Source organism: Thunnus albacares, chromosome 23, assembly GCF_914725855.1.
Source record: "Thunnus albacares chromosome 23, fThuAlb1.1, whole genome shotgun sequence".
NCBI classification, from domain to species: Eukaryota; Metazoa; Chordata; class Actinopteri; order Scombriformes; family Scombridae; genus Thunnus; species Thunnus albacares.
In genome coordinates, this window is record NC_058128.1 from 6,183,017 (window position 1) to 6,459,163 (window position 276,147).

Here is a 276,147-nt window from a genome sequence, read left to right on the forward strand (position 1 = left end):
CAGAGTACAAAGAAGTGAAGTCTGCACACTGTTAATCTTATTTGTACTCTGCATATTTTAGAAACACACCTTGCACTTGTTTTGATGATGAATGGGAAGACAAAGGATTCCTACAAGATTTTACAAAAACGTTTTCTCGTAAATAAACGCCTTTCTGCACGTTCACTGACATGACGCATGTTGTTGCAACGTCTGATTCATGAAAATACTTGCACAGTCATGTTAAACCTCACTGTCGCCATAAGGGGAACCTCAGATTCAAGTTTGACACATTTTTGCCTGGTTTTCTGAATATTTAAGCTCTTTTTTTTAACCGTCTATTATGTTGTATGTATGTTGTCTCTGAAACTGTTAATATTCTTGTGGAGGCCCCCACAAGGTCAAGGGCAAGAGGGGTAAAAGGAAAGGATGATGATTTTGGTGTTTCTCTGTTGAATTATTAAATAATTTTATCTCATCAGGCATTTAAATGTTATCAATGTAAAACAAGACAACCTGTGACAAAGGATCACAAGAAGATTTTGGTTCTTTTTGTGCAAAGACAAACAAAAATAGCTGGGAACACTGGTTTAGACAAACCTGTAAACTTGTAAATTAAAGTAAATTAATCTCAGTTTAAATGACTTCAGATACTCCAATGCTTCTCTGCACACAGACTCATTTAAAATTAACTTTCCAACTCCGGTTTTAGACATATTTTATTATAATTAGACCATTTTGAATGTTTCCAGATGCACCAATTCTGCCTGTTTCAACAGTTTATAATGTGATTTGAAACTTGAAGTCTTGTTTGGCAGATACAGACTCAAAAAAACTACAAATATCTTGAGACTTAAAGTTCATTTTTGACCTTTAAAAACAGAAGTTGGCCAAAAAAATTCCCACCATAAACGTCCATTTAATAGCTGTTCTGACGCTTTCATTCATATCACAAACATCCCCTACAATCTTGTCATGAAAGACGTGTAGATGTTCACATTTCTAGTTTTCTCGTACGTTGGCTTAAAACCGAAAGTTAACTTGTAACTTGTGACATGTGATTGCTTGACCAACAACTATGCAGGTATGTTTTCCTCTTTAGAAAACTGACTGTAGTCAAGACTTCCTGGAAAACCCCTGTCGTGACTCAGCTGGGTGTGTACTTCAAACCTTATTTGACTTCAAACCGTATTTGACTTTACGGCTACTTGTAAATTCTGTTGGACTCGTGTCACATTTGAGGTTGTCCTTTCACGGCGATCTGGGCGATTGTTTATGTCATGGTCAGTGAATTGTTAGAATAGCAAAAATGTTTCAGTACGTCTAACAATGAAACCGCACCCTTTGTCATAATCCGATGTCTTACGATCAAGTTCTTATTAATTCAGTATGGAGTTTACAACCGAAAAACCACAACTGAAATATTATGCAAGTTCCTGTAGCACATCTGGAAAGTGTGAATGTCAAATAGATAAAAGTTGTTTCTAATGCCAGTGAACTGTTACCAAATACTGGTATCCCCTACAGTGAGGACTTCTACAGTTAAATAATAGTAATGACTAATAATGATTAACAGAAATGAGCTATTGAGACTGAAGACAAAAACATATTAAAAGTTACCAGACAATAAGAAACCAAACGGCTTTTAAAGCAGCTGATGTACAATTTCAAGGCATCTTTCTAAAGCTGAAAGCCGAACCAAAACAAACCCATTAAAACCCAACATGTTTGCTGTTTTGTGAAGGTTTTAGTTATATACTCTGCTGTACATTGTACCTGGATTATTTATATAACAAGGCCTTCATTTTGAAAATGATTAAAAGATCAATATTACACATTCATGTAACTTCTCTTATTAGTAGCAGAAATGGTGCTTAAGTCCAGCAGTGAAGAACAGTGAGTGGTAAAAGATTTTATCACTTGGGTAAAAAAAAAAAAAAAAAAAAAAAAAGTTTAAATATAATTTTCATAGTTTTGATCAAGTCCAACAAACCATGTATCATCTTAACTCCACCCGTCTGGACTCCAGATGGAGTAAAACAAACACTGAGTTATTGGGAAATAACTTCTCACATCTGATATGAACCTGCAGCAACTAAATTTCTACTTTAATTTTTCCACACTTTAATTAATTATTTGATCTTATCTTTCTAGTATTCTTATTATAATTGTCAGTTTTTGGTTTTATGAGTTATTTTTTGGTTTCATTTCAATAAGCTGCCACGACTGAAAGTTAATTCTTAAGCTTTGAAACAACAGCTGACAAAACATCACCATTAAAAAGGCCCATTTAGTAGCTGTTCTGGAGCTTTCGATTGTATTACATAAGCCTCCTCAGTAGTTGGAAATCAGAAAAAAAAAAAAAAAAAATGAAATCTGAACATGTATGAACTCCACCTGCTGAGGAAGATATTTTGATACAGTTGAAAGCTCCAGAACAAAAGAGCTAGTTTGTGGGCCTTGTTATAAGATTTCTTTTAATTTCTTTTAACTCAAAACTGAAAGCAGTTCTTGTTACAACTTTCACGCTGGCTGTGAAATGCTTGATTTGTTGATAAAAGGCAGAACTGTGCAATTTAGGAAATGTTTTGTAACTTTATATTTGTTAAAATTTACAGGGAATCAGGTTTCCAGTTCGAACAAATGATTGTTTTGTCTAGCGGCTGAAGAAACAGGAAACTGTATTAACAGTCCTGAGGGGGATTTCCCAAACAAACGTTCAAATAGAAAATAATATCAGAGGCTGAAAAACTACAGCGTCACTACATTCTCCTTTTAACAGATGATGCACATAAAGCAGGTTTCAAGTAATCCCATCGTCATCATCACCATCATCATCAGCAGCAGAAAAAATAAGAAATACAAAAGCAGAACAACACATATCCAACCAAAGAGGAAACTCAGGTATCAATCATTTAAAACTATAATAATTTAATAGTTTAAAACAACAATAATGCCATTTTCTATGCCATTACCAGAAAATAATCAGTCCCATGGAGGTAAGAAGAATGCCATGCATAACCGACGCTGATGAGAGACACAATTTAATACAAAGTCATGTTTCTACTCAATAGAAAGAGTGATAAGCGTGTGTGGGTCATTCAGAACGGGCCTAGCTTATTACCACAGTTCATAGAAAATGTCATCACCATTCACAGAAACTTCAGTTTAAGGATTTCAATTTACACACATTTTTTTTTTTTAAAATCTATTTTTATAATCTCCAGACACTCAGGGGAAAGTCTCAGTGTCAGATGTCTACACCGGTAGCCATCGTAGAAGTCCTGCGTCGTGATTATTTATGGAAAAACAAACACTTAAAATGCTTAAAATGTGGATTTAGTCAAAGAAGGAGAGAAAGTTTTGCATTAAAATGTAAAAATAAGCAGTTAAAACACATTTTATATGACAGAAGCCATTGATTTAACTCTTGAAATGGTTTTAAGTACTCGTCCTAAAGCAAAATCAGTTCAATGAATCGTCAAACAAAACATTTCTTATATTAAATTGTCACCATGGTCACAGAAAATACTTGTTTTTGATTGGCTGTATATCGGAGCATCAGAGAAACACTGTTCAGGTGTTAAACCAAACTGTGTGACCCGATCAATAGCTGCAATAGCTGTTGCCAAAAATGGTGCCTCCATAGTATTTAGTCACAAATTTTAATAGCTACTAACCAAAACGTGTCACCTAATATACTGTATATGTATTATCTGTGGAGCAGGAACACCTCAACTGTCAATATTTGGTCGTTTTTTTTCATATAGTTGATCAGTGTCTTGTCAAGTTAGATGAGCAGATTTGTCCTGCTCTAATATCTGTTTGTTAAAGGGGACATAACATGCTATTTTTATACTGTTGTAATGTCGGATGTCTACGTTAAACATGGTCAAAGATGGTCCCTTCAGGTCAAAAGTCAGGCTTCAGTCTGGTCTGAACGCTTATTGGGATCAAAGGTCTAAGGACAGAGGATGTTGCTGTACAGATTGTTGATATTGGTCTATACAAATAAAAATTGACTTGACTTGACATCAGATTGTTCACACGTGGCCGTCTGTTCAGTAGCCTTTGTCGCTAAGGTCGTTCACGTCGTCCACTCGCATTTTTCGGATCTGATTCGGGCTCCAACATGTACGGATGTATTTGAGAAGTTGACATTTCGAGTAAAGAACAAGAAACCGAAGCAAAATCCCGCTGCTACTGTTTGTTTATGTAGCCTCTGGAGCTGGCAGAAGCTGACCAATCAGAATAGAGTTGGCTCATCTGGAGGCGGGCCTTAAAGAGACAGGAGCTAAAACGGCCTGTTTCAGACAGAGGTTGAACTGAGGGGCTGCATAAAAGGCCAGTATAAGATAAATAAGGAGTTTTTAACTGTAAATCATGCAAAGATTTTAAAGTAGAGTCCCAGAATAAAAATATAGACCTGGAAATGTGCAGGATACGTCCTATTTGAATGTATAGCTGGACCAGAACCCAGTTAGCTTAGCGTGAATCTGTCCAAAGTTAACAAAATTGGCCTACCAGCAGAAGTGTAAAAACAACAATTTGCTGTTTTAAGAAGGGGTTAAGTGTAAGATTATGTCTTGAAAATAGAAAAAATGTGGACAAAAAAAGCAGCCTCACTGTTTGACAGCTGTACTTTTAAATGAAACTTGCTTAGAAATTGAAGGAACTGGTAAATCCCTGAAATCCTGTAAATATGGTGAGCAATGACTCAGAAATGTGGCTTTGAGCAATAGTGTAAGTTCGTAACTTCGTAGGAGTTTCAGAGGGAATGTGTAACAAGCAACAGAAAGGACCTCTATGATGGCTACAGCTAGCTAAGCCTTTAAAATGTTCAACGTCTCCCACATCCAGCTGGGAAAGCAGCTCCTATCAATTTAGTTTACAACGGGTTATATCAAAACAAACCTCGCAGGGCTTTAAAATTTAAAAAAAAAAAAAAAAAAAAAAAGTTCAATCCATCGACATACATGCACACAAAAGAAAAAAAATAAAATAACAAGACAATCATATACCCAACCAGCACTGAAGTAAAATTGCACATTCAATACTCCTCGGTGCTAAATGGTCGACTATGTTAAAAACATTAATGTAATGTAAACGATTAATAGAGAAATGCAAAAAGACGTCATCTATTCATATTGCATTGAATATGGCTCAGATTTTTTTTTCTTCTTGGATAAATGCTGCAAACACACACACACACACACACACACACACACACAGTCGGGCATGTGTTATCGAGGTACACACACACACACACACACTACTGTAGTTATGTACATGCTGCACAGAGGGCAGAATAAAGAGTTTCTTCCCTGCTTCAGTCTCTTTTTGTTGCAGTTGTACTCGCTTCTCTTTTCAAGATTTGATATGGAATGAGGAATATTATCACACACACACACACACACTAACACACTAACACACACACACAAGTTGCATGTGAAAAGCTTTGTCGGGTCAGGAGTACCAGATACACACAATCCCAATGCGAAAAGTTAAAATATTTGTTTGGCAGATGTTTGAAATGAGCTGATTATGCTTTAAATGTCTCTTTTTTTAAATTTAAACACACACTGGTTTTATCTCCTATAATCAACCAGCTGCACTTGCTGAACGTTCGCGAACACCTGCGGATTCGTGGTTGAACTAATGTGTTGGTTTTTCCTCCGATACTGGTCCCTTCTCTAAATTCAGATCTGGTCTGGTCTCTGTCATCCACCCCTGATATGATGGATTCAGCCTTGTTTTGTTTGTTTACACATTTATGACAAGAACTAGTTTGGATGCAACATTTTGATTGAAGTTTTTTAGCTGAAAGTTTTGGTCTGATGCTCTGAATTAGATTGTTTTCATTATTGCTGCCAATTGTTTGGTCTATAAAATGTCCCTCACATTTTCCCAAATGTCTTTCTTTTTCTTACCAACAGTCCAAAACCAAAAGATATTTAATTTAATGTCATAAATGACCAAGAAAACCAGCAAATATTCACATTTAAGAAGCTGAAACCAGTGATTTTTTTGGCATTTTTACACAAAAACAAAAAAAGACTTAAAAGATTAATCTATTATCCAAATAGTTTACAGTTTTCTGTTGATTAATCCACTAATTGTTTCAGTTCTACAAGAGATAAAATAATTTATCAACCTTTAGAAGAACCTTTAAGAAGAGGATTATAAAAAAGAAGGTAGAGATTTCAAAATAAGACCACCTGGCACCCAAAATCTGGTTATTAGAAAATAACCTTACTGCATAAAGCATATTTCTGCAGTCCTGGCTGCATTACATTGGCTGTAATTTTATATTTCTGAACTTTAAACACTATATTTTACACTAAGACCTCTCAGTCCTGGAAGCCAAATACTGGATCTTTACAGTTTTAGCTCCAACATCACCAGCGGTTCCCAACTTGTTTGGATTAAAACAAACTAATGTTGTCACAAGCATTTCAACCAAAGAGTGAACATTTTTCTTCTGATATTGTTGCATTTGAAGGAATTTTTGGAGACTCGAAGATGTGAATCAGTACTTTGCAAAAAAAAAAAAAAAAAAGCAAAAATTTGAGAAAAGCTGTGAATTTTGTCTCATTTCTGTCTCATGACTTTAATCATCTTTGGACCCTCCAGGTTAGGAACCACTGGACTAAACCCCCCCCCTCCCAATACCTCTGTACAGTCTGGCATTTCTATAACTTATTACTCTGATGGTTTTATGCTGTTTATATAAGATTTTCATTTAATTCTCTTTAAGGGCGATTGTTCCCTGTAATCGTTTTGTTGTAGTTTTTGGTATTTTTACATGTGAAACACTTTTCAAGTGTGGTTTTGAAAGGTGCTTTTACTTCTTTCATTCCTTCCTTATTTACTTAAACTAATGTGTAACAATTAAAAGTAGTTATCACAGCCCTTCAATGACTCAGTAATGGAGACGCAGAATGAAACAACATGATTGAAGTCTTAACATAATTTAGTGTTAAAACAAAAAAAAAAAAATATATATAATCAGTTTTGGAGATTAATGAAAATGTTTTAACCAACTAATGTGATAAACACTACGATCATTACATAAACTGTGGACTGGATGTGACACTACATCAGCGTAATGTCTTTGGCACACAGGTTTTATGGGGTAAACATAGAAACCTTTAATATGTCCATCAGTTCTGAAATGAGACTTTATGTTATTTCGACGATTTTCACACTTTTCGACCACCGTAGAAGTCTTACCCCCTGTTTTTTGTTTTTTTTTTTAAAAATATGATCCAAATAAATCCTTTACAAGATGAGAGACGACGTGTTTTTTTTCCGGCTGGTCAAAGTGCACTTGCATCCTGAACCGTTAAGAGTCCCACTGTACAATCGATCACTCAATCCATCAATCAGTACAACCAATAAATAGAATATGAATAAATAAATACAAATAAATAGTTGACCATTAAAACATTTTCTCCACTGCGGTGCTGTTGTGAGCTGAAGCAGTTCACTTCTGTGGTTTTGTCTGATTTTTCCCTCCGTCTGTAGAGACGCTGGAGCCAAATCCAGGCTCTGTTTGTTTGTTTGTTTGTTTTTTTTATACACTTTTCTCTCTCTCTCTCTCTCAGAGTCTTCTCCGCTACGAGTGTGTGCGGAGTCCAGAGAGACAGAGTGAGTGAGAGAGTGTGTGAGTGTGTGTGCGCCTCAGACAGCGGTCTCCAAGTCTTCGTGGGTGGCAGAAGATTTGTGTTGTTGGGTGCTCAGGTAGGTGGCCAGCTCCGAGTCTCCGACTGCTTGTTCCGCTGGTGTCTTCCCCTGGTGGACACACACACACACACACACACACACACACACACGCACACAAAAAAACACGTTAATGCCTTTCTTCAGTGTGCTGTGAGTTGAAATGAAGGGTCATGACTGAGGTGGATAAAATATAGAAACAGACCTCAATATAATGCAGTCCACATCATCACCACAAATTACAGCCTTGAAAATGCCCACAGAGGTTAAAGGGGACGTATCATATGCACATTTTTAGGTCTATATTTATATTCTGGAGCTCTACTGGAATATCTTTGCATGATTTACAGTTCACAAAACTCCTTTATTTATCTTATACTGGCCCTTTATGCAGCTCCTCAGTTCAGCCTCTGTCTGAAACAGGCCGTTTTAGCTCCTGTCTCTTTAAGGCCCCCCTCTGTTCTGATTGGTTAGCTTCTGCCAGCTCTGGAGGCTACGTAAACAAACTGTAGTAGTAGGATTTAACTTATTTTTCTTGTTCTTTACTTGAAATATAAACTTCTTGAATCCATCTGTACGTCTTTGAGCCTGAATCTAAAATATGGACGATGTGAACAACCTCAGCAACTTGACTAGATCTGACTTTTGACTTGCAGGGAGCATTTTTACATATGTTCACCTCAAGTTTTGGACCTTTGACCATGTTTAACATAAACATCTGACGATATAACAGTATAAAAATGACAGAAAATCACAAAAAATGATGTGCATGATATGTCCCCTTTAATCAATGTCTCTCTGACAAAGTATCAACAAAAACTGAACATTATAAGCTTCACAAATACAGGATTACTTGCAAGGCTGTTGTATCGATTGCATTAGAGGTTCACTGCACTTACAGGTGCATATATTAAACTGGTAATTAAGTATATTTTACAATAAAAGTCCTTCAGTATCTTCAGTCCAATGTAATATTATTTTTTTATTGTTTTGCCTGCATACGGCTGAAAAGGTCAAACGTTCAGTAACACGTGTGGTATATAAACACCTTTATTGTGTTTCAGCTTGTAAGCATTGTCACGCTTATCCGTCTGTGAAGGATACAGGCCAAAACAAATAAACTTGTTCTTCTACCGTAGAAGTGCGGATGGAAGTTTAACCCTTTTCTCCTTCTACATGAACCTTGGACCGAGATAAAGTTGTGCCAGAAGTCATAATCTGTATACTACAGCGGCCAACACACAATACTACAGTATTACAATTAGAAAAGCAATTTAAAAGTTTGATTGCTGAACAGATCTGTATGAAAATACAGCCTTTCCTTCCAGGTTTCCTATAACATTAAATATCCTGTCCTTAAGTGTTTTGTATAATATCTGTGGAGGGAGGAGTGACACTGTGGACTACAGTACCTGCACTTCCTGTGTAGCCATATTGTTTTGTTTTAACTCCATGTCTGTATTTTTACTTTAAATGGCTAAAAGGTTTGAATTTGTGCGGCCTCCTCTCATCCCCAGCATTACAATATAATGGAATTTCAACAAAGTTTTCTTTATTAAGATTTATTTTTGAGCACTTTAACTTTTACTGGACAGTTGATAGTGAAGTGAAGAGGCAGAGAAACAAGGAGAGAGAGAGAGAGAGAGAGAGAGAGAGAGAGAGAGAGAGAGAGGCACGACATGTAACAAACATCGCCAGCTGGAGTCAAACCAAGGACGTTGCGGTCATGTGACTTGTGATGTAACCTTTTGGCTGCTCCTGAATGTAGTTTTCAATCAACAACAGCACTTTGGTGCACAAGAGGACTGTGACTGAAATTTGTTATAGAAATGCTAAGTAAGTGACTTTTTTCACCCAAAGCAGCTCATGATTTGTCACGTTTAGGGGATTTAAGATGCATATCGTGTATGAAAATTGCATATTGATTGTGATCAAATTCATGTAAAAAGATCATTGACTGTAAATAAATATGGACGACGTGTCTCAACTTCCTATCGCGATTGAAAAGTGAAGCCAAAATATCTCCTTTCTGGGAGCTGCCAATATAAACATTCACAAAAATTGTTTGTGGTTTAAATGCAGCCAGTTTCTCTCTACTCTTTATTTCCTGTCACTCTCTGCTACTAGCAAATACATGCAAAAAAGCCCCCAATGTAATAATCCCGAAGATCTTCATTTAAATAAATGTCTGTTAAGTCTGTTAATCTATCGCTGAACGAGGTAACAGAACTGTGATCGAGCTGACAGCCCACTGATGAAAGCTCTTGCATTTGCAGTTTTTACGAAATGAGTGTAAATAGCGACATTCCCTGGAAAAAAATCACAAGCGGTGCACAGTTAGTGACGCGTTTTCCATCATTCAGCAGTGGTTGGTCTGCCAGGGAGGCGGAGCTAACGCAACACACCTGCAATTACCGCTTGATGCTTCCAAACAGAACAAAAAGAGAGATCTTCGAGGTTGTTAGTTTAAAAAAAAGCATGTTTCTGTTTATCTATTTGATGCAATCTGTGGTTTCTGCTCTCACAACAATTCAAGTATCTTAACAAAGTGCAAGGGGATTTTTATAGCTAATATCAAACCATCATAAAATTCCTGAACCCATGTGCAGATCAGGTTGATTCCTCCCTTGTTTACACAGTTAATATTCTAAAACAGACCTGCTCGACGAGCTGAAGAATGTTTCTGTTGAACAAAGTGAAAGGAGGAGAATCACGGAGTGCAGTGACTCATGATACTGGACTTACGGTAAACATGTGTCTGCGAATGTTTACCTGGAAGTTGGTTTTCTCGAGCGACGCCCCGGCCTCCACCAACAATCTACACACGTCATGTTGCTTCTCTGAGGCGGCTTTGTGCAAGGCGGTGTCCCCCCTACGTGCACACAAACACACAAACACACACACACAAATGCGTAAAAACATGCCCCTGCCTTGGCATAAATTGGTTTTAGATTACTGGTACATTAACCACATTAACAGAAAGGAAGCTGCCATTAAAACAGAAACTAGACAGCTGTCATACTTCTCTCTGTCTGCCAAATCCAGAAGCACTTTGGAGCCTGAAGAGATAAAAAAAAAAACAGCATAAGACAGAAGAATTTTCTGTTGAAGTCTGGAGGACAATGTAAAATAAAGCTGTTGGAGGCGTTTGTTGACAGTAATAAATGAGATTTATTGATGTTAAAATGCAGCATACCACTCCTTTCAGATAATCACATGCATATATCTACACGCTCACCTTGTTGCAGTATGTAGCTGACCATCTCCGCGTGTCCGTTGTGAGCGGCTTTATGCAACGCTGAACAACCTCCAGAGTCTCTAATCAACAAGCTGACGCCGCGACGGACGCACTCCGACATCTGGAGATTGACAGAAAAGAAAAAACAAACAAATGTTTAAAGTGAACTGAAGTTACATCCACTAAAAAGTTTTTAAAGTACAGAAGAAGCTTTTATTTGTAGCTTCAGGGTCAATAAAGGTGAAAATAGGAAGGAATGTTAAATGACTAAGTGCTTAATGTTTATTATGGCGTTTGTCTTATTCTATGACACACCTTTCAGTTGAACAATGTCATCATGTATTGTTGCAGGATTCATTTTTGTTTATTCTCTTTGTCACTGCTGTATCAAAGTTCCCCTATTATTCATCAAAGCCTTTTCCTCTATTTATTCCCGAAAAACCAGTGTCTTCGCTTCCCAAAAGTATTTTGAAGCGAAACCATTTTAAATTTAAGAGGTGTTTTCCCAAAAAGCACTGAAATTACAGACACTCTGAAAGGATTGTAGGTGAAGAAGAGCCTCCTACCTGCTAACTAATGTTTCAACTAAACTGCTTGTTGACTAATTATTACTACTGTCTTTTATTTATGGTGCTTACGTTGTTTGGCACATGCTTCTATGCAGTAGGCCTGATACAGAAATGATGATGGGCATGAAAACCTTCACAGCTTGATTTTAGATTTACGGAAGAGAAACATCAGCTGCGGTAACTTCCACCCACCACCACGAATGATAATAACAGACGGTGAGCTGAAAGGTCAGACTGTAAATTAAGCTTGTTTTTATTCTGTGTGATTCCAGATATAAAACACTTACTGTATACTTTGTGATTTATGTATTTTTAGCATATAATACAGCGTATAGACAGTTAAATGTTACTTTTCTCTTCAGTATCTCACAAAAAAAGAAGCTCTTAAAAGTAAAAGTGCTCAACTCTTAACTTCTAAAGATTGGTCTTTATCAGGAAATGTGGCCCTGAAATGTGAAGTTACTCTGCAGCTAAAACCTTTCAGATACTGTGTGTTCAGCAGATTTAATGAACTGACTTTAGGTGAATCATTATTACTTCATATAAGATAGTGAAAGAGAGAAGCTGAAGAGATTTACATATTTTGTGAAGGTACGATTAAACTTGGCAGACTGTTTCGTCGAGCGTCTATAAGCCACAGACAGGTTAAACTGGTTATAATTACACATTCCTCGACAGTCTGTACTTTACCATAGAGAGATCCCCACAACTCGCAGCTGTCAGCAAAGCTGTGAAAACACAAAAAACATATGTTCATCATGTGAGGTCACGTTACAGTGTGTCAGTTTCCACTTGACACACTTGTTTCTGTATGTAAACACAACATCCTCCTCTTTCCTTGGAGATATCTGCTACTCTGATGACCCACCGTCTGCGGTAAAGATGTTAAATTCTTTGCAAAGTTGAGGCATTTTTACTCAGACTGGTTCAGCAAGTCACGAAACAAACCTCCGCTAAAGATGTTGACTGTGTGTTTGTTTATTTATTCTGATGAACAATGAGAATATTCAACGTGACTCTTGTTTTGTTTTCAAAACAATTGAGGATATAAATAAAGGAGGATATGTTTTCATGTAACTTCCCCTGGAGTTTTTCCGAGGTCGGTCTTAGTTTGCAACTTTCTGTTTCACTTTCTCACAAACATTAACATCTGCTCGTGGTTTGTACAGTCAGGTTAACGTTAAAGGTTACATCCTTGTAGTGGAATTTTTTTTGTTTATTATCTCTGGAGCCATCAAACTGCTCTCAATAGCACATCTAAAAACATTGAATAACAAGAATGATTAACTAGAATTACCTGTGTCTACTTTGTCTTGTGTGTAAGTAGCATTTATACTGTAGAGTCTATGATTGAATACAAGTGACTGATGGGGAAGGGTGTAGTTGAAAAGGTTCAGATAAGTAAAAATGCTGTAAACTGTGTTACTTCCTTGTTTTTTCTGATGATGAGTCATTTTTTTGTATCTGGCTGTTACATAACTGCTGTATCAGCAGATTTTAGAAAGAAAAACTGATGCAACCTATAGTACAACCCTTTACTGATGAATTTAAGACAACTTTATCCAACCAAACAATAAAACAGACATGTCATGACTGTTTCTGACTAAATATGAAGTTTTAAGTTATAACAAAGCAGAATAAGAAAAAGTACAGAAGGGATTTTTTAAAAGACATTAAATCCATTTAAATTTGATGACATAGATACAAAAAGTTGTACACTTTATTCTGCTAATCTAGAAGTGTGGACTGTGTATTATACAGTTATTATACATGTGTCTGTTGGAGGTCAGTGTACAAGACAATGGGAAAAGACATGTCAGAGCATGTGAGGATGAGGAACACCATGTTCATTAAACTGGAGAGTCCCAGGAATTACAAGAGAGTTATTACTGTCACAAGACCAGCTGATAACAAGGTCACAGTCAACTTCCCCGAAACAAATAAGTCTCTAGAGAACGCTATTGTTATAAACTTCACAAGCTTGATAGGGAGATTTCTGAGGAAGGACTGAAAACCTCTGCGTTGCAACATCTGCAAGACTTTGACTTTGTACATCTAGATAACCTTTGACCTGGTGATTGACATTAAAATCAGGATGTTTCTTAACACACAAAATTGCATCTTAGGAAATTATGAAATAACATCCTTCTAGAAAGTATAAAAGGTTATAGTTTAACGTTCTAAAGTGATGACAACAACCTTAAACTATAGCTGCAAACCAGTTTTTATACATTTTTAAACATGTTTGTGTGTGTGTGTGTGTTATACCTTGTTCCTCAGGCGTCAAAGGAGCACTGAAAACAGAAATTACAGACAGAATTAATATATGATTGACTTATGTAGCTAAAACTTTATTTTGCAATGATTACTCTCCATCATGGATTGACATTTTAATCATCTTTTGGATTTATTGATTAATATATAGTGTAAAATGCACATCACAAGATCTCAGAACCCACAATGATATTTTTTGTATTTATACAGTATATTTAAACAACACATGTGTAATATATGTAGTATTTAGTCATAATTTATACAGAAACACATGTATATCAGTTGAGAACAGACTGATTTGTAACCTTTAATAGTGCAAACAGACCAATGTTTAAACTGTACATCCATTAAGTCAGTAAATGTACGTGTGTAGCAAATGTGTGGGTGCACATAATCTATGTATAAATATTGATGTGTGTTTTTCAGGTATTTCAGGTATTTGCCGTGTGTCTGCGGACATACCCAGCAGTAGGTTCCACCACCAGATCGGGCATCCCCGTGGACGACACCTGGCTCACCACAGGTCCCTCGTGGTCCAGGATGAACACCTCGTCCTGACAAATCTCTGTTACGAAGTGGAGGTGCTCCTACAAACACGCGCACACATGACGTACAGAGGTAGATATGTAGAGTAGAGACACGGTGAAGTCAGTAGACATTTGACTGATACTAAAATAATTTAATATTTTAGTGAACAATGAAAACATCAGTTTGGTTGCATCTGAACGGCTATTTTTTTATTCAATCACCAATAAAATTAATAATCTTTTTTACCTGAGCCTTGTCGATGCGATAGAAGCGATCAGCTGATGTGGCTGTAGAGCAGAAACATGCATGTCAACAGGATCAACTTCTAGAAATATATAAGGATTGTCTGTCTAAGTTTTACATCACTTTTACATCCATTTCACTATAATAATCTACCAGCTCTGTTGATACTTTCAAATCCAGGCTGAAAACACTACTACTAAACTTACTATAATTAATCCTAATTTCACCGGCTGGGAACCCAAATCACTAATTGTTTTTCTCTTTAACATGAAGCTACTACAACCCTGTTAAAGCTTTATGATCTCTGTATTAAAATCAATAACCTAAACCTTGTGTTGTGATATTAACATTACTACCCGTATATATGTGTGTGTACTTTTACTTGTATTATCGTGTGCCTCTTTTTTCTTCTTTCTTATTGACTTGTAACGTGTACAGAGACTCTCTGGGTGCATTTTAAATAAACTGAATTTGAAGTTGAAGTTTTATATGAACTATGACCCTTCAGTGAGGTGGAGTGATAATAAAGAGGCAGATGTGTAAATGTGGATATTGAAGGATAATAAAAGTACAGAACAGACTTATTTTACATGTAAGGATCTAAAAATATGTACTTTTGAATGTGAATCCTGTTGGAGGGATTCTAAATCTAGTTTTTGCATATTTTTTGTTGAGTCAGTTCTAACAAAAGTGATAAAAACGATTCAGCCTCCTTCATGTTTTGCATTTAATTTGGGAGTTTTGGTGTATATTCTAATAAAATAAATTCTAATCTAATAAAATCTGTATTAGCGTCCACATTTATTACTTATCTTAATGAAAAGATTCTAATTACGTTCTTGTATTTAGTGCTTTGTTTCTCAACCTATAGTACAACCCTTTACTGATGAATTTAAGACAACTTTATCCAACCAAACAATAAAACAGACATGTCAAAACCTGACTGTTTCTGACTAAATATGAAGTTTTAAATTATAACAAAGCAGAACAAGAAAAAGTAAAACAGGACATTTTTAAAAGACATCAAATCCATTTAAATTTGATGACATAGATACAAAAAGTGTTTCAGTCACTCACAATCTAAGAAGCTCCAGTTGGGAGAGAGTCTACTGGATGAACTGGTCCTGGGAATGCCTCTGCTCTCGTCCTGATGAAGACAAAGAGACACTGTGATCTTTATCACACCTTCACTGCACAATAATCTAAATACAAAAAGGTTAACACAAGAGTTGGAAGGAAGAGGAAGCAAAAGAGAGACACAGGCAAAGAAAGAGTAAAGGTATTTCTTTTTTTAAAGAGTTTTGTTTTTGTAGCTGCGGTTGTACAATTAATAACAAGACAGACAATCAGGACAATGAGGAGCGTTTATTGTCATTCATATTAGCGTTAAACTCCCTCCTTTATCACAGCTACTGAATATGTTTATATTATTACTGTTTATATTTTAGAGACCTACATTATTCTAGTGTGATAGGAGAGGATTTTACTCAACATGGGTGTCAGTTTATTGTACTTTTCTTCCTTTTTATAAGTAAACTCTTCATTTAATATGGTGATATGTGTCTCAATCTTATGTTTCAAGGAACTATGAACACACTTAGAAACATGTAAGAGCTACCACATAACTATCCAGGTGCTTTTTTAGCATGTTTTCTTACATTGTTAGAATTATATTTGAGGTTGAAAAAGTCCTTTAAATCATAGTTATTTTAGGCATAACAAATGTTCTAATCAAGAAATTATAAATATGTAACAAACAGCTAATCTAAACCCTTTTCCTGCAGAAAGACACCCAAAAGTCATATACCTGATAGTGCACTCTGGGGCCAGTAGATGGCGCCTGGTGTAAATCCTAGCAAGCACAGCAGACAGGTTTCAAGGTTAACAAACAGCCAAAGCATGTTAACTTGGTTAGTGAACGTTTCCAACATGAGACACACAGCTAAAGAACAGCTCTGCATTCCCCGGCTGGCGTTTTATATCCATTATACATCTATAAATAACACAGTAAGAAAAATCACACCGTAACGCATTCATGAAAGAATGATGAAGAGGAAGAAACAGAGGAGGAAAAGTTATGTTGAGCATAACGTGATGATGAAGACTTGCCTCTTGTAATCTGTCGATGTAGAGTCTGCATGTCTCCAGGTCGCAGTCACCTCTCACCACCACAATGCCTACTGGGATGGCTGGGATACATAAAACACACACTTAAGACTGGAAAACAGGTGAAAAAAAATAGTATTAAATACCTTGATTTGATAGCAGACACACACACACACACACACACACACACACACACTCAGTCTTACAGATGTCTCTTAGTTGTTCCTTGTCGTACTGCAGTCTGTCGTACTCCTGGAGGCTAATCCGATTAACTCGCAGACGAAGACGATCTGGAACTGCGTGAGGACTGGAAAAAACACACACACACAAACGTGCATGTACGTGCACACACACACAAATACAGTCATGCCAAGCAGTCACACAGTTCGGACAATCATACAACAATATGGACACACAATACATACATACATACATGCACACACACAAAAACACACACACAAGTCACAAACAGAATCACGGCTTCTCAACATAATCATATTCAATTTTCTGGCCTGTCTGTGTCTTATTTCAACCAGCTGAGATCTTCCAGTTAGAGCCAGGAATATTTTATAATTTAAAAGTCTGACATTTCTGATAACTGGAGGTTGTAAAAAGTAGTAAACACTCCCCTCGGTAGAGCAGCTTTTACTGTAAAGATAAAGGCGTCTGCTCTCCTCTCGTGACACCACTCTGATTCTGTGTTTGAGTTTGAGGCGGGTCAACATTGTAAAGTCAATGTTTGTGGGCAATATTGTAGATGCAGGTTGATGAAGGCAGAGTATTGACATTAAAAACATGGTGGGCGGCGAGCCCCGGTAGGCTCCTGGTTAAGGCCGCCGCCACATAACTGCAACGTCTGCGGTTCCTGTCATCTCTCAACTGTCGCTATCCAATAAAGGCGTTAAATGCTCCCCAAAAATATATATATTTATACTAAAAAAAACATGGTGAGCAATAAGAAAACACCTCAAAGCCTCAAAACCTTACCTGCAAAGGAACTGAGAGGATTTAAAATGAAAAGTTAAGTACATCGTTAGTGCCACTTTTATGCTTCTCAATCAAAGCCGATGCAAAATGATGAGAACAGCTTTTCTGGGGGAGGGCATGGACATCAAGTGAGAGCCAAGGGGTTGGTGCGGGTATAAATAAAAGCACAGTTCAGGGTAAAAGTTAACGGTAAAGGGACTACAGCGGGAAAAACACCAAGACGAACGAGAGGCAGAAGCACATTGAGAAGTGGAAAGGCTTCAGCATGCTGCGATGCTCGCTCTCTCTCTCTCTCTCTCTCTCTCTCTCCACACACATCACTCACATACACAACACTAAACACTCACATTCAACAGGACACGACTTCACTAGAGTTTGACCAATATGAGTTTTTAAAACCAAAACTAATACTTTCAGAGGTGTTATCTTATATTGATTATGAATTTAGATTTGATATTTTGACTAAACGTTTAGAAAATGACAAATGTCTCTGGATTTTTGATTTAATTTCTAATAAACTGGAGTTATTAGAAAATTAAACCAAGAACATAAAAGTTTTTTTTTATGCCATCGAGACAAATAAATATCTAAATAAACAGTCAAATCAAATAGTGCTAAAATGATTTTCAGATTAATGAATTAGTCCACTGATTGAAAAATAATTAACAAAGATTTTGATAACTTACCATCACAGTATGAAGCAAAAATGGCAAAAAATTGTTGCTTCCAGCTTCTTAAATGTGAAGATTGGCCATTTTTCTCTGTTTTATTTCATTGTAAATTGAATATATTTGGCAACGAGACATTTAAAGATGTAACTTCGGGCTCTTGGAACTTGTGATGGCAATTTTTGACAATTTTGACACTGTTTAAATGAAACGATTCATCAAAAACATTAATTGACAGATTAGTTGATAGTAAAAACAAAGTGCTGCAGCCATAAAATCAAATATATATCACATATATTCTGTAATGGCAGATATAACCTTTGAGAATGTGAGTTCTGTCATAAAAAAGAATGATGTATAATTCAATATATTATGTCTGCATGGACTGTTAGGAAGGTAAAAATAACTTATTACGTCAGCAGTAAGTTTAAAGGAGGCTAAAATACACTTTATGTGAAGCAAACATTGTTCTCTGTCATTTCAATCAATCAAACTGTATCGTGTTCGTCATATCAGAGGTTACAACGTTGACTGGATCAGCTCTGGTTTCAATAAAAGGATAAGAAATATCAGAAAGTTAAATATTGGTCCAACCCTGAACAAACCAAGACACGACAGCACTGACTCATTCAAACCAACACATACAAACAGTACAGTGACAGAGGGCTGAGGTACTTACACAGAGAAGGAGTCGGGGGGAGCAGAGAGGCGGCGCAGATCAGCTGCACACACCTTCTGAATACTACGGCCGCACACACACACACACACACACACACACACAGAAGAGAGGAGGACCGCATGGAGAGAGAGAGGAGAGGAGAGGAGAGGAGAGGAGAGGAGAGGAGAGGAGAGGAGAGGAAACAAGAGAGGAGAGAAGAGGAAACAAGAGAGGAGAGGAAACAAGAGAGGATAGAAGAGGAAACAAGAGAGGAGAGGAGAGGAAACAAGAGAGGAGAGGAGAGGAGAGAAGAGAGGAGAGAAGAGGAGAGGAGAGGAAACAAGAGAGGAGAGGAAACAAGAGAGGATAGAAGAGGAAACAAGAGAGGAGAGGAGAGGAAACAAGAGAGGAGAGGAGAGGAGAGAAGAGAGGAGAGAAGAGGAGAGGAGAGGAAACAAGAGAGGATAGAAGGGGAAACAAGAGAGGAGAGGAGTGAAGAGAAGAGGTGAGCAGAGGAAACGAGATGAGAGAAGAGAAGAGAAGAGGAGAGGAAACGAGAGAAGAGAAGAGAAGAGGAGAGGAGAACAAGAGGAAAAGAAGATGAGAGAAGAGGAAGAAAGGATGAGAGGAAATTAGAGGACAGGAAAGGAAATGAAATTAGGAGAGGAGTTGACAGGAGAAGAGAGAAGAGGAAACAAGAGAGGAGAGGAAAGGAAAAAAGCAGAAAAGGACAGGAAAGCAAAAGAGATTAGGAGAGGAGAGGAGAGGAGAGGAGAGGAAAGCGTGAGAAAGGAGGAGAAAGGAAAGAGAAAAAGAAACAAGAGGGGAGAGGAGAGGCAAAGAAATAAAATAAGGAGAGGAGGAGAGGAAATTAGAGGAAAAGAGAAAACAGGGAAAGAGATTAGGAGGAGAGAAGGAGAGAAGAGGAAATCAGAGGAGACCAGGAGAGGAAGAGAGATTAGGAGGTGAGAAGGAGAGGAGAGGAGACAAGAGTAGAGACCAGGAGAGGAGATAAGGAGAAGAAAAGAGATTAGGAGGAGAGGAGGTGAGAAAGAGAAGAAATAAAAGGAGCGGAGAGAAGACGAGGAAAAGAGAGGAGATGAAGAGGAGAGAAAGGGCAAGAGGAGAGGAGAGAAGAAAGGGAGAGGAAAAGAGAAAAAGGCAGGGAGAAGAGATTAGGAGGAGATGAGAGAGAATACAGGGAGGAGAGAAAAAACAGGAAACAAGAGGAGTCAAGGTAAACAAATGAAAAATCATAAATAATTAAATAGATTACAGATGTGTGTTTTCGGAGGATATTTGGAGGAATGAAGGGAGAAAAAAAAGACGAAAAGAAAGAGGAGGAGGAGGGACAGACGGAAGAAAAGCCCAGAGGTAAGTGGACAAACATCGATAAGCACAGAGTACAGTAGCATAGCAGTACATCAAGCAAAGACACTAGTTACTGCAGCTACAGCCAGTAATATATCTCTATTGTTCTCTGTCCCACATGCACACACGCTTATTGTGGCTCATAGACAGTTAAAAATAGACTCACATATATACATAAAGATATACATGAAGAGTTATTAGTGCTACAGGGACGGAGGAGAGTTAGTATCATTTCAGATAGAAATACGTTGTTAAATCCGACAATACTGCGCTGCTGCTTTATCCCTGAGAGAAAACAATAGCTTCTTCTCAGCTGATAGATAATTTAGGAAAAAAAAAAAAAACACACACACACACACATATATTATCAGTGTGTCATCTGAGATGCTCCTCAGGCTTTCATTATTTGAGTGGACAAAACATACATATCCCTCCGCTGTGGTTGTGTGGTTTGGCGAGCTTGAAGAGAGAGATGTGGGACAATGAGAGGAGTGAATGTCAGCTCCCACTAAACAGATTGTATGACTCACTCACAGTGCAACCCGGGCTTTTACAACAGTGCTGGCCTACTTCCTCAGTCTGTATATATATGTGTGTGTGTGTGTGTGTGTTGGTGTGTGTGTGTGTGTCGGCGTGTGCGAGTGACTCACTCGTTCAGCAGGGGCACAGAGGTGCGTCTCTTGCTCTTCTGGACCATGTTGGCCTGATTTCGAAGAGAGATGCGGAGAGTGGAGGGAGCCAGTCGACATGGCTCACCGTCCACCTGGAAGACGTGACCGTGAACAGAAATCACACACATGCGTTACTGTGGTGTTAAAAGGGACGTATAACGCACATTTCCAGGTCTATATTTTTATTCTGGGGCTCTATTGGTTTATCTTTGCATGAATTCAGGTAAAAAAACACCTTTTTTATCTTATAGTGGTAATTTATGCAGCCCCTCAGTTCAGCCTCTGTCTGAAACAGGTTGTTTTACCTCCTGTCTCTCTACAGAGACGACCTAAATAAACAATAGTAGCAGGATTTCTCTTCTTTTTCTTGTTCTTTACTCAAAATGGAAACATCTCAAACACATCCGTACATGTTCGAGCTGAGAATCCGGTCCGAAGTATGCAAGTGGACAACGTGAACAACCTTAGCAACAAAGACTACAGATTGGACAGCTGTTTGTGGGCATGTGCAAACAATCATTAAAAGCAGGAAAAGAGTGACTGAAGCCCTGGGTGTTGACTTGTAGGCAACATTTTTTACATACATTCACCTCAAGTTTTGGAACTTGAAAATAACTGAAAACCACAAAAGTCATGATATGTCCCCTTTAAAAGGACTAATAGTTACATAAAACAAAGATTATTGCAGCCGTTTATATCTGTCAGAAGACTGTGAAACCTTGTGTCTGGTTTCCTCGGCTTCGAGCAGTTTCACATACTGCAGCAACAGAGTTGAGGCAGGACGAGGTCGTGATGACTGAATTTTAATATTATTTATCTATTCAACCCGACCGCCTTCAGCAGTGGCCTTTTGCTTTTCACATAAAGTGCGAGTGATTGTCTATGTGACATGACAGCAATAAACTCGTTGGGCTGCTGAGCCTGAAGGTAAATTCTTGACCTTGAAAATATCAGTCCACTTACTTGGTTTATCTGTAGCTTTCAGCAACATCTAATTGCCTTCATCAGCTCCAACTCTCTCAACCCCCACATGCAACCATCTGTTATCATGTGACCAAAATTCAATACTCCCATGATAATAACTAAATATAAGAGTCATGAATATATTTAGTTAAAGTACATTTTTAACATTTCATACTCTGCGGTGTGGACTTTCCCCTTGTTTGATGAATCCTTTGTATCAAAACATGTACTTTTATAGTCAAAAGCAGTAAAATTAAGCCATGTTTTGCTAGTGTTCTCCTAAAATCTTTTACTCTCTATAGATATAATCAGTGGATAATAACACAACAGTCAATAAATACTCTACTCGTTTGTCAGGGAGGCCAGTGAGTGTGTGTGCTCACCTGAACAGGTACGGTCTTGAACGTGGTGAGAACGACTTCTCTGCATTGGTGCAGTCTCTCCCCGTGACCTCCTACCTGTAGCGCCGCCTGGTGGACAGGAGGAGAGATGTACAGTAGGGGTGAACAGGTGGGGGGGAGAAAAAATACACCACCCTGTTCCTTTTTCTTTGATTGTTTGTGTCAGTTCTTGTTGTTAATTGTGTTTATTTTGTTCCCGTATTCCCTCGTCTCTCTCACCAGTGAGGCCATGGTGAAGCCGATAACCTCGATGCAGCCGTCGTCATGGCGCTGCGGTTCAAAGTCCCTGTGGTCGCCTGTGTTTCCCCACGGCATGGTGCCAGCACAGTACCTACACACACACACACACACACACACACAGAGTAACAAACAAAAACAGTTTGGTAATTCAAGATATGCAACATCTTCTAGACGGTATCATCTAACATCATGATGGAGATTCTCCCCTGAACACAGACAGTGAATTTATTATTAAGACGTCTGACCAGAGGAATATTGTACCCTCGGTGTGGTGTGGGAGGATTTTACTGTTCTTCTAACAGCTTCATTTTCAAAGTACCAAACCAAAATTAGACCTCCTGTCTCTTGCTTTAAGCAGCTACTGTACTAACCCACTTTAAAGAATTTAATTAGTCACTAGAAGGTTTTAGTGTCTCTAGCTTTTTTCACTCTGATGGGAATACACTACATAATTATAATTAGGTGGAATTTTTGGGACATTACAAAGTGATCAAGATGTTTCTTCTTGGAACACAGAGTCAGATATTGGCAGCATCTGATACATCAGTCTATAATAATGTTATTCTAGCTCCCTTTCACTATTTTACAAACAAGTATAGCACAGTATCACCTACCTGGGAATGTTTAGAAACACAATGCACTGGAATTTTAACTCCTGGATCTTAGGAGTCAGATCTGTACCATCACACTGAGAAAGACAGAGAAAGTGTGAAACGTGAGTTAGAGAGAGTCATTCATGCTGTTCTGTAAGATCAGGACCAGTTTTACAAAAAGGGCTTTTAAAATTGAGCTTGTTGATTCACCTGAACATGAATGAATATAATCCACTGTTTACATAAGATGTAACTAATGTGAATTTAAGTATTGAGAGAACAACAGATTTTCACTCTCAGATCCTTTACTTGGTTTGACCTGTCTGTCCCGGCTTCACTCTCGGTTCTCAGTTTTCAGTCTCATTTTCAATGTCCTCGCTCTTGGTCTTAAACCTGTTTTGATGTCGGGAGGGGGAGGGGGGGGGGGGGGGGGGGGCAGGTTGGAAAGTGATTGATACGGCTCGAGGGTCATGTCAGACCTCCTCACTCAGCTCTTTAATGGACGCCGTCGAGGAGTTGTCGCAGCAACAAGATATATGGAGAAATGTAGACCTGAGGTGGGATGTGCCATTTTATGGATACAGATTATGTTTCAGGGTCAGAGTTTTCTACTTATATCATATTCTTTATGCCTTTTACTGTCAACAAATCCCATATGAAAACATTAACATAACAAGTACTGTCTGATATATCTTATTCCTCTTTGCTACAGAGCTCCATTGTTGTCCAAAAACTATTAAAAATACATCAATGAGCCACTCTGCTGCACATGTTCCTTCATTACCATGAACACAGCTGCTGTCAACCGTCTTGGGAAATCTTCAGATGGGCCAATAAATCCTCAGGTCACCCACAACTTAGCATTAAACTCAAAACTTAGACTCAATAAATACACGTGAAGCTGGTAGAGTAGAGCCTTTATCCCGGGATAAAGAAAACCTACTGCAAAATCATAAAACACCTTATTATATACTTTTCCATAACTCCACCTAATGTGGGGCTTATTGTCTAGACTCCACCTAGTTTTTTAACCATCATTAGTGACCTTGATGCTTTGGTAATGATCCAAGTATGTTTCATCTTAGAAACAATAGTGTCTCAGACTTCGCTAAAATTTATCAGTTACACCTGGCTTAGAGATAATACTGTCTCAGCATCCTCCTCATTTCTCAAAATAAAAACAGGCCCATCGGTCTCTAATCAGCTCACAGAGAACCAAAATATTATATTACTGATTAGCCCTCTAATTAACTTCCCTAGGCACTGTCTCTTATTGACATAAATGCTGTCTTCACACATTCACTGACACATCCGTTTGATCATGGGAGCTTCCATCACACAATACACCAAATATGAAGCTAAAAATGGTCCAACAAATGCACGATTTCTTTTGGTTTAAATACTGTTTTCTAAAAACTACAGAGCCCAGCTGTCTTTTTTTAAATTTAAGTATAAATTTGTCACCAATTTTCTAAAGATTTACTTCTTAAATAGTCTGTTCTTGAGCTTGAGTGCCACAGGCAGGAAGAGGAAGTTGAAAAGTACCGAGACATGGAGAAATGCATTTGTGGTTTTGGTGCTTTCATGGGATTTCAATTCAATTCAGACTTTATTATGGACACAGCCCATGGGGGAGTCCATAGCACAATGAAATACAAAGAAGAAAAAAATAAGGCTTGTTGACACTGACATTGCTGGAACATAAATTTCATCAGATGTGAGGAAATCCATGACAAAATGATAAACTTTAACATCCCCATTAAGTCCCACGTATGATAATAATGTTGTGTTTGGTCCTAGCAGGGAGGTCAGCGGTCAGGGTCAGTGATAAGAGTGTGTGAGAGGGATTCAATGTCTCGCTGAAGGACACCTTTGCACAGCGGATGTTAAAGGAGCAGCTGAAAGACGGCGTTTTTAATCACCAGGCCGACCTGCTGCCCAGACATGTCGACATGGAAAACGATACAGACTGAGAGAGAGAGAGAGAGAAAGAGAGAGAGAGAGAGAGAGTGTGTGTTAACACTCACCACCACTCTGACGTGCTTGGACAAATCCCTGGAGCTTCTCTGGAGGAAATCTGAGAACGCAGCCTGCACACACACACACACACACACACACACACAAACAGAGAAAAGGACCCAATCAAACAGAATTACAGTTCATTACATTTCCCTCATTAAAAAGAGATAACCCCCCTACATGCTTCCTCTTTAACGCCCACTCATAATGTCTTCCTTCCATCTCCCATCTACATCTGTACCTACAGGTTCTAAAAGCAAAGATTTTCTAGTCTGATGCTGGAAAGCTGGAAAAATAGTGAACTTGAACATATATAATTAAAGCTAGTCAAACATTCTGTACTACTACTATACTAAAAATTATAATAAATACTATAAAAGTGGTGAAAATAAGGTCAAAATTAACTAAAAACTCTGACATCCACACTTTTAGTTAAGAACACAGGATGTATACCACATGTCTGACTGTTATTGCTTTAAAATCACCAGTTAATGCAAATAAATTTGGTTTTGTATTGTAGAAAGATATCAAATCTTCCAAATGGCCTTTTTTGAAATAACCTCTCAGACATTCTGCTTCTTCCTCCTTCCAGTTATTAGTTCTTCTATTATTACAGCTTCTTCTTCTCTCCTGTCTTTTCCCTAATTTCCCTCCTTCACACAATACAGATTTCCTCTCCGCCTTCATTCTTGTGAAACACTCTACATGTGTGTACGTCTGTGAGAGAGAGGAAAAAGAGAGACGTTTTGGCTGCACGAGTCTCTGTATGTGTGCTGAAAATGTGTGTGTGTGTGTGTGTGTGTGTGTGCAATAAGTCAAATGCGACGCTCACTCCTGCATAGAACATCTTGTTGCGGAAGCGACTGTTGAACTTTTCTGGGTTGGCCTCTGGAAGGACACAATGAGAGAGACAAGAGGAGAAAAAGAAGGAGAATACATTAAATATCTTGCAAAGATAAGCGAATTAAAAACAGCGTAAAAGGAAGGGAACGAGAAACTCATTTGTGCATGCGTGACTGCCGCATGTGTGTATCCTTTTAATATTTTATCTTATTCTCTTCATCTTTCTTTTACAACAGCGGAGGACGGTGCATTAAGTGGAAGGAGATGAACCTAATGGAGTATAAATAGAGTTAATATGAGTTGAAATGTAGAGGAAAGACACTAAAATAGATTCCACTGACCTCTGGACTCGTGGAACTCAAGGGTGACGTGAGCGTCGAAGCCCAGGCTGAAGTAGTTGTTGAACACGTTCAGAGGCAGCTGAGGGCACGAGAGGAAATATTAAAAGTGAGTCTGTTTGTAGAAATATTATATATAACATTTTCACACATCCTGGTTCCCTTTCGTAATGTACATCCATGAAAACTGACAGCTCACATGCAAATTTCAGTGTTTTATCCTATTAAGTTAGTTGTATTTGATGTTGTTTTGTGAATATTTGGACAAGTGTGTTACATAAGTTATGTGTTAAGTTATAAAACACATTGTTGGACACATCACCCCCCCCCGTCCCCCCACAATTAAAGTTCACAGCTGACTTCTGACCTTCTGTGTGCCGTCCTCTGGTTGGACGGCACTTTTCTCTACCAGGAGGTTCCATCTGTCCAGCTGCACCACCGAACCGTCCTCCACATGACACAAGACCTTGGACACGGGCTCATCTGTGTAACCCTGCGCAGAGAGGAATGAACACAAGCGCAGATAGAGACACAGAGAGGAAGTGGATTTGCGTTATATAACATATACGCAGTCATTAGTTGAAGGATAAGGCTTTTCTACATTTTTATTATTGTCAACAAATCTCATGTGCAGAGACAAAGCAACAATGAAGTGATCTGTTTACTGTGTATCCAAAGCCTGATATATCTTATTCCTCTGTGCCGTAGACCTCCGTTGTTGTTCAAAAACTATTAAAAACACACCAGTGATAAACTATATCAGGCTTTGGATACTGGGTTAGTCTCTCTGCACATGAGATTTGTTGACAATAAGAAAAATATAAAACAAACACCAGCCAAATACTATAAACAATTAAGACAGTGGAATTTAACATTTATAAAATAATTTGTATTTTACAAATAGATGATTTGATATACTGTACATCACAGAGTATGTGTGGAGGTATGTGATCATCTTTATTAATACTTTTGTAGCATTTATTGGGAATGAATGTAAAAACATACAAAATAAGAGTCACGTTCAAGGAAAGAAGATGGCGGGGTGAGGATTAGATGGGGAGAAAAAGGGAAAGGGAGTAAAAGAAGAAAGATAAATAAAGAGGAAATGGAGGAAAAAAGAGGGAGAGAGGAAGAAAGCAGAGAGAGGTAGATGGTAGGAAGAAAGACAGATGAAGGGATGGTGTCTTTCTATCTAAATGATGACCTGTATGATACTTGCTCTTTCTATCTGTCGAACCGCCAAGGTCTCTCCTCCCATTATCAACTTGCTAACAAGAGGTCAACACGCCCAGAGCGACGGAGAGAAAGAGTGAGATCGAGAGCGAGAGCATGTAATGATCGGCTTTCAGTGAGTGGTCATCGAATAACCACTTTAAGTGAAAAGAAAGCTGAGAGGAGGCCACAAACACACAAACATCTCACTTCTCTCTTTATCATTATCTTGTCTTTTTCCTATCCTAACGCCAATACATGTCTTCACCCCCACATTTTGTCCTCTGACACTTTTCTTTCTTGGCTTTTTATTTTCTTTCTCCCTCTGGACAGGGTCAGGAAATCAGAGCGCCAAAGACTGCACTGAGTGACACACACACACACACACACACAGGGACACACGAGGAGACAACAATCTGATGATAGTAGCGCTCATCAGCAGGGCCTCCTCTGAGGTGTTCACACACACACACACACACACACACAACACAGCAGAGCTCACACTCCCGACACACAGCAGGTCAGAGGGACATTTACACTCACACTGAGACGGGGCAGGAGGGAAGCTCGGGCAGGTGGAGCGGTAAGTAACACAAGTGAGTGTCAGAGAGAGATGAAAAAGGTAAGGGAATGGGGAAAGTAAAGGAAATGGGAGACAAAGGAAGAGAATATGGAAGAGGAAAGAAGTGAGGGAAAGGAAAGGGGAAAAAAAACAACAGAGACAAAGTAGATAGAGAACCTGCAGGCAGAAATACCAAACAAAAGAAAGGACAAAAAGGACACACTACTAATTACTCATATTGAAGATATGCATTTTCACTCAGCTCTCTACTTGTTCAAAGCATCTACAGTATCTCTCTCTGTATCAGGAATATTTCAACATTGTATTCCTGGAATGAAAAGTAATTTATGTATCTTCACTTCATCGTTCACCACCAATGAGTGACAGTAAAATAATAACATTATCTTAACAGATCTCAGGAGGTGTAAATGCAATCTGTGCAAAAAGTGATTTAGAAATAAAGAACCTAATTTGAAACATAAATGGTTTTGGCTCCATGCAATCAACTGTTAAGCAACATTCCTATGACAGTCTGTCTGTGAAGCTCAGACTCGTAACTACGTACCTGTACTTTTGTCATAAGAAGGCACAGCAGATGAAGAAACAACTGAATCCTTCATATAAACCCTGTAAAAACACATTTAAATGTCCCTAGAAAACTAAATTAACCCAGTTCAGAAGATGATGCAGATAATGTATCTTCAGTGATTAAATATGTCCTAATTATGTCATAAAATTATAATGTGATTCAATTTGAAATACAAGGAAAAATATTTTATTTAAGCTAGTTTTTTTTGACTCAGACTTTGACTCAGTCTGAGAGATATTTGATGTATTATCACTGCTACAAGCCCACATATCTGCTCTAAAGAAAAGCCTAATGGAAGAATGTGGGAGCTTGCAAAGGTCTTCTTTTATGTTGCAGTGTGGTTATGCAATTTATGTGTGTGTGTGTGTGTGTGTGTGTGTGTGTGTGTGTGTGTCAAGGGGCAGATTCTTGATGCTTCAGCACTTCACCTTATTTTAGCAACAAACTGCAAGAGTATAAAGTGCCAACATGAAGAGGGATAGCGCGTTATATTTTATCTTTTTAAGTTTCAGCAACTCTGAGCACTTCGGTCTCGATGGAAAACTGAAAAAAAAAAAAAAAAAAAAAAGACTCTGACATTTGTTTATGGTTGTTGTCACTGACGCAAGGTGAAGCAACGGTGAATGAAAATACTAGTTACAGCAGCCAAACACTTTTTACTGATTCTGACTGATTCCTGAAGAAAAATCTGTCGCTACAAGTCTCATCGTGTTAATCAAGTTCACAAAATGTGTAACTAAACTTTAATTGCAAAATTTGACTGATGAATTTCTAAACTTGGTGCAAATTATCAGTTTGTTCTACATACTAAAACATCCTGGAATCAAAAGCATGAAGGAACTACTGAAACATCTAATTTAAAGTAAAAATAATCATTTTGTACTCTTTTAGAAGTCTGAAGTGATATTGTATTGAACTAATGTGGTTCTACTATATAACATAATATGCAGAACAGATAGAGATATACAATAATTTCTACAATGGGAGCAACAACAACATCTTTACTTGACGTGTTGTGCTCTGGAGAAGTCAGACAATAGTTAAATGTGGGGGTTTAGAGGATGAGATACACAGGAAGAGAGCTCTCGTAGACTTCCTGGAATGCGGGTGAGTTATTCTGTAGCTCCCAGAGGTGTCGGAGATGTAAATAATGTATTTATTTTAACTGCATATCAATATTTGTCTGATATTTTGCATAATGCATACACTTCATTGTTTTATATTTGTCTGGGAAATAACTATTCCTGCTTTTGTGGATACCCTGCTAATGTTATCATGTATATATACAGAAATGTACTGTCATTTTAAGTAATGTTATAAGTGCTGCGTTTATACATAAGCCCCATTTTCTATATTCTTCTTTCTTTGCAGTACCTGACCATAATTTCCCTCCTGCACCGACCCTAAAGCTTAATCTATCATATTTTATTCATGATATGGAAAAACAAGTTGACCTCAAAGTCATTAAACAGACACTTTTGAATGAATAAATACAGGGAGGAGAAACTGCTACAGTACGTACTGCGGCTCTCTGTTAACTCTGCGGCAGAAGTCAAGGCTAGGAACTCACCCCACCCCAGTTGAGCGTCCTGGCGAGGTCATTTCCTGTTCCCAGAGGAAGAACGGCAACAGGAGGCTGGGGGTTCATCTGTAGCTCATCTAGAGTGGACAGGATCCACCCCACCTACACAGAGAGACATGCACAGATCATATAAGCTGCAGAGATTTAGAAAAGAATACATGTCGTGGGAATAAAATAGAATAAAACAGATCCTTACCGTCCCATCACCTCCACAAGCGAGGATCCTCAGATTTGGCACTTTCCTGTACAACTCCAACCTGACAAATTTGCAAAGTGGACAAAGCAGAGAGAGGCCCGGTTATAGAATAAAGGAGACTTCTTCATAAGAAAGAAAGTGGCGCTGATTGGTGTTGAGTGGGTGTAATTGGTCAACGATTGATGAAAATTGCTCAACCCGTGAGCGGAGCATTTTAATAAGAGAGACTAAATCTGAAGTGTGAAGATATAGGAAAGCAATTTTCACCCAGCAGATCGCTGTGATAATAATAAGTGTGATGTATGATGAGGATTTGAGGAGGAAATTATTACAGTTCCTAGTGGAAGATACTTACGCCTCTCGAAGCCCACCCTGCGACAGGTCAAAGACTTGTCGCGGGTTCAAGATCCACATGAACATCTGTAACACCTTGGCACCCTGCAGAGAGAAAGAGAAGTATAAACTGAATCCATCCTAATGTTATGATTATGATAATAACCATAAAACATTTTAAGGTGTCCAGTTTGAACTGACATCATTGGTCACTGGCAGATTGTAATATCTCCTGAACAGCCTGATGGAGGCTGAGCGAGAAGATTTTTTTTTTTACCTTATTTCAAATAAATCATCCAACAACATCCTGTGGAGATCCACACAGCGGAGGCGTAAATTAATAAAAGACTTTCATTTGTTAAAATCTGATAATGCCATGATGCAAGATTATCTCTTGTAAAGTATGATGGTGTTCAGTAGAAAAGGTTGTTGATTAGTGTGTCTCCCTGCTTTTAAAATTAATAGTCGACAGAGAAAACAGCATGAATAACAGGGGCGCAGTGTTTTCTTCTCTCAACAGTCCTTTGAAATTATAGCAACGAGTTGGTATAAATTACATTAAAGGACCCTTCCCACTGTTCAAATGAGGCTAGCTTGTAATAGTGGGTGACAACAAAAGATTAAAATGTGTGCTGACCTGGTTGCCCCCGCTCTTGGGATTAACAAAAACTAAGATGGGCTTCATGAGAGGAGAGGGGAGGGGCTTCAACATGAACGGACGCCATTTGGACTCCTAGGGAAGAAAAGACAGAGTAAGATGTGCAAAACGTGACAAAAAAAAAAAAAATACTGATAAAGGCACATACAGAAACACGTATGCAATAGATCAATCCTCCACTGATCAGGCTGCTCCTTATTATCTACAAAAAACTAACAAAAACTAGACTAGAACATCCTACCTGGCAGAACCTCTCATTCCCGACATTCCTCCACGTACACTCAGGTCACAGGATGCAGGCTACCGTACCGAGTATTTTTTCATACTCCTGATAAAAATAATTAAACCCTGTACTGGTTTCTGTTCTTGTTCTGTCTTGAATTTTTATTTTATTGTACTGTGTTTTCATGTGTTATAATCTATTTACCTGTAATGTGTAGTCTACTGAGACTTCTGTGATTCTACACTTTAAATAAACGTATTTACTGATGTTTGGTGATATATGTTGAAAAATAGGTGGCTGACAGCTGTTAAACAGCCAAGATGAATGAACAGAAAGACGTGCAGAGCTCATCCAGTTCTAATCTGGTTTCATTTAGCTTTTGAGGATGACATTTTTTATAATTTATTTACATATATACAAATTTATTTGAAAAAAACCCACTTTATGTTCAGTTTCAGCTGGGGACGTCATGTATTATGTACATGTTGAGTTATAGAAAACATTCTAGTTATGTTCAACTTTGAAATTGTGTGAAAGGAAAATCTAAATTATAATTATAAACACTTAAAAAGCCTGAATATTAAATATCCTCTGTCTCCTACTTTCTCTGTCTGGTTCACATTGTTACTTACATCCATTCCCTTCTTGCTTGTCCTTCGTTTGAAAGATGTCCGTTTTTTTCTTCTGGCAGAGTTCTTAAGTGAGCTCTAGGGTACACAAACACACACACACACACACACACACACACACACACACACACACACACACACACACACACACACACACACACACACACCCAGACAGTCCAATGGTTAGTTCACTGTCACTGTGTCCCTTGTGGTGGTAATTAAAAGTGCAATGAAGCATGTGATGTGACTGAGGGATGTGTGTGTGTGTGTGCGTGTGTGCATGCGTGTGCGTGTGTGCAACGACGAGACAGAGACCCAGAGTTCTCCCAGACAGATCAGACATGTGTCAGCTCATATCACATCACGGCCAAAAATTACACACACACACACACACACACGCACACGCACACAAACACGCACACAGTTTTTGACACACGCCTTCTTTTTGGAGTTTTAAATTTAGATCCAATAAAGTCAGTTCTCGTTACCGTCACAAAATGACAGCTGAACTTTATTAACCAAGTGCACTGACCGCTGGGAGAGTGAGTGTGTGTGTGTTTGTGTGTGTACACCTGTGGTTTCCTGACTTTGATGATCCAGGATGGAGGTACTATGACTCCAGCGTGGGCCCCCAGTGAACATGGCTCCTCAATCTGGTGCAGCATGAAACACGTCACCTTGTTGTGGAACTGCAACATAAACGTCTCATTATTTATCTTATTAATCATTTAATCCATTACAAATTATACATTTACATGACATTAATAACTGAGCAGATCTAGAACTAGAAATACACATGATGGCAGACCAAAAATCGAAGTTTCCAACCACAATATTATCAAGTTTGGAGCATTGCTACAGTGTCGTTTTCAGTCCTCTTGTGACAGAATAGGTGTTGTTCCTACTCGTCTGCTCTCTCGCACTGGTGTGTGTGTGTGTGTGTGTTAAATGAGACGTGACTTCCTTGTGGGTTTGGAAAAGAATTGACAGTACTGAAATAGAAAAATCAACATACTTGACCCTTTGGGATTTCTCTTTTTGGAACTGAAATGTATTTTATATTACATAAGACCCTGACTGTTTACTTGTTTTGAGGATAATTCTAGTTTATTTCAACGTTCACACTCACCAGTTCTATTATAGAGATTTGGGGAAACATGGACTCATGCAAAATGACATACAGTACATCAGGGTAAGATGTTGAGGCTCCAACATCATTTTTACATGAATCATTTAAAATGTTTGACTCATAGTCTGAATGAAATGTAACACAGAAACTAGCTGCCTGTAGCAGCCGTTATGGATAACCTCATCAGGATCTACATTGACATGCTACAGCTGGAGAGCACATAGAGAGCCACAACAGCCACATTTATGGGAAATGTCAGGTTGAAATACACCGGAATTACCCTCTAAATAACTTTCATATTTAAAGTTATACTGTGTATGCCTGGTTAATGTTCTTGACAGCAGGATTTTACTATATTTTATGAGAATTAGTGCGACGGTTGAGTTACTTACAGCCTGTTTACACCAGGAACAACTGATGGCGATGATTTCTTTACTGTGGAAGAACTTCTGTTGAAAACTCTGTGAGAACAGAAAGAAAAACACTGATATAGTCTGTATGAAAAATAATAACTGTTAACAACATTTATGTGTGTGTGTGCATGTGTGTGTGTGTGCTTACCTTTCCACACTGTCTACATTTCCCCTCCTGTCTTCGTCTGTGAACCCAGTGATGTCTCAGTATGTTCTGCTGTCCGAGAGAGAGACGCTGAAAATAATCATGTTTTTTTTTTCTCTCTCTCTCACACACACAATGCAAACAGGATACATGCTAATTATTTTCTCTCAGATGTATATGGTTATTTATACATTTATTTACTCACACACACACATACACACACTAACGTACATCTCTGAGGCACCGGGATCCCCCCTCTCTGAAAGTTGGCTTGCATCTGAAGTTGATCTGGAGAGAGAAAAAGAAAGAAAAGAGAAAGAATAACATATGTATTTAAAAAGATTAAACAGATTTTTGGCACAAAAAAATTGAATCCTGGCAGCTTAGATAATAAAATATTTGTACCATAAGGTAATATAACAATATTAATATTCAAAAGTTGGAATAAATAATTGAGGAAGTGTCTAACTTTTGAAAAATGTGAAACACACTCCAAAATGTCCATGCAAATCTATTTTGTTTATTTTTCCAACCAAAATGTTGTGCCGTTAATGACCAAAACTAGTCCAAAAAACATTCAAGAGGTCTGTGTTTATGTGGGTGTGTTGTCACGGGGACCACAGAGAAAATGAAATACAATCCAGGAAGTCCAGTCCAGTAATAGATCCAGTTTGACGCCACAATACTACACAGGGGGGTTTTAATACTATGAGAAAGGATTTTTTTACAAGTCTGTCAAGTCATAATAGCAGCAATCGTTTCCTTGTATTGATGAACGAGAGAGAAACTGTGATTATGCGGTTACATTGTTTTCAAGCATTTGATTGGCCAAAAAAAGTGTTTCTGTTGATGCTGCGTTACTAGAGGCTAAATCTGAGCCGGTTTTTGATCTGTGCTGTATGTCAGGACATTATTATGACTATTTCAACAGGATTAAAAAAAAAAATTATATTCGCTGATGGTGTGAAATGAACACAGCTTTGACACTTCCTGGAAAAGATGAAAGACCTTTTCGCCTACGTTTACGCTACGTTAGCAAACATGAGAGCCACAAACGCGTATCTGGTGTTGAGTAGAATTGACTCTTTCAGTTCTCACACCTACGCCCATTTTTACGTTTAAATGTAGTTCAAAGAATGGAAGAGGAAACTCAGTCTTCTCAAATAACTGTCAAAATTCAAAGAAGACCATTATGTTTTCACAACTGTGTGTGTGTGTGTGTGTGTGAGTGGGTGTGAGCGGGTGTGAGTGATACCTTTTCTAGTTGCTCTATGCAGCTAGTGTGAACGACGATCTTACAGGCTGCACATTTCCTTCTGGGGGCCGACTTCTTAAAAGGAGACAAGAGAGACACAGCACAGAGGGTGGTGAGATGCACAAAAAACCCCCCAAAAAAAACACACAACACAAACAGTGCAAGAATGCTAACCGATGATATAAACACCCTGTTAAACATAGATTAAAGACACGCAAATACACACACAGAAATGTGCTCAAGGTGCCCAAACATTTCACTTCACTTTCTGTTCAGTTTAAAAAGCTTTTTTTTTTTTTATGAACAAGATTAACGGTCCAATGACACTCCAGACATAAAAAAGGACACTTTAACATTTCAGTTTCAGTTATTTTTCTTCACCAGTCATCACTCAAAATAACAAAAAATAAATTATGTTGACATTAAATTAGCTGGTGGTTAACATCGTTGGCGCTTCTGAAAGCAACAAGCTCAAAAATGCACTCTTATTTGTCAGTTATTAAACTATTACGCCAAAAATACTATCCCAGCTAATATAAACTAAACCTCTAAATGAGGGATGTGAAAATGTCAAATTGGTGACTCAGAGATAACCTCAGTCATTTATTACACAGCGTGACTGGAAATGAAAAAATAATAGGCAAAAACACTCAAGATGAAAGTGCTGTTTGCTGCCCTTGCACTTACTACAGAAAAAACTACTCATTATGGATAATATTATGACAGCAGATAAATGGAGTGGTCTCAACTCCAGTCAATGGGTTCACTCTCGACTGTCACAGCCAGCAACACTTAATGGCTGCTTCATGTATCATAACAACAACAACACCCAAAAAAAAAAAGCCTTTCACTCTCACATCTGATTGGTTAACAGTTGTAAACATCTTCATTCAATACTTCACGTTAAGAGAAGCTAGATGCTCATATGCAAGATGTTCTGACTAAGAGGCAAATGTTTTTGACAACATGATTAAAGTAAATTGCAGGAGTGTGTTAATGGAGGAACTTGGTTACCAGTAATTGGCTTTTTTTTTGTAGCCACAACATGGTTACTTTTCAAGTTGATACTGTAGAAATCTATCTCGTCTATCATCTTCATCATTTTTTTATATTGAGGATTACGTAATCCTACAGTCATGGTTTTAAAAGAGTTTAACTCTCAGTTGATGAAAGGGATTAATGCAACCATTATCACTTAAATAGCTGAATTAATTCCTTTCATCAAGAGTGTTGGAATTCATGAAACCAAACCGGTAAAAAAAAAAAAAACACACTTTCTAAGAAAACGACTGAAAGGATGAGACTACTGCTTATTCTATATTGCATAACTGCGAAGGTAGAGCTGACAGTTAATGTGGTCTCAGAGGGAGAACACGGTGCAGAGGCATTCAATAAACTAATGATGTTTGACTGCGCACAGAAAGAAGCAGTCCTGTTCATCCTGTTCCACCTCGTGACCCTCTTTACTCAGTCCTGAGAACTACAGGAGACTCTTGAGGGAAGACTACAGCCTCAACAGCGAGGGTCACATGAACAGCGGGGTAGCTGAGTTAGCACGACCGCTAGCGAGCTAATTTGCTAGCATGTTTACTGCAGTTAGCTTATAGACCGCACTGTCTGTTGGTTCGACAATGTTGTTTTATGTGTTTTTATAAAGAAAAATGTTTCAGTTGATACATTTTAGTAGGAATTTATTATTGAAAATGCTGTTAGTTATCTTTTACTAAAGTGGCATTGAGCTGTGCCCTCTTCATTATCTGATATTTCTTTTGCTTGTGACAGATCCATACTAGCAACAACAAAAACAAGCAAAAACATTTTTCAAGCAAAAAACATTCTCTGGTTCCAGCTTTTCAACAATTTTCTGTTTTTCTTCATCATACATGACCATGAATTGAATATCTGAAGGTTTTGAACTGTAACTTTACATAACTGAACAGTTTTTTCACAATTTCTAAAACACTTTTAACATAGATGAAACAATGAATCAAGAAAATAAACGGTAGATTGATTGACAGTGCAAATAATCGTTAATTGCAACTCTAGAAAGATTCTGCAGTAACAGAACTGTTGACAGAAATTGCAAAGTAATTGAACAGATCCTTAAATCCTTTCCAGACCTTTGAATCGAGTTGATTGATTCTGGTCGGGCGTCATGACATGAAACAGCGTTTTCTTGGCTGGATCCAATGAGCGCCGCGGGGGAACTAACAATTAGCCAAACAGTGCTACAGGTGGGACTAACGCTGTTGTCAAGCTGTGCACCAGAACCAAGGAGGAGTAAAACTAGGCATCACTGATCAAATATGAAGACTCTGTTACTGCATTGCATATTTCTCATCTTAAATGTTTTCAGAAACATATTATAGTGTACTGTTTAGCTGTGATATGATAATATGAGAAAGTTTGTGACTCAGCTGCCATGTTGAAAACAGACAAGCCAAAACCAAGGACTAGCCCAGCTCGCAGTACATCATCATCAGCCAGAGAGTTTAGTGCTGATCGAATCGAAGATGGAAATGGAGCGTAATGAGTTCACAGCTCTGTCTGATATCAGGCAAGTTGTTTACATTATTGCTCATGAAGGATATAATGTCACATTCCTTGGTGAGGTTGGCTTTCTACAAGTATTTATTATTTATTTATTTCTATCTCAATCATCGTCAGGTTTTTCTAATTTTCAAGACACCTTCAGTAGTCTCTGTCCGTCATGTGACCCTCGCCTTACACATCATGACGGTCCCCTCAAGAGTCTCCCTGCAAACTACCGTGAGAATTTATGCACGGATGGCATAAACAGCACGAATCTCACGTTACTTCAAATATTCAAAGTCTCTGCGGCATCCTTCAGACTGCCAGGTTTTTTCCTTGATGATTAAAACGAAATCAGCCGTATCTCGCCGAGCGCAGGTAGGAATGTGCTTATTCATGTCATCCATGACTGTCAAAGCAATCCGAGATTCCACTGAGGTCAGGTTGTCCGTTTAAGTAACCAAAACACACTGATAGAATATTTATCTAATTAAAGTCAAGACTGAGAGAGATTACAGCATATTTATTTGTGCTCCAGCAGCAGCAGCAGCAGCAGCACTGTGGTAGCAGTCTCACCGTGATGTTATGTAGACACTGTAATGTCTCACCATCACTGGAAAAGTACATGAATGTGTCATTAAACTGTATTACTGTCAGTATTAAAGGTTATTTCTCAGCTCACCGTTCCAAGAGCTGTTGTTCCATGTAAGAGCTGCGGGCACAGAGAGATAGAGAGACTATAATACCTGTAATTTAAATATGCTTTTTACGCAGCTCTGCATACTTGTGTTTAATGCCACTTGAAATCGTTTTTGTCTGCTTTCCAAGTCATTTCTTCTGCTGCTCTGCGGACACGGTTCATCTGAATGAGAGTGAGGCATCCTGTTTAAAATAACGCCACATTTCTAGATGTTTCGGAACACAAGGACACAAGGATCTGTTTCCAAAACACTCGGACCACCTGCTTTGTCCGACGCCGCGTACGACTCTCTCGCTGGTTTGACCTCATGAATCACGAAGGGAAGACGGAGTGGAACACATTTTATGCATTTGATTTTTGTACTTTTTAAAATATTGAGCGACGAATGTGTGAAAAGAAGTCATTTCATCCTGTAATATATCTAACTTTATGAGTCGCTGGCACTGAAATCACAGCAGTATGTTTTAAGAAATCACAGTTCAGTCTGTTCTTTTTCTTCCCAGTCCTTCTGTTCATCTGAAATTCACAACAGTAGAAAAAGATCAGTTTTACTGCTGCTGCATTACTGGAGTTAATCCTCTCTACGTAACGCCTGGTTTGTGGCCGGTGTCTGACCTTTTTGTTGTTTTTTTTTTTTTTAAAGACCAGCTACACCTGGTTGACAACCATGTGGCTCCACAAATCTTTTAAAAGCTGGTGACGTTAAGTATTACCTGCTAAAGTCATCAATTCTTTCCAACTGAAGTGATGTCTGCTTTGCAAAACAAGCCATTTAAAGAGATTGATTTATTGGTCTGGACCTACTTTGCCGCTACATTAAGGAGACGTAACGACCAAAGACCTGCTTTGAAAATATGGATCACCTCTTAAAAACCAGCAGTCCAGTCAGTGAAGCACAGATATGATTGCCGACACGACGATATCATTCTTTTAAGTGACATTTTCACACAATTTAGTATAAGTTCTTACTATAACACTATAGAACAACATTGACCAGCTATATCCTGACATATGCAACACACTGCACTATCTGTACACATCTGTACTACTGCTTTCATCTGTATATACTCCATACTTCATAGAATCTAATATTTTAACTCTTAGCACCATTTATTTAGTTATTTTATACACTGTTTTTTTTTTATCTGCTGGTGGTATTTACTTTGAATTTCAATTTCTCAGTATTTCCTGTCATTCCAGCAATAACGATTTACAGAGACGTACAGATGTAAAGTATCTGTACACGAGGTAACAAGTCTGTCATCACTTCCTTTCATCACTCAGCAGTACATAAGTTTGGGAATTATTAGTAATAAATCAATTAATAGATCAATTTTACTTAATTTTAAAGCATAAAGATGTTTTTTTTCAACTATCAAAATCACACAGACACAGTCCATATCACACGTAACGTCTTGTATCAAAAGCATAACTTCATACACACACTGTACACATCATAAAAATAACAATACAACTGAAAAAACAGCATTACTCAAATTAAAAATAAACTCCCAAACCAGAGGAGGAGAATTCAAAGTAGAACTTTGGCAGTTTTTGGTAGGATTTACTCAAGTGTGATTTTCTTATCTTAAACTTGTGATTTCACTGTATCAGCCTGTGGATTTTTGACCTTTACTGTCACACCTGTTTCACGTCTGTTATTCGTTTTTCTGCTGTTATCAAGAGCAAAAATAATAAAATGAAATGTCAGTATTTCATTCAGAGAGTCTCACAGTCTTGTGGGATCTCAGAGTCTTTTAAACCTTGACGAGAATAAAATACTTAGAAGAAAAGATTTCCAAAACTTTACTGCTATTTTACTATGAGGCAATCAAAAAGATATAAGTACAAGATATCACACACACACACACACACACACACGTGGTCAGTGTGTACACTACTCACTGCGGTCTTTAGTAGGCAGGTGTCCTCTCCCAGATAACAGAGCTCCCCCGAGCAACTCGTCTCCATCCACAGGTGATCCCCGTTCACCGCGTTCTCCTGCAGGGAGACGGGAAATAATGATGATATAATAACTCACATTACCCTCGTGCGTCTCTCACTCTTGATTATTTTCAGTCGCATTAAACCGCGACCATATGCACATAAACACTCCGCTGTGAGAGCGGTCAAGAAGTGTGTCAAGCACATAATTGTCGCCGTTGAGTAGGTGGGTAATTTCACGGCGTATGTTAATTTAAGGCGCTAATCAAAACACCACTGAAGCTCCCAATTCAAGCGCACACACACACGCCGTCACAGCACACACGCCCATATGCATATATAAGTGTGTGTGTCACTAGCTTCATTGTATACCTTTAAAACGGTGAGTTATGAGTTGATTTACGGGGTTTAATGCAAATTATTTGTCTGCATCATCATGTTTTCAACTTATCTGATCATACGCATGAACACAGATGCAGTTGAGTTCATTTTAATGCTCTATGGATCATATTTTAGTCCAATTTCTCTGCTACTGAACTGGAAATACTGAAGAATCAAATAAATATAGTCAGTATATGTGAGGAAATATATGTTAGATAATGCCGTCAGCTCAACAAAACGATATGAAAGGTTATTCTTTTTGTTAAAACATTTAAACATTGGATTAAAATATGTTTTTGCAGACATTAGCATTAAGCTTAAATCACTACTGCTCTTTAGTATAGCCTCACAGGACCAACAAACGTCGCTGTAAACTCTCAGCCTCGTTGTGTGTGTTCAACAAAAAGGTCCTACAAAGTGCAATTTACAAAATCTCCAGACTGGCTGCGTTCAGTGCCAATATCATGTGATGATTGTCATATAGTGCAGCTATGACTGACATGATGAGAGGTAACCAACTGGCCCGACTGAGCTGGACTGTGATAAGAAGAGCTAAAGCTGTCTAATCTTTTCCTAATCTCTCTCTCTCTGTCTCTCGTCTCTTCCAGACATTAAATCGTGGCCAAAATTGCCTCAGCGACTGTAGTAAATCAGCCGTATAGTTTTATCACTTTCAACGTCCATTTGTACCCATTTCCATTTCCTCCTCCTCTACATCTTGTGGTGCTACATAAGAATTCCCTGTAATACATACTGCGTTGTGGACTGGTGCGATAGATCCTTTTTAGATTGAAATGTATCAGAAACTAAAGAAATGGTGATCTCACCAAAACACTTCACGTCTTCCAACAGTCAGTCAGGACTTAAGTGTGGAAATTGTGCAGACTTACAAACACTTGGGAAGTGTGTATAATAACAGATTGAGATTTTGACAGATGTTATTGTGAAAAATGCTCAACAGCATCTGTACTGGCCACGTAAACTAAACTCTGGAGTAGATCGGAGAAAACCAACATATTTTATTCCTCTTTTATTGAGTTAAAAGTATTTTAACCTTTTCGTTTATCTGCTTGTTTACATCCATTTGTCAAAAGGATGAGAACTGAGGTGTTGTTAACATCAGCTCTAACATTATTGGCAAAACTTTGAGTTTGAAACTCTTCTCTCAGGCCGTAGATTTAGAGTAACTCGCTTCAAGTGCAACAGTCGTTTCCCGTGCAATAACCCTGCTTCATTTGCACATGTAATTTAGTATTTTAGGGATTGTCTTGTTATAGTATTGTGTTTTGTATACTTTTTTAATACTTTTTGTTTTGTTTTTGTATTTATACGTGTGGTGTTTGTTTTATCTTGTGCCCCTGACTGCAAGTCAAGTTTCACATCTGGGATAATAAAGTGACTGAACTGAAAACACAAACACGCAGCTTAACACAAAACAAGTCCTCTAAAAACCATATAAGATTATCAACCAGCCCACACACACGTCCTCTATGACTACTTACAGCTAAAGCCATCAGGAATGTGTTGTAGATTATCTGTGTGTGTAAGACAGACAGAGGGAAGTTTGATATATGCACCTGCATTTTTGACACTTTTCTTACATAACATGTGCCTTCATGGTGTTGGATATCGTTGGCCGCTGCCATTAATCCTTGTGTATTTTAACTCTTTCTGACATTGTCATATTTGTATTTTTAGACTGTCCTTGCCTGTGTGTGTGAACTGTAAACGTGTACTTTGTTTGCAAGCTCGCTTGCCTAAAATTAGCCCTTGAGGGATGAGTAAAGTATTTTGAAATTAACTGAAATCGCATTTATTGATAAAATACATTTCTAGCTGTGCTACTATTCATTTAGCTAAAAATGTGGTGCAGCCCTGCAGTATAAATAAAGTTATTATTATTATTACTACAGTAAATAACTACAAGTGCTATCTGACTCATTGGCACATAAAAACATTCATAAATCCTTATTGAAATCAACCCCTTAGTGTATATTAATGAGTGATTAAGTACATTGATTTTATATGAGTGTGTGTGTGTGTCGTGTAGAGAGCTAAAGGCCAGCGATGACGTGGTGGAAGTGTCCCTGCAGACAGAGCTTGAGGGGAGTCTCAGATGTGGTCCGACAACAGTTTGTCTACTTACACCTTCCGATTAATAATACAGCACGTTTTGTTTACTATTCATTAGTGACGCATTTATTTATTTGGTGCCAGATTTTACAGTATAATAGACCGTATCAAATGCTGACAGCTGTTATAGAACCAAAATACCTTCAGACTTTAAATCTCCCACACTGACAGCCTTGTTTTTGCCAATGTTTTAGACCACAGGGTGCATTTTCAGCAACTTTCTTTTTGTTTCTTTTTTTTTTCAATGAGTTTGAAGCATTTTTGATGCTGTTTTTTGTGCCCAAAATGCTTTATTTGTTTGTTTGTTTTTTTCAGCCTGGGGCGCTCCAGATTGAAAATGCTCCGACTTTGATGATTCTAAAGCAAAAACCTCCTTCTGTCACAGTCGTTTTTTTTTTTTTTATTGTTGAATCAGATAAAGATGGAAGCATGACTGTCTTCTGTTAAATCCACTGTAAACACGGTAAAGTTGGCAGCAGCAGTAACTTCAGAAAGAGACACTATCATTGTAAAATCTGGTGAAGAATGAAGAAAAATTGACCGAAGACCAAACTGAACTGAATTGGCAGTCAGTTTTCTGAGAGATTGTGATGCAATTTACAAAATATTGTCTTCACTCAATACAGTAGAGTTAAGTTTTTTTAAATAATCTTCAAAACATGATGAGCTCGTTGGAGGAAAATGCACAGTCGGGCCACTTCAGGTGAAAGAACATACCTGTTAAATATGTGGAGGAAGTTGGTTTGATTCTTGTTTCAGGTTGAAATAGTTAAAAGTTGAATTATTTTGTGAGGAAACAGTCACCGATTACAGAAAATGTGTAAGATTTCTTCTCATTTGAACCTTTTCTGCTGAAATGTACGTAAATATAGACATTTTACAAAACTGCACACGCTTTCAAATGATGTGTCATGTTAATTGTTGCCATTACAAGATGACAAAAGAGAATAAAATATCAGGCTTGAAGTGCCACAACTGAAATGGCAAAACATGAATTTTGCACATCTTAGAGGTGCAGAATGGTTTTGCAAATGTATTTTTTATTCCACATGTATTTCAGTGGGAATAAAGATATGCACCAATTTTTTGTTGCACTTTTTGACCCTGTCTGTCTAATTTTCGAAGCAGTTTCATGACATTTTTTTTTTCAGAGTACCTTCCGCAGTATCCTGTCATTTCCCTGAGCGCCGGTGCTCAGCTGTAGCCTTTGCTACATTTCAAAAGCAGAAAGTGTTTTAAAACGGCTCTTTTCGCTTTGCGAGGTGCGACATAGAAGATGAAATCCATTAAATTCTGCAAGATAAACCCCGATAAAGTCACATCCCATAAAGCGCTGACGCATAAAGCGGTCTTTTTTTCTTCGCTCAAGTTACCAAAAACATTCTGCAGTAATGCTCGAGAAGCTAAAAGAAAATTGCTGCTTTTTCATTTCCGCATGAACATACGGATGTTGAAACCAGTCTGCTGGCAAATCTGTTGGCATGAAAATCCAAATGTCATTCAGTGACTCAGCCAGACAGAAGGAGAACAGCGTTTGTGTGTGTTGTAAATGTACCTACATGAGTGTATATGCATGAAGAATTGTTATCATACTTACTCATTATCATGCATTTAAGATCTTACAGTTAAGCACAAACGTTATCTATCATTATAAACCATCAAAAAAACAAGACTTACATGCTATAAATAGACATAGGGAAAGAATAAGGAAACAGTATTGAATTATACAGGATAAACTAAGTGTGTGTGCATGTCTGACCGTCCAGTCGACGCCGGTACGTAGATCCTTGTTGGGGCCGTTGGATGCGGGAGGCAGGGAGGGCTGAGGTGGACCGAGATGCTGGAGGCCTGAACGGGAGATCGCTTTCCTAAAAAAAAACACAACAAAAAAAACATTGGATTCACTATCACAGTTTTCACTTTATCGACATGTACTTCACCTGTAATGCAATGCAAAAAATAGTGTCGTCATCCTTACTGGTGACACGGCTCTCTCACCTCAAGAGCGTCTAAATCACACAGAGAGAGAGAGAGAGAGAGAGAGAGAGAACTAGATTTTGGTATAATTTAGTAGGTAAATTAATTATTCATGTTATGAGACCACATTTCAGCGGGCTCAGCGGGAGATATTTGGTTGAGGAGGACTGGGAACAGCTTGGAGGAAAGACTGCCAGCAGCACTTTGGGGTGAGGAGAGAGAGAAAGAGAGAGAGAGAGAGAGAGAGAGAGAGAGAGAGAGAGAGAGAGACGGGGACAGATCCGTTCTGTCAGAGGATGAGTCAGCAGTCATCTCTCTCTCTCTCCATGTTTCAGTGTCTGACTCTCTGCCTATTATATTTCCTCTCCCCCTTTTTCCTGAATTTTTCTGTCTATCTGTAATTTTCCCCTCAGTCTCGCTAACTCACACCTCATCTGTCTGCAGTAAGTTCTCAGTACGTCACCCCCCCCCCCCCCCCCCCCCCCCCCACTTCATCTCTATCTATCTATATCCATCTATTAGATAAACTGAAAAACACTCAACAACCGCATCTTAATCAGCTTCTGACTGTGAGCGACTGAGAACAGTTATCGGTTATTTCACATGACAGATTCCGGGTGATGTCACATATTTCTGCACAGCGATCAGAGTTTAGCAGCGTTTGACTTCTCAAAATGTGCTGACAGTCGTGCGGTTGTTTGCTTGTGCTGCCAGCTCCGTATATCAACTCACGCTCACACAGTCCCAATTAAGTAAATTACTTTTCTTCATAAATATGCCTCCCTGTTTCTTATAAAATCTCATGTAGTGATAAATATGTAATGTTATTCTGTAGATGAATCATTGGATTTCAAGTTTTCAGGGGCTGTAACATAAATATCAAGTCTCTCATGGTCTTTAAAGTCTCTCTCCACTCAAAAATGTGTTCTGCTTGTGACATCACAACTTGTTTGGAGCCAATCCTGGTCCAGTATTCAACTTAAACAACTGTGATGTGGGAACTCGAGGCCTTCAGTGCACAAACACTTTACAGTCAAGTAGCAGACGTCTTGAATCCAGTAGTTAAACTTTTGACATCAAAAATATTTACATATTCATAGCATAGATACTGGAATGTTTAATGAGGGAGAAAGAGGAGATGTAACTTTAAGGATTTAATTAAATTATTATTATAAGTAGAGTATTTTATATACATCTTTAAACATAGCTGGAGGAGATCTTTTTTTCTTCTTTTTTTTTTTTTAACTGCAATAAAAGAAAATTAACTACTCAGTGATTTTCATTGGTTTAATTTGTTTCTTTCAGTGACTCCGGGAACATTTCTTGCACTTTATTAGACCCCATGGTGCTCGTCCTTTTCATAAATCACATTTAATACATTTAATCACATTTAAAGACTACTACTTTCTACTCAGTCCATTACTTCAGTGTTTATTTTTCCAAAGATTTGTAGAATTTTGCAAAATTTTCCGATTTGTTCTCAGTTCTTCTACTCTACATTTTTCATGCTTTTTCACCGCTAAATTCTAACAGAGAAAAACGAATTATACTTCAGATACTTGATATACTATAATCATGGTATTTCCCTACGGACTCAAATTAATTAACATTCTCTGTCTGTAGGAATGTTGTTGCTTCCCAGATTAAAATCTCACTTTAAGAGAAGAACTGTGTGCTTGATGAAATGTCTGTAGGGACAAAACATCTGCACATTTTCACACGAACATCAGCACTTTTCAAGATAATGCAGAGTGCATGAATCAGAAGGAGTATTTGATAAGTAAGACTGAACGGAGGTGTGTGTGTGTGTGTGTGTGTGTGTCTGTCAGTGGAAAAGGCTGCACAGAGCATCTGACCCCCCTGTTGAAAGTTTCAGTGGCCGTCTGTCTAAAATTATCAACCAGGACAAAGAGGAGTCCACTTACAAACCCTGTAACCCGATCACACACACACACACACACACACACACACACACACACACACACACACACACACACACACACACACAAATTGTACACACACACACACACACGCATGTACGCACACTCACGACTCTTGGGATATAAATAGTTTTGCGTGGGTGACAACAGCACAAAAGCAAGGACGTATGGTGACTGGACATACGCCATATAGACCAGGGGACCACACACACACACACACACACACACACACACACACACCCACACACACACACACACTTCATGAGTCTAAGGTCATAAATCAATCCTCATGAATGTGCATTTCTGGTGGAAAGATCACATGATGAAACGATGCTTACAGTTCCTTATTGTAGATTTATTTGATAGGTTTCGACTATCATTTCTTTCAGGTTTGATGACTTTGCGCTCATGAACTTCACGGGTGAGAAGTGAGGACACGTCAGCATGTTAGAATAAAGCCCGTTAGGGGAAGTAACATGAGCGGTGAGACGTTGTCGTGAACCGAATCCACACAGTTTTATTGAAACTACTTATTTGGAAGTGAAACCAAAGGCAGAAAGTAAAATGTGAGCAAAGTCGATAAGGTATAAGAGACTGACTGAGTTTCTTTGTTGTTTCCTTCGCTTTGTTTATATGATTATTAATCTCAGCTGTAGCTTTTGTTTTGTTTTGCTCTGCTCTGTTTGATGTCGGAGGGTTCGATTGAGAATATGTTAATTTGATGAGGGGTTTTTTTGGGGGGGGAAATTTCCATAAAAATCTAGAGAAAAATGTTTTACTTTCTGATTCAACTTGGACCTACTGTCCTTTCTGTATAACGGATGACTGAAATGGATATCTGGGTGTAGTTCACTTTTAGTTTCAATTGCAAAAAACTGTGTTTGTTTACGACCTGGCTGGTTTTTTGACCGATTGACTTCTGTTATTGTTTGTGTCCCCGGCTCTCAGCCATTAAGTGGGTGAGTAAAATATTCATAACTGGTGGGAACAATGGCGGAACTATGACAATAAGATCCACACATACACACACACACACACACTTAACCCTGGTGCTTTGAGGATTATTATAAACTGATTTTAGTTGATCAGATATGAATGAACAGGCTGTGCGTGTGTGTGTGTTTGTGTGCGTGTACATATTACTCATAATGAAACCTTCCTTTCATGAGAGCGCGTCTGTGTGAGTGTGTTTTATCGCTAACCGGTGGAAAGTGAAAGTCAAACATTGTAGTTTACATCTCACACACACATACACACATATACACACACACTTTCTCTCATTCAGAGGTCATGGGGCACCATTATATTTGAGTGAGTACTAATCTACTAAAAGCAGACAGGATCACGGGCATTAAGGCCCACTCCTAAAATCTAAACAAAAAATAGAGTGTGAAGCTTTTCTGTGCTCTTCACATAGTAGCACGCGCACGCACACACACACACACACACACACACGCACACACACACATACACGCACTTTGCCTCAGAGATATTTTAAGTAGATTTGCTCACAAAAAAGGCAGCCAAAGTCCATCAATCTAAAAGTACATCTTGTTTAAGAGCATTTAAATAAACAGAAATGACGGCCAAACAAAGCAAAACTACCTTGTGAAAGAAGACAAATCCCACCGCGTTGTTGACCCCGACCGTTCATAGCTGTGACTGTTACATGACACGTCGAGTCAAAGAAAGGACATAAAAAATGCAACTCTCAAAAAAAACAGATGGGTTTTTTTTTTTTAGAGGGAAAATGGGAATTTTTAAAACCAGAGGAAGGAAAGAATGAGAAATGTAGAGACACTGTAAATATGTATGGTGGCTGAACTATGACATGTTCCAAATTAACATGTTAGCTACAGTTTTGATTTGTTTTTCCTGTTTTTTTTAGTAAACTGAACATCTTTGGGTTGCGTACTACGTTTGAGGACGTCACCTTGGGCTTTGGGGAACAGTCATGGACATTTTTCACCATTTTCTGACATTTTATAGACCAAACAACCAACCAATTAATCAAAATGATCGTCAGATTAATCAAAAATGAAAACAATTAGAAGCCGCAAAACATGCTTCTCCAGGCTGCACGTAAGTGAACATACATAGTTGTCATTCAGACATGTTGTGTTGTATATACAACTTTATTTTTGATACTTGTGTGACCTACAGTTACCCATAATACCTTTCTCTGCATAGGTTCGCAGAGACGTTTACATGTATCTTTGCAGAAGTATAACTCCAGCTTTAGTTGGACCACTACAACATTATCAAATGTCTTCAAATGAAACCATGAAAAATATGTTCCTTTGTATAAAATTTTAGACTTTTGTCACCCATCATCAGATAAAATCAAAAAGCCTATCAGTGAAACTTTAAACTATATAACTAAATCGGATTTTGTGTGAAGATTATTGACCAAACTGCAGCAAAACAGAACAGAACAAGACATTTAAGGCTTTGGAAAACAGTGATGAACATTTTTTACCATTTTCTAACATTGTATGTACCAAACAACTAATCATTTAATTGAGAAAATAATCAACATAATAATCAATATTGAAAATAATTTGAATACAGGGGCAGCAAACCCTGTACAACTGATTTGGAGAGGAAATGCACACCAGCTGGATTTTGAAGGCATTGCTAATTACTAGCTGTGTTTGGGGAACACCCACCTAATTGGAAGTTTTTATTTAGGGTTCAAACACCCGACGACACATAATGTTCCAAAAACTTTCCACAAATAGAGGAGAGGAACCAGGCGAGTTCATCTGCTGTACATCCGAAACCGAGACGCAGGTTTTGTTCAGACGGAGAGTGAATTTTTTTTCCCGTTTAAACGGAGCAGGCGAGAGCAGCGTTAGCGGAGAGAGAAACAGACACTCAGCGTGATGAAGCCGTCAGTGAGGAGATTAAACTGAAACCTTGAATAGCGGAGTTGAACACAGCGGCTGCTGTTGAACGCAGGCTACCTCTCCGCTCCCACTTCTAATACCACCTACTCTCTCTATAATTCTGTCTCTCTTCTTCCCTCCCTTCATTATTCTCTTTATCCAGCCCTCTCCCCTTTACGCTCTCTCTCTCTCTCTCTCTCTCTCTCTCTTTTTTTTCTGGAACTAATCGCCCTCCTCTTCCTCCTGCACTCTCTTCTTATATTCTCCTCCTCCACCTCTTCCTCCACTCTGCCTCCTTTTTGTCTTCATGTCCCTACACCACCCTCAGCTCTCTCAGATCTTCCCCTCCTATCATCAACCCCCCCCCCCCACCCGCCCCTCCACTAATCTCCCTCTTTTCTTCTCCCACTGCTTCGCTCCTCCTCTTCCTCTTCTTCTACCATTCCTCTTCTCTCCTGTCATCCCTCTGCTCTTCTTTCTCATCCTCCCCCTTGTCTCCTCTTCTTGTTTTCCTCCTCCTCCTCCTCCTCCTCCTCCTCCTCCTCCTCCTCCTCTTCTTCCAGCAGAGGTGGGTTGTCAGCGTTGCTATGACAACAGCACAGCGGGAGCATCGGCAGCTCATCCAGTAATTATATTGGTGGAGAATCTGCTGTGTGTGTGTGCGTGTTTGAGAAACTTTACAGTAAACTGTGAATGTAGTTCGTTAGAGTCCTGATCACCTCATGTGGGATGACTGCGTGTACATGTGGACACACACTGTACATATATATCGTTTTCACTTCACATCCTACACACTAACGCTGATGTAATCCTTGTAATTCCTCAACTATTTTCTAAATACAGATCCTCAGCAACCATGGAGGGGTCAGTTACAACTGTAACAGTTACTACAGGATGAACTGTTGTTGTTGCTTCTATTCAAGTGATTACGGCGGGAAGAAAATAGGTGAAACACCGGTGTCATCTTCTCCAGACCATTTAACCATTTTTCCTCACGGCGGCCATGTAACAGGATTTATTATTAATGCCAAAGTGAGGACAAAAGTAATATCCACAAGAATAAAAAGCAGCTGCAAGTGGGAGGAATCGAATTTAACATCTTTTGACTTGTGGAGCAGAAAACATTGTGATTTCAGCTAGATTATGGAGGAGGAGGCTTTGGTTGACAACACAACTGCACCAGTGTGGGTTTAGTGGTAAGCCGGTTTCTTTGTGCAGGGAAAGGTTTGTTAATAATGTGGGTTCTGTATTCTGGTTTTACAAGAACAAGAGTACACATTATTTACTTAAAGCGTCTATGTGAGAAATGTGTCTTTCCTACAGTACATCTTAAAATGTGGTGTCGCACTAGAGCACCAGAATCTCAGACCAAAACAACTGTGCGTGTCGTTTAATCAATAAAGTTGGGAGGAGAGAAAAAAAAAGAAAGAAAGCGACAACTGACGAAACTCAGATCAAACTGTCAAACTAGGCAGAGCTGATCAAATATGGGAAGAATTATGAGAAGAATTATGACCCGGCAGTCATGTTGAAAACCGACACAGGAGGAGGGGGTGTCACACACACACACATATCAATCAGATTGTTCCTTTAATTCAGTTCTTAATAGTCTAAGTTCAGACATTTCAGCTATATAACTGAGCAGTTCTACATGTCTGACTGTGGTTACATCTCCACACTCTCTTTTTTGCCTTTTGAGCACAATGTCTTATTCTTTTACCTCATATTTTGATAAAGTCAAAGTAAGGAGAAATATCACATAATGAGAGAGGTCAAATCAAGTGGCAACTACCACGACTTTAGGCTGAAACCAATGTAGAAGTACCTCAAAATGCAGTACCACCGATGGCCACTAGATGCGCCAACTGACTTCCATTCAAAAAATGTCAACTTTTCTCTAGAAAGTCAATATATTTTTCAACAAGTCAATCGCTAAATTTGGGCCTTCTAATAAGTGTGCTGGTGGTTATTTTAGAATTTTATTTTATTGCACTGTTGATAAGATTTGAAAACTTATAGTATCTTTGATGTCTGCCATGTGGGGGTTGATTGACAGTTGGCTCACCTGCTGCTCTCCTCGGTTTAAGACTCACATCGATACCTGCCGTGCTGTTAGCACAATTTAGCTAAAGTAGCTAATGTTAGCCCGAGTGTGCGGTGCTCGGTGTTCCCAGTAAGCTAGCATTAGCTTCGGTCCGAGGTAGCGGGGCGTCTTTCCAGAGCTTGAAAGGCAACACCCCGCGCTCCTGATTTGGAAGGTCCTGACTCCGAGCGGAAAAGATAGAGCCAATCAAAAGCTAGTCTGGGCCCTTCAAACCAGCTCCAATGCAAAGCAGTGGGTGACATCACAGCTCGTTATGTCCATCTTTATATACAGACTATGGCCCAAATAAATAGTAATGGGAAAAAATACTCCTTGGTTTGCTTAAAAAAAAAGGTATTTTCATTTGATTCATAGAGCTGAACAAAGAGTGACCTACACTCGCTTCCATTATGCCATGAGCAACAGCTAAGGAGGTTCATATTTCAGATCATTCCTGTCCTTTCAAGATATGACTAACACCTGAATTTAAAACACATATCGAGCACCAACAGAGACCGAACACCTGCACAAAATCCTGACAGCTCCGCCACAAAAAGTCTGTATTAGCCTTGAAAAAGCACAGAGCAGTAAAAGCCATTCAACTTCAGCCTGACATTTAGAGTGGGCGAAGAGAAGAAACATCTCGAGAATTGATTTGTTTCACTGCTGGTTAACAAGGAAAGCCATGATGCGACATGTTACGCTGGTTTATAATCCCTGTAAAGATACAGTTACAGACAGAAATTCAAAAGGTTAAGACGGCAGCTGCTCGACAGTTTCACTCACCTGTAGCCGAGAAGCCGATGAAACCAGCGCACTTTTTTCACCCTCCGTCTCCTCCTTCCCTGCCCGCCGGCTCTGGCGTTTATCATTTTTATTCTTTTTCGAAAATTCTCTCACTTATACTGCTGCAATTATCCTCTTCTCTCGCTGTAAACGAATTAAAATTCCAGCGTGGACTGAATCAACCGGCTATTATTTCCCTACACACTCACAGCACAGGTCAGGTAATTATGCCAATCAACGTGACAGACAACGGCGACCTGACACCAGTCATCTGAGCTGAGTAATTCAGTGTGTGTGTGTGTGTGTGTGTGTGTGTGTGTGTTATCTGATTCATTCTTTATTCAGGTAAGGCTTACGAATAGTATAGGGTTAGGATTTAGGTTTTGGGCTGAGATTAAACCTCATTATAAGTGAGATCGATAGCGAGATTAAGGTTATTATTAGTAGGTGAGGAAATAGATGTAGTCAATGGAGGATCCTCATAAAACAAATTAGAGTGTGTGTGTGTGTGTGTGTGTGTGAGCAGTGGTGTCCAATGAACTATGACACTGGATCCACGACACGTCACCTCCCTCCTCGCCTCTCGTCTCCCTCTGCCTCTTTCTGTTAGATCAAAGATAATAAGCTCATTTATAAGAGTAGACATCAGAATAATCATAAAAAGCAGTTATTATAGAAAACAGACCATAGCTAACCATTTTTATACCACTTTATTACTGTGATTTTAGGATTTTTACAGCTAAGTGGCATCATTTTCTGAACTCTGTAGCCTGTGGTAGCTGAGGAGAATGAACAGCAAATACACAAAAATACCTGCATGTAGCAGTCTTTTGCCAATTAGCCCCCAGTCTCCTTTCAAAAAACATGCAATTTTATGATTTTGCCGAGCTAGGGGGGAAGTTGATACTCTTTTTGAAAAGCTGTCAACAACAAATTCTTAATTATTTGTTCAAAATTCGGCTTTAAATGTAACAAATTACGTTCTTTCTTCATTCTGAAAAAAAGCATTTAATCCTAAACATCATGCCAAGTGTTTTACCAAAAGCTTCAGCATAATATTTTCATGACCTTATAACATGATAGTAACAAGTGCTTTACTAAGTGAGGGGGGTGGGGGGGCGGGGGGATCATAGACCAACCAAGTACAGAGCAAGGACCCAGCAGGGATCCACCATGGATCTGTCTGGACTCTGTCACGGACCAGCTGGCAATTTGCGATGGTTATTACTGTACATCTGCCTGTTTGGTCACTACTTAGGTTACCAGTGTTGTAGTTTAAATGTTTTGTGTGTGTGTGTGTATAAATTTGGAGGACATATTGCCACATTATCAATAGTGTGGTATTTGCTAAAAAAAAAACAAGCTTTTGTGAATAGCACCATGTCCTTCAAGGGAGAGTATCTAGTGCCAAGAAAAGGATGAAATTGTTTCTTCTTTCCTTCTTTTAACCTTCCTATATCTTTCTCTTATTCCTTATTTATTCATCCTTCTTCTCCTTCCTCTTTTCTGCCTTCTCTTTTCTGTCTCCTGTCCTCATTCATCCCCTTACAGGTGAATCTGCTCTATTTTTGGAACATTACGTAAGAGATAACCTGGCAAGGGCAACTTGAGAAACACAGGAGACACACAAGTACACGCACACACACACACACACACACACACACGCACACTAACATACCGATACATGTTTATTAGTCTTTTGGGAAAAAAGGCATTTAGGCGACTGCATGTGAATATAGAGTAGAATTAGACTGATGTGGAGATTTAAAGGCCAAGACCAACACTTTTTTATGCTGATATTCTCATAATTCTTGGCAGGGAAGTGGGGTATAAACCACAGAAATGACGTTCCAGAGGATTAAAATGTCTCCTTGAGAGCAAAAATAAAATGATGAAACTCTTTTTTTTTTTTTATTAAACACAAGGGTTCCTGCGAGAAGAAGTAGAACAAGAGGAGTTTAATTTCTTAATATGGTTGCTACATGTTTGCAAATTCCAAACTGAAAATGTGTTGTTTTCATTTACAGCTGCACTTATACATTTATTTCCCAAAATATTCTTTCATAAGGCAAATCATTTTAAATTATTTGTGTCGTGGCCTCCAGCTTTGTCAAGCAATCGAAGAACTAGTGTTCATAGGTGGGAAGCCGGTGAGGGATCATGCCTAGATTAACAACTGATGGTTATTTTCATTATCGATTAATTTGTCGATCATTTTCTCAATTAATTGATTAGTCGTTTGGTCTAGAAAATGGTCAAAAATGTTGATACTGTTTCTCAAAGCCCAGGGTGAGGTTCTCAGATGTCTTGTTTTGTCCCAACCAACAGTCAACAACCCAAAGATATTCAGTTTACTGTCATAGAAGTCTGAAGAAACCAGAAAATATTCACATTTAAGAAGCTGGAATCTGAGAATTATGACCTATTTTCTTAAAAAAAAAGTGACTCCAAATGATTAACTGATTATCAAAATAGTTGGTGGTTAATTTATAGTTTGCAACTAAACGATTAATCAACTAATGCTTGCAGCTCTGATCATATCTTTAACTACTGACTCAAACTTGTGAAGCTGCGTCTCTGCGTGTCACGACGACATCTAACTTCATCACAATCTGCATTCTCACTTCCGCAGTCAGTCGGCAGACACTAGATGATCTGTTAACTGTAGTTTGAATAGGCAGAATGTTATTGATCGCGGCCTTAATCTGAACAAACAGATGTAAAAACGTCAATCTCTAACATCAGTGCCGACAGTTCAGGACGCTTCAGTTACTGGTCGACTTTGTCAGTCTGGAAGTCATTCAGTACAATCAACAAACACTCATTTTGTTCTATTGTTGCTCCGTTTCTGTTTCTTTATCTCTCTCCTTTCAATCTTCCCCTTTCTTTCCATCACATCGCAATTTCTCTACCTCCCTTTCATTCTCTCCTTCTGTCTCTCCCTCTATGTGGGTCAGTGTGAAAGGCTTGTTCGTTGCCGCTGGTGACACAGCATGCCCAGAGTGTGTACATGTGTGTGTGAGAGGGACAACAGAGTATGTGTCTGTGTCTCCACAGGCTTCCTTTCAGTGCCCCAGGTAATGGGGTGTGATAGATAAAGGTTGATCACCACACACACAAACAAAAACACACACAAAAAAAAAACCCTCACAGACATTAAGAGACAGGAGCCAGGAGGGTTTTCAGCATCTCATGACAATGGTTGACATTTTTAACACATCATGAACAGGAAACGCACTTCTATACATATGCTAACTTTCAGAGACCCAGACATGTACTGTTAAAACACTGAAACTGAAAAACTGAACTGGCATGGTGTCTTAAAATACATTTTAAAACGCTACAAAAAAGCCCTTTTGTTTGAATCGCTTACGGCAAATTGCTTACAGGCACTCAGCACTCACTAGGTGATAGCAGGTCAAAGATAATGTCTGACTGACTGCATCCTGAGGCCCACTGCGGTTAAAACTACCAACTAAAGTCCACATGGAGCTAAACAGGAACACAAACTCCCCACGGCTTTATTGAGACCGACAATAGCACTGTGTCAAAAAACACAGTCTCCTCATTCATTACAAAGTTATGATCCTTAAGACTTTCAGGAAGTCAAACCCTGTTATTGATACTATTTATGGAGCACTTTGTAATTGCATTACATACAATTATAGCCATTACCACTCTGGATTTAATAAGCCTTCACAGGAAATGATGCAGCATGTAATCCAGTGTTTTTGTTTTTAATTTTATCTCACTGATATCAGCTTTACTGTTCAGTCTCCTAACGCCGTATCAGAGCCGTGTTAAGTTACCGCTAATGTAAACCCAACATTTCCTACTTCTGCTGCCATTCATATAAGACGTTACGGCTTCGTATCTTAAGGGTTAAGACACCAACCATGAGCCACAACATCCTCAGTTCAAGTCCAGCAGAGGACCTTTGTTACACCTCTCTCCCTCGTTTCCTGTCACCTCTCTAGTGTCTATAAAAAAAAGCTCAAAATGCCAGGCAGCTAATCTGCTGCCACTGGAGAAACTAAATTTCTTGAGCATACGTGACACTAGTGTGTTGTGTTCTTCTACCAAGCCTTTTATAGGTGGACATTCATGTTTTCATCTTCACTTTGTTTTATTTATTTATTTTTTCGACTGTGGATCAGTTTAAAATATTTCAGGGAGTAATAGCACAAGAAGGAGCAGCCAGAGACTGAGCAGTTTGATAAAGAGCTGCAGAACGAGAGCCTGCAAACCTTCAGGTAACCGACTTTACTGCTGACTGCTGTTGAGTGGAAAACTACTCGACCTGTGTACAGCATGAAATCAGATTACTGTTGACTGATTTCTTCATTTAAACAACATGAGTTTGTTTGGATGCACTGTAAACAGCTGCACCAGTTGCTCATCTGTTGAGTCTCAGTCGCTGCTCGGTGAGTGTTGTAGTATTAAACTGCATTAGACGTTATCACCAAACAACCAGGACTGACGTATAAACAACTTTCAGTGACACAACCAACATGGCTTAAGTTTTAAATCAGCCAGCTTATGGTTTATAACTGTAAAAGTGAAAGAATTTTCTCAAAATCAAGTGTACTGGAAATGCTAAAATGTTGTTACAGGTTAATTTAACAAGACATATGCAAAAACATATGCGACCAAAAGCAATCTTTATACTATTCTACAGCTGTATCATACAACACTGTCTGTGCAGCTTCTAGATTCAGCCTCTTTCTGAGGACCAAGCACACAAAAATACACACAGACACACAGGAACATGACTGAACACATTCAACAACTGACAATAGCAGGAAGAAATCAACACACAATACACTGACACACACACACACACACACACACGTACAGAGTTACTATAGTGGGCTACAAATAGTGTTTCTTGTGAGAGGTAATTTATTGTCAATCTGCACAAAACAATTTCTTATCTGCACACATTCTGAAATTATCACACATGCACACATTTCTCATCTCCCTGCTTTGGGCTGGTAAAAATATTTATGTGTGTGTGTGTGTGTGTATGTGTGTGTGTGTAGGGGGCAGGGTGTGAAGGGTGGAGTTGTCATGGCAATCCCACTCAGACTTCCTTCCCAGTTTTATCTGAGCGTACAGCATTCCTCTCTGTCTGTCTGTCTGTCTGTCTGTCTTCCTCCCCGTTGGTCCGTCTGTTCGTTCTCTCCCTCTTCCAGTGTGTTTGCGAGCGTGCGCGTCTCTTGTCTGTAGCTGTTAGCCGCTAAATAACTTGGTTCTGTTTGGACCAGTAGACGACAACCAGCCACCAGCTTGAAAGATTTTTATCCAGCGGGTCGTTTACCCCGCTGTGTCAAACTGATTATCTACAAAATAAAAGGCTCGGTGCACCTGTGGGCTATGAAAGCTCTAAACCTGCACCGCTGGCACAATTGGCACACTTATGCCTCGGTCGGACTACACAACATTTCCAGATGGTCATTATGTCAGACTGGGTGATTGTGGCCTTGAGGTAACTGGCACACGTTCATGATGTTGCACTCAGGTGTGCACATAAGTAAGATGTGAGGAATTAAAAAAGACAGCTGTAAGGATGGGTTCACAATTTTTCAAATGGGCGCCTGAATGAACAGTCACATGTTTTACTGGTTGTAATCATTCATCCTGTTCATACTGACCATTAAGAGATCCTTTTATAACGCACTTACAATTTAAGTGATGGGGGATAAAATGTTAAAGTTTATTTGACACTAATATGAAGCTTCAGCCGTTCAAATTAATCAAATGATACCTTTCAGTCATTTCATTCCGTCTTTTTGATCCTTCACTGTCCATCAAGGATTTTTTTTTTTTACTAAAAAGACTGTAACTGTAGAAGATATCCACTTTATGTGATTAACTCAGATAGCTAAAGACTCATATTATCTTCAGATAAACTTTTAAACACATTTTTGCTAAAAACAAGGACTGGATTTCGTCCCCCATCGCTTATATTATGATTACAACGAGCAAAACCCGTTTCAGTGTTTATACGGGCGCCTGATTGTTGTTTTAAGGTTGCGAACCCCTCCTTTACCGGCTTCAAATCCTACTTTCACACCTTCAATCGCTACACGTAGCGGGCGCGCCTGTCCGAGTGTCAGAAAGTCATAAAAATGATCGGAAGCGGCGCTCCCACTCCGACGTCGGAAAGACGAGGGAGGAGAGAGTTTCATAAAGTGTTTGACCATCTGACAGACCGTTTGAAGCTGATGCCTCGATGCAGACGTGGTCGAGCGGAAGGGACAAGAGACACTATCAGCGGTCACGATCAGCAGTTTCAACAACCATTGCCGTCCAAAGCGTCACAGAGTGCTCTCACACTGTAGATATTGTTTAACTAGACACTATATTATCAATGAATCTGATGATTATCGTCGCAATGTTTATTTACATGTAAATAAACAACATGATTACAATCTACATTACAGACAAATAAGAAATACATTTGTCTTAGTAAACAACATGTAAGTAATAAGTATTAATAAATGGTTTATTGTCATATTTGTGGTCATATTTCTACATCAGCTGCTCTTCTGTTCTTCTTGAAGATGAGTTTGATTCTGACTGAACTGTTGTTTTTTTTTTTTTTTACTTTAATAAGTATAATATATTTAATTACAGTCTACTTCTCTCTTCTCTGTGTGTCTCTGACAGGGAGTGGGTGTGTGAGAGCAGCTGCAGTTGGGTACACTATCAACTCTTATTAGATCACTGTCTTCACACACACACACACACACACACACACACACATAAAGTTAACATGCAGGCACTTCTGGGCGACACACTGTTCTTGCGAATGCGAACGCAATGTGGTGACCGATAACACACACAGACGCGGACCCGGAAACATGCACACACACACACACACACACACACACACACACACACACACACACAAAAGACATACAAGCAGAGTTTCACAGTCGGGATGTTGTTGAAGGAATTTAAAGGACAGAAGGGTAGAAAACACTTTAACAGAAGAATAGAAAACAGATATGTAGTGCTGAAACAATTACACACTATTAATTGATTAATATAAACAACATTTTTGATGATTTATTAATTGTTTAAGACATTTATCAAGCAAAAATACCAAACAAATTGCTGGCAGCAGCTTCTCAAGTGAGATTATTTGATGCTTTTCTCTGTTTTATATCATTGTGGATTGAATATTTTGGCATATTTGACTATTTCCAGACCTTTTATAGTCTAAACTTAGGAGTCCGTGATTAAATTAATTATTAGTTGCATCCTTGGAACGGTAGAAGACAGCGGAGCAGCGGGGAGGACAGCAGTTATAATGCAATATACATGTTTTTAATTGGTCGATTTATGAGCCTTATAACATTAAAGTTATATTTATGTGTTGTGTGTGTGAGTGTGTGTGTGTGTGTGTGTGTATCCGGTGGTGAGGCTGGATACAGGAAGCCTGACTCTTTCCCTCTGACCTTCCTCCCTCTATTTATAAGCCTCCTCTCTCTCTCTCTTTCCTTCTCTCACTAACATTCAAGTCAAATTTTTACAATTTTCACGTTCGCCCCCGTTTTCTAGATTCACTGTACAAAAATTCACCACTACACACAACTTATGCACTATAAACTAATATTCATGTCCTTACTCCAGTTATTATACAATCAGTTAGTGACCTGGGTGGCCCCTTTAAGAGATAAATAAAGTTGTGCTGTGTTCTTTTGATAACGTGCTTCACTGTTTAACAGGAGATGATATGATTCTTGCACCAAGGCTGTTAAACTGTTGGAAAGCGACTCCCGATTAAACTTAACAAACAGCGAGGTTGTTGTGGAATGTCACAAGTAAAATGGCTCATTCAAACCTAAAAAAAAAAAAAAAAAGACAGGCTGACAGTGAAAAACCTGCATTTAAAGGATGACAGACTGAGAAACGTGTTCATTTCTTCTCAAGGGAAGTAAAAGAGCATTGTGCTTGATTTACAATGAAACAGCAGCACCGAACCAGCCTGTTTTAAACAAAAACTATCCCAAAAAAAAAAAAAAAAAAAAAAAAAAAAACACGGAGGCGAGAACCAACAAAAGTGAAGCAGATGAAGTCGTGATTTTCAACAATGAACGCGGTGACTAATGAAAACTTACACCAGTGTCTCTGCACGGCCGTCGCACCTTTTTATACTCGAGTTTAAGGACTCGGTTACGCGTCTCCCATTAATACAGACTTCCGGTGTTTTTATACTGGAATATCATCCCTTACTGGGACCAATTCACTGAGCTGAAATAAAGGTCTATCTATAAACGACTTGAGGACGGAGCGGTTGACCATATGCACATCTGAGGTCGTCCTTCATCGGGCGAGGTGAAGGTCTGTGTGTTTGACTGAAGGAGTGGAACGAGCCTGTCCTTCATTTCTCCGTTGGCCTACATTATTTTTCCTCTGGGGGTGGATGAGGAGGCAGAGAGAGAGAGAGAGAGAGAGACAGAAGAGAAAGAAAGAAAGAGAGAGAGTCAGATTAGAGAGAAAGGGAGGAGGAGATAATGAGCGAGAGATAGAAAGAGATGAGAGAGAGAGAGGAGTATGCATGAAGATAGGGAAGGATAGAGGGATAACTGTGAGAAAAAAGAGAGAGAGATAGAGAGAAGTGAAGGAGAGAGCATCTGTAGGCGGTCTTGGCTTTGCCCAAAGGCCTTGGCTTCTCTCCTTCTCCTCCTCCTCCTCCTCATCATCATCATCATCGTTTCTCCTTCACACTTTCACTCTCTCCCGCTCTCTTCTTCTACTCCTCGACCCCTCATCCTCCTTTACCTCTGTGCTCACATCTTCATCCCTCCATCTGCCCACTATTTATTTTCCCCTCGCTCACTCACACTTTTGGTTCAAATTCAGACCAGATTTGATTTTATTAATTCAAATGCGAAGCAGCAGGTCGGGGAGTGGGGGGGGGGGGGGGGGGGGGGATGTGGAAAGACTCGTTGGCCGATAAAACGATCACAAAAGCGTTTCGTGATGAGACATGCCTTGGGTGTTTGTATTATTAAATATGCTTGTTGCAACATAATCTGTTTAACTACTCACCCTGTAGTATTTACAGCAGGGTTAATCTAGCTGCACAACTTCCTCTCAGAGGCTACCCGACTGATAACGATACGAGAGAGAAAACCACACTATCGAGGCTCAAATCAACGTGGGAAACACGAATCAACTCGTCCATCGTCTGAAACGCTGCTGCGCCAGCGAGCGATCAGTAAGTGATCAAAAGGTTATCACGAGAAATAATTCAAACAGGAGACAGAAACGATGTTAATACCCCAATTAGTGGTTCCTAACGTGGGAGTCACAAAATGATGTTTATATTTTCTTTTTTAAATATTTTCTTATCTCATCTTATCTTTTTTCTTGTGAATTTTCTTGTGAACTGCATAACTCTAACTAACTGTTATGGGCTTTTTCACTATTTTCTGACAATGTATTAATCACTAGATGAAATAATCAGCAAAATAATTGATTTTGAACATAATCTCAGCATCTTAAGGCCCAAAAAAAAGTATTAATATGCAAGTAAAGTACAACAAAATATGAATATTTGATTGAAATGCTTTCAGTCAGTTTGAAAGCCACATTTGCAGTTATTCATTGATACTATTGAATTGATATTAACATCTATTTGATTGTTAAATGGTTGTAAAGACAGATGAATGTTATATATTTGCAGGCTTCAGGCTTTATTATTTCATCTCATATCCTACAGACTTTCATTCAGGTGTATGACATCATCATATCATATTAAAATCAGCACAGAAGACTTGAAAAACTGTACATTTCCTCTGTACAAACTTACATTTTTAAAGTCTGAACACTGACTGTTTCACAACCAGTATCTCTCTGCTTGTCCGGCAGAGTCAGCAGCGTATCTTTTCCAAAACTCCCACTCAGAAAACCCACTCTGTTTCTATAAGTAGGAGAGAGAGAGCGAGAGAGAGAGAGAGAGAACTGCTTATAGTCCGTGAACCGACTACTAACAGTCACATTGGTGGAGTGTCGACACAACATACCTCTGCTAACACACAACCAGCGAGCACAAGCAGATACAAACACTGATCTCTATCTGGACGGTTTGGTGAGCAAAACACCGAAAAAATGAAAACAAAAAGTCCAAAGAAGGTTGTGGATTTTTTTTTTTTTTAGTAGGTTATATAATGTAAGCTGTGGATCTATTACTGTCAATGATGCGGAGACGGATGAAGTGAAGGTTTCAACAAGTTAAAACCCCAAAGAAACTAAACTAGACTGATTTCAGCTCATTGATACTAAACAGCCTTTTATAATTAAACACATGTATTTGCTTCACTACAGTATCAGGAGTGTAATTGGCAAGTAATGTTTCCAGGCCCCATGGGAGACCTTAGTGCCTAAAAATACACTCCTAACAACACACACATACACCCTCCAGTTGTTACACTTAACTGCCAACCTGTGAGTAACAAGGCAAGGGTAAAAAAAAAAATAAAAAAATGAGATATTGATTTCAAATAACACAAAACAAAATCAACATTTTTATCACACGTTAAATCCCTCAGTGTTCACACCTCTTAAAACACCGAGACAGGACCGGATTCCTCACTTCTTCTCATTGATTTTTTTTTTTTGCATATTAACACCGAGCATCACTGAAGCAGTGTATTGAAAACCCCTGAAGGCTTTTCTACATAACTGCAAGTCTGGGCAGGTGAAAACAACCTTACAGTAGGTCAGTTTATAACTCACAAGCACTTCTAAAAAATCTGTGTGTGTTCAGATTGAATGTGATGCAAATGTTAGTCTGCCCCGAAACGGACACGAAGCCGATAGAAAAGACGACAAATGGATGCAAATGGATGTAAATCATGCAAAGATATTCCAGTAGAGCCTCGGAATATAAATATAAAGCTGGAAATGTTCGTGTTATGTTCTGTTTAATGGAGGCAGGATCACAAAGAGAAGAGTAATGGAGTTCCTGGTAACTTGTGAGTTTTATAATCAAGTCTGTCGGAGCTGTCACACACTCACAATGAAAGTGAAGATGGTGACACACCTTAAGATTATTAAATCCTTCTTATCACCAACATAAACAGATTTTTTTGATCCTGACGATCAGAAAGAAACACATATTGAACAACTAAGCAAATCCTGCAAGAACACACATTTTTTGCACAAAACTGCACAAAAAACAAACTGACTCACAACAGTTTGCTTTGCTAATTTATGCCTAACACCCTCCCCCCCGCCCGACTTATATTAGAAGAGATGGTGGATAGAGAGGACAGTGAAGTTTGCAGAGAGCAACTGGATTGTAAAATGATTCTCAATCGCTCGCTTGCACCACTTGATTAGCCAAAATAATCTCACTGAGAACATGAATCAGGAGACAAATGATTCAAATGACAAATAAAATGAATCACAGATATAATCAACTCACAACAATCACTGTATTGTCTCCACCTTTGGCAGACATCTTCACCATCAGTCAGGGAACGGCTGTTTGAGGCTTAAAAACACAGTAATAAAATCCACATGGATTACCAATCGCTTCATGTTCAGACTGAACTTGAGTCATGACGTTTCAGCATCAACTGGCTTATTTTCAAGGGGAAGGGAAATATTTTCCCATCATGCTGTTTTAACGCAAAGTATGGTGATCAAAAGCAGCGTTAACGTCACTAAAAATGATGCTCTGGGAAGGTTTTTTAATATATAATTTCTACATAATAATAAAGAAGCGTCTCTGTCCAGCTTCTCCGTCAGGTTGTAGGATTTCAACATTCACACACACACACACACACACACACACACAGATTTGTAGAATAGTTTGACACCTTAACAAAAGATGATACCGTACGCATTATTCTACTCTACAATCACTTAATAGATGTCGTGAACCGAAAGCCAGAACATGGGAGTCATACTACCCCTCTCTCCTCACCCGTGATCCCTCTCTCACATCTTCCTCTGACACCTACATAATTACACAGTCTGTCAACGTGTGTGCCTGTTTGTATGTGTGTGTGTGTGTGTGTGTGTGTGTGTGTGTGTGTGTGTGTGTGTGTGTGAGAGTGAGCATGTAGTGTGTGGGAGGCATCAGATTCATGCTGTGCATCTGTATCTGACCTTTACTGCTGAGAATAGACGCACACACAGAGAGAGAGAGAGAGAGAGAGAGAGAGAGAGAGAGAGAGAGAGAAGACAGCAGAGAGAAAACCGGGGAAGGGATAAAGGAGGGAAGAGAAAAAAGAAGATGAGAGGAATGGAGACAGAAAGCGGGGTAAAAGTGGATAAAAGAAAGAGAGAAAGAGAGAGAGAGTGGAGGGAAAGCGAGGCGAGGCAGGGCGGGAAGAGACAGAAATAAACGGGAAGGGAAGGAAGACGGAGAAAGAGAAAGCGAATAATTAACAATAACTGTCCGATAAAATAAAAATCTTTACATTTAAATTAAGTAGAAGAGATACAAAACAAGCTAAGTTTACTGTTTCTGTAACCTCAGGCTACAGCTGCCTAATAAAATTAATCATTTACTAATGACTCTCATCTAACCTGAGCAATTACTACACACACACACGCACACACACGCGCACACTGAGAGAGAGAGAAAGAAAGAGAGAGTAAGATAAAGATGCTGTCTCACTAATTATAGCGTCTCTCTGCAGCTGAGGTCTGCTAGGTCATGTGTGTGTGTGTGTGTGTGTGTGTGTGTGTGGGCGTACTATTGTGTGTGTGTGTGTTTATCTATTTGAGTCAGGGACGAAATGAAAAAGCAGCGAAGGAAACACAAAGAGAAAAACTTAAAAACAAAGACACCATTATAGAGCTACGTTATAATGTGTGTTAAATATGTGTGTGTGTGTGTGTGTGTGTGTGTGTGTGAGGGAGGGAGGGAGCTTTGAGTTTTGAGTGGAGACTCATCTTTCTGAGTGCTGAGAGATGATCAGCGCTCAGTAATCCTACCTGCACAGACAAACACAAACACACAAACACACACACACACACACACAGGGACACAAGAGACACTTCCCAAAGGCCACGGTTAATCCACGCAGCACATACATGTGTACGATCATGATAGCGTACATGTGTGCATATTAACAGAGAACTATAAATAGAGGGAGATGCAAATGTAACTGTTATATAAAAGAGAAAGACAGAAGTACAACAGAGCTTCGTGTATACACCTGTATGTCCACATTTACCTAAAAAAAAAAGAACATTTTGGCTTAATGTGAACCAGACAGAATAAACTCGCCTGCATCCAAATCTCTCCTGCAGCACACACACACACACACACACACACACACACACACACACACACAGAGAGCTTGTCGGACGGAGCAGCTGGCTGTGAGTTTCACCAAATTAGTCAGAACAACCATTTGGCATCGGGGCGGCAGATCTCCCTTTATCCATCAAAACCTTTCAAATACATTTTTAAAAATGATTACACCAGACAATAAAGTGATGAGAATAAAAATCAGAAAAATTAAATGAAGCTTCGTCTGTCCCTCCGCGGCGGAATCCATCTGGCGGAATAACTTCAAAATAAGACGTCTGAGAATAAAATTAATTCAAGGATCGCCGTTTGGAAACGTGAGACTGATCACGGTAGGTGATTATTGACAGATTTTTTTGTGTTTTTACTTCTCTATTTCCCATGATTCCCCAACAGAAAAGTTTGTGCGTGTCGTGCCTTTAAACCCAGTTGATACTCCGGCGAGTCGGGTAGAGAAAGCGAGCGAGCGTCACGGTGATGGAGTCAGTCTCACCTCAGCAGTCGACTCCACAGGTTCATTATCGGTCCGGAGGAGACAGATGGGCTTGTTGGGAGGAAGAGAGGTGGTGCTATTTTAAAAGTGCAAATGCATACCTGGATAGGAAAACATGACTGCTGATCTCTCTACAACACACTAGTTTAGAGGTCAGTGTCACCGTCGCTCACTAGTCGGAGTAGTTAGGTTTTCCTCGTCCAGAACTGTGCTCTGATTTGGCACCTTGTTTCTCATCTACTTGTATTTATGTGAGCCATTATTTCACTATTGTAAACACTGTAAATACATGTACACTAGAACAAAAGAAGCCCGAGGCATAGGCCGTGTTCAGGCTGACTTTAACCCTGCTGCACAGCTGCAATGCAACATGACGTCATCCTGCGAGGCGTCGTGTCGGCCGGTCCCGTACTGCACATTCCTGATGTCTTACTTTGCAACGTGAACGTCGTGTTCCTGCCGTTTATCTTGCGATTGTCAAGACAAAACATGAAACAATTGCGTTGTGAAATCCTATCTGTGTGTATTACTAACCCCTACGATGTGTTATGGTGCCTGATAAGCCTTTAAAACACATTAATCTGTGACTCCGGCTGGACTTCCTGGATTGTATTTCATTGTCTCACCGGTACCTTAAACTACAACCAATGCAGCCTCCTGTTCTGTTTTAACACAAGGCTGAATCCCCACATACACTGAAAGAAACACCAGTGTAAAATAAAATCGTCCATCCAACTATAAAATGTGAACTACAGAGATATAACTGCTATAATTTACCCATCATTCAGACAAACGGCCATCCAGCAAGCCAGGAAGTGAGTCTAACAGCCGGCCAATCATCCGTCTGACTCTCAGGTCTTTCAGGTAGAAGGTAGAGATTCAGTATCTTGATGAAAGTTACCTCAGCAGGTCTGACTATACAAGGGATCAAATCCAAGACCTCCAGCTTGGAGACAATCTCACTAACAGCTAGCGAGAAAGCCAGTCCGCTCGCTCGTTTAGTCAATTAGTCATTCAGTCAATCAGTCAGTCAGTCTGCTGTCCATCAGGCCGCATTTAAACACACTGTCGGTGTTTCAACGTGTCCAGATCTGTCTTGTGTTCAGTGATAAAATGCCAACACGCTTAACACGCTGTTTTCAGGCAACTAAAGGAAACAAATCAAATCAGAATAACCTTTAAAGATGACTTTTTGATAGCTCATGTTTTATAGCAAGCTAATGTTTATCAGTGTCAATCAACATAAAAGGCCAGCAGGTCTAATAGTTCTGTGCTGTTAAGTTATATGATGGAAATTATTCATTTTCACATTCAATTTTCATCAGAATTTAGTGAAGCAGAAATGATTTCACACTAATATTTTCAGCTTAATGACTCTAGTGTCACTATAGCTTAACACTATGAATGAAGATCTGTCAGTAAAGGTGTTAAATATATACAGTTTTTTATATCTTTGTGTCTGTTGCAGTCAGGAAACCTCTAAAATGAGACAAGTGAGTATATTTTAATGAGGTTATTTTTGTAGAAGGAATACTGTATATTGCATTGTGTTGCACAGCTACCCTGGCCTCTTTCCTTTACATGTGAGGAATGTAAACAGACACCTTCAGTACATAAAGCAGCGGTAGAGCGGTCGGCCGGGGTGTCTTGTCTCATAGCATAAATCACGACAGACTTTCATCGCATTACAGCAAATTCAATACGATTAGATGATTGTAATTTGAATGTTGGTGTGGATGTGGTCAGCAATCACCTGCTAGGCTGCAGGCCGGCCTTTGCTGGTTGAGGTTCCATGCTGCTGCCTTTTTTTGGGCATTATTACTAGATTATAAACTTTTTTTAGCTTTTTAGCTGTGACGTACACAGTCGGTTCTTTTGGAGTGTTTACTGACCGCTGAGAGAAACACTGGAGAGCTAGTTTAGAAATTAAGAGTGGGATTCTGCTTTGTGTAAACTTCTCTGGAGACGGTTGCACTGCAGTTTTTTTTCATAGAGATTAGTTCTTACTCAATGTGCAGGTGTACAGTAGCATGCTGAACCAGGTAAATTAGCTTGCTAACATATAACCCATTTAGACTGAAGAGTAAAGTAGTTTATATGAAATATGGTCGACACATTGACCTGACCTTTGATAAAATGCTGCATGTTTTCACAAAAATATACAGTATGATCTTAAAACACAAGCTAGGTTAGCATAATCTATACTACTAACATATTTATACATGCGTGCGTATATATATATATATAAATAAGATAAAGTAATTTACAAAGGATTACTTTTAACATATCATTTGACCGCCTACAAACAGGTTATTTGAAGTCACATCATGTGAAACTGCAGTGACTTCCTGTTGATTGAAGAGTGCTACAGATTTTTTAGCTATCGACCGATTGACGCTAGTCTCAACTTGCTAAAACATTCCTCAAATTAGCAGATTTAGTAAATTACTGGCTTGAAGAACTTTGGAAGACTAACACAAACTTAGTATTGGATTGATGTATAACTGGTGCAGCCCAGTCCTGATGAACAACACCGGACAGCCACATATGTCAGTCTATCAGTCCACAATTACACAAGTGTCTGATGGAGAAGGAAGTAATTGACAAATCTTTAAACATGTCAAGTTTTCTCTTCAACAAGGTTCCTCTTCTTCTCTATTACACCGGGAAGATCCACTTCTCTTTTCTCTTCTGTTTCGCCTTTTACCCTCTTTTTTTTTTTTAGCTCCATTTCCAAGCAGGAAAAGCCTCTTACAGCCAGCCAGACGACTAATAAGGAGCGGCTCCTGTCAGCCAATCCCCCTTAATGCCTCAGCACACTGCATTATGGGCAAAATAACCCAACAACACACACACACACACACACTCACTCGCACTCAGAAACACTCCTGAAAAGGCTAGGAAAGGAGAGAGAGAGAGAGAGAGAGAAGTCAGAAATCTGACTGGTGTTCCTAAAACAGACATCATCATTCCTCTTCTTCTTAGCAGAAAATGATTGATGCGCATAATCATACACAAACACACCGCCGGCCAACTGGAACAGGAGAAGGTAGGGAGGGATGTACTACCTACCGCCTCTGTCTGTCAGTAATACGTGTGTGTGTGTATATATATAAAGATAGAGACGTGAGAGAGAAAGAGAGAGAGAGAGTGTCTGAGTCGCGGAGAAACACACCACATCATCGTGATTAACACATGCTCGCACTAACATACACACACCCGTTATTCAACACGTTTGACGGGGCCAGGAAAAGAACTTCCCAACAGCATCACGGCGTCCATCCTGTACAAACCCTTAACACTCAGTTTGACCCCGTCTTCACCCCAAGTGGCCGGTGAGTCAGTCCACATGTAGACCATGTGTGAAAAAGGACATTTTAAGCAATTTATCGGGGCCAAGAAAGTACTGGATGTAATAAAAATGTGTATTAATGCATTAAATATGTTTTAAAACATGTGTGCTCACAGAGGTTAAAGATTTAAAATGCTTCATAGCCCCGGAATATTTTATTTTATCCAACATAGTGAAGGTTTTATCATGGAAAACATGTTTGAAAAAGATGAAAGGCTCTAAAAATGTAAGGTGAAGTTGCTTTTTTTGAGTTGGCGAGAAAATTTACAGCTGTCAGCTAAGAAATTACCTTTAAATGTCAGCAAACACAACAAAAGCATCCACTTAACAACTGTTTTTGAGAGCATTTGAGGAGAAATCACTGAGAAACTGCCTAGTGCTCCTTTAAAATGTCATTTATCAACATTGCATGGAGTGTTTTATCATTTCCAAGAGCTAAAGTCTGAGGTTTTTCTGATATGTACACACATATTTTATACAATAATTAAGAATTTTAATATCTTGACTGAAAGCGCTGTATAGATTCACAATGAAAGGCAAGTTAAAGTGGAAATAAACACTGCTCTGGAGACATACTTAGCAGTATATCGGCTAAAGCTGAAACTACTGATTAATTGATTAGGCAATAGACAGAAAATCAATGGGAAGCAATTCTCTGGTTGTGGCTTCTCATATGTCAATACTTGTTGCTTTTCTTAGTTTTCTATTTGAACTGTTTTCAATCAACTTTCTATTTTTAAACACTATAAAAGACGAGTAATAAAGATTAACTGAGAGAATAATCAATCATGAAATGTCATTGTTAAATGAAATGAAATGAAAAATAATGGGATACTAAAACTCTCAGCACAGCAGCAGTGTAAACAACAACAACAAGACTTTTTGGATAAACAGCCAAAAAGCCAATAACACACAAAAAACAATACACTGGTTTTCCATACAGCATACACACACACACACACTCTTCTTCCTCCTCCTCCTCTTCCTCCTCCTCATAACGGGAAAAAAAGCGTATCATAAATATGCATGCGCCGTATCTGTTCAACCATTCAGAGGATGAGAGGAGAGAGGGAAAATTGTGTCAGTGAGCCTTGTATTTCATCAACAATTGGTGCTCTGATCGTCTGCTTAAAAATTCATGAGTGTCTTTAAGCCGCTCGGACTCCTGAGCCAAGTGTTCCACTGAATTTAACACACAGACGCCGCTACGAAAAACCGACTCATACAGCGGTTGTATAAAACATAAGGGAACAGCTCTTTCTATTCTATAGAGTGTACCGGCGTGTTCAGGTGAAAGCTCTCATTCCTTATTGATTTTACCTGTTAGATACACTTTAGCCATGAAAACGGGGAGCAGACGGGTTTAAACAAGACTCAACGTCTACAGCCGAGCAGCTCTGTGAGGCTTTTCTGAAGCGTAGCGGTGCATGTAGTTGGTCAGAAAGTATTTTGTAATTTTAATCTAATCATGGCGCTTGTTGAAAGGACAGAGCGTGGAAGTTTTCTTGATTCCTCCTCTGGGGACTATGAGTGTTTGAGTGGTGGAGGTATGCACGTTATTTCAACGATGCAACCAGTAGTAACCAGTAGTAACCAGTAGTGTAATTAATTACCGTTCACAGGCAGTAAGTAAGTAAAATAACTAATAATGTGTAATACATTATATTTTTTGAGTAATGACTCCAACACTGTTCACTGAATAAGTAAGAGGTTTGAGTTGCTGGAGGAAAAGTCAGCAGATCATCAAAGTTATTAGACTTTATCCTTCAGGGGACGTGACTGTCTGCAGTAAATTTAGCTGCAATCCATTTGATGGTTGTTGAGATATTTCGGTCCGGACCGACCAGCCCACAGACTACCACTGCTATCCCTAGAGCCATGTCGCTAGCATGGCTAAAAATGATGTCATGAGAAACAAATGAAGACAGATGAACGCTCCCTCCGGGCCAGTCGCTAACAAAAATGTCACCTTGTACTCGTTACTGAAGAGATAAATTATTTAAGTATTCACAGACTCGCATAAAATATTAAAAAGGGAGCACGAGATAGTACAAGGAAGAAGGAGGGGAATCCATGAACCGCATGGTGCATGGTTTAATGTTTATGAAGTCAATCAGATCCACCAAAAAAATAGAAAAGTGAAGTTATCAAACCAGAGGATCAAATCTGGTGTCATTGGAATATGTGGTGCACTACTTACTTACAACCCAGTAAGTACTGTACACTTACATAGAAACACACTCCTGCCCAAATTATGTTTTCATCAACATAACGAGGAAACATTTATTAATTATTTATATTCTTTGGTTGTTTTTATGCTCTCTAAGGACTTTTTTAAGGCTGACCTTAACCAAAGTCTTTTTGTTGAGCTTTGTATATGTATAAAGTTGTGTGTAGAGCTGATTGATTGATTAATCGACAGGCATTTTTTAAAAATACATAAAAATATGTACAAAAATTCTGATTCCAGCTTCTCAAATGTGAATATTTCCTGCTTTCTTTAGTCTTCTAAGACAGTAAACTGAATATATTTGGGTTGTTGGTCGGGACAAAAAAAAAAGACATTCCAGGACGTGACCTTTTTTTCCCTATTTTTAATCAGATTGATCGATAATGAAAGTAATTGTTAGTTGGGTTACAAAAATACAGCACTTCCTTCCTTCGTTTGAAAAAAAAGGTTGCTACTGAACATAATCGCAGCAACAATCAAGTTTCCCTCAAAATGTGTTTGGCGAAGCAAATTACGCTGTAGTGCATCCTCCTCCGCCTTTATACCCTCTTTTGTCCTTTCAGAAGGCTTCTTAAAATGTCTGACTGCATCATTCTCAAAATTTATCTGAATTTCAGAAACAGAAACTTGACAAATCTTTCCTTTGTACTGAGCGTTTAAAAAGATAAGTTGCAGGTAGTCCATGTGATGATTACTGTACTTAAAGACTATGGATGGTTTGAACCAGTAAATGTGTTCAGTTTTGTTTCCCCGTTGTGTATAATGAGTATTTTTTTTTCTGTTTTGGCCTTTCAAATGTAATTTCCCAGGGGGAAAGCCGGTGCTATTGTACTGCGCTGTGATGTATTGCTCTGTTGTACAATTACTGTAAGCAGCGTGACATTACAAGAGGTTTCTAAAGCTGAAAAACCTCCTTCCTTTAGGCTATTGACCCGTTTACATTGTTTATATAAAACAACTGCACACTTGGATCACAAGGTTAAAAACACATGAATGCCTTTGAGGTAAGTATGCCTATGAAATATGATACAGGCCTCACTATAAATCTTAACTCCGACATGTCTTTTTACTGTGTGCTAACGTTTGAAAAGCCTTATCTAAAAAGTTATTATGATACAAACATTTGGTATGAAGGTTGACCCCAAGTTCAGCACCGGCGAGCAGCCGCTGATGCGCTCACTGTTAAAAATATATCAGAGGACCTTAAATGTCTTTTTCTTACACTGGAGGACAGTCTTGGATGTCATACAAGTTATCAGACTTGCTTTATTTTTGGAGCCAGTTAAACTTATTGCTCTTGTTGCATTAGATCTCCGTTGGGTAATGCAGTATCTCTCTTGAAATGTGTCTGTCTTTTACTTCCCCTTTATTTGTGCTTTTTCATGCTTCCTCTTCTTTTTGCTCTTTCCGTTCTCTCATATGTGTCCCTCGCCGCCTTGACACACCTTTGACTTTGTCTCAAACATTTGCTCTTTGTTTCTCTCTCCCTCCGTCTGTTTCATCCCCTCCTTCTATTCTCCCCTTCTGTATTTTGTCCTAATTGAAGGCTGAATACAGCTTTATATTCTGGTAGCATCAGATGATGAAAGGCCTTTGATCACTGTTTACCCCTGCAGGTGGTACATAGCGGGAGCAACATGAGATACATTTATATCTTTTTATGCTTCTCTTCTTGTCTCTCCAGTCTTTCTTCCCATCCCCTACTGTATATATTGTCTATCATGGAGTATATTGGATTGTGGTATGAAAAGCGCTTATTGTGATCTGCTGTTTGTGAAGTGGGCTGTAAATAGTGGAGGGATAATATTACGACATCCTGTCCTGTGGCGGTGCGTTTCTGCACTATTTCCCACAACGGCTGTGGTGAAATCTCACCACATGATAATCTGGGTGATGAAACAAAGAGTTTGTTTCTTTGCATTTCCCCTCTTGGGCAAACAGGTCTGCAGCTTTACCAGGAGAGTCAGAGGTCAGGTACTGGTGACTGTAGGTTTCAAAATAAAGTCCTATATTCAGTGTATACAGCGCTCCATTAAACCGTCACATCACGGGTGATTCTGCGTGGTTCAGACTTTGACGGTGATGACATACATGGGGCTCAAAGAAGAAGCCAGAGGGACGAACACATCCATATGGAGACGAACAAACAGCCAAAGATAGGAAACAGCAGCTAACCACACCTTAAAGTGGATCCAAGTTTAAACTCATTGGGAAACTCACAGCGGGAGACATAAATGTATTCATTAAGTGTCCGCTGACAGACGGTTTTCCACTCAGTGCTTTGTATTTATTGTTCAGTGCTGTCTGAAAGCAGCAACCAGAGGCCGATCTCTGCCCGACATTTTGTTTTTATATTCCGTATAAAGCCGAGTTGTTCTTTATCCTCTTGGTTTTGTCAGGGTTTCGTAGGGACACCTTGGGCTGAAGTCATTGAGGTTTTTGATTTACATGTGCAGAGTTTTGTCTTGTATGCTATTTGTCGTATTTAACATCAAGTTGAGCATTTAGTTAGTAAGTTGTTGGTTGATTTGGACTTCAAGATTCACCCGAATATCAACTCACTTAAAATCAAATTTGCATCACTCACCTTTTTTGGTTGTTGTTGGTGGCGGTTCCACTAAGAACCCCGTCTCTAAGCTCTTTAGCCAAGGCTCCATGTTGCTGCCGTTACGGGCTACTGTTACATTCATTTACAGAAGAACGGCAAACAAACATCCACATCATACACTAGGTGTGCCCTTCAACTCAATGTCCATGATATAAAATGTTGCATCACAACTACATATCATGATATATTTTAGTAACTGTTAATGGACAAAGTAACCAGACAGGACTGTTTGTTTTTGGATAATCCAAAAAATTTAACACTTTACGGATCAAAATATTTTGTTGCACTGATGCAAAAATCATTAGACTGAAACTAACGATTATTGTCATTGTTGATTAGATTGTGGATTACGTTCTCAATTAACCGATTAGTCGTTTGTTTTATAATATATACTGTATATTTAGATATAGATATAACCAACCAACAGACCACAGTCCAAAGATATTCAGATTATTAATCACAGAAGACTAAAGAAACCTGAAAAATTCCCATTTAAGAAGCTGTAACCAGAGTTTTAGCGTTTTTTCTTAAAAATGACTGAAAATGATTAATCAACTATCAAAATAGCCGGCCATAAATCTTCTGTTGGTCAGCTAATTAACTAATTGTTGCAGCTCTATAAATCATGTAAAAAAAAAAAAACAACAAAACTGCCATAAATGAATCCTGCTTGTTGATTTGCAACACTTCCAACAATAACAGCCGGAGATATCAGAGGGATAATTATTTTAAGAGTACTCAGTACTGCAGGGTCGGCTAGCGAGACGGCGACAATCTGGACAGCTGGACAAACCAAAAAAAAAAAAAAAAATACTTAGATGAGATGCTCACCAACTGGGTGCCACAGATAGACAGGAAGTGCCTGCAAAAACAAGTTAGTCACTCACGAACTCACTTGCTGCACAGACTCAGTATCCAACTGGTTGACTAGCTAATTGAAGTAATGTCTTACAGTCTAAATGGTTTGCTGACTAACTGCTTGGCATGACACACACACACACACACACACACACACACACACACAAAGCAACTGTCTTTCTCACTGAGGAACTGTCTTTCTGACTGAGGTCATGCAGGCAGACGGGTGAGAAGTCTAAGAATAGATGAAAGGAGGGACAGTATTCTGGGAACACACACAAACAGACAAAGTGTGACGAATGTCTGGCAGATATGTTACACGTGCCTTACTCTGCCATAAACACATAACACCACAACTTTACACACACAAAAGCACACACATGTACACACACACACACACACACACACATACACACAGTCTTTGATGTTTGATGGCATCATTTCGCTCTTTCATATTGCCACATATGGTGATTCGCTTCTTGGCACTGGCCACTTCAAAGCTATGCAAACTACCTTCTTACAAACCATCTCCCTTGACCAGCTAATGCTATTTCCTCCACATGGGTGACTCCGTGAAGAAGAAAAATTCACAGATTATCCTTCAGCGGGGCGTTCGTACATATCGGCAGACTTATCCCAGGAGGTCAAAGGTCAAAGACAACACCTCGACACGGCATGTAAGCTACGCTCTCTCGCCATTGTCGTGTACGGCGGAGAGAAGTTAGAAAAAGAAGCAGACTGACAGATTTATTCGGCGTAATTAAAAGGAACCAGACTCGTATTCATCCACTGCTAACATACAATTAACATGCAATCAAGGATTCAAAATACAATAAAGACAAAGACTTAATTTCATTGCGGTCCAGAATACATTAAAATCTCTCGCATGGTGAGAACATCATTCAAAACTCCATTAAAAATAAGTGAGGTTCCAGTAAATCCACTATAAATGCAGTTTACAGAGCAAAACGACGACTTCAATGTGTTGACTCCTATTATTTCCACATTCTTCTTCCTCCAAAACACATTTTACGGTCAGTTGCAAACAGTGGCTGCATTTGCATGAGCCACATTTTCTCCAAATTAAATTAATCCGGCGAGGGATTTCAATGAAGCCGTTCACATGAGCGCTGAATTAATAGGCTGCAGAACAGAGGGTGACACGGGTGGAACATTGTATTCCCATCTTGCATCATTATTTGTTGTTCTTATCTCAAGCTGGGATACAATTCATGATTATTTTTATTATAGAGTAAACTGTTGGCGTTTTTTAAAAAAATTATTATTATTAAATGATCGTTTTGTGTATAAAATGTCTTCAAATAGCAAGAAAAAAAATGCAATAACATGTTGAGTCTGACCAAAAGGCCAAAACTTATTTGATTCCTGCTGATATAAAACAGACAAAACTGGAAAATCCTCATATTTCAGTAGCTGGAACCAGTAAGTTTAAATGGTATTTTTGCTTGATAAATGACTTAAATGATTCGTCAAAATAGTTGGCAATTAATTTTCTGTCATCAATGTCAATCCACCGTTTCACAGAAATGCGAAGATATTATATATTATATGTTATACTGATCCTGTCACTTCTACTCTTGATCTCATTTCAGTCCGAAATTTTAAAAAAAAACAAAAAAAACAACACTTGTTGATCAAGCTACAGTTTGTATGTTGAGATTTATCACCTTAGTTTCTTGAATTTATCAAACATCAGTAGCTGCAACTAACAATTATTACTGTTTGGTCTTTAAAAGATCATAAAATCGTAAGAAATCAAATTATAATTTCTTTGTTTTTGTCTGAGCAACAGTCCAAAACGCAAAGATATTCAGTTTACGATTATTTATGATAAATAAAAACAGCAAATCCTCACAATTAAGAAGAATTTGCTTTAAAAAAAATGTTGTAATCAACGTCTTTTAATTGTAAATCAATCATCAAAACCGTTGCGGATTATTTTTCCAGTTGATAAGCTACTCAATTAATCCACTAATTGTTGCAGATTCCAGACGTTACTCCAGAGTTCATCTAGATAAGAGTTCAGATATGCACTTCTTTACCAGTTTACTGCTGTGTTTCCCACTCAGGCGACCGTTTTATTGGAACAAACTACTCCTGCAGTTATAAAATCGGAGAGAGGGGAGAACCAGCTGCGGCACTCCCCGTGATGCACAATCTCCTGGAAACCTCATTTAACCATAGATGGTGTCCTCTATGGGGGGAAAACACCCAGAGGAGAGGAAGGGCCTCTCTGTAAATGATGGTACAATAAAAGTGAAAGAGTGGAGAGTCCTGTCTGGGTCACGTCTTTGCTTTACATGTAACCCAAGTCAAGTGATCATGTGTAAAAAGCCTCTGGATCTGCCAAAAATAAAAAAGTAATAATAATAAAAAAGGAGTTTTAACCTAATCTGTCAAATGGATTATAATAGGATTACAGTGTACCATGCTTTACAAATGACATGAATTTCCTTCCCAAATGGGCCTGTTTATTCTGTTTTAATGTGTTTACATGAGGCATATTTAATTACTGGTGCAATAAAAGGCTCCCTGTAAAGATAATGTGAACCTTTCTTACATATTTAATTGGATTTAGTTTACTGCATAATATATATTTTATTGTGCAACATGTTTTTTTTTTAAATAAAGACACAAGGATGTAGTGAGAAAAACAAAAGAGTGAGATTAACTATAAGCCCAAAGTGACATCTTCAAATGTCTTGTTTTGTCTGATCAACAGCCCAAATCATGTCTGATGTATGACAAAATCATGTATGACACACAAAAGTTTAAAATCCTCACATTTGAGAAGCTGCAACCAACAGATATTTGGCATTTTGTCCTTAAAAAATGACCAAAAGGATTATTTGATCATCAAAATAGTTGTTGATTCATTTCCTGCTGTCAACCACTAAATCAATTGCCAACTATTTTAAGAAAAAAGTCAAAATTCCCTGATTCCAGCTCCTCAAATGTCAATATTTTCTTATTTCTTTAGTTTTCTGTGGCAGTAAACTGAACATCTTTGGGTTGTGGACTGTTGAAGACCTTTGAGGACGTCACCATTTTATAGACCAAACAACTAATCAAGACAATAACTGACAGATAAATCAAAAATGAAAATAATAGTTACTTGCAGCCTGATACTTATCAACTTAATCATTGCAGCTCTATATATTCACTTTCCTTCTCTGTGCTGACGCTTTGATGCAGCTATGGTTTGATTTTGGCGGTTTTGGACACACATAAACCATTGATTTATCTAACCACAGTGTCCCAAATCAGACACAAACAAGTTAAAATTATTGATTTGACCTCCAAAAGCAGATTATTTCCAATACAGAGGCGCGCACACACACACACACACACAAACACACTAACAGACAGACAGACAGATAGATAGAAAGATAGATAGATAGATAGGTAGATGGGTACCACACATTCCTGACACTGGCATCTGACAATTAAAACTGCTGTGTGTGTGTGTGTGTGTGTGTTAAGAGTGTATGTATGTGTGTGTGCCAGCAGCAGCCTGACACCCCGGTGCGACTGGCAGCTGCTGTTGATAGTGAAAACTGGCCAGAGACCAAACACACACACACAGAGACCAAAAATCAGACCTCCCCCCACCTCCCCAACACAAAAGAGCTACAACACTGTTATGTATGCAGAATTGTTTTGATCCGTCACTGTCATGGGCTCAAATGCTGCTGCTGCTCTGTGTGTGTGTGTGTGTGTGTGTGTGTGTGTGTGTGTGTGTACATCAATGCAATGATGAGACTGTTAACAGCACGATGGTGACCATACAGTGGTTTCACCATACCAGAGCATGTATAGCTTTATGAGAATTTAGCTATCACACTAATAAAATAATCTCTCTTTTTTTTGTGTGTGTGTCCTGTCCTGTGTTTGTGATTATAAGCTTTAGCTAGCTTACATGCAATTCTAACAATAGCATGAAACGACATTCATATGATCCAAAACAGATTTTGTCAGTGGAAAAATAAGCACAAACAGATACATAAATTCACCACTATATCCTTCACTGACTTGTATCCTGCCCCAGCATCCTCCCAGCTCTCCACTCACCGATACGAGGTCTGTTTTCTGAAAGCCAGTGTTCTTAATTTCTCCTCCAGCGTCTCTTGCTCCATGTCGGGCAGGCTGCTGAACGTGTCGCTGCAGCAGCCGACGGCAGCCTCCTCCTCGCCGGCTCCGGACTCCGAGTCACCCCCGTCGGCACCCAGAGAGGCTAGGCGCCCGCCGAAGCCCCCCGCCGCCGGGCTGGTGCGGTCCTTCGCTTGGGGGTCCATGCTGGTCGGTCCTCACTGTCTCGCCCCGCGCTGGACCCCCTCTTCCCCGGCTTGAGAGGGGGACACGGATGCCGGTGGTGGAGAGGGGGGGGAATAACGAACCGGAGCGGTGACGTTTCCAACAGTTTGACCGTTGTGATTTCCAACCGTTGACTGCCTGTTAAATACTGCAGCCGGGAAGGCAGAACGCGCAGCCGCCTGGACAACAGATCGAACTGCACGAGCCTCCCATCAACTGAAAGCATCAAGCGACATCAGCAGAAAAGGAAGTGGCTTTCCCTTCAAAATAAAAGCAAACATAGATGTTGAACTTTAAGATGTGAAAAATTCCTCCAGATTAAAGATCCCCTCCAGACATGTATTATTAAGACATAACAATACTCTGGTTGGGACAATAATGTGTGTCTGACATGGTCTTTCCCTCAAAAAAGTATAATTAAATAATCTACTCCTTCTCCCTCATTAAAAAAAATCCAGAATCTATAAATATGCAAATATATTTCATTTCAGAAATTTAACAGCTGGACACAAGATGACTCCTACTTCACTGTAATGTCCGTTCTCAGTGTTTGTGCACTGGAGGCTTCAAGTTTCCACATCACATTTGTGTAAGTTGAATATTGGGCCTGACCTGATCATCACATTCTCATGTGATGTTGTGATCTTGCAAATCCAGCTGCATCACAAGGTAATATTGGACCAGGACTGGCTTCCAAACTCATTGTGATGTCACAAATCATACTCATAGGCCCACCCCTTAAAATAAGATTTCCAATGAACACAAAGAAACTAAAGATTAATGTAAAAACAGCCTTATGGTGTCAAACTCTGCACATACATCATTCTGCACAGTGGATCTCAAACACCCAACAGACGTAACAAGAAGTAAAATATATATTTTTAGTGGAGGGGAATTTTAACTGCAACTTTTTTATCTTTAATTCTTACTTTCTTTTTTGGGTGACTCTGTAACACCAGTCCAGAGACTACAATTGAAAAATAACCCTTTGGCTAACTGGCGTATTTACAGCAATATTTATTAAAATACACTACTCCGTGTACATGGAGGTTTAATATAGGAATAGGCTATGTGGTGACATATACAGGGGTAAAATGAGCTGTGGAGCCCCTATTCAGCTGCCCTTCATCCCCTGCACCCAAGTTAGTTTGTGTTAATTTGTGAAATTTTGATGTTACAGCTAATGTTGACTCATATTCAGGGCCAGTGTAAGGATGCAGGAGCCACATCAAAGCCAATTACTGATTCAGTTTTTATCGCTCGTTAGTGGTGAATCAAATTATACCAAACTATTACCAAACAAATTGCTAATTATCAAATTACCATAAACTAATTTCCTCACAGTGAATCTGCAGCCTTTTCAGCCCCTGCAGGTCTGCGGCTCAGGGCCAGTTGCCACCTTTGCCTGATGGCTAGTAATCCAAACTTGTATGTAAATCTTCCAAAAAATAATTATAAAATAATAATAATAATAATAATAATAATAACAATAATAATAATAATAATAATAATAATAATAATAATAATAATAATAATAATAATGAATTCTTGTTTATTAGTTATGGTATTTACCTTCAACAAGTGTTCAGTAAACAAGTGTTACATTACGCCCTTTCTTACAAGGGCTTTATTTTCAAATAGGTGACCGGAAGTCATTCATTTGGTTCTGTTTAACTTGACATCAGTTTTAAAAACTGCGAAAGCTGCTGGGCGGCGACAACATACACCTTCCTGTATTCAGCACTACAACTGGCTGAAACATCCATCATCCATCAGTAAATTTGTCTGTGTCAGTCAGTCCATCATCCATCCATCTATCCATCCATCCATCCATCCATCTGGCCCAGGGGACGAGCAGCGTGGCATTGTGGGATATTCCCTCTCCTCCTCCTTTCTGCAGCATCATCAGTCAGAAAGTAGGGCAGAGGGTGAGCATACATGCACCAACACATGCACACTGTCAGTATCTCACTCTCTAACTCTAATCACACACACACACACACACACACACACACACACACACAGAGTCCATATGCTCTCTTCATGGACTGTGTGTCACATCTCTCATGATAATTCTGTCCTGTTGTTGTTGCTTTCGTTAATTTCTTTTATTGTAATTTGCATTATGTCTGCCAGGCAGACATCAGGCCACATCTGTCAGCCTCTTCTTTCACTTCACTGCACTGAGCCATGAGGTTCATCAAGTCATTACTGACCTGAGGTGAACTGTTTGACCTTTCTGTACTTGTTTTTTTTTTGCCTGCAGGGGAGCATCTGTCTGCACTCTCTGCAATTATAAACTATAAATAATTTCACAAAACACACTAAATTACACACTAGTATGCAATCATTTTTGTTAATAATGTCATAACGTTTTAACCTTTTTGCTCAGCGGACATAAAATGATCAGACAAATCTACAGTATATCTGTCAAACCTCTGATGTTAAATCCTCATATCGAAACACTCAAGCCGAGTGGTTTTTGTATGCTCTCAGTTCCGCAGCCTTTTTGGCAACAGAGATGCTTTTCAAACAAAGCTCTTGGCTGATAAATGAGCAACAACAAAGCTGGCGTACTTACCTGTAAGGTGTCTGGAAACAAGCCCATGTGCCTGGACTCAATCTGATTTCCAAGGAAATACCCAGAAGAAGAAATGAGCATTGTTTTATGAAATTCTTCCATTAGTACTGAAACTAAAATAAAGAGATGACACAACAGACTTTTACACCAAGTGTAGTTTAGTTTTTACAGCTTTACTTGAAAAAGTAGAGAACCTTCTTGTGCTAAATCCACTCTGCACCCACAAAAACTGACAACTGACCAGTGGCAGAAAGTAACTAAGTACATTTACTCAAATACAATTTTGAGGAACTTGTACTTTACTTGAGTGTTTCCATGTGATGCTACTTTATACTTCCACTCCACTACGTTTCAGAAGAAAATATTGTTCTTTCTACTCCACTACATTTATTTGACAACTTTAGTTGCTTTTCAGATGAAGATTTGACACAATGGATAATATAACAAGCTGGTTAAACCACTGGTTAAAGATGAAACCAGTGGTTTCCAACCTTTTTGGCTTTTGACGTCTCACAAAAAGCAGTGTGTAGTCGGGGTCACATGTCTATGAGTTGTTAACAGCTCCACCAAATAGTGATTTTTCCCTCTAAACTTCTCACATGCTTTCATTTCATTAAATATTCAAATGATCCAATATTTCAGCAAAAATTAGAGGAAAAGTCCAAAAACTAAAAAACAGATTTGTGCATTAAAACTTTGTTTTTTCTTCTTTCCTCTCCCATTAATCATCTCACGACCCCTCAGATTTATCTAGTGACCCTTTGGAGGGGCCCGACCCCTAGGTTGGGGACCACTGGACTAAACTACCTAACTGTATATAAAGTAGCTACAACAGTAACATGCTGCTCTAACACTGATGCTTCAGTATTAATAATCTAATGATGTCATATATAATAATATATCAGTCAGAGGGACCAAACCACTACTTTTACTGCAATACTTTAACTACATTTTACTGCTAATTCTTATGTACTTTTACTTAAGTAGGATTTGCAGGACTTTAACTTGTAATGGAGTATTTTTAGATTGCCGTATTGGTACTTTTATTGAAATAAAGGATCTGAATGTTTCTTCCACCATTGCCACTGATTTCTCATTTATAAGGATTGTTTAAAATCCTTCTTTCAATTTGATGAGACCAGGATCACATCAGGACACAAAGGCAAACAAAAAGAAAGCAGAAACTTTCTCTCTAAGCCCTGATGAAAGGATTTTTCATTTATAATTAACAAGTTATGTGGCTGAAAACTCCTGCAAACCTGAATCAAAGCATGAAATCATATCGCAGCTTCTTCATCTATTTTCTGACTCACTGTTCCGATGTGTCTGATCACACATTTCAGAACGTCAGCTCTGTTATTCCTATCAGTTTTATGACAAACAAAGCGTGCCATCATTAAATTCATTGTTGCTGCGTTACTATGAGACTGGACTGTTATGAAGCTGTGGGACTGCTTATTGTCTTGAGACTGTCAGAGCAATTCGCACTACGTATTACGAGGTGCTGTCGCTGATCTATTTTAGGATCCCTGTCATGTTGGAGATAGAAGCTCTTCTATTGGCCAGCATGTCAACCGTGAGGCTCCGTTATGCCTTAACAGAGTTTGGCCCTAACTTAATTCAAAGTTGTAGAGGAAAATTCTTTGAAACTAGCAAACAAATGACGACCATCTACTGACAAACTGTAAAATAACTGAAAACTCAAAATACGATTACATTATGTTGCAGAAAGTTAAAAATGTCAATCTTACAAGTACAGCAGTGCCAAAACACCACATCACATCACTGTAATATGAAGGTAATGAACATTACCACTGTACTTCTGGTACTGTATTATACCTGTAGCGACCAAACTACCACAGTGCTACAATATATTTAAAAAAAACTGTCATAACTTTTCAGCCTTTTGACAGATCAGCTTATTCATAAAATAAAAAAAGAGCCAGTTCATGTTTTATGATCCACCCCAGACGTGCTCTTTCTACGACTGTATAGTACCACATTTTGCTGAAGAAGTACTGAGATTTTTTTACTTAAGTAAAAGTACCAATACCACAGTGAAAGTATTGGCATATTATTGGAAGATTGAGCTCATTTTAACAACATATATTGTTAAATAGTCTAATTTAAAACAATGCACATGTTATAAACTGATCATTTTAAATATAAAATATTGATATGAAAAGTAGTGAGTAACTATAGTCTATTGTCAGATAAATGTAATAATAGACTATAAAGTACAATATTTCCCTCTGAAATGTAGTGGAGTGGAAGTACAGAGTAGCATAGAATGAAAAATACTACACTGTACTTGAGTACAAGCACCTCAGAATTATATTTAAGTCTCCAACTCCACTCAAAAATGTGTTTTGATTCCTGTTCCTTTTTGCTGTTTTCTCATCTCATCACTTTCTCATTAAGGATCTGATTTTAAGGGACGGGCCTACGAGCAATATCCATCACATCACAAATAGTCTGGAAGTGAATCCTGGTCCAGTATTTAACTTACACAAGTGTGACTTACACAAGTGGAAACTTGAAGCCTCCAGTGCGCAAACACTGAGAACGGACTTTACAGTGAAGCAGGAGACAGTTTGAAACTCACAGCGTTTAAACTTCTGAGATTAAATATATTTCTGTATTCATAGATTCTGAATGTTTAATGAGGGAGAAGGAGTAGATGTCATATTGATGTCTGGAAGTGGTCTTTAAGTACAGTACTTGATTAAATGTACTTTTACCACCGTATACTCCCTTGGTTGTAGACTCTATGTCTGGATAGGACGCTTTTAGTGTATCTGTATTACTGTATATCATGCTTATCAAAATCAATGATGACCCTGTCAGTTGTAACTGTTTTTAACACACTTATATGTAGCCTAGATCTATAATGATACTGCTTCACTATTTCATTATATATATTAAATTTATCTAAATAACTCGGATAAACTGAAACCTAATACCTTAGTTCAGATAAAATTATCAATTCATACAAGAAAATGTATGTATAAACACCATAGCATTGACCTAAAGATCCCAAATCTATTTCCATTAAAGTTGGTGAGTTAGGCAATATTATTTAAAGTTGACCTTTTTCTGTGGAAAGAACAGATCAGAAACAATTTATCATTCAAAGCAGAGTGTTTTTTTTTTATATATAAAACTTGTCTAGAGGAGATTTTTAAGTTAAAATCCAACATCTACTGTTACATGATGACCACAACCAATTTAAAGTCTAGACACAGTGTTACTATGGTACAGTTTTTATACCATTACCAGTACATTACCATTATAAAACTTGTACCGTGACCATCTAATTGTATCATCAATGTAACTACACTGTAAAAAAAAAAAAAAAACATAAAAAAACTTAGTTATTCTACAGAGATTTATGTTAAAAATACAGATATTTACTTTGGACATTGTCTGCATTTTTACAGTCCAACCATTGTAAAATAAAAAGAAAATCTCATTATAAAACATTGCTCGAATGTTAAACAAATGTATAAATCTGCACAAAAATGAAAAAGATTCCAGAACTACCTTAAAGTTACCTAATTTAAATGAAGACTCTTGTTTTCATACAGTAATCTTTGGTAAATTCATAGGATTATCCAATCCATCCACAAGAACTCCCCATCAAAGTACAGATTTCTGGATGTAAAACACAGAGAAATTATGTAAAATTACATTCAAATTACCCTCATTTAACACCCATTAACAGTATCTTTAGAGCTTTAAGCTTTTATTTTATGTGATTATCCAATCTATTTACAGTAAATCCCTGGTAAATGTTGGTTTTATACTGTACAAAAAAAATAAGATCATGTGATAATAGTTTACAAAAACATAATTTTAACAATCATTACTTTATATAAACATTATTTGACAGTAATTACAAGCAACTCTCAAATATATTTAAAGGGTTTTCCCATTAATGTATGGGGTTTACTTTACATAAACATTATTTGATAGTATTTAAAAGCAACTATCCAACATATCTACACACATTTCCCCATTAATGTATGAGGTTGACTTTATATAAACATTATTTGACAGTAATTACAAGCAACTCTCCAATATATTTACAGGCTTTTCCCATAAATGTATGGGGTATACATTAACCCCAATTATGGATTGTTTCAGCTGCTACCATCTGCCAACGATACAACAGCCTCAAAGTCTGGACCAGCAGGCTCCGGGACAGTTTTTTCCACCAGACAACCAGGCTTATGAAAAATGAACACTAATTGCCTGTCTGCACATTACACACACACACACTCACACAGCACTTTACACACACTACACTATACATATCACTACCACACTGTAAATCTTACTGCATTGTGTTTCTTTTTTAAATGCTATATTGCTGTTACTGTGCTGCTATATTGCTATTTTATTGTTATTATTGTTAGTTGTTGCTGCTACAAAGTCGAGGAACACACACACCAACACCAACTTAGTTGGTAGGCAGCAGGTTACTGGTAGCGTATTTACTAGCAGTGAATAGGAGCAGCTGGGCGGTCTAATGTTTCTTTAATTAATAGTATTAGTAACTTATCAAGCTAACTGGCATACTAGCTGTCGCTTAAAGTCTTTCTCAGGTCACAACTTGCCACAGCCTTTTATTTAATGGACAGAATAGGAGCTTAAACATGTAACTTGTCAACTGACAAAATGTAACTTATTTAACGCTACTACTGGATACAGGAAGAGTGCCAGGCTTTGAAGCAAATTTGACATAGCGGCCAAACCGTGTAATTACAACGTCACGTGATGCCCATCGACTTATATTGTGAAAGAGATGTCTGTAAATCAGCGGATAAATTTTTTTGAGCGTCACAACCCCCGCGAAATGACTTGTCTCATTATCAGAATTAAATCCATTTGGTCCAATCACATTTGAAAAGCCTAGAAGAGCCACACGATTGAATTGTTTTATCCCCATTCAAGTTAGCCAGAAGGCTAAACCGGAAGTAGCCGACTTGGCCAGCGAAAGTCACTAGTGCGCATGCTCTATGGGCCGCACAATGCGGAAGATCCGGGTACTTTCTTACCGTGAAGTCGATTTTTTTTTTTGCTTCATGCACCACTGAGCAACTTTCATAGGAATGAACGGGGCCCCGCCCCGACACTGTATCCAGTTTACATATCCATGCTATGACTGATGTGAGATTCTGATTCACGGCTAACTTTAATAGCTTCATTAGGACTGGCATAACGTTATGTTATCTGAAGCCACACAGACTTGCTTAATGCATACAAAAAACAAATGCTAATGTTAGTACTGCTGACTCCACATGCATTTTAAAATTCTGACACTTAATTCTATACTTATATACAATCCGTTACTATATGCTTTCGTTTTTCTTCCATTTTTAAGCTTTGTCTGTAGGATTACCTCCCACACAATAAGAACAAAGAAAAGTGGACAGATCAGTAAATTAGAAAAAGGAAATTGTAATATTTTTTTTTTTTTAAATAAAAAGCAAAAAAAAAAACCCAAGGGCACAGGTCAAAGAAAGAAAGCACCATGGCAACAACCATGATCACCATTGTCATAATTGATCCATTTAAAATGGAACAATTACAATACAATGTCCTATGTAGATTTTCTTTTGCATATTTTGAAATTCACTGTCATTTTTGTATTATGTTCCCTTACTGAGAGTTGCTTAACTTTTTCATGTGTTTTTGACTTTTTTCACCTTTGCATTTCTTTACAGATTTTGAAGTCTCTTTCTGTTGATGACATTTTTGTATTCTTGTATGTGAATTGCATTTAAACATCTTAGTCTCTAGTTTTGTGTGTTGTCTGCAAATGCTTAATCTTCTCTAATCATCTCTTGTCTCTTCTCCCTCTGTGTAAATGGTATTCTTGAATTTTGCCCCTTGTGCATGTGTGCAGTTTGTCATCTTTCCAGGTCTCTGTATTGCAGAGAAGGTTTTGCAGCTGAGGCCGTGCCACTCTTTCTGAGGTTTCCCCCTTTTTCCTCGTTAAAGGGGAGTTTCTTGGGAGTTTTTTTTCCATATTTGAATAGATGGTCTAAATTGTTTGAGACAAATTTGTGATTTTTAGCGATAATATCTTAAAATTGACTTGAATTGACTTCAAAGTTATAATTAAATCTGGTGGACATACAGTGCTTGCTGGTAATAAGTGTAGTGTATTTTATTTTATTTGTGACTGATAAATTTCATCCTAATGTAATTCCTCAGACAGTTTTTTACCTTCTTTTTCTCTCCCTTTCCATATGACTAAATACACTCTCGGCTAACTTGAATGGGGACAAAATAATTTAATTGTGTGGCTTTCAAATATTTGGACCAAATGGATCAAATTCTGATAGTGAAACAACTCATTTTACAGGGGTTGCGTGGTGCTCAAAAAAAATTATCCACCGTTTTACAGCCACAACAGTAGCAACGGAGTAGTCTGCGGCGGAGCAAGTGTCGACCATGTTTTTGTAATTACTCTCATTGCCAGAAGGGGGAGACAAACTTCCCGCAGTTGGGCTTTAACTGTACAAATACATATTTTTGAAGGTATATCAACTGTGTACAATCTGTAACAATTATTGCATTGATTGATCCAAGTATACTTAGAAGAGCCCTTGCTCATGGGTTGTCATGTTGAACTGTGGAGTGGCTGAGGCCATGCAGTGAGGGTTCATGTTCAGGCTGGTTGAAAGGCTCTACAGTGCTTAAACAGGCATGATTGGTCCTACCTGTCTCAGTACAGCTGTTAACCCCTCTTCAATTAACTGCTAAGCTAAATACAATCCTACTCTACTGCTAGGAGTTGGCAGACCACTATACCAACATCTGTGATTTATTCATGTCTTCATAATTACAAACTGACAAGGGACATAATTATCAATGTCAATCATTAAGAGACCTTTCAGTCTCAACAACCGGGATGGAACATAGCATACAACAAACTCACATTGTATCACCATTTGATTTTGATATGTACACCCAACACCAATATGCTGTGCATCAAGACCTAAATACAATAGCTCTCTTTAGCCTCAAATAGCCTATAAGTGGCAGGTTCTGAGGATTGATGGCAACCAATATTTACCAGGAATTTACTGTAAATAGATAAAATAATCACATGCAATTAAAGCTTAAAGCTCTCCATACCATTAATGGGTGTTAAAAGAGGATATTTTGAATATAATTTTACATAATTTTTTTGTGTTTTACATCCATAAATCTGTGCTTTGATGGGGCAGTCTTAAGGATAAATTGGATAATTCTATGAATTTACAAAAGAATACTGTATAAATGTAAATGTATTTCTTCAATGTTTTTCTTTTTTTTGTACAGATGTATGGCAATATTTTATATATTTTTTTTAATTTTTATTTTACAACAGTTGGACTGTAAAAATGCAGATAATATCTACAGTAAATATCTGTATTTTTTTTTTTTTAATTCTCTGTAGAATAACTACAGATTTTGTTTTTTTACCACTATATGACATTAAGTGTTTAGCAACTTCTGCTGCCAGACTTTTTTTTACCAGTTTTTTACTTTTTATTTATTTATTTATTTATTACATTAAATTTAAAGTTTTGCTGTTAAAAAACAGAGTTGCCTTAATTTTCCTCTCATTAATAGGATGTGTATTTTTTGTATTATTTTTTTTTTACATAGAATTCAATGCAATTTAACATTCAAGTCCATTAAGTAATTGAATAATTCTGTTAAAAAACTATAATATTCCATTATATTAATTTACAGATTACAGCCTTTATTTTATGGTGAACATTTTTAATAAGAATAATTTACTGTGTTTTGTCTTTTTTTTTTTTTTACAGTGTATTTGTAAGGTTAGTTAATTGTCTTCTTATTTAACATTTTATCATGAACAGATCACACACAATCACAGGAAATATGCTTTTACTAAGGAAAATACTTTATTCATTTGAAAGCAAAAAAAGACAGAAAGCCTCGTTAAGGCCGGATTTACACAAGAGCAAAATATTGAAATGAAATCTGATTTGGATAAAAAAAAATTCTCTCCACTGGCTGCTAGTTTCACTCTAAACTAGAGAATTTTTTCCATAGAAATATTAAAATAGAATCAATATGTTTATCTGGCTGTTTCCCATGATTTCTCATCAGCAGTGAGGAATGTTCTGTAGTTTTGACGTCATGGAGCAAAAGACTATCATCAATGCAACAAAACGACATACATATTTGACAATAAATCTTTGATGATCTAGCCACTGGTCTACAACGCTTAAAATAAGAGTCCTAGACACACAAATCTCATTTTCCAGTCTCTGAACTGGGCTGGGATTGATTTCTGTTGACAGTTTGATTCGACCTCAGTTGTAAAATACATCCGGGCTTAATTAACTTTCATTCAGACAGTGGATATTACAGATTTTTTTTATACTGGTGACTGTTTCTATTTACAACATGAACATACAGTCTGGGTTCAGAGTCCAAGAAAGTCTGTAACACACATGAGAGAACATGTTTCATCAAAGCTCAGAAATTTAAAAACTCATCTGTAATGTAGTTCTTGAAAATGGACAGTTAAGACATTTAAAGCCGTGATCTGTAATCAACAAACTAAACCCAACAGCAAACTGTAAGACTGAGGCGTTGTACGTTCATAATTTATCAACAACACAGAATCCAAGCAGAGTGAATTATGGTTTGGTTTATAAACTACAGACACATTTAGACTTTCTTATTTATTAACAACTCATATTTACAAAAATAGATACTCTTTTTTTTCATTTCTGGGAAGAAATTTTTTTGGCAAATGCTGACAAAGATAGATAAAGACTCTCAGAGTTGACAGAGAAAGTGTGCAAGGCAAAAGCATCTCAGGATTAAAGGCCATAAAATACCATCAAACCATTCAGAATCTTTTTTTTTTTTGAGAACAGTCTGACATTTCTGGAAATACATTTATTTGCTTTCTTGCCGAGAATTACACAAGAGGATTGATACCACTGCTAAAGCAAACTGATTGTTAGCTCAGCTTAGCATACGACTGTGAACAGAGGGAGCGAGCTAGCTTAGCTCTGTCCAAATGTTGAAAAAACACCTACCAGCATGTCTAAAGCTCACAAATTAACACTTTTTATTTATCATTCATTTAATTTGTACGAAGACGGCACCTTGCGGTAACAGTTGGGAAGTCGCCGCTTCAGGCTAAGAAATAGTCTCACACATAACCCCCCGTAAAACTTAGTGGTTTTACACTTTTTGTACAGATGAAACAAACAAGATACAAAGTGTTAATTTGTGAGCTTTAGACGTGCGGGTAGGTGTTTTTTCATCCTTTGGACAGAGCCAAGCTAGCTGTGTCAGTCTGTTTCCAGTTTTTATGCTAAGCTAAGCTATCAGCCTGCTGCCTGTGACTTCATATTTAGCATACATCTAGGCGAGAAGGCAAATAAGCATATTTCTTTAAATAAAGGCAACATTATGGGATGCATAATAGTCATTTTGTGGTGTAGTTTGGTGCGCAACTGTGTGCACCAAACTGATAAGAGCAACCTCATAAATGTAGCCAATTAAGATGCTTTTGGTGAATAAAACTAACTAAAATCGTTTCTGCAGAAGACACCAAGTCTTAAATATTGACTCCTGACTTGCACACAGTGACCATCATGCAGACAGAACTAAGTCAAAAACGTCTGAAGCGTAGCTAACAGGGTCCCCACATGTCAAATATGAATGTTTCAAATATGAAAATCCACACTTTGCTTTTTGCATACACTCATTTTTGAGTATTTCAGTCAGTATTTACAGGCTTTTTTTAGTGTAGCTGCAGCTGGAGATTGGTCAGAACATCTATAATATATATTTTTATATATATATATATAAATAATATATATATAAAGTGTCCTGTGTGAAATGATATTCGCTCTTCAGCTACATGAAAACAATGGTCCTGCATTATTTGCATCAAGACTGTCGAGACACATTTTTTTCTCATTCTTTTGCGGCCAATCTATGAACTTTTAAACATCTACAAATATTTGTTTTTCATGGAAATATTCTTTTTTTTCTCAGATTTTCCAAACAAGCGCAGGAACCCCGAGCTAAGCCCTCGATGCATGAAACATCGAGGCAGATGAAGAAAATATTAACAATATATAAAAAGGGTAACAATAAAATAAAATAAAAAAAAACGCAAAATACAGTATGAACACAAACAAGTATCAAAATGGGATGTATGCATTACTGGAATGGAATAAAAACATTTAATATTAAAAGAAATACAACTACAAAGAGCAATAATTTTTGAAAAACAAACAAAAAGTTCTATAAATATAGAGTTTCTTGTCAGTGTCCTGTAAAAAGCCTCACATGTCATATTTTAATATACTTTCCACTGGAATAAATGCCACGTTATATTATTCACTAGATCGATTTGATGGTGGGTCAATTAAGACAACAGATAACTAAAATGTTTAATTTGTAGAAAACTATTCAGTGCAACTTTACTTCAGAAATGAAGGCAACCAGTGCCCCGTTATCTTATTATTAATTCTTATTATTACAGTGTATCTGATTAGGCAAAGATGGAAGAAAGAAAATGACCTAAAACAATCAGCAGTGGGAAGTATGAGGTTTGCTCCAGGACACTGAACCATGCTCTAGAGAGGAGAAGGGAGGGAGAGGGGAGGTCAAAGGTCATCACAGGGTTTAGGGAAGGTAGGGTTGGGGTGACATGAACCTCAGGAGGTCTCGTTGACCGTTCGCTCCAGCTCTATCACTTTACTACTGCTCTCATTCGTCCTCTGCTCCAGAGACCTGAGAGACGGAGAGAGGGAAGGGACAAAAAACAGAGGTGAGTGAGACAATCGCCAACAATTATGTCACCTTTCTTTCATCTTTACTTACATAATGAGCTCTGTGAAGCTCATAACTGACACTTCCTGTGGTGTTTTTAAGATTTTGTCTTTTGTCTGCTAACTTTCTCGTTAGTAACCTTTATCCCTCTTTGCTAAAAGTAGTTCATCTGTGTTTGGGTTGTCATGATTTTTTCCATATTGTTAGTGCCTTTGGTACCAGATGATGGGTTGCAGGATAAATATTACATGATTAACAGATTTTCCAGACTACTCTCTCTCCAATCCCTCCTTTGTCTTTTTCATGGGTTATATGCAACCTGTGAAGAATGATCGCAAGAGCGTCATTTTCAGCCTGCAAGCTTTATAAGGGACGTATCCTGCACATTTCCAGATCTGTATTTTTATTCTGGGGCTCTATCGGAATATCTTTGCATGATTTGCAGTTTAAAAAACTCCTTATTTATCTTATACTGGTCCTTTATGCAGCCCCTCAGTTAAGCCTCTGTCTGAAACAGGCCGTTTTAGCTCCTCTTCCTGATGAGCTTACTCTGATCTGATTGGTCAGCTTCTAGCAGCTTCCTCCGACTCCAGCGGCTACGTAAACAAAAAAGTTTGTTGGATTTCACTTCTTTTTCTTGTTATTTACTGTAATTTCTCAGATACATCTATATATGTTCAAGCCCGAATCTGATCAGAAATATGCAGAGGAGAACAACCCCTAGAACAACCTTAGCAATAAAGACTACAGAATGGACGGCCATTTGTAGACGTGCACTAACAATCTGACATCATCACGAGGAGGAAGAAGAGACAACTTTAAGCATTCAGAGCAGGTTGGAGCCCTGGCTTTTGACTTGCAGGCAGCATTTTTACATACGTTCACCTCAAGTTTTGGTGCTTTGATCATATTTAACAGACATCCGACATCATAACACTATAAAAATTACAGAAAATCACGAAAACGCATGAAATTTCCAAAGGCATGTCTATTTTATAAGGCTGCTCACATTATATTTTGAATGTCATGTCTCAAACTGATTTGCATGCACAAAAAAAAAAAAAAACAGCCTTTATACCAAGCACGCTCACATGAAAGAAAACAAATCAGATGGAGGTTTGAAATTACAGTCAATTCTACATTAAAATGCAGCAAAGGCTGCAAATTTGCATACAAAAAAATAAAAAATGAGGGCAAGGAGTCAAAATAAATTTTAATTGTGGGTTTTTATGGAAACTTTGGCAGCTGCTTGGCAGGCATTTGAATCCAAGATGACTTCTAGCTGGAGAGACTTTTTCACAGAAACATCCCGCATTTCAGCACACTGAAGGTTAATTGTAACTCCCTGCTTCAAGGTTTAAAGCTACATGAATTCTGTTGAAGTTACTATATTCGATTTAGGAAATATAAATATAAATGCAGCCCTAATCAATACTGAACATGATTTATTTTTTAACTGTCTCCCTCTGTTTATTCCAGATAACTGTAGTGTGTGTTGTTGTGTGTGTTTACCTGTGCAGGTCCAGCAGCAGGTTTTCTGATGTCTGCGTATCATTATTTTTACTCCTGAAAGGCGGGTGCGTCTCCGCCCTGCTGGGCTCCGCCCCGAGTTTCTGTTGCTCTGAGCGACGCCACGCCGCCATGACGAGAGCCGGCGTGTCCTCCCATTGCTCGGGATATTCTCCGCCCAGCCCGAGGAGGTGCGGTTGCTCGTCTTCGAAAGTTGATAACAGATTCCTCGATTTAACTGAAAGAAGGAAGGGAAAAAAAAAAGGTTAGAATTAATTTGTATTTTTGTATTTACAGTTACAATAACAGTTCTGGATAAACTGCAACAACGCTTTCTGTAACTTAAACAGGATAATAAAGTTTTTTTTTAACTATTCAGACTGCACACGCCCAGCGGCACCAGAGCATCCCACACACACACACACTTCATCACATTGTAGCACCACATGTTATCCTCTGCCCGCTGAAAAACAGTTCAGCCTGGCTGTGTGTGTGTGTGTGTGTGTGTGTGTGTGTGTGGGCGGGATGAGACTGGAAACTGAATTTGATTGTTAAGAAAATTATATCTGGTCTGTATTACAAAAGTGCGTGGGTGGTAGCAGAGAGGATGAAGTGTAAAGGTCAACTCTTCTAATTAGTCTCTGATGCTGTTATTGCTGAGCTGTAGGTGGAATTTGATTATTGGAAATGTTATAATTGGCCTCCACACTTTTATACCCGGGAACTAATGATTCATTACAATAGAACAGCGGGACAGGTCAGGTTTAGCTGAAAAAGTGACTCATGTATGTGTGTAAGTGTTTGCCTACTTCCAATAATTCAGACTAGAGAACAAAAGTTTTTTTAGTATCATTCAAAATATCAACTGAATTGTGATATCAATGCTATGAGTTACAAAAATGACACCAAACTGATGCTAAAGTTGCCCAAATCCAAAATTTTCTGCCTCTGAGTCAGCTTTAGTCACTGAATGAAGCCTGTGATATACGGTTGAAAGCTCCGCTGATAGTAAGTGGCACCTTTTGTGATGCTAGTAAGTGTTTAAATAAAGTTTTTTTTATGTGTGAATGTGTTTTGTGAGTGTAACTACCTGTGGTTGTGTAGGACTCTTTGACGGCCAGCTGTTTGGAAGTGTGGCCAGTTTCAGTGATGGTGGAGCAAGGAGTCAGACTGCTGGGGTAGAAACTCCCCAAAAACAGAGAGAAACACAACACGACCACCTACGGAGAGACAGAGAGGAAGAGGAAGAGGAAGAGAGGAAGAGAGGAAGGGTGGAGACAGAAAGAGAGAAAGAGGAATAAGTAAATTATGAATCACACAAAATGCTAAGCTGCTAATGAATGTTGTAAGCAGATGCTACCAATTCAATATTTTTAATCAATGTTTCATCACCACAATCTCCATCACACACACACACACACACACACACACACACAGAAACACACAATGGTACCATTAAGCATGATGATGTCTGGGTGCCAGCCACCCTGCAGGATTTGGGGACTTTTCCTGCCACCACCGCCTGCAGGGACTGCAGCTGCTGCAGCAGAGACCTGGGGAGGAGCAACACACACACACACACACACACACACACACACAGGTTAGACACATACGTTTAACATAACACGCATACACAGCTGACACACTCTACAGATGAGCAGAACAAGCATAAATGATTTGACAACACAGGATCAAGTGTAAATCATGTATCTATTATATGTGCATTGTCTCTTTTTAATGTGAACATAAATCTGCTCACAATAAAGCAATATTTTTGACGTTTGAGCACAATTAGCTGATAATATTTCTGTGTTTTTATTAAATACTTAATGCAGGACTTGTAATAGTAGTCAGTGAAGGTCCTGAAGACATTTTTCCTCATTAAACGACATCATCCTTTCATATCAGAAGTGTATCAGAACGCCGAAGGAAGAAATTAAATGCCTAAAATTCAACGTTATATAATCATAACATAAGAAAAAGTTCAACAAAAAAGTTTAAGGTCTTTCCACAGACTACCAGCAACATATTGATCGCTTCTGATGTAAATTTGTGATCAACTTAAGTCTCACGGTGACTAATTTATTGATTTTTGTGTTGTAAGTGTTTATGTCTTATTTTTAACATCCCTCAGTTCTTTGACTCAAGCTGTTTTCTGCTGCTTGCTTCATTAAATAAAAGGCAGCTGAGCTCTCAAAACAACACAAACACATTGTCCAGGTGCACCAGCGTCAACACACACACACACACACACACACACACTGAACCATAACCACTGACCCAAAAATCAATGTTTTACCAATTGGAGACACATCTTTTGTCCCCATTTGGAAAAGCTGCCCCCAAATAACTAGTCTTAAGTCTTGAATTTGACCCTGAAAGTAGCCTATGACTGACAGACACACACACACACACACACGCAACTGGTTCATTTAACTTTCAGACAGTGACGATAAAGCCTACTCTTTACCAGAGTGCAAAACAGCTGTGTTCCAGCCAGCTATATTTAACACACTGCACTCACTGGGTGCACCACACACACACACACACACAAACACACACACAAACACACCCAGAGTTCATCCATGCATAACGAGAGCAAACAACACAGTCTTTTTGAAGCAGCTCAAGCATTTTACATTAAAATAGCCTCATGATTATGCATGGATGCTAAATTGCAGCTGAGCAGATCGACGGGAAGCTTTTGATTCAGCTTTATTTGCAAGTAACAAAATTCAGTTAGTGTTTCCCGACACATCATCCTCGCACCTCTCCGCTACACTGTACAACAAACACACATGCCTCTGAATGTAAAAAAAAAAAAAAAAAAAGGAAGGGAAATAAAGGCAGGAGTTTAAAGGAGGAATCTCGGAGGAGGTTTGGAGGTTGCAAGGCAGAGAAATTTTTAGATCTGAGATCCTCCCCCTCCTCCCTTTTTCCTGGTGCTTTGATTGTCACCATTGTTGAGTATTTGTGACTGACATGAGTCAAACTTGTCAGCAATCCTGAAGCTCCCTCGTCAAAGTCAAATCTCTGAACTCTGCTGCTGTCTTTCCCCAAAAACTGTAAAAACCTTTGATCAGTTCAAGAGTCAGTTGAATCTGTTCCTAAGACTGGGTGTCAAGTATGTGGCCGAGAAAGAGAGGAATAGTCAAAAATAATACCAGCACCCAACATTAATCTCAGAGAACTGACACACAGTGGTGATGCCTGAGGACGTCTTCTGCTTAAAAACAAGCTTTACGAGGGTAGATTCAATTTTATGCACTATTTCTTGATAACTGTATTGCTAGTTTGATACAGCTGTGCAGGGAAAACAAGACACGACACGATAAGACGAGATAAAGATAAAATAAGATAAGATGAGATAAGTTGTCTTGGCTTGGGCTCAAGTGTTGCATATAGAAAAATATGAGGTCTCCATATGTACAAGACAAAATACACTATTGTACCCGTGCTACATAAAATAATATAACACAATGACCTGTGTAAGTGTCAGATCATATTTAAAAGAGTTAAAACAATAAAAAAGGTTAAAAGAAAAGTCCATAAATTAGACATCCAACTGAATAAAACACGTTTTTCTCTCACTACCCATCAGTACTGCATATTGCATTGGGTATAGTACATCCTAGTATACACAAGTAAACATCAATAGATTAAAAGTCACACAGGTTCTTTGTTCAGCAGTCTTATGGAGGTAGAGACAAAGGAGACCTTGAGACGGTCGGTTTTGAATTTACTGGCTCTATAACGTCTACCAGTTCATACCAGTATAAAATATATGATGGGTCCTTCAGTATTCTGTGTGCTTGTCTGTTTACAGTTTCCCCATAGATAGAGAAGAGGGATGGGTATCGGTAAACTCTAGATTTTAACTGGGTGCAGTGAGGGTGCTGTAGAGGTGAAGTATTGGATCTAAAATAAATCTTTCTGGTAATTAAGGAACTTTACAGTATATTCAATCAATCACATAATAATAATAAGTCAGTGTATGTCTGTATGTGTATCTGTACATTCTTACTTGTTTGTGCACTCCAGAGTTTCCACTTTCCTGCGTAGTTCACTGTTTTCGTTGGAGCAGGTCTCCACCCTGTGGTCAGACAGGAGAACTGCAGGTCAGTGACTGAACAGCTGCTCTCACACAATATAAATAACACGACTGGATGATTTATACACTGTCTGTGTTTTTGTTTATTCAGCGTATTCTAGATTTTTTTTCAGAACATCTTATATTTATTTACTTCTTCCAGCACATTAATATATTTGTTCCACGGCTGTTTTCATTCAGTTTGATCGTATCTATGTCAGCTCACATAAAGAGACTGTTTAAATCAGAAGATTACTTCATTTGAGAAAGAAATAGGTCAAATGAAATAGATAATGATGTAGAAGTAAATTCAAATGACACAAAACAAACTGTGGTTGTTTGTTCTTCAGAGTGATTCGGTCATTTTTTTATCCCAGTCGCTCTCATACAGTATGAGGAAGAGGACTTACTTCTTCTCCAGAGCGTCCATGTACTCTTTCTTCTTTCTGCGACTCTCTTGAGCTGAGATCTGAGAGAGAAAGAGAGGAAAAGAGACACTCACATCAGTTTGCTTTATGTGGGTTTGAGTTTGGAGACAAATACTAATATCTTAGACTGAAACTACTGCTGGGCCAAAAGCTGAGAGGTTCATATTCATTTAAGTTTTATTTACTCATAATCATATTTATTCTTGAACCAAAAACTACATGAAAAGATTTCTGCACACTGTCAATACTTATAATCTTCTAAGTATTTCATACTTTCTCAATAATGGATACTTGCTACTACTAATGAGTATTTGGTGAATTTCATATACGATATATATTTCATTGTGAGTATTGACAGTGTAAAGTTTTTCAGACATTTACACTGAAATATGTGCATCTGATTAATTCTCTTCAAGTAAGGAGATTCTAATAAACAACTTGAGTGGTACTGACCTTGACATTTTTAGTAAATAATATTAATCTCAATATATTCGTGTGACAGTACCTTATTTTTGATCTTCCTGCGGATCTTTTTCAGCGCCTTCTCCTCGGCTTTGGTGAGCGGCAGTTTGGTGGGAACCGGGTAACCTTCAGCCACCAGCGTGCGACGCTCCTCCTCGGTCAGGATCAGCGGGCCCGACCCCTGCAGTTTCTACACACACACAAAAAAGAGAAATATAAAGTGTTTATGACACTCAAAAAAGTACCAAGTTATAAAAATGCGTTCAATATTGGTTGAGATTGTTTTTGGTGTATTAGGAGGGTGCAGTATTTGTATGACACTCAAAAAGGTGTAAAATATAGTAGTTTGTATTTTTAATGGTCATAAGTTGTGGAGCAAAAACAGCAGAAAATTACCCCAAATTTCTTGTCATATGAACTTTGTAGACATGACTTATTATTTTTAATTTGATTAGTAATCGAAGAGTAATTTCAAAGCCTTAGATCGCAGGTGGTCAGAGAGTTTTTTGTGGAAAATCCAACTGTCAGTGTGTGAGATATTGTGTTCAGATGATGAACTCTGTGTCGGTGTTTTTTTTGTTCTTCACTCACATGAGGAGCGGTGAGCAGAGGGGAGTTGGACAGGGAGGAAGGACCGCGAGGAGACACCTTCAGGCTGGCCTGGGATGGAGCGGGGCTGGTGGGGGAGGTGGGGCAGGACAGGCTGGGCGGGGCGTGGACGGGGCTCTGGCTGCCCTCCGAGTCACTACCGTGGGAACTGGGAGGAGTGGGAGGCATCTGCAGAGACTCCAGACCTGAAACGTGATGCTTGATTGGTTAGCTATGTTGTTTTGTCTCAGCCAGACAAAAGCAAAAGAGAGGCAGAAATTTAAATTCCTGGGAGTAAAAGAAAATATGTTTAAGTGAATAAAGTTATTTTTAGAAGATCCTGATTTAAAGTACTTCTTGCATACTAGCATTAAAAATCAGTTATCTCATCTACTTGTGCTGTTATGCAGTCTGAGACGTTTTCACAGCAGGAACTTTCATGAACTGACCAGCAGGCGTCATTGTAACATCAGATAACTGACAAGAAGGAAGAGAGGAAAATTTGAATCCTGACCTTTGGGTGACAGATTGAGAAACTGGTCCACTTCATGAGGCTCCAGTTTAATCTGAGGGATGATGTTCTCCTCTTTTATCTGTAAAGAGACAGACAGGACAGATGCATATATAAAAAGAAAGTTTAAAAGCAGCGAAAAAATGTAATTAAAAATGTAAGTTTGGCTAGTTTTCATCTGTATTTCCTGAGCTCTCACCTTGACGCCTTTACCCTGGTTGTGACTGCTGACTGTAGTCTGAGCTGGGGCGGCTGCGGGGGTCACCGCAGGGCCCTCGGGTGCTTGGGACCCCTCACTGGAGGCCAGAGAGAGGGAGAGGGTGGGGAGGAGCGAAGGAGTCTCACACAAGAGGCTGTCGATGGCCTCATCCTGCTCCATGGGCCACTCGGCTGAATCCCCGTCGGACTCTGCTGCGGAGAAGGAAACACGGACTCTTGTTGGTGTCTTGTTTTGACAGATTTTAAATAGCCTGTTTTTTTTAAACCAACAAATATTTCTTCTCTATAAGCTTTAGACTGAGAATGAACCTGTAATAATAATAATAATAATACACTTTATTTATATATAGCACCTTTAAAAACACAGTTACAAAGTGCTTTACAATAAAAACAGAACACATTTAAAGCACAAAGAGGTTAAAATGACACAGTTGGCAGCCCTGATCTCCTCAGGCAGGTCGTTCCAAAGTCTAGCAGCCCTGACTGCAAAGGCTCTATCACCTTTGTGTATCAGTCTGGACCTTGGAACAACAACGATGCATTCGAGGATCTACAGGGAGCAGGAAGGGACATAGGGCAATAAGAGATCTGATAGATAAATTGGGGCGGGGCCTCTCTGGGTTTTGTAAGTCATCAATAATGTCTTGAAATCAATTCTGAAAGCAACAGGTAGCCTGTGAAGGGAAGCCAGGATCAGTGAAATGTGATGATGTTTCTTAGTCTGAGTTAAAATCCTGGCAGCAGATGAGCCGGAGGAGGGAGAGCAGAGAATTACAGTCGACTGGATATGAAGGCGTGAACAGTTTTGGTAGAAAGGAAAAGGTCTAATCCTTGAAATGTTTCTGAGATGATGAAAGCAGGATTGAAACATTGATTTAATACGTTTGTCTAAACTGAGGTTTTGATCAAAAATGGCACCAAGATTTCTGCAATTCTGAGTTATTGAATGAGACAATGAACCGAGACTGTAGCTGCACTATTAGCACTGTACAAATACTGAAGTACTTACTCTATTTATTTATGATATTTCCTTATAAAGAACCTCATCTGGTTAGATTTACTTTATCAGCTCTCCTCCCTGTTTATTGAACTTTTGGTCCAACCCACTTATCAGTAAGACTTTGTGGTGAACTTTATTGACTCTTTATCATTTTAAATCTGGAGCTAATGGTTAATAAGTAATTTAACTATACTTTAACGATCAGTAATAATCCACTAACAAAAAAAACTTCGGGGTTGTAAGTCAGTTGTAAATTTTATTAATGTGATCACAAATGTCATTAGGTCATATATGAGAAAAGGCCCTTTCACTACAATAGCCAGTCAGGTCTGTAGTTATAAATGTTAATATGTTGTTGATAACTTGGGAGTTTCAGAAGTTAGAAGTTTCGGCTTCTCGAATGTAAGGATTTCAAACTTTTCTGTGTCATTCATGTTCATAAACTGAATATCTTTAAATTTTGAACTGTTGATGAGATAAAAACAAAACATTTGATGACATCACCATGAGCTCCAAGACGGGTCATTTTTCATTATTTTCTTGTCTTTTTACATGTTTTTTATTGCTTATAAAGTCAACTTTTCATGTGTAAAAAGAAGATTGGGTTCATCTTTCAAAAGCATACTTATGCACACTCTCAGGTGATAATCTGCGTCTCACCTGCTTCGCTGCCTTGCTCTCCGGTCAGGTGCGACAGGGGCGACTGTGGTCGGCTGTCGCCGCACAGCGAGTAGCTGTGCTCAGCGGTGATGTGCGGGGGCAGAGGGGAAGATGGGGACAGGTCGCCTCCGTCCTCCCCTTCCATGGCCTCCTCCACGCCGCCTCTCACTCCAGACAGGAAGGGGTCGCTGAGCAGCTGGCCAAGCAAAGCATCCTGGGAGAGGTCGTCCAGAAGCTCGGAGAAGTGCTGCACAAAAGAGAAAGAAAACGCCGTAAATATCATTCAGACAAAAGCACAAAATATCAATTTGAAGCCATCAGACACATTCAGAAGGAGACAGGTAATTATATAAAACCACATTGTGAGGAGTCTCTCAGTAATTACTATCTGTTTTTTTTTTGATTGGCACCTTTCCTTGAATGTGTCCCCTCAGTTCTCCCCCGGGGGAAAAAGCAAGGAGCCGATCTTGTAAAACTGTCTTTAACTGAAGACAAACTGGGGCTGAAAAAATCTCACTCACTAATCAGTGTTTCCCTGTGTGTGTGTGTGTGTGTGTGTGTGTGATTCTCAGTGCGGTGACACATTTACAAAACACACGAAGAAGAAGTTAACAGACAAGCCTTTCTCCTCCCTGTTACACTTAATCCCTTCTTTCACCCCCCCCCCCCCTTCATCCCTCGTCCTCCTTCACGACATTCCTGTTGCTGCATTCCTGCCCTCCATCTATCCTGCTCTCTTATCTTTCTCCCCCATCAGTGTATGCATCATCCTCCTCTGCGCTCAGGTGTTATGACTGACATAAACAAAAGGAAGCCAAAGCAAATTCCGGCTGGAGATGTGTTGATAACATACTGACATAATTTCTCCTGTGTTTTGTCAGTTACTCGCAGCTGGATTTCTGTATTTCTTTGAACATTTTCAAACATGAAATTTGTGGATAAAACCTGTAATTAGTGTCCAAACACTCATTACACCCTCATATTATGCATCAAAAACAAAAATGTGTAGTTTCTATGAATGAATATCAACAAGGAGCTGGTATCAAGGAAATCTGAGCTGATGTGAATATTTTATGGTTTCTTTAGTTTTCTATGACAGTAAACTGAACATCTTTGGATTATGGACTGTTGGTCGGGACAAAACCAGACACTTTAGGTTGCATCTTGGACTTTGGGAAATAATAATCAACATTTTCCACCATTTCTGACATTTAAACAACTATCTAAATAATCGACAGATTAAACAATAATGACAATAATGCAAATTATTATATTATATTATAGATTTTTGGTAAGTACAACAGATTTTGATTCATTTCTGTGCCTCATTATGGACTTGGACTGTTAGTTTTTGCACAAAACTCATCTTCATTTATTAGTTCATATGTTATATATATTAAAATGCCACCAGTTCATCTCCATACAATGAAAAACTTAACATATACACAGTATGAAGTCATTCGTATATGAGCATTTGTATATATGTACACATGAAAACAATAAATAATAAACTTAAACCCTAGGCTTAACTTTATAATTATATGTTTTTGTCTTGTTTGGAGTGATGTGTTTTTCCCCATGTGGATCGATAAAGATTAATTTAATGTTACAAATGTGCGACATCCACATAAAAAAATGCTAAATGAAGACTTGTGTGTTTCCAGTTCTGTCCTGACTTGAACTCAACTCAGTGCTCCAAAAAAATGTCTGATGTAACTTCTGTTACCGGGCAGAATAAGCAGAACTAGTCCAATGGCAATATTAAACATTTCGGGACAGTTTGGTCTCGGCCAATGAGACTGAAATAAACAATTTAAACCAAACATATAAAGCTGTGGCTTAAGAAGAGAAAAGAAACAATCTACAGCCAAAATTTTTAGTTATGTAACTTCAGACAGAAGATGGATGACAGATGATGTGCGGATGGATGGAAGGATGGATGGAAAAGCGAGAGTGAAATCAAGATGGAGGAAACAGGAGGAGGGTGGAAGGCCGAACGCCAAGCATGTGGCTTCAATTACAGGGTGAGAGAGGAAGAGAGAGAAGGAGAGAGAGAGAGAGAGAGGGAGGCTGGGACTTTACTTCTCGCATTTTCTCTCTCTCTCTCTCAGACACACACACACACATAAAGTGAAATGACCTCTTCACTGCACACTCCTGCCACTGTCTGCTGCCCTATATGGCCCGGATTCAGGCCTGTGTGTGTGTGTGTGTGTGTGTGTGTGTGTAATGCAAACACTGACAGCATACCGTGAATCTATTCAGGAGGGGGGGAAGACAAATATTTACACATTTATCTAACAGTGGGTCCATTTCCAACTCACCATCAGTGTGTGTCACCGTGACATAAACAAGCCACGATATGAGTGTATAGGATGGTGTGTGTGTGTATGTGTGTGTGTGTGTGCGTGACCCATTGCACTGTGGGAAAACATTTACGGTAGTTTATAACCTTTTACTTCCCCTCTCAAGTGTCTCCTGGCAACCACATCTCCGTGGTTACTGTGACTAATCTTATTGTTGCTGATGTTGCTGCTTCATGTCTTATAACACACTGACAGTGATGGGTTTCGCTGTGACGATGATGATGATGATGATGATAGTAATTACAATGTCTGCTTTTGCAGTGACACAGAGAGCTACAAAAATCTTATATTTATATATATTTGCTGCATATCTACAAAAATAACTCCATGAAAAGTTTATTCAAAGTTTGAAGAAAAATGGTTTGAAAATGTCTCATCAGAAGCAAAATTAAGGACATATATCTTTATTTTTATATAAAGATATAGAGTTTATCTTTACTTGCATAGTTGGCAGATTCAAAAATATTCAAGTTTTACAGTCTTGCACAGCACACAACACAGTTTACAATGATAACAGAGATTCTTAATCATTTTCTCTTAAAGCCTCTGGAAACGTGGCTTGAAATCATAAAAATGCATTTATGATATCAAAGTTGAGTGTCTCGTTAAGCTTCCACAAAAATCTGAATGAAAATAAACATTCATAACATTCATTAGAAAACCTGGCTCAAAAACAGCTCATTTGGCAGATCCCAAATTAAATGATTAATAGCCAATCATGGATTTGCCTTTCCAGGGGATTTAATAATTAAATAGCTAAACTGATTCAGACAGATGTAGACAAAAGCTTCTCATTTCTAGCTGAGAAATGACAACTGTCTCTGTGAGTTTATCAGCTGGAGAAACTCAGCAAATGAAGCAAACGTTATGAATTGATCAAAACGTTGCCTCCTGCTGACTTTCTAATGTTTCCAACTGACTCATTTTACAACAAGAATCCTGTAATAGGGTCTTAAATATGAACTTCACAGCTACATGGTTCTTGCATTGCAACGTAGAGCTCAGACTGTTATATATGTGCCCTGTTTATCTTATATAACGGGATTAGCAAGACAGAGGTTTGACTATTTATGGTATTTTCAAACAAATTGGATAATTTAAGTAGCATTTATCTTATTATACATGTTGAGTCAGTGTTTGACAGTGAAATTCACCTTAAATACTGTAGATTTTCTTTACTTTTTGTAGTCTTATCCTGTATCTAGCTTCTATGAATTTGATGAGTATATAGTTTTTTTGTATATGTTAACCTTAACTGTTAACGTAGTATTTGCTGGTTCCTGTAAGAATTATCTGGATTTTTTTATTGTTGTTGTTGTTGATCAGAGATTCAGGTTTGGTTTCAGCTCAAAAAGATGTGATGTGAACAGAAAATGCAGGGTGTAGTTTTTAAAGGAGGCGTAATTATAGTCCGAAACCCATCCTTAGAAATCTAAACCACATAAGTGATTCTGTGGGTTCAAATCTTCTTCTTCTAGGATTTTCAACCTTTTCTCTTTTTACTTCCTGCTTTACAAAACACCAGGAAAAGCCCTAAAAAAAAAATCCTCCTTTAAAATCCTCTTAAAACGTGAAAACATGAGAAATAAATGATCAACTCCGACCAAATGAAGAAATAAATCCTGGTCCTTGTTTAAGTCTACAGGAAATGGGAGCGGTCCAACTACGCCTGCATGAAAACAGAACCGCACCAAAGACACATAGCGAGGCTTTATATGCTCCCTGTCATTTCTGCAGTCACAGTGTGTGGTTGTGGTTGTGTGTGAAAAAAAAAAAAAAGCGATGTAGGGCAGTGGATCGGGCTGCAGGATCAGTCACTGAGTCGGGTGTAACTCATCACACACACACAACAGTAACCTCTTTGTCTTTGCAGCCCAACAGAGAGGTGTTATTTAGGGCCGACTGTAACTTGACTCCCTCCAGCTGGGAGCCAGAACCTCAAGAGGTTCAAGCCTTAATGGGAAAAGTGGGAGTTAAACTGGAACTAGGACGAGAATCTGTAGGTCAGTAACTATTCTGAGGGAGAAGTGGTGATAACAAAGAGGCTATTCTCATATTTTTATGAATAACATTACCGAGAAGCAGAGAACAACGCTGAAAGTGCAGATCATAATCTTTTAATTGAGGCCACAATGAAGGCTGTAGATGGAAGAGTGATTATCCCTCGACGTTTCTGGTAAAACATCAGTGTTGTGCACAGAAATCGTGAGTCAAGCAAGCAGAAATATCCTTTTTTTTATAAGCTTAGCTATACTTTTAATATGTATGACCTTAATCATCAGCTAAAAACACCGAAGGGCAAACTCCAAACAAGGTCGGAAAACTGTGTCGAACAATCAGCAGCAGAGTTATGTGTCAAAGAAAATGATTAGCTAAAGTTTGAGACATCATTCTGTGCATTATGGGTAAAGAAAAAATGATTCAGGAGCAATTTTAGCACTAAAATGAGCTTTGGAAGGTTTACAGTTCTTCTATGGTTAAAAAAGAAAAACAGTCTATTGGGAAATGTTGTCACTGACTAACAGTATAACTACATCCTGTCCAGATGGAAAACAAACATTTAGTTCATATGGAGGGGTGACATGTTTTTGCTCTTAACTGCAGTCAACAAAATAATTTATCATCATCATCATCATCATCGCACCATGAGTAAGACCTCAGAGTTCACTGTCGGGAGGGAACGTGACAGTGGCCTCAAGTTGACAACATATTTACCCCAGACGGAGATCATTTTGAACTGTTTTTCACTTTCTCTTTTACTAGAAATGTATTTCAAGATAAGCTGCAACTTGATCTGTGTCACTGTTTATTGATTCAGATCATTACAATTACAATTTGTTTAAAGTTCAGTTCCCAAACATCTCTTAAAGGTCCAGTGTCCTTCGCTTCCAAGTGTGTAGGAGAAACCTTAAGGTCCTCTCTAGAGCCAGTGTTTGGTTTGTCCTTTCTGGGCTACTGTAGCTACTGTAAACATGGCGGTGCAACATGGCCGCCTCCATGGAAGAGGACCCGCTCCCTACGTAGATATAAAGGGCTCATTCTAAGCTAACAAACACACAACGATTCTTATTTTCAGGTGATTAAACACTAATGAAAACATACTTATGAAGTCCGTTCTGCTAGATGCAACTAAATTCTACATATCTTTAAAATCCAGTGCTGGCATAATTTTAAAATCTTGTTTTCAAGTTGATCAATTGAAATATGAAAAGAAGAATATCTGATAGGAACGAGGGCTGAGGACTGAACATCAATCAAATAGTGTCTGTAACACCAAATATCTAAAACTATTTAAGAAAAAAATAATATTAAATCAGTTCTTTTTCACCTTTAGTTACTCTTTAATCACACATTGCCTGATTTAAATCAAAATAGTTATTTTACATTGTACTTTGTTTAGGGAACATTTTTGAACAGATTAAACACTGATGAAGTTGAAATATTTGGCGTAACTTGCTGAATTAAAAAAGTTTTTGAAGATGCTCAGCGAATAAAGATATTTAAAAAGTATTATTTTGTGCTAGCTTCAAAAATCAGGTTTCATTTAGACGTCAAAACATTTAAAATATTTAGGAACGCAAATACACCCCCATACTAAAAAACCTCCATCATGCTATTTGCTAAAGTTGAGCTGTAATAATTAGTCGATAATTTGATTAGATTGATCAACAGAAAAACTACTTTGACACTATTTTACAATTTTTACTTTTATACATCAATCTTGATAATTGAATAATTGTTTTAGTAATTTTCTAAGCAGAAATGCTAAATGTTTGACGGTTTCAGCTTCTCAAATGGGAGGATTTGTCTTAAACTGAATATCTTTCAGACAAATTAAAACATTTAAAAATGTCGCCTTTAACTCGGGGAAATTATAACCATCACATTTCACTCATTTCTGACATTTTATAGACAAAGCGATTAATCCTTTAATCGAGAAAATAACTGGCAGATGAATCAATAAAGAAAATAATCATTAATTGCAGCTCTAAGCAGAACAATTTGTGTCCATGTTCTCATCAGCTGGAAAGTAACAAACCAGTTGTCTTGTCTCCCAGACAAGCTGGTGAAATCCTGAGAAGCTACGAGGTAGAGAGAGGCAAGTGATAAGTGATAATAAAACCCGGACAGCTGTGTCGGTCACTATTTATCGGCTAAATTAGCGGTCTGAGAGCGAAGGGGAGAGGAAGGAATGTCTTTCCTGGTCTGTAATTGTTCTGCATGTGTGTCTGTTTTTAACCCTTAATGACCAGAGGTTTAAGTTTCAGAGGTTAGACAGGAAGCGGAAAGTTTGATGATGTAACACCTTCCTCCCCCTGAGAGGCAAAAACCAGATGTGTGAGAGTAAACCGTAAAAAATGCCTCAAAATACCTAAGACACACACACACACACACACACACACACACAAAGCCACACAGGGTCATCTCCCTCCACTGTGTTTCCACTGAGTGTGTCTAGTAGTGCATGTGTGTATGTGTGTGTGTACCTTTGCCCTTGACTCATCTCTGTGTACTTTTGCTGATGACACAGCTTCACTACACAAAGCCTGCAAACACACCAATAAAAAGGGCAAACACACACACACACACACACACACACACACACACACACACACACACACACACACACACACACACACACACACACACACACAAACATACATACACTAAAACACACACACACTAAAACACACACAAATTAATGTCAAGATAAACTGAATGACTCATTACTTAACTTTGGATCCAGGTTCTAGGTTTAAAACAAACACTGATTACCAACACGTGTGCCATCATAGCTTGATAACCAGTAGAAAAGGTAAAGAGATATCGAAACCAGTTACACAAACCAGTGCTGAAAGATCTCCGTCTGCTCTCTGCAATCAATTATTGAGAAAAAAGTGAAAAAAATCTTTAATTATTTAAACTTTGAGTACAATTTTCTAATAAGTCACCTTATAAAAGGGTTATAAGCTGCAACTGGCTTCATTAATGGTTAAGATATAATATTATGTATATTTTTATAATAAAATATAATAAATTAATCGTTAATACATTATTTACTATACTTAACATATTAGTTATAAGCTTTTAAAATAATAACTTTTGTGTAGCTGAGTGAAAATTTTGGTGACTGTTGAGTCATTAATGGTCAAGTCATTGATAAAAAGGTTTCTCACTTTCTAATAAGCCGACAAGTCTGAAGTTATTAAGTCGTTAATAAAGACTAATAAACATCAATTCTGTAGTTATTTATTTTAATAAGTCATGATAAAAAGTCTCAAGTTGGCCGGTGGCAAAAGTTAGTGAGTCATCTGCTATTATAAAAGCCAATAAGTCATTAATAATTGTTTCTTTCAATAATCTAAATCTGCAGTTGAACATTTTAATAAATTGTTAATAAGTAAACTTTGGTCAAGATGCTCTGCAGCAGTTTTCCAGAAGGTCAAAGGTCAAACTCTCCACTGGAGGAAACTTCCTCATGAATTAACAAGACAAAGCAACTATATATGTAGCCATAACCTGGAAACCCAAACATCTTTATAATAGATCAATAAAGCATCAGTAAAAGATTTATTAACTATTAATAAACCAATTATTTATGCTAGGTAAACTCTCTACAAAGGGTGTCTTATCAGAAAACACTTGTATCAGTATCAGAGTCCAAATATTTGTGCACGATATAAAATGTCACACAAATGGAGGCGCTGGGAAGATGAATCTACATATAATACATCCTCACAGATGTTTACAGACATTAACGTAGTGGAAACAAAAAGCAGAGAAAAAGAAGCAAGTTTCTAAAACACAAATCCAGTTTCAGTTTCAGGTATCTCACAGGTTTTTGAATATGAGGCTGAAAGTGTGACAGTCCCCAAAGTATCTCCATGAAAAAAACATTCAGCATCTTCTTGAACTTTGTATTATAATATTGGGGAGTTTCATTTTTAATTTTAAAACTTGTTATCCTAGTTGGTGGTTCAGTGCTTTCCTCATTTGCATCTTGAAGGACAGAATAGTTTTCATTCTTCTCAGTTTCCCAGCTGGTCTTAAACTCTCCTGAAATCCTGTTTCTCTACTTTTTTTTTTTTTAGATATTTCCCCACTTTCTGGCCCTCTGGTCAAATTCCTAAAACACTCTGAGATAATAAAAAAAGCACAATATTTGCATATTTGAACCTCAGTTGCTGTAGTGACGCTGTTTTAGCATTGTTAGCATTCATGACTGAAGCCGGCAGATCTCAGTGCTGCAGCTGTAAGCCAAGGTACAGCAAGTACCCGCTGGAATGCTAACAATGTGTGCAAGCTGTTTCAACACTTAGCTGAAGTACATGTGTAGAAACTTGATCTGCACAGCAGCAGTAGCAACAGCAGCGGCAGGGATTCCTTCATTCAATGGCTCTAAATAATATCTTTGATAACTTGTCAATGAATTCAACCGCACAGAAATGACAGGATTTGAGCGTAGGATTTCAGTGTAGACAGCTAATAACAACAACGTTTTAGCCTTTATTTTGACCTATTATTAAAATCTTTTTAACACCAAAATGGTTCAAAAAATTACAAGGATTTTGTCTTTTTTCCTACTGTCAATTGTTTGTTGCCATGCTAGCAACTCCAAGACGCTGTGATGCTCATTACAGACCAAAAAAAACCAAACTTGTTTGATGGAAAAATTATGATCAACTTTTTAGATTTTTAACACTCGTAGGACAAAGGTGTCCGTTAAAAGGGTTTATCTTCTGTATGGTGGCCATTTTAGGACATCTCAGACTCAGCCTGTCAGGCTCAGCTCTACATTGTCAGACGTGGCTCAGTTTTTCATACGTGTATTGATGATTGCTAACATTAGCATGTTAGCACAGCATGCTTAAGCTTAGCATATTAGCATGCTATGTTGGTATTAAATGCAAACTACAGCTGAAACTGATTAATTCTCTCTGCATTGCCGGACATGTGGAAACGGTTACCACATGGTGGCGCAAAAGAAAAAGATAATAGCCTCTAAATTCTTGTATTTTTCCAGCATGTATAATGTTATATATGGGCAGCATGTGCCCATGGCGCATGCTCACTAGAGATTTCCACCTGCTGAGACAGATAACTTCCGACTTAGCTCTCTGGCTAGCTTGAATGGGGATAAAACGATTCAATCATGCAGCTCTTCTAGACTTTTGAAATGTGATTGGACTGAATGGATCCGATTCTGATAGTGAAACGAGTCATTTAGTGGGGGTTGTGACGCTCAAAAAAATGTATCCGCTGATCTACAGATGTCTCTTTCACAAATTAAGTCTGTGGGAAAAAGGCTTTATGGACTAGTGTGCATCACGTGACTTTGTAATTACACGGTTTGGCCAGTGTGTAAAATTTGCTTCAAAGCCCGGCACGCTTCCATTATTCAGTTCTCTTTATACATCCATGACGACGGCGGGATGTGTGTAATATGTTCGGCTTTTCCTGGTGGCCCCTGATTGGTTGACACCACAAGCCAACTGGATCTGGGGTGGAACATTTTATTGTGCGATTATCTGCCCAATTGCTGCTTCCATATTAGATAACATTTACCCCCTGAAGGCAGGCAAAACATTGTGGTACTGTGGTCACAACTGTAAAGTGAAAGCAATTGCTAAGTGGCCATTAGCCTAGCCGCTAGCCACCAGCAGCTGGCTCTCTGCTACATTGTGCAGTGCATGGTCACGGCCAAAATAAGCAGAGCTACCTGGACCGTAGCCCCATCTGGTGGAAAAGTCATCCCACGCCACTGATAGCTGCTAGTGTGGATAAAAACTGTTAATGTTCATTCAGTGATAACTAAGATAGGAACGATAAACCCAACAAACGTTGTGCTGTGAGACGCCAATAAAAATCTTTTTAAAACAACGAAAGCTGAGACCGTGAGATGTTAGCCAGGCCTTAGCGGAGCCAAAACCGTGCATGAGATAACAACAATAGTTAACAGGACATTATATCACTGTGGAGGCACTTATCACCAGCCGTAACAGCATTGAGGCTTGAGGCTGGTATGCTGTCTTAGCTGTGGCACTGATATTGCTTGTGTCAGGAAAACAAGACAAATCACAAGCCTTGGAGGGTTTCTGCTATCTGGGTCTTATCTGGGGGGAAAACCAGCCCAGTGCTAAGGCTACATGTCTGGATTGTGTTGGAGTGCTTACAGAACGCAGCTTTAGTGTGACAACATGTTTTTTTTCTAACAAATATCTTACAGTCGCTGGCAATAAACAAGCAAGAAAGTTCATGGAGCGCCACATGCTTAGGTTTCCCTTCTCTCTCCCAACATGCAGACACACAAGCACACATCTGTCTTATTGGCATAATTTGTTCCATAATGTGTGATCTCACACATTGACTCTCCCTTGAAGAACTGAGGCTCGGCCTAAATGACCTCGCTTCGCAAAAATGTCTTCAGTCTGAGAGAGGCTCCGACTGGTTCTCACAAGGATGAGACTACAACACACACACACACACACACACTGACCCACAATCTGGATCCGCTGATGAAGGATGTGATGATTCACCGAGGAAAAGCTGGACAATAATGGAAAGAAGAGAAACAGCAAAGGATCTCCTGCATGTTTTCAGCTACCAAAGAAAACCTGAAACGATTAAGGCTGCAACAAATGAGTATTTTCATAGATTAATTGATTAATTGTCTTTGTAAAGAAGTAAATTTTAATCTGTTTTACTTTTATATTGTTTTTATGTTTATTTTGATGTTGTTTTTATTGATACATTTTGGTAATCAGCCTTGTTTAATTAGTACAGGAGGATTGTAATTTCCAAACTCTGATGGATGAATTAATTGAACCTTTGGCTATAAAATGGTGAAAAGTGCCATTGACAAATTTCTTAAAGCCCAAGACGAGCTCTTCAAATTACAAACAGTCCAAAACGCCAAAACAGTGAGTACTGTGCAAAATGCAAAAGACAATCTGAAGCACTGACCTAAGCACCTTTTGGTTTTATTTACTTATTCTTTGATCAGATAATAGTTTATCTGGATTTGGACTCCATTTTATTTAGACTAAGTTCAGGCACAGCTGTATAAACTCCATGTTTGAGTCTCATGAAAAGAGGATTTCTATTAAAAAAATGCTTATACTTTGCAAAGTAAGACATTGAAAAGGGTATTGTTTTGGTATTGGCACGGAAATTTGGTTAAATTAGTCACTCAAGAGATCTTTGCATTTTGGAGAGTTAATTGGCCATAATAAACAATCGACAACATCTCATTGGGTTCTGGGAAATTCTGATAAGCACTTTTCACCATTTTCTGACATTTTATGGAACAATCAATCGACTTATCTAAGAGATAATCCATAGATCAACCAATAATGAGAATGATTGTTAGTTGCAGCACTTAACCAAACCTATTCCTGGTGAGCATTAAGGTGGAGACTTCACCCTCCCAACCCTCAGGGCAGACTTCTTTTCTCTGAGACGGGTCAAAGGACACAAAGACTAATCAGATACTTTGGTTGGAGGTGTAACTCAGGAGGGAATTTCTCCAAATGAAGCCACATCTGTCTAGGATGCAAGTTGTTTGATTACTGGGCTTCAACAGTACTTTGTTAGCCATGGAGGATGTTAAGAATGGTGTTAAAATTGTCACGTTTAAACCTCCTGTATGAACAAAAATATCAGCATCTGCTTTGATATTATAGCATCTTTTAATTCTTTTCTCAAACAAAAACTGTGTCAGAGGTGGAGCGATGGTTAACGGATGTAAACAACAGGATGTGAGAGAGGAAAACAGTAGGCGTGACATCCAGCGGGGCCGCTAGTGTTTACTCTCCACCCACAGGCGAGGACAGGAATCATCATGCATAAACACACAAAGTCTGAGTGTTACCAAAGGAGGATGAAAGAAAATCAAAGCAGATACATTACAAAACCCTGTTTCCAAACATAAATGTCCACTTCCTGTTTAACACTGCAGCCCTAAATCTCTTTCCGCTCTCTTTAATGTTTCATGTTTGAAGAGAAAAAGGCCTAAATGTGAGAATTTATGCTCAGGCACGACAGGAAAATGTTTTTATAATAGGAGACATATTGAGAACGGAAAACATCCCGAGTCAAAGTTCAAAACTATGAGTCAGTCGTTATCTGAGAGCTGCTATGATATGTGAGTGCACATGTGTATGTGTGTGCACGTGTGTGTGTGTGTGTGAATTAGTAATATGGAGGCGGGTGAACAGAAAGATATAGAGGAAAAAAGACAACCAGACCCACAAGATGACAAATGGAAAAAACGTCTCTTTGTCTCCCTCGGGGTCCCCCTTTATGTAAAAATCTCCCTCCCCGCTGTCTCCCAAAGCTTCCCAAAAGTTCCAAATTCTACCTCCAACACACACACAGACGGTAACACATACTTTCCAGTCTTGCTCTGTCATATTGACCAATCGTGGAGTACAACCCCCACTCTCTTCCCCCACACACACAAACACACTGACCCTCCAGATGTTACTCAATGACTTCAGCAGAGTTACACTCATAGAGGCGACAACAATATAACAGCTTGCTGGTTGATATTATTAAATCAAGATCATTGTAGGTCCATTACGCAGGGATGTGTTTGCATTTTTTATTATTTCCCCTTATTTCCCTTAAATAGATTCATTTAATAGTAGTTAAGTGTTACATGTACCTTGATAACAATAAATGGTTGTGATTATAACCTTTTTTATACATCAATACATCATAACTCCTTACTTGTGCTGCTAGCTTCTCATGTTTAATAGAGTTGTGAAGTGGATCCAGAAGTCGATACATTTTTCTTTCAGACAGTGTTACGTGACTCACACTTCGGCATGAAACGCTCCCGGTTAAATCATCAGTACAAAAGGTTAACAAATGCGTTGGGAAATATCTGGTTCTTTGACTAAAAAAAAAAAGTCATGGTAAAAGGTGCATTTCAGCAAGAAATGTCCAATCATTGAGCTTATAATTCTATCAGTAAAGAAGCTAAAGATTACAGTGTTGTACAAATTCAATCAAACTATTACTGCCATTTTGAAGCATTTAGATTTTATCGTTACAGATGTTGGACTTCTGGGCTGTGATCTGATTGGTTGGTTAGGTTTCTGGTTGGTCCTCGGTCGAGGAATCCATAATATCAGTAATTTAATTAATTCTGGTTACCATCTATCCTTAAAGACTCCACTTCCTCGTCTCAAACACAGCTGCCAGATGCGGAGACTCTGTGTTAAACACAGCTTGTCTTCATGTCTCTAATCATCTGTGTACGCTCGTTAGAAACTGGGTCAAAACACACGCGTGCATAACTTTTTCCATCAATCCACCGTAACACTGACCAGTGATCGAGTACCACTCTACACGCACACACACACACACACACACACACACACACAGAGAGCCAGCTGTTTCTCAACTACTGAACTCCCTCACCCATCTCCAGTTTTGCCAACTCTCTTTTTGTATTTCTAAGATTTTCTGCTTCCAACATAAAGTCCTCTTCTTCGTCTTTTCCTCTGAACTCTCTCGTGTTTAAATCACTTCAATTCGAGTGTCTGTAAATCACTTCAGGGCAGTTCCGTCTGACAGTGAGAAGTTTTGGAGATTTATTGGAAGCTAAGCTCGTTTATCAGTCTGCTCATTTGTGTTTTATTGTGTTTGTCTGGCTGTTTGTTGTAGGATTATCCCCAAAATCATTTGTCTGCTAAGACTTAGATCTCAGTTTCAGCTAACGAGTCCTCCCTCCACCTCCTGCTAGATGCTGGTAAAATCTGGGTCAGTGCCTCTCTGGCTGGGCACCTCCAGTGAGCTTTTTAATCTTCGGAAAAGGCAAACACTCCAGGAAACTTGTTTGGGCGCGCCGCTGATCTTAATTCCTCTGTTAAAGCGCAGCTTTCTGAGACTGATGCTTGCCAAGTACAAGCACGCTTGAATGTCAAGACACACACACACACACACACACACGTTGAACTTGGCACGGGTGAATGGGTTTGCTTCATTTCTCTCCAAATGAAAAGGTTCATGCAAGAGGAAGGTGTGATAGATGGTTGGCCTTTTAGAGGAATCCAAAGAGACAAGTGCAGCTGATGTAGTTTTGTAGGTCGACACCATTACTGATATGTCATTTGATATTTATATGACATTTTAAAGCTGCTACTTGAGGCAATGTTTTTGTATCTTCAACACCTGGCTGCTCCTGGAAGCCGTCGTTACTCACTGTTACCGGCTCGCTGATACAGAAAATAGCCCAGACATCAGATTTCCCTCGTCTGTTTTACTAACGCAGTATTCCCACATTTCAGTTTGCTTGTGATAGATTCAACATCAACACCATCAATCACCGATACGGTCCTGTCACTACTCGATGATGTCAGAGTTTAGCCTGCAGTAAATAACGCCAACAGTGATGTTTGCGATCCAACCTAAACAACGATACAGTATCCCGAGCAGCCAATGAAGCTCGGCAGCCAGCGGTTGGCCACATCGTGCACGTCTGGTCCAGTAGACACAGGAGTTTCATCCATGTTGGAACGAGCAATACCTCAAGATTTATGTCCAGTGTCACCACAGGAAGTAGAGCCACCCTTATGGATCGAAGTGGAAATAAGGGTATGAAGGCGGAAGACTGCAGTTCACGTTCCATCACAGACTTGCAACTAACGTGATGATCTTTCCCGAACTTTGATCAAGTGTTTTAGTTGCAAGAGTTTTGCAGAATCAAGCAATATTGACGTTCTTGTCTGGTGAAATGATCACAGCCAGACTTGTCATGAATAATATATCACAAACTACACTTTCAACTCCAATTCCAATGGTTGAGATTGGCTCAAAGCTGTGCTGTGTGTTGCTAAGCGGAGCTGATTCTCATCCCGAACTGGCCCATGTTTGCACCCTAAAATCCCTGCAACATCTGGCTGCTACATACGGGCCAGAGACGGCTCAAGTTCTCACATTCAGCCTCAATCAACTCAACTTATCTGGTTACTTGGAGTAACAGCCTGTGTTATCACCAGCTGCTGGAGCTCTAAAATTTATCAACGTTGAATATATCTGTGGTAAAAAAAGAAAAGGACAGGATATGGGGATTCCTCAATGTCAAGGGAAAAGAAGCAGCTGGAGACTCCATGTGTATACAAGAAGGAGTTTACATTTTCCGAAGTCTAACAAATGATGAGTCAAGTGGGGCACAGAAGGGATTAGAAATGACTAAAATGGGTAGAAAACAGACACACACATAAAAAAAGAAGATTTTAATATGAGGTGAAGACTTATAATTTGGGATGCAACTAACAATTGTTTTCATTATCAATTAATCTACCAATTATTTTCTCAATTAATCGTTTGGTCAATAAAATGTCAGAAAAATGTGGAAAACGCCCACCACAAGTTCTAAGAGTCCAAAGTTACGTTTTAAAATCTCTTCTTGTGTCCAAATCCCACAAATATTCATTTTACGATCAAAGAAGACTAAAGAAACCAGAAAGTATACACATTTAAGAACATGAAACATGTTGCTTTTTGCCATATTTGCTTGAAAAAAGACAATTGATCAATTATCACAATGATTCTTGTTGGCGACACCATTTAATTTACATAATTTAATACAAAAAGGACCAGACGAATATATACTGTGTTGAACATACAATAATTTAAGGCTTTAGGAGGACACCTACATGTTCTGTTTGTGCTGTCACCATGACAACCTAGACAACCACGTCAACCACATCAACCACGACAACATTCCCCTGAAAGTCACCAGTTAAGGCGATCAGTGGTTAAACTGAAATCGGTGTTTCGGGTTAACCAGTGACTGTGTTAACTGGAAACTTACAGCTGAAGGCTCCTAAAAGCCTTATCAATTTTACTTTAATCAATCAAATCAATGTGTTTATTGTCTACGCCAAACATTTACGTAAGTTAAACAGTGCTCAGCAAGAAGCATTCACCTCGTAACGTTTCTTATAATGTGTGAAACAACAAAAACTCTGAATAACATAAAAACTACTGCAAACTTAAGTTCAGAAGTTTGAACAAACTTCTTAGAAACAGAAAGAAACGACAGGATATTTTAAAAAGAGTGAAACTAAAAGTGTTCAAACACCGCACCGCTGGTTTCCACTGAGGAGCAGCAGAGATACTAAACACTAGTTGATGTCTCACCTCTACATCTGGACACCACAAACTGACAAAAAACTTACAAACAAGGAAGGAGTTTTTTTTCCTCCCTGCGAATTTTAGTCTTGTCGTTGGGCCTTGGCCTTGGGCATTAAAACGGCGTTGATGCTGATTTCTCCTGGGAGGGACAAATTCCTTGATGGGTGGGCCTGGCCCCCCAGAGTCCCACCATAACGCCGGGACCGAGCTATACTGATTACATTCAGTGTCTTTAACTGTAAAGAACTTATTAAGGTGTCCATCTATCTTTACAAACTCTGCCAAACATTACTGAAACCCCACAAAAGTAGAGATCCCAACAAACTGAAGATGCAACAAAAGATGCAAAATCGGATCACAAGTGGATGCGTTGTGATCTGATCATTCAAACCACTTGCTGAGGTGGTTTGGGACACATTTGACCACATATCTTTTGCAGTGTAAACGCTAATGCGTCCTGATGCGTCCCAAACAAGGACGTAACAGGAAAATACGTCATCAATGCAGGACATGGTGGTTGTTTTGGTGACAGCTCACCAACGCCAAACGACTTTGTCCTGCCAATCTCAACAGTTGGAATAACCCGTACGCGTACATTAGTTCTTGAAACATTTTTGTTTTCTTAGCTAGCCTGTGCAAAACAAATCTGGCGCTAGACAGTAATGAAATCTGAGCTGGACTCTTTGGAGACGCATGATAAACAAAGGTGTGAACAGCGAAGTGTCTCGGATCACTGAAACGTATTTTAAAACCAAGTGTAAACAGTCTCTTGACGTGTTGTATTGTTGGAAAAAAGTTAAATTAAGACACCTAGTGGGATTCTATGTAAGAACATCTAAAAAAAAAGTAAGGAGGTTAAATAAAAAATAGAGCAGGAAAGTGGAAAATGGAAGAAAAAGGAGTCGGTTTGGAGAGCAAAAGAAAGACGGATTAAGCCACATTTCACACAAATAGAAGAGTACAGTAGAGCGACAGTTTAGCGGGAGGAACAGAGGAGTTTCTGGCATTTTGGACAGGAGCTGACTCGTCCTCTCTCAGCTCACCCTGGCGCAGTGACAGACGACGAGGAGGAGGAGGAAGACGAGGAGGAGGAGGAGGAAGGCTGGAAGGAGGGGTGAAAGGTTAACTAGACAGTGGATGAAGAGGTTCTGTCCTCAGCAGGTCTTGATCGTACCACTCCGAGCAGCAACACAGGATATGAGCTGCAGATCCATAAAGGGAACATCAAAGTTGAGTCTGTCTCGCAGCTTATGCACCTTACTGTTTAATAAGCAGTTTAAAGGCTTTAAACACTTTGATGTTTAATACCCGAAACACTGGAGCTCATGCAGAAAGTCTGACAAAAACTACAAACTAAGTAGAATTCTGCTGATTCTACAACTTTAAAGTCTATAACACGGATTTTATTTAGATTTCCTCTCCAAAAAACAAGCCAAACTTTAAACAGAAGCTCAAAAATTCAACCTTAGTATCTTTTGAAATTGCAAATATATTGAAAGAAAAGCAGTAAGAGGGCAGAAAGTAGTGGTAAAAGGTCATGCGGAAGAAAGAAAGAGCAGTAATTTAGCAGCAATCCTACAACATAAAACTGCTTCTAGGCTCATTTTAGGACTGAGAGGGATATTAAACCCACACCCTGCTAACCACACACACACTAACATTTAAAACCTTTTATGGTGCCTTTAAGCAAAACAGAGGGGGCAGATGAGGGACAGACAAATAAAGAATGAAAGAGGAGAAAAGAGAGAAGGGTAAAGGAAGAGACAGACAGACAGAAATACAGACAGACGGGTAAATTTAGCTTCTCCTCAGAGAACGAAGGCTCCTGTGGATTTTCCATAATGATCCCTCACACACTGATTACTACCTTCGCCTCGCTCTCAAATGGCTGCCTGCAGAAAACTGAGAAGTCTGAGTCCACTTTCAAAGTCAGGGGAGAAGTTGCATCAGATTCGAAATGCAGAAAGAAAAACGAAAAAAAAAAAACGTGTCCTTCACGTCCATGTGCGCACCAGCTGTAGTCTTCTGTCACTTTTTAAAGCCATAGGATTTAAAGTCCGCAAGGTGGCTCCGATTAAGACGACACTGACACAATGAGGTACATGAGCTGCCAAATATTAAACATTTCTATCAGGATCTTATTTGCATCAGGGTGGAAAACCTTCAGTAGAAGAGCCCCATATGTAAAATTTGATCAAAATGCCACATTGGATTAAATTTGGTTCAAAGCGGACATGTTTTTTTAATGATTTTCTGTTATTTTTATACCGTTATGATGTTGGATGTCTGTGTTAAACATGGTGAAACTTCCAAAACTTGTAAAAATCCTCCCTTTAAGTCGAGACCCAGGGCTTCAGCTTGCTCTGAATGCTTTGTTTAGTTACCTCTACTTCCTCCTCGTGATGACGTCAGATTGTCTTTGTCGCTAAGGTTGTGTCACAGGTTTTTCACGTTGCATGTTTTGGATCGGATTCAGGCTCGAACATGTACGGATATATATGAGAAGTTTCCATTTTGAGAAGTGAAATCCAACAAACTATTGTTTGTTTATGTAGCTTCCAGGAAGCTGCCGGAAGCTGACCAATCAGAACAGAGTGGGCTCATTTAGAGGGGCGTCTTAAAGAGACAGGAACTAAAACGGCCTGTTTCAGACAGAGGCTTAACTGAGGGGCTGCATAAAGGGCCTGAATAAGATAAATAAGTGGTTTTTTGAACTGTAAATCATGCAAAGATATTCCAGTAGAGCCCAAAAATAAAAATATAGACTTGGAAATGTGCATGATACGTCTTCTTTAAGGTCTCTTTACAGTAGCTGCATACCAGGCAAATTTTAACCAGTAACCAGAATTCAGAAACACAATTTCGTGTTAGACAGACATAAGTCCATGTGAATTGTGCTGTGCAGCTGCTGCCACATGAAAAGTGCACTACTCTTACTCTTACTCTTACATTTTACTGTAGTTTTTGCATATCACGACTCTAAATTTAACTGGGAATTTGCATGGTCCACTAGGAGGCAATTACACGACTCCCATTCATAGCACAGTGCAAGATTTTCCTAGAGAAGCCTTTGCTGTCCAGTTGAAGCAAAGTTTTTCTCTTAATTTCTGACTAAAAATTCTCTTCAACAGTTTTCTACAAGCAGTAGCACTATCAAAGAAGCTTTTTTATGAACTCTCTGTATGATATGTCTATCTGAAAGAGTAAAACGTGACAGTCAACTCCTCCTGAAGGTAAACACACAACAACCTGAAGATCCGGCACCACACCTGCAGTAATAACACTGATTGTCTTTGGTGAACGCTCCAGCTGAGTTACAGATACGGAGGCTGGTCAGGTTGTAATGAGCAAAACTGGAACTTGTGCCACACTGTAAAATATACACACACGAAGGAGACGTTTGACCTTTGATTGGCAATAAAATGTGACTGGTTGTGAAATCATGTCGTCATTTATTCAATCTTAATCTCCTGGTGTCCTGAATGACCCGTCTCTCTCCTTGCAGACTGACACTCATGTTACACAGCAGACACACGGACCATTCAGAGAGAGAGAGAGAGACAGAGACAGAGCGAGGCCTCCAGCGAGCAGGATGCCCTGCCCGGACGGAGAACAGGCGCTGCACTGTGAGCACATGGAGCAAGCTGTTTACTCTTGACTCTGTGTGGTGTGTGTGTGTCTGTGTGTTTGCTCACGCATCTCTATCCTGAGTGTGTTTTGAGATGTCAAAGCCGTCATTTATATTCATAAAAGTGCAAGATTACAGCTGGTGTTAAGATTTATAGACAGAGGTGACTCTTTTATCTGCAGGTAAGCTGTGTGTTATGTAAGCAGGCACACAGTTGGAAATTCCTGGACCATGTGCAGAGCAAATATACTCCTTTCCTCCACATGTCTGTCTCTTCTTCTCACCGCAAGTGCAGCCAGTACACCATGTGCTGAGCACCACGCCAGTTTTTAAAAGCTATGTGCAAGTATGAACTAGAGTTAAGAATGAACTTAAGTTTAAAGCCCCTCTCTCTGAACTGTCTGACATGATCTCAGTGTCATTTTTTCCCCCTCTCTCTCTGTCAGCAACTGAGCTTTGTCTTTTGTTGACCGTTAACATTTCACCCCCTGTGTGATTCTTATATGCTGCTATAACAGCCTCCGCTCTTCTACTTTCAGGCTTTCCACCAGATTTTGGAACCTGGCTGCAGGGATTTGCTCCCCATTCATGTCACAAGAGCGTTAGTGAGGTCGGTCACTGATGTTGGACGATAAGGTCTGGCTCACAGTTGCTGTTCCACCTCATCGCAAATGTGTTGAATGGGGTTGAGGTCAGTGCTCTGTGCGGGCCAGTCGAGCTCTTCCACGCCAAACTGGGAAACTCATTTCATTTATGAACCTCGCTTTGGGGACAGTGAGTCTACTCTTATGGTTCCTCTAACTAACCGGGTTACTTAAGTGTAGGTAAACAAACCTAATATCATGTTGAAAGAGGAAACTGTTGCAACAAAATTGGAAGGAAACTACTGTTTAAAATATTACTGTATGCTGTAGCATTAAAGGGGACATAACATGCTTTTTGTGATGTTCTGACATTTTTATACCGTTATGATGTCAGATGTTTATGTTAAACATAGTCAAAGTTCGAAAAACTCAGGACTTCAGCCTGGATGCTGGACACTGAGGCGAGCAGGCAGGATCATGGCTGACCCCTCCCACCCCAGACATAAACTTTTTCCAACACCCCCCCCCCTCCCGGCAAGAGGCTGAGGTCTATCTTGACCAAAACCTCAGGCCACGAGAGCAGTTTCTTCCCGGCTTGATCAACAAGGCCCAGGACCCCCACGGACACGGACTCTATCCGACTCAGAGTCACTACCCACCTCTATAAGCAGATAATCTGCATATGATGTAGGATCTGTAGGCAACGGGACGAGATTTTGGTTCATGTCAACAAACGGCGTTCTGTAGTCTTGGCTGCTAAGGTTGTTCAACAGTTTGTCCACTCGCATATCTCGGGTCGGATTTTGGGCTCAAACATACACGGATGTATTTGACAAGTTTATATTTCTAGTAAAGAACGAGAAAAAGAAATAAAATCCTACTGCTATTGTTTGTTTACGTAGCCTTCCAAGCCACTAGAAACTGACCAATCGGAACAGAGTGGGCTCATCAGGAGGCGGGGCCTTAAAGAGACAGGAGCTAAAACGGCCTGTTTGAGACAGAGGCTGAACTGAGGGGCTACATGAAGGACCAGTAGAAGATAAATAAAGAGTTTTTAACTGTTAATCATGCAAAGATATTCCAGTAGAGCCCCAGAATATAAATATAGAGCTGACCTTTGATTTGCAGGAGGCATTTTTACATACATTCAACTCAAGTTTTGGAACTTTGACCATGTTAAACACAGACGTCCGACATTATAACAGTATATCAATAACAAAAAATCACATAAAAGCATGTTATGCCTTTAAGATTGATGGATTATCTATCTACAGAAGATGCAGATAATAACAACGAGGCAATCCGAGTTTCCTTTCTCAACTGTTCATCTATCACACCTATAACCACATCCTGGTGTGAACATCAAGAATTTATAAGAACACAGCTGGGTTAAATCATTATCTTATCAGCATGAGAGTAAAACACTTCAACCTTCCCACATAAACTCTACCAACAACTGAGTGTAATAATGAATATTCAAGATTTTAACTCCATAAGAAACACTGCTGTCCATGTTTTGACACAATTTGAATTCCTGCTACTAATATTTACTAAACTGAAATTATGAAAATCATTACCAATCTGTATTTAACTGGTAACCTTTTAAAATTCACTGGGTCACTAGCAACCTGCTTAAGCCAGTTGTAAGCAGCTTAGCATCACACGGTAATGAGTAAAAGCAACTGGCACAATTTGGCTACTTGGAGATGTTTTGGAGAGGTTCGGTGACACCAGTGACACCACAGACTAAAAACTCTCTAGATCTGATAAGGTTTGGTCTAGAGGTCTGGAATTTTATACAGGTGTGGTTGACAAGCCGTAACAGATATGTGGTGATTTGCATATCTCTGGCATAAAGTGTGTCCTGGTTATTGTTATTTAAATGACTCATTATAGATGAAGACCAAAAAACTTTTTTGAGCCTTATTTGAACTGATGTAGTTTGGGTTGTGTTTTAGCCACATGCTAATCCAGCAAATTTCCAGAAACTAGAAGATGTAACCTTTTAAATGAAGCCTAATACCATGACAAATAGGCAAAAATGTTTTTAAAAAAATAGTGGATGTTAAGAGGCTAATTATTTACATTTGATAAACTTTATTATAATCTGTTTGGTTCTTAAAGGAAAACTGCAGAAGAAACAAAAAATATTTTTGATTTCGACTTGATTGAAGTCCCCACACCCCACCAAATATCACACAGACGAGACCAAAATATGACATCACAGCGACGTCAATACAGATCTTTTTTTGTCATGGGCGAGCAGAGAAGAAAGAAAGAAAGCAGGGCTCCACCTTCATACATGCAATGTTATTATTATAAACCTGAGAAACTTGATTATGATCAAAGCTTTTACACAACAGAGACACAGAAAGAAAGACAGACAGAAAGAGAGACAGAGAGATGGGAGGAGTGACCTCTCACTGATGAGCGAAGCAGACTCTGCGTTGAGGATCCCACACATGCTTCCAGCTGAGAGGGTTTACATTGTTGTGAGGAATCCCATGTCAACAAACCCACAGGGGGGGGAGAAAGAGACCCGACCCAGAGGGGGCACAGCCGGGGACAAAGACTCCAGTCTGTTTCTGATGCTGCCAGAGATTCAAACACTACGGTCTTGTTGGTTTTTACATTCATGCATACCCCACCCTCACACACACACACACACACACACACACACATACTATTCATGCTTTACTATATATAGAATATTCACTGAACTAACAAAAGCATCTTCTTCTTAACACAACCTGGCCTTTATGTATTGAGTGTGTGTGGGAGGCCAGTGGCTTTACATTTGACACAGATCAACTTTTCTACCATAGCACCCCCCCCCCTTCCTCCTCCTGCAAAAAAAAGGGCTAAAATAAAGTTTCTTTCAGTAGGAACTGAACAGAAAAATGTCCAAGCAATCAAAATACTGCAGTTTAAGTCTCATGCAAAGTCCATCATCACAAAACAACTATTTTGATAACAGACTAATCATTTTGGTCATTTTTTAAGCAGAAACATTTGCTGGTTGCAGCTTCTCAGGTATGAAGATTTGAGCTTTTCTGCATCACACATGATAGAGGACGTCACCATGACCCCTTAAACATTATAACATTTAGCGTTTTCACTATTTTATAGACAAAAAAATCAACAACATTTAAATAATTGTTAGTTGAAGCCCTCCTTCCATTTATTAGTATGCTTAAGTTTTAACCAAATGCAACAAAAAAATAAACAACTTTTCAGGACATTTTCCCACCAGACGACTTTACAGTTATTTGGTTTGCTGTTGTTCTAATATATTAGAGCATAAAACCTAACTGGTTAGATTTAGTGGAAAATTAAATAATAAAAAGGTCTGCTGTCTGGTACTAAAGCTGCTGTGTCAGCATTTTATATTAAGGCTGTAACTAACCATTGTCAGTTATCCAAACGTTGAGTCTATGAAAAGTCCACAATTAATGAAAAATGTCTGTCAAATGTTGTGAGAACCAAAGAGTTTTGTTTTTCAGCTTCAAATGAAATGCAGATCTGGATTTACTGAGAATATTTTTACTTGTTTAAACAACTGAAATGAATCAAATATCAAAACTGTAGCTGGTTCATTGGTATCAAACGTTGCCATTTCAATCGCTAAAGCAGAATAATCCAGTTCTATACAGTCTTATACGGAGGAGACGGAGCTGACTGGCAACAGATCATGTTTGAAAGTATTTCAGGTGATAAAACACCAGCTTAAAAGTTGAAAACTCAGTTTCTACTTTAAGATTTTAGTTTGGAAAACTTCCACTGAGAATCAAATGAACCCAGAAGCTTGAAGAAGAACCAATCAGCAACAAGGATGCACACAAATCCCCCACAAATCCACAAACCAGTTCACTATAGATGTTTTTGACCTCAGCTGTGACCTCTGTTCAATGTAGAGATGTTGTAGATATGAAATGATGCATGATTTATTCACTTGTGTGGGGTTTTTTTGTGCATTTTATGGATGTTTTTCTGTCTTTATTCTCCTCACTTAACATACAAAAGTTGACCAACAGGTCTATCTCCGTAAAACTTCCTGTAATTCTTCCAGTAACCCAAAAGTCTCCCGTGCCAGACGACGGCAGAGCAGCAGCTGGAGCTCACTGGTCTGGCCATGTCTGCTGGTATTTGACAGGAATTGTAGCCTCAGGACTTGTTTAAAGGTCCTAGATTCGCAGCTTTAAAGCCCTCTGAAGCTTTAACAACACAAGTCTTTACCTGTCCGCAGGTTTCCCTCAAAGAGCCAAATGCCAAAGTGTGTGTATGTGTGTGTGAATGTGTGTGTGTGTGTGTTTTGTCTCAGGCTCAGAAGGCCTCTACGGTGTCTGATTCCCATCCTGCGAGGCAGCTGGATTTTTCCCTGTAAACCCAGTCGCTCCTCCCATAGTCTAGTCTCACAAACACACACACACACACGCACACACACAGAGGAGATATGCACACACAGTCTCTGTCTCACACACTCTCCTCTTGGCCTGCTGTGTTACCAAGAAAACCATATGGCTGGAGTGCACACTTCCAAGTTACATAACTGAAGGCGAGAGGCCATTTGAAAGCAGGGTTCGTCTTACTGAGAGGAGATGCTGCGTGTGTGCAAAAGAGAAACGTTTCCTCATGACTGGAAGCTAATATTTGACACTTGGAATTTAAATTTTCAGACTTCAAAACTTCCCCACTATTAAACAATATCTAAGGTCTTATCTGGTAAAACTTTGTCCCATTAACATCAGATTCTGATGTAGAATTTTGCTGCATAATTGTGCTGTAAAATAATAGTGAGACCGAAGGAGTCACATCATCAAAATTTTAAGTTAGGACGCTCCTAATTTAGCCGCAAGATTCCCACTTTCTCAGGAATCAGTAAAAACAAACCTAACTTCTATGCATTGAAATAATTTTATCTGAAAGGTGAGATGCACTTTTTGCCATAAATCTACTTTTCCACATGGACAAGTAGAAAAGTATTCTTCGATTTGAGCTCTGGCTTTAATTAGTGAGGCTTTAATTAACTCTCAGTGTGTCCTTTTACAGAAAATTTGGAGAAGTTGAGCTTTTAGTGAGCTAAAAAAAAGGTTTTCTGGGTAAATTTGATTGAGTTCAGTAACATAATTGAGTTTAAATTTATGTTTTAGACACATGTTTTATGTCTGCATGTGTTGATTTGAATGTTCTTATTATTCCGCTGCACAAAATTTAGGATACATGTTCTCTAACAGACCGAAAGTTTACTTAACCGTGACGAAAGACAACAAAAATTATGGTTTGGAGGTGATAATCCTAAAGTTTGTCTGTTTTGGCCACAGAGACCAGCCTCATGGAGTGTTTTCATACGACATATCCCAGATTTTGATTGGAATAAAATTAAATAAAACTTTAATTTTGTGTGTAACCCACCAGTTGCTATCAGCTCATTAGCCGATGCTGGTTACTCATCAGTTCGGTATCAACAGCATCATTACTAATGTTTTAATTGTCATTCAAAGCTGCCATCTTTCTCTGAGTTGTCCTTGTCTTCAACAGAAAAGTTGAATATTTTAATTTGAGCTGTCATACGGGTCAATTTGTCAGATTCAAGATGGAAATCACAGCTGTGCAAAGTGAGATATCCTCCAAAGAAACACTGTCTGTAAGTGCATATTACAAGGTAGCTTTTCTCTGTATTTGATGTGCATCTTGTCCTGTGCATGCTTTACAAACGTGCACATTTGACAGAAAGGGTGACATAATCTAATTGATGTTGGGGGGTGGGGGGGGGGGGGGGGGGGGGGGGTGAGAGTGGGAGAAACCCCTGAGGGACCCTGAACCACTCCCAGGATTACAGATAAATGTGTGTTTTAAGGGCCCAAAATGAGCTTTTGTCAGGTGGAAACTGAATATCGAGCACCATTACTAATCAATAAAAGGATATTTGGAAGAGAAGCTCTGTTACTACTCATGAAAAAGTTTCCTTCATGCAGAGTCATTGTTCTCAAACTTGGCTTTTGTGATTGAGAAACTGTCAATGAAGAAAGGATCAAATAAGGATAAAATATACTTCCTCATGTACGATGAGATAGCTGAGTTACAACCACAACTATGACCACCACAGGGGAAATAATCAACATGAGAAACATGTGTAAATGTCGTCTAACCTCATGAAAATACTTCCTGTTAAGTTGTTTTCTTTTGGCCTTAAAGATAAACAAACTACTGTTGAAACAATCAGCCAAATAATCAATTAACACACAAGTAATTGACAACCATTTGGGCCATTTATCCAGCAAAAATGCCAAATTTTCTCTGTCCCCAGCTCAGCAAATGTACTTTATAAGACCAAAAATGTAATTAAGTTGAATATAAGGTTATTTAAAGCAATCAGCTTGAGCCTCTTCACTTTTTTCTGATATTTTACAGCCTAAATGATGGAAAAATGTATCTTTAGTTACTTAGTTACTGTATGTGCTCATATCTTTAAATATTGTTTGTATTATGAGCCAGTTTGAACACTTTCTGTCTCTAACTTGCAGCTCATACCTGCTGCATCCTGGACCCCAAGGTTCAACTAGTGAATGGAGAGCAGGGCACACACACACTAAACAGATTATAGATCCCCCCCCCCTCCCCTTCTGTCTCTTAATGCCTCATCAAACTGACATAAAATGTGATTATTTCCACCTGAGAGGCTGCAGAGCCAATCACCTGGCGCTTATCGATCAGTCGCACATTCTGGCACTCTTCACCCCTCCATCCCTCCCTCCTGCAACATCTCTTTTCATATATACATATATTTATAAAGCCATCCTAAATAAGCTACCATTGCACTCATCATCACTTTTAAGAAATATGGGTTACTGTACTGTGCTCACAAGAATGCATTACCTCAAATGTCCCATTTATGAATACAGAACTAGGAAAAACTGCATATGCTTCTCATAGGTGGAAGAAGCTACAAAGCTCACAAATATTTCACCCTAATACATTTAAAGTTCCTGTTAAACAATGTTTTATATAATAAATGCTCCTGTTTTTCTTAGTATGTTTGTTTTATCACTGTGTAATATATGTTTTTATGCATTAGATTGTTGATTTTTACACTTTTTGTTGCTGTATCTTTGGGTTTTCCACTGTTGGTTGGACTAAAAAACACATTTGAAGACTCTAAAAGTACCTTAAATTGTACTTAAGTTGAGTAAATGTAGGCGACTTACTTTCCACCAATGGTAATGCTATCTATCTATCTATCTATCTATCTATCTATCTATCTATCTATAATCGCTGATCGATAACTTACATTAGTGTAGAGCACACAGTCGATCTCTCCGGCCTCAGACAGCTCGCTGAGGTTCCTGTCCCAGTGTAAAAACGGTTCACTACTATCCAGGATCTCCATGTTTTCCTCCACACCGGACTCACTGAAGGTTTTTCTTCTTCTCCTCCAGCTGAAGCAGCGAAACACAGCAGGAGTTTTGTTGCAATGCAGACAGACTGGAAACCAAACTCAAGCTCCAACTCCGAGGAGGGGTTGGGGGGTGGGGACGAAGAAAAAGTTCAACTTGTTGTTGTTGTTGTTGTGTGTGAAGGGAAATAAATAATAGACAGACACACACACACTGAGGGATGGATGTGTGTTAAATGTGAGAGCTGCAGCAGTCGGATTCAGACTGAGCGCTGCTGCTGCTGCTGCTGCTGCTGCTGCTGTTGTTGTTGTTGATCATCTCCTCTTCGGCTCAGGCTCCGCAAGCACTTTTCACCAGCCTCTCTTTGCTCTTCTTTCCTCCTCCTCCTCCTCCTCCTCCTCCTCTTCCTCGCAGCCCAGACACAGAGGAATGTGTGGGCGGAGTCACAGACCTAGAAATAGAGGAGTAATATTGAAAACTAATTAAAGAAATCGAAGAAATTAATGAAAACACAAGATAACTTTTAGTAAAATGTAACTTAAGACACTATAAATGAGATGTCAGCTGTAAACTGTGGAGTGATTCATAACTTCCAGCTGTTTTTGACATTAATGTCAATGCACTTTAAGTGACTAGTTTCCGGTCGTGACTTTCAAAATAAAGCTCTCCTCTCTCACTGCTTCTCAAAGTTTTTCCACATCAAAGACCCCAAAACTGACACAGATTAGACCACAGACCCTCTTCTGATAAGATTTTAGCTTTTAGATGTTTTATTGCAGAAAGAAAGCCATGACCAAGATACTCATACAGTCTGTCATAGTGTTATTTATTGAAGGAATTATACTGAAAATAAATTATTCCCCTTTTTTGACGGAGACCAGCATGAACAAGTCCTTCAAGTGTTGAGAAAAGTTAAAATTTGAACATCTGGAATTCAGTGACAACCAGGTTAAATTCAGGTGATATGATAAAAAGCTCCAGAACAGCCACTCAATGGACCTTGTGGTAAGATTGTTTTGTCAGTCGTAAAATTGATAAATTAAGTAAAAATCTAAAAATTGTAACCATCTTTATAATTAATCATAAAATGTATTTTACATCATTAAGAATTATAAAAAAAATATATGCAGGGTCAAAAGTTGAGTGTTGTTGTGAGTTAATTATTTTTAACTTTCTGTCGTCTTTTAATAATTTGATGTAATTTAATGAATAAAATCCTACTTTAAAGCTTTACATTGAAGTTTCTAGGGTGCATATTTAAATATGAAACTTTCTTTACAACATGAGAACTTTTAATAATCGTTCAGTCATTATAATTGTGTTATTTTGTGTGTTTGTTCCTTACTGCTGTTACAACTGTGTTGTTTCTGCAGTGTCATCAACTACACTGGCAACACCTGAGGCTCTGTGTGCCGGTGCTCTCCTCCTTGACACACCTTTTGGCTTTTGGGTCGACATTTGACTTGCTTTTTGTACATCATACAACACTACATCCATATACTGTTCCACTCATGCACTCACCTACACTACTGATTTCACTGACTACACGTGTCATTGTTAGGTTAGGTTTTTCTCTTTGAATCTGATTTGTTTGGGGCCCTTCTGATGCAAGGTTTGCTTTGGTAGATGAATTTTTTTAGAGAGGAAAACTGGTTTGGTTGTTGTTTCAGTAAGGGGAGTTTGGTCCTGCAGTTACTCATGTGTTGTGAGTGGGCAGGTGTGAGCTATCAGCAGTGATTGCATGGTCCTCTAGTGTGGTAAGTTTGACTTTTGTGGAGTTTCCCCTGTGTAGGTATTGCAACGTGGTCCATTTGGGCTCAATGGTTTGTTTGTTTTTTTACTTTATTTTTGTGTGGTGTGCGGTCAGAGCAGTTGTCTCGGGGACACATCCAGAGCTGTCAGGTGAGTAACCAGCTTGCTGGGGACTTAACTGGGCTACTGGGTTGAGTGTTTAAATGGCCCACCGCTAATCTGCATGAAGACTAGGGGCAGTGAGATAAGTTTGGGATAGACAGTCTAGATAGAGGGGGACTTCCACATTGGTTTGGGGACATTGTTGTCTCTTTTCGTGCACTAGATGACCATGGCAACACCGTCTGTTGGTTCAGTTGTTTGTTTTGGGGGTTTTTTTGTTCTGTGGGCCTTTTTATATTATTTTATTCATTTTCCCATTGATTGACAAACACCAACAATATGAAACTGTGTCATTGTATGATTACATGTATCAAACTACCAAAAGGTAGGTAGTTTTTAAAAACAGGAAATAAAGAAGTGTTATGTATTTTGCAGCTGTAGTTTCCTTCACCATGTGGGTTGATGATTACATTTAGTGTGTTGATGCCAATTAAATTAAAAATATACTGACTGTGAAGCCCTTTAACAAACATTTGTGATTTCGGGGCATATATAAATACAACTTATTTGACTAATACACACTTTCTGGTTTTCTTCTGACTTAGTATTTAGTAAACATTGGATTTTGAAGCTCCATAAATTGTGTTTAAGAACAAGCCAATTTCAGGTAAAACAGTAAAAAAAAAAAAAAACTGTTAAAATTTCTTACTTTAAAAGCCTCCTTTTAAGGGAAATTAAATTTCTTTCAGCACAATTACATTTTTTTAAAAAAAACAATTTTTTACTCCATTTCACTCATTTCCGGTCTCTGCCTGTTTAATTCTGCGAGCTTGACGCAGCTTCTTCACACTGAATCTACAAGTTTACGCCACAACCTAAAGCCCGCCCACATCCAGCTGACTGACCAATCAGATCGCTCCTCTGTTTAAAGCCAGATGAATTGTGCAGCTCTGCCTTTTCACTGAGAAGTGAAACAGCCAATCAGGAAAAGGCTTCGACACTTCCTGTAACCAATCAATTTAGGCCAAGAATACCTTTGACTAAGGCCCGCCTCCATTACACAGACACAACCAATCAACACCCACTAGTGAAAAGCATAAAAACAGACTTATAAACATTGGAAAAATGAAGTAGTTTGTATGCAAATATGTCTCAATTATTTACTTAAACTTCCATTTGGGATTTATTCTATGATTTTCAACTTTGCTTTAATTGCTTTAGATGCACTTTTCTCCTTTTTCTCCTCTGTAAAATACATTGTAAGTGAAATGAGGAAACACTGGACAGTTAAATCATAGAAATGAACACAAAGATACTTTGGAAAATGTCTATTATAGCAACTATTACAGAGAAACTGACCAACAGCAGCGAGCTGAAAGCAACCAGAAACCGTTTAGGAAGGAAATGAATTAACAGATAATGTGATAACAACTGACCAGATTGTGACAAAGCAGAAACCGAGAAGAAATGGAACAGATAAAAAGGCGCCAAAGTGTCAACACGCATCAAAATGTTCTGTTATAATTATGCACAATTCAGGGATAGAAGCAGGAAAACAGACAGAAGGAGAAAAACCACATTCAAGTTGCTTTCTCTTAATTTGCGTGCTGAACTTTTTTTTTTTTTTTTTTTTTTTTTTTTTTGGTTTACCCTCAAGTGTTTTAAGGATCAGCACTTTTCACTCCAGTTAAACAACCCTTCGTGCGTGAAGGATTTGCATGAAGAAGAAATGCAAGAAGAGTCGAGTCACGCAGGGCAGAACACGAGAAGCTGAAAAAAAAAAAACCACTGTTCGTCTTTTGAAAATCAAGAACAAACTTGTATCATTTCAAGAACAGGTTTCATGAATTTTAAGGTCAAAATGCAAAAACTGATGACAAAGAGAGCTTACTTAGTGATTAATCTACCTCTGAAACCACCACCCAAGCAAGTTAAAACATGAAAACAATAACTTCATTTATGAAGTGAATTTTCTTTTATCTTCTTAGTGAAGAAACAATCTCTGAATTCTTGAGCTAACAGAAAAAAGAGGTTATTATAGTTATGAGGAAAAACTGACAGTTTTGACGATGATCTTCTGTACCTAACCGTCGAAACGGAGTGTCAACATCTTAAAGTGAGTCCAAAAACTTCACAGCCAGGATCGATGAGAGGCATTCTGAAGTAAACTGGATGGATTAACATTTTCTTATGCTGTATTTTCATCTATAAATGTTTCCAAACGAGTCCAATTCTGCCCCTCAAGCTTCCAAAATTATTCTCACACAAAGAAAAACTTAAGTACAAGAAAAAGAGGGGTTTATGCACATGATGTACAATCAAAATCATAATCTGTAAGTGTATATTTGTATATATACACTACAAGAGCAGGTTGTTTCTGCATCTCTTGATGCTTGGAGGTCATTTTTTTCCAACCAGCAGAGGGCACCACCAGTCAAACTCCACACCAGTTTTTCAGAGTATTTCCGGGTCTTGGATGGAAAAACGGTTCCTTTACTTTGCAGCACTCGGCTCTTCAGTCTTATTTCTATACAAAAAGAAGAAGTGTGTTGGGAAGATCCTTCAGGTTCGGTCTCGGACGTTGTCGCTCAGGAACACAATGTTGTCTGGAGAGAGAGAGAGAGAGAGAGAGAGAAGAGGTGGGTTTTTAAAGAGATCAAGCTGAAAGAAGTTGTGTCTGAATGTTAGTGAGTTGTTTTTTTTTTTATCTGACCTGCAATGATGGTGGTGGCCTGGCGTCTCACTTGGTTCTTGTCTACATACTCTCCATAGTCCAGTTTTCCCTCCACTAGAATCCTAGACCTGCAAGGTAAGACTCAGGGTTCAGTCACATCGTACAAACACAACACATTCAGGATTTCTCTGTTATGATTTGAACTGATTATTTGGATTGTGATACTGAAAGTGTCCTTTCTTTCATTCTTTCCCAAAAGGTAGTTGTTGGTTCTATAAAATATCTGAAAAATGGTGAAAAATATAAATCACTGTTTCCAAAATCCCAAGTTAACGTCCTCAAACGTCCAAAGATATTTAAATTTACTATGACAGAAGATTAAATAAGCCAGAAAATATTCACATTTGAGAAGCTGGAATTAAAATAGTTGATTAATTTCCTGTTGATTGCTGTTGTTCTCTATGAAAGATCAAACTGAAACATATTTACAGTCACTTTAAAGCCTACGGGGATGTGTGGGTGTTGAAAGTACAACCTTTGCATAGAGTATCACTTTCAGAGGCATCAAAGAGACCTTGTGGTCTATACAACAGTGGTCTGTACATACAGTACTGCATGTCACCCCCTCTCCTACAACACTTCCTGTCAACTGAATACTGCAGGGAAAAAAATATTAATTTGTTTTCAAAGTACTCAGGCTGTACAGAGAACAAGCGGTTCGTACCCTTTCTTGACGTACTGGTAGGCCACGTCCCTCAGACCAGGTTTGAACACCGACACGCGATGCCACGTCGTCTTCTGACTGATGTCACCTGCAGTCAGAATACAGCAGCACACAAATTTAACTTCAGTCATTCAACCAATTAACCTTCACAGTCTGCAGGCCACATTACAGTTACATGAATATCATTGTGGCTCAACGATGAATATTAACGTCACCATTAACATTTCTAGGAACTACATTATAAAAACAGAGATGATAAAAAAAAAAATCGTCTTCTCTAAGTAGATGTGTGGACCAGCCATAAAATATTCTGAAGGCTGCATCTAATTACCTGATGGTATTCTTCATATTACAGCCCATTAGTTGGATTCATAATTTTGGTGGTGAATAACCCATTAAGACTGGAACACTAAGTGAATACTTCAGGGACAGAAAGTATTACTGTGCCGATTTTGTCTCATTTTAAAGGGGACATAACATGCTTTTTTGTGATTTTCTGTTTTTTTTTTTTTTTTTTACTGTTATAACATCGGATGTGTATGTTAAATATCCAACTGCAGTCATCTACAGTTTGGGTTCATGTTCATTGAGAGGCAAGTTAAGGTGCACTAATGACCTCTAGTGGCAAAAGCAGACACTTGCAACCGATGTGGGGCAGTTAGTAATCAAGGCTGAAACCGTTAAATCAGAAAATTAATGACAGAAAATTAATCTGCAACTATCTTAATAATTGATTAATTGTTAGAGCAATTTTTTAAGCAAATATGTCAATCTATTGCTGGACCCTCGGTTGAGAATTTGATGTTTTTCATCAGTTTTTATATCTTTATGAACTGTCTAACAAACTAACAATATTTTTGCTGGAGTTCAAATAGACACGTTTGACTCTAGTAAACTGTGACGGGCGTTTTTCTTTATTTTCTGTCACTTAACAGACCAAACAGCTTATTTGTTAAATTGTGAAAATTATCGTCAGGTTAACTGAGTTGTTGCAGCAATACTACTAATGTCAACACAATCGATATTTCATACCCCGTCTAAACTTCAGCTCCATGGCTAATTATTTCCTTCATACCAATCAAAACCATGATAATATTACTTTTTTATCCATTTACCACTAAACTAAACTTTACCTTAGAAACAAACCAAGGCCAGTTTGACTTGTTTTCTCATCCATGAAGGAAACCATTAAAGCATGTTTATTTATCTTTTCATCTTCATCAAGAATTGAGGATCATAAATCTGAAAACCATGCAAAAAACGTCAACTTTCAACTTTCCATTGGCAAAAAAAACCCCCAGCCTTGTTTTCAGCTTTATGACAACGCATTTACAGGTGAACCAATTGTTTTTAAATGGTTTATGTAGCAAGTGACCAATAAAACAATAAATCTTTAAGACTATCTGAAAAATTCAAAATCACCATATTTAGAGGTTTTTGCCTACAGGACCTGCAGGAAACTCTGACACTGAAACGTTTAAGTATATTTCAGGAAAGAATGAAAGAAACCAAACAGGCTGTTTCACTTTGCAACTGAAGGACAAGAGTTGAATATTCCCCCCGTACAGTGATAGAAATATAAAAAAATATTTGAAGGGCAACTTTTGCCGCTACTGTCAAAAAAATTGGGGCATTTACAAAATTTTGAGGGCAAAAAAAAAAGTAGTGCATGAAGTTGCTGTTTTTAAATGTAAAATGAGCCTGATTCAAGTGTATACAGTATTCAAAACCTCAGTAAACAGCATCTCATTTGTGATAATTATCTACATTTTCTAACTACAATAATAAACACATGAAAAGTAAAACAATGCAGGCCGATTCCCTTTCAACAACTAAGACTTTATTTAACCACTAGATGGCAGCATAACATAATGATCATGACGATGATTTCATGGGCTTGATATACTTAGATTCAGCAGACGGTCTGGTTGGGTAAAAATCAGTCTAACTTTGATGATGTCATCATTGTGGGTCTGATGCATTGAATGCCACATTCTCAGGTGTTTCACAAAACTACAGACTAGTAGGTACAAATACTGTCAAAAGAGCCAAAATGAGAGTAATATTCCTTCTTTAGCTTGTTTTACTTGTATTCCTGCTGAGGTTTTAAACATGAATGAAATAACCACTGACTCTTCTCATGAAATAAATAATCTTGCTTTTAATTTGACAATCTTATATTATTAATTTCTAGTTGACATTGTGAGTGTATGTGATGTGTATTTTGTATTATGTGTCCTTTGTGTTTTTTGCTTTTGTACTTATTAATTGTGACCTGCCGGAAGTTAACTCTGGTACAGCACATCAAATGGTAACATTTATGTTTAACACTGTACATGGTCCCAATAAATAAATAAGACAAAAATGACTCAACTATCCAGCACTGCATTACTGGTTAGTAGACTGAAAAAAATATGTTCTAGATTTGGGACTCAAAAGTTTACTTGGACTGAGCTCAGTAACGTTAGTCAACAGCAATGATCACCTCAACCAGTCGGCAAGACCCACATGTAGGCTGTGACATTAACGTTATCTAGCCAACTTGCTAAGACTAATGTTAGCTAACGCACCAGATAGAAGGCATTTTAAAGTCTCTAGCGTTAGCATTAATGTTACTAACAATAAGCAGATGCTTGCTTGTTTGGTGACAATGATCTGAATACTTTTTTGACCTGTTTGCTTCCATTAATTAAGTCACAATTAGCTTTTAGCTGTCTAAAGCTATGTTTGGATGGGTGATGTTTTACAGAAGAGGAGTGTCGTCTTATTCACCTCTTCAACTCTAAGCCAGTCTATTTTCCATTTTTCCAATTGTAGAAGCAGCAACTTTCTTTGCCGTCTTATTTGCTGGGGTTGGTGTTGGTGACGTACCCAGGATCTGGGTTGCTTTCTTTACTAATAGTTGGAGCTATTTTAATGAAGTGGCGGCCCATCGCAGCAACTAACTTTACTGCAGGTGCAGGGTTGCATGGCCTCTTCCAGATATCCCACTTGGTGTGAGAGCATTACTTAGCAGCTCAGTCGGGGTCAGTGAGAGCACTCTGATTTAAACACATTTAACTCGTCTGGGTTTTGGTGGGAAGTTGTAGTGCACTATGATTGCCCTGAATGTTTGTTTTAGAGGCCTTCCTGCATAAACCTTTGTCTTCAAATATCAAGGTCAGCCAAGTTTTTTTGTCTCATTCGTTTAATTGGGTTCACTTTATCTAGTTTTAGGACTTGTGTAAATATCTGATCATGTTTTAGGTCATATTTATGCAGAAATACAGAAAATTCTAAAGGGTTCACAAACTTTCAAGCAGCACTGTACATTTACTGCCAGATTGAGAACTTACTGCTAACCTTTCTGTCTGCTCTGTTCACATTCACCGTCACTTTCCTGCCGCCGGCATGACACAGGGGTTAACTCATGTTTCGGAGCAGTGCTGCACAGAGGCTCCTAAAGGCTATTGATTTCCGAATAAATGGATATTTGGCGTTATTATTGGAATTGAAAATTTTTTTTTTTTGGCCTGCCAGGGGTTCTCATTGGCCTGTCGGTCCGCCAGGCCTGTACAATAATAGGGGAAAAACTCTGAATCTGATCCTGATGGAACGTCAAGCTAACTAAAGATATCTTCTCAGGTAACAAAGTGATGGTTTTCTAACTGTACTTTGAATTAATATCTGAAATAATGAGAGTGTTTTTCTACATTTCTATCAGTGAGTTTCAGTGTTTCCTCTATATCCAGGAAGTTGTCGATCTGGCAGTAAATGTACAGTACAGACTACAGTTTGTCAGTTAGTAAATGCTGCAGCTCCTCAAGACAAAGAAAATACTCATCTATCGAAGGGGGTTAGCCCCGAAGTTAGCAACAACGCGTTAGCTTAACTTGACCAGGCTCACTTAAGGTGGACCAGCAATTCTCATTTTAGTGTCAATCTCAGGCGCTCTTTAACAAAGAAAGGGAGAAATGTCTCATCGGTGTATGTATATGTCAGACAGAGAAAACCCCGGCACCGCTCCTTGTGAGTCAACCCTCTCTTCTGAGGATTTCCAACTGCTGACACAGCTGGAGCATTCAGCGCGGGTTGGTTTACATTGCGCAGAGGTAATGGCAAACACACAAGAGGCTGTGCGTCACATTCACATTCCATTCTAATGAAGACATATATTCCTAATGTGATCCATACATGTCCAAAGAATGCTGTTTACATGACCCGTATCAAATTGAGAATATTGCCATATTTGGAATAACAGTGGAATATGAGTGTGCATTGTGACGACCCTCTCTGAACAGACTCTGAGTCCTCTACCTGCAGGAGCCCAGTGAGTGGAGTTGGGTCGTCAGGAGGATTCAGCTCACCTGGACTGGCCAGCTTCCATATAAGCTGGAGGCAGTCAGTCAGTCATTTGCCCTCTCCCCTCTGGCTTCCACTATGTTGATTTTGGTTGTGTTTAGTTTCATTTATGTATTTATGTACAATAAATTTATTTTTAGCTATAACTCTTGTGTGGTCTCTCCTCCTTTGTCCAGCCTTGAGCCGGGTTGTGACAGCATGTGAACATGCCCACCTGCTTTCCCAAACCACGGTGGTCTGGTTGGAGTTGTTTTCCTCTTCTGACACTTGTGTCATCACACAGGAAAAAGAGAAACAGCAGCTGTTTGGGTCTGTGAGAGCAGCCTCACTCTAATTCATCTGGGTTTTGGTGGAAAGTTTAAGTGCACTAAATTTTGATTGTCAACAGATTTGTTTTAGAGACATTTCAACTCCTGATGGAGTTCCTTGTTCTGAAATTAAATGGTAATGCTGAAAAACCAGCGTGATAACAGGAGAGCTGGTTCTGTAGAGACTGCAAAACGTCAAGATGACTAAAGATCTTCTCAGGTAACGAGGTGATGGTTTTCTAACTGTAAATTAATATCCAGAACTACTGAGAGTGTTTTTCTTTTCTATCAGTGAGTTTCCTCTGACGTCGTACCTGTTGAGGTCATCTCTCCGTCTCCAGAGCGCCACATCTCGTTGGTTGCTACTGAGAAGATGGTAACAGGGTTGCGACCCTCCACTTGTCTCATCACGGGGTCCTGACCAACTCGTCCTAACAGCTGCACGCGGTTTATCGCTGGAATAAAGACACATACATTATTACACCAACTTCATGGGTACTTTGGGTGTGTACTTTAAAGAATGGATAACTTCTTTTTTCTTCTTTTATAAACAAAGTTTACTTACATCTCTCCAAGATGAGGCTGGTGTCTGTACTCCTGTATCTCACCATCTGTCTTAAGATCTGGAGGTGCGACGGCACATAAACAGAAACATTAAAAGTTATAAGCATGTAGAGCTGGTCTGAATGGTTTTATTCCTTCTTTCTCATTAATAGCTCAAATTATTCATCCAGTTCTTGTTGACATGCTGTCTTTGCAATTAATAAAAACTTCCCCAAAATCAACTTTGAGCATTGCTAACAGGTGAGTAATTCAAGTCAAACACATAAAAAGTGTTTCACAGAATTTTAAGTAAAGTAAAGTAAAGTAAAGTAAAGTTGTTCTCTTCCAGTCTGAGAGACTCAAACTCATCAAATATCTCTCATTATGTCTCATTAATTGATTAATCGCTTAGTCCATATGGTATCAGAAAACAGCAAAAAAAATGTCCATCACAGTTTCCCAGAGTCCAAGGTGACATCTTCATGTTTGACATTTTGTCCGAATAGCCCGAAACCCAAATAATTAGGGCCCTATGAAATCTGTCTGAATTTTTTCCAGATTCTGTTTTATTTATTCCAAAATTCCTTGTTTTCTGTTTTAATTTTCTTGAATTCTGTAAGCACATTTTGTCACGTGGTGGATGAATAAAATTTCAACAATTCAATAAGACAGTATTCAAAATGTAAAATACATTGAATTAAATTAATATATATCAATGTAATGATGCAACACAAGATTGCACCTTTTTAATAATTATAAAATAGAAAGAAAATAGCTCTGTTACACTAACAAAAACAATGAAGCAAATAGCAAGTGGCAATGAAATATACGTCACCAAAAACCGATACAACTCAGTGAAGTTTTCAATAGGTGTATTCAATTAACATTCGTCAGTGTGTGTGTAACTCGTCACAAAGTCTCAGAGTTCAATCCGCTTGGTAAAAAGTCCGTTTTGTTTTCCCCACAACCCCAAATCAGTTTGTTTCAACCCGGTTTCACAAACAGAACAGAAAGACAACTCAAAAGTGTGATCCGGGTTTTACCATGGTTCCCTCGGTGAGACAGAGATGCAAACATCAGGAGAGAGAGGAGGCAGAATGCCTCGCCAACAAAACGTGGTAGAGACAACTGTTTTTTCTGATCATTAAGTCTCTAGTTCTGAGTTGTACCAGCAAATTCTACAGGAAAATGTCAAGGTATCCATCTGTGAACTGCAGCGCAACAGAAAGTGGGTCATGCAGTAAGACAACACTAAACGCACAAGTCGTTCTACCAAAGAATCGTTAGAGCAGAAGAAAGTTAATGTTTTGGAGCGGCTGAGTCAAAGTCTTGACCTGAATCCTAAAGAAATGCTGTGGAAGGACCTGAAGCACGTAGTTCATGCAAAGAAACCCACCAGCATCCCCAAGGTGAGACTGTTCTGTAAAAGAGAAACAAGTTAAAATTCCTCCAAGCTGATGTGCAGGGCTGATAAACAGTTACTGGGAACGTTTAGTTGAAGTTATTATGCAAAAGGACGTCACACCCGTTACTGAAAGCATGGGTTCACATACTTTCCAGTTTTCACAAACAGAACATAAATGCTTTGAATTTTTTAGGCGTTGCAGGGAAACGCCTAAGCATTTTTTTAAACTGCTCCAACGTTTTGTTTTCTCTAATTTTAGAAGCTGAAGAGACACCCTGTTTGAGTCACTACATGTGGGTTGTAACCCAGCTGTATTTTAACAGGCACAAGTACAATCTATGTTTTTAAGAAGTTCACCATGAAATAAACATCTGAATAAAGGCTTTGAAACTTTTTGCCAGAGAAGTGCCTTGGACCTTTCTTCTTTTTTTTGAATAAGCTGAAAATATTTGACAGTTTTTAATTGACCGATTCGGAATCATGTATGCTCTGATGACGGTTTGATACACCCAAAGCTCAAAAATAAAGTGAATACTGCACTGATCTGAATGTGAGGAAATCTCTTTCATCAAGTTTGGGCTCATCGATGCTTCCAGCACCTTACAAAGACTTAGCCGGTTAGAGCGGCGGTCATCCTGCATTATCTACAGTTTTTAATTGAAATATGACTTTAACAATGAATCGATTATCAAAATAGCTGTCGCTGAAATTTCTGTCAATGGACTTCTCGATTAAGTGACTAATTGTTGAAGCTCTACTAACAGCCAAAGCCAGGTGTGATCAGTTTAACTACAAGTGTAGCTGCATGCAAAACACCTACAACAACATCCAGTACAATATATGTGACCAATTGATATTGGTTTCCTCCTCACCTGTGTTGAGGCACTTCTCAACATCTTCTCTGTGAAGCAGCGGACCAGCAGACAGCAGCTTTGAATATTTAGAGCAAAGATCTGTACAAGATGAAAAGAAAGAGGAAAAAAAACAGCAGTGAATGGAGTGTGTGATATCTGAAAATGTCATTAAAACCTCTATAACACACAAGATATAAAATGTAAAATCTGACTTCTGAGTTCTAAAATCTTTGCTTTATTTTATGGGGTTACAAGTCAAAAAAGGTTGGAAACAGAGCTGGATGATTGGAAATGATGTTAAATAGATTTATTTAGTTATTGTTAGGGCTGAACTAACAAAAGATCATTTTTTCATTATTATTCTCATTTTCACTGAAAAACATTCAAATGAATATAGTGTGATTTTTATGTGGATCTGAACCAAAGAAAGATATTTTCTTAAGTGTTTCTTAAATGTCTTAACAAATATTGTACCTCCTGCAATTTGAAATGTTCAGTAGACCATATTGCGATTGTGATTATATCTCGATTAATTGTTCAGCCTTGGCTGCTATAACACTTCAATTTTCCCTTTAGGAATTAATAAAGTATCAATCAATCAAGTATCTATCTATCTATATATCTACTTAATACTACTAATTGAACTACTGGATGTTTTATGTCCTATTTCCCACACTAGTAAGGTACGTGTGTCTTCACAATTAAGAAACAAAGCAACAAAACTAAGTGACTTTATGAGGGGGTTTGGTGAGATTTCTACTGTTAGGTTGCGATTATATCAGACACGTCTTTATAGTCAGTCAAACATGGACTCACAAGGACAAACACCACCTTGCTTATAGCCACAATGTGGCTTCTGTAGCCTCCCGCCGTTGAAATTATACATTATATAAACTAAATAATCCTAAATGATCGTTTTTCTCGACGTGTTTTGGGTTTATATGTTTTAGCAGCTGAGCAGCAGATAAGCCTCAGTTAAATGTAATGAAATGGTGTTAAACTGTACCATTAAAAAGACGCGAAATGCGTGCCAAGACTCACCAGGGCAATTGAGTAAGACCGTTCACCAACACTTCCGGTTGGATTTTGTACGACCAACAACCTCTGTCGCAGGGTACAAACTGTCTTCACGTATCTCGTGACGTGTGTTGCGCATGTGCAAGCGGTAAACTGTGACGTTTGTGAGTTTCCCCCCTTCTTTATAAACGTTGTCAAACAACAAATAGGCACCATCATTGTTAAATACACTTAACAATAATTCCAAACAGCATATTTAACAGAAATGAAACAAAAATAAAACAAAACAAAAAAGAAATACCTAAATATAAATTATATTAACTTTAAGGGGGGTTAGTCAATACATAGAATCGAAAATTTCCAAGTCATTTTTAAATTAATATTTAGTAAAAAAAAGTGCGGTGTGCAGTGCGCACAGCTCCAAGTGTTAAACAGAGAATCGAGTGGACGGTTGTAGCAAAGCCATGCAAAGGGAGAAATGGTCATGGCTCAAATACAACACATCCGTGATCTGAGATAACTGGGTATGAGTCATTTCCCTCCCCTCTAAATGAGCGAGCTTTGTTGTCGCACTTCAGTTCAGCCCACTGTTCGCTGTGAAAGGGTCCGCACCATTAATCACACTGGGACAGCTTAGGGCTGTGCGATATGACGATAGCTTATATATATTGTGTGACGACAGAAAAATGTCTATCGTTTCCTATTTTACTCTATCGTTTGTATACTGCGGTCAAGTCAGCCGCCACTCTGGAATTTACAGGCAAACTAGCCGCCACGTACTTTCCTAATGTACGCGTTAACTTCCGTTATTGCGGTAATGAGGCTTTTCTGCTGGGAGTTACATGAGTCAACTAAACGTAGTTTGACGTCGCTTTCATTTACTTTACATTCGACCAATAATATTACAGTTTGATTGAAACAGTAAATTGAAAAAAATGCTGTTTTCTGTTTCATTTGTTCACCGAGAAGGTTATGACCCGGGAGAATTCACTGTAGAATTAGAATCTACAGAGTCTTGACTTCACTTATATAGATTAACAATTTCTCATATTCAGCATATTATGAAAATGAAACTGTCTGTTTCCAATCAGTGATTCCACTTCTCACACATCCTACAGGACCACAACTTCCAGAACATCTCACTGTGAAATTAAACAATAAAGGCTAATTGAAAATATTATACACCAAAATATGTTCAAATAATTATTTTTAAAAAATTCTCCGTTTGCAAGCAATGATTCCACTTCTCACACATCCTACAGGACCTCAGCTAGCTGCCCAACAACTTCCAGAGCATTTCACTGGCAAATTTCACAATAAAGGCATTTTCAAAACATTATACACATATTTTGGTGTATAATTTAATAATATGCATATGCATTATATGCATAATATAATGTACGTGATGCCTTCAGTATTTGAAGAGCCAGATTTTTTTTTATCTCATGTGCCATTTCCGTTTTTTTCAATCATTTTTTGAGTATATTTTGTTGTATATTTTCAGTGGTCCTTTATTGTGAAATTCGCCAGTGAAATGTTCTTGAATTCTTTGTGCAGCTAGCTGGGGTCCTGTAGGATGTGTGAGAAGTGGAATCATTGATTGGAAACAGAGAGGTTTTTTAAAATGACTTTTTGAATATGTTTTGGTGTCAAATATTGTGAAAGGGCCTTTATTGTGAAATTCGACAGTGGAATGTTCTGGAATTTTTTGTGCAGCTAGCTGGGGTCCTGTAGGATGTGTGAGAAGTGGAATCACTGATTGCAAACAGGAAGTTTCTTTTTTTTTAAAATTTTGAATATATTTTTGTGTATAATATTTTCAATGGGTTTTTATTGTTTAATTCCACAGAGAAATGTTCTGGAAGTTGTTGTGCAGCTAGGGGTCCTGTAGGATGTGTGAGAAGTGGAATCATTCATTGGAAACAGAGAGTTTTTTTTACTGATTTTTTAAAATATATTTTGGTTACCGCTGTTCCGGTGCTGGACCGACAATTCCCCCATGGGCTCTTGCTGCATATGGGCCGTGTTGGACCAGTGCCACAAGCCTAGACCCTGGGGGAGGGTCTCGTTTGACTGGACAGTTTAGTGGTCATTTTAAATATGGACATTTTAAGTGTTTTTGTGTTTAGTTTGTCTGTTACTGTCCTGGTTTATTCTATGGTTATTTGTGACTTTTTTATAGATCTTAAAAGCAGCAGCAGCAGTACATTGGTGGCAACCGGGGCAAACTGGGGGAAAGATAGCTGATAGGTATGGGGGGTATGCACGCCCCATAGTAGTGTGAGATCAAGTGTGCCAATTTAGAGTGGAATCGTGTGGTTTTCACTGCGTTAAGTCTAATGTGTTTGCTTAAATGCTTCTTGCAACAGGACGTGTGGGTGTGTGTGTACCCAACTGTCAGCTGTTGGTGTGTTACTTGTGTAGGGTGGTTTTGTGTGCAGTGACACTCAGGGTGGCTGGTTAGCTGGGGGACAGACTGTCTGAGGGGGGTATGTTATAGCTTGGCCAGTACCATCCTCGGTCCATGAAAATGCTGTTGTCTGAACTCATTTCTGTAAAATAAAGTCTCTATATTTTTTGCATATTGTTGTCAGTGTGTAACTTTCTTAGATCTCTGACACCGGACCATACTAGGAAAAAAGGTGGTGGCAGCAGTAACTTTTCAGCCAGTCCAGTATTAAATATTCATACCTACAGCAAGGTTTATTACAATATTTTCAATGGGCCCTTATTGTTTAGTTCGCCAGTGAAATGTTCTGTAAGTTGTTGTGCAGCTAGCTGTGGTCATGTAGGATATAGAGAAGTGGAATCACTGATTGGAAACAGTTTCCTTTTCATAATATGCTGAATATGAGACATTGTTAATCTGTATAAGTGAAGTCAAGACTGTAGATTCTAATTCCACAGTGAATTCTCCCAAGTCATAACCTTTTTGGTGAACAAGTGAAATAAATAGTGCATTTTTTCAATTCACTGTTTCAATCAAACTGTAATATTATCGGTCGACTGTACAGGAAATGAAAACGATGTCAAACCACATTTAGTCGAGGACCATCCGTGTCTTTTAAACAGAAAATACTTATTACCGTAATAATGGAAGTGTACGCGCAGTAGGAAATTGCGTGGCGGCTGGCTTGACCGCGGTGTTTAACATAGTTGTGACGCAAATTACACTTTTTACGGCAATATTGAGACTCCAGAGAATCAATAAAACACAGTTTAAGAAAAGGTTTCACAAATCAGAAACCGTGTTATAGGCACTTTAGCCTCTCCATGATAATCTAGTCAAGATTTGACAGGTCTAAGTATAGTGGTTTTTGATGTGGAACTGGTCTAATGTGGTCTGGATGAGAGAAAATCAGTGAAATCGCCCTTTTTTTTTGCATTTTCACAAATAGAGTAAAGGGTTTGAGATCATTAAGAGAAAATACTACAGTAAAAATGAATAAAACTCAGGATTATGATACCCTTTGACATCTTCTGTCATACTGGAGTATTAGTTTGTTTAGACTTTTTAATACTGAGCAGATAAGCCCACAGCAAATAGGCAGAGATAGCAATAAGACTGAAAAGCAGTTTACCATGAGTAAGGACAAAAAGAAAAATATGCTACAGTCAAAATGATCAAAATTTAGGACAATTTCAGTCTACTAATCATCCTCATTTCATTTCCCCACTATTTGTTTCTTATTCACTCCATGAATTAGCTCGAAAATGACCGAACAACGCCATCTACAGGCGTTATGCCAATTTTAAGGTGGACTGGGAAATTCCAATCGGAGGCTGTGAATCTTACGTATGTATCCATTTTGTTCTGGGATTTTGTCAATTCTGTCCAGTAATCTGTATTTTTCTTTTTCTTTCATCATCATTTGATTTGGTCTCACTTTCTGAGTGCATGTGTCCTGAATCTGAGGTGTTGCTGGTGTAGAGACCTGAGTGGTTGATGGTTCGCTCAGCCACAGGACAAGTAGGCAGAGGGGACTATTTCCTGGTTCTCGCACCCTCCCTCACTGTTCAGGCAGCGGCGCTTTCCCTGCGCTCCCTCCCCCCTGCAGGCTGGGCTCAAACACACGTTACACACACAAACACACTTTAAACCAATAGGAAACTGGACGCACATTCACATACTCCTATATTGAAAGTCTGCAGCCACACACACCTCATGTGTTCATGGTTCCTCTCCTCTGTCTCCTCTCACAGGGAGAAGATGATCTACAGGATCCTTCTGCTCATCAGCCTGACCTCCTGTGTCTGAAATGAAATGAATGGTATACATATGTCACCATGGTATCCATGGAGACATATAATTCCTGTTTAAAGTGGAGAGATGTGCACAGTAATACTCCAGTAGCACAGGTATTGAAGGGCACTCAAATATTTCCTCTGTCTTCTTCTTTGGGGCCATCTTGTGACAGAAATACATGACTACAGCTGTGAAAGAGAAGATTTTTTAAATGTATTCAGAGATAAACTCTGGTTTTCTGTAATTGATGCTGTAGATTTTCCTTCTCACACCTGTGATGACTGAACTTTGACCTCATGTGTTCATGACCCCTCTCCTCTGTCTCCTTTCACAGGGAGAAGATGATCTGCAGGATCCTTCTGTTCATCAGCCTGACCTCATGTGTCTGTGGTTAGTTTACAACTTTACTTTAATATCCATAAATATAATAAACAAAATATATTTTCAGCCTCACTGACATTTTATGACCTTCATCTTTAAATCTGTGAGTGATAACATTGGCAAAATGCCTTCTCAGTTTGTCTGGTCCTCACTTTCCCTCTCTGTCTCCTCAACAGAAACATGTGTAGTGGATGTGACAAAGACCTCCTATCAGGCAGAGGAGAACAACAACATCACACTGGAATGGATGTTTTCAAGCAAACCCAACAGTTCCTCCACATCACTTAACATCACCTGTAAACTGATAAGTGATGTTAAAATCAGAGTCCTGTATCATCTACGTGATGGTGTCGAGGTCTCAGAGTCTCAGGATAGAAAGCTTTCAGGACGAGTTCAGTGTGACAAAGACGCCCTCAGAGAAGGACGAATCAGACTTCATGTGTCCAGACTCAGGACTGATGACTCAGGTCTGTACCAGTGTACAGTGAGAACAGATGACAAGAAGAGCTCTGGCAGATGCCGACTCAGTGTCACTGGTAAGATGATCCAGTAGAACTCAGGAAGCCTTTTTTTAATGCAAGTTATCAGTGATGTACTGACTGGACTGCTAAACTTTATGAGTGTAGCTGTATTGCTAAGATTTATAAATACATCATAAAATATGCTGTATGTGAACACAAACATAACCAGGTTCAAGCACAAACGGTTCAGATTTTCAAGTGTTAGATGTCACAAGTAGGAGAGTTGAATGTTGAGATAACAGAATTTGTGAAACAGAAGTACAATTATTATTATTTTATGTCCTTTACAGCAGCTGTTGATCAGCCCAAACCTCAGAAACCTATTGAGAGACCACAACCAGAGAGTCGGAGAAGGATCGGCCTCTACGTTGGACTGACAACAGCTGTACTACTCGCTGTCTGTGCTGGACTCTACTTTGCCTTCAGACTTCTTTCTAAACCTGATGAGAGAAGATGAACACAGTTATGTTTTGGGGGACATAAACCTGTAGGACTCAAAACCATTACATTTGCTATTTAAGCTATTTAAGTATCTATTTACCAATACATACATGTAGGTACAAGATATGAAGTTATGGAATAAGGGGGCAACAATTTATGTACTTATAAAGAACTTATACTGTACTTTATACTTTAACTGACGGGTACTTATTCTATTATTACAGAGTATGTACAATTTACTGAGCAATAATCTGGAAATTTGGAAAGAATTAAGAGAGAATTAACATTCTAGTTATTGTTTAACTACTAGGTACCTATTCTGTTATTACAGGGTACAGTATGATCATACTGTATTTGTATATTTGTGGTGAACGTGGAAACTGTCACGTAAGCTTTAAATGAGCTTTCACAGAGTCCAGTAACGAGGCAGATTCAAGAGCCAAGAGCCAAGGGCCAGAGTTAGAGTCAGAGCCAAGGAGCCGCTGATGTGGTGATGTTCATTTCACAAATGACCAAACTGCCATATCTGTTGCAGATTAGACACAGAAGGCAGAGGAATTATTGCTGGTGAGTCAGACGCTTCTGTGCTCTGTGGGATGAGTTATTGGCACTGTCAGATTCAAGAGTGAATTTAAAGGCTTTTGTGCATTTTAAAAGATGGATTAAGGATATTTCAACAGTGCAGTATGAGGAATAGTTCAGAAGTAACGTGGGAAACTTGAGAGGCTGAAACTTATGTGTGTTTGTGCTTTATTTATTTACCCCATTGTAACACTTAAATTTCCCTTTGGGGATTAAAAATATCAATCCATTAAGTATCTATCTATCTGTCTAACTATCTATCTAATGCTGCTAACTGAATCATTGGATGTTTTATGTCTTATTTTCCACATAATTACACCCACACGCTTTTTTTTCAACGATGTTTCTGCAGCCTCCTGCCGCTGAGGATGTTTTTGCAGCTGTTGAGAAGGTCTTATTGCGGTCTTGCCCTAGTCCTGTTGTCATGCGGGTTTTTAATGCATAGCGGTTAGCCGCAGGGCTCACTCCTTCATGTGGTGTGGTAGGGGGTGTGTTTCTTTTACTTCTCCAGTATTTCACATCTGTAACTATTCTCTGTAACTATTGTCTATTAATGTGACTCAGGCAGGTCTTTTAGATTAATATCTGAATTTTACATTAATGTCGTTCATGTGTCACTGAATGTATCGGGGATTTCAAAGAAACATCAGTACTGAAGTTCTGTTTGAGTCTTACAGCTGTTGTGTGTCAGATTCTTTCCTTTGACTTTATTGAATATCTGCAGAAGCAACAGAAAATGTAAGTACGTCTAATAAAGGGTCTGTTTTGTTTTCCTAACAACCCCTAATCAGTTCAGTTCAATATAGGTTTGTGACAGTGGGAATATAACTTGTGTAATTTCTCTCTTTCTATGTCTTTCTCTCTCTCTCTCTCTCTCTCTCTCTCTCTCTCTCTCTCTCTCTCTCTCTCTCTCTTTAAATGTTTTCAGAGATAAACTCTGGTTTCCTGTAATTGATGCTGTAGATTTTCCTTCTCACACCTGTGATGACTGAACTTTGACCTCATGTGTTCATGACTCCTCTCCTCTGTCTCCTCTCACAGGGAGAAGATGATCTGCAGGATCCTTCTGTTCATCAACCTGACCTCCTGTGTCTGTGGTTAGTTTACAACTTTACTTTAATATCCATAAATATAAATAAATAAAATACATTTTCAGCCTCACTGACATTTTATGACCTTCATCTTTAAATCTGTGAGTGATAACATTGGCAAAATGCCTTCTCAGTTTGTCTGGTCCTCACTTTCCCTCTCTGTCTACTCAACAGCAACATGTATAGTGGATGTGACAAAGACCTCCTATCAGGCAGAGGAGAACAACGACATCACACTGGAATGGATGTTTTCAACCAAACCCAACAGTTCCTCCACCTCACTTAACATCCTCTGTAAACAGCAGCTGTACTACTCGCTGTCTGTGCTGGACTCTACTTTGCCTTCAGACTTCTTTCTAACCCTAATGAGGGAAGATGAATGAGTTATATTTTGGGGGACATAAACCTGTAGGACTCTGTGGTGCTGGTGGCTGCTTTACCTTTGTTTTTTTCATGGATTCGGCGAGTCCTCCCCCTGGCCAAAAGACAGCGTCAGTAAAGATGGCCTCTTATACTGTGTCAGGCAGGAAGTGAAAGAGGCCAACTGGGCGTGCCAGAGGGGAGTCTGCCTTTAGGGATCCAGTTAACTTTAATTACTTTGGGACTTTAAGTTTTGTTATTTTTCTTGCTTTGACAATTAGTTTGGTTGTAAATAGTTTCTTGATATAAATCTTTGTCGATTTTAAGGTTAATTTGTGATATAGACTTAATTGCTTATTCCTGCCTTATTTTGCACATGTTAAATCTTATTTTGCACATGTTAAATCTTATTTTGCACATGTTTTGCCAATATTAAATTGTCTTTCCAAGCTTTCTTTAAATATTTTGCTCAGTGTTAACACCAACAGATATTACAAGGTATTGAATGTTTTTTTTTTTGTAAGTGCTTGTGATTTGATTGACTTGATGAAGCTACTAAGTGTGCAATGGAATTAAAATTATTATCACTCATGCCAAGGTCAGGAATTAACTCTTTTGTGCGAGGCCTAAAATACCAAACCATTGGGTATAACGACTGCTGTGGTGGTACCAACAATTACAATTAAGAAGAGTATTAAATTTATTTACTGTATGTACATTGTACCTGCGATTGACACAACAGTTTCTGTAGTGGCAGGTTAATTAAACATTGGGTATTTAACAAAAAATGACCTTCAATAAACTTGGTGATATCTTCACTCTTGTGCCCTAAATAATCCCCCACCTCAAGTGCACCCAGCTGTCACCAGCACACTTTGGTGAGCTTAAAGAAACGAGAGAGGGAAGAGGAGGAGGAGGAGGAGGAGGAGGAGGAGGAGGAGGAAAAGTGTGGAGAAAACAGAAATAGCGATGACAAGCATGAATGGAGGAAACATAGATAAGGAAGAAAGCAGGTAAATAAGAGAGAGAGAAATGTAATGACTGTAACAAGAGGGGGACTCACAGTGCTTTAGATTACAGCCCAAATACCCTGAAGTTACTCTGTAAACACATGTAACAAGGTGGGAACAACCAACATAACTTACTCTGTAACTACAGAGGACAATGTCAGAACAGTTTGTTTCAATTTTACTTGCCTCAAAACTAAATTAACTACACTGTTTTCAATCAGGAGAGCATATGAACCATATATATGCGTCCTGGTTCGTTCATACCTCATGTTTTATCTTTAGCTATATTTATATTAGCTTTAGCTACATATTTATTTCCTGGGATGAAAGGAGGCTGTGCACAGAGCTGAAAAAGCTAATACCTTGAGGAGCCGTAATGCCGGATGAAAAGAAATGCCAGAGAGAAGACTTTCAACATTTTAATGACTTCAGAATTGTTAACATGTCTTTACATCAAAACACAAGTGAGTGACATCTTTGGTTGGTAATAACAGAATAGGTACCTAGTAGTTAAACAATAACTAGAGTGTTAATTCTCTCTTAATTCTTTCCAAATTTCCAGATTATTGCTCAGTAAATTGTACATACTACTAATTGTACATAATTGTACATACATACACTACATAAGTACCTATCAGTTAAAGTATAAAGTACAGTATAAGTTCTTTATAAGTACGTAAATTGTTGCCCACTTATTCCATAACTTCACATCTTGTACCTACATGTATGTATTGGTACGTACTGTACTGGTACACCTTTAATACAAAAGATTACACTGTAACTACAGAGTAATTACACTGTACGTTGATGACCGCAATCTAATCGTTACCAAAAATTGATATCAAAATTGACAAGGAATTTGCCTGAATGTTGTGGTGCATAACAGTTCACAAAACTATATTGTAAGTGAGAAGCCACGGCTTTAGACTGTAAACTAAAGAGAATTAAATGAAATGTACAAAATAATGACCTGGAATGTGTAAATGTACATAGTGTTAACAGTAAATGCAGTGTGTAATTAATAAGTTGTACTAATGTAACGAGCCACATTAGTTCAAAGCAAATAGATACTTAAATAGCTTAAAATAGCAAATGTAATGGTTTTGAGTCCTACAGGTTTATGTCCCCCAAAATATAACTGTGTTCATCTCTCATCAGGGTTAGAACGAAGTCTGAAGGCAAAGTAGAGTCCAGCACAGACAGCGAGTAGCACAGCTGCTGTCAGTCCAACGTAGAGGCCGATCCTTCCCTGACTCTCTGGTTGGTTTGGACTGTTCAACAGCTGCTGTAAAGGACATAAAATAATAATTAACAGATTTTATGACCTTCATCTTTAAATCTGTGAGTGATAAAATTGGCAAAATGCCTTCTCAGTTTGTCTGGTCCTCACTTTCCCTCTCTGTCTCCTAAACAGCAACATGTGTATTGGATGTGACAAAGACCTCCTATTAGGCAGCGGAGAACAACAACATCACACTGGAATGGATGTTAACAACCAAACCCAACAGTTCCTCCACCTCACTTAACATCCTCTGTAAACTGTTCACTGATGTTAAAATCCCAAAAATCCCAGTCCTGTATCAGCTACGTGATGGTGTTGAGGTCTCAGATTCTCAGGATGGAAAGTTTGCAGGACGAGTTCAGTGTGACAAACACGCCCTCAGAGAAGGACGAATCAGATTTCATGTGTCCAGACTCAGGACTGATGACTCAGGTCTGTACTTGTGTACAGTGGGAACAGATTACGAGAAGAGCTCTGGCAGATGCCGACTCAGTGTCACTGGTAAAATGATTCAGTAGAACTCAAGAAGCCTTTTTTAATGCATGTTATCAGTGATGTAGTGACTGGACTGCTAAACTTTATGAGTGTAGCTGTATTGTAAAGATTTATAAATACAACATAAAATATGCTGTATGTGAACACAAACATCACCAGGTTCAAGCACAAGCAGTTCAGATTTTCATTTTGGACTCGAGCAAGTGTGAAATGTCACAAGTAGGAGAATTGAATGTTGAGATAACAGAATTTGTGAAACAGAAATACAATTATTATTATTTTATGTCCTTTACAGCAGCTGTTGAACAGTCCAAACCACAACCAGAGAGTCGTGGAAGGATCGGCCTCTACGTTGGACTGACAGCAGCTGTACTACTCGCTGTCTGTGCTGGACTCTACTTTGCCTTCACACTTCATTCTAACCCTGATGAGAGAAGATGAACACAGTTATATTTTGGGGGACATAAACCTGTAGGACTCAAAACCATTACATTTGCTATTTTAAGCTCTTTAAGTATCTATTTGCTTTGAACTAATGTGGCTCGTTACATTAGTATAACTTATTAATTACACACTGCATTTACTGTTAACACTATGAACATTTACACATTCCAGGTCATTATTTTGTACATTTCATTTAATTCTCTTTAGTTTACAGTTTAAAGCTGTGGCTTCTCACTTACAATATAGTTTTGTGAACTGTTATGCACCACAACATTCAGGCAAATTCCTTGTCAATTTTGATATCAATTGTTGGTAACGCTTAGATTTATGGTCATCAACGTACAGTGTAATTACTCCGTAGTTACAGTGTAATCTTTTGTATTAACGGTGTACCAGTACAGTACGTACCAATACATACATGTAGGTACAAGATGTGAAGTTATGGAATAAGGGGGCAACAATTTACGTACTTATAAAGAACTTATACTGTACTTTATACTTTAACTGCCGGGTACTTATTCTATTATAACAGAGTATGTACAACTTACTGAGCAATAATCTGGAAATTTGGAAAGAATTAAGAGAGAATTAACATTCTAGTTATTGTTTAACTACTAGGTACCTATTCTGTTATTACAGGGTACAGTATGATCATAGAACTGAGCAAAAATCTGGATGTTTCAGAGAAGATGGAGTGTTGACTTCTGCAGCACTTAATCACTGTGACTTGATTTTATTTCAGAATGACCTTATTACCAACAAACAGGCAAACTACATTGCTCCTTTTTCATTTTGGGGTACTTAAAATAACTACGGGGGTACATCTGTGTGTTTACTTCGGAACAAAGGTCCAGGGGAAGGTCTGTTGTCACGGATGCTGTCGGCCTCTGAAGGCTGTCTCAGTTGTCATTCACCAGCAAACTTCATTGCTTGACACTCGTTTACAGCCTGGTGGCTCCGCCTGCCATTGGCGGACATAATTCACCAACCAAAGATGTGACTCACGTGTGTTTTGATGGAAAGACATGTTAACAATTCTGAGGTCATTCAAATGTTGGAGGTCTTCTCTCTGGCATTTGTTTTCATCCGGCATTACAGCTCCTCAAGTTATTTACTTTGTCTTTGTCTCTGTGCACAGCCTCCATAAATATGATTTGTGGTGAACATGGAAACTCTCACGTAGACTTTGAATGAAATGTCACAGATTTCATTAATCAGGCAAATTCAAGAGCCAAGAGCCAAGAGCCAGAGTCAGAGCCAGAGCCAGAGCCAGAGTCAGAGCCAGAGCCAAGGAGGTGCGCCCAGCTCTCATGTGATGATGTTCATTTCACAAATGACCAAACTGCCAAATCTGTTGCAGATTACACACAGAAGGCAGAGGAATCATTGCTGGTGAGTCAGACACTTCTGTGCTCTGTGGGATGAGTGATTGGCACTGTCAGATTCAAGAGTGAATTTAAAGGCTTTTGTGCATTTTAAAAGATGGATTAAGGATATTTTGTTTTTGGTGTTGTTTTGGAGCCTAATGTGTTTTTAAAATAGGATAGGTAGGATAATATAATGAAGGTCCATTTTGGACATTATACTGGGCAATTGATGTTTAAATCAATTGTTTCATGTTCCCTGTATGCCAGCATTTAGCCTCTGTTCAACAGTGCAGTATTAGGAATAGTTCAGAAGTAACGTGGGAAACTTGAGAGGCTGAAACTTATGTGTGTTTGAAAAATGATTTATTGCATTGTTTGTCTTACCTTTTTTTATTTACCCCATTGTAACACTTAAATTTCCCTTTGGGGATTAAAAATATCAATCAATTAAGTATCTATCTATCTGTCTAACTATCTATCTAATGCTGCTAACTGAATCATTGGATGTTTTACGTCATATTTTCTACATAATTACGCCCACACGCTTTTTTTCAACGATGTTTCTGCAGCCTCCTGCCGCTGAGAAGGTTTTTGCGGCTGTTGAGAAGGTCTTATTGCGGTCTTGCCCTAGTCCTGTTGTCATGCAGGTTTTTAATGCATGGCGGTTAGCCGCAGGGCTCACTCCTTCATGTGGTGTGGGAGGGGGTGTGCTTCTTTTACTTCTCCAGTATTTCACATCTGTAACTATTCTCTGTAACTATTGTCTATTAATGTGACTCAGGCAGGTCTTTTAGATTAATATCTGAATTTTACATTAATGTCGTTCAGGTGTCACTGAATGTATCGGGGATTTCAATGAAACATCAGTACTGAAGTTCTGTTTGTGTCTTACAGCTGTTGTGTGTCAGATTCTTTCCTTTGACTTTATTGAATACCTGCAGAAGCAACAGAAAATGTAAGTACGTCTTTAAATAAAGGGTCTGTTTTGTTTTCCTAACAACCCCTAATCAGTTCAGTTCAATGTAGGTTTGTGACAGTGGGAATATAACTTGTGTAATTTCTCTCTTTCTATGACTTTCTCTCTCTCTCTCTCTCTCTCTCTCTCTCTCTCTCTCTCTCTCTTCCTCTGTATGTGTGTACAAGACCTTGCTAGAAGCCACTTTGTTGTTAAAAGTGTTTTGTGGAGCCATGCAAGGAACCATGATGTGTTAAAAAAAACACATCAGTAGCAAGAGCAAGTATTGTAGTTTTCCTGGTATGTGGCCTATCTATTGAGGTAGTTGGTGCCCCACCAATTTTTTTACATATAAAAACGCCATTAGGTATATGTATTTCACCATGGTATCCATGGCAACTATTGTTTCCTGCTTGAGGTGGAGAGGGATGTGTCTGCCCCCTACGGTTCATTTTTTCCTCTTACACCCTCCCCTTAATGCAAAGTAGCACAAGTATTGACAAGCACTCAAATATTTCCTCTTTCCCCCTCTTTGGTGCCATCTCGGACTGCACCCGAGAAACTGAAGATTTTTAAATGTTCTCAGAGATAAACTCTGGTTTTCTGTAATTGATGCTGTAGGTTTTCCTTCTCACACCTGTGATGACTGAACTGTGACCTCATGTGTTCATGACTCCTCTCCTCTGTCTCCTCTCACAGGGAGAAGATGATCTGCAGGATCCTTCTGTTCATCAGCCTGACCTCCTGTGTCTGTGGTTAGTTTACAACTTTACTTTAATATCCATAAATATAAATAAACAAAATTCAGCCTCACTAATAGATTTTATGACCATCATCTTTAAATCTGAGTGATAACATTGGCAAAATGCCTTCTCAGTTTGTCTGGTCCTCACTTTCCCTCTCTGTCTCTTCAGCAATAAGATGTGTATTGGATGTGACAAAGACCTCCTGTCACTCCTGTCAGGCAGAGGAGAACAACAACATCACACTGGAATGGATATTTTCAACCAAACCCAACAGTTCCTCCACCTCACTTAACATCACCTGTAAACTGTTGCTTGATGTTAAAAATAAATACCCAGTCCTGTATCATCTAAGTGATGGTGTTGAGGTCTCAGATTCTCAGGATGTAAAGTTTGCAGGACGAGTTCAGTGTGACAAAGACGCCCTCAGTAAAGGACGAATCAGACTTCATGTGTCCAGACTCAGGATTGATGACTCAGGTGTGTACCAGTGTACAGTGGGACCAGATGACGAGAAGAGCTCTAACAGATGCCAACTCAATGTCACTGGTAAGATGATTCAGTAGAACTCAATAAGCCTTTTTTTAATGCAAGTTATCAGTGATGTACTGACTGGACTGCTAAACTTTATGAGTGTAGCTGTATTGTTAAGATTTATAAATACAACATAAAATATGCTGTATGTGAACACAAACATCACCAGGTTCAAGCACAAATGGTTCAGATTTTCATTTTGGACTCGAGCAAGTGTGAAATGTCACAAGTAGGAGAGTTGAATGTTGAGATAACAGAATTTGTGAAACAGAAATACAATTATTATTATTTTATGTCCTTTACAGCAGCTGTTGAACAGTCCAAACCACAACCAGAGAGTCGGGGAAGGATCGGCCTCTACGTTGGACTGACAGCAGCTGTACTACTCGCTGTCTGTGCTGGACTCTACTTTGCCTTCAGACTTCGTTCTAACCCTGATGAGAGAAGATGAACACAGTTATATTTTGGGGGACATAAACCTGTAGGTCTCAAAACCATTACATTTGCTATTTTAAGCTCTTTAATTATCTATTTGCTTTGAACTAATGTGGCTCGTTACATTAGTACAACGTATTAATTACACACTGCATTTACTGTTAACACTATGAACATTTACACATTCCAGGTCATTATTTTGTACATTTCATTTAATTCTCTTTAATTTACAGTTTAAAGCCGTGGCTTCTCACTTACAATATAATTTTGTGTATATTTGAACTGTTATGCACCACAACATTCAGGCAAATTCCTTGTCAATTTTGATATCAATTTTTGGTAACGCTTAGATTACGGTCATCAACGTACAGTGTAATTACTCCGTAGTTACAGTGTAATCTTTTGTATTAACGGTGTACCAGTACAGTACGTACCAATACATACATGTAGGTACAAGATGTGAAGTTATGGAATAAGGGGGCAACAATTTATGTACTTATAAAGAACTTATACTGTACTTTATACTTTAACTGACGGGTACTTATTCTATTATTACAGAGTATGTACAATTTACTGAGCAATAATCCGGAAATTTGGAAAGAATTAAGAGAGAATTAACACTCTAGTTATTGTTTAACTACTAGGTACCTATTCTGTTATTACCAACCAAAGATGTCACTCACTTGTGTTTTGATGTAAAGACATGTTAACAATTCTGAAGTCATTAAAATGTTGAAAGTCTTCTCTCTGGCATTTCTTTTCATCCAGCATTATGGCTCCTCAAGGTATTAGCTTTTTCAGCTCTGTGCACAGCCTCCTTTCATCCCAGGAAATAAATATGTAGCTAAAGCTAATATAAATATAGCTAAAGATAGAACATGAGGTATGAACGAACCAGGACGCATATATATGGTTCATATGCTCTTCTGATTGAAAACTGTGTAGTTAATTTAGTTTTGAAATAAACTAAAATTGAAATAAACTGTTCTCACATTGTCCTCTGTAGTTACAAAGTAAGTTATGTTGGTTGTTCCCACCTTGTTACATGTGTTTACAGAGTAACTTCAGGGTATTTGGGCTGTAATCTAAAGCACTGTGAGTCCCCCTCTTGTTACAGCCATTACATTTGTCTCCCTCTTATTAACCTGCTTTCTTCCTTATCTATGTTTCCTCCATTCATGCTGCTCATCGCCATTTCTGTTTTCTCCACACTTTTCCTCCTTCCCCTCCTCATCCTCTTCATCTTCCCTCTCTCCTCTCTTCCACAGCCTTCATGCACTTGTTTCTTGAAGCTCACCAAAGTGTGCTGCTGACAGCTGGGTGCCACTTGAGGTGGGGTGGGTGGGGGATTATTTAGGGCACAAGAGTGAAGATATCACCGAGTTTATTGAAGGTCATTTTTTGTTAAATACCCAATGTTTAATTAACCTGCCACTACAGAAACTGTTGTGTCAATCACAGGTACAATGTACATACAGTAAATAAATTTAATACTCTTCTTAATTGTAATTGTTGGTACCACCACAGCAGTCGTTATACCCAATGGTTTGGTATTTTAGGCCTCGCACAAAAGAGTTAATTCCTGACCTTGGCATGAGTGATAATAATTTTAATTCCATTGCACAATTAGTAGCTTCATCAGTCAATCAAATCAAAAGCACTTACAAAAAAAAAACATTCAATACCTTGTAATATCTGTTGGTGTTAACGCAGAGCAAAATATTTAAAGAAAGCTTGGAAAGACAATTTAATATTGGCAAAACATGTGCAAAATAAGATTTAACATGTGCAAAATAAGGCAGGAATAAACAATTAAGTCTATATCACAAATTAACCTTAATATCAACAAAGATTTAAATCAAGAAACTATTTACAACCAAACTAATTGTCAAAGCATGAAAAATAACAAAACTTAAAGTCCCAAAGTAATTAAAGTTAACTGGATCCCTAAAGGCAGACTCCCCTCTGGCACGCCCAGTTGGCCTCTTTCACTTCCTGCCTGACACAGTATAAGAGGCCATCTTTACTGGCGCTGTCTTTTGGCCAGGGGGAGGACTCGCCGGATCCATGAAAAAAACAAAAGTAAAGCAGCCACCAGCACCACAGAGTCCTACAGGTTTATGTCCCCCAAAATATAACTGTGTTCATCTTTTCTCATCAGGCTTAGAACGAAGTCTGAAAGCAGAGCAGAGTCCAGCACAGACAGCGAGTATTACAGCTGCTGTCAGACCAACGTAGAGGCCGATCCTTCCCTGACTCTCTGGTTGTGGTGACTCAGTAGGTTTCTGAGGTTTGGGCTGATCAACAGCTGCTGTAAAGCACATAAAACAATAATAATTGTACTTGTATTTCACAAATTCTGTTATCTCAACATTCAACTCTCCTACTTGTGACATCTCACACTTGAAAATCTGAACCATTTGTGCTTGAACCTGGTGATGTTTGTGTTCACATACAGCATATTTTATGTTGTATTTATAGATCTTAGCAAATAATACAGTGGCTGCTGAGTGCAGCTACACTCATAAAGTTTAGCAATCCAGTCACTACATCACTGATAACTTGCATTAAAAAAGGCTTCCTGAGTTCTACTGAATCATCTTACCAGTGACATTGAGTCTGCATCTCTTAGAGCTCTTCTCGTAACCTGTTCCCACCGTACAAATGTACACACCCGAGTCATCAGTCCTGAGTCTGGACACATGAAGTCTGATTCGTCCTTCTCTGAGGGCGTCTTTGTCACACTGAACTCGTCCTGCAAACTTTACATCCTGAGACTCTGAGACCTCAACACCATCACGTAGCTGATACAGGACTCTGATTTTAACATCACTTATCGGTTTACAGGAGATGTTAAGTGAGGTAGAGGAACTGTTGGGTTTGGTTGAAAACATCCATTCCAGTGTGATGTTGTTGTTCTCCTCTGCCTGATAGGAGGTCTTTGTCACATCCACTACACATGTTGCTGTTGAGGAGACAGAGAGGGAAAATGAGGACCAGACAAACTGAGAAGGCATTTTGCCAATTTTATCACTCACAGATTTAAAGATGAAGGTCATAAAATCTGTTAGTGAGGCTGAAAATGTATTTTATTTATTTATATTTATGGATATTAAAGTAAAGTTGTAAACTAACCACAGACACAGGAAGTCAGGCTGATGAACAGAAGGATCCTGCAGATCATCTTCTCCCTGTGAGAGGAGTCAGAGGAGAGGAAAACTTGTGTGTTGATGGAAAGACATGTTAACAATTCTGAGGTCATTCAATTGTTGAAAGTCTTCTGTTTGGCGTTTGTTTTCATCCGGCATTTCGGCTCCTCACGTTATTTACTTTTTCAGCCCTGTGCACAGCCTCCACAAATTTGATTCGTGGTGAAAGTGGAAACTCCCACGTAAACTTTGAATGAATTGCTAGAGTCCAGTAACCGAGCTGATTCACTTCAGGAAGTGTGGAAAGATGGTCCGTCTCAGCAGAGCCAAGGGCCAGAGTCAGAGCCAAGGGGTTGCACCTGGCTCTGATGTGGTGATGTTCATTTCACAAATGACCAAACTGCCAAATCTGTTGCAGATTAGACACAGAAGGCATAGGAATTATTGCTGGTGAGTAAGACACTTCTGTGCTCTGTGGGATAAGTGATTGGCACTGTCAGATTCAAGAGTGAATTTAAAGGCTTTTGTGCATTTTAAAAGATGGATTAAGGATATTTTGGTTTTGGTGTTGTTTTGGAGCCTAATGTGTTTTTAAAATAGGATAGGTAGGATAATATAATGAAGGTCCATTTTGGACATTATACTGGGCAATTGATGTTTAAATTAAATGTTTCATGTTCCCTGTATGCCAGCATTCAACCTCTGTTCAACAGTGCAGTATTAGGAATAGTTCAGAAGTAACGTGGGAAACTTGAGAGGCTGAAACTTATGTGTGTTTGAAAAATGATTTATTGCATTGTTTGTCTTACCTTTTTTTATTTACCCCATTGTAACACTTAAATTTCCCTTTGGCGATTAAAAATATCAATCAATTAAGTATCTATCTATCTGTCTAACTATCTATCTAATGCTGCTAACTGAATCATTGGATGTTTTACGTCATATTTTCTACATAATTACGCCCACACGCTTTTTTTCAACAATGTTTCTGCAGCCTCCTGCCGCTGAGAAGGTTTTTGCGGCTGTTGAGAAGGTCTTATTGCGGTCTTGCCCTAGTCCTGTTGTCATGCGGGTTTTTAATGCATGGCGGTTAGCCGCAGAGCTCACTCCTTCGTGTGGTGTGGGAGGGGGTGTGCTTCTTTTACTTCTCCAGTATTTCACATCTGTAACAATTCTCTGTAACTATTGTCTATTAATGTGACTCAGGCAGGTCTTTTAGATTAATATCTGAATTTTACATTAATGTCGTTCAGGTGTCACTGAATGTATCGGGGATTTTAATGAAACATCAGTACTGAAGTTCTGTTTGTGTCTTACAGCTGTTGTGTGTCAGATTCTTTCCTTTGACTTTATTGAATATCTGCAGAAGCAAAGAAAATGTAAGTACGTCTTTAAATAAAGGGTCTGTTTTGTTTTCCTAACAACCCCTAATCAGTTCAGTTCAATATAGGTTTGTGACAGTGGGAATATAACTTCTGTAATTTCTCTCTTTCTATGACTTTCTCTCTCTCTCTCTCTCTCTCTCTCTCTCTCTCTCTCTCTCTCTCTCTCTCTCTCTCTAACTCTGTACGTGTGTACAAGACCTTGCTAGAAGCCACTTTGTTGTTAAAAGTGTTTTGTGGAGCCATGCAAGGAACCATGACGTGTTAAAAAAACACATCAGTAGCAAGAGCAAGTATTGTAGTTTTCCTGGTATGTAGCCTATCTATTGAGGTAGTTGGTGCCCCACCAATTTTTCACATGTAAAAACGCCATTACGTATATGTATTTTACCATGGTATCCATGGTAACTATTGTTTCCTGCTTGAGGTGGAGAGGGATGTGTGTGCCCCCTACCGTTCATTTTTTCCTTTTACACCCTCCCCTTAATGCAAAGTAGCACAAGTATTGACAAGCACTCAAATATTTCCTCTTTCCCCGTCTTTGGCGCCATCTTGTGACAGAAATACATGACTGCACCTGAGAAAACTGAAGATTTTTAAATGTATTCAGAGATAAACTCTGGTTTTCTGTAATTGATGCTGTAGATTTTCCTTCTCACACCTGTGATGACTGAACTTTGACCTCATGTGTTCATGACTCCTCTCCGCTGTCTCCTCTCACAGGGAAAAGATTATCTGCAGGATCCTTCTGTTCATCAGCCTGACCTCATGTGTCTGTGGTGAATTTACAACTTTACTTTAATATCCATAAATATAATAAACAAAATATATTTTCAGCCTCACTGACATTTTATGACCTTCATCTTTAAATCTGTGAGTGATAACATTGGCAAAATGCCTTCTCAGTTTGTTTGGTCCTCACTTTCCCTCTCTGTCTCCTCAACAGCAACATGTGTAGTGGATGTGACAATGACCTCTTATCAGGCAGAGGAGAACAACAACATCACACTGGAATGGATGTTTTCAACCACATCCAACAGTTCCTCCACATCACTTAACATCACCTGTAAACTGATAGATGTTAATTACCCAGTCCTGTATCAGCTACGTGATGGTGTTGAGGTCTCAGAGTCTCAGGATGTAAAGTTTGCAGGACGAGTTCAGTGTGACAAAGACGCCCTCAGAGAAGGACGAATCAGACTTCATGTGTCCAGACTCAGGACTGATGACTCGGGTCTGTACCGGTGTACAGTGGGAACAGATGACGAGAAGAACACTACCGGATGCCGACTCAGTGTCACTGGTAAGATGATTCAGTAGAACTCAGGAAGCCTTTTATTAATGCAAGTTATCAGTGATGTACTGACTGGACTGCTAAACTTTATGAGTGTAGCTGTATTGTTAAGATTTATAAATACAACATAAAATATGCTGTATGTGAACACAAACATCACCAGGTTCAAGCACAAATGGTTCAGATTTTCATTTTGGACTCGAGCAAGTGTGAAGTGTCACAAGTAGGAGAGTTGAATGTTGAGATAACAGAATTTGTGAAACAGAAGTACAATTATTATTATTTTATGTCCTTTACAGCAGCTGTTGATCAGCCCAAACCACAACCAGAGAGTCAGGGAAGGATCGGCCTCTACGTTGGACTGACAGCAGCTGTACTACTCGCTGTCTGTGCTGGACTCTACTTTGCCTTCAGACTTCGTTCTAACCCTGATGAGAGAAGATGAACACAGTTATATTTTGGGGGACATAAACCTGTAGGACTCAAAACCATTACATTTGCTATTTTAAGCTCTTTAAGTATCTATGTGCTTTGAACTAATGTGGCTCGTTACATTAGTACAACTTATTAATTACACACTGCATTTACTGTTAACACTATGAACATTTACACATTCCAGGTCATTATTTTGCACATTTCATTTAATTCTCTTTAATTTACAGTTTAAAGCCGTGGCTTCTCACTTACAATATAATTTTGTGTATATTTGAACTGTTATGCACCACAACATTCAGGCAAATTCCTTGTCAATTTTGATATCAATTTTTGGTAACGCTTAGATTACGGTCATCAACGTACAGTGTAATTACTCCGTAGTTACAGTGTAATCTTTTGTATTAAGGGTGTACCAGTACAGTACGTACCAATACATACATGTAGGTACAAGATGTGAAGTTATGGAATAAGGGGGCAACAATTTACGTACTTATAAAGAACTTATACTGTACTTTATACTTTAACTGCCGGGTACTTATTCTATTATTACGGAGTATGTACAACTTACTGAGCAATAATCTGGAAATTTGGAAAGAATTAAGAGAGAATTAACTCTCTAGTTATTGTTTAACTACTAGGTACCTATTCTGTTATTACCAACCAAAGATGTCACTCACTTGTGTTTTGATGTAAAGACATGTTAACAATTCTGAAGTCATTAAAATGTTGAAAGTCTTCTCTCTGGCATTTGTTTTCATCCAGCATTACGGCTCCTCAAGTTATACGCTTTTTCAGCTCTGTGCACAGCCTCCACAAATTTGATTTGTGGTGAACGTGGAAACTGTCATGTAAGCTTTGAATAAACTGTCAGAGTCCAGTAACCAGACAGATTCAGCACCGCAAGGACAGGAAGTGTGGAAAGATGATCCGTCTCAGCAGAGCCAAGGAGGTGCGCCCAGCTCTCATGTGATGATGTTCATTTCACAAATGACCAAACTGCCAAATCTGTTGCAGATTAGACACAGAAGGCATAGGAATTATTGCTGGTGAGAAAGACACTTCTGTGCTCTGTGGGATGAGTGATTGGCACTGTCAGATTCAAGAGTGAATTTAAAGGCTTTTGTCCATTTTAAAAGATGGATTAAGGATATTTTGTTTTTGGTGTTGTTTTGGAGCCTAATGTGTTTTTAAAATAGGATAGGTAGGATAATATAATGAAGGTCCATTTTGGACATTATACTGGGCAATTGATGTTTAAATCAAATGTTTCATGTTCCCTGTATGCCAGCATTCAGCCTCTGTTCAACAGTGCAGTATGAGGAATAGTTCAGAAGTAACGTGGGAAACTTGAGAGGCTGAAACTTATGTGTGTTTGAAAAATGATTTATTGCATTGTTTGTCTTACCTTTTTTTATTTACCCCATTGTAACACTTAAATTTCCCTTTGGAGATTAAAAATATCAATCAATTAAGTATCTATCTATCTGTCTAACTATCTATCTAATGCTGCTAACTGAATCATTGGATGTTTTACGTCATATTTTCTACATAATTACGCCCACACGCTTTTTTTTCAACGATGTTTCTGCAGCCTCCTGCCACTGACAAGGTTTTTGCGGCTGTTGAGAAGGTCTTATTGTGGTCTTGCCCTGGTCCTGTTGTCATGCGGGTTTTTAATGCATAGCGGTTAGCCGCAGGGCTCACTCCTTCGTGTGGTGTGGGAGGGGGTGTGCTTCTTTTACTTCTCCAGTATTTCACATCTGTAACTATTCTCTGTAACTATTGTCTATTAATGTGACTCAGGCAGGTCTTTTAGATTAATATCTGAATTTTACATTAATGTCGTTCAGGTGTCACTGAGTGTATCAGGGATTTCAAAGAAACATCAGTACTGAAGTTCTGTTTGTGTCTTACAGCTGTTGTGTGTCAGATTCTTTCCTTTGACTTTATTGAATACCTGCAGAAGCAACAGAAAATGTAAGTACGTCTTTAAATAAAGGGTCTGTTTTGTTTTTCTAACAACCCCTAATCAGTTCAGTTCAATATAGGTTTGTGACAGTGGGAATGTAACTTGTGTAATTTCTCTCTTTCTATGACTCTCTCTCTCTCTCTCTCTCTCTCTCTGAGTGCATGCTGGGAGTGAGCGTGGTGAGTGCGGTGGAGAGTTTGCTCTGTGAGTGACTGAGTTTTTTTCTATCTTTTTTTTTATGTGTATTTTCTTGTGTATGTAAAGTCACTGTGAATCGTGTTGTTTTGTGAGTCTTTCACTGTGTCTGGGTGAGGTTTGGGTGGTGTAGGTGGCGGGGCCGCCGGTGCAGCCAAACAAGTTGAAGGCAGAGTGAAAAAGGTGTCAAAGTCAGTGACAGAGTGTCCATCCTCTCAACCAGAGGAAAGGTTCCACTCTGGCTGTGAAAATGAGACCTCTGAGAACTTAGAGAGTGGATATTCTTTCATTAGAGTACAAAAGTTCTTACAGGACACAAAGGGGCTGAGACAAGTCAAGGTGGACAATTATTTTCCAGACTTGCAACTTTTTCTGGACTCAGTAAAAGTTTACATGAAAAACACAGAAGAGTTTGGGCAGCCTGTTTTCTCTGATCAAGAGATCTACAGACTGAAAAAAATAGTTCTTTTTCCCACGTTTGGCCATTTTTGCACATGTGCACTTTAAATATTGGCACTTTAAATCTGAATGGAGCGAGGGATATCACCAAGAGAGCCTCTCTGTTTAGTCTGATTGGTATGAAACATTTGAATGTTACTTTTGTTCAGGAAACTCACAGTACTGAAGAAATTGCTGCTGAATGGAGGAGAGAGTGCATGGGGGAGGTTTTTCTCAGTCATAAGAGCAGCATGAGTGATGGGGTTGGAATTTTATTTAACCAAAATTTTAATTCCATTAACATTGATGTTGAGGAAGTTGTGGCAGGAAGAATTTTATAAGAGCTGATTTTGGAAAAGTTAAAATGGTATTTATCAACCTTTACGCACCAACTGTAGGGTCTGAAAGACTTGACTTTTATAACGTTTTAAGTGATGTAATTAAACAATGTCATCCTGATGAGTTTCTGTTCCTTGGAGGGGATTTTAACTGTACGGAAAACCCAAAAATGGACAGGAACCATCCAGAGCCACACGTGGCTTCTAAAAATTGCATTTTAAAGTTAAGTGAAGCTCATGAGCTGAGTGACGTGTGGAGAGCTTTTCATAAAAGCCACCGTCAGTACACCTGGGTCCACACTAAGGACAACCTTTTGTCCATGGCCAGGCTCGATAGGTTTAATTGCTTTAAACATCACTTAAATGTTTTTAGAAGTTCTTTTATAAGTCCAGTTGGTTTTTCTGACCACTCTTTGGTTCAGTGTTCTGTTTTTATCAAGCAGATACAATCTGGCAGTGCTTATTGGCATTTTAACACATCGCTTTTATCAGATGGAAATTTTAAAGATGTTTTTAATTTCTTTTGGAAAAATTTTAGTGAAACAAAATCCCTCTACAGCTCCTTGCAACAATGGTGGGATAATGGGAAAAGTCAGATCCAAAAACTATGTCTACAGTACACTTTCAATGTCTCCAAAAACTTGGCCAGGTCTATAAGAGCTCTGGAGAGAGAAGTGGTGGAGTTGCAGGCTTTTGCAGATTCCACAGGAGAAAGAGGACACATTGAGAACCTCAAGACTAAAAGGTCTGTCTTGGCTGACTTGCTGGGTACCTCTGCAAGGGGCGCTGTGGTGCGCAGTAGGTTTCAAAATGTGGCTTTGATGGACGCTCCCTCTCACTTTTTCTTTGGGTTGGAGCGGAAAAATGGGCAGAGGAGGCAGATGATGTCAGTACACTCACATACTGGGCAGCTGCTGCAGGAGTCGGCTGACATTCGCAGGTTTGCAGCGAGTTTTTATGGTGACTTATTCAGGGCGGAGTACACCGAGAATCCGGAGGTGTCTCATTTCTTCTATGCAGATCTGCCAAAGGTCTCGGAGGATGCCAACGCAGAGCTGGGGAATGAGATATCGTCTGAAGACTGTATGCTGCACTGCAGGGCTTGCGGGGTGGAACTTCCCCAGGCATTGATGGTCTGCCTGCCGACTTCTATAAGACTTTCTGGTCGGTGCTTGGTGGGTGCCTCAAAGTTGCAGAAGAGCAGTCCTGACTCTCCTCCCTAAAAAAGGAGAGTTACAGGATATTAAAAACTGGCGTCCTGTTTCTCTCCTCTGCACCGACTATAAGCTTCTGTCCAAGGTTCTGGCCAACAGGATGAGGAAGGTGATGGAGCAGGTCATTCATGAGGATCAGACCTACTGTGTACCTGGCAGGTTGGTAACAGACAACATAGCGTTAATTAGAGATGTTGTGGACCTCTCCAGTTCTTTGGGGTTAGATCTTGGACTGATATCCATAGATCAACAAAAGGCTTTTGACCGGGTTGAACATATGTACCTGTGGCAAACACTCAGAGCTTTTGGTTTCAATCCAGGTCTGATAGCCCAGATCCAGGCTTTGTATGTAGACATTGAAAGTGTACTTAAAATAAATGATGGTTTAAGTGCTCCTTTTAAGGTGGGGAGGGGGGTTAGACAAGGTTGCCCCCTCTCAGGCATGTTGTACTCATTGGCCTTAGAGCCTTTTTTACACAAACTAAGAACACGACTCTCTGGTTTTAATCTCCCTGGTTCCAAATCTGTTGTTAAGCTTTCTGCCTATGCTGATGATGTCATAGTGCTGGTCCAAAAACAAAGTGACATTGACTCTTTAGTTGACAGTGTGGAAAACTTTGGTCTGATCTCTTCTTCAAAAGTTAATTGGGAAAAAAGTGAAGCTCTGATGGTAGGTGATGGTTTAAAGCAGCTCAGCTTACCTGGGAGGCTCACCTGGAAAAAAGGAGGCATAAAATACCTCGGGGTATACCTCAGAGATCCCACCACTGTCTCTAAGAACTGGGAAAATGTTTTAGAGAAAGCTGAAGGAAAACTGAAAAAATGGAAGTGGATTTTACCAAAGTTGTCTTTTAGAGGTCGTGTTCTGGTTATTAATAATCTGATTTCTTCTATGTTGTGGCACCGTCCTCCAGCTAACCTTCTGTCAAACATCCAGAGGGTAATCGTGGACTTTTTCTGGGATCATCTCCACTGGATCCCACAGAGTGTCTTGTTCTTATCTAAAGACGATGGAGGACAAGGACTGATTCACCTGGCCAGTAGGGGCGCTGTTTTCCGCCTCCAGCACATTCAGAGACTGCTGACCGGCCCTGCTGATCTGGTGTGGAGGCCTGTGGCTCGGGCGATCCTGGGCCAAGGTGGAGGTCAAGGGTTAACTGAGAATTTGTTTTTAATGGATCTACAGAACCGCAGACTGAGTGGGCTTTCTGATTTTTATCAGGGGCTGTTCAGGGTGTGGGGCATGTTTAAGAAGCACAGGCCGCTGAGTGAAAGCTCATTGTACTGGATTTTAAAGGAACCTGTCGTTTATGGACTACGTTTTAAAACACTCTGTGGACTGGGAACCTCAATGATGGAGAGGTTTGTCTCCTCCAGAGTCGTCACACTGGGTCAGCTGGTGAGACTGTGTGGACCTAAGCTAGAGATGGTTTCTGCTCTGGCTTCTCAGCTGGGAGTATTTTCAGAGAGACTCCTAACCAACCAGCTCAGAGTGTGGAGAGACCAGCTCTCACAGACTGAACAGAACCTCTTGGTCTCATACTGCCAGGGCTCTGTTTTACCCACCGACTCTGATCCTTTTCCAGCAATCACACTGACTCCTGATTTTAAAGACTGTTCTGGTGTTTTGTTGAACTGTGCTGTACCTGGAGGTGTAAATTTGAATGGTTTAACTGGAAAAATGATGTACCAGCTGTTGGTAAAGATCGTGAACAAAGCCAAGTTGAGGGGGCGTGCTGGCACTACATGGAGGTCTCACCTGGGTCTGAGTGCTGAGGTGAGGCCTCAATGGAGAGCACTTTATAAAACCCTGTTAACCAGGAAGGTGGGAGACTTACAGTGGAGGGTTTTACATGGTGTCCTGCCTGTAAATGCTTTTATTTCTGTTTTAAATCCAAGTGTTTCTGAGTGTTGTCCTTTCTGTCCCCAGAGAGAAACTGTTTTTCACTGTTTTTTGGAATGTGTGAGGTTAACTCCTCTGTTTCTGTTCTTGGAGAAGCTCTTTGGTGAGTTTGGGGAATTTTTCTCCAAAGAGGTTTTCATCCTGGGGCATAAATTCTCGAGGAGGACTCGTGATAAGTTCCAGTTGTTCAACTTTCTGTTGGGCCAAGCTAAGATGGCCATTTATATCAGCAGAAAGAACAAGATAAATGATTCTTTGGACTTTGATGTTATCACCATACTGATCAGAATGATAACAAGCAGACTGAAAATTCATCACAACTATTACAAGTTGATGAATGATCTGGACTGTTTTGTCTCTGTGTGGTGTTATAAAAATGTTCTGTGCTCCATTGATAAGGAGGAGCTCTGCTTTGGACGCATGCTGGGCTGAATCTGGTGTTGTTGTTTTTTTAATGCTTTGTTGATCTGATGACTAGATAAATAAAGGTGTTTTAAAAATTCAAAAATTCTCTCTCTCTCTCTCTCTCTCTCTCTCTCTCTCTCTTCCTCCGTACGTGTGTACAAGACCTAGAAGCCACTTTGTTGTTAAAAGTGTTTTGTGGAGCCATGCAAGGAACCATGAAGTGTTAAAAAAAACACATCAGTAGCAAGAGCAAGTATTGTAGTTTTCCTGGTATGTGGCCTATCTATTGAGGTAGTTGGTGCCCCACCAATTTTTTACATATAAAAACACCATTAGGTATATGTATTTCACCATGGTATCCATGGTAACTGTTGTTTCCTGCTTGAGGTGGAGAGGGATGTGTCTGCCCCCTACGGTTCATTTTTTCCTTTCACACCCTCCCCTTAATGCACAGTAGCACAAGTATTGACAAGCACTCAAATATTTCCTCTTTCCTCCTCTTTGGCACCATCTTGTGACGCTGAAGATTTTTAAATGTATTCAGAGATAAACTCTGGTTTTCTGTAATTGATGCTGTAGATTTTTCTTCTCACACCTGTGATGACTGAACTTTGACCTCATGTGTTCATGACTCCTCTCCTCTGTCTCCTCTCACAGGACGAAGATGATCTGCAGGATCCTTCTGTTCATCAGCCTGACCTCCTGTGTCTGTGGTTAGTTTACAACTTTACTTTAATATCCATAAACATAAATAAACAAAATACATTTTCAGCCTCACTAACAGATTTTATGACCATCATCTTTAAATCTGAGTGATAACATTGGCAAAATGCCTTCTCAGTTTGTCTGGTCCTCACTTTCCCTCTCTGTCTCCTCAACAGCAACATGTGTATTGGATGTGACAAAGACCCCCTATCAGGTAGAGGAGAACAACAACATCACACTGGAATGGATGTTTTCAACCAAACCCAACAGTTCCTCCACTTCACGCAACATCTTCTGTAAACTGATAGATGTTAAATACCCAAACCCCCCAGTCCTGTATCATCTACGTGATGGTGTTGAGGTCTCAGAGTCTCAGGATGTAAAGTTTGCAGGACGAGTTCAGTGTGACAAAGACGCCCTCAGTGAAGGACGAATCCGAATCAAACTTCATGTGTCCAGACTCAGGACTGACGACTCGGGTCTGTACATGTGTACAGTGGGAAAAGGTGACAAGAAGAGCTCTGGCAGATGCCGACTCAGTGTCACTGGTAAGATGATCCAGTAGAACTCAGGAAGCCTTTTTTTTAATGCAAGTTATCAGTGATGTAGTGACTGGACTGCTAAACTTTATGAGTGTAGCTGTATTGTTAAGATTTATAAATACAACATAAAATATGCTGTATGTGAACACAAACATCACCAGGTTCAAGCACAAATGGTTCAGATTTTCATTTTGGACTCGAGCAAGTGTGAAATGTCACAAGTAGGAGAGTTGAATGTTGAGATAACAGAATTTGTGAAACAGTACAATTATTATTATTTTATGTCCTTTACAGCAGCTGTTGATCAGCCCAAACCACAACCAGAGAGTCAGGGAAGGATCGGCCTCTACGTTGGACTGACAGCAGCTGTACTACTCGCTGTCTGTGCTGGACTCTACTTTGCCTTCAGACTTCGTTCTAACCCTGATGAGAGAAGATGAACACAGTTATATTTTGGGGGACATAAACCTGTAGGACTCAAAACCATTACATTTGCTATTTTAAGCTCTTTAAGTATCTATTTGCTTTGAACTAATGTAGCTCGTTACATTAGTACAACATATTAATTACACACTGCATTTACTGTTAACACTATGTACATTTACACATTCCAGGTCATTATTTTGTACATTTCATTTAATTCTCTTTAGTTTACAGTTTAAAGCCGTGGCTTCTCACTTACAATATAGTTTTGTTAACTGTTATGCACCACAACATTCAGGCAAATTCCTTGTCAATTTTGATATCAATTTTTGGTAACGCTTAGATTACGGTCATCAACGTACAGTGTAATTACTCCGTAGTTACAGTGTAATCTTTTGTATTAAAGGTGTACCAGTACAGTACGTACCAATACATACATGTAGGTACAAGATGTGAAGTTATGGAATAAGGGGGCAACAATTTACGTACTTATAAAGAACTTATACTGTACTTTATACTTTAACTGCTGGGTACTTATTCTGTTATTACAGAGTATGTACAATTTATTGAGCAATAATCCGGAAATTTGGAAAGAATTAAGAGAGAATTAACACTCTAGTTATTGTTTAACTACTAGGTATCTATTCTGTTATTACCAACCAAAGATGTCACTCACTTGTGTTTTGATGTAAAGACATGTTAACAATTCTGAAGTCATTAAAATGTTGAAAGTCTTCTCTCTGGCATTTGTTTTCACCCGGCATTACGGCTCCTCAAGGTATTAGCTTTTTCAGCTATGTGCACAGCCTCTTTTACATTCTTTGTCAAACCAGTGGTTCTTTTTTGTTGTTTTTCTTTTGTTTGTTTATATTTTGGACAGCCTCACATATGCCTTCAGTAGTGGGAGGGTATTCTATAAGCTCTTCTAATAATAATGTAATCTCCTCACTATTGCTTGCCTCTTGGTATTGCTCAGTGCTGTCTGGGGCCCAGCTGTATGTCCTGGGTATGTTAAACAGCTTGCTGGGTTTTATGTGTGTGTGATATTGTTGTGTTTGAGGAAGAGGGTGATTTGGTTGTGGTCTGATAAAGGGGTTTAGAGGCTTGACTGTGAATGCACTGAAAGAGAAGGGATCCATGTCTGTGAACATGTTATCTACAGTGCTGTAGCCACAAGTTGAACAATAAGTGAACCTTTCCAAAGAGTCCCCTCTTACCCAAACAGTGATAATATACAGACTGAGGCTTCTGCAGAATTGTTACAGCTCCCTCCCATTACTGTTAATCACAGTGTCAAAGTTGTTTCTAGGAGGCAGATGTAAGTGAATAGTAGGAGCTTGCTGGGTGATAAAGCTGTCCCCTTGACTACTAGTGACTTCAGGTTGTATACCAATCTGGGCATTAAAATCATCACAGATTATTATATTTCCTGCCCCTGGTAATATGTCATCAGAGAAGTAAGGGGACTCAGATGGGGGGATGTAAACAGCACATAGATATATATCTTTCAGTATAGGGATAAGATCTCTTTTTATTTTCAGCCAAATATAGTTTTTTCCGATTTTGAAAAATTGTACTGAATTGTGTAAATTCGATCATTATTATTTATGCTATTTACAAAATCAGAGGTTTTACTCTTCAGGCCAAAGACTGAGTGTGTGTGTGTGTGAGTTAGAGTTTAAGGGACTTTGGTCCTGTAAAAAAAAAAAAATCTCTTTTTAGAGTTTTTTTTTTTAGAAGATTGTTTATTAATTGTTTTATTTATTATGTATTTATGTCTTATTTATGTGTTTTTACTATTTAATATTTATTCAACTGCATTCCTAATATGAATTGTTGGTTGAATTGGTTGAAGTCTTTTATTATGGGATTTCCCTCTAACATCTGATCTGTTTGATCAGGTGCTTGCTTATGCTTGAGAGGGTTTCTATTTCTTTCATTGCTTGATAGGTTGTGTAAGGACACCTGTCTTCCCAGGGTCTGAGACAAAAAGTTACTGTAGCCGACATGGTTACGGCCTGTCAGCAATAAAGTATTAAAAGTATCACACCTCCCCTGTACTTCACAGTTTATTAGCTAGGCCATAGATAAGGGTATTAGAAATGAACAGCCAGCGCGCCTAGAACAGTTATCAACCTCTTGCCTATAAAACGATTAATACAGGCACAGAACAACTCTTGGCTGGGATTCACAGGATACGTGAGCAGCGTGTGTGCATCGCGGCGCCATGGAAACAGGAGGAGAGCAGCATGTTTTTCCATGTTTTTCCCATGGAAACAGGAGGAGAGCAGCATGTTTTTCCATGGGCGCCACGACGTTCTCGTGCTCACGTATCCTGTGTGAGCAGCGCGTGTGAACTTTGACATTCTCAGATGGAAGAAAAGCTGATACTTTTTTGTGTTTCTGAATTTCCTGAATTATATGATACAAGTTTGTGTTCGTATGGAGACCTCGGGAGGAAAGCCCTGTCTTGGAAACAGGTTTCCACTCAAGTAGGCTGTCAGGTGTGTTTTAATAGTCACGTAGCTTGTTGTACATGGACAATATGTGTAAATATAGCTTAGGTTTGTTACGTGTTCCCCGTCAATGGCTCTAACGTTACATACCTATAAAAGTTTCTTAATTGAAGTAATGATATATAATTTTCATACAGAATATTTTGTTGTCACAGAAAACTTATCACATTTTCTCCACTTGTTTAGAGGATGAGTGTAAAAGGAGATGGAAGAATCTCAGGGACACATTTATTAAGGAGAGAAAGACAATGAGAGAAAAGAAGAGTGGTGCAGGGGCAGAACAAAAGACAATGTGGAGGTATTTCTCAATCATGAGTTTTCTAGACCCTCATGTCAGAGAGAGGCCCACTTCCTCCAACACGTCCCAGTCCCTACAAGAGAGACCCTCTACTCCCCCGGTTACCTCAGCACCCCTGGCTACTCAGTCATCATCATCTGGTACCCCATCTGACACAGAAACATCATGCTACCCCAGGTGTTGAAAGTGCTAAACCAGTCTCCAGATGAGGATGAGCTATTTCTTTTGAGTCTGGCCCCATGCCTCAGAAAGCTGTCAAGTGAAAAGAGGAGTGAATTAAAAATCAAACCACCAGAGGAGCCCCAGGCACACTCGGGCACAAATCAACATCGAAGTTCTGCAGCACTGCAGGGGTCACTGGTCCAGGATTTAGCTGAACCTCTCCGGAGAGCAGGATCAGCATGAAGAGGAGACCTGCTATTCTTATTCTTGGAAATGGGGTGGCAGATGACCGGTCCACTGGAGGAGTGATTCGCTGTGGTACCTGGACTCGCCGCAGGACAGAGGAATAGATTGCAAAATATCCCAGTAAATTATGATGAAAACTCACTGTAGGAGTGTCAACTGGCAATGAGTCATCCTTTATCCCAACTTCAATTGACTATTCAACTATTCAACTATTGACTGCTCTGGCCAGACAGTCACTTACAGGCAATACAGCAATGAGTGCCAACTGAGGTCCAAAGAGCACTCCGAGAAACACAGCCCAGGTGTTTTTGCTGATGAACTTTGCTTTGCACTTGACACAGGTTTTGACAGGCATGCTCTGTGGTACAATAAACAGCATCGGAGGACAGTCCTATGTAGCAATCCCATCCAGGATCCCGGTGGCCAGAGGGTAGAAGCTCCTCTTAAGCCCCTCAGCACCGGCCCGGTGCACCTGGAACCTCCTCTTGACCTCAGCGGGGAGAAGAGGTCGCCATCCGATCCATGTGGCCAAGACCGTTTCCTTCGATGTTGAGATGGGTGTACAGATGGTCTTACTTGATGTTTAATCGGATGTTTATGTTTGAAAACCTGGTAGCAGAGTCGGCAGGGGGATGAGCTGAGCTGTGGATATCAGAAATGTTCATTTTGACTTGGAAGAATTCTGCAATAAATATCCAGTCTAGCTATTAAATGTTAAAACGGCTTGCCATAGATGCCAGCAAACTACGAGCTAGCCAAACTAACGTGAGCTATTTAAATGAACTGGTAAAAAAGGCGGCTCACACAGATAGATTGGTCTCAAGATTAACAGTCTGAATAACACATGAAACAGGTGCAAACAATTAAGATAGTTTGGCACCGAAAATGTAGTTTAGCAAGTCTCTAAAATATCATTTAATATGACATATCATACGATGAAAATATAAAGTATGAACATTTGAAACATCATAAAATTATTAATTATCCCAGACCATGCAGAGGGACACACCTTAAAACAGTGAAATCCTTATCAATCTGTGTTGTTCCCACGCCACCCGCTACGCCACTAGATGGCAGTGTTGCACTATTTTATATAATTTAACCAGGCTTATTCTACTCTGTTATACATAAATGGTGTGTAGCATATTCTTAATTAAATAAATTATTTAAATCAATTGACTTCACTGCTACACTGCACTTCCTCTGACAGTAAAGACAGGCTGCTCACCTGGACTTTTTATTTCCATTTTATCTATCTATCTATCTATCTATCTATCTATCTATCTATCTATCTATCTATCTATCTATCTATCTATCTAACCAACCAGCAGAGGGTGCGCTCGTTTCCTGAAGCGCACCAAGGCGCGCTGCTGACAGCTGGGTGGAGTTGGTTGGTGATGGGATGCGGACTTGTACAAGAAAAGTCCCCCTGCTTCGGATTTTACACTTCATACACACACACACGCTCTCTCTCTCTCTCAGCTGCAGGACCCATCAACACAATCAACAAGCTGTCAATGCTCCGGACTTGGAGATGTCGCTCATAATCCACATTTTAACAACTTTGGGTGAGTTGAAGTTTCTTCTTTACACATTTGTTTATGTTAGAAAATAACTGCTGAGGTGCTGTAAGCTCTCTGGGTGGATTTTCATCCTCTGTTGCTGCCAAAATGTTCGCTCTCACGTCTAACTAATGAAAGCCATATGCAAACCATTATTCGCTGTTTCTCACTGTTTTCCCAGAAATTACAGTGTTTCAGAAGGTGAGACGAGGAAAGTTTGAGAGCTAAATAAAAACCTCTCTACTCTTAGTTTTCCACGAGCTGCACACAACCTCAATCTTTGTATCTGTAGAGTGAATCCATGTGATTTTGATTTAAAATGAACAGACCACAAGTCTGCTCTGCTTCTGGGTGTTATGACTGAAAGCAAAAGAAAGACACTGTGCTGTTTTGTGAGAGCGTTCCCCCGTTTAAATTGTTTTTAGAAAGTCTTGCACTTCCCCTGAGTTTGCTATCATCTCACTGACAGCATTTTTCCTCCCTGCAGCACTGTTGTGTCCCGTCAGGGCGCAGCTGCCGGAGTTCGGGGATGTTTGCACGGAAGGCAGCTGCTATCCCGCCACAGGTGACCTGCTGATCGGCCGGGCGCATAAACTCGTCGCCTCCTCCACCTGCGGCCTGGAGAAGCCGGAGCGTTTCTGCATTGTCGGACATCTGGAGGTAAGAAAAGAGCTGCCGCTGCTATAAACCTGCAGAACCAAGCAGGAAATAAACTCTCTGAGCTTGTGACCGGTAAAATAACTCTTATAATAATCTAATAATAAAAAGGGCCTCATGGGTGAGGTATGTCAGCTATTTTTCCAGGAAAATTTCAACCAAAATACAGCAGATATATCAGGATTTTTTTGTCAATGGTGTTTGGGAAATAAAGTTAAAGAAAAAAGCTTCCTATCTTTTTAAATATGTATCTCAAACCTTTATTTAAAAGTCACGATAAAGCTTGAAACTCAGTCAATGAATGACTTAGTTCTGGTGAGGAAATGCTGATCTTGAACTCTGATGAAGAAGTATAAATAGGTTATTTTAAGACACTTAATGTGCGTTTTTTGATGTGCTGCAAGGAGCTGAATGAGCGCTATTGTCCATGAACTTGGAGGGATAATCTTGTTCGATACAGTGGCTACTGTTGAATAGAGGAAGGAGATTTTTCCTCTGGATGTTCTTCAGTTTTTGCTTCTGTCTCTTTTGTGGCTGAAAAGTTACAAAGTAGGAAGCAGAAAATGGACAGATTGAGATAGACGAAACAGAGATGATAACGTGTTGAACAAGGAATAAATAAATAACCCCTAAAATGAAAGTTTTAAATAAAGAAAAAGGCAAAGAGAACAAAGTATCGCATGTATTATTGTCTGCATTTCCCAAGTGGACTGCAAAGAGATATTACTGAGTACTGGAGTCAAATTCCTTGTGCGGACACAGTAAAACGCTTAAATCTGGTTCAGTTTATAAAGATAAGTTTCCCTGCTGCCTTAAAAATGTGAATTTAAGTTGTTCAAAGTTGTTTAATGAGTTGTGAAAGTGTAAAACAACCATTTTAAGTAATTATAAGAAACATCCATGACTTATCTGTACATGTACTAAAGACACACAGCAAGTTCTCATCATATGTTTTTTGTAGTGTGAAGAAAATACACAGATATAAACTTGCTGTGTGTCTTTAATACATGTTAAGAGAAGTCATAGTTATGAAAACAATGCAAACCATGCTGAAGATTAGTATCAAATTCTGTCCTTGCCCCTATACATTCATAATTTAACGAGGTCACTGAGAAAGTTGTCACGTGACGTCTTTGTCCTGACTTGGATACAAACTTCAGCAGCAGGAGCAGCCACAGTTGTAACATCTTGGCGATAAATAAAGATTTTGACTCTTAAAACTTAAATAATGGAAACGGAAAGCACATCTGACTGACGTTTGTCACCTTCACTGAACAGTTATTGATTCAACTTAATACTTTAAGTTAATTGAACTTGTTATCTGTAGTTGAGTTAACTTGACTCAGTGAGTTTCACATTTTCACAACTCATGAGACGACTTTGAACTTTATCTGAAGTTCAGTTGACTCAAGTTTTTAAGGAAGAAGCAAATGAAACCAGCTTAAAATGTATCACAGTGTACCAGAGTCAGACTGGCCATCAGGAGCGCTGTGAGAAATCCCGGTGGGCTGGTCGCTACGTGGGCCACTTGAGCACCATGTGGGCCGCTTCAGCACCACGTGGGCCGCTTGAGCACCATGTGGGCCACTTGAGCACCGTGTGGGCGGCTTGAGCACCTTGTGGGCAGCTTGAGCACCATGTGGGCGGCTTGAGCACCATGTGGGCAGCTTGAGCACCTTGTGGGCAGCTTGAGCAGCAGCCCATTGTACAAAAACAAGAGCTAGATAGATGTGTTGGCGGCCCAGCAGCACCAGCAGTAGAAACGCAGTAGAACATGATCATCACTGCAACTTTATTTAGAATAAATAAATCATGCTAGACATTAGTTTTGATTAAAAAAATTAGGTAATAATTCGTGATTTGTTGTCTTTCCTGTAAATTGTTGAGGAATTTCCAGGCCTCTGCAGATAACAGAAAGTTGGTGAAAATTCATTAAAGTGATATAAAATGTACCAGCTTGCTCTCGGCCTTGAAGATGGCGTTTTTATGACTGTGACTTATTGCATATAGATTCTTGCAAGAGAAAAGGGCCAGTTGATGTCAGTGTTGAAGGGTGAGACCATGATTGTGATGAAAACGGATTATAAATATGATTTTAAAATAATTATTTAAACCTTTTAAACCAGCTTGAGTTCAGTTGTTTCTGCAACTATCGTAGCGATAAAATCAGAGACGGACCAGATGACAGTGTGTCTGTGTATGTGGGAACATATACAGTATCTGCTTGCTGTCTTGTCGAGTGGGAGTGCAGACATTTCCCGTCCACAATGAAAGCGCTGTGTGCCTCACAATCCCCTCCCTGTGTGCATGTGAACTTGGGGGCGAGGTAGGGGATATTCTCCTTTTTATCAAACACCCTTTGGCGACTTCAGCTGTGTGAATGGCGTCCTTATGAAATCACGGACATAGTGTGGGGCCTTTCTGACCCCGAGGATGAGCACAGTCCTCAAGTATGAGCTGCAGATGAGGAGGTGGAGGGGCGGGAAGTGAGCCTCAAGTAGCAATAGACGTTTTTTTTTTTTTTTTTTTAACCAAACGCTGCTAAGTGGAGCCACTTAGCCAGACTCCGCTCACATTTCAACACGGACATAGTTGGCAGGGCCTTGGTGAAATTGAGAAACTCGTCTTGTTTATTCGCAGGCTGCAATATTGTGAGATTTAAGAGAGTGTGTGAACCAGAGTATGGTTTGTATACATGCCAAACCATCTGGTATGCAGGCGAGGCCCCTGCTGTTGACAAAAGCAGTGAATACATTATTAAACAGACACAGTACAGACAGACACACTGGAAACATGATATATACTGTACATCATCAATGTGAATTCACTTCTCCTGGATCATTCTGTGTTTTTCCTCAAGGGCCGGTTCATTATTGAACATGTCATTCAAAAACCACGAGCATTAATCTGCTGTTTTAACAGCCTCCACTCTTCCTCGAAGGCTTTCCACCAGAGCAAACCTTTTACGGACCTGGTTTTGTCATTTTGAAACAGGAAAAGATTTTCTCCAAACTGTCACAAAACTGGAAGCAGACTACTGTCTAGATTATTATGTTGTCGTTGTTGTTGTTGGTTGTTGACGCGGCGTCCCTTTCACTCATCATCATTGTCCTGTATTGAATTGTTTTTTAATGCTGTGTGGTGAAACCAAAGATTATTGTCCACAACATGGACAATAAAGTTCTTAAATAACTTGTAATTCTGTGCTGTAGCATTAAGATTACCCTTAACTGGAACTAAAAGGCCTCATAAAACTTTACAGTTGGCACTGGAGTTGAGTTAATTAGTCAATCAATTTGTAGATCAACAGAAAGTTAATTGGCTACAATTCTGATAATCAGTTAATTAATTTTTCAAGCAATCTTCTCCAATGTGAATATTTGCTGCTTTTCTCTGTCTTCTATTATAGTAAATTGAATATCTTTGGGATTTGGGCTGTTTTTTGGACAAAATAAACAACCTTCAAGACATTACTTTGACAAAAAACATATATACCAAATCATATTTACACCATTTATACATATATAAAGCGTTATGTTTAACATACATAGAAGAAAACGTTCAATGCGTAATTTCTTATAATAATTAAGTCAAGAAACTCTCTAAATACTGGAGAGGTACATGTAGTGTATGAAGAACAGAACACAGTGATCATAATCATAACACACGATTTAAATAGTATTTCTGTTTCACTTAATTTCTTTGTAATTATCAACAATGAATGTTTTTATACATTTTTTTAAACTTTGTGATTGTATCAAACAGTTTTATTTGCAGTTTTGTTTCACATATTAAATCCTTTTACCATAATGTATCATTTTCTTATGTTCTGTAAACAAAATGATTAATCAGTTGCTCAAGAAAATAATGTGCAGATGATTAAATAATAGAAATAATCATTAGCTTCAATATAGCAACTTTCATTCTCCTCCATCAGACTGCCAGACAGTGAAGCGTGATCCATGAAATATTCCTAGCCCTGTTTAAAGTTTACTTTGGATCTACTTTCTACTGACAAAATAATCCAATTGAAAACAGTTGATATCCTGTTTCATAGATTAACCAGAATAATAACAGAGACTGTTTTATGTTTTCCTGTCGTTTTTTTTTTGGTGTGTGTGAGTGAACTGACCCCTTTAACTCTCTCTGTGCTCTCTGTCCATCAGGAAGAGAAGAAATGTTTCGTGTGTGACTCCAGGCGGATGTACGACGAGGACAGCAACACCGTCAGCCACACCATCGAGAACGTGGTCACCACCTTCGGCCCCAACCGCCTCAAGACCTGGTGGCAGTCGGAGAGCGGTGAGAGACAGAAAACACACACATGACAAAAGAATAGAAGAGTGCGTTTATTCTTGAATACAGAAGGGCAGAAGGAGAGAGCGGCGTAGCGTGTGAGCGCTCATTGAGAGTGCTCTCATGGGAACTGGGCTCAGTAATGACTAGACAGGAGATCACAGAGGCACTCGCTGCAGCCAATCACAGCAAAGCTAGGGGGCGGGGCTTACAGGTGTGCTGAGTAGAACAGGTGTGCGGATAAGAAACAGATGTGTGTCATCACTTGAACACACATGAGACCTTTAAAGTGGGGGGAAAAGGAAGTTTGTAATGAGGCAGCAGGAGTTCAGAGGAGAATGAGAAACAGTTTGAAATGATTGTAATTTAAAAAATATTCCAGTTTGAGAATCTTTAAGAGTTTGTAATTACAGGTTTTATTCTCAGTACTGTTAGTGGAAATTCATCTTGAATCCAGGTGTACAGTATAAGCACAGAACTCTTCACATGTGAGAGTCAGTGAAACAAACTTCCTGTGAAATGTCTTATTCTATTGTATGTCTGTCTTCTTGTTTTTTACTTATTTATTTACATAAAAGACAAATCTCCATCACATCACATTTTTCTAAATCTGAGTTCGTAGTCGCAGTGGCCCATTTGAGACTCACTCTTCTATCGAATTCGGATGTTCTCCTTCGATTCCTCTTTTCATTCACTGGTGCTTTTTCACTTTTTTAAGGCCCCTTTACACTTGTGTGATTTTGGGGCCTGAGACGAAAGATGACAACCGTGAGAGAAAGGTGGTCGTCAATCCAAAACGGTGCTCCGAGAAGACACTGTGAGACACACGACTACAAACCAACCAATCAGAATATGACATGAAATGACACAGAATAAACTGGCCAGCACAACAATTTATAAGTGCAGTTTTTTTTAATAAAGTTTAGCGAGAAAACACCAAAATGACACCAAGACAATAACCGTGTGGAAGGTTCTACTTCAAGTTCAAAATTAATTTAAATAATATAGCGCTTTATAAAGAAAACAGGCTTGTGTAAAAGTGCATTATTAACGCCTTAACATACTATTTCCCCCCTTTTTTCCCTGAAGTAGCTTTGAGGTTGTTAACATCAACTTATGTCACACTGTCTGATGTATCTATGTATGTATATGAAGTATCAGCTGTTTCATCAAATGTAAATATTCTAGATGTCCTGTGCATCATTTTATACATAATTTCCCAGAATTCAGCCTTATTTGGCAGACATATTTTTTTTATCTTTGGAAACTCTGGTACACGGTTTTGAACAATGTTTGGTTGCACACCAGTTTGTAATGACTGACTCATCGGCTTGTTAAGGGTTTAAAGGGACAGCACATCAATCACACATGTGCCTTAAATGTATCCTGATACACCTCACACATGAATATAAAGTTAGAGCAGATAAAATAAGTTAGTTTTCCCAACAAAATAGGCTAGATTCAGATGTAAGGAAACTGCAAATTAATTGTGGCAAACAGATGAAATAGATCTGCAAAAATCAGCCTCAAAACAAAACAACATAGCATCGTATAAATATCAACAGTTTCAGTCAATCTGATGTTTTTCTGGCAAACTGTCCCAGAGTCTGTGTGCAAAAAGCAAAAAAGGCCCAGATGTGAGTTTGCTTGTTCCAGCGCTCAGTTGAACTCAGTTGAAGATTCTTGTTTTAATGGTCTCCTCTGCCATGATGGATGCTAGAATTAGTCTACCACTGACATTTGAATGTACAGCATGTGTATGTTTGTGGAGTAGGTGTACTTACCCAACTTAGTGTATTTGGCGCTCCCAGACATGCAAACTAAGAATCCCCATCACAACATCCTTAATTTGAGCCCCTGAAAGAAATCACATTACAGCTGGTTCTTATACTGAATCCTTCCCACATTCGTGCCGCACACACTGTTCCTTCACAGCGGTGGGAATCTGTCAGAGGTGTGAGTCATAGAGGGAGCAGCAGCCAGCAGTGGCAGATGGCTTTGAAACAGCAGGAAGCGACACAATGGCTTTGCTTGGGATTTCCTAATTCCCTCGCAGTAGTCCTGCAGTTCATCTTGGCTTCTGAGCCGGCTGCATCAGCAGATTAAGATATATCATAAGTGCAGCGGTGGGAAGTAGATTTACTTAAGTACAGTTTTGAGGTACTTGTACTTCACTTGAGTATTTCCATTTGATGCTACTTTATACTTCCACTTCACTACATTTCAGAGGGAAATATTGTACTTTCTACTCCACTACATTTATTTGACAGCTTTAGTTACTTTTCAGATGAAGATTTGACACAATGGTTAATATAACAAGCTTTTAAAATACAACACATTGTTAAAGATGAAATCAGTGGTTTCCAACCTTTTTTGGCTTTTGACGTCTTATAAAAAGCAGTGTGTAGTCGGGGTCATATTTCACATGTCTGAGTTGTTAACAGCTCCACCAAATAGGGATTTTTCCCTCTAAACTTCTCACATACTTTCATTTCAATAAATGTTCAAATGATCCAATATTTCACCAACTTTGTTTTTTCTTCTTTCCTCCCCCGTTAATCATCTCACGACCCCTCAGATTTATCTGGTGACCCGATGATGGGTTGAAATGTTTGAGTTGTTCCACCAAATAAATAATTGTTTGAGGCCCAAAACCTAAAGTTTAGAGAAAAGTCTTAAAAATGAACAAACTTTGTGTAGCAGAACTTTGTTTTTTCTTATTTCCTGTAACCATCTGATTTAATATATTTGTTACAGGGCTGATTTTCTGCAAAACGAGTACTTTTAATTTTAATACTTTAAGTAAAATTAGCTGATAATACTTCTATACTAAGTAGGATCTTAAATGCAGGAATTGTACTTGTAATGAAGTAGTTTTACATTGTGGTATTGCTACTTTAGTAAAGGATCTGAGTACTTCTTCCACCACTGGATTTTTAATGACGTAACCCGATTTAGTAAGTAACTCATTTAAAAGCTATTAGCTTGGACTTTACAGACAAATGTAGTGAGGGATTTACGCATAGTTGGTGCAACCCAATCCAGAGCCGGAGCTTAGATTGATTAGATTCATATGTAGGCATGACTAGGAAAGCCAGCTGACTCAGCTGCATAAACATGTGCAGAAAGAGTCTGTAAATATTTGAAAGAAAGCATGTTTAAGTGTGTGTGAAAGTCTGTGTGATGCGGCTGTGTTGGCAGTTTTAATAGTGATTTTTTTTTTTTTTTATGAATGGAAATCAGTAAATTTCATGTGTGACCGTGTTTCCTTTTCACCCCGCAGGTGTGGAGAATGTGACCATCCAGCTGGACCTGGAGGCTGAGTTTCATTTCACACACCTTATCATGACCTTCAAGGTGCCTGTTCTCTCTCTCTCACACACACACACACACACACACACACATATCATACAAATCCTCCCATACCCTCAGCCCGGAGACAAACACAGCTTCGGACAGCTGTAGCGGAGGAATGTGGGAAATTGTTCTGGTCTCAGGAGAGTGGTGGGAAGAGAAGAAGGAGGGAGAGGATGCAGTAAAAAAACGCTGCTTGCTTCTCATCACTGTCATATGGTCAGCTGTGATAATGGACAGCTGGTTTGTGCCTATCATTGACATTTGTAATTACATCATAGTCAAGACACACATTCAAAGACACACCTCACATCCTGTGTCATCCTGTTTTTGAGACTAGACGGCAGAAAAGATCTTACAGCCTCCGCCCTTTTATTGCTTTATATTCAAGTTATGTTTATTATTAACTTACCCAAATCTAGATGAAAAACTGCAGGAAGTTCTAATAACTTAGATTTTTATTGAAACTTGAGTATTTGATACCTCTGTAGCTTTGTTTTTCTGATCATTTACACAGAAATTTGCATGTAAAATTATATAAATGGACATCTGATGGTAAGAGAAGATGCAGATTAGCGATCCTATATTCATAGTCCACAATTAAGTGTTTATACAACTTTTATTTTATCAAAATTGCTGAATTTGATACCACTGTAATGTGGTTTTTTTGATCATACACACAGAAAAGGGCCATGTTGGTGAATATGCTAAGAAATAAGTGATTACTTGAAAGAAATTGAGTGAAAAATGAAGCGAAAAAACATCAAATAAATTTGGTTTTCAGGATCAATCACAGGAAAAAGGAGCTCGTCATCCTGACATTTGAGGAGGAAGATATGCAGATTAGTTTCCCTTTAATAATGGATAATCAAAAGTTCCCCTGATTATTTACACAGAAAGGCATAAGTAGTGAAAATACAATAGATGCAAATGACATGAAAAGGCATCAATAATATTTGGTTTTCAGGTTCAATCAAAGAAAAAATAAATTGACATCTGAGGGTCATTTAAGAGAAGATGCAGAAAAAGTTACCACAACTCAATTTGATACCACTGGAATTTGTTTTTGCATAATCATTAACACATATTTTGGAAGTAAGAGAGGTTTTACAGCATGAAATCAATATAATTTAGTGTAATGAATGAAGAAGCGATAACATTACTGATAACATATCAGATTCCTTCAATAAACATCTAACAAGTCATTGAATTTTAATATATGGTGTTTGTCTTTGCTGACAGACGTTTCGACCGGCTGCCATGGCGATCGAGCGGTCCATGGACTTTGGGAAGACGTGGCAGGTTTACCGTTACTTCGCCTACGACTGCGAGGCCTCCTTCCCCGGTGTGTCGTCGGGGCCGATAGTCAAAGTGGACGACATCATGTGTGACTCGCGTTACTCGGACATCGAACCATCCACAGAGGGAGAGGTGTGGAAGCTTATTTGACTGTCTTTATAGTCTGAACTATAATTTAAGATAAAATACACATATATTATGCATAAATATACATTTTTAGATTTTTTGTGAAGAAACATGATTTTCACCTTGTGTCTCTCTCAGGTGATATTTCGGGTGCTGGACCCCGCCTTTGAGATTGAGGACCCGTACAGCCTGAGGATACAGAGTGAGCTTTTTTTTTTAGCAGCTTTAATATCTACAGTGTAAAAGCTGTGGACAAGTTAGAGAAAAGAGTAATTTTTCCCTCTCAGATTGGTTTATTTTAATAGTTTTTAGAGATCTGAACAGGTCAAATCTTCCAGTAATTCCCAGGAGCGGGCGGTTGGGAACTAACAAAGCTATCACACATTTAATACAACAACAGAAAAGCTTGCATTTAATACATTTAGTACAGTGGCTGAGAAAATCATGAGGCAATAAAAACTAAATCTGGCACATTTTAAAGGGAGATAAACACAACCGTCATGCATTGTGGTGTAGTGCAGAATATAGTTTAACATCCAATAATTAATCCAAAATTAATAGAATAATATTTACAGAATAACGAGCATTGAAAATAATAGTAATGTTTTATTTTATGGGTCTGTAATTTCCCAATAATTTTCAAGAAATTACCCGGATCAAACAGTATAATTTGGTACTAATTATTGGGAATTATAATAATTATATGATGTATGTTTAACCGTATGCTTACCTATACACATATTTTACATTTCTGCATGTTGTGCACTGAATAAAGACTCTGTAGTGATGAATTAAAATAAATTGATCTCCATTTTCCCCACAATTAGTACCAAATTACGCAGTTAAGGAAACAGACAGTTGTAGACAAAAGCCTAAAAGATGAAAAAGCAACACTGCAATACATTTTAGTGTTTCATTTTACCTGAACGTGACCTTTGACCTCCCTGGAGTGTGGGAGAAATTGTGTTGTCATGAACACCTCATAGCATTGAGATGATTTTCTTTAACTTTTATTCATCTATAGTTGAGGTAACAGCGGCCTGTAGCAGAGCTACAGGGGTCAAAGGTCAGACAGAAAGAGCGCTGGACTGGATGGAATTTCACATGTGGAAGCTACTCGGCCTTTGTACACTCATATCCGTCCAGGCTCTCACTTCTTCACTCACACACACATGTCGAGGCGTCATTTGAAGTAAATGGTGAATGCTGTGGGTGTGTGAGCGTCTGTGAAGGACGGCCGCCACCTCCTCGAGGACTGAAGCTCGGGCGAGAAACTTGAAAAAGAGACAATAATCTGCTGGATCTTGTTTAGCTTTATAGTCCTTTGATAATGGGTTGCTCAGATGATCATTAAAGTTGTAAAAAGGTGTGTGTGTGATAAATCTTATCTGATCTCTCTAATCACCTGTGTGTGTGTGTGTGTGTGCGTGCGTGTGTGCGTGCAGACATGCTGAAGATCACAAACCTCCGAGTCAACTTCGTAAAGCTCCACACGTTGGGCGACAATCTGCTCGACTCCCGCGACGAGGTGACGGAGAAGTACTACTACGCCCTCTTCGACATGGTCGTCCGCGGCAACTGCTTCTGCTACGGCCACGCCTCCGAGTGCGCCCCGATGGATGGAGCCCCTATAGGAGCCGAGGGAATGGTACATCCAACGCACGTTCACATTCATTTACATACAGAGATGAAAGAGATGAGAGATTTCAATTCTTCTGTCATTTTAAATTTGTTAATTGTCAAATATGATTTGATACTGATTAATTTATTTTAACCAATAACAAAAAACAAGATATAGATTGAGACCTTGCCGGCAGATAAAACGGGCTTCCGGTCCAATGGGAACTATTGAGGTTTCAGAATATTGGGCCGTTGGACCAATGGCATGGCACCAAGGAGTTAGACGCACAGGTCGATACGTTAAGCATAAAGTTAGTTAGTGAGTCAATTAGCTTAGCTTAGCATAAAGCCTGGAAACAAGGGGAAAGCGTTATCCTGGCCAAAACCACAACATGCTGTTTTTATAGCTCAAACAAACATGATATATCGTGGGATTACTAAACGTTTTGGTGTTAGTAGGCAGATTTTTGAGCTTTAAGACAGAGCCATGCTAGCTGTTTCCCCCTGCTTCCAGTGTTTTTGCTAAGCTAAGGTAATCACCTCCTGCCTCCAGCGCCATTGTGAACACATAGACACGAGATTAATACAGATGAAACGGCATTTCGAGAATAACTAACTTCCGTATCGTGATGTATTTCTGAGTGAAACAGGATAGACAGATGGGACAGTGTCGGGAGGAATTTGATTTGAACGTTAAAAAGCGGGCGTGTCATAATGAATCTCAGCTCTGTGCCGCTAAAAGTTGAAGATTGATTGATAGGTGGATGCCATGATATTATTGGTTGAAATTGATTGGTTCAAGCCTACGTAAGCACATGTCATATTTTGTTTTACAGGAAGAAAACACAATTGGATTTTGATACAAAGAAATTTATTTTTTTGTATATTTTGGCAATTTTTTTGCATTGTTAAACAGGTGCACAGTATGACTGGGGATATGAAAAGGGCATTTTCTATTTCATAATGACTTTAATTTGGATTTTGCCATCTCTCCCTTGGCAAGAAAGCAAATAAGTGTATTTCCTATACAAAAATATGCATATTTGGAACTAAATCCAAATTAGAACCAGCTATTGTTGCCAACCTCATTTATGCTATATGGTACTTGAGTCAGTATTAATTTATTTCTGTGTGTGTGTGTGTGTGTGTGTGTGTGTTTGTGTGTGTGTGTGTAGGTCCATGGCCGCTGTGTGTGTAATCACAACACCAAGGGACTGAACTGTGAACGCTGTCAAGACTTCTACCACGATTTGCCTTGGAGACCTGCAGAGGGACGAAACACCCACGCCTGCAAGAGTGAGATCACACACACTCACTCATAAATGCAGATCTAGTTCTTATCTTTTAAGGCTCACCAGTTCACCCTTAAAAGGAATAGTTTCATGTTCTGGGAATTTGCTTTCTTGCTGAGAGTTTGATGAGAAGATTGCACTCTCATGTCTGTATGCCAAATATGAAACTGCAACCTGCAGGTGATTAGCTTAGCTTAGCATGAAGACTGGAAACAGGGGAAAACTGCTAGCCTGGTTCTGTCCAAAGTAAAAAATTAAAATAGAATTTATCTACTAACATCTTTACAGCTCAGTAATTAATATTATATCTTGTGTGTACAAAAATCGAAGTGTAAAAATGATTTGCAGTTAAACAAACGAGTTACCTTTGGATAGAGACATGCTAGCTGTTTCCCTTTGTTCCCAGTCTTTATGCTAAGCTAAGCTAATCATTTACTGGCTCTAGCTTCATATTTAGCTTACAAACATGAGAGTGGTATCGATCTGCTCATCTAATTCTTGGCACGAAAGTTAGTAAGTGTATGTATTAAAATTTCTATAAACTCTTCCTTTAATAACTTTCTTTTTTTATTTACAGATATAAATAAATACTTACAAAAACATGTAAAATACATGATTAATATATAGTTAACAAGAGTAAATCATATGTATATATGTATATATTTTGTCCTCTTCTTTCTCAGAGTGCGAGTGTAACCATCACTCCACCTCGTGTCACTTCGACCTCGCCATGTACATGACGACCGGGAACGTGAGCGGTGGCGTGTGCGACGACTGCCAGCACAATACGATCGGCCGACAGTGCGAGCAGTGCGCACCCTTCTTCTACCAGCACCCCAATCGAGACCTGAGGGACCCCAATGTATGCGAACGTACGTCACCCTTGCGTCACCTCTGACCCCTGAGCGTCCCGATGCTCGTTACGTACCGGTGTCCTCCTCCAGGACATGTTTCTGCTTTAGACAAGCACCATCTGGAGCTGCACGCACCAGTTGTGTTGAAGCTTTTGAAGTGAAAAGCAGAAAGTAGCCGTTGTTACAGAGTGTAATTACCCACTAAGCACTAGGTAGAAGTGGAAATAGTGCTTTAAAATGAAATACACCCTCCCCCTCTTTCTTCCTCTTTACAGGACCTGTCTTTTAAATTACACACTTCTTTTGCAGCTCTTTGCTCTTCATTATCTTGTCCTTTCTCACTCACAGATAACTTCATGGACCTGTAATGGTATTTTAAGATAAGCTAATGCATTTTAACCATGTTAGAAAATAAGTATCTCCAGTTTAGATGGAAACTGTGGAGGCAGATGCTGATTTTTCTGGACTGAAAGTGAACTGATTACAGGACTATCTGGTGATATCTTTCAACGTGTTTCCACCATTTGTTTTCTTTCTGTTCCCCTTGTCCATCATTTTGTTCCAGAGTGAGATATTTTGATATTTCCTGACCGTATTGACTCTGTATATTCATGATCCCTAGTGGATGGATGTTTTTGGTGACCCCCCCTGACCTTTTTTCTAGCTTCACCATCAGGCCATTTTTTTTGCCTTCTTTTACACATCAAATATATGAATCTACTTGGTAGATTTGCATGAAATTTTGCGAGCATGTTCTTCTGTTTTTTACACTTTTTGAGTTTTTCCTCCAGTGCCATTCTCAGGCCACAGCTCACAATATATTTCATAAGCTAAGTGATAGATTTCAGAACAGAGAATAGTCACAGCCAACAAAAGAGTGATATCACCCTCTCAGATTGTTTTATTTTAATAGTTTCTAGAGTCTAAAAAGGGAAAACTTCCCAGTATTTCACAGTAAAAAGCAAAAGTCAGACAGTAAAAAAACCAAAAAAACATTTTGTCTAATAAAAATATTTTTCTTCTTCTCTCTAATCTGTCTTGGGAACAGCCCCAGAATATGAGCCAAATACATTTTGATGATCTCATGTTTTTTTTTCTTGCATTCTTGTATCAAAACCATCGGTACATTTGTAGTTTTGTAGATATCACTGAGCAGATTCTCTTATTTAAGTAACAAAATAATCGTATCTAATACAATTTTCATGTCTCCACAGCGTGTAACTGTGACCCATCCGGGTCTCTGCAGGGGGGAATATGTGACGCGAGGACGGACGTGGCAGCCGGGCTGATCTCAGGCCAGTGTCGGTGCAAAGGCAACGTGGAGGGAGAGCGCTGCGACCACTGCAGACAGGGACACTATGGTCTGGGACAGGGACCGCATGGCTGCCTGCGTAGGTCACAATTAATAAGACTACACTTGAGGCCTGTGTTACACCTGAATATCTTCATTTCTTCAACTATTACAAAAATCATTTTGCACAAGAAAACCAAACAATCTATACATCTCTGAAAGGTCAATGACTAAAACTGGTTAATTTCAATGGTTATACTGGAAAAGATCAAATAAAAAACTTCATAGAATACAGACATGAACATACATAGTATAGTTATACAAACATACACTACAGTCAGACACGCTGACACAGTTCAATCTGTTGCTTCATCTTATTCTTGTGTGTTTTGGCAGCTTGTACCTGTAACCCGCTGGGCACGCTGCCTGGAGGAAACCCTTGTGATTCAAACACAGGAAGGTGCTTCTGCAAACGCCTCGTCGACGGACATAACTGCGATCAGTGTCAGGTACGGATCCAAACACAACTCAGTCTGTATACTTCTCCTTCAGTATGTCAGCATCTATTTCTGAGTGACTTATAATGTACGTAACTCTCTATGTTACTCTGTTATTTCATTGTTTTCCCTGCAGCCGCAGCACTGGGGTCTGTCCAATGACATGGATGGCTGCAGACCATGTGACTGTGACCAGGGCGGGGCTGTCAACAATAAGTATGTATAGAGATTACTGTATGTGATGCACAGTAGTTTTATGTTAATCATAGGAAGCTTTAAGCCCATAGTGCATATTTCACTACAACACACATTAATTATGAGTCATTGATGCTTTTTGATAACATGAACAGCTAAATAAGAACGTGGGCTCTGCTATATCAGCATCAGATTAATATGACTCACTTATAACCCGGCAGACATCAAACAGGCAAATTCTGCATATTTGGAATTCCTTAAAGACAGAAGTGGGTGAGAGTTGCACTGTTTCAATCCTTTTATGGCTCATTTAACCATTTAACTATTAAAGGGTGAAAGGAGTTATTGCAACATCAAACTAGTAATGAGAAACAGTGCTATAAAACGTATGTTTTTACTTAACCTTGTAAAGCACTTTGTAACCTTCTTAAGAAAACTGCCATACACATAAAGTTGTTTATTTGTTATGATTGTTATTATTATTATTCTAAGAAAAAATATATAAAGACAAATAAATATACTGTACCTGAACCGAAAAGTGTAGCTACAGAAGCTGAGAGCAGCTTTGGTCGCAATTAGTTTTTAGAAAATCTCGTTATCTGAAGATCTGAAGTTAATTATCTCGTTATATTAGAATAGCAAAGTTGTTATTTCTCACGATAACAGGTTAATCATCTTAAAAAAAAAAGTTGTTGTCTCAAGGGAAAGAGATAATTAACTTTAAAATAATGAGATAATAGACATTTTTCACAACAAAACATTTAGACATGTCAGAGCAGAAAAAACACAGGTGTAATTAATAACATTAATTAAAGGCTGCATTCAATCTACAGTAGGTTTATCAGTTTAAAGGTGCCAGTATTGTGCACACGCTCGCTCATTTTTTAATAGAAAAGAGTGATCGTTAATGTTATTAATTACATTAAAGATCTTATGATAGCACATGGACATTTATAAAGAGAAAAAAAATAAAAATACATGATAAATATAAGTACTGAGACACATACAGTATAATTTCTATTAAACAGCATCTCTCTGTGTCCACAGCTGTGACCCTCATTCAGGACAGTGTGTGTGCAGGGAGCACATGTTCGGACGACGCTGCAACAAGGTCGAGTCCGGCTTCTACTTCATCACTCTGGACCACTACACGTACGAGGCTGAGGACGCCACGCACGGACCTGTGAGTGTGTCTCTTATTGGTGCTTTTACCCCGTTCTCAGATATGTCAACTACATCACAGCTCTCTTAATGTTTACGTCAGGGTGTGACGGTGGTACCGAGGCCTTATCCTCTGGATCGTAGTCCGACGTGGACCGGTATGGGCTTTGTTAATGTGCCAGAAGGAGCCTACTTAGAGTTCACCATCAACAACATCCCAGAGTCCATGGACTATGACTTGCTTATTCGTTATGAGCCGCAGGTAACCCACGAACATACACATAATTTGTATTTTATGCTTTTAGCCAACGTTTTTATCCAGAAAATCCTAAAAGTAGAGCAACAGTAGAAGTGAGTTTACATCATAGATCAATGCTACAAACAGTCATTTACCAATTAATCATACTAACAAAGAGCAGGCCGTGTTTGAAACGTGTTCCTTTGAGATATAGCAGTGAACATACAGTAAGGTCGGCGCTGGAGGGATGAAAGGAAGGTCAAGGATGAGGTGATGAACTGGAGATTTAAATGGTTGAGTGATTTGAATTTAAAAGAGAGACTTTTTTTGTTTTTTTTTAAAAAGTATAAAAATCGATACAGAAGAACCAGAGACACTCTTTTCTTTTTTGTCTTTTTTATTCCACACATTCTTCTTCATTCTCAAAATATAATGCAACTTGACTTAATTCACTCAACTGTGCAGATTCGAGTGTGTTATGATAGCTAAAGCAGCTTCTGGCGCCACAAAAGGCTTTATGTAACTTCTCTCACATGTGCAGTGGTGGAAACTCAGTGAAGGAGCAGAAATTAGAACAGATTGCTGTCTGGTTTTTGCTTATTTTGACTTTGGAAAAACTGGAAACCCTAAAATATTCATTAAAAGAAAAGGAGAAACAAGAAATGAATATAAATTGTGTCTTAAAATCTAATTTGGCTAGTGTAGAAACACTTACTTGTGGATGTGAACTTAGCAATTAACCTCCATGTTCAAATATCTGTCGATAAATAAAGAAGATAAATAGATAAGACATCCTCAATAATTCACATTTAAACCCAATCAATCAATCAATTATTCTAAGTTAAATGAGTATCTGCTACTGTACAGCTGCTCTCTCATGGACAGATTATCATAGAAATGTTTGTGGATCTAGTTTAACTTGAATAATAAAAACCAATCAATCAAACAATCAATTACTTTGTCTCTAAGGGGAAATTGGTTGTGCAGCAGTGTAACGCAGGATAAAAAAGCACATGAACACAACATTTACATATAAAAACATCAAATAAATACAAAAGAAAGCAAAGTACAGAAATGAAAACAATTAAAACGAAGAGTTAAAGTATATATATAATAAGTATGTTATTCTTTGCTAATTGGACTGTAAAAAGAGAAGAAGAAGAAGAAGTCATATATGTGTCTGTGTGTGTCGGCAGCTTCCAGAGCAGTGGGAGCAGGTGCACGTCCGAGTGCAGCGTCCCGTCTTGAACGATCCAAACTACTCCGGTCACTGCAGCAACTCCATCCAGAGCGGAGACGAGCAGTCCGTCTCTCTGCCACCTGGATCCAGGTAACACACACACATGAGTTCACTTCACCGTATCGCTCCACAGCAACACGTTCACCACACACACACACACTGACGTCCTGCTGTGTTTCAGACACGTGCTGCTGCTGAGGCCGGTGTGTTTCGACAAAGGACTGAACTACACGGTCCGTCTCAGCCTGCCGCTCTACTCGTCAGTCAGCGACGTCCAGAGCCCGTACACGCTCATCGACTCTGTGAGTTTAAATCACATTAAATACATCATTCTTAAACCGCTAATTACATTAAATCACCTGTCCTATCGAGAGAGATCAAGTGGATATCTGCATCATTTACAGTCAAGAGAAGAAAGAAGAAAAAAACATTTCTGCCCCACATTTTTATTTTCAAATACTGCATAATATCAGCTCTTCATTCCTCTAAAAAAGTATTTGAATGAAACAATCTGAGAAGGAAACGTCACTCTCTGATTGGACTCCTCGCAAGTAGAGAAAAATTGATTAGTCAATCGATGGAAAATGTATTCATTTGATAATCAATTACAAGTTTCTGTCATTTCTCAAGCGAAAATGCAAATTTGCTGCTTTACTCTGTTTTATATAATTGTAAATTTATTATTTCTTTGGGTTTAAACTGATAAAACAACATTTTCAGTAATCCTCTTGGACTCTGGGAAACTGTGATATACATTAATGATTTCTGGCATTTTATAGACTAAACAATTAATCAATTTATTGAGAAAATAATCAGCAGATTGAGCCCTACTAGCAACTCATAGACAAGTGGAGCCTTTGATAACTTTGATAAGCCTTTGATATTTGAGTCCCAAGTAGACATTGATTTGCTTTCACATGGCAAAAAGCTGGAAACCACCGATATATGGTTTTATTATAGCTTCCAACTTTGTTTCTGAGAAATAAAGTTTTGTCAAAGTGGCCCAGAACACAAAGCAAAATCTTTAGTTTCAGCCCAAAATTAGCTTCACAGACCACAAAGCTCCTCAGGGCTTAAAGCTTTTTATGTACAAAGTCTTGTCCTTCAAGCTTATGTTTTTATTATGGCTACCATTCCCCCTCACCCCTCTTCCTCTTCTTCTTCTTCTTCTTCTTCTTCTTCTTCTCTCTCTGTATAGTTGGTGCTGATGCCCCGGGTCAGGGAGCTGGACATGTTCCATGGGATAGAAGGTGAAGGAGCGTGGGATACGTTCCAGCGCTACCGATGTCTGGAGACCAGCCAGAGCGTCGTTAAGAGCCCCATGACCGACATCTGTAACGACTACATCTTCAGCGTCTCCGCTCTGCTGCACAAAGGAGCCATGGGTACGTTTTTATATGCATGTGGTGGTAATGACATGTTAGGTTATGAGAACAATTTCATTAAATAGAAATAAATAAAAGTGCATGTTTAGTTTTCTTCTCTTCCAGTGTCTTTATTGACAGAATCAAAGATGATGATGTGCACTGATACACAAGCATTAATGGTTGGATAATAGTTGATGAAATTATAGTTACATAATTATTAATTGTAATAAAATAAAAAAGGAAAGCCAACGCCATGTTATTAATTTACCTGAAGGAGGAGCAAATCTCTCTTCTGGGAAGACTTTTTGTATCTATTTCATACTTTTAAGGGAGATTTTACGTTTTTAAAAAGACACCACGGATGTCTGATGTCAGAGTTTATTTTAACAAATGCATAAAATACTGATGCTTGATTGTTACATACTTTATATAAACTAACATCAATCAGTCTGACGATGATTTGTCACTATTTCTGACTGAAACACGTGTTAGAAAGCGTGTTGTGTTACTATGACAACCAGCAAACGCAAGCTGCCATGTCGCTACTCATGGCAGCGACATACCTGCATATTTAGCAGGTTATATACGATTAATATGGGGATTTTTTAAATATATTTTTCAGTTTAGAGATGTAATATAAGAATGAAGGTGATCTAGATGTTGTTTTGTTCTTTTTATGCACTAAAACGTGCAGCGAAAAAATGGCCAATTTCCTCAAGAGACCCTAATAAACGTCTCAATCTGGACAAACTCAAGACAGCACCAACAGTTTGTTTCCTCACACTCATCGTTCTCTTCTTATCCCAGCGTGTCAGTGCGACCCTCAGGGTTCGCTCAGCACCGTCTGTGAGTCCAGCGGAGGTCAGTGTCAGTGTCGACCCAACGTGGTCGGCAGGAACTGCGATCACTGCGCCCCGGCCACCTTCCTGTTCAGCCCCGCCGGCTGCAGACGTGAGTGTTGGACACAGACTTCAGTGTGTTTGGTGTTTATTTATCTCATTTAAAGGAAGTAATGATTTTAAATTTCAACCTCCCAGCTTGCGACTGTGATCCTCGGGGGTCTGTCACCGCCTTCTGCCACGAGGCGACCGGCCAGTGTGACTGCGTCCCCGGGGCCACAGGGCGCCAGTGTGCCCACTGCCTGCCGGGCTTCTGGGGCTTCCCTCAGTGCCGACCGTGTCACTGCAACGGCCACAGCGAGTACTGTCACCCTCAGACCGGAGAGTGTCAGGGCTGCCGAGACTTCACCACCGGACACCACTGTGAGAGGTACGACGTGATGATGATGATGATGATGATGATGATGGTGGAGGAGACAGAGATCAATAAAAAGAGACACATTTTTTATTTGTTTTTAGTGCAGAGGAGGCTCATTTACACTGTAAGCATGTTGTATTGTTGCAGTTTCAGCTGAGTTTTAGATAAAAGCAGAAAATTCTCAAGAAATACAAAGTTAAAGGCAACTGGATTAGCTTTTTTAATCTGTTATTAATACATTTTGAAGAGTGCCTCTAGGTTTAAAAGCCTTTAACTTTGTACTTCTAGATATCATTTGATCAGGATGACTGAGAAGCTTCATTCACACAGTGGCAGTTACCGGTCCAACACCATTACTGGCCAGAATACCATTAAATTTGCTTCATTATTCCTAAAAGATGATTCCTTATGATTTTGTAAACCGTCTGAACTTTTATCAAGTGTCATTATCAGGCCGAAACTTCCACTTGTACACAAAATTATCAATAATCAGAATGCCACACACACATATACACGCTTCCAATGGTGTAAACCAGAACAATTTTTGTCAAATAAAGTCTTAAATTAAGTCTTAAGTCAAGTCTTAAGTAGGCTACTTGAGGGCAGGTTCAAGGTGTCTTTTACAAAGTTGAAGCAAAGTTCCTTCATAGCAGAAGAGATGATGATAATTCAAGGAATTTGTTGAAGGAAATTTGACATTTAAGGTCTGCTTAACACTTATTTATTTTTATTATTCTGGGATTAATCCTCATTTTGTGGTCATGTCAGATTCAGGTCTACTATTCTGGTATCATTTTTGATGTTGACACATGCCACCACTGTCCTTAACACAAATTAAAATTCTGACCCTAGTACAAAAGGCTCTGAAAACAGTATGATGTTTGTTCCTCCAACTATTTGTATTCTTGAGTGTAGAGTTTAAAGTTTCAGGTTTTGTCTTGTTCATTTTTAGCGGCTCATAAAAATGTTTTCCAGGCTTTCTATTGGTCCACACAGGAATTTGTCCAGTAAAAAGTAGAAACTTGAACACACCCGAACGTTGGCGTTTGCGTGTCACTAGGAAATCAGTGACTTTTCTAAACTGAAAGGATTTGAGTCGATGTATCTGAGAGTCTCTCTGTTTTACCTTTTCCTTTGACTTCCAGGTGTCTGGATGGTTACCATGGAAACGCAGAGTTGGGTTCAGGTGGCCACTGTCGCCCCTGTATGTGCCCCGACGGGCCGCGCAGTGGACGCCAGTTTTCTGACAGCTGTTACCTTCTGGAGAACACTAACCAGCTGGTGTGTGTGTGCAGCCCTGGTTACAAAGGTATAAACACACACACACACACACACACACACACACACACACACACACACACACACACACACGTCGTCTCATAATCATTAGTGATAACAGATTTGTTTTTATGTAAGCAGTTCTCAAGTGCTCAAAGCGTCACATGTTGCACTTTTTGTCAACACTTCACCTCACACACACGTCACACGTTACAAACAAAACTTCAGCTCCCCTCTAATTAACTTTTAAACGTCTTCTGGCTACAACTAAAAACAATCTTGTATTTCCTGTTTCCTGTTTCCTGTTTTCTCTTCCGTTTCCAGGCGCCAGGTGTGACGAGTGCGCTCCGGGTTACTTCGGGAACCCTCTGGTACCCGGCGGGCGCTGCCTGCCCTGCCAGTGTAACAACAACATCGACATGCACGACCCGCATTCCTGCGACGCTCGGACAGGTGCGTGTCTCACATGCCTGTACCACACGGAGGGCTACGCGTGCCAGCACTGCAAACTGGGTTACTACGGCAACGCTGCCACACAGAGCTGCAGGAGTGAGTACAGCAGTTAATGTGTTCAAACAAATAAATACGATTCTGTGTTTAATGTACAGAGTGTATACAAGCATGTGTAAACTGTCTTTGAGAGTTTGTTCTATATACATGTGCATAAATAGTGTAAAATATATCCTATACTGGTGGTTTCTGCAATTTTTTTGGTTTGTGAACCACTAAAATGAAGCAACGTCCTGTTATCAGGGGTCACAGGTCATGAGTTGTCAGCTGTTCAACTAAGAGCTTCTTTTAAAGGGTTTTTAAAGGCCTGAAGAGGTGAAAGTATCCAGTATAGGAGGGAAAATTCAGTAAAAATAAACAAAATATTGTGTAACTGAAATCTCTTTAACTGCCCTTCATACTAATGTTGTACGATTTTGCATCACTGTACTAGAGGTAAATGTTGCAGGAAGTATGCGAGTAATATGTAACCTTAAAGGACAGAAAGAGTAACTAGAAAATGCTCACTGATTATTATAATATGATATATATTATTGATATTTTTATTGATGATAGCATTACACCTGTTTGCTATGTGCCTTGGTAACTGTGTGACCCAGCTAAAACAAAATACTAGCCAGTGTTTAAAGCTTATTTCTTCGTAAAAATCTGAGTGCTATGAGGTAAAAGTATTCAGGTTGCATTTATAGATGCTTCCCTGGACTCATTTTTATTTACAGTTTCCAAACTTTACCCTGAACTTGATGAAATAGCTTTTAAATATATATAACCTTCTGCAATTAGCTTTAAAATAGCAAACGTTGATCACTTAAGGTTGATTCAAGGATGTGATCTTTTATATCTCCTTCATGGCAGTTTTATTATCCTTTTTTTTTCTCTTTTGCTGTTTTCAGTCTCATATTTCTAGTCTACAACTTCTTATTAGAACATATTTTGGCCAGAATACTGAAAGAGAATAGTTTATTTTCTAAGGAGGGTTGCCTTGAGATTAAATAAACGGAGCAATATTTGGATGAAAAATAGCAACACTGGACACACAGACGTTTGACGTAACTGTGGGTTTGACGGCAAACAAGCATATTTCCCAAAATGCAAGCTGTTCTTTGAGCTAAAGTGAGTATTAACACAAACCACTAACAGCTTGTAGGTATCCTCAAACCCTCAAACACTAACACTACCTACCACAGCGTTAACGTCTTCCTCCCTCCCTGCAGAGTGCATGTGTTACTCAATGGGCACGGCGCCTCAGGCCTGCTCCTCCCCAGACGACTGTCAGTGCGACCGGTACAGCGGCCAGTGCTCCTGCCAGCCCAACGTGATCGGTCAGAACTGCGACCGATGCGCACCGGATACGTGGAACATCGCCAGCGGGACGGGCTGCCAGCGCTGCGACTGCGACCCCATCCACTCCTTCGGACCTTCCTGCGATTTGGTGAGTCGACAAACAACCGCTCAGCGAAGCCAACATCTGTCTGCAGCAGCTGCTCCGGTTTACTCTCGCTGAGTGTGATGTATAGCTGCGCTGCACCGCAAAATCTTGTGTCTCAATCAACTTTTCCTCATACATTACGGCGACTGGGGAGGAAACAAAACTGGAATTTTCCAAACAATTCTCATTGAGAGCCAAGCAGCAGCCGCGGGGGCCAACTGTGACCAACCCATCTAATCACCAACGCCTGTGTTTGTCTTATTTCTTTTTTTTTTTTAATTTATGGACTCCAGCTGTTTGGGAGTCGCCTCTCTCTCTCTCTCTCTCTAGTTTCTCTGCAGCTCTCTCTGTTTCTACCCAGACACACACACACACACCTGCATGCATAAACACAGACGCATTCACAGAAAGAACAGAAAAAGCGTGCACCCACTCAAACTCAGCCGCAAGCATTTTTGCACGCTCACACAAACATCAGGGTTTCTGTGTTTACTGGCTGCGCTCCATCAGAGGAAGGAAGTCTGAGAATACACTGAGGAATAACTGAATACACATTTCGTAAGAGAAACGAGTCATTAAACTACAAAGCTCCATTGTCTCTTCATGGGAAAGAAAAGTTTAAAAGCATATTGTATGTTTTTAGCCACAAAAGCCACAGTCTCCTTTCATTTTCTTCCTCCCTCAATCATGTAGTGTGATGATATCTTACTTATTATTATTATTTTTTTTTATATTTTGTTGACTTGATATTTGTGTTTTTTCTGTTTGTGTAGGTCACAGGACAGTGTACCTGCAAACCTGGTTTTGGTGGCAGGACGTGTCGGGAGTGTAAAGAGCTCTTCTGGGGAGATCCAGAGGTCAAATGTCACGGTAGGTCATCATCACTCATCACGCCATAAACAATAAACAATCAAACAAACAAAACATAGAAAGATCAGAGTCAATAATTTAACAGTTATGTTACTTATAAAGGGAATTTAAGTATTGAAATGTAGTAAGAGAGTGACTCATACTAGTTTTTTTTGCCTTTGTGTTCCACAACATTAGATCTGAAATGAAGTGATGATATAAAGGTCAACACTGTATTTGGTTAATTTGATAGTTTCCTTACTTTGGTGCCACCAAGTGGTTTTTATCACAAAAGACACTGTGGCAGAGAACAATCCATGGTGATAACACCCATCAGATGAACAGTGTAGCCCCCAATTTTAAGGGACAAAAAATTATTGGACAAGTTATTAATAAACTTAAAGTGATATTAAATTTACTGTAATCGATATTTTATAGCTCATTGTTTTGGTTTTCTGGCCTGCAACATTACTGTTGCTACTTTACTCTCATATATGTTGTTTTAAGCAAAAAAAAAACCTCTGATAAAACCTGATAAAACTACTGAATGTTACCTGCTTATCATCAAATGACAGAAAGATGAAGGCAAAGTTAGCGACTAGCTGGTGAACATAGTGAAGCATTTAGCAGCCAAAGAGCCAGATATTTCCTTTAGAAGTTGGTAGAGAGCAAAAACAGACCTTAAAGGAGAGTGAATATTGGACTTACATTCACCAGGTGGACACAAACACAACTCTGTAACTGCCAGATGTGTAAATAAGCAACTAGCTAACAAGTTCGCCATATAAACTCAAACCGCTTCCAACGCCCCCAAGTGGCAAAAAAAATATCAGGTTTAAATATTTGGTTACAAATGATTTTTGCAGTCAGTTATTTATCTTCATCAGCACATCATCATCTATCAACTGGTGGTGCTGTAGGACGCAGCAGCCTCTCTGGAGCAAGATAGACTTTGGTTTATGTTATAGTTATTTCTGTTGTGATACGTGTTATCTAGACTCTTAACACTTCGCTCATAGAGACTGAGGTTTCGTTGTTAAAACTGGGTGGAAATCCAAAGTCTTTAGGGCGGCCCTTCAATGTTGGGGCGGTGACATGCAGTTCACTACGGAGGAGAATGAGAGGGAGCATCATATCCAGTAAGGCGTGGACAAAATATGAAGGGCGTAGGTTTTTTAGCGGCTGTTCCAGCAACTACCGAGCATTTAGAAATCCTCTGAGATCTCTGATTGTCTGGAATCGCAAGCCTTAGGGTGATCGGAAAGTCTCCTACAACCACTGTGTGCTTTTGCTATGACTTGTTATATCGATGTGTCGTGTTTTTTCTTAATCCAAATGTCTATTTGTAGATTTTTTGAGAGAAATAAAATTTCATCCTACAGTAAACCTTAAACTTGACTTGAACTTTACCGCAGCCATCTTCACTTTATGGTTATTTGGGAGCTTTTTTTTTCCTTCAGCCTGGTTTTCAGTGGGTGAAACATATTATCATTAAGATTTAGGTCAAATTAAAGACTTAGCTACACACTAATATGCTCCAAAAACTCCCCAGTTGTCTTGTTGAATATTCAAAACGGATGTGAACACTTTCAAGCATCCTTAAACCTCAATGTCATTGTTTCCTTTCAAGTCCAATGTGTTGGAGCAGAGAGCCCAAGCAATAAAAACCATTACTATCCTAAAACTTCCTGACTGTCTTCTCATGTTTATATCTCCTCTTAAACATATTTGATCCTTTTTTTTTCTCCCTGCGTGGGTGAAACTCTCATTTTGGAGGACTTGACCTTTAAATGGTTTTTCCGTGGTTTTCGTCTCTTTTTGGCGGTTTTGTCAGACATATCAGCCACACCGAATTTAGCGAGTTGGCGCTGAGCAGCACTGTCTGATCCCGAAACATTTATATTGTCTGCTGAACAAACTGCCGGAGAGACGATGCAATCCAAGAAATCTGCACTCACAGTAGCTGGCTCACCCTCAGAGGAAGAGAGAGCGAGGTAGGGAGGATAAAAAGGGGCGAGGAGAGGGGAGGAGAAGCAGCGGAGGAGCTGGGAACGACCTCTTGTTCCTCTCGCTCATGAGAACCAGATGTTCCCCCAGAACTCCCAGGCATCCCGGTTTTCGTCATGCACCAACACCCAGAGGACCCAGGAATCCTAAATTATTCCCGCTGTATTCCTCTCAAGCTGTAAAAACAGCTGGACGTCTCTTCCGATCCGCACAGATGATGCACAAATGCGCCAGTTCACGGGCAATCTGAACGCCCGGGCCACCTTACAGAGGAAATATGTGTGGGAGTGTCGATAACTGAGCCTCCTAAAGATGCCTCCGCCGATCTAATGGACAGATTTAGATGTCAGAGGTTAAAATGTTTGTCTTGTCGGCGTCTTTGTATGCGCGCTGTGATTTAAGGGGACCAAACCGGGCTGTCGTGTGGCTCCATAAATGCCTCATAATCACCGTGTACGCTATGCTGTTAAACACAGGTGTAATATTTCACTGTGACAAAAACTAAACTTCAAACTCAACCTTCACCTCTTGCTCTATAAATCGTGCAAATAAATACAGAAAACCTACCAAAAGCTGCATTCCTTCTGTGTGACTCACACCGAGGAAGGGAGGGAGGTCGGCCCTGCGGAGTGTCCCGACACTCGGGGGGGGTCAGCATGACCTTCAAGGTCATGTTCATGACTGTGTTTATTTACTGGAGGTAACGGAGGTTGAATAAACTTTGTTTTCAAATGGCTTCTTTCCCCCTGAAGAGACTCAACAGCTGTAAAACTATCACATGTTGATTATGGAGTCCAAACAGGCTTCATACAACCTTTATCAAGGAAACAGAAGCCATATTTTCCTTTTTTTTTTAATTATTATACCTCTCAAGTCATAGAACATCAGGTCAATCAGGGTAAAGACAAACACTATACTAGACATCAGTGATGGCTGACAACACAGAATTATTTCTATCTCATCAGACTCCTTAAATGTAATATTAGTTGAAAATATTCTCTTAATATCTTCATAAGAACAAAAGAAATAAATCAAAATATCTTGCACATACATTGTTTCATACGTTGTACTTAAGTTCACCTTATTTCTTTGTTGGGTTTTATTTAAATTACGCTGTAACAACCTTTGAGAACACTGTATTTCTTCTGTGAATATGTAGACTTGGGTGAAATTTACATTTTATAATTCAAAGTTACACATTGTGGGTTTATTTTAAGGCACGTAACATTATTGTTTGTATGTAGTGTCTGGAGATTTGGTAATTATTAGGTCTAAAAACATTTAAGCTGCTATAATCAATGTTTTTATATTAACAATTTAACAAATGACAGCGTGTAATGTCAGATTGTTTGTAGCAACAAATCCAGAGATTTATAACCAGACTCCCTTCAGCTCTACGGAGCATTTTAGCATCTTTCAGTTTATTGTTAAATCAGTTAAACATGAAACATGATTCAGATTAGTGGAACATTTTATAGTATTTTCAGTTCTACTCAAACTTTCCTGGCAGTGGATCATTATTTCTAACATCCTGGCCGCGGTCCTGGTAGTAATTCTATATGGCGGATGCGTATTGCAGGATTTATTTGGATTCCTTGACTTTCCTGTTTTCCTCCCTGACCTTCCTCTCTGCATATTCCCAGCTTGTGACTGCGATCCTCGGGGAATCTCCAGCGAGCAGTGCCATCGCGCCACAGGACAGTGTACCTGTGTGGAGGGCGCGTCCGGCCCGCGCTGCGACAAGTGCGCCCGAGGCTACCACGGGGAGTTCCCCGCCTGTGAACCTTGCCACGAGTGCTTCGCCATCTGGGACACTGTGGTCGGCGAACTGACCAATCAAACGAAGCGTCTGGAGGCCCAGGTGAAAGAGCTCCAGACCAGCGGGGTGACGGCGCCGTATAGAGATCTAGTCAGCAGCCTGGAGAGAAACGCCAAAGCTCTGAGAGAAATAGTAGAGAGCAACCCGGTGGCGGTGAAGCTGGAGCAGACGCAGGAGCTGATGCATCAGATCACGTACGTACACAAACAAAAAAGAGATAAATATAGAAAAGCAGTAGACGCTGTTTTAATTTGAGTCTCCTTTTGTCCTCAGGGGTGTGATGTCATACCTGAATGGAAAGCTGAACACGACGGAGGAGAACCTGAACCTTCTCCACAGCAAGGCAAACGCCACAGACGCCAACTTGGACGAACTGACGGACGAGGCGAACCAGCTGGATCAGAACGTTAAGGAGCTGAGACAGCAGGTGTTTGACGCCAAGAACGCCAACATCCAGGGTGAGAAACTAGACTGTTGGGCAGAGACTGAGCGTTTTTTACCCAACGCTTTCACATTCCTACTGTTAGACTTCTTCATGCCTCGCAGATGTCTCTTAGATTTTAGATTTCAGTGAAGCTCGGGTAGAAGTTAGGACGTGGGCAAAGGAACAACTGATTGGTGCAGATCCAGGAATATTTTTGCAATTTTTCATGGCCAAATGCATTTATTTCAATCAGAAAAATCTGACAAATGTGTCCAGATATGTTGCAGATCCTCATTTAGATGCAGATTAATCATTTCTGGACACTTTCTATCATTGAAATAACAAATAAAGAGAACCGTGCAGCCGTGATTGGGTGTTAAGTTTAGTTTGGGATTAACTTGGTGGGTTAAAAAAAGCTGAACAATCTGCACTGAAAAAAAATCACTATTTAAGGCAGTTGAAACGTGCAGGAAATTAGAAAATACATGCTACTGGATTCCTATTAAGTCACCAGTTTGTAAATGGTGTAATGGTGCTGATATTCCCTATCACCCTATTCAGGTGCCATGGACACCATCACAGCGGCGCACACACAGTCCAGGATGGCAGAGCGCAGCGCCAACGCCTCCACCAGTGATCCCGACAACACGGTGGAGCAGTCGGCCGCGGTACGGAAAGCCACGGAGGACAAACTGAGCAGCAGTCAGAAGGAGTTTGACCGCAAGCACCAAAGAAACTCGCAGAAGCTGGACAAACTGAGCAATGAGCTGGATAAGTTTGACCTGTCGCCTCTTAGCGAGAAGGTGAAAGATGTTTTTTTTATCAAACTACAGCGCAAAAGTTAAATAATAAAGACAAAAATCCAGCCTTAAATTGGTTAAATCTTTGTGTTTATTCGTTCTCTCCAGACATGCGGCGCTGCAGCTGAAGGTGACGGCTGCTCCGGCTCCCCGTGCGGCGGGTTGGGCTGCGTCGGCGAGGACGGAGAGCATCACTGCGGAGGAGAAGGATGCGGAGGCCTCGTCACAACCTCCCAAACTTCTTTAAAATCAGCCAAAGATCTGGACCAGGAGATCCTTGCGGCGATGCAGGAGGTGGATAAGCTCTCCAGGATGGTGAGTGAGAGGATTTTTTTTTTTTGTTTTGTTTTAATTTGCAGCGTAGGATGAGTCAGGAACGATGTGTGTGTGTGTGCGATCTCGTTTTCAGGTGTGGGAAGCCACTACCCGCGCAAACGAGGCCAAGGCGAACGCCCAGGAGGTGCTGATCAAATCCAACCGGAGCAAAGAGAGAGTGGAGCAGAGCAACGAGCAGCTCCGCAACCTCATCAAAGAGATACGAGACCTGCTCACCAGTGAGTACATCACAAACCCACACACACTGGATCTGTTCACACACCACCACAGGGACATATCTTTACTTTTCAGAGTCAATTCTAGTTTCACGGTAGCTCAGAAAATCATGGAAAAGGAGAAGAAATTTCAAATTCCCAATTTCTATTATATATAATACATAGTTTCAACTTGCAGGCTCTTCATCAGGTAAAACTCTCCTGCAAATCTGAGACTATCTGAGCAATAACTGCTATTTTTTTTAAACATTTTTATGCTTGAAAGATTTATTAATAGAGGAGAATTTGACTCTTGGTGCAACATGAAGAGTGATGTTTACCCAATATGTCATTTTTAGGATAAAATTATGGAGAAAAAAGAGACAGACGCACACATTCAGATGTGAAATTTTAATAGATACATATGCAAGTTGTAGTAAAATTAATAATCTGGCATCCAATGCAGACTTTTACAAATGTAAAATGTATAAATGGGTCTAAAATAAAAAGGTCTTAAGCTCTGATTAACGCTCTCAATGTTCAACGTAACTACTGTTACTGTTTTATTTGAAAACTTAAAGTCAGGGGCAAAAAGGATTAATGTGCTGATGTTCTTCACTGACTTGAAGCCATAAACAAACTTTTCCTTCCTTGTAAAGCTCTGTTACCGTCCTCTCACAGTTGTTGAAACAAGTGGATCATTTACGATGCGTTTCTGATCGTACAGATGACAAAGCCAACGTGTCCGTGATCGAGGCGGTGGCCAACGAGGTGTTGGCTCTGGAGATGCCGACCTCGTCAGAGAAGCTGCAGGAGCTGACGAAGGAGATCAAGGAGAAGGTCGGCACTCTGACCAGCGTGGAGACCATCCTCAGTCAGAGCGCTGATGACATCCACGCCGCAGAGACGCTGCTGAAGCAGGCGAAGGCTGCCAGGTATAATACACACAGTTAGAGTCGTGTGTATCACCAAAAAAAGGAGAAAAGATGTCTTGATATTCAAAAAATGAGCCTGCAAATCTTAAAAGTTCATCCTAATCACAAAAAAAAACATATTTCCCCATTCCCCCCATGGTAAATTCAGATAATTGGTTGGTTTTATGTGCCAATATTTTGAGATATCCACGTCTGAGAGTTGTGAAAATAATTCAGATAATCTACAGATCTCACTGTGAACATTTTTGTCCCTTTAATAAATCATTGGCTGCTTTTTCAAGTTGAAGCTCCTGAGAGTCACAGAGTCGAACGTCTGACATTTTCCACATTTATCGTCTGTCGGGTCAGTGAGCAGGCGACCAACATGAAGGAGACAGCAGACGTTGTGATGGCGGCCCTGAAGGAGACTGAGCGCGCTCAGGCCATCGCCATGGACGCCATCCAACAGGCCGAGAACAACACTATCGGCACGAAGGAACTGCTGAACTCTGTGAGTTTGACCTCTGACCTCTGAGGTTACAGTACACAAAGTGGCTGTTTGTCAATTTGGGTTTGTTTGAGTCTGTTTCAGCCTCTGAAATGTTGAATATCTTTAGATTGTTTTAACCACATGATGGTTTTTTTGTCTGTAAAACGTCAGAAAACTTGATTCCCATCACAGTTTATACCTCTGATGTCTTAAAATTACTTTCTTAGTCTGTGAGAAAAATCTGAGAAGCTTCAACAAGGACATGCTTGGTATTATTAAATAAATAATTTGCTTTAATGAGCTATCAAGATTATTAAAAAGGGATTTTTCTCACCTTTAACTTTGGTTTGAGTTGGCGACTTTTAATATCTTTAATTTTACTAAAAAACTACCATTCTCATTTTTATGTAACATCTGGACACAGTGTTTACGTCTCTTATCTCTTCTTTATTCATTTTTAATTCTATACTGTAGCGTCTGCTCACTTTTCCCAGTATGATCGGCTGATAAATGTGTAGTTTATTGTAATTTACGTGTGTGTGTGTGTGTGTTTGTGTGTGTGTGTGTGTGTCAGGTGGAGTCGGAGACGGCCGAGTCGGAGCTGAAGCTGAGTAACACCACAGGTCGTCTGCTTCAGCTGGAGAGGGACGTCGGCCTGCTGAGGCAGAACGACCTGGAGGTGAACCGTATGGCGGACGCGGCCGATTGGATCACAGACCAGGCCAGACAGAACGCGGAGGAGGCTCAGCAGGTCTCACACACACACACACACACACGTCATACACAGTCTTTCCTTTATTAAATAGCCCTCATTTGAATTCTGGGTAATAATTTTCCACAAGCCTAACAAGATATTTCATCTGCTGTCGCTCTCCTTCCTGTGTGTGAAGGAGTTTGACGCGGAGGTGAAAGATAAATTCGAGGAGATGGAGGACCTGGTCGGGGATAAAGGGGAGTCGGTGCTGCAGGCGAGGAGGAGAGCGGATGAACTGCAGCGGGAGGCCAGAGAGCTGCTGGCCCAGGGCAGCAGCAAGCTGCAGAGACTCGGAGGTAACCAGATGTTCCTTATTTTCACAACATTTTGTTTTGAGCTCACACTGATAATTCTAGTTGTTTCATTCGTGCATCTCAGTATTTAAAGTATTTAAATTATAAATAACAAAGTCTCTCTGTATAGATGATAATATTCCTGCGTTCAGCAACACCTTCTCTTTTCCTATTCTTTTATTACCAGAGACAACCATGCTATACAAATAAATAAATAATCAATTAATCAGCTAATTGTTTCAGTTTAACCAGTCAAATAATCTCAATTCAAGTTACATTAGAAACAATAAAAGTACTTTACGGAGAAGTTAAAAACACAAACAGATGATTAAAAGATAAAATGGAATTTAAGGCAATAATCCCATTAAACACCACACAGACAGATCAATTAAATGCTTTTATTAGTAATTATTCTTAATCCAGCACACACACTTATCTCTTATTTCTGTCTGCCTCGTGTTCTCAGAGTTGGAGAGCTCCTACGAGGAACACCAGCGCATCCTGGAGGCCAAAGCCGCGGAGCTGGCCGAGCTGGAGCAAACGGTCCGCCAGATCCTGGCAGAGATCAGCTACAAAGTGACGCTGTACAGCACCTGTCTGTGATGCTCCGACACACGTCACCGCACCTCCTCGCTGCCCTCGAGTGTACTGGCTGGGACCTTAATAGTGCCAAAATACTGCTCCCAGATGATCCCCACCTCCCCACCTGAGTGTTTTACAGCTAATAGAGCCAAACATCGTAATATGTTTGACACTTTTAGAGGCTCTGACAGTGTCAAACACATTATATATATCACTGACTCAGAGCCAAATGTTTTGACGGTGTGCGAGCCAGCTGTTTTACACCCAAGTGTACCGGACAGCTGTGCCAAGAAGGAGTTTTTAACAAATGGAAACAATTTCATAAGAGAGCATTAAAGCTGAAGTAACGAGTCCCAAAGGAAACCACTAAAAGCCAACGTGACCTCAGTGCTAGAAAACCAAGAATGTGTAGGAAATATAAAACGATTTAGCTGTATAAGCTACTGCCATATTTAACTCTATGACTGAACATATTAGATACAGATATGAAAGTTTTATATGTATTTCATAAGCCCAAAGATACTGTATGACAGACTGTCTGGACCAAAAAAGTGTTAAGTTTTAAATGGTGCTGCGACTACAAAGAAATAAAGTTTGATTACAAAAAATAAATAAATTACACAAACATCTCTGTTGGACTTTTTTATTTCTCTTTTATGTGATGAGTAGAGATTTCTAATCTAATTTTTCCAAAGCTGTATGTAATATTTGACAAGGAGTTCATGAAGTTAAAGCTGCTTAATCAATACTTTTGATGTTATTAATGAATCAAATTAATGTGAAAAGTGTTGATTATAGTGACAAAATCAAACATTTCGACAGATTTTCATAAAACCTCCTATTTAGCATTTATAAGCAGCATATAAACACTTAAAATATTGTTTATAACACACTATCATGTAGCTACAAGTTGATATAAGGACATTTTTACAATACTGTCATTCATTATCTGCTTATACTGCTTATAAATGCTAAATACAGTGACTTAAAGTGTTCACAGTTCTCTCTCTGGTGGCTTTTAGCTGCCTGTCAACTTGTTTTTGAAGGTTTTCTGCCCCCTAAAAATCAATCACTGAATATAAAACATTTGAGGCCTCTTTTACTGCTGCAAGCTCAAATACGATTCAGGAGCAGTTACACAATTTTAAAGGTTCAAGGTTTCCCCGCAAGAAAATGTTTAGCAGACGCATCTCATTTAGTCATTTAGTCATTTAGTCATTTAGTTGGTGGTAGATGACGGACTATAAACCACAGGTGTCCAAACTTTTTGGCTCAAAATGTTTGTTTGCGGCCGTCTACAAGTTGTACACAGAGTAATATTTCCTCCTTAGAATTATTTATTGTGACATTTGAGCACAGGCCAAAAAAACAAATAAACATGATTCAGTCTGTGAGGAGAAACTTTTTTTTTTCCCAGCTGTCTTTTCCTGTTAATCATCCTGCATCGCCTGAATCTTAATCACAGAAACAATCCTGAGATATGTTGGCAGCAGATTCAGAAGTCTGTAGCCAGGATGCATCCCACGGACTGGAAACCACTAGCTTAAATATTCTTTAGGTTAGTGGTTTCCAGTCTGCGAGATGCAGTCTGGCTAAATATTTGGCTTTTATGGAGTGAAATTGTGTCTCTTCTCTGTTATTCTGGATGTTAATCCATTATCTTGGCAAAGGAGAAGTGTTCACTGACACCGATTTAAATAAATTTGTGAGCAAAATTTGAGAGAAATAAGCCTTTTGTGTGCTTAGAAAAAGTCTTAGATCTTTAATTTCAACTCGTGAATAATGGGAGTAAAAACAAAAGTTGTTGCATTTATATTTGTGTTCAGTATCGGAGGAGTTTATTATTGGTTTGGCTCTGCATGAGATTTGTTGACAATAAGAAAGATAGAGAAAATCACCAGCTTTATCCTCCTTATTCTTATGATGTTAATGGAAGTGGTCCCAAATATATTTCCATAACTATCTCAGACGAGTTTAGAGGATTTGAAACCAGCAGAGAGCTTTTTCCTTGTGCTGACCACCAGTTTAGAAGATAATGTTTTTATTTACAGATCCCTTCTCAAGCTACTCAAGACGATTTACACAAGCTAAAAACAATCCTAAACTCACTGAAAGCACCAGGCAGCACAGCACATTAATCACACTCTACAAGCAGCTGAATGGGACGAGCAGCAGGTGTTTTAAACAAGCTCGATGAGTCCTGCTAAGCTGTGAGCTACTCAGACTTTATTATTATAAACGTTTAGTTTGAACCTTGTATACAAGACGAGGAGAAACACAGTTTATTTGCGTTCTGAAGAATATTTATTCCTGTTAAAATAGATCAAGCTCCATGAAATAAAAATCCCATAAAAAATATCACAGAATCCCACAACACAGAATTAAATCATCACAGTACTGAACAACAGACACGTTTGAATGTCTTACAGTGTTCGTTAAGAGGTTTGACAAATACATGAACACCTGTACTGTTATTTTATATACTGATGTGTTTTTTTTATTTTATTTTATTTTTTTTACTTATGGTGCTTAATGAATCTCAGTCTGAAAAAATACAGACAATCAAAGTCCACAGGACTGTTTCCAAACTTTTAACACACACGCTGTAAAAGTGGCAAACAGTGTGATGTTACGGCTCTGTTATTATACAGCAGAGCAATAGCAGCATCGTTTGTGTCGTCTCTTGTGTTTTTACACTACTATCACAATTAGACATTTACAGGGTTTGAAGGCCAACACTGACATTGTTAATCTGAAGCTGCAGATGATGGATATATTTCATTTTGATGTCTCAAGAAAAGATAATACTGTGTATTTTCAGGAGGAAAACGTGATGAAAGCTGCAACTAACGATTATATTTATTCTGTCTTTAATTTCATTCATTAATCAAGTTTAAAAAAAATGTCTGAAAACGGTGAGAAATGTCACTCAAATGCCTTCTTTTTTCCTGATCAACAGTCTACAACCCAAATATATTCAGTTTACTATCATAGAAGACTCAAGAAACCAGAAAATATTCACATTTGAGAAGCTGGAATCAGAAAAAAATCACTCAAAATCCCTCAAAGGGGACGATGACACTCGATTCATCATTTGATTGACATTTCTTCATGAATGTTAGCAGCTCGATAAGGCAGAGTGAGGCAGGTTTAACACCACTGAAGCTTGAAGTTTAACACACTGGAATGATCTTTCTGGTCAAGACATCTGGCGTAAAGATAACAACATATGGAGTCGTCATGGAATTGGGAGGAAACCCACACATGAGGTCAAACACCGGCACAATCTTAAATCAAAATATTGTCCCTGTTTATTAACTCAAATACTCTTCACCGACTACAGTGTTTCAGCTCCAAAACATAAACAACCTTACAGTAAGACCGTAAAAGTGCTTTGGATATTTTTTTTTTTCTTCCTTTTAACTCATGAAGGTAAAGAGTCGAGACAGATTCGGGGGTGTCTGTTTGCACAAGCACTCAGTTTATGTTTCTAGTCCCTGCTGCGGGGGTTATGAGGAGGTGGGGCTCCTTCCACGGGAGCGGAGCTGGGAACCGAGAGCAGCTGGCCGGCGTGCATGCGCTCGTTGACGCGCAGCTGGCACCCGTCCTGCAGCATGCGCAGAGCTATCCTGGCGATGTTGCGTGAGTCGTCCAAGCCGGAGTGAGGACGACCTTCATACTTCAGACCAAGCTTCTCCAACATGGTGCTCAGCTTCGTCTGTGTACGAGGGACCTGCAGGACGAAAAGAAACCAGCTGCTGTTTAACTGTAATTCCTAAAATAAGCTGCAAGAATATTGGTTCAATTAGGACAACAGAATATTCACTAACAGAAGTTATGTTTGTCACTAAAATGCACATTTCCAGGTCCATATTTTTTATTTTTGGGCTCTACTGGAACATCTTTGCATGATTTACAGCTCAAAAAACCTCCTTATTTATCTTATACAGGCTCTTTAAGCAGCCCCTCAGGTCAGCCTCAGCTTCTCAAACACACCCATATATGTTCAAGCCCAAATCCGACCTGAAATATGAGAGTAAACAGTGCAGCATCGGCATCAAAGATTAGAGAAAAGGGCCGCCATTTATGGACATGCAGGACAAGCATACAGAGTGTTCATACCAGGCTGAAACCTGGGCCTGCAGGGAGATATTTTTGGGAACTTTGACCATTTTTAACATCGTCATCTGACATTATAACAGTATATAAATGACTTAAAATCCCTAAAAGCATGTTATGTCCCCTCTTAAAACTCCTCTTAAAACATTTGCAAACAGCCAAGTCTTCTTCTTCTTTGCTTTTTGCTGGTGCTTTGTTACCTCTCTTGGCTTGTTACAGCCACCAAATGTCAAAAAGTGACATTGTTGGCATGAGATACAAAATTGGGGACCACACTTGTGAAAATATTGCTCGATAGCGCTACTAGTGGTCAAAAGCTGCACAAGGCACCTTTAAAGAATACAATAAATATTGCTCAAATAATACTGAACTTCTGAATTTAACATTTGTGATTTTTAGCTTGATTAAAAAGATTCTCTATCTGCAGAAGGTGCAAATGTCGTTTACATTCAGTAACTTAAAACTATTTAAAAGAGAAACCTTGTAGAAGTTCCCGTAAGATTTCCGAATGTTTATCCATTTCTTTGCAAACTGAGGATATCTGATCCGGCTGACGCGACACTGGATGTTGAGGAACTTGCTCATGTCCCACGCTCTGCAGAAGACATGAAAAGAAAAAGCGGGTCGGTTAAAATGTCACCGAGCGGTTTAAGAACAGGACATGAATTCTCTGCTTAAGTGAAACGTCGTACCCGTCGGTCAGAATGGCGTATTTATACTTCGTCCCGAGCTCCCTCTCCTGGAGCCAAGCTACAACTCGCTGCAGGACGTCTGGGAACGGGTCGGCTTCATCCACCATTTTCTACTCAACAAAACATCACTTTATTAGAACATAGAAAAACTTCTCAACATATTAATATGACATCGATGCTGTGGAAAGCTTAAACCGACCTGCGTTATTCCTGTTAACTTCACACAGAAGTCTGAAAGCTGCGGGTTCAGTTCTGGTTTTACATATTCCTGAAAAGTGTCCACCTGCAAAACAAATGGGAGAAAACATTTATACTCAACAAAACTCTTTTCTGCAGGTTAAAAAGTGGTAAATCCTCCCTTCATCACACACTCTACTCACAATTTCTAAGGTGTGTGTGCTGATGAGAACCATGGGGAACTCAATGATTTCATGAAGGAAGTCTGACGGGTTATCCTCTTCACACGTAGCTTCAAAGTCCACCACACAGATGTAGTCGTAGTAGGTGTCCGTGGGTCCTCCTTCAGCGGCAGACTGCATCAGCTTCTGCTTCTTATAGTGACTCTTCAACCTCTTCTTCATCACATCCTTCACACCTCTTTACACACAAAGACAGAAGGTGTTTAGGAAACTATTTAAATCTTTTCCTTGTGGAAGATCATAAAAATATTCCATGTTCTTTACACCAAACAATGAAAAAATAAGAAAGTTTACTGAATTGCTTTTAGTTACCTTGTGTCGAGCTTCAGCTCTGCCAACTTGATCCGAAGCTCCTCCTTGGACATGCGGTTGATGTGTCCGTTGGCCACAGCGATCTCTTTGTACACCGGATGACTGAAGTCGCTGTTGGACTGAGACGGGGACACCTGAGGAGCAGGTTCTCCGGCAGGACATATCCTGCTGCAAGGCTTCGCCTGAAGAGGAATAATCCTGGTCAGTGTGTGTCACAGAATGATGCGATGCTACACATTCAGCAAAAGATGATAACAAACCGTGAAACAGACAAGCTGCAGCTAAAACACATTCACCGAGCACTTTATTAGGAACACCTGTGAAATCTAATGCAAACCAATAAACAGCTCTACATAAACTCTACTTTTATTTGAGGTCATAGTGGGTGGAGGTGGTTATATGGAAAAGTGTTCCTAATATTTTGTCCACCCCATTAACATACATGAGGGGGACAAAATATTTTCACTATAATGCACTCCAGTACACCACCACCACCCACGACAACCTCAATAACAAACATAAAGGAGAATTATCACCTTTCTGACAATGTAAACAAAAACTTAAAATGTATGAACTTTGTAAAAGTAGAATTTATGGCAGAGCTGCTGTATTGGATCACATTAACAAAGTGCTTGCTGACTGGACTAAACTCCCAAAATCTGCCAGGTCTGATTAAAAGCCATTGTGTGCATCTTGTTTTTTTTGCTGACGGCTGGTTTCTTAACAAAATCAATACATATTGAATAACCAAAGTAAAATTAGTACTGGACATGACGAGATACTCTTCTCATTTTAATGAGATACTTTGCATGATATAACTTGGAACTTTTCTTGTACCATACTTACAACTAACATATTTATCTTGTACATCCCAAAGTTTCTAGTCATTTCACAAAATTAATGTCACATTAAAACAAACCTTTCTCATTATAACATAACAGTTGGTTTGCTCTTTAAGGACGAGTTCACAAATAAACATTGAAACATATTTTTCTTGCTGTAATCATTCCTCCTGTTCATACTGACCATTAGTAGATCTCTTCATAATGCACTTACAATGTAATGATGGAGGACAAAATCCTCAGTCGTCCTTCTGTGCAAAAATGTATTTAAAAGCTTATTTGAAGCTAATATGACGCTTCAGTCGTCCAATTGAGCAAAATCAAGTGGATATCTTTCAACGTTACAGTCTTTTTAATGCCAAAGTCTGTAAATATGGCAGATATTTACTTGATATGAATTACTCAGACTGTTGAAGCCTCATTTAAGCTTCACATCAACATTTAAATGACATACTGAGGAGTTTGGATTTCATTACTTCCATTGAAAGCACATTTGAAGAGGATCTTTTAATAGCCAGTATGAACAGGAGGAATGATTGACTGTTGTTTTAAGACAAAAGGAGAGTAAGTTAATGTTAAGGGTTGCAGGTCAAAGTGCGTATATTTGTTTTGTTGACTGACTGCTTGATTGCTTAACAAAATCAATAGATACTGACTGACCAAAAGGAAACTTATATAACATAAAGTACTATATAAGTTATTATATTAAACGGCAAAGGCAACATTTTAGCTTTTATAGCTGGTTCCTCCTGCCACGTCTTTGTTGATCTACCTGCTGTTTGCTAAGTCAAGATTTACATGTAACATGTTTTTAAACAGACTACTAGTTCACAGTAACTTGTATTATATTACTGGATCTTTACATATAAGTTTATAGACGTTAAACTGCTTTTAAGGTGTATCTAATATGAATCAGCAGCGTTTCAGAGCAAAACAAGAGGCTAAGTTAGCTGCCCAAACCAACCTTTTCATCCTCTCTTGTGTTAGACATCTTCACATTGACGTCCTTGCCATGAATGTTCTCCTTGTGCTCATCCATCTAAGGTTCGACAGTTAATCCAGAAACAAAAAAATACTTCTAACATGAATTTAATTAATCAAATTCATGAAAGTAACGTCCATTAGCTAGCACTAGCTAACAGGATAGCAACATTCCCGAGTGACTTCTTGGCGCTTTGCTACTTAAATGCTGCTAATTAAAAATGCTAATTCGTTAAGTTAATGTTAAATAATTGTTTTAAAAATCCCTAATGACACGTCTTATCGATAATGTTGATATTTAAGCGGCACTTCCAGCCTCCGCAACGAGGTTAAATTTACATTAAACTTTTTTAAGGTGGACGGTTATGACGACTTCCTGTTTAGCGCCAAAACAACAGTGACGTCTCACTACCGCCACCACGTGATGTGGATGACGCACTGCCGGCTTTTATTTTCATTGACTCATTGACTTATTAATATAAATTAATAAGATATTTTATTAATTAAACACTGCGAGAGGTCTAAAAATAAGTATTAATTTATTGTTATTATTTTAATTTCTGCTTAATTTAGTTGAGTTCTTTCAGAAAAACAAGACAATATTTTGGTAGGTTAAAATTTGTTTTGTTTATTTATTTATCGGTACTGCTTTTTTGTTTAGGGCTGAAACTAACAATTATTTTCTCAGCTAAATCTATTAATCTTTTAGTCTATAAAATGTTCAAAAAATGTCACATTCACACCTGAGAATGTGAAAAACCCCCAAAATATCCAGTTTATTACATAACATAATTATAAAACAGTGACATCTGACGGTGAAACGTTTTGCACTCTTGCTGTAAAAATGAAATAATTATTCAATGATCAAAATAGTTGCTGATTAATTTTCTCATGATCGAATAATCAATTTATCGTTTCCGCCCTACTTGTTGTTAGTTCTGTTTAATGTATTTTTTGTCTTTGCTCCTGTTCCTTTTTTTCCTCTTTACTTTTTTATTTACATCACAAGATCATATATCATGTTTATTTCTTTATTTTAAAATGTTGTCCCACTTATTGTTATGTTAATGTTTTACCAAATAAATAAAATATATTTGGTGGTAATAAATTTAATCTCGATTCTTTTACTGAAGGGAAAACTGTGAAACTCACTTATTTATATTTATTTGATGCATGTTTGATATAAGAATAATAGCATGAGTTACATGTAGTTCATCAAACCATTAAGCAATATATGATGATGCAGATTTTTCCTGGATTTGTTCACGTTTACAGTGCAAAAATAAATAAAATAGTCACGTGTCATTAATAAGGAATAGAAGAGCTGTGAGTAATACATGAGTAATATTTTTATAAAGATATGGACAACATCTATAAATAACCTTTTAAAAACACTGAAGTATTTATCAAACATTTGTGGGAGATATTGGGACACAGTTTGGATGCACTGCTGCTTGTTGACAGCTAGGGGGCCGTCTCCTCTCAGTTTTATTCTGTTCCATGCAAACATACAGTTTACTACATTATACATGTATATGTGCTTTTTAGGTCAATAAACTGGACTCTAGCAGATGTTTGAACCTGACCAGCTCCGACACCAGAGTGAGCCGAGCCTTTCTGAGCACAGCAGCGTGAAGGGCAAAGAGCAGGAGAAGAGTAAAGTAACAAAACACAGTCTGAATAATGAATCTGAAGCCTGCAACTCAGAATAAAAGATTAATGACCCACCAAACAGCTGGAACAGGGACTCACTACTTGCTCTGTCTGCAATATAAATTCCTGACACGCCCGTCAGTGTGAATTAAACACTTCTGGGAATCAGATGGTGATCAATCAAAAGCAGCTGACATTTATTTCAAGATGCATTTGTGACAATAACATCAAGGCTTCCTTCAGGCCTTCATCACAAGTTAATTTAATCAACTGTCAAAGCTCCACTTCTCTCTTGAAATATTGAAAATGTATTTGACAAAATTGGAGCTGCAATCATTAGTCGATTAATCAATTAGTTGCCAACTATTGAACTAATAACCAACTATTTTGATAAGCAATCAATCATTCTTCCAGCTTCTTAAATGTGAATATTTTCTGGTTTCTTTAGTCCTCTATGACATTAAAAACAAGACATTTGAGGACATTTTTCACCATTTTCTGACATTTTATGGACCAAACAACTTATCATCTAATCAAGAAAATAATCAACAGATTAATTGATAATTAAAATAATCGTTAGTTGCAGCCTCAGACAAAATGTTCCTGACAAAATACACCAGAAGCACAAACTCGACTGGAGGTTTAGTGAACTGATCGAGTTGCACTTGATTTAATTCTCAGCAGAGCTTTTCTGCAGCTCTTGCACGTAGGCAGTGAAGATATTGGATTTTTAAGGATCAGTTTCAGTCTCCCCGAAAAAGGCAGACAATAGGAGCATTCAGACATTCCTTCCACAGCACTTTGAGTAGTTTTATCAGGAACACTGAGGTTCCCTGAACAACACAAGTCAAATAACTCACCTTCATTTCCATACTAACCAAATTCGACAACCTCATTCGCTGAGCCTGTCGCCATCCATCATTTCACTCTAAATTATTTTTCCATGCTTGCTTGTCAATAACTCCGTCTGTGTGACCTTCATCATCTGGTCCAAAATTTGCATAAGTAAGACACAGTCACAGTATTCAGAGGAATAGTTTGATTTTCTGGGAAATGTGGAGAGAATTAGATGAGAGGACTGATAGCACTCTCATGACCAGTGGTGGAAGAAGGAAGTGCTCAGATCCTTTACTGCAGTAAAAGTACCAATACAGCAATGTAAAAATACTCCATTACAAGCAAAAGTCCTGCATGAAAAATCCTACTGAAGTAAAAGTACATAAGTATTATGAACTTGATGTAGTTAAAGTATTGCAGTAAAAGTGGTGGTTTGGTCCCTCTGACTGATATATTATTATATATGACATCATTAGATTATTAATAGTGAAGCATCAGTGTTAGAGCAGCATGTTACTGTTGTAGCTGCTGGAGGTGGAGCTAGTTTACACTACTTTATATACAGTTAGCTAGTTTAGTCACCAGAAAGGTCAGCAGATAATTCTGAGGGGTCGTGAGATGATTAATGGGAGAGGAAAGAAGAAAAAACAAAGTTCTGATACACAAATCTGTTTTCAGCTTTTAAACTTTTTCTCTAATCTTTGATTTTAGCTGAAATATTGGATCATTTGAACATTTATTGAAATGAAAGCATGTGAGAAGTTTAGAGGGAAAAATCACTATTTGGTGGAACTGTTCACAACTCAGACATGTGAAATGTGACCCCGACTACACACTGCTTTTTATAAGACGTCAAAAGCCAAAAAGGTTGGAAACCACTGATTTCATCTTTAACAATGTGTTGTATTTTAAAAGCTTGTTATATTATCCATTGTGTCAAACCTTCATCTGAAAAGTAACTAAAGCTGTCAAATAAATGTAGTGGAGTAGAAAGTACAATATTTCCCTCTGAAATCACTCACATTGAAAACACATTTGAAGATCTTTTTCAGTGTTTATTTGGGCACCTGGTGCTCACTTATATAGCCTCACATGATCAGGCCCCACAGTATATTAAAAACCTTCTGCACCCCCTTAGGTCCTCTTAGGTCCTCCACCCAGGGCTTTCTAAGTGTACCTCAGACACATATTAAGATTCTGGGAGATTGTGCTTTCCAGTCGGCAGCCCTTAAGCTTTGGAATAGTCTCCCACTGGATACTGTGGACTCTTTTACAAAGCAGCTAAAAACCCATCTGTTCAGACAGGCATTTGGGTAGTAGGTGGTATTTTATGTTTTAATTTGTCTCTTATGTCTGTTCTCCTTGTATATTTTAACCGGTGTCTTTGTTTTTATTTATTTTGATTTGATTTCTTTGACTGCAAAGCACTTTGTGACTCAAAATAACCAAAAATATGTGTTGCAAAAATAATATGATCTATTTAAGCTTAAATGTAATATCTAACTCCCTGAATACTGTAAATACTGTAACTGAATACTGTTACACATAAAAAAATATCACCAAGTGATCGAATATTCTTTCTAAAACTAGACAGAATATCATTAGTGGAGTTTTCTCTACATCAGTGCAGCACACTGCACAGCTCTTGTGTGTTTGTTAAAATAATTTACGCCTATTTTATGTATGAATTCCTTATGGTGCTCGCAGGAAGGTTTGATCTTTACAACAGAGCTTACATCATGTAGTCTGTCTGATCTGTCATGTATAATGGATGAGATATTCAGAAATAAAAAAAAAAAGTCCCAAAAGGAAACACATCACAAATTTTTTTTTTTTTTTTATAGAAAAACAAAGATTTATTTTCTCATTTGAAAAAAAAAAAATGTTATGGAAAACCCATAACCAGAAACTAATGCACATATAAGAGACAGATATTTGAAAATATACATTATGGACTTACAAATACAGCTTTGGATGAAGGGTGCATGTCACTCTGGAAGAGCAGACAGAAATAGTGTTCGGGCCAGTTTGGGAAAAACAAAGACGAATGTGGTAAGAAAACAAAAAGGAAAAAGTCATCTCAGCGTTTCTTAGAAAGACTTAAGCGCCTTAAAACTCCCTATTTGGCTTTTCTGAAGGGACACAAACAGAGTACAGAGTCACACAGTAGAAGGATTAAGCTGCATTGAAAAGGCATCAGTCCCATTTCATCCTCCTCATCATCACAGTGAAACAGGGCGAGGGAGCGTGGAGCTACATTGTTCACTTCCCTCTGTGTCCAAATTTACGATGCTGCAATCACGTCACATGTGGAAAAAACGTCGCTATGAATTTTCTAAGATGTTCCCGCTGCAATTTTTCCATCTTACTGACACATCAGTATTTTAGAGAAACGGCTGACTTGCTAATTTCAAGTAAAATAATCATCCTAGGAGTCATTACAATTCATACATTTTAAAAGGTGATCGCAGGGCAGGACTTCCTGTGCTAGTTTTAGACACCGTCATCTAAAATGAGTCACTTCCCAGCTGTGCAAGAGTCAAGTGTGAAAAGGCTGAAAGGAATTATTATGAGCAATTAAAAAGGTACAGCAGTAATCACTCATGGGTCTCTCTGCAGCTCAAAACAAGTCTCAACAGGTGGGTGTCCTTTCAAGTCTGGACTTTGAACCGTCAGAACGTTGTTGCCGTTGTTCCCGACGGACGTGAACGCAGCACAACATTAAAGGCTTCACACACATTTCTTCTGTTCACCTTGTAAATAAAAAAAAGGCAATTCAATAAAATCAGGATCTTAAAGTCAAGCTTTTTGTTTCTAATCGTCAAGGAGGAATCACAGATAGGCTGTCGGTGCTGCTTACAAGTATCAGGTCGGCCTCTGTTACAGCTTACAAAGCAAGCTAGTCGATGCTAAAGCTGCCGTCTTTGGAACTGAGGAAAGATCGTCGACTCTCGGAACAGTTTTTACTTCTCAAATCTCTTTGAGAAGTAAAAATTACCGAAAAACATTAAACATATTTTACATGACGAAAACCTCAAAGCATCAAATGAACACAACAGGAGCTTTCCTATAAAGGAATAGTTTTTTGAGAAATACACTTGTAAATGAAAAAGGTGATTAGCTGATTAGCTTAGCTTAGCATAAAGACTGGAAACAGGGGAGAAACAACAAAATACAGCTACCAGCACCTGTAAAGCTCACTAATTAATACGTTATGTACAACGTTTATACATATACGTTGTGCCGGGAAGCAGACAGAACCAGGCTAGCTGTTTCTCCTCACTTAGTCTTCAAGCTAACATAAGCTAACCAGGTAGCGGCTGTAGAGCTGCAACAATTAAACAAGCTGTTTCACAATCTCCAAAAACATCAGAAGAAGAACAAGATTCGAGTATTCAATTGACAGAAAATATTTTGATAATTTTGGAGATAAAAATGCTAAATTTCTCTGTTTCCAGCTTCTTAAATGTAAATATGTTTTGATTTTTTTAGTCCTATATGACAGTAAACTGAATATCGTTGGGTTCTGGACTGTTAGTCGGGACAAAACAAGAAGTTTTAGGTTGCATCTTGGGCTTTTTCCAGCTTTATATTTACCGTACAGACAGTGGTATCTTCTAATCCAGGGGTCAGCAATTAGATTCAACTATGGCTCAGGATTTTTCACTGGGGGCCTTTTAACCAGTGCAGTGGAAACGTGGGCCTATGTGTTTTATTTCTTTTAATTCATTTAAGAGTAAAATGTATTCTTAAATTACTTAATTGATTTATAGCATTGTATGTAGGATTGTAGAATTGTGTTTCCCATTAGTTCAGTAAGTGAGGCGTAACAGAGTTTATTTAACTCATTCAGCTAGAAATGACTCGTATGCAAATACAGTAAATGTTCTGTGTTGATTGCAGTACTGTTGTTGTAGCCACAGAAAAAAAAGGCACCTGCACACAATTTCTGTTAAACTGACACCTATTTGTGTTCACAAAGAACAATTCTGCTTCTCTAAAGCTGTGGAATTAAAACAGTGTTATAATTCACACATGAAAATGTTATTTCTGGTAGTTTAATTAGACTTAATTTCAGCACTGTGTGCTGTTCCAATAACATGATGCAACCACGGTTTGTGAGGGCAGAATTAGATGTAGCAAGTTGCTATTTATTTTGTTATCTACAGCAGATTTGTAAAGAATTATGTTAAAGTTTTAACATAAACAATGAAAGTCAAAACTCCAGCTTTCATTGGCGGGCCAAATTTTTTTTTCTGGAGGGCCGGATTTGGCCCATGTTTCACTATTTGCTTACCACTGTTCTAGTATAACACACAGCAACAAGGCAAACAAGTGTATTTCCCAAAAATTCACACTATTTCTTCAAGAAACACAGTATAAACACACAAACAGGTGTACAGTACATGACACAAACACACCCATAGTTTAAAACAAACGTGTATGCCAGACTTCAAAACGTCCTTATGAAGGATGAAGGAGACACTGGTGAAGAAAAAAAAAAAAAACATCACACAAATACAAGAACAGTTCAGACACACAAGTACACATCAACCTTCAGGTGGATTTGTCTTTGTGTTCGTCACAGCTGGCTGGTGTACGAGGAGGCGTACGGGACTGTAGGCGTGTGCAGGTTCAAGACTGATCGACTGCCAGTGAGGGTTTTGTTTTTTAAGAGGTGATGCTATAACAAATACACTTCACAGGGCCAGAAATAATCTATTCCAATGCCCCAATAAAAGCCTACCCCTCTATGTTTAGACTTTAGTGTCATTTGTTGGTGAGACCACAATGACATGATTGTGGTTTTTATCTGATCAATTCCAGCTGATTTATCCTTTACGACTGTAGTGATACACTGTTACGGCAGTGCTGTGCCGTACTCCTATTTATGCACCTTCAGCTTTGTAGACAGCACGTTGTAGAGCTTTGTCACATTTCTGTCACGAGATATCAGCTTACAAGTATATCTGTGCGTTATTCGTTTAAATTATTTTGGAGAGGCATTCTGGGAAAGGCTCTCCGCCCGTCTGGGGATCTATGTGGACCCCGTTTAAACATGCAAAGCACAGACCCCATAAATCAAGTCACCGCTGGAGAACTAGGGCTGGTGTAAGGCTACATGTAAACTCCTCCCTGTTTTCCTGCGTCTCCATGACGACACACCTACTGGAGACCTGGACGCAGGGTTGGCCGATGTTTGCTGGTCTCGTTTTGTACTCCTCAGTGCGGGAGGAGTAATCGTTCCAAAGCGCACTGTAAATGTTCCCAGTTCTTCCACAGCAGCGCTAGAACGGACACTCCCACACAGGTGAGCGCCAGGTGGAGGCGGCTGCGCAGGAGCGGGGCGGTGAACTTGGCCGCCGTGGAAACGCACACCAAAATCACGGTGACGATTGCCAGCATGATGTTGATGCACTTCCCGAGAAGCACCTTGGCATCGGTGTTTTCCAGCTGAACCGTTTGTTGCTGCTGCTGCTGGAGCTCGAGCTTCGATACCCGAGTCTGGCACGACTCCAGGACCTCCTGCACAAACACACACACACACAAACACAGTTAAGATCAGAGAAACACTAGAGAGCAATGACTTAGAAGGGAAGGGAAGTCAAACTGCATTAGATATGAATAGACACCAAGCTGTTTATTACTTTATAAATAGCTGTGAGACACTGGAGGCATCTTGGTGGCTCCTGTGTGTGCAATGTAAGCACAAATCAGTCTAACCTGTCTTTATCTAACCCAAAATAATGTGAATTGTATGACAATTTAGAAAGAGTGTGAGTTAAAGCTGCTATAATCAATATTTTTTGCAATGACAGTGTGTAATGTGTCAGTTGTGGCTCGTAGATGATGAACCTATCAGCGAATCTGCAGCTCCTCTCGGCTTTATGGAGCTTTACAGCGACATTCAGCTCATTTTTTATCTGTCCAGCTGCAACTTTACTGTTTTGGTTCAATCTCAGCGCTCTTATAGTGCCATTTTGGGCCGCAGCAGGCAGCTGTTTTCAGAGAAAAAGCTCTAAAAAGCCACTGTACACTACCTGCTCAGCACAAAACAGCAAACAGACACAGTTGGCTGTATACTAGCTGGTGAACATAGTGGAGCATTTAGCAGCTTAAGAGACAGATATTTCTCTCAGGAGTTGGTAGAGAGCATAAACAGAGTGAATATTGGACTTTTATTCACAGAGTCGACAGAAATATGACTCCAAATGGATGATAATGTTGCTCCGTAACTGCTGGATGTGGAGATAAACAACTGTTTGCTGACAGGTTCAACATAATAACTTAAAATGTGTCAGTGTTGTGTCTCACAACTTGTTTCTGCTGCCCCCAAGTAGCTAGAAATCAGTTAATGTAGGTTAAAGTTTGGCTGCTTTTGAGTAATGAATTAATCATTTGATCAGAAGTGACTGAAAATATTGAAAAAATACCCATTAAAACTTGTTTACAGTTGTTGTTTTATGTAACCAAACATCCAAAACGCACAAATATTTAATTTCCAAAGATATAAAACAAATAAAAGCAGTAAATTATCACCTTAAAGAAGCAACAGACAGTGAATATTTGGTATTTTTGTTTGATTCATGACTGTTTTCTGTCAATTGATCAGTTAATCATTTCAGTACTCGAGTCAAGTATCCATATAATCTAAAATCAAACAGATAAATTCCAGCGCTGTGCATGTGCAGCATCTTGTTCGTTACATAACTGCTTCGTAAAAGGTTAACTTTGTGTCAGTGTGTGTGTGTGTGTGTGTGTGTGTGTTTGTATGCAAAACACACACATCTTACCTGTATGTCTCTGGCCCTCTCGTAGGCCTGATAGGCAACTTTCTCCTCAATGCTGGCCAGTTCCTGCTTCAAATTACTGGTCTCGTGCTGGTGGAGCTCCGTGAGGTCATTTAACTGGTCCTCCAACCTCTCATACCTGACAGACAGAAACACACCCCCCACCACCACACACACACACACACACACACACACGCATGCAGAGTGGGTGGAGGCAGAGAGCCAAGGAGAGAGCGGGAGAAACGATGCATAATTGAGTGCGTGTGTGGGCGAGTGACAGTACAGCAGTTTATCTACTACTGCAACTAAGCTGCTGAAACATTTGCCCTTGGTTGACTTAGCAACAGTCTGGGGGTTTGTGCATGTGTAAGCCACGCTATCTATTTTTAGTTTTACAAAAGCTTATAATAATGGCCCAGTTAACTGTCAAAAGCTCTTTAAAGTTCAGCACCAGATGTGTGAAAACAGAAATTTGCCCGGTTAGGAGTGTTGTTACAGCGGAGTAGATTCATTTTGTTTGGGTAGTGAAGCACCTGCAGCGGAAGAGCTAATATTTCTTATCAGCTATATTTATTTGACATGTTAGGCGTTAAAACAAAGTTATCTAGATCAGTGATTCCCAATCGTTTTGGCTTGTGACCCTTCAGCACAGATTCTGGATGTAGGATCATCTGAAGGACTTTTATAGGCTCAAGAGGATGAAAGTATCCGATATTTTGCAAGGAAATAAGCAAATATTTGAGGAAGAAGAAGAAAAATATACATAATTTTGTTGCACAGAAATATACAGATTTTCTTTCTTATTCCTCTAATCGTCTTGAACCCCTTTAGAAATATCTTGGTTAGGATTTGCTGATCTAGATAACAGAATAGATATTTAAAGGGGCACTCCACCTTTTTTTTACAACTTAAAAACAATTTACTGGAGGTGGAGAGTCTTATTCAGCCTGTGAAAACAGTTAAATGTCATCTCTGTCAAGTCTGACAAAGTAACTCAAGTGACATCAGCCTGATTATCTCGGCTTGGGTTTGCAGAATTCACATTTTTAACAGCCTGTGTAACAAACTGGGGCCATAGAGTTGTGAAAGACACAGGCGTTTACCAGATGGGGAGTTTTCATGGTGAACTATTGAGCTGCATTATGGGAAATGTAGGATCCAGTGTTTTAGAGCTTTTGCCATACCAGGGATTAAAAATCAGTATATCTCTGCTTCTGCTGCATCGATTTTGAACATTATTTTTTTAATCTCTCTCTCAAAAGGTGCTCAAACATTTTGGAAGTGACATAAAAAAAACGTCTGAAGTACTTTTTAACCTACTGAAACACTGTTGGTGCTTATTTAAATGGTTGATTTATATTTCTTAAAATATATATTTTCATTCTTATTCTGTGGGTTTTGAGATTTGGTTTAAAGAAGACTAATTAAAAAGGCAGAAAAATGCCAAAAATATATATATTTCAATATTCAGTTCAGTTGAGTAAAGACTCTTTTCAGTAATTAGTGTTGGGAGAGAATGTGATGGCACTAATTGACTTTTAATAGGGTTGAGTTGGGGTCAATATAATCACTTATAGCAGACATCTGTGTTCACATGAACTGCTACAATTAATCTAATAGAGGAAAATTGAAGTGAGAAATATGTGAGTGTTTGACCTTCCTATTTGTGAGTTTTAACAGACCATAACTGCGTGTGTGTGTGTGTCTTGTATATCTGTCAGTGGTTAAATCAAATAATTTAATTAGAAAAACACATTTTCCGAGGCTGCGCTAACCTGTATCTCTCCTCCTGCATCATCTGCGTGAAGTAGCTGTAATCTCGTTTGAACTGCGTATTCAGAGTTTCCATGTCATCCGCCAGCTGTTGCTGGGCCTCCCTGATCTCCCGGACCATCTCCAGCACCTCCCCGAGGCGCCCGTTGGAGTCAGACCTGCCCGGACCTCCCGACCCCGCCCCCGAGCCCCCGGCCGGGTTCCCGTTCGAGTCGGCGGACGCGGACGTCCCGGTGGAGCACTCGTCGTCGCTCTGGTACTTGTTCGTCTTGGCTACTGTGTTGGCGCTACCGCTCAGACCCCTCGCCCCGCCGTCCACCTTCAGCCCGGACTCTGTCTCCATGGAGCTCTTGAGGTGCGCGATGTTGTCGGCGCTGCCGAACTTGTTCCTGATGAGGTTGGCGAACTCCCTCGACTTGTTGAAGAAGAAAGGCGGCGAGAGCGACACGCCGGGCCCGATCGTCTTCACTTTGTCCAGCGCCGGGTGTCGTCCGGTGGAGCTGACGTCACGCAGGCTTCCCTCCTTGCTGTGAGTCCCGGACTCTTTGCCGTTATCCTTGTGGCCGTGCTTGCCGTTGGTCTCGCTGTCTTTCATGCGACGGTGGTACTGCTCCAGCTTCCTCTGCAGCCTGGCGATGCTTTGCGCCGACTTCTGGTTCTTCTTCTCAAAGACCTGACGTATTCGCCCTACCTGCTGCTTGTCCGCGTTGTTCACCAGCTTCAGGTACTCGGCCACATTCTGGTCCCGAGCCGTCTGCTCCACCTTGATCTGCTCGGTCACCTGAAGAGAACCAGACCAGAAAAACTGATTTATCATGAAAACAGATGTATAATCATTTAGGGATGCAGTGTTTGAATGGGTTTATATTATTGAGCTTTGTTAAACATGTAATAAAATCTGTTCTGTTCATGCAATTTAAACCTCCTGATAAAAAAGTGTCTTCATTAAAATGCATTTATCGTGAAGCACGTGGAGGAAGAGGGGAAGCATCAGCGGTCTGCATGTTAGCTTATTGCTGTAACATTAACAGTATGATGTTGATTGGTGGTGTTCGGTCGATACCTGATTGGCTTAATAAGGTCATTACTACCGTTGATACCGATCCGAACATCCACAATATTGACATTGAATAAATTATTCCATTGCAGTTCATCTTTAAGTTGCAGTGTTGGGGTCGATACTTCCTGTTACTTGCTACAAACTTTACTTTTCTGTGTTTTACTTTTTATTACTCATTGGCAGCAGTAATTCATTATATGATGTGTTAATAATCTCTCCATTAGGTTTTGGTTACAGCCCTGAAATAAGAAAAAAAGCTATGAAACTGATGCCCAATGTTCCTGTGGTGGGAATTATTCCACTCTGAGAAACTTTTCTAATTTTTAATGAAAGCTAAAACCACATGGACTGTGATTAAAATGCAGCAGAAGATGGGCTGGAATAAAATTCCTTCTTAAATCAATCAATGAATTTAATATTTTTGATGAATGATAAATGAGCTATCAAAACTGAAATTCAAATGGGAAGCAGCTCAATATTAGATGGCAGAATACTGCCGTTATTGCTCCGCAAACTGCGACCCAACCGAGCTACAGAGATACTTAAATTTTCCTTTTTGTCCAGTGTGATGTTTGCTCAGAGGGCCGACGCTTCACCCGTGTACACACCGCTCTCTCTAAGTCAAACACCAGATATCACGGAGAAGGTGACTAATGTTTCCTCTGACCTTGAGGATCTTCTGCTGCAGGCTGTCGATACCCAGCGCCCCCTTGGTGAAATCCAGGCCCACTCCGTCATCTCCGACGCTGTCCACCACGTCCAGGTTGGACTCTGAGCCTCCGCGGCGAATGGGCACGGGGATGCTGAGGATGTTGACATCGCAGGCGCTGCGCTCCGCCTGATAACACAAAACACACAAAGGAAGGAAGATAAACGATTTTACTGGAAAAGCAAACCTTCAGATTTCAGCGTTTTATCTCAAGAAGAGCTGATATAACGTTGGGTTGAACGTCAGAAAACATCAGAAACTGATTAAAACTATTAAAAAAGGAGAAATTATCTTGTGCAAAAATTCCCTGAGCAACATAAATGTTAGCAGCCGTTGTTGAAACAAATATTTGAAAGGTGCAAAATTGTATAAAGCCTCATTCAACAGAGAAAATGAAAGCTCTTCTGAAGTTAACTAACTGCTATACTTGCAGCAGAGACTAAGGACACAAAAATATGTGATGTATTTTGCAGACAAAAGACACTCAGATGATTCAAAGACCTTCAGATGCTGCAGTCTGAACAGGCTTTCAGGTTTAACTACATACTAAAAACCTGCTGCACAGACAACGATCCGATCATTGATCGGAGATATCAGGTGTGTTTGTGAGCCTTGAAGAAAAGCTTCTTTCATCTCAACAGTTCACTGCTTTTCTCTCTTTTCTCGGTGAGCACGTCGCTCACCTCGGCAATAAAAGAAAATAAAGGGCGACGCTAACAAAAGAAAAACAAGAGGATCAAAACACTATCGAGTGTGCGGTCTTGAGAGGATTCTGGTGTTTAGACTGGATTGAAAGAGAATGAAAAAAAAAGCAGCTGATGAGATAGTAAATCTGTCTTAAGACTGCAAAATGGTCAGTTAATGGCTCCAAACAAACAGCCCCCCAGTGCCTCTTGTACTGAAAATCCTCTCTCTGTATTGACAAAAGCAGACGATTATATAAGGCAACCTAAAATATTAGTACAGTATGTGGTAACTCTAGTTGCCACGGCAGCAAAGAGCACACAGACAGACCGAGCTCTAACATACACACACACATGAGCAAACTGCTGACATACCCCGAAGGCGAGTTGTTGCTTTTTCTCTTTTTCTTACAGAAAGACAAGCAGAATAATGACACTTTTATTGCCTCCTGCAGCTTGTAGCTGTGTAGCCTGCAGAGTCGACACGACACCGAGCAGCAGTTAGTACCTTAAAACATCTTCTTTTTTTTATTAACTCAAGAGTCATTCATGCAAATACATTGTTGTCAGTTCTCACTACTCCTGAGTACAGAAGGCTGATACGTAACACATCCATCAGTTCAACCCCATGGGCAGAAATCCAGCCAGTTCAGAACCAACCTGTGTCGTAAATAATGCTGCTACAATCAGTCAGTCAACAGAAAATACAACGTTGTGAACTGATGATTGAAGTAAAAACAACTTGCTGTTTGTAGCTTCAAAAATTCTCTGTTTTATGTCATGATAAACATAAATAATATGTATTTTTCTTACTGTTGGTCAGACTTAGGAGGCGGTTTTCACGGTCTGATAGCTTGTGATGACATCTTTAATAATTTATAGCCTCAAGGATGAGGACATAAACCCTCTAAAGCTCACCCCTGGAAACATTTTGAAAGGTTTCGATTGCCATTTTTACAACAGGGACTTTTTTGAAAATGACGACAATCGAGGCTGTAGAAAGTATTTTAGAAGTACTGAGTTCATGAGTCTGAATTCCCCTCTTATAGCGACAACATTTCCTACCAAATGATTTGCTGGCCTTCCAAAAACAAAGAAACAAATGAAAGACTAAAATATTTGTCACGTTTTATTTTTGTGATTTCGTTCAGTTATATTTTCTGTACATTTTATCTCCCTACATGCTGTTTTAAGATTCCATCTATATGAATTTACGTATTTATTTTTGTGTACCTAAAACTTAAAAAAAAAAAAGAAAAATAAATAAAGATATTGTGTCTCAGATCGTTAAAATTTCCGATCGCACCCTCTGACATGACCTTTGTGTCCTCAGCAGCAGCTTTTTACTTGAACTCACTGATCAAAAACAAGTCAATCAATACAAATGAATTCTCATATCAATCTAACTTTTCATAGTACAAACAGTCAGTGAAACTTCTACATAGTTAACATCTCTTGACTGGAAAAATAATTGGAAAAGATATATTACTCGATCGTTAAAACTGATGAAGTTAATAATTGTTTGTTAATAACAGCCTGAGTTATTAGAATATATCATGATCAATACATGATTACGCTGCGAGACCGCGGCTGTGAACAACATACATCATCTTCCTACTGCGGCAGCATCAACTAAACCTCCTGCTTTAGACTCTCAATCACTAAAACACACACACACACACACACACACACACACAAAACCGATCTCTCTGCCTCTCACGGCTGTAAATCAGCTGGGATTCAAGTGTGCAAACACGCTGCTGTCGGCGCCTCGCGCTCGTCAGTCCAAACACGTATCGGACATCCAGTGGAAAAGTGGGTCTGAGAGTGAAAGCGGGAAATTATTAACATGTGAACACACATCAATTTGTAATGTTTGAAGCAAGCTGCTGTCCAGCAAGCTGTCAGTAGCATTTATGTTATCGGTTATCACTTTATAGTCTTTACTGCAGAGATGCATGTATGTGTTTAAGCACGTATGTATGAGAAAGTACATGTTAACTTTATTTTTTAGGGTAGGTTGTAGGTTGTGTGGATGTATATATATGTATATATATGTATACGTGTCTGGGCTTGTACTGTATATTCATTTGCATTTATTATAGTGACTTAGAGTGACGTTAAATGTGTTTTTTGTGGGTCTTTTATTGTTTTTTATAGTCATTTTATTGTTACACTTTATTAACCAGTCTTTATAACTATAGTGTCTTGTTGTTTTATTACTTTTATTCACTGCTGTGTTGCTGATTCTACATTTCTTCATGTAAATAATAATAAAAATGTGATCACAAAAAACAAAACGAAACATGTGAACACAGAGAGAGGCACCATATGTCTCAGAGGTCACACGTGTCTGGTCACTACTCGTCCTGTGACCCTGATCTGCACTCAGGCCATTAAGATTATTATACAGATGGATGGACATACAACCAAAACACACACACACACACACACACACACACACACACACACGACACACCGGGGTCAGGCATTAAGCATTTTCCAAAGCGTTTGTCCGCTGAGGGATATTCACTCGTCTGAAACTAGGTGATTCAACAACTTGTCTCTTTAAGAAATAAAAAATGTATGAATGAATGGTTGTGAATGCAGAATGTGACACATTTTCTCTGAACCTTAAAACTACTGCAGAAATGCTCTAAATTTGATTTTTTCACAGCAGCACAATATGCAAAGTGAAAAACCCAACAAAAAAAATTTACATAACATCTGCAGCATCCGGGGTTCAAGTCCGGCCTGGAACCTTTGACGCGTATCAAAACTGTATATTTATTTATATAAATAAACACAAAAACACCAAACTTTGCATTATCTACTGCCTTTTGGTTCTCTTCCTTTCACGGGACTCTGATTCGCTAACTCCCACTAACAACCACACAGTTACATGAATATTTTATTAGTTTGGACATTTGGTAAATATTAAAGTCGTTCGTCAAGTAAAAACTGAATTATCTGTTGTTGTTTCAGCTTCTCAAATGTGAGGATTCGCTGCTTCTCTCTGTTTTATATTATTGTAAACTAAACATCTTTGAGTTTAGATTCTGGGAACTTGTGATGGTCATTTTTACACCTTAATTTATTAATTGATTCGTCTTGTGTTGGTTTTACAAGTCAGGTCATCAAAATAGATTCAATTTGTTCTGAAGGGGAGACAAATATCTGTATAAGTTTTATAGCAATCCATCCACCAGTCAGAGGACCACTAAAGTCATTAGGACGCATCGTTATGGTAACCACGAATGTCTGTGCAAAATTATGTGTCAATCCGTCCAGTAGGCGCTGAGATATTTCACTGGATAAGTGAAGATTTGAACCTGCTGGTGGCGCTAGAGGGAAACTCGGGGGATCGTTAAAGTCAGCAGAATCCATCGTTGTGGCGCCGCGTATATCTGCACCAAATCTCATAGCAATCAATCCGATAGTTGTCGGATTATTTTAATCTAGACAAAAGTGGCGACGCACTGACTGACCTCGCTAACCCTGGAGCCACGCTGCTAGCACGGCTAAAAATAATGAATAGATTAACTTATCCTAAAATAATCATTAACTCTTATCTGTTCCAAATTCAGTTAAAAACCCAACGAAGATGAGGCAGATATTATGTGTCTCTGCTGTGCGTCGGTGTGTGATTTGCATTGGCTTCCTATATTCAAAAATCTAAGATTAGATACTGGAGACGTAGCTTGTAGTGTTGACTCTGTGTGTGTGTGTGTGTGTGTAGTGTATCTGAAAAAGAAAGAGAGGAAGTGGGCCAGTGAGTGCTACTCAGACTCCCACTGAGTAAAGCCGGCTCATGGGAGAGTCTCATTGATGGGAGCTGCGAGTAGGGGACCTTGCCACGGGGAGAGGGAGGCCTGGCACCGCCACACAGGAAACCGCCGAGGGGAAACCTTTCTTTTGTCGTTCCCAGCAGAGTCAGGAGCTATTTTATTCCTGCCTCTAATCCATCAATTTATTTTCCGCTAACATGAGCCAGAGGTAGAAACGAGTCATGAGAGACAAGGAACCAGTAAAGCTGTCGTCTCTCACAAACGAAGCAATCCCAGGCCTTCGACAAATCAATGTAATTTTCCAAAAACGCCAATACGCAGAGGTGAGACGCGACACTCGGTCAAAAACCAATCAGCAGCTGTCTGCCCGGAGACGAATGTACAAACAGGTTCACAACACTCATACATCAAGCCAAGGCTGTTTACTGAGAATGTAGAACTCCCTCTGAACGCTACTTAAGATAAGTACTTTAAAAAAAAAAAGTCATTAGTCAGTGTCAACAGTCTCACAGTTAGCTTGGCCATACATATTAATGTGCTGATAAGACGTCATACTCAACATGCATGTGTGAGTAGATAACGTGGTAACCTACGTTGTCTCTAAGGCGTGATAATAGAACTCACCTTTAACAGACCAAACACTGACTCAATTGATCAAGAAAAAGATCATTAAAATCTTTGTTTTTCTCCAGTTATATCTCTCAGATTCTCATTAGTATCAAGAGAAGAATGAATCTAAAGAAAAATGTGTGAAAGCTAAAGCAATTTCAGATTTTTATTGGTCTTCTCTCTTATAAAGCAAACAGATTTAAAATAACAGAGATAATATACAACATTAGTCATCATCTATGAGTCGGCTCTAACACAGCATGTGGTCTCACACACACACACACACACACACACACACACACACACACACACACACACACACACACACAGACAGTCTGAACCAGTGCACCAGATTAACACCAGCTGATTTAAACTGGTCTGTGTTTAAGTGTTGAGGGGGGGGAAGTAATGGGATTGGGAGAATCCAGATCAAGAGATTTAGTGGTGGAGAAGTTTAAAACCAGGCTTTTTAAGCCAATCACAGGAGGGTACGCAAACCAGAATAACATAACATAATAAAGACATAATGTTATCATATAACTGCCTCATAGATGGATAAATGTGGAGGATCTGCATGAGCAAAACATTGGAGAATGTATTGCCGTGGTATAAAATAAAACTGCAAACAGTTAAATCATTTTTCTAATTTAGTGCTCTTTAGCTGCAAAGTAACCATAGCAACAATACTGGTGCTTTATGTGATGTTAATGGTGAAAATATTAAATTAACCGAACATATTTTAGCCAAAAGAATTTTTAAACAGACAAGGAGTCGACTTTGTGAGGCACAGCGATACTCTGATCTAAATGCTAACATTAGCATGCTAACATGCTCACAGTAATAATATATGTAGCACTTTTACAAACAGAGTGGCGAGCAAAAAACCAACAGAGTAAAGAGTAAAAATCTTAAAATAATTGGATTACAAGAAATATTTAAAAGTACAACACAGACTGAAACAGTAAAATAATGAAAGACATAGAAAATTTGACAATAAGAAGATAAAAAGAATAGTTACGGTTTTTAAAAAAGGCCATCTGATGAAAGTGAGTTTTAAAAAAGTGATTTAAAAGATGCTACTGAGTCGGCTAACTTGAGATACTCAGGCCTGACGTTCCATAGTTGAGGGGCACGGACTAAAAAAGGCTCGGTCACCTTGGGCCTGAGGACCTCAAGCTGTGCTGTGGCTCATAAGGGATCAACACATCAGTATAACCAGGTGTCTTGCCATGCAGAGCCTTAAAAGTTATAAACAAAATCTTAAAACCAACAGTAAAACTCACAGGGAGTCAGTGCAAAGATGCAACAACGGGGGTAACATGATCTGAGTTTGCTAGAAGCCAACAGCAGCATTTAGGATGGTGGCAACGCTAACATGCTAATGTTTAACAAGTATAACTTTAACCATGTTCACCATCTTAGTTTAGCTTGCAAATTAGCACTAAACACAAAGTACAGCTGAGGGTGATGAGATTGTCTCTTGTTTTGCAGGTATTTGGTCATAAGTGATGAAAAAGTCAGATGACCACCAAAGTTATTACAATTCAACCTGAGGGGGGACATTCATGTTTTTACCAGATTTAATGGCAATACATTCAACTGTTCTACCAAATTTTACTCAAAACCACAAACGTAAACCTCATGTTGGCGTAAGAGGTAACCATCAAAATCAGTAGGATTCAACTTCTAGGCAACGTGAAGGTCAACACATCCAATAGTTGTTTCACTCTGGATCAAAGTGGTCGGCTGACTGACTGATACCTCAATAGGTCTACAACTAACGATTATTTTCATTATTAATTAATCTGCCAGTTGTTTTCTTCATTAACTGATTACTTGTTTGGTCCATAAAATGTCAAAAAATGGTGAAAAATGCCGATCACCGTTTCCCGAAGCTCAAGATGGCGTCCTCAAATGTCTTCTTTTGTACAAAGAAGACTAAATATTCACATTTGGGAGGCTGGAACCAGATAATTTGGAATTTTTCTTTCTTAAAAAAATGACTCAAAACAACTAATTGATCATCAGAAAAGTCAGTGATCTCAAAAAAGGATGATAAGTTTTCCTGTTTTTTCTTTGGCCATGCTGTCAGTGTTGATATTGGTTGGAGAAACACTCCACTTTGAATCACAGCTGTCTTCTTTCTTTGTCCGTTACGTCCTGTATTATGACGTTCTTACTTAACAGCACAAAATATACGACGGCTCTCTGGACAAATATGGAGATGTACTCAAGACATGATTTAGGTTTTTGAAAGGCTTAATCCAGCAAACCCTTGTTATATTTGCCAAGGCCGTTCTGTTCCGAGCGAGACTTTTGAGAATAACACACAGCGAGTTTTCCTGGTAATTTATGACTGTACTTCCTGAGCCCTCGGAAAAGAAAGCTAATGCATCATGCTAGTATAACAGCACAGTTTACACAAACCGCTGCACCTGCAAGTAAATTCAAATTCATTCAAACCTGCGAGACATAAATCAACTCTGAAATGCAAAAAAAAAAAAAAGAAGAAGCAGGCAGATGACTAATGCTCTGCCTGGAACAAATCGAACAGAAATGGGTACAGAAGTATTATTTGTGCTGCATGAATAATGAATGAAATAGTCCCACACTGGGTCTTTAACAATATGTTATGCATCATTAAGATTAGCTTGTGCGCTCTGTGGGGCTACGAGACCATCTTAATGCACCACAATGTATAATTTTCACATGATCTTATAAAAAAAAACTAACTTTCACATCATCTCGGTACTTCTATCTCCGCTGATGTGATTTGACAGCTCATTACTTCTCTTATCTCCTCCGTCGAGATTTTAATTTAAGCAAAGGAAACCCACGATTAAAAAAGGAAACCTCTGGAGTCGCTTTAAAGCAAAGTTTCTTGATGTTTAAAATGAATAAAATGATGAGGATCTGACCTAGTGACGTCAAATAGTAAAAAGATTGGGGGAAAAAATGTATTTGTGCCAAGAAAGAGAGTAAATAACAGCTTTGTTTTGGTGAAAAGGATATGAAAACTGTATTCACATCACATACCGAGATAAAAAAGAGATTTAAGTTCACCTATGATTAAAAAAAGAGAGGACGCTTTAAGGTGAAACGCGACATTCGGCTCATGTGAACCGGGTCTGTGGAGCCTCCCGCCTGGAGGGGGATCAGCCGTGACTCTGCGACCAGGGAGAGGAGCCTCCTGTGGGGCAGAGGAGCCGGCAGACAGGCTCACCGCCCCCACGGGGCTCCAGATATAGAACAGTGAATTACCCAGAGAATTAACGCGGAGCAAAACAGTCACAGAACAGACGGAATAATGAGGAACGGGCTTGAATACAAACACAGAGAGTTTAGGCATTATTCAGCATATAATGAATATAAGGCAATATTATTGTTTAGCAGTGGAATTTTGTATTTATGTCATAATATTTTATTGTTTTACACATTTATGCTGTTTAAATTAATGATTGCAATTTAATATAGGTTTTATAAAGGTTTTAGTTGTTAGATATGTCCAACACATTTAGTCTGATCTTATTTATGTCCTCTAATGAAGCAGAAGTGGGAGATAATTTTAAATAAAGTCATTATTTTGTGTTGTTTAATGTATAAACTAAGTAGTTTGGTGTTTATCTGTTCTTTAAATTCATAATTGACTCTGATTTTGCAGCAAACTTTGTTCACGTCAACAGTTAAAATGTTTATATTCTGGAAAACCACTGTATCCACTGTATGTAAACATTGTTGACTATAGATTAAATTAGCTAATTCCAAGTAAATCAAATGTGTGAAGAATTTCTTAATCGATTAGTCAATTGACTGAAAATTTATCATCGACTATTTCCATAATCAATGAATCATTCCCATTCCATCTTACTCAAAAGAAGGCAACTTGAGTTAATCGAGTAATCAGTTCAGTCATTTTTTGAGTTTTACTGGTTCCAGCTTTTCAAAATAAAAGTATTTGATGTTTTTCTTTATCATGTTTAACAGTAAACTGAATATATTTGGTTTTTGGACTTTTGATTGGACAAAACAAGACATTTTAAGACGTCAATGTGAGCTCTGGCAAAATATAATGCACATTTTTCACAATTTTCTGTCATTTCATTGACACGATTAACAAAGAAAATAATCAGCAGCTTAATGAAAATAATCATTAGTTGCAGCCCAAATATTGAGCATTTATTTGATTATTTAACATGTAATTGCGCATATAGTTGCCACATTAGGATACATACTGCTATAAAAATATTATTATTAATATCTTGACATTGATTTCAACCATACAGCTGAGTATGTGTGTGAAAAGTCAAGAGAGAAAACAGAGGTCCACATAACGTCAGACCTAAAGAAGCATGTGAAACAGTATCTTCCATATAAGGCTCTGCTTTTTGCTTTGTTTTAATAACTTCACCTTCGTTCTGCCTGGAATAACACACACACACACACACACACTCCTGCCACTGAGGCCAAACCCAAGGTGTGACCGAAAGGAAGTAAACAGCACTGACTCAAAACTTCAAGTCTTAACAGGCTACTCCGCACACACACCCACCTCACTTATTGAACTCGTGGCGGGCGGAACGGGACACGTTATACAGACGTGATGTATGAGACAAACACAACCCCGGTGTCCGCGAGGTGACGTTAGGCCACACTGAGCCGAGCTGTCACGTCTGATGGATCACTCTCCGAGCGATCTTCATCACTCCGCTTTATAAATCGCTCTGACACTGCTGATATTCACAGACATTACAATCTAATCGCAGCACTTTCAGGTCATCATGATTATTTTAATGCTGCTTGCAAAGCAAATTTATCTGATTCAATAGCAGTTTAATCTTCTTTTTTTTTTAACTGTGGTCATATTATTCTGTCTCTATCTATACACTTGATCTAATCAAAGATGTACCAGAAGTCAGTGAGATGGTGATGAAGACAGTAAGGAGTCACTCTCTACTACTGCAGAAAGTGCTGGAAGTAAAGTGTTTAAGAAGACGTATCCTGCACATTTCCAGGTCTATATTTTTATTCTGGGGCTCTACTTGAATATATAATAATTTGCATGATTTACAGTTTAATTTTTTTAAAATTATTTATCATATGCTGGCTCTTTGTGCTCCTGCCTCGTTAAGACCCCCCCTCCACCTGATGAACTCTGTTCTGATTGGTTAGCTTCCAAAAGCTGGCCCTCGACACACTGCGCCAACTCCAAAGGTTACGTAAACAACAAATACTAGTAAAATTTTGCTTCTTTTTCTCTTTATTTACTAAAAATATAAACTTCTCAAGTACATCAGTACATGTTTGGGATCCAAAATATGCGAGTACACAACACAAATAACCCACTTTAGCGACAGAGACCACCAACGGATGGCCTTTTTTGGGCATGCACGTACACAAAAAGCATATTGTATCCCCTTAAAAATCCCCTAACAACAGCTCTGTAATGAGAGCGAAACCAGCAGCGAATAGAGAGAAACGGTGGCATCTAAAACTGAAGTGAAATGAGTTGATTAAATGTACTTGTGCGTTAATGTCAGCAAGACAGAATTCAAAATGACAGCTTGAATGATCTCTTGATAGCTTTTTAACACTATTATATATGTATGTATATGATTATAAGCACCGTTTAACTCTAATCTTTTTGCAGCTTCCCTCTCATGCCTCACAGTAATCTATTCTGACAGGAGTCCAGAGGTGTGTCACCGTTGCATAATCTGTGTAATAACTTGATAATAGAGGGTGTGACTTCTGACTAGACGCAGATCTGAGGTTTAAAAGGTAAATGTGACGCTTGTTTTCAACTAAATCTCAAAAACAGAAAAGAAATATCTGAGAGAGAACATGAAATAACTTTGTATTTGCATTTTTCTCGGTGCCTCTCAGCTCCTCAGACGCAACTGTGTGCAATATGTGTGGTGGGAGATAAGACATGAAAAGCAGCCCGATTTCTAACAGAGCTCTGCAGTCAGACTCAGATGTCCATACAGTATGACAGTGTCATAGTGCCCCCCCCCCCCCCCCCCCCCCACCCCCCTCAGAGCCTCATTAACAAGCCACAGATGGAGAGATGAGGGTGGAGGGCATGTCTGACTGTGTCTGACTCTGGCTGAGATATCCTGCTCTCCCCATTACACTCGCTGCAAATTTAAGCAGTGATCAGTTAGGATGATCCAAGGGGAACGATGGCTGGGAGCTACTGGTGTCGACTGTAGCGCCAGAGAAAACAGTGACGTGGGTTTTTTTTTATAAAGGAGACGTATGAGCTAAACACTGGGTTCATCAGGGGTTAAATGCTTAGGATTAAGATCTACAGAACTAAAGTCACTCGAACAAAAGATAGACTGGTACATTAGCATGAAAAAGACTAAGACCTCAGCGACGTAAGCGGCTCTGAGGATGTACTTAGACACAATATGAATTGCCGGATACATTAAAATATGAGAAAGAACATAGTTGGAACACAATAGAAGAGTGCAGTACTGATTTACCACATATAAAATAACATAACATCATCATTCTCACTCATTAAGACATATTTTTAGACTTGTGAAACTGAAAAAAGAGCAATTTCACTGCTTTTTCCTGATCTGGACCACATTAGACAGATTAGAAAATTTAGTCTATAAAGATGATTAGGGCCCGAGCACAGAACGGTGCGAAAGACAAGCTCTACAAGGCCATAACTAACGAAACGGAGAGACGTGGAATCATGCTGTGAATTTCTATCCGCAAGATTAGTGACATCGCCATTTTTGTGTTTCAACAAATAGAATAAAATAAAAACATAAACGTTTGACAAAGCTGAAACTGTGTTTTAATGACTCTCTGGAGCCTCCTCAGTAATCTACTCCAGATTTGTACAATGTGAAATTTCAGCAGTGGCATCACACAGCTCTACGCTGTGATTCCAAATTATTTGTCCAACATGACTCTGATTGGCTTAGATTTTTTTCATCATCAACTAATCTGTCATTTATTTTCTAGATTCATGGATTAGTCGGTTGGAAAATGGTGAAAAATTTCAATCGCTGCTTCACAAAACCAAAGATGCAACCTCAGAATGTTATCTTTTCTTCTGACCAACAGTCCACAACCCAAAGATACTCTGTTAACTGTCAGAAACCAGACATTATTCACATTTAAGAAGCTGAAGAAGCTAAGAACACAAGATTAAAATTTAGACTCAAAATTTATCAATTAGCAAAATAGTTGCAGATTAGTATTCTGTCATGTCAATCGACTAATCGATGAATTGTCAAATCATTGCAGCTCTAAATTCATCTAATAATTGTAGATACTTCACTCAAAACCACAAATGCCAACCTCATGTTGGTGCTGGATAAAGAGCCAGAGGGCTTCCTCCTCTGGGGACCATAAATGTCAGCAAAAAAAAAAAAAAAATTAAAAAAAAATCAACCCATCCAATAGTTACTGAGATATTTCAATGGGCCAACCGACATGGGCATCCCTTGAGCCATGCTTCTCATGTTACTAAAAATAGCGGTGCTTCAACGTGCCACGCATTTCAGTTTGTGCTTCTAAACTTCAAACCACATTTCGCAGAAAACTCCAGCACTTCCTGACACAAAGTTGCTGCCACTTGTCTCCACTCTGCAGCCGTCCTCAGCTGCTGCAGGGTGGACGAGGACAAGAGTCGACAACAGCCTTTCATAACAACAACAACAACTGTGCATTTTAAAACACGGTGTTCAAACTATTTAAGCAAAACAGTACATGATTTGCTTTAAAAATTAAACCGGATGGCGCAAAGAGTTAAATGCATCTGCCAATATTTTCAGTAATCTGGTTTTATCCAGTTGTAGTAATTAAACTAATGTCTCTAAAATGAACCACACTAATGATATTTAATGATAGGGGGATATTTAAAAAGTTTTTTGGAACATTTCACACAGTGTAAGGGATCATTAAAGCTCCTCTTGTTGTTGTGCAAGCATAAATAATGTTGGACTGCAGCACACGGAGCCCTTTAGGTAAGAGTGGCCTTTTTTTTTTTAAGCGAAAAGAAAAGAGCAACACAACAAAAATGATGTACAGTGTGAAGAGGTTGCTCTTTTATCTACACCAGAGAGAAACTAGGTAATAGAGTGAATCAATAAATCACACTCCAGGGAGAGAGAGAGAGAGAGAGAGAGAGAGTTGTGGATGGTTATTGAGTTAAAATCAATAAACTGTTGGCAATCCATTTACTATCTGGAGAGCTCAGCGTCAACTAATGATTTGGTAATATAGAATCTAAATATACAGCAACAACTGCATCTATATAAAGCTTTTAAAATAGAGTACAAGATGTACCGCACTCTCTAAGAGAAGGAGGTTTATCAGTGTGTGAGAGTGACTCGACACAATCTGGACCACGTGTGTGTGTGTTTGTCTATGACCTGCTTTACACACCCACATGCAGTTTGGGATTCAATGAAAAAAAAAAAAAAAAAAAAAAGTTGTAATCCCTCCTCTTCTCTCTCCTCTCCTCTTGTAATCTGAGATTTTAATCTCCGCTTTCCAGCACAAAGATTACCCAGCAGCCCTCGCTCTCCCCATTCTGAAATGCTCAGGAAGAAGATGAGGATACAGATGTGTTAGGTTGTAATCTTGAGAGAGAGAGAGAGGAAAAAGACAGATATAGTACGACGGATTTAAAGGGCGTAGAAGAGGAAATGATGCGGATATTAAGTGACAGAGGTACAAAAAAAAAAAAAAAAAAAAAGGGAGCGAGAGTTAAAAAGAGAGAAAACGGTTTCCTGCTGTTACAAGTCGAGGTCACTTATTTGAACTCCGCAGGTGGAAAATCAGAATCGGATTAGTTTTCAAAGACGGAATATTCGAACACGTTAAGGTCAGAGTTTATATCGAGGTCTTTAAGGGAACATCTGTACAGGTTACAGAGGTAGCATGTCTACAAGGTGAAAAGTCATTAGCCAAAGCAGTTGTCTTTGACATACTAATATTAGCAAATATCTCATGATTATTTTCAACATGGCGGACCTGCTCCCTATGTAGATGTAAAGGGCTCATTCTAAGGTGACAAAAAAAAACACAACAATTCTTATTTTCAGGTGATTATACACCAATTAAAACATACTTACGAATATTATACTCCATTTCTGCTAAGTCCGTTCCCGCTAGATGCCGTTAAATTCTGTACACTGCACCTTTAAGGCATCATGCAGCTAAAATATCTGCTTCTATCATACGAAGGTGAGCTCAAGGTTGCGGTCCAAGGAGAGGTTTTTCTATTCTTTCCTTTGAAAATGGGTCAGTGGCCTCGTTACAGCCTGTAGCTGGATGTAACCTGAGAAAAAAGTTGATCTTTATGGCCACTCTGTTGACCAATTAGGAACACTTGATTGATGAGAACGGCCGACTTTATGGTCACTCCGGTTGTTTGTGGTGCTCCGTCCAGTTATAATAAAGATGATAGATTAAATGTTAGTGAAACCTGTCAGTATAACAAACAAAAGCCTCCAAAATGTCCATAAAGTTGAAGCAAATTGAATCAGTTTATTGTCGGCATGTTGCAGTAGACTGTAATTGTTTTAGCTCGGTGTACCGAATATATCTGTTTCCAGTTTATTGTCAGCCTAGAAAGGATTGTAAGAGTGTGACATTTTCAAACTTGTAGTCTTACACACCAACTGACACTGACTCAAGTGAGTTTATCAGGTTTTCGTTGCTCCCTCTGGAGCCACAAAAGGCTTTAGTTTGGAGAACTTCTTCACATAAGACCTGAAAACAGACTTTGATGTGTAAAACTGCTGGAGTTCCCCTTTAAAATTTAAGTGCTGCACTCATTTCAGTCAATGACGCACACACGCTGTCACTTTGGCTAATTATTTTTTCATGCCACTCTGCAGCACAGTCACAGCTTCAAGTCTGCTTTTACACCTAAAAATAAGAGAACGAGAGGGGAAAGACACAGGAGCAGCCCAGCCAGCCAAAAACAACAACTTGATGTAAGAATATGACGACAGCAGCTGAGAGGTAGAGTCCACTACTGCAAACCTAAACCAGTTACTGTATCGCTGTGAGAAATGTGACAATGAGCTGCTTGAAACATTCTTCATGTGTAAAAATAAACAGGAACTGGAAATAAAACTGGAATCAAAGTGTTCAGTCAGAAATAGGGACGTCAATGGTTAACCGCGTACTGAACTTTATTCATGTTCCAACACTGACAGGAGCACCAACCCACAGATACAAAGAGATGTGACAGATTCATTTCACCAACCTGCACGGCGGCTAGCAGCTAATTAGCATGGCTAGCATCGTTAGCATAGCCATGCCGTGCTGTGTGTATCCCATAGACTGCATAAAAATACAGCACTGTGCTGGGCAGGTGACAGGTGTGTGTTTACGGTTTCACACAGGTGACAGACTGTTAGCTTAGCATGCTAATCCTACAGTCTATCTGTAATGGTCCTGTTTACACCTGGTATTAACATGCGTCTCGGGTGATCCAATCACAAGTGGACAGCTCTAAATACAGGTGTACACATTCGGAGGTGGTCTGGGCCTCATGTGTCCACATTCATGTAGCAATGTAAACGCAATGCGTCCTGGACCACATTGAAGGACCACCTACTCAACTGATGTACTCTATTTCCCAGCAGACTAGGCAGGGAATTGCATTGCTGCCTCTGGGTCCAAAGCTGTTCAACTTGTTTGATAACAGGATAAACAATGTAATTTGTTTTTCATGTGAATTAAAAAACGTAATCCACCTCCCGTTCCCCTAACCGGTTTCCCTCCCGCTTGTCTGTCTGAAGCCAAACGTTGCTGGATAGTTTCTTCTTTCCTTTCAAGTTCATAACGACAGTTTTTAGTTTTGCTGCGCTGCTCGACATGATGAGCTCAGGATTTATCAGGACGACGACTGCTTTACTCCAAACAGTATGAACCTGGACTGTGTGTATTAATATTAGATCCTGACCGATCCGGTCGGCGTGTCGGAACATATAACTCTCTCTCTCTCTGGTTAATAATGAACGAATTTGGTCTTTAGCGAATGGAAATGATGTCCGTGTTTATTTGCATATAGAGCGGGGGAGTGAGATCCGATCACAAGTGGTCATTCGAGACGCATGTTAATGCCAGGTGTAAACAAGGCCTGTAATAACAACATAGGCGCTACCTTGTTATTAGGCCAGTTGGTGTGCCGAATGATCGAGACTGACATGCTGCCGGTCAGTGTGGCAGATGGCGAGGGATTGAAAGAGCTAGTTTGGTACCTCAAGCCCGAGTACGTTACGCCATTGAGAGCTACTGTGACTAAATGCATCGAAAACACTTTAAAGTGAAGAGGGATGAGCTAAAAGTCAAGCTAACCAGGGCAGACAAGCTAGCTTTGACCACCGACTGTTGGACAGCTCTAACAAATGAAACCTACATCACAACTTTTCTCAAAAATTAATCGGTCAGTCACCAGTTAATGGGTGTCAGTCTATCTAAAGCACAAACTGAACCAAAACATCCCTGGTCGGAAAATACATCTATCCATTCGTAACACTCCTCAAATTCCCAATCTCAAATCCTTGATATCCCGGGATATTCTGGGATCAGTTGTTCCTACTATAATGTTCTCATGCAGTCACACATACGCTCATCTGTTCTGTATTTAGATATCAAATGAAACAGAGGAAGGCGTTCAGCTACATTCCTCACCTCTATAGAGAGACGAAATATTTTTGGATGCTTGAATCAGAACACAGCACCGCTCTGCACTTAACAAACACACACACACACACAAACACACACACACAGAGCCAAGTGCACTGAAATGTTGGCGCGAGTACAAGCCAGAGCTATCGTGCATAGTAACTTTGAAATGTGACCGCGGAGTCTGAATGATCCTGTTTTCTTCTTTCAGCACACAACCGAATACAAAACACTCCCCTCTGAATTACATAACAGTAAGTAACAGGTGTGCGCAGGGGCAGGAACTCTTCACTGTGACAGCACTTGAATATCTATCGTGACTTTATTTACACACAGTATATTGGAGTACGTGCACTACGAGGGGCTCCGACTAACAACTATGATCTTTTGATTTACGGCTGCAGCTGAAGATCAGTTTCATAAATCCATCAACAGATAATTAATCATTTTTTTGAGGAAAAAATATCCAAATTCTCTGGTTTCAGCTTCTCAAATGTGAATATTTTCTGTTTTTTTTAGTCTTCTATGATAATTAACTGAATATATTTGGGTTGTGGACTGTTGGACGGGACAAACCAAGACATATGAGGACGTCACCTTGAGTTTTGGGAAACAATAATCAACATTTTTCACAATTTTCTGACATTTTACAGCCCAAACAACTAATCGATTAACCAAGAAGATAACCAACAGATTGATTGACATTGAAAATAATGATCAGCTGCATTCACAGGTTCTTAAGATATTCAATTTACTGTCATGTATGACAAAGAAAAACAAATATATCATAAATATCACATCTGAGGAGCATCACAAATTGCTTGTTTTGTCAAAAACTCAAATTATATTAAATTTACAGTGATATAAAGCAGAAAAAACAGCAAATCTTCATATATTAAAACCTAGAACCAGATGATATTTGGTATTTTTGTTTGATAAATGTCAAATTTCTGATGATGGTCTTGTGGTTTCAGCTCTATTATGCTAAAAGTAATACTGGGTACAAACACGAGTTATTAACCACATATAATTACATGAATAAGTGATCTTTTATTTGTATTTTTTTAAATTTCTGACTGACCTGTCCTTTTAATAATAATTATGTACAAGCTGTATCGTCAAATCTGAAAACGCTGCAGGGGCTGAGCCAAAATTATAGAGTGTAATAATTGGTGATGAATCAGCTTTAAAATATGACTAGGGGGAAAAAAAAGCAGTGTGTGTGTGTGTGTGTGTGTGTGTGTGTCTGAGAGAGCCCAACACAGGATCTCTTTGATGGGCAGAGTATTTGTGTGCTGGTTAATCCGCACCGTGTTACTCACACACCCGGCATCACTGCTGGTGTGTGTCTATTCACTGTCAGCTTAGCCCACTCAATCTCTAATCCAAAAGTACGGAGAGAGAGAAAGACAGACAGAGGCAGAGAGATAAACCGCTGCACCTCCGTGTTAAATGTCCCGATAATCTACGTTTCAGAGATTGCCTCTCTTGTTGCGCTCCTTGCTCACATCTTGCCTCACTTTTAACAGATTTACATTTATCCCGGGATACGAGAAGCAGAAAGAGAAAGAGAAGCGGATTCCACCGGTTGCCCTGACAACAGACGCGATTGAGCAAAGCCCGGGCTCGCACCTCCATCGTAATGACCAGTGAGGCGAGTCGCGGGTGCGAAGACCATCAGTCAAACCCCCCCCCCACCCGCCTTTCCATTCAACAACATTCACTCCTCCCCATCTCGCCCTCTCTCAATGGCCAAACAATGACCGGGGCTTAGCTCATCACTGTGATTTGTGGTGCTGACGGGGAGGGGGGGGGGGGGACTCGGTGTGTGTGTGTGTGTGTGTGCCATAAAACGAGGCTAACTGCAAAACACTGGTTTCCTGTGACCTACAGAAATAGAGCAAAAAAAAAAAGCTGTGACCTGACCTGTTGTTTCATATTCAAATTATCGTTTTAGTCATTTTTTTTAAAGCATAAATGCTCAAACTTTGCTGCTTCCAGCTTCTCAAATGTGAGTATTTAAAGCTTTTCTTTGTCATATATGATAGTAAACTTCAGACTATTGAGGAAAGACAAAACCAGACATTTGAGGATGTCGCCGTGAGCTCTAAGAAAATCGTGACGGGCATTTTTCACTATTTTTTGTTATTAAAATAATCGTTAGTTGCAGCCCTGAAATGGAGCGTTGCTGCAGGCGATAACCATCATACTCCAAGGCAGGGAACATATTATATGACTTTTGAGCTCAATACAGTCAAGGCAGCAGTGTGCTGTCAGGGACTAGTTTGTGTGAAGTGTTTTCCATCTATAGGAGCCTTTAGTAAATATTTCAACAATGAAGGGAACAAAGAGAGAAAGGTATACGACTGGAAACAAAGATACCCGACCAGAGTCGAGCAGGAACATTAACCACGAGGCCGTCAGGACAACGCCTGTCTAAACATGAGGTCTTAATTTCATCCAATTAACCAGTCAAATCTGAACAGAGACCGAACACAGACAATGAGAGATAACAAAACAGGAAAGGGGAAATAAAAATACAGCACTGACAAGTTGTCTAGTCTATTAAATGTCAGAAAACACTGAAAAACAGCCCATTATAATTTCCCAAGGTCCAAACTGATGGCTTTATCTGACCAAAACACAAAAATACTGAATTTATAATGATATAAAAACAGAGAAAAAGAGAAAATCCTCACATTTGAGAAACTAGAACCAGGAAATATTTGGCATTTTGAGAGATAAATGGCTTGAAATAGTTGGCGAATAATTGTCTGTCAATCAAGTCAATCTGTACCAGGAAGAACACCTACAACACAAAACTACACTGACAGAAGAAGAAATTGCAGACGAGCTGACAAAACAACCCACAACGATGATTTCGGGTTCTCAAATGTGAGAATTAGCTGCTTTACCTTGTCGTACATCATAGTAAATGTATTATTTTATGGTTTCGTAATGTTGGTCGGACAAACCAAGACATTTGATGACGTCACCGTGGGTTCTTGGAAACAGCGATCTGCATTTTTTACTCGTTTTTGATGTTTTGTTGACCGAACGATTAATCAGCGGATCAAACAAAGTATCGTTAGCTGCAGCCCTGGTCAGATTATTTGCTTTTCATGAGTCTTTTACAATGAAAACTCTCAGCCAAAGCAAACTGAACACACAATAACAAACCTTCACCTCGCTTCACTCATAGCAGAAACGTACTATTTGAGTAATAAACAAAATCTTTATTGACATGAATCCAAAGAAGAAGAAAAAACTAAGCAAACAAACACACTCCTACCCAGAGGGAATACTGTCAGGGTAACAGAAGGAAGCAGACCCCCATCCCTTTCCTCTGGATTAAACACACACACACACACACACACACACACACACACACACACACACACACAGAGAGAACAGTTCACAGAGGACAAAATCCTTCTCTTTGAAAGTGATCTAATGATAGCAAGAGAAAAGACACACACACACTCATTAGGCGTATATAAACACACACAAGAGTGGAATGACCTTTAAAGATCATCCACATATCCATATTGATGTTTCCATAACCCAAGTCAACTACAGTCCTTCTACTGACTGAGAATATTAATCTCCTCACTGATATCAGTCGCCTTCCCTTTTCATCACAGCAGACAGCTCCACATGTCTCCTGCGTCCGTGTGACAGGAGAAAATGGCCATTTAGGACACATATAAACCCTCCAGGAGACCGAAAAACCTCTGATCTGACCCCAGTGGATCCGCCGTGGAAATGTCTTCCTGTGTGTTATGTATTCATGGAAAAGAACAAAGAGACACATTTTCTTCCCAGCAGCATCACAGGTACCAACCATGAAAATGTTTGCTTCATTTCATCGACAACTTATTAAATCTAAATCAGCAAACAGAAAATGAATCGGCAGCTATTTTAATAACTGAATAGTCTCTTGTTTTTTAAGCAAAAATTACAAAAAAATGTGCTGATCAGAAGATATTTGAGGACGTCAGCATGAGCTCTAGGAAATTATAACTGGCAATTCTCAGTATTTTCTGATATTTTATAGACAAAACGATTAATTGAGAAGATAATAGTAGATTATCGCTAATGAATTTAATACTTAGATTATTAAGATTATTTTGGGGGGGGGGTTGAACTGTGGATGTTGTGGTTATGTATTATCCTTGGGCAGACTGTAAAAATCACAATTTATGGTTTTTGAGAGAGTCACGTGCTGTAAATATTGATGTACAACAAGACGGGAAGTGAATCCTGCTTCTGTTAGACAAAATATTTACAGCATGTATCTCCCCTGAAACAAAAAAATGTTTTTGTGTACAGATTAAACGACACAGATACACTGTGTTTGGTACTTCAGAAGAGTTAACAGGTATATTTTAACTGTAGCTCTGTACTTAACGCACAGAGATGACAGTTGTATCAATCTTCCCTTAAAGAGGGAAGCGTATTTCCAAAGATATTGAACTACTCCCTTAAAAATTATTCATTTTTGTAGTCGACACTACTTCATTCAAGACCAGTTGTGATTTAATCTGCAATATAAGATCTTCTGTCCCTATCTGAAACCCAGTGGATCACCTGGCTACCAACTCATAATGAAATACAGTCAGTGCGAGACAGAGAGGTGAGGTAAGTTCCTGTCGGCGTAAGTGTTTCCTCCAACTTAACCTCTTAACATCCACCCGGATCGCCGGAAACCCACTTAAGCCAGTTTTAAGCAGCTTAGCATCACGCAGTAATGAGTAAAAGCAACTGACACAATTTGGCCACTTGGAGATGTTTTGGAGAGGTTCCCGGACACCAGTGACACCAAAAACTAAAAACTTTCAAGAATCAATAAGGTTAGGTCTAGAGGTCTGAAATTTTATACAGCTGTGGTTGACAAGATGTAGAAGGTATGTGGTTCTGGCATAAAGCATGACCTAGTTATTGTTACTCAAGTATGACTCATTAGACAAGGACTTAAAAAGACAAACACTTTTTTTGAGCCATATTTTGAACTGATGTAGTTTTGGTTTTGTTTTAGCCACATGCTAAACAGAAACTGCAAGATTTTGCCTTTCAAATGAAGCCTAATACATGCATTTTGGCCTCACAGTTCTTCTATTATAAGATTTTTCCATTTGAGTATGCCAAATAGGGGAAAATTTCAAAAAAAGGAAGGCTGTTTAAGAGGCTACGACATCCAACCCTACTCCGTCCGGCTCTCCCTTCCAGACACCAGACTTTCCAGCTACCGCCTGGAAAATGAGCCCGAGGAAAGTGAATGACTAACGCCGCATCCTTCCACAACAACTACTGCTGCTGCTGAGGTGCCCTTTGGCAAGGCACTTCCCTCCTGCACCAAGAGAACAGCTGAGCAGTAAACTACATTTATACCGGGCAGCTCCCAGGAGTGAAAGACGCTCCAGTCGACACCACCTTGGTTATCAAATAAACTTTAACAACTGAGGACATGATGATCTGTCCTCCAGACTCTGAGCAGCTCATAAAAAAGGTGTTATGGATTGAAAAATGCCTTCCTGTGTGTTATCTCATGTGTACCTGCCTTGCCGGTTGGGTGTACTGATTTCTAACAGACAGCAGGACAAGATATCACATGGTTCACAGTTGTGTATGTGGGTGTCAGCTGGTGAAAAAACACTGCTGCCAAGGATTGTGACTGCTTGACTGCTTCTTTTTAACAATTGATATTCAATTTAAGTCCAACTGAAGAGGATAGTTGCCTATTAAAAGCAATTTCACAGGGCTTTTAAACTGTGGATCACTAAACAAACACACCTAAGGATCAGCCTAGTAACCCAAAAGCCTCTGAGCTTTACATTTAGGCGTGACTCCTCTTTTGGCAGCTGTCACATGACTCTTAGCCTGGAAGTATGCACGCTTACTCCGTACAGGGCTGCACAAAGCAACAGAGCAGCAGCAGCAGCACTCTGTCCGTGAGCTCCCTGCAACTGGGTCAGAGAGGAATCTGTGTTGTTGTTTTTTTTTTTCTGTCTTAACGTGTCACGTTATTCAACCTTTAAAGGAGAAATAACATCATGACACAAACCTGTAGCATGTGTGTCGTTCATGCAAAACTTAACAGGAAGGGACACACTGTTAAATCAACACAGAGATATGTGATACAACAGGAACTCGAACACAACCTGGGGATTGAATAAAGAAACATCCTTGGTGTCTTGGTCTCTTTATTTCCATATTCAAACCATATAGCTGAATATTATGAAACATCACCGTCACTTGAAATCAAAGCAACACCTGCCGACAGACTGGATAAACCTGCACCACTACTGGGTTTACTGACTGGGAGTGTTTTCTGCTTCGTAAACAGTCTAGATGATAAAAAAAAAAGCACCTGAGCACAGTGTCATATTGTCTTAAAAACATTATGACAAGTTCCGCCTGGTCAGCAGATAATCTGAAAGATTATCAACCAGACTCCATGTAAAAATCTGTAAATTTAATGCTGCTTTACATATAAGTACAGTAGCGTAACATAATAATAAGAGCCTGCAGGACTGGCTGACACTACATTATTGTAGAGGACGATTGTAGGAATAAAAAGATCTTAAGAGAATAATATTAAAAACAGATGGCCAAAAACCAAATATCACAATATTTTTGACAAAATACCTCGATATCAATATTGTGACAAAATTGATAAGCGTATTAAAATGATGAAGGTGTGGTTTTATTGGAGATCTGTACCAATTAAAGATATATTCATCTCTGCAGCAGAGCCTGACTGATACTGAACTTTTGGGGCCGATGCCCATACCGATATCAGAGAGTAAAAAAAATTCCATTATCAATATATCGGCTGATAAACTTCTATGTATAGAATATATACACATGCAAACATTTTTTGCAATGATCCCTTAAATGTGGTTTTAAAAGACTTGTGTGATATTTTACACTTTAACAATAAACTTTATAGTATAAAATGACATCAGTGCACTGAAACATGTAATATATGTGTATATATTATCTATATATATTATGTATATATATGTAATACACATAAAATGCCGCCTATACAACTTTAAAAAACATATCGGCGCATATCGGACAATATATACACCCATACCAATGTATTGATGATAGGCCAATATCGGCAGATAATATCTGCTGACCGATATATCAGTCGGGCTCTACTTTGCGACATGACAATATTTTTCAATAATTGTTCAGCCCCAATAAGGGCTAAATTGCATCATTTTACTGTAATGTAGCATTTAAAACCAGGAAAAGACAACATTTATGCCATATCATGATATTATGATCCAATATATAGACGATATACAGTCTCATATCACAATATTGATATGATATCGATATATTGCCCAGCCCTGGATCAGTGTTTACTGCACTGAGGCTCTCATCAATACCTGAGGGGCATTTGATTATGTTGTGCTGCAGCTGATGTGCACATTTCCCCCCCATTAACAAAGAAAAAATTTAAATTAACACGTCTGTCTGCAGCCGCAAACGTGTCAGGACTAGTCGCTTTAGAAAAAAAACAAAAGTGACAGCTGAAAATATCACCTGAAAAAGAAAAAAAATATCTCCAACTCTTTTCCTTCTCGTCCAACGACAGTTTCAAAGATGCTCACCTGAATCACTCCGTCAACTCTTAATATACTACTTAAACTTGCGCATTTTTACCACCTAATTAACACCAGATTTGCATTTTTATCGACGTGGCCAAAGAGGACACAACGTACACATGCAGTATGGAATATGTCTCAACACGGAGCGCTCGTTTCTTTTAACAATGAAGCACTAATGTTTGTTTTTGGGCAGTTTAATTGAGGTTATTTAGCTAACGTTAGCTAACTTCGTAATAGTAAAAAACGTTATTTACCATATTACCGCCGTTGGTGTGACTGTATCCCGACTTCTGATAAACTTTTCGCCGCAGCAGCAGCACGAGCTCCGGACATAATCTCGGCACTCGAGCTGGTTCTACCGTTTCGTTGTCTTCAACAGCGGAGTTGACGGTTGTCCGTTAACGTCGCCTGTGCCTTACATGCCATCACGGCTCTCCTCCGCTTTGCCGGTTATAGCTGCTGGAAAACCGTCCGACAGCAGCAGCGACGGTAGCGACAGTGTGGTTCGCTCCCCCTGCCAGCTCCGCCGCGGTAATCCTCCTAACCCCCGCGAGCCAAGGGAGACACACAATGTGTGACTACGCCCCGCCCACCGCGTTACACAGAGGGAGGGGCTGCGGAGGATATCAAGTACACCCACATGAATTAATTAATAACCAGAGAAGCCACTTAAATAAAAGCTGTTGTTTTTTTAGTTAAATATACAATAAGTATGTATACTGTGGGAGACAAAGTTTAGACAATAAAATTGTAATGATGTTTAGATATGAAAAATATTAAATTATGTTATTATTCTTACTCATTGTATCCCGAAATAACTTACAAAAGGCCTACAAAGCACTTATTAAAATACGCAGCTGTATAAGAGGAAACATTGTACCATTGCATTAACCTGACAGATAAATGTTACTGGTTACAGATTCAGATTTTACTTACAAAATATAACAATTAAAATATGATGCATTATTGTTGATTAAAACTATCCAGCATTATATAAAACAGTTAGAATTAAAAGCTCCACCTTGAACACAAGTTAAGAAAATTTAAGTACATTGTGCTTCACGTTTAAACTTTGAATGCAGTACTTAAACTTTTAAAGTACTTTTAACTGTATGGTATTACAGTAATAGTTTTACTAGGCCTATTAATAGTTAATAGTTTTACTTCAGAAAAAAAAGTTTTGAGTTCTTCCTCTAGCACTGCCAATTCCCAGCAATCCCATTTAGAGAAAGGATGGAAATAAAGCAAGACAGCGTCTGTCTGCAGCCCTCAAATCACTGAATCCATCCCTGAGTAGACATAAACATTTATGAACAACTAACTCAGGCACTGTATGATAACCCTGCAATAATTATTATACATTTATTTTAGTCTAGAATACAAAATGTGCCATAAATTTAATTTATTATTGTATATTTGAACAGGCTGTACACAACTACTATATGTATATAAGGTAACATGTCACTTATTTTTACCCTTTAATAGTCATCTCAGCACTCTGTGAACTCCTCACCGCTTTGCACTATTTGTATCCTGTTTCCACGGAAACAGTTTCACCTGTTTATAGACATACCTTGTGTATATTTCTGATGATCGTTGCGTTGTGGGGTGTGAATACATTGAGAGCCATTAAACCGGAGTGAAATTGGCCAATAAAGATGATTCTGGTTCTGGTTCTGAACATAAGTAGTCAGTGTTGGAAGAAGTATTTGGATCATTTACTGAAGTACAAATACCATATTGATATATTTAGCAAGTAATAGTCCTGCATTTCAAAGTAAAGTACACTGTTATAAACAAAATGCACTTAAAGGACAGGTTCACAATTTTTCAAGTCTGTCTTAAAACAACAATCAGGAGCCCAAATGAACATTGAAACATGTTTTTCTTGCTGTAATCATTCCTCCTGTTCATACTGACCATTAGAAGATCCCTTCATAATGCACTTACAATGTAAGTGATGGGGAATAAAATCCACAGTTTTGTGGGAAAATGTACTTAAAAGTTTATCTGATGCTAATATGAAGCTTTTGCTTCATCCAAATGAGTCAAATCAAGTAGATATCTTTCAACATTACAGTCTTTTTAGTGCCAAAGTCCTTCTTTTTGTTACTATACTTCCACCGCAGCTCAACAGGGAAACACAAAGAGGGAATTTGATGCTAAAAAGTCTGTAAATGTGGCAAATATCCACTTGATATGACTAACTCAGACTGCTGAAGCCTCATATAAGCTTCACATCAACTTTTAAATGACTGTGTGGACACACTGTGGATTTTGGCCTCCATCACTTACAATGAAAGCACATTTGAAGGATCTTTTAACAGTCAGTATGAACAGGAGGAATGATTACAGCGAGGAAAACCTCTTTCACTGTTCCTATGGACACCTGACTGTTGTTTTAAAACACACTTGAAAAACTATGAACCTGTCCTGTTTAAGTTATCAAGAGTAAAAATACTCATTATGTAGAGTATTTTTCCTTTCTCAGTGTTATATTGTTATATTATTTATATTACTGAATAATTATAACTGACACATTATCGTGTAAGCAGCATTTTAACATTGTAGTTGGTCAAGATGGACCTAATTTTAGCTACTTTCTTTGCTTATATGAATTGAATCGACACAAATGCATCATATTTCATAGGATTATCATGTGTTTTGGGTGAAAATGTTAATCTGAAAATATCTGATAACTATAGTTAGTAAATAAACTTGTCCAGTTCTGTTTCCCTCAGTTAAGAAATACTGCAAAAATAAGACCTATATCGTCCTCTACTCTTCTTGAACATTTAATCCACACATTAATTTTCTCCCGGTTAGACTACTGTAACTCCCCCTACACCTGCCTCAGTCAGTCCTCTCTAAAACGTGTACAGTTAATCCAAAATACAGCGGCTAGACTTCTAACCAGCACAAGCCATAGGTCCCACATTACCCCTGTTCTTGCGTCCCTCCAGTAAAATTCAGAATAAACTACATGATCCTGGAGATTACAGATAAAGCGCTCCTTGACCTCGCCCCTAGCTACATTTCTGAGCTCCTTGTTCCGCATTCCAATTCACGACCTCTATGATCCTCAAATCTCGGCCTTCTATCTATCCCCCGCACAAATCAAAAGGTGACCGCGTGCATTTGCATTCTTAGCCCCGACTCTGTGGAATCATCTTCCGCAATCTGTTAGATCTGCCGAATCCTTGGACTGTTTTTAAACGACGCCTAAAAACCAATTTATATCAACAAGCCTTTCTATAGACCTCCCTTCTTTCTTTCCATGTCCTGTTTTATTTCAGTTCGGTTGATTTCTCTCTGCGCCGTGTTTGTCTATTTTATTAATCTATCTGTTTCAATTATGCATGTGTATGTGTCTGTAAAGGGCTTTGTAACTGTGTGTTTTAAAAAGTGATATATAAAGCTTACTTACTTACTAGCTGTCAGATAAATGTTACTCTGAAATGAAATGAAGTAGAAGTATAAAGTAGAATAATAAGGAAATACCAAAGTATATCAAAATCATATACCTTAACATACTTTAAGCTCTGTTTGGGCTTTTCATTAATACATCAGTTGGTTGTTTGTCTCATTATGATCAGCAGCTGGTGGTTATTTCCCCCCCGATAGCTTTACATTCATCCCCAGTAATCCTCAACCCTTCTCTTTCCCACAATTTACAGGCAGACTGTTCAAAAGCTCCGAAAGCCGTTTACTGCCGGATGAAACACATAAACACGTTGATAATTAGATAAGTGAGATACGATAGACACGGCACAGGTCATATCGCAAGTGAAAGGATAGATGAATTGCACCGCAAAGATCCGAGAGAATGTGTCATGAATGATTTAAAGGCACAGCAGATCTACTGTGGTCTTACTGATAAAGAAACTAATTACTATGGTTAGTGGCCCTGCAATATGATCTGAACCTGCTGCTGATGGTTTACTGTCTGAGCACACATTAAGTATTCATCCCCACAGTCATGGAGTCCTCTTGCTGCCACCTGCCATCTTAGAAAAAAAAACAACAACACTAATAATCACTTGGGTTTTATCTGTTGTCTTACTCTCATGTCATTCTTTATCACTTTCTTCCCTCTCGTGGATGTATCGACCCCAAAGCCCACTTTACGAGGACGGCGAGTGAGTCAGCCTGACTGTTAATCACTGTGACGAGTGTTTGTGCTGACAGGTTGGACGCTCCGAGGCCTCGGTGATTCACCTGGCACCAAGGCTGCAAGACCCAAACACGCAAGAGCTCCCTTGTCGAAATTTGAATCTGACTCAAGCATATGATTTCTGTGATTGAGTGAGTGAGTGACTGAGTGTATATTCAGAAGAATCAAAGATAGATCCACAATAAATCTCTCAATCTGCTATGATCAGTTCTAATAACCTGATAATACACAGTCTATTTCCACTGGGTATTGATTTATAAATATCGATACTTTACAGGATTTAAATGTGACATTTAATTAGATCCAGATTGGTGCTCTCTTTGTACTATAGCATTGATTTGGTTCTGAGAGGGCGTAGTGTGTGCTCACTAAAAAACTACTTTAGCCTTATGTAAATGCAATTAGGAGCAGATTTCTAATGGGTATTGCAGCACTGCAGGCTAAAACTGCAAAAGAGCAACAGAAGAGCATTAAAGACTGTTTTCTCTCTGCCTGCTCTGATTCACCGCGAGCAAATCAGACCGCTCTGTCAGAGCCGACCGGACACACAGACACTGACTCTCTGACATGCAGGCGATTCTTCATCTAAATGTCACCGCATTTGACTTTTAATGAGTGCGGTAGAGTTCAAAATCCAATTATCCTGAATAAAAAGGAGGGCGAGTACGGGTTTTATGATGATGTAAAATCCATGTGTGCGTCAAAGAATGAAGCATTTGCGTGTATACATAAAAATCTACACTGTTAATCACCAAGATGCCATTGTTCCCTCCATTCCCCCCTCCCTCCACACCCCATCACTGATGTTTGTGTTCTTTATGAACTTCCTGCAGCACTTCCTGTCTCCATCTCAGCTGTAACACCAGAGACGTCAGGACACAGATACTGGCCTGGAGCATTTAGGTGGGGCTCTGGATTGTTTAGGTGAAGGGCAGGATCAGGGCGTCCTGGTGAGGCTCTGGAATGTTGGGGGGTGGGGGGGAGGAGGTTCTAGAATGTGTAGGTGGGATGATTTAGAATGTCCTGATGGGATTCCGGAATGTTTTAAGGAAGATTGGAACATTCTGTGGAGGTTCTGGAATGTTTTGCTTGAGGAATATGTGCATTATGCAATACGCAAGCTTTAAACAAGTCAAATAAACAAGTTTATTCTTTAAAGGATACGGCTGATGAACCTCATGGGCAGAACCAAACCAACTATGAATTGATCTACTTACAAGTATTGTGTGTGTGTGTATGCAGGGTCAGGAATTAACACCCGCCAAGCAGCAAATGTGGGTAGATTATGTATATACGTGACTTTCAGGTCGCTGCTCATGTGGTGATCAGCTGGCACACAGAGTAATTTTCTTTATATTTACTAGTGTGTTATTTCTTGTTTATGTCGCTCATGTTACATTTACATCTGCCAGGATATTGTGTTATATTAATATTAATGGCACTATTATTATCTTTCTCACATCATTATCATTATTATCATTATGTGCAAGGCATATATGTGCTTCATTATACTGCTTTATACCCTTTGCACTATCTTTTCATAATCATTATTATCATAATGTGTACAGCTATTTCTGCTTTTTTATGTATATACTAATGTGTACAGCTTTTTTCTGCTTTTTAGGTATTTTTAAATTTCCCTGTATTGTGTTGCTTGTTGACTGTGCTTCTCTATGTGCCTCTGCAAATTGCTCCTCAGAGACAAATAAAGTGTTTTGAGTTGAATTGAACTTAATTGACATTTTCCGTTTTCCGCGAGTAAGTCCCGGAAGGCTGTCTGCCACATTGGCAGGTAAATGTTTGTACCAAAATAGTCATGTAATAAAATATCTGGCATAATGGCTCGGAGGAAGTTACCCCATACAGTGTAGACACATGCACTATGTGTTTTTTAACGCACATCTAAACAGTGCTGCAAAACTGTAGATGTGCTCGAGACAGTCTGAGGCGAAGGAGCATCAGCCACAGACCTCGAGCGCTGCTTATTATTTTGGCCGGTAAAAAATATATACTTGGCCAGTGGATTTTTTCATCAACCAGTCCCCTTGGCAGGTGAGTCAAAAAGATAATTTCAGACACTGTGTGTGTGTATCCAAAGCCTGATATATCTTATTCCTCTGTGCCATGGACCTCCGTTATTGTCCAAAAACTATTAAAAACATGTTACTAAGCCACATGGCTGCACTGGGTGACATGTTCCTTCACCACAAAGATTTATGGTCACAGCAGTCTGTTTAGAAACACCTCCAAAGACCAACAGCGATTACATTTTCAGTCTCCAGAGAGTAGTTCAGTGTAAGGCAGAGGCTGTTTTGTTTACAGTGCTTCGCCAGCTTGTTGTGCTGCATATCACAGCCTCTTGACTTTATGCTACATTGTAAAGAACTTTAGTGCAGTACCTTACTCAGAACTACTCTCCAGAGACTGAAAATGTGATCAGTCTTTGGAGGAGCATGTCTCCTTGTGCAACAGTGGGGGCTGATTGACATGTTCTTAATAGTTTTTGGACAACAACAGGTCTACGGCACAGAGGAATAAGATATATCAGACTTTGAATACACACACATACTTGCAAGTTGCTCAATTCATTGTTGGTTTTGCTCTGCACATGAGATTTATTGACAATAAGAAAATGTTATGATTCAGTCTCAGCCTTGTTTCCAGCCACAGCAGCCAAAAAGTTCTAATAAACCAACTGCAGACACATCTTACAATATAATTGGTGCTATAACTAAGGATTAGTTTGTAAATTAATCATTTTAATTAAGCTAACAGAGAGAGAGCAACAGAGAAACATGCACATCATAAAGATGACATTATCAGATTGGTTTTTGAACTGTTGGTTGGTATAAACAACCAATTTGATGATGTCATATTCAATTTACAATGACTTATGCTTGATGAAAGACTTTTGCTGCTTCATTTTCTGTTTATCAACTACTTGTTTCCACACTAAATATAATGCAGAGTTGAATTACACCTATTAGACCAGTGGTGTTTCTATTTTTTTATTCAATAAGTGTACTTTGATGCCACCATAACTGACTTCAACGCTACTACAGTAAATGTCACTTGCTGCCAGTATATCAACCTAATGTGTTAATGATAGCTACTTCCAAGCCAGTAAAACTGACGTCAAATATAATATCAGTTCCAAAACCTCGATGTCAGTGAACCTAACAGCTTCCAGCATGTGTGTGAAAGGAAGTGACAGACTGAGAAAGTGAGACAAGAAACTGAGAGCTAATTGACACACAGCTCTCCTAATCCGGCCCTGACGTTGCTTTGTCTCTGAGTCAGACAGGAAGAGAAACTCTCCAGAGCAGACTGTGTGTTCAGAAGAAATGTCTCTTTGCTTCCCCATTTTCTTTTGTTCCTCGGAAGACAGAACAACTCTTCCCGTACAGAGTCGGACAGACAGAAAACACACCCACACACATGTTATACACACTGTCAAATCAGCTGATGTTACAGAGCTGAGATTAAACTTAGAATAGATGTTGTTTAATTAATCTTGCACTCGTTGTTCTCCATTATTGAATGAATGAATTGTATCATGACAAGCAAATGATAACATACATCTTCAGGAGCTCCAGGGAAAAGGTCATTAAGTGGAGACAATTACATTAAGACACCTAATATTTTGCGGTAATGACTCCTGTCTAATGTCTTGCTGATGTCACTCTCACAGAGACGCTCTAATTTTGTGTTTTGTCCGTTGGGAGTATGTCTGCATCTAGATGAGCACAGAGGCAAAAAAACTGCTGTGTGCATCTGTTGGCATAACTCATCGTCTTTCATCGTGAGCGCCGTGCGGGGCGAAGATGGAATCAACATCAGCGCAGTCAGAATCAATTGAACATGGAGACATTTCCGCATACACAAGCACATCCTTCGGGCTCAGTAATTAGAGCAGTGAAGTTAACAGCGTATTTTTTTTGGATTACATAACCCCACAGAAGCCCTATCCAAAAAAAACCAAAACATCCCATCTTTCATCATACACCCCTTTATCTATCCTGCCCTCACATCACACCCTCTTCTTATTATTAAAGCTGTCACCCCCTGCTCACTTTTTTATTATTATAAGTCAATGCTTTAGTGCCGGCAATTACATTTTCTTTCATGTCTGTCTCTCTCAGACAGTAATTTCCTTGTCTTTCTTTCTCACCTTTTAGCTTTTATCTCTACCACAATCTCTACTTCCTTTCATTCACACGTCGCTGCACTTTTATTACTTTGCACTCATATTCAATAAGCAGGCACGCCGACACTGCAGCCGAGCTTCAATCGAGCAGCACTCACAGTCTGCGTCTTTCAGTTTCTCCCTAAAAAAAACTTTAATTTATGTAATCCCTCTGGCGCTCGTTGCCAAAAAGATGGATTTTGTCAGCAAAGCTTGTTTCAGCCACACAAATGTCCTTTTCCAGCTTGTGCTACTGATGCTGATAAACCCCATTAAGGGCGCTCGGAAGTGGGTGAGTAATGATGCTTACTAGCACATAAACACAAACACGGTGCGACAGAGAGAGGGTAAAGAGAATGAAGGAGGCTGCTGCTGTGGCCACCGCTCGGCAATGGGGACAGTGACTAATCAGCCTGAGCATCTGCATACATCACCAGGCAGAAGTAATCTGCAGAGAAGACTCAGTCATGACACGGCATTATCAAACAAACCCCCAGTGGCAGGGTCAGTCATGGTACCCAGTCTGAAATGTAGACTTAAAAACATCTTGACAAGCCTATGAATTAGAGCTAGTTTGTATGGTGCAACCTGTTTTTATTCAGTAAACCTCCAGTCAGTAAACACTTTTGCTATTTGAGCTGATGCAACTGGCTCCAGAGCTCCTTTAATTCACTTTCCACTTTTCAGCTATTGCCTTCTCTCCTCTCTCTCTCTGCTATCTCTACCTAAAAAGCAACTCTCCCTCACAAACAAATTAAGAGACAAAGCCTCTCTCCTCCTCCTCCTCATGCTCCTCAAGCTCTTTTCAGACTCTATAATAGAATTTCTTCAGGGACAGCTAAGGTTCCCTACTATCCAGCTGTGTCTTTTGTCCAAGGCCTAGCAGGGGAACTAAATCAATGGGGCACTTGAATGGCCATGCTGGGGATGTAAAAAAGAAAGGGTTTGGCAGTTTTTAAGGGGCACTGGTGGTAAATTTAAGCTGACTGCAGTTGAAGCTCCGCAGCAGATAGATGCAGCACTGTCATGGTTAATCACACCACAACAATCTGACAGACCCCGATGATACCGTTTTATTGCGTAGCTGTGTAAATGGAACTGATGATGCCAGTTATGAAACAGATGGTCTCCTGAATAGGCAGAACAGAGATGAGGGGGTTTGATAGCCTCGAGGTGAAAAGAGCAAGCTTATAAATCCACAAACTGACTCGGAGAACACAAGGAAGAACATAAATCAGTTGTGCTTTTCACTCCCTTAAAAACTACTGAATAACTGCACTCTACCTGCAAAATAAAGGAAAACCATGTGATGATATACAGCACAAGATACAGCAACTATTACTTGGCAACTGCCTAAAGGGGTGTTTACATACAACAATTAAAAATGTTCACTTTAGCCCCATTTCCACTGCAGGAACTTTCTCAGGGGACCAAGAACCATTTGAGGATCTCAAGTCCAATATCTGCTTTGCCTCTGGAGGAACCAGAAGTTTCTAGGTGATTGTTCTACCCCCAAAAAGTGCCTGCTCGGTGGATGGTACTTTCCAAAGGAACTGTGGGTAATTACAGGCTGATTCCAGTGTCTTTTGTCTCAATATACTTTAAGTACTTGTAAGCCAACAGAGAATAAATCCATAAAGGATTAGAGCTGTGTCTAAATTGGTGCCAATATGAATCCTTTCTTTGGGGAATATAAAAATGATTTGACCCTTTTTTATTCATTTTACAAAATATATCAAACTGTAACTGATCAATGAAAAGCTTTGCCTGAATAAAGTAAAGTTTAATTAGTGTATAATCATCTTAAAATAAGAATCATTGTGTTTTGTTACCTTAGAATGAGCCCGTTATATCTACAGACAGAGCGGGTGGCCCAGAACGGACAAACCAAAAGCCTCTTTCACACATAGTTCCTGGTAAATTACTGGGATAACTTTTCAGGCAACACTAGTGTTTTCACTATTCACACATGCAGCTACACTCAGGAACATTTCCATCTTGCACCTTGTCACACATTTCATGGCGATGCTGGAATAGATGGAGCAAGGCAGAGTCCATCAGACGGTGGTAATGCAACACTTATGGATGCCAACTGCCATAAAACTCAATAGAAGAAGAGGGCGAAACTCACATAACTCGGATCAAACTTTCAAACTAGGCAGTCCTGATTAAATATGAATCAAGATTCTGTTATTGGCCGCCATGTTGAAAACAGACGAGCCAAAACCAAGCACCTCTCAACTCACAGTTCGTCAGCCACACATCGAGTCTTGTGATTGGTTCGCTCGCTCCACGTGAAAGTGTCTTTCATCAGACGGATATAACCCTTTACGCACTTATCCCTGCAATGTTACTGCTTTCATTCATAACACGGCTGTACCAGCATTTTCCCTGAAATGTTATTAGATCTTGAGTTGGGAAATTGGTGGTGCAGATTTCCCTGAATATTGATCCCTGCTTCCATTCACACATGACCCCATGCAGGAAATGTTCCTGAACATTTCAGGGATAAAATGCATGTGTGAAAGGGGCTAAAAATCAGCTCTACAGAGGGCCTTTTGCGTTTTTCGCAAGTTTCATGGCTACCATACGTTCTCCTATATGCTTGGAAGGGGAGGGGGAGGTAAGGGGTATTCAATCATTTGCAGTCTGCAACTTCACTGCTAGATGCCACTAAATCCTGCACACTGGACCTTTAAAGTAGAGCTGCAACGACAGATTGATAAGTCGATTAAGAGAAAATTAATCGGCAAGTCATTTTTTCAAGCAAAAATACCTGACTTAATGAAGAACTGGCTGCTTTTCCTCATCTTACATTTCAGTAAGTTAAATATTTTGGGGTAGATATTTGATGACTTCACCTTGGACTCTTTTCACAACTAATCGATTAATCAAGAAAATGATCTGCAGATGAATCGATAATGAGAATAATTGTTAGTTGCAGTTTAAAGTAAGAAATATTTACTGATTTACTGATCAATGATGTACATTATACCTGGTGAACATGGACTGGTGCGATGTGTCCGTGCTGAAGATTCGTGCTTTCACATTAAAGCCTTTTGCATGTTTTAACAAAGCTTTTGTCTTCAGTTTTAATATATTTAACTGATGGAAACACTGGAGACACACGGTAATGTGAGCTGATGTCACTATCATAATGTGTGAATGCTTTCATAAAGCACAATACGATCCTCTGTGAGGGAGCACGGACACCAGAGGCTGTTTGAAATAAATATCTAAGGGGTCACACTTTCAAAGCATATGTGGGGGAGGAGGGGTGGGGCACCAGCCACCCTTTTATGTGTCATCTCGCTACACGCCCACGTCACTGTCTACCCCACATCACCAGACTGTGACATTTCAGTCCCTTTTGTCTTTCTCTGAGTGGTTTAAGGTCCCTTGTGAGATTTATTTTTGAGAATAAATGACAGCTGCTGCGCTATGTGGGTGTTAAGAGAGCGAGTTAAAGGAACTGAAAGACACAGAGGTGTGACATTTAAGCGAGAAGTCATAGAGAGGTGAAGAGCAAACGTTAAACAGACTGATATATGACAACATCCCTATTATTGATCTGTCAAAATATCAAATGACTCATAAAATAAAATAGAAACCTTCAGGGTGGCTGAAAAGTCTCCTCTGGAGCTTCGAATAATTCGTAGCTGATTAGTCGGTTTGTTGATATTAAAAACAATCGCGTGTGTTTAAAGGAATAGTTTGAATAGTTTCATCTTATTGTTGAGAGTTAGATAGCGCACTTGAATGTCTGTTAAATCTTTAAGATATCACAGTATCAATCTTCTCATCTACCTCTCTGACAAAGCGAATAAGTGTATTTCCCAACATGCACAATATTAACTACTTTATCTTTTTTATATTAGTATTTATATAGTTCTTTGACACCGTAGCACCATGTTTTTTGAGGGCTTTTTTTGTCCATTAAAACTCTCTTACAGTACTACCAACTGTTGCAAATAACAATAACATATGTTCCTGCATCCCAGCACTTAAAAACAGATTAAGAGTAAGTATATACATAAATTTAGCAAAGTCTTCCTATAATAGTTTTCATAATATGCTTAAAGGGGGCACATCATGCTCATTTTCAGGTCTATATTTTTAATCTGGGGCTCTACTAGAATATCTTTGTATGATTAACAGTTCAAAAAACTCCTTATTTATCTTATACTGGTCCTTTATGCAGCCCCTCAGTTCAGCCACTGTATGAAACAGGTCGTTTTAGCTCCTGTCTCTCCCGATGAGCCCACTCTGTTCTGGTTGGTCAGCTCCCACTTGGACGTCTACGTCAACAAAAACCACGCAACAAACTATAGTAGTCGGATTTCACTACTTTTTTTTTGTTCTTTACTCGAAATGTTAGCTTCTAAAATACATCCGCACATGTTCGAGCTGGAATCTGATCTTAAATATGTGAGCAGACAACGTGAACATCACATGGAAAAACTTTAGCGACAAAGGTTGACGTCAGCTCATCGGCAAGGCAGAAGAAACCATCACAAATGAAGCGTTCAGTGCAGGACTGCTGTAGCCCTGACTTTTGACTTGCAGGGATGATTTTTACATACATTCACTCAGGTTTTAATGGAGACATCTGACATTAAAACAGTATAAAAATAATAGAAAGTCTAAAAAGCATGAAACTGAAACAGAAATGGTTGCATGAACTTAAATAATGTATATGTTAATATGTACATATGTAGCATGTGATTACAACATAAAGTAATAATAAAAGACAAATATGTGCCTAAGTGGCACCGTTTACTTGCACTCCAGTATTCAGGTTTTGAGTCTTATCCTGGTTTTGATGTGATAAAAAAGATTTACTTTTAATAGTGTGGACAAAATATTAGAAAAATGTCTGTCAGTAGAAGTCAGCCCCCACAAAGCTGAATCAACACCTTTTCAAACAGTTTCAGCAAAAACGTATTAACCCGAAGGCAAAGATTTATTGCAGGACTGTTAAATTAATTTCAGCGAGGTGGACCTCGTTAAATGGCAACTGAGTGAATAAAGTCAAGACGATATGAAATAAAGAGGAGCAGAAAAGGAATCTGATGTTTCTTTTTCTGCTGACTTCACTGAGAAAATACATGACATGATAGAAAATGAGGCTAAACCTTTGTTTATAGTACACAGCTTGTTTTCCCTGTTCGCAGCAGGTATAGCTCGAGGCACCAGACACAGACAAGGTCATATGTTAATGAAGCTGAGTACACACACACACGGACACACACACACACACATTTACACACACACACACACACTCACAGATCTGTTCACCTTGATTTAAACAGACAAGTTAATTATGAGCAAATCCAACTATATCTGCTGTAATGTTATTCACACAAGTGGAAAGAAAACGTGCCCTTTTTTATCTCGCTTCCCCTTCAGACTTTAATGGCAGCTCTCTCTCTCTCCCTCTGTCTCTCTCTCTCACACACACACACACACACAGTGGTTGCGTGCCATAAATGTCATTAATAATTGCTTGACGTGTTTTGACATCAAGGCTCAAGCCCTCAGCAACAGGTGGAAACACTGTGTGTGTGTGTTTTTCTATATTTGTGAGGACAAATTAGTTAGTTTTAATTAGTTTTAGACCTTGAAGTGATTGTTTTTCTTCTTTCTCATCCTATTAATATTGTTTTCATTGTTTTTTTTTTATCTCTTTCTCTTCATTACCTCTACACCTACACACACTGATACATATTACTACATTCATGTGCTCTGCAAAGGTAATATCTACAGTATCTAACCCTGTAACTCCTGTTTTTAATTCCTTTTCTTCACTTGTCACGCCTCTCGTGTCATATTTATCTCCCACATTAACAATGTACACTCATCTTCTCTCGTTAGTCACAGAGAAAAAAAAAGTTTTAGACCTTGAGAAGGAGGACATTTGTTGGAAAGTAAGGACATTTTGTCCAGTTGTCATTCTTCAAAGGGCTATACTTGAGGGTTAGAAATTAAATTAAAAGTAAAGTTATTCAAAAGCCTTTTGAAAGAGATAAAATTTCTTTCAGGAAACTGCCACTTAAAAGTATGCAAACTGCAGAAAGATGGACCCTGTGAGCGTTGCACTATTACATGTTACATTATTGGTTTATTCTTACGGATGCATTAATGTGCAAATAGCATTTTACTGTTGGTAGATTAATCTGTAACAGTGCATCATATTTTATAAACTCATATGATTTTTTAGGGAAAATCTTAAGCTGTATATGAACTGATGTCAAAATAAGTGTAGTGGAGTAAAAGGTACAATATGTCCCTCTGAAATGTAGGAGAGTAGAAATATAAATTAGCATTAAATGGAAATTATAGCTACATTTCATCACTGGAATTAGGTTAGCCCCAGTTCTTGTCTCACATTTGTTCAAGAAAAATAATCTATTATTGGTTAAAAACATGTAAGACAATGATAAAGAACCTGCTTGATACAGATTTGTTGTATAGATTGGAAAAAGAAATAGCTACAATCATTGTTTGGACAATAAAAATAGTTTTTATTGTGCAGCTGAAAGAATATTTATTCAGCCACATGAGCAGAAGAGTCTTTGAGGATACTGGAGAAACCTTGAAAAAAGCAGTACATGCTATAAAACAACCTACTTTTTCAAAGATTTAAAGATTTATCTTCCAGAAAAGAGACTTACTCTCATTTCACCAGTGTGAAATGAGAGCAACTGGGCACTGACATCATCCCTTGTTTCCATAGTGATAAATTGAGTGGTGCATCTGTAACAAACATGATGAGAAATGGATGGAAACTGTGGAATGACAGCTTACGTGTGTGTGTGTGTGTGCAGAATTAGAGGTTGGGGTCTGCGGACGTAAAAGCTCAAACAAATGTACTTTGTCAGCGGTGAAGGTCATCATCATCATCAGAGGAAATAACATACTTGCAGAGACACAAACACGAAGCCTGAGCCTAATCAGTGTGACTGAGCTTCGGGCGACGCCTGCGGCTGATGAGGTCGTGTGCAGGTTGTGTGTGTATGTTGTCTCCGGGGGATGTTAGTGAAGGTCCAGTGATGACCACAGATTCTAGTTACTAGTCTAACTGGGTCATATGTGCAATAACATCTTGTTTACAGTGGTGGAAGAAGTATTCAGATCCTTTACTTAAGTAAAAGTACCAATACAGTAATGTAAAAATACTCCACTACAAGTAAAAGTCCTGCATGAAAAATCCTATTGCAGTAAAAGTACATAAGTATTATGAGCTTGATGTAGTTAAAGTATTGCAGTAAAAGTAGTGGTTTGGTCCCTCTGACTGATATATTATGATATATGACATCATTAGATTATTAATACTGAAGCATCAGTGTTAGAGCAGCATGTTACTGTTGTAGCTGCTGGAGGTGGAGATAGTTTCAACTACTTTATATACAGTTAGCTAGTTTAGTCCAGTGGTTCCCAACCTAGGGGTTGGGCCCCTCCAAAGGGTCACCAGATAAATCTGAGGGGTCGTGAGATGATTAATGGGAGAGGAAAGAAGAAAAAACAAAGTTCTGATACACAAATCTGTTTTCAGTTTTCGGACTTTTTCTCTAATCTTTGATTTTTGGTGAAATATTGGATCATTTGAACATTTATTGAAATGAAAGCATGTGAGGAGTTTAGAGGGAAAAATCACTATTTGGTTGAGCTGTTAACAACTCATAGACATCTGACTTACTGACTTATCTGACCTCGACTACACACTGCTTTTTGTAAGATGTCAAAAGCCCAAAAGGTTGGAAACCACTGGTTTCATCTTTAACAATGTGTTGTATTTTAAAAGCTAGTTATATTATCCATTGTGTCAAATCTTCATCTGAAAATAAACTAAAGCTGTCAAATAAATGTAGTGGAGTAAAAAGTACAATATCTTTTATATACTGTAATTTTCACTGTAATGTCACATAAAAATTGTTTTTTTAACAGTTGAGTGCTGCTAGTTTGAAGTGGCAGCAAACTAAGCCAACTCCAGTGTTGGCTGTATACAACCAACACAATGCAGAAGACCATCGATTACACTTTAATAATGAGTTGGCATTATTGGCATATTGTTTAAGTCTTTTATCAAACATTATCTGGTTCCTGCGTCTAAAATGTGCTGCTTTTCTTTGTGTTATATATCACTGTAGATAGAATATCATACAGTTGTGGACTGTTTACTGATTGTGGACTTTAAGGTACATGTGGGAGTCAGTAGAATCCCACTGACAGCTGCTGAATGCTGACTCCAAAAAGCATCAACTTATTATTTCTCTAGAAATATTAAGTCATTCTTTTTTTTTTTCAACGAGTCATTATGGCCTCAGTCTCTACATTCAGGCCCTCTAACGAGTGTGCTGGTTGTCATTTAGGAAATGATTGCTCCTTTAATAAGATTTAAGCTAGTTAGTAGCTAATTATAATAGCTTTGATGTCTGCTGTGCGGGCGTTGATTGACAGCTGTGATCGACACCCAAATGCTTGATCCAATTGACATTTGCTAATTGAACGTCAGCAGTTTTGCAGGTATTTCATCATAAACCAAAGTACTGGACAAATTATAATTCTGACCTTATGAAAAGTCAGGGGAACAGCAAAGTTATTATAATTCATCCTGAGGGGAACGAGGATGTCTGTACCAAATTTCACAGCAATCTATCACCGAGATATTTCAGTCTGGACAGAAGTGGGGAACCAACCAACCATTGCAGTAGTTTCAGTTTTACAGCAGCAACTTTTACCACATCAAGTTGTTTCTAATGCAAACAGCCTTCTCATAAATATATATCATGAGAGCAGATACTTTCCTGGCCTCCTGAAAATGAGTAATGTCCAGCAGCAGGAACGAAAAACACGTGAGTTTATCTTTTTGTTAACAAAATGGCAGACAAAAGCAGACACACGCAGTACACTCTGTAAAATGTCTGCGAGCAGAAATGGAAAGCAATTACTGCAGGAGATGAATAAGAGTAATAATGGGACAGCACTTAACCAGTTGAGACAAATAACCAACCATGAAATATGTAATTTTACTGAAGGGATGTTTTGTTATGCAGTGACACATTGATAATGGAGCATGTGGAATCAGTAAGATGGATGTTCCTAACCCTGCCTCTCCGTTAGCAGGTCAGTCATTACAAACTCACGCTGTGCAGCCAAACTTAGCTCAAACCTGCAAAACATTGTCCTTAATTCTAGTGGAGACTTTATATATTGTATGTATACTTTAGTGCACAATATAAGTAGATATCTTCATTTGATGGAGGTGGTTCAGCTTCAATAAAGAGCTGCAACAAACTGGTAAATAATATATATGTATACAGTATATATACAGTGCCAGTAAAAGGTTCCAGTTCACTTGAACGAGAAAGTGTTTCCAAACTTTTGACTGTGTGAATCTGTCAGATAATATTTAAGATGGTTTTAATAACATTAAAGCGACCACAGAGGAAAAATAAAAGGGAAACTAACTGGATTTTAAGACCAATAGTAGTTGTTTAATGTGATTACTGCATGTTTCAAATTATTCTGAAGACACACAAGGAAAATATTTGTAAATGAAATTAGACAAATCCAGTGAAAATTGATGCTTTCAGCCCTTCGTTCCCCATGACAGTCAGATCTGTGATGTGTCACAGCGATTTTAAAAGCTGGAAATTTGTAGATTCGACACGCAGTTAATCATAAATAATGAGCTGTTGTTTAGCTTTATCTGTGTTGATTAGAGATCTTACTTGATGGGAGGGAGAGTCTTGGGGAATGCAGGCTTATTTAAAGCACAGGGGAAGTATAATTTGCAGGAAGCAAGAACCACTAATATCACTTTAATCCTTAATGTGATACAAATCAAAAACTCATTTTAATTTGAGTCTAGCGGTGGGCAATATGGGTAAAATCCTGTCATGTATGGTAAATGGACTGTACTTGTATAGCGCCTTTCTAGTCTTCTGACCACTCAAAGCTCTTTTACACTACGAATCACATTCACCCATTCACACACATTCATACGCTGAATGGGTACGGGGGCTACCATGCAAGGTCCCAACCTGCCCATCAGAGGAAACTAACCATTCACACACATTCATACACTGATGGCACAGCCATCAGGAGCAATTTGGGGTTAAGTGTCTTGCCCAAGGACACATCAGCATGTGGACTAGAGGTGCCGGGAATCGAACCGCCGATCTTCCGATTAGTGGACAACCCGCTCTACCTCCTGAGCCACAGCCGCCCCATGTATATGTTCATTTATAACACAATCAATATATGTCATGAGAAACTGTTTATGAATAACTTGTGTTTCAGTATTTTCAGTTATTTTTTCTATATTTTTCTTGTTGTCAATGTGCAGAGTCAAACCGACAATGAATTGATCTACTTACAAGTGTAATCTTCATCATGAAGATTACTGTCACAGTAGATGTGCTGCATATCAAAACCTCTTGACTCTGTATTACATTATACACTGTAAACAGCTTTGTAAACAGAACTACTCTCTGGAGACTGAAAACATAATCGCTGTTATTAGTCTTTGGAGCCTTTTCTAAACAATATAACATGAGCATAATCAGGGTGAATAATCAGGTCACCCAGTGCAGCCATGTGGCTTAGTAACATGTTTTTAATAGTTTTTAGACAACAACAGAGATCTACGGCACAGAAGAATAAGATATATCAGCCTTTGGACACACATATAATACTTATAAGTAGATCAATTCATTGTTGGTTTGCTTCTGCACATGAGATTTGCTGACAATAAGAAGCATATAGAAAATCACCAGCCTTATCTAATCTATCTAATGGCTACTGTACCAGTCTGACAGTTGGCACATTTATATTGTCTCACTTTCTATTTCGTCGTATTGCCTCCTCTATTCTAATCCAATCCTTAACTAACTGCTTTACAGGAGTGAGACTCTGCAAAATGTTATTACATAATTTTTTCCGGAGAGCATTTAATACTCCTAAAGATAGAAACACACACACGTACTCAATGAACTATATTAGCGAGAGAATTGTATTGTTGACACATTACACTGCGATGTCCTCTGTTACCTCTGTTACGGGCTAAACACACAAGGGGGGGGTGATGCATCGGCCAAAGTCTTGAATGCTTTGTGTCTGAGACACTGCGATGGTTGCCATGGTAAAC

At 39.0% G+C, this 276,147-nt stretch overlaps 7 protein-coding genes and 2 long non-coding RNA genes across 20 annotated transcripts; 3 read left to right on the forward strand and 6 right to left on the reverse strand.

Moving 5' to 3' along the window:
- Positions 1 to 6,646: 6,646 nt before the first annotated feature.
- On the reverse strand, positions 6,647 to 80,075 carry dgki (diacylglycerol kinase, iota). 9 transcript variants are annotated; one of them, XM_044343480.1, is made up of 34 exons: positions 79,620 to 80,075; positions 44,787 to 44,895; positions 40,475 to 40,570; positions 35,338 to 35,412; positions 34,314 to 34,370; positions 34,086 to 34,151; positions 33,917 to 33,985; positions 32,968 to 33,084; positions 32,399 to 32,473; positions 31,523 to 31,618; positions 30,908 to 30,990; positions 30,553 to 30,613; positions 30,345 to 30,458; positions 26,779 to 26,904; positions 26,415 to 26,493; positions 26,063 to 26,118; positions 25,239 to 25,301; positions 23,233 to 23,306; positions 22,598 to 22,709; positions 22,361 to 22,447; positions 20,994 to 21,106; positions 18,994 to 19,056; positions 16,866 to 16,966; positions 16,663 to 16,742; positions 16,361 to 16,405; positions 15,631 to 15,700; positions 14,557 to 14,597; positions 14,245 to 14,369; positions 13,777 to 13,802; positions 12,199 to 12,236; positions 10,940 to 11,060; positions 10,724 to 10,760; positions 10,474 to 10,573; positions 6,647 to 7,773 (listed from the first exon to the last, which is right to left on the reverse strand). In XM_044343480.1, exons 1-34 carry the CDS (start codon positions 79,841 to 79,843, stop codon positions 7,663 to 7,665), a joined length of 2,910 nt encoding a protein of 969 aa, XP_044199415.1. In that variant the 5' UTR covers positions 79,844 to 80,075; the 3' UTR covers positions 6,647 to 7,662. The 9 variants fall into 9 exon arrangements, with proteins under 9 accessions (XP_044199415.1, XP_044199414.1, XP_044199413.1 ...); XM_044343479.1 differs by having other exon boundaries at positions 34,086 to 34,154; XM_044343478.1 differs by having other exon boundaries at positions 32,983 to 33,084; positions 34,086 to 34,172.
- A 10,272-nt stretch (positions 80,076 to 90,347) lies between these two features.
- creb3l2 (cAMP responsive element binding protein 3-like 2) lies at positions 90,348 to 131,408 on the reverse strand. Of its 2 annotated transcripts, none has more exons than XM_044343527.1 (12): positions 130,758 to 131,408; positions 102,744 to 102,990; positions 101,064 to 101,275; positions 100,868 to 100,946; positions 100,357 to 100,559; positions 99,809 to 99,955; positions 99,286 to 99,344; positions 98,810 to 98,878; positions 96,239 to 96,338; positions 95,876 to 96,005; positions 94,789 to 95,023; positions 90,348 to 93,237 (listed from the first exon to the last, which is right to left on the reverse strand). In XM_044343527.1, exons 1-12 carry the CDS (start codon positions 130,854 to 130,856, stop codon positions 93,162 to 93,164), a joined length of 1,656 nt encoding a protein of 551 aa, XP_044199462.1. In that variant the 5' UTR covers positions 130,857 to 131,408; the 3' UTR covers positions 90,348 to 93,161. The 2 variants fall into 2 exon arrangements, with proteins under 2 accessions (XP_044199462.1, XP_044199463.1); XM_044343528.1 differs by having other exon boundaries at positions 101,064 to 101,272; positions 130,758 to 131,407.
- Positions 131,409 to 134,030: 2,622 nt separating this feature from the next.
- On the reverse strand, positions 134,031 to 144,814 carry ssbp1 (single-stranded DNA binding protein 1). The gene is made up of 7 exons (XM_044343173.1): positions 144,608 to 144,814; positions 143,585 to 143,665; positions 141,330 to 141,387; positions 141,079 to 141,219; positions 136,116 to 136,203; positions 135,431 to 135,519; positions 134,031 to 135,323 (listed from the first exon to the last, which is right to left on the reverse strand). The coding sequence occupies exons 1-7, from the start codon at positions 144,800 to 144,802 to the stop codon at positions 135,280 to 135,282; spliced, it is 696 nt and encodes a 231-aa protein (XP_044199108.1). The 5' UTR covers positions 144,803 to 144,814; the 3' UTR covers positions 134,031 to 135,279.
- Positions 144,815 to 144,855: 41 nt separating this feature from the next.
- Positions 144,856 to 152,796, forward strand: LOC122975019. 3 transcript variants are annotated; one of them, XR_006400540.1, is made up of 9 exons: positions 144,871 to 145,107; positions 148,291 to 148,379; positions 148,787 to 148,942; positions 149,164 to 149,219; positions 149,387 to 149,746; positions 150,022 to 150,218; positions 150,585 to 150,739; positions 151,796 to 151,851; positions 152,020 to 152,796. It is a non-coding gene; the product is annotated as an uncharacterized LOC122975019 (long non-coding RNA). The 3 variants fall into 3 exon arrangements; XR_006400539.1 differs by having other exon boundaries at positions 144,856 to 145,107; positions 150,022 to 151,492; XR_006400538.1 differs by having other exon boundaries at positions 144,873 to 145,107; positions 150,022 to 150,739.
- A 6,039-nt stretch (positions 152,797 to 158,835) lies between these two features.
- On the forward strand, positions 158,836 to 160,211 carry LOC122975020. Its single transcript, XR_006400541.1, has 2 exons — positions 158,836 to 159,050; positions 159,341 to 160,211. It is a non-coding gene; the product is annotated as an uncharacterized LOC122975020 (long non-coding RNA).
- Positions 160,212 to 161,586: 1,375 nt separating this feature from the next.
- Positions 161,587 to 163,163, reverse strand: LOC122975018. The gene is made up of 3 exons (XM_044343174.1): positions 162,606 to 163,163; positions 162,076 to 162,435; positions 161,587 to 161,781 (listed from the first exon to the last, which is right to left on the reverse strand). Exons 1-3 carry the CDS (start codon positions 162,730 to 162,732, stop codon positions 161,615 to 161,617), a joined length of 654 nt encoding a protein of 217 aa, XP_044199109.1. The 5' UTR covers positions 162,733 to 163,163; the 3' UTR covers positions 161,587 to 161,614.
- A 14,556-nt stretch (positions 163,164 to 177,719) lies between these two features.
- On the forward strand, positions 177,720 to 212,605 carry lamb1b (laminin, beta 1b). Its single transcript, XM_044342935.1, has 33 exons — positions 177,720 to 178,652; positions 179,134 to 179,306; positions 183,470 to 183,605; positions 186,883 to 186,956; positions 188,196 to 188,384; positions 188,517 to 188,580; positions 189,824 to 190,026; positions 191,174 to 191,294; positions 191,974 to 192,162; positions 193,359 to 193,535; positions 193,832 to 193,944; positions 194,069 to 194,148; positions 195,175 to 195,310; positions 195,392 to 195,550; positions 196,723 to 196,856; positions 196,948 to 197,068; positions 197,965 to 198,151; positions 198,941 to 199,084; positions 199,171 to 199,402; positions 200,536 to 200,699; positions 200,993 to 201,217; positions 202,393 to 202,610; positions 203,381 to 203,477; positions 207,107 to 207,476; positions 207,556 to 207,740; positions 208,268 to 208,509; positions 208,615 to 208,821; positions 208,916 to 209,060; positions 209,764 to 209,971; positions 210,320 to 210,461; positions 211,015 to 211,191; positions 211,331 to 211,490; positions 211,954 to 212,605. Exons 1-33 carry the CDS (start codon positions 178,487 to 178,489, stop codon positions 212,088 to 212,090), a joined length of 5,475 nt encoding a protein of 1,824 aa, XP_044198870.1. The 5' UTR covers positions 177,720 to 178,486; the 3' UTR covers positions 212,091 to 212,605.
- A 2,752-nt stretch (positions 212,606 to 215,357) lies between these two features.
- On the reverse strand, positions 215,358 to 219,834 carry eri1 (exoribonuclease 1). Its single transcript, XM_044343895.1, has 7 exons — positions 219,418 to 219,834; positions 217,612 to 217,793; positions 217,261 to 217,477; positions 217,080 to 217,163; positions 216,881 to 216,990; positions 216,669 to 216,783; positions 215,358 to 215,802 (listed from the first exon to the last, which is right to left on the reverse strand). Exons 1-7 carry the CDS (start codon positions 219,490 to 219,492, stop codon positions 215,560 to 215,562), a joined length of 1,026 nt encoding a protein of 341 aa, XP_044199830.1. The 5' UTR covers positions 219,493 to 219,834; the 3' UTR covers positions 215,358 to 215,559.
- A 6,764-nt stretch (positions 219,835 to 226,598) lies between these two features.
- tmcc3 (transmembrane and coiled-coil domain family 3) lies at positions 226,599 to 257,198 on the reverse strand. The gene is made up of 5 exons (XM_044343926.1): positions 256,890 to 257,198; positions 232,216 to 232,386; positions 230,491 to 231,269; positions 228,719 to 228,854; positions 226,599 to 227,450 (listed from the first exon to the last, which is right to left on the reverse strand). The coding sequence occupies exons 1-5, from the start codon at positions 256,890 to 256,892 to the stop codon at positions 227,148 to 227,150; spliced, it is 1,392 nt and encodes a 463-aa protein (XP_044199861.1). The 5' UTR covers positions 256,893 to 257,198; the 3' UTR covers positions 226,599 to 227,147.
- Positions 257,199 to 276,147: the final 18,949 nt, after the last annotated feature.

Excerpts from the sequence above, each read along its gene's own strand:
- dgki (XM_044343476.1), bottom strand. The coding sequence starts at position 79,843 with ATGGACCCCCAAGCGAAGGACCGCACCAGCCCGGCGGCGGGGGGCTTC. Across the intron at positions 25,302-26,062 it reads ACAAGATGTTCTATGCAGGA|GCTGCGTTCTCAGATTTCCT; the intron begins GTGAGCGTCGCA and ends GTGTGTGTGCAG. Across the intron at positions 16,967-18,993 it reads CCCCCCGACTCCTTCTCTGT|TCCTCACGCAGTTCCAGATC; the intron begins GTAAGTACCTCA and ends TGTTTTTTCCAG.
- creb3l2 (XM_044343527.1), bottom strand. The coding sequence starts at position 130,856 with ATGGAGATCCTGGATAGTAGTGAACCGTTTTTACACTGGGACAGGAAC. Across the intron at positions 99,345-99,808 it reads GCAGGAAGATCAAAAATAAG|ATCTCAGCTCAAGAGAGTCG; the intron begins GTACTGTCACAC and ends TTTCTCTCTCAG. Across the intron at positions 96,006-96,238 it reads AGACATCATCATGCTTAATG|GTGGTCGTGTTGTGTTTCTC; the intron begins GTACCATTGTGT and ends GTCTCTCCGTAG.
- ssbp1 (XM_044343173.1), bottom strand. The coding sequence starts at position 144,802 with ATGATGGTGCCTATTTGTTGTTTGACAACGTTTATAAAGAAGGGGGGA. Across the intron at positions 136,204-141,078 it reads CGGAGAGATGACCTCAACAG|GTGACATCAGTCAGAAGACG; the intron begins GTACGACGTCAG and ends TTCTGACTGCAG. Across the intron at positions 135,520-136,115 it reads TACCAGTACGTCAAGAAAGG|GTCTAGGATTCTAGTGGAGG; the intron begins GTACGAACCGCT and ends CTTACCTTGCAG.
- LOC122975018 (XM_044343174.1), bottom strand. The coding sequence starts at position 162,732 with ATGACCTCAGAATTGTTAACATGTCTTTCCATCAACACACAAGTTTTC. Across the intron at positions 162,436-162,605 it reads CCTGACTTCCTGTGTCTGTG|CAACATGTGTAGTGGATGTG; the intron begins GTTAGTTTACAA and ends TCTCCTCAACAG. Across the intron at positions 161,782-162,075 it reads ATGCAGACTCAATGTCACTG|CAGCTGTTGATCAGCCCAAA; the intron begins GTAAGATGATTC and ends TGTGCTTTACAG.
- lamb1b (XM_044342935.1), top strand. The coding sequence starts at position 178,487 with ATGCGGACTTGTACAAGAAAAGTCCCCCTGCTTCGGATTTTACACTTC. Across the intron at positions 179,307-183,469 it reads GCATTGTCGGACATCTGGAG|GAAGAGAAGAAATGTTTCGT; the intron begins GTAAGAAAAGAG and ends TCTGTCCATCAG. Across the intron at positions 196,857-196,947 it reads TCTCTGCCACCTGGATCCAG|ACACGTGCTGCTGCTGAGGC; the intron begins GTAACACACACA and ends GCTGTGTTTCAG.
- eri1 (XM_044343895.1), bottom strand. The coding sequence starts at position 219,492 with ATGGATGAGCACAAGGAGAACATTCATGGCAAGGACGTCAATGTGAAG. Across the intron at positions 217,794-219,417 it reads ACACAAGAGAGGATGAAAAG|GCGAAGCCTTGCAGCAGGAT; the intron begins GTTGGTTTGGGC and ends ATTCCTCTTCAG. Across the intron at positions 216,991-217,079 it reads AGTTAACAGGAATAACGCAG|AAAATGGTGGATGAAGCCGA; the intron begins GTCGGTTTAAGC and ends TTTGTTGAGTAG.
- tmcc3 (XM_044343926.1), bottom strand. Across the intron at positions 231,270-232,215 it reads TGCAGCAGAAGATCCTCAAG|GTGACCGAGCAGATCAAGGT; the intron begins GTCAGAGGAAAC and ends GGTTCTCTTCAG. Across the intron at positions 228,855-230,490 it reads ATGCAGGAGGAGAGATACAG|GTATGAGAGGTTGGAGGACC; the intron begins GTTAGCGCAGCC and ends TCTGTCTGTCAG.